Consider the following 264404-nt stretch of genomic DNA (forward strand, 5'->3'; position numbering starts at 1 on the left):
ATGTCCTATTTGCTGAAAATGCTGCATTTTCACATGGTCAATTTTAAATGCCAACCATCCATGACATTGGTGATGTCTTTGAGGGTCTTTTGCCACTTACTTTGGAGTCTATGCCTGATGTAAATGGCAGGACAGACTTAATACAACAAGTTGTTGCTGCACCATATGCTCTTGAACAATAGGATATCGATGATGGTTTGCCACATGCAGTGGAAGAAGCAGTACAACATGAAAGGGATGCTGTAAATGCAGCCCCAAAATAGTCCTAAGATGGCTGTTATAGACTCTCCAAGAGAGTAAAATGGATGCTCCTATATCTCAACACAAGAAGGGTTGCAAGAAATCAGCAAATGATGTAGGGGGGGCACATTTGATTCATTTTATAGAAGTAGATGTTTGTGATGAGCATGTGTTTATGAGCTCACTATTGGATGATGATGATCCTACTTCCTTGGACGAAGCTTAGCAAGATGTACATTGGATGCAGGCCATGCAGGATGAGTTAGACTCTATTGCGACGAACTCTACATGGGATCTTATGGAATTACCACTTGGCAAGAAGGCCATTGGCATGAAATGGGTTTTTAAACTGAAACGCAAGGCTGATGGTACAATTGATAGGTACGAAGCACGGTTGGTAGCAAAGGCTATACACAAAAGAAGGGCATAGATTATGAAGAAACTTTTGCTCCTACATCTCATATGAGTACGTGAGATGTGTGATTGCTGTGGCTACAAATTATGGTTGGAAAGTACATCATTTGGATATTAAGACAACATTCTTGAATGGGGATTTGCATGAGGATGTTTATGGGTCACAACCTCTAGGGTTTGTGGTTAAAGGGAAAGAGCACATGGTATGCAAGTTGCATAAAGTTCTTTATGGTCTCAAACAGGCTCCTCGTGCATGGTACTCCAAAATTGATGCTTATTTGGCTAGCAAAGGGTTCAAAAATAGTCAGACTCCTCCGACTCTATACATTAAGAATGGGGGGGACTTGCAGATTATCATTCATCATGTACATGACATGCTACTCACTAGACCTACAGAAGAAAAATTTGTAGATTTTAAGGCTGAATTAAAACATGCATTTGCTATGTCAGATATGGGCTACCTACACTATTATTTGGGGATTCAATTCACCCAAAATCAGCATGATATCATCATGCCATAGTCACAATATGTGGATAAGCTATTACATAGGTTTAGTATGCAAGATTGCAAACCTATGTGCACTCCTATCGAGTGTTTATGCATGATGGTGAAGAGATGTTTGATGTTGCAATTACAACCAGGTTGTTGGCTGTCTTATTTATCTTTGCAACACATGCCTTGACATTCAGTATGTAGTATCTCAGGTGAGCAGGTATATGCATAGCCCAAGGACCATACATTGGCAAGCTATTAAGTGGATCTTCAAATATTTGCAAGGTACTCAGTCACATGCATTCTTATGTCTTGGGGGGAGACTTGCACTTACAGGCTTATAGTGATTCAGATTGGGCCAGTGATGCAGACACTAGGCAGTCTACTAGTGGGCACTGTTTCTTTCTAGGCTATTCATGCATTGTATGGCTAAGCAAGAAACAACCTACAGTGGCTACCTCGTCTTGTGAGGCTGAGTACAGGGCAGCCTTCATGGCAATAGTGGAATGTGTATGGTTGTGCAAATTGTTGGTTGATCTACATTTACCATTGGAGGGTCCTACACCCATTCTTTTTTATAGTCGAAGTGCTATTGTAGTAACACAAAATCCCATGTTTCATGCTCGGACAAAACACATAGAGGTGCATTACCATTATGTCAGAGAGAGAGATGCTATGCAGGAGAGATTAGCTTGATGTATGTACCCACACAGAAAAATGTTGCAAACATTTTCACCAAGGCACTACCACGTGAGAAGTTTGAGGCTTTTCGAAAGTCCTTAAACTTGTTACCATTTGGTGATTGATCATCCTTATACTTCATCACATTGGCACTGCAGGGGGGGTGTTAGAATTTTCTGATTCTATGGGAAGCGCCCAATGTAATTTGTGTGGTGTGGATACTTATTAAAGTGTCAATGTAAGGTGTGTACACCTAGTGTCTTAGAAACTTAAAGTAGTGACACTAGGCTCTAGAGTAAAATAAACCTAACTCTAGTTAGTTGGTGGAAGGATGGTTAGGTCAACCCTTGACCTAAACATAAGTTGTACTTTCACTCTATCTTTCATTCTAGCAAGTACACTCTTCTCTTTTTACTTCAACTCACTCTCTTGATGTCATTGTCTCTCCTCTCTCTCTCCATAGCTGGCTGCCATTTTCCAACAAGGAGATACTACATGAAAGGGGAGAGTAAACACGAGAGTAGGGGTTAGTATACTTAATCACGTAGTCTTGCAAGCTTGGGGAAACCCACTAGTAGAGACCACAAAGTTCAATGTCACTCTAGCGAATGAGATGGAGGTCCTAAAGGATTGGCCACTAAAGATAGTGGGAATTCAATTCTCTGTGAACTTCATAGTTATGAAGGGAGTGGATTATGATATCTTGCTACCTTGCATGAGAAATGCCAAAGTAATAGAGGACTGGGGTAATGGGCTGATATTCTTGGGTAATAGATCAGAAGTAGTTCACTAGACATGGACACATGGAAAACCTCACCAATGGACTTAGATGCCATCTCTACCTTGCTAAAGAGTGACTCAAGGCCTACAAGTTATTATGGATATCTAACAAAGTATATTTCTTGCCCTGAGGATGAATGAGACTAGATATTGGCAACCATTGATCTCCTATTCTCGGAGGATGAGGGTATTTAGGCAAGTTGTAGACGCAACTAGCAAACCTAAGATTTCCCTCACTTCTAACCTGCCAACATTACCCTTGTGTATGATGGCAAGGAGTTCCATGAGTCAACCAACACCAATCTCCTATTGTGTCCTAGCCAACAAATTAGAACATCACAAAATCCTTGAGTACCTGTCAAGTTAGCTTGCGAGTAACACAGCTGCCAATTTAAAGCCTCTCAAGAACCTCATGGATGAGCCGAAGTGGCAATGGACCAAAATGCATGACTTGAACCTATTGTACAATTGGGCACTAACCACAAACAAGAGGAAGGTTGAGAGCGGAGGCATAAGAGATGAGGAGCAGTCAAAATATGATGATTCAGGCGATTGAGTACAAAGGCTGCTACTCTATGAATGAGGAAAGCGAGGAGGAGGCCGATACGATAGAGTATCGTATAGATGACTGAGTGATTGAACAGATACAAGTAGAATCCAAGCCAAGGATAGCCAATGTCCTTAGGATTGAAAGAGGAGTTCTTAGGATAGAGTGCAACCGTACTTGGTTGAATCACCTACATGTAATGGACTATGAGCAAGTTGGATTAGTTTAACCAAGTGCCACACCACTCTTTAGAACTGAATCGGCCTTAGAGCTGCAACCATAGGGGGAAACTCATTCTAATGAGGGTTGTGAGTTTGAATCCAAATCATAAGTGAGCTCTGAAAGTGATCTAGAGATACTCCATCCACCTAAGACTAAATGCACCAAAGGGGACCTACCATTCCACCTAAGGCGCAGGCGTTTGAGAGAGGAAAAGAGGAAGTAGTCAGAGGTGTCAGAAGTTGAAGAGCAAAGGAAGCCCTAAGATCTACCAAAATGCTTCACAAATTTCAAAAGATATGATAGAGTAGTGATCTTGCTAGGAGCTAAGAGGCAAGGATAGGCAAGCGAACCAATAGAGGGGCCCACCAAGGCCAAGGAAGCCAACTTGGTAGGGGAAGGTGAAAAGTCTTAACTCGTATTCATAGCCAAGGAGCTAACTAAAAAAGAGGAGGCTAATCTCGTCACTCTCCCTCTCCTACAAGAATACATAAATGTATTTGCTTCAAACTAAAAGGAGTAGATCCGAGGATTATGACTTATAACATTCCCATGACTCTTGATGCAACACCAATCAAGTAGCAACCCTACCCAATGAATATGAAGCATACACACACTCTTAAGGAGGAGATAGATAAGCTATTGAAGGACGGATTCATCTACAAGATTGAGCACACAAACTAGGTGCCACCTATAGTGATTGTCTTGAAAAAGAATGAGAAGATTCAAGTGTGTGTGAATTACAAAAAGGTCAATGCTACAACAAAGAGAGGGACAACTACCCTACACATAGCACATGCTTGAAAGAGTAGCGGGAAAGGAAGCCTATAATTTTGTGGATGACTTCTCAAGCTACAACTAAGTGCAAGTGCACCTTGATGACATACTTAAGATAGTATTCGTGACCGAATGGGCATGTTCACCTACATAGTCATGCCACTTGGGCTAACTAACACACTGGCTACTTTTCAGTGCCTCATGTGCACCATCTTCAAAGACATGCTTAGGCAAGAATTGGAGGTATTTGTTGACAATCTATGTGTCCACTCTAGTTGGGGGAAATGCCTAGATAAACTTCGTGGAGTCTTTGAGTGGTGTAGGTTGAAAAAACTTTCCTTGAATCCCTTGAAGTGCCAATTCTAGGTAAAACATGGGTGTATCCTAGGGGGGCACATGGTGTCTAAGAATGATATTGCCACCAATTTCTCCAAAGTCAAGGTCATTGTCAATTTACATCACCCATGTACTATAAGGGAGTTCAATGCTTCCTAAGACACATAGGGTACTATCGATGATTCATTTTGAACTATGCATTGATTGCTAAACCCCTTTACAAATTGTTGATCATATTTGAGTGGACCAAGGAATGTCAACGGACTTACGAGAAACTGAAGAAGGCTCTTACAACCACACCAATCCTACGAGCCCCAGATTGGAACATAAAATTCCACGTGCACATTGATACACCAAACTTTGCTATGGAATTTGTTTTGTGCCAACCTAGTGAGCATAATCTTGATTATCCTATGAGCTTTGCTAGCAGACAAATCATAGATATGAAGATGAACTACTTCACGAAGAAGAGAGAAGTCCTAGCTTTGCTGTTCATTGCGAAGTAGTTCTGTTATTATCTTTTGGCTATGCCCTTCACCTTCTTCGTTGACCATCTACTTTGCTTTATTTAGTCAACAAACTGTGCATTACAGGACACATAGCTAGGTGGTTACTTTTGCTACTAGAGTTTGACTTCTCCATGGTTATGTGCAAGGGTAAGTAGCACTACATGGTATACCATGTGTCTCACATACCCACAAGAGAAGTTTCTAAATAGGGCATCGTAGACAACCTACCAAATACACACCTTTTTGGAGTATCTAGTGAGAGAGACCTGTTCAGGGCCAATCTATCATTGTATTGAATAGATGACATAGTCCAAATCCTAGAGCATGGATTACCTAAGAGACCCATAGACAAGGCTAGGCTAAAGCATCTTATCCTCAAGGTCTAACCCTATCGGTTGATAGTCAGTCAGCTCTATAAGCTAGGACAGGATGGGTTATTACGAAGATGCATGTGTGAGCACAAGCTACATGATGTACTTGCTGAAGCACAAGGTGAAATTACTGGCGGACACTTCAACGAAGACACTACGGCATGCAAGGTGCTACAGTTTTAGTTGTGGTGGCCCACCCTATTCCACGATGATGCAGCTAAGTTTGTATTGTGATGAGTGTTAGAGAACCAAAGTCCCCCATTTTGAAGGACAAAATGGAATTGACCCCACTGATAGCATGACAAACATTTGAAAAGTGGAGAACTGACTTCGTTGGGCTGATCAGTCCCGCAACACATCAACACGGTACTCATAGGAACAATACATAATTGTAGCAACAAACTATCTCACGAAATGGGCTTAAGCTCAAGCCACTAGAAAGAATGACACTAGAACCATGGCTAAGTTCCTTTGGGAGCAGGTGATCTCACGATTTGATTGCCCCATCGAATTAGTTAGTGATCAAGGTACACACTTCATTAATGAAGTGATTGCCAATTTTCTATCCACCTTCTTGATCATCCATAGGAAATCCTCACCATATTACCCTCAAGCTTGTTAGAAGTCAAGCTCTCCCGTCTGTCCGTCTTTATGTATGACTGACATCTGTGACAGCTAGTGTGCAGCTGTCTGCATATGACTACATTGAATAAGTCGGTTTAGCTAGTCGGTGACCTGACTAGAGTTAGTCAGTGAGTTAGTCAGTCTAGTTACACTTACACTAGGTTACTCTTTGTAGTGTGGGTATTACTCTAGTGTTGAATAATGAAAGAGCAGAAGAAGAACTTGATGGTTCTCTGTTAGCTCAATCCCTGTCTCTCTCTCCCCTCTTTCAACATGGTATCAGAGCGGGACTTGGTTGACTCCGTGAAGCTAGAGGAAGTGAAGAGGACCTGACTTAGGTTTTTCCCTGCATTAAACAAGCTGCCATTGTGGGCTGCAGGTGAGCATTTGTTCATTGCATACTCCAAGGTGAAGATCAGTGCTTATGCCTTGTTGGGAGCCTTGAGGAGGCCAAGAAGACCACATCAGAGTGTGTATCACTCACTACCATCATCATCATCTTCAGAAGCATGCTGAAATCTAGGTTTGCAAGTAGCGTGAACTGTGCATGTTTGCTGTCATCATTTGTTGGGCTGCACTTCATCAAATGCTAGTGTCTTTGGTCATCAAATGCTTGGTTATGTCATTTATGAAGTGCTTTGAGATTGCAAGAAGCAAATGCTTGACTTTGAGCTCTGACATGAGCTGAGATCAGAGTGGGCAGATCTGAAAAAAAAGGCCTGCACTGTTGTATACACAGCATACATGGTATATGCAACACATTGAAGAGCTTTGGAAGCTCTTTGACAAGCCCAGAAGCACTCTTGGAGCATAGGTATATGCTGGAGGTCATATGTACGTGTTGTGATCCACTGCAAGCTCATTTTGGTAACTGAAATACTCAGATGTGGAGCATTTCAGACAAGCTGAAAACTGTCATTTAACATGGACAGCAAGCATTTGTTCTTTACTGAAGCATAGTGTGACATTTGGTGACATCTATGAGATGTATGTACTGACATATGTATGTCAGAATGTTCATGGGTTGAGAAAAGCATTAAGTGCTACTGAATGCTGAAATTTTTGGAGCTGAAGCAAATGCAATCTTGTTTTCTTGGCTGAATACAAATTGCAGAAGTAATGTATGACTTTGCTCATTAGAGACAGACACTCTATGGTCACTACATAGTCATGCATTGACCTGGTCATACTGGAGAAAATGTATGGTTTGGTTTGAAGACACTTTGAAGTGGTTTGAAGCTAGTTATGCTGTTTTTTGGTTGACTGCAACCTGCAAACAAAATTGTTGACACTTGTACTTGCTGATTATGCACTGTTTCGTGCTTCTATGCTCATGCCTGGAGTGATATATGTACTTGCAGTCATTTGAGAAGACTTGGGACATATATGATATGTGTGCATGTTGTTTTTGGCATTGAAAATCCTGCTGTTAATCATAATTTACAGGTTTAGACTGCATGTTTTTGGACCCTGGCAGTGGATTTGTAGGAGTTCAATCTGAAGCAAGTACAGGACATATGTATTGACAGTTATTTCTACGAGCTGGATCACTTGATTGTGGACTATTTTGGGCTGATACTGGGCTGAAATTTACTGGTTTTTTACTGCAATTAATTGCAAAAAACTGTCATCAACTGTAGTGGATTGAACTTAGTCAGTCGGACTTATTGACTTGCAGGGAGTCAAGCATTTGTCATACAGTCTGTTGCATCATGGCTAATGCACATGGGACTGATAATATCACGCAAATAGTTGGAGAAAAGCTAGACAACAAAAACTTTGCATTATGGAAATTCAGAATGAAAAATTTTCTGGTTGGCAGAGGATATTGGGACTTATGCACAGGAGATGAAGCAGCTCCTGAATTGCTTGAAGCAAATGCAACAAATGAACAGAAGAGAGCTCACAGGTTATGGACTGAAAGAGCATGTAAGGTACTACATTGGTTTTCACTATGTATGTCCGATGCTATGGCTATTCAAATCACTGGCTGTGAGTCTCCGAAGGATGCTTGGGATATACTGATGAGAAATTATGGAACCATGACACATGCACGGAAGATCCAGTTGAAACAGCAGTTCAATAATATGTCTAGAAATGGTAGGAGCATCCAGGTGTATACCACGGAGATCAAGACCATAGCTGATCAGTTAGCTACCATTGGTTCAAGGGTATCAGAAGATGATATGATTGATGTTGCATTGAATGGTTTAGGGAAAGAATACAAAGCATTTGACACTTCCATCTCAGTTAGAGCAGATCCCCCTGACTGGGAAGTACTGGTTGCATTGTTGCTGCATGAGGAGGTCAAACTTGGCCTAAATACAGGTTCCAGTGCCTCTCAGAGCAGAGACACTGTGTCATACTCTAGCCAGCGTGGCAGAGGAGGCAGAGGCCGTGGTTCATATCGAGGTCGTGGCAACACTCGTAATGCCTATGGATAGCAGCAGCAGCAGGGAAATTGGCATGGTGCCAATACACAGGGCCAGCGAGGATCTGGTGGTCTTAGAGGCAAGGAGAGATCACCTCGAGGAAGAGGAGGTGGATCTGGATCTTGGCAGTCTTCTGATCAGTCCAACAGGGACAAAGAGTGGCAGGTATGGGCACATAGCGAAGGAATGTTACAAAAAGCAGAATGACATGAAGGCAAAAGGGAAACAGCATGGGCATTATGCATCCTCTAGTGGTGGTCAGGATGATCAGGTTGATAGACTCTTTGCCATGCAGCATGTGTCCAAGTCTGCGTCAAGGTAGAACAAAGATGACAGGTGGTACATTGACTCTGGTGCGTCAAACCACATGACTCCGCATGGAGAGTGGTTTGATGAGATGGTTGCAGGTACACATGGTCATGTATGTACTGGGGATGACACCCAACATGACATAAAGCATAAAGGGATTGTTCCATTAATGATGCCTGAAGGCAAGAAGAAAGGCCTACATGATGTCTTACATGTACCGACCATAACGAAGAATTTGTTGTCTGTGGGTCAAATGGCAGAACAGAATCTGCAAGTGAGGTTTAACAAGGATGGATGTTTCATTGAGGAGTATGGAAATGGCTGCAAGCTAATTGCCAAGGGCAGAAGGGATGGCAAGATGTTTACTTTGGAAGCGACCATTCCTGAACTTAAAGTAGCTATGTTTTCTCATGATGAGAGTGCCATCAGAGATGTAGAGATTTGGCACAAGAGAATTGGACATGTAAATGTACAGAAGCTGAAATCCATGCAACAGAAGGCAGTCGTACTTGGGTTATCGAAATTCAAGTATAATGACTTTGGGCATGTGTGTCCTGCATGTCAGTTTGGGAAGCAGGCATGATTTGCTTTCATGAGACATGTACAAAACAACACTAGGCCTTTGCAGTTGGTGCACTCTGATGTCTAGGGACAGTCGCATAATGCGTCTTTTGGAGGTGCATGGTACTATGTCTCATTTATTGATGATTTCAACAGGTCCACTTGGCTGTACATTTTGAAGCATAAAGATGAGGTGTTTGAAGTCTTTAGAGACTTTAAAAAACATGTTGAAAATGAACTTGGCTGCTACATATCATGCTTGAGATCAGATGGAGGAGGTGAATATGTATCCAAAGAATTTGATAGATATCTTGTCAAGTATGGGATCAGAAGGCAGCTCACATGTAGCTATACACCGCAGCAGAACGGTGTTGCAGAAAGGAAGAACAGAGTCTTAATGGAGTCAGCAAGAGCTATGCTAAATGAGAAGTGTTTGCCTAATGCCTATTGGGCTGAAGCAGTAATGACTACAGTTTATGTACTGAATCGCACTCCTACAGCAGGAATACATGCAGTCACCCCTTATGAGAAACTGTATGGTCATAGACCTGACATCATGCACTTGAAAGTCTTTGGATGTATTGCGCATGTGCATATACCAGATGAGAAGAGGAAGAAATTGGATCCTAAGGCAGTGAAGAGTGTATTTTTGGGATATGCACAGGAACGGAAAGCATACAAGTGTTATGTACCTTCTACGCATGAGACACTCATCAGCAGAGATGTAGTCTTTGATGAGTTAGCATCGTCGTATGGGAATCCAGTTGTGGTGCCTACTGATGGAGCACCTAGTATGAATCATGCTGAAAATACTCCTGCAGAGAGTACTTCTATGAGTGGTCAGACAGCAAATGTATCTTCCGCAGTGAGTCCTTGGTCAGGACGCTTACGAAACCGTAATTCTATGTCCACTGACACGGACATGTCAGTGAGGGGGATAAATGACAAGGGAAAAGGAAAAGAAAAGGTTTTTGAGGATGTGATAGGACCACTCACAGCCGGCTATGAGTCATCGAGCAATGACAGCTTAGACAGCGAACTGGGGATTCCGTCTGTTATGACGCCAGGTGTTAGGTAGAGCCGTTATGTGCCGCCTCATGAGAGGCAAGCTCAGAGTGAGCTACAGCTCACGAGATCAGAGAGGATCAGGAGACCTGTTGACAAGTTTACATACACTGGTTATGCTGCAAAGCACTATGCTTACTTTGCAAAAGTGATGGAGATCAAAGAACCAGGTACTTATGCTGAAGCAGTAAAGGATGAAAATTGGTGTAATGCTATGGACGAAGAGATGAATGCCTTGGCTGAAAATCAGACTTGGGATCTGATGGCACTGCCTGATGGGAAAAAAACCATTGCCTGCAAATGGGTCTATAAAATCAAATGTAAGTCTGATGGCAGTGTGGAAAGATACAAAACCAGGCTGGTTGCTAAAGGATATGCTCAACAGTATGGATTGGATTATGATGAAACATTCAGCCCGGTTTGGCAACCATACGTACAGTAATTGCCTTGGCTGCTGCAAAAGGCTAGAAATTGCAGCAGATGGATGTCAAGAATGCATTCCTCAATGGTGATTTAGCAGAGGATGTATATATGGTTCAGCCGGAAGGGTATGAGCACCCTGATTTTCAGCATTATGTGTGCAGGCTGAAAAAGGCACTGTATGGGATGAAGCAAGCTCTGAGAGCATGGCATGCTAGGATCAGCAGCTACTTGCAGAGCCTTGGATTTGTTGTTGGCAGGGCTGATCATAGCCTGTTCACAAAGAAAACTGACAGTGGCTTGGTAGTGCTGGTCATATATGTTGATGACCTGATAATTACTGAAGATGATGACATGGAAATTCAGCATGCAATGAAGATGCTAAAATCTGAATTTGACATGAAAGATCTAGGAGATCTGAAGTATTTCTTGGGTATTGAGGTTGTACCAGCTGAAAATGGTTTATGGCTGATGTAGAAGCACTATGCCATGGAAATGCTTAAGAAGTATGGCATGGCTGAATGCAAACCACTGGATACACCTCTGGATCAGAATGTAAAGCTAGACATGAACACTGGGGCTGAAGTTGAAGATGTGACTATGTACATGTAGATGGTTGGCAGTCTGATTTACTTAGCCATCACTAGGCCTGACTTGAGCTATGCTATAGGGCTGATAAGCTAGTTTATGCAGAAGCCGAGGAAGCCGCACTTGGATGCAGTTAGATGCATGACAAACGGTCTACGAGTGGTTATGCTTTTGGCTTTGGTAGCGGCATGATCAGCTGGAGCAGCAAGAAGCAGCCTACAATTGCTTTATCCAGTACTGAGGCTGAGTACAGGGGAGCTACATTGGCAGCATGTGAGATTGCATGGCTGGTCAAGCTTATGGCTGACTTGGATATACAGGTTGATGCTCCAGTGACACTATTATGCGACAATCTCAATAGTGTACTCCTGGCCATGAATCCAGTTTACCATGCCAGGACAAAACACATAGAGGTACACTACCACTTCATTCGAGAGATGGTTCTTGCAGGAAAGGTTGATCTCATGCATGTGAGGACTGATGAGCAAGTTGTAGATATCTTTACCAAGTCTCTGGGTAAAGATAAGTTTTGTGGTTTTAGATAGCTACTTGGTGTGCAGATGTTGTCTTGAGCTTGAGGGGGAGTGTTAGAAGTCAAGCTCTCCTGTCTGTCTATCTTTATGTATGACCGACATCTGTGACAGCTAGTGTGCAGCTATCTGCATGTGACTACATTGAATAAGTCGGTTTAGCTAGTCGGTGACCTGACTAGAGTTAGTCAGTGAGTTAGTCAGTCTAGTTACACTTACACTAGGTTACTCTTTGTAGTGTGGGTATTACTCTAGTGTTGAATAATGAAAGAGAAGAAGAAGAACCTGATGGTTCTCTGTTAGCTCAATCCCTGTCTCTCTCTCCCCTCTTTCAACAAAGCTAATGGTCAGGTAGAATCTATGAATAAGATCCTATAAATGTCTTGACTAAGGTATTCTCCACATTGCGCAGTGATTGGGACAATAAGCTCATGGCAGCGCTATGGGCCTATATGATAGCTTACAAGACGACTGTAGGGCCTTACCTAGGAAATAGGCCTTCGAATTTCTTTGGGAGAGGAGCCTTGTTGGCCCTTCTGACACCTAATGATGCAAATCTAGTCATCCCTAGGATGAAAATCGATCCCATAGGCATACCTAGGCCACCTAGACCTTACGTAACCCATACACCGGAGCGATGCTATAGTCCACTACATGGAGGATCCAAACAATGTGGAGTCTTATGTGAACCCTTACATCTCCTACGACGAAGAGAGAAATCCAATTCTCATGGACTATTAACCAGTGCCAATGATGGTGTTAGGAAGAGGGAGAGGTAAAGTCTAAAAATACTAGATTTTTGAACAAAACTACCATATTTTCAATATTTTGGATATTATTTATTGTAAATATCCTAAAAAGATATGGAAGTTTCTAGAACATGGTGTCATGTAAAAAAAACAAGCGATTTTTTTAGTGAATTTTGGAGATTTAATGCAAAAAGAAGGATTGGTGAAATCACACATGTCGTGATCACAGTTTACATGCAACAAACAACACTTCGAATAGGGAGAAGAAGAAGAAGTGATCTAGAAGAATTCTAACCAGGTGTCAAGGTTTTTGCCAAGATCCCCTCCATAAAGTACTCTTCTTCTTAGCCACAACCCTTCTTCTCTAATTTAGCTATAAAGAAGAGGCATGGAGAGCCATTGAGAGTAGTCGGATTAAGAGGGGAGCGGCCCTTCTCCGGAGTATAGAGCAAGAGGGCGTGGATCAAGAGAAGAGTGAGAACAATAATTTCTTGTCAAGAAGACAAGGAGGATACTCCACTAGCTCTAGAATTGAATTCCTCCATCCCTTCTATCCTATTCCCCCCTGTGGAATCAAGACTCTTCTCGATTTCTCAAAATTCTTAGTGATCGCTTCCCTCCCCCCCAGTTCAATCAAAATTCCGTCAATCTAATTACCCCCAAGATCCTTCGCCAAATTTTCCTTTTTTGTGGTCTCACAATTAAAGACCATGGCTCTGAAGAAGAAAGATATGAAGGTTGCAAAGGCACGAGTCACCAACAACACTGCAGACGCAATTACTACAAATGAAATTGAGAGTACAAGGTTTACAAACGAAGCTATGAATACCATCAATCAAGCACCCATTTCCTCACACCTTATGTCACTTTGGTGTAGCTTGGTTAGTCTAATGCAATGCAATTTACATGTCAAGTAGACCATATTTGGTTAGGGCAAAATGATTTATATTTTGTTAGACCAAGAGGGCCATGTGTCTATTTGGTGTGAGTACGTTTAATGGTTTTTTATTTTAGTGACTACATCAGATAGATTTGACAAAGTGCTTAGAGAGAACTTTTGTTGCGCAGAAGCTTCTTGTGACCATTCCAAGTGGCGTCGTCGCCTTTTTGAGTTTTTTCCCTGAAGCTGATTGTGTTATATGCATATGTGAGGGTTATTTTTATTTTCGCTTGTGGGGGACCGGCAATCAAGGCATGAAGTCCTAGGGTTAGGTTAGGTGTATCTGTGGAAGGTTTAAGTCGTTGTCTACCTCTCTTATCATGATATTGTCAGGCATTGAAGACTTATTTTAGAAGGCAATCCTAGTGATCCTGTTCCATTGCCCTACTAGGTAGTTGTTCTAGGAGTCCCTACTAGTGTGAGGCAGTTAGAGAAGCCTACCAAAGTATAAAGAATAGAAAAATCAGAATATACTTGAAAGATAAAAAAATACAAATATGTGTAAAAAGGGGTTCTAACCCCTTAATAAGAAAAAAAAAGAAAGGAAAAGTGTAACAATTGTTGATTATCTACTCTGATTTATCAGCAATGTTGAAGTAATCAAGAAAAATTAGTCATATAATAACTTTATGCTAAACACGCAAAACCCGTGATAAGAAAATTATTCTCAGTAAGATCAATCAATTTAAACTAGTAAATCAGTAAATAGCAGTAATTATCTATAAATAAATAGCAAAAATAAGAAAAAGTAGAAAATTTTAGGTTCTTTGCATCCGAAAAAAAATTAAAAAATTATATTTGTGAATGTATGGTAGAGCCGAAGCATGACGTTTAGCCTCAGTTCAGTCATATCACTATGTTAAAGAGGGTTTTTATTACTTTCGTAAAAGAAAAATACATTAAAAAGCGTGCCTTAAACCTACCAACGAATGCATAACTTTAAACAATAGGGAGAAAGGGGTTGTTGAGTGCTTAAATTACGTTGAATTCTAATGTTTTATGATGCATGGCATCTAGGTTACGTTGTTATCTAAAATTATAAGGGTCTAGTAGCACGAGAATGCTCGGTACTAGCCCTCAGCAATACAACAATTGTGATTTAGAAGAAAAGCATGAAAAGAACTATTTTTGCACTTTCACAATGCTGATTGTTAATGAATAAACTTGTTTAAGCATGGTAGTCATACACAATTGCATTGCATACAACATATGGTATCATCTTGGATACATAGCAATTGTTTGTATGAGCGATGACCTATGTTGAGTGTGTGAGGTACCCTAAGCTGTAGGTTTAGAGATTCGGTTCCTTGGGGTATACTCAGTGAGGTCTATTTATTATCCCCTGGATCAATTCAATCAAAAGAGTGGAGCTTGTTTTGAATGTGTTTCATGTATTATTGGCACATCTTGGGACCAATCCCCAAGGTGTAGGAGAGCCATAGTGGAGCCGCAATAATTAGCCAAGGGGTACTCCCTTTGTATGTGCTTACATAGTGTATAACACTGATATGTTTGGGGACTCCCTCCGAGGAGTGTGGAGAAGGATATCCATTGGACTACAAATCATACAAATGCAAAATTGCTAGATTAGGGCTTAGAGGAGCATATCCCTTAGACGCTCCTGGCCACAAGGCCGTGTGGGGTGGTTTGAGGTGAGTAGTAGAGGCCCAACTAATGCCATAGAGCCAGTGTGGGCCCATTTTAGGTCATGACAAGTTGTTTGGGAGGTGGAAGATCAACAATCACCTTTACTTTTGAGAACTCCATAGCAATTCCATTTCTCAACACCACGTCCTCTAAGATACAACCATGTTTTATCCAAAATTGACACTTCAAGGGGTTCAACGAGAGACCAAATTGTCTACACCATTCAAAGACTATGTAAAGTTTCTCCGAGTGTTTTTCCCAGTTGGTATGAACATAAGGTCATCAATGACGAATACTTCTAACCATTTTTTGGGCATGTCTTTGAAGATTGCACACATGAGACATTCAAAGGTGGCAAGGGCATTGGTCAACCAAAATGGCATGACTATATAAGCAAACACCCCCCATTTAGTGGCAAATGCTATTTTGTGCCTGTCATCTGGGTAGACTTGCACTTGATTATAGCCTAAAAACCCATCCAAGAAGTTGTATGCCTCCTTCCTTGCCACTCTCTCAAGCATGTGCTTGGTGTATGTGGCAATGGATAGTTGTCTCTTTTACTAGTTGCATCGACTTTTTGTAGTTTACACACACTCTATTCTTACCATTCTTTTTTAGTACAATTATAATGGGTGATACCGAGTTTGTGTGCTCAATTTCATAAATGAATCATGCACCCAAAATTTTATCAATCTCTTCTTTCACAGCTGAGCATGCTTTGGTTTCATGGTGTAAGGCCTTTGTTTAACTGGTGTTGCATCAGGGACCATAGGGATATTGTGGATTACTATGCTTGGATGGATACATTTTAGCTCCTCTATGGACCATGTGAACACATCGGAGAATTCCTTTAAGAGATTAACGAGGTTATCCTCCTCCTCTTTGATCAAGTTGTCTGCTATGACTACTTGCCGGGATTTTTTAACTTCACCAACCAAGTTGACTTTCTTAACCTTGGCAGGTCCTTTGATGGGCTCTCTTGTTTAGCCATGTCATTTCACTCCCAATTGTTGAGATGACAAGCTCAACACATGCGGACATTGATGATGGACCGCCTAGTTAGATGGGCCCACATGTCTACACTTAGCACGTCGGTGGTCATTATGACTCTCACATGGCCACTGACTCATTACTTATTATATTCAGGTTGTTACACCTATTTACAGCTCGCATAGTTATAGCGCCAGTCGACTAGTGTAGTCGGTTATGCATTGTTTGACTTAGTAGCCCACTTTCCTTTATGTTATATCTTATGTATACTTTGTGTACATTGTAAAGAGTGTGAAAGAAGAAGAAGAAACTAGCAAGAAAACCTTTTGGCCTCCATCTCTCTTCTTGTCTCTTGAGTGAGCTTCTCCTTGTGCATTCTGTGTGTGTTCGGCACAGTATCTTGAGCAGTTATTTTGGGCATCTGAGGCCGTTTCAGGCCCCGTTTTAAAGCTGCAAGGTTGCGGACAGCAGTTTCAGGGTACACTGTGATTTCGGCTGTTTTGACCGAAAGTGGGTGCGCAGGTTACAGATTGCGAATCTGTAATTCTTGAGGTGTTTGTAGGAAGCAAACATAAGGTTTATTTGCAAACCGGTTGCAGATTACATGTATTGTTGAGCAGACAGTGAAAAAGACTGTCTGGTGTGTTGCTGTGCACTACAGGTCGAAGGTGGCAGAAGATTTGCTTGTTGTTTGGTATTAGTTTTGTGATAATGGCAGAGAACATTGGAAGCCCCATCATTGAGAAGCTTGACAAGAACAACTACCCATCATGGAAGTTCCATGTCACGAACTTCCTTATTGGAAAATGCCTCTACGAGTTTGTTTCAGGTGAAAAAAAGGAGCCGAAGGTGAGTGATCCTCCAACTGCAGAAGAGAAAAAGGCACGGAAGGAATGGAATGCAAAAGACAAGAAGGTCATGTATTGGCTGTCTGCAGTAATTGACAATAATATGCTGGGACATATTAGAAATGCAGAGAATTCATATGCAGCTTGGACCATACATGAAAGTATGTTTTCCGTAAATACAAAGGCACGAAAGATTCAACTCAAGCAAGAGTTGAATACATTGAAGAAAGGAAAGATGTCTATCAATGAGTATGCACTGAAGGTAAGGAGCATTGCAGATGCATTGGCAGCAATTGATGCAATGCTCGATGATGATGATTTGGTGTCGTCTACCTTGGGTGGATTTAACAATGAAAAGGCTTGGAATTCTTTTGTAACTTCCGTATATGTCCGAAAGCCATTTTCAGATTTCGATGAGTTGGTCTCCCTTATGATAACTGAAGAGATCAACATGCAGAGTGAGACATCTGAAAGAAGTGGTGAACAGGTCCAAGTTTTCTACTCTAGTTCAGGAAGGGAACGTGGTAGGTCCTCTTCAAGAGGTCGTGGTACAGGACGTGGCAGGGACAACCAGCAAAACAGATTGAATCAGCAATTTGGCGATATGCAGGTTTCAGGAGGTTGTGGTAACTTTGGAGGCAGGGGGAGCTTTAGAGGAAGAGGTGGATGGTAGAACAGAGGCTCTAACAACTCTGGTATTGTGTGTCACTACTGTGGCAAAACAAGTCATATTGCAGCCCAATGTTATGCTAAGAAAGATTATATTCGCAGTGGTAAGTTGCAGCAAGGACACTATGCATCGTCTTCACGACAGAATGAAGAAAAAAATGAATGTCTGTTTGTTATGCAGCATATGCTAAATGCTGTTACAGGAAAGGGAACACATGATGATGTTTGGTATGTTGATTCAGGTGCATCCAATCATATGACCAGCCATGCAGAATGGTTTGGAGAGATACAAGATTTGTAAAATGCAGGATATGTGCAGACGGGTGATGATTCATGCCACCCAATTTCACACATTGGAAAAGTTTCCTTGTCCTTGCATGATGGTAAGACAAAGAGTCTTTCAGATGTATTACATGTGCCATCTATTACAAAGAACTTGGTGTCAATCGGTCAAATGGTAGAGCAAGGGCTGCAAGTCAGATTTAATGCAAAGGGCTGCTTTGTAGAAGACTTCAATGTGACAAGTGCAGGTTGGTAGCAAAGGGAAGTAGAGTTGGACGTATGTTTACTCTGGATGCTAGAATTCCTACTATGAATGCTGCTATGTATGCTAAAGGAAAATGTGTTGTTGCAGATATTGAAATTTGGCACAAACACATTGGACATGCAAATGTATAAAGGCTGAAATTAATGTAGTCCAAAGGGTTGGTTACAGGTTTGCCTACATTTAGAATTGCAGAATTTGATAAGGTATGCGAAGCATGTCTGTTTGGTAAGCAAACAAGACAACCCTTTTCACATGACAGAGATGTAAGCAGAAATATCCTTGATGTTGTGCATACAGACATTTGGAGGCCTACACAAAATGTATCTCTTGGAGGCAGTTCATAATTTGTCACATTCATTGATAATTGTTCTAGAAAGCTGTGGGTATATTTTATGAAGGAAAAGAGTGAAAAGTTTGAGCACTTTAGAACTTTCAAGGCTGCAGTTGAAAGAGAAACAGGCTTGAAAGTAAAGTGCTTGAGGTTAGATGGAGGGGGAGAGTACCTCTCGAATGAGTTCAGTGATTTTCTGAGATCTCATGGGATAAAGAGATAGTTCACATGCAGGTATACCCCACAGCAAAATGGGATTGCAGAAAGAAAAAACAGGCATATTGCAGAAGTTGCACGTGCCTTGATGGCTGAAAAGAATATGCCTAAGCATTTTTGGTCTGAGACTGTTCATACTGCTGTTTATATTATGAACAAAACTGCCACAGCTGCAGTTCATGGTATGACCCCCGAAGAATGTTTTATAGGTAAGAAGCCTGATGTCTCACACTTGAAAGTGTTTGGCTGCATTGCGTATGTTCATGTGCCAGATGAGTTGCGTAAGAAACTAGATCCAAAGGCTGAAAAGTGTGTCTTTATTGGATACTCTTTAGAGCAGAAAGGGTATCGTTGTTATAACCCTGTCACATGTAAGTTCAGAGTGAGCAGGGATGTCATCTTTGATGAAATGAGTAGTTGGTATGCATCTAGTAGTGATACATTGGATGATGATGATGATCATGACACTCATGTGTAGGCTGAAAAGCAAGAATCACGAACTCTTAGTGGACCAGAGACGTCATCTGGTAGTCCTTGGTCTGGGAGACTAAGGAGTACCTCTACATCTTCAGGTGCATCTAGTAGCACTACAGGTAAAGACAAAGGAAAGAATATCTTATATGCATAAGTTGCCCTAAGATCTCGATATAGGCACCTTCTTTTCATATTCATCTAAAAATTTATCGTTGTCGTCGTGTTCGGGGTCGAAGGTCTACCATCGAGGTTTAGAGTAGAAGAGGAGTGAGAGATGCAAAGGGGAGAGAGGAAAAATATTGGGGTTTGATGGATTCTCAGGTTATGGAGAGAGTAGATGAGATAGAGAGTAACCAATATCTTACATAGCTGTGTCATACAAGTTTACCATAATAAACTTGGATCCGATTACATCAATAACCATGAGGTTTATGCATAGGTCTATATCAGATTTTGTTCCATTTCCTACAACAAATTCAAGCTCTAATTCCCTCCATTTCATGAAGATACATGTATTGAGACTTCAAGATACAAGGTATAGAGAGATAGAACTCATTACAACTGACATAGAGTCCAAAGGATGATAAAAATGCATCAATAGAACCACAAATGTACTTCAGCCCTGCATTAAAACAGTAATTTCTAGCCCTCAAACTTGACTCAAAAATGTATACAAACTCATGGGAAAGTCTCTCATTACAATCTCAACCAATGCCCTATTGTTTTGAGAGCATTGTCTACACAAGGAAGTGATTAGATTTCAAGAAACCCCTTCAAATGAATGAGTTTTAATGGTTGCCCTATTTATGACAGTTTTTGGGAGAGCCTATTCAGCCCATACAACATCCAAGCTATTCTTGGTAAATCAAGGATTTCCGCCTTCCACTTTTGAGATGTGATTGACTTCTCATAAGAATGATCACATTCATGGAAACATTAGTAAATGAATAAGTGGTACAAAGTATTATCCAGCAAAGGGGTTGTGAATTCAACTCTAATTTTGAAATAAGCTCTGATAGTTATCTTGAGATTCCAAAACCTCCTAGGACTTGCCCGAGCAGCAAGAAGAGAGACCTCCCATTCTAGTTGAGGCACAGACAACTGAAGGAGGAAGCAATCAAGGAAACTAAGGATTCATATGCCAAAAACTAAAGGAAACCATAGGACCTACCTAAATGATTTACAAAATTCAAAAAGGCCAATAGAATAGTAATATTATTGGTGTCAAGAATCGCGTGGTGGGGGACTTGCTCAAGATGCTGCGCCGAACACACACAGAATGCACAAGGAGAAGCTCACTCAAAAGACAAGAAGAGAGATGGAGGCCAAAACATTTTCTTGTTGGTTTCTTCTTCTTCTTTCACACTCTTTACAATGTACACAAAGTATAGATAAGATACAACATAAAGGAAAGTGGGCTACTAAGTCAAACAATGCATAACCGACTACACTAGTCGACTGGCGCTATAACTATGCGAGCTGTAAATAGGTGTAACAACCTAAATATAATAAGTAATGAGTCAGTGGCCATTTGAAAGTCATAATGACCACCGACATGCTAAATGTAGACGTGTGGATCCATCTAACCAGGTGGTCCATCATCAATGTCCGCATGTGTTGAGCTTGTCATCTCAAAACTCCCCCTCAAGCTCAACTGCATCTCTGCAACTCCAAGTAAGCTTCGAAACTTTTGAAGCTTCTCTGTACCCAATGCCTTCGTGAAGATGTCAGCTATCTGATCCTATGTGCTGACATACACCAAGTTAATCTCACCTGCTAGTACCTTCTCTCTCACAAAGTGGTAGTATACCTCAATATGTTTTGTCCTGGCATGGAACACAGGGTTCCTAGCTAATTGTATACTGCTCATGTTGTCACAATAAATGACAACTGGACCTTCCACCTGCACATCCAAATCGACCATTAACTTTTGTAGCTATACTATCTCACATGTTGCAACAGCAGCACCTCTATACTCAGCCTCTGTACTCGACAAAGCAACTGTAGATTGCTTTTTGCTGCTCCAAGCAACTGCTGCACTACCAAGAGAGAACATGTATCTGCTGGTAGATCTTCTATCAGACATACTACCAGCCCAATCTACATCTGTGTATCCAAACACCTATACATCTGTACCTGCCTCATAGAAAAGTCCATAATGTAATGTGGACTTCACATATTTCAATATGCGTCTGACTGCATCCAAATGTGGCTTTCTAGGTACTTGCATAAACTGACTCACAAGACCAATAGCATAGCTTAAGTCTAGCCTTGTAATGGTCATGTAGATCAAACTCCCCACTATCCTCTTGAACATAGTAGGGTCTTCTATCTCATCCCCAACATCAGCACTCAACTTTACATTCTACTCCAACGGGACTCAAAGTGGTTTGTATGCAGTCATACCATACTTGGACAACATATCCAAGCCATACTGTCTTTGGGACAGCCATGTACCATCATCGCATCTGATCACCTCAATGCCAAGGAAGTACCTTAGCTCACCTAAATCCTTCATCTCAAACTTCTTCTTTAAATTGCCCTTGACTTCAGCAATCCCACTATCACTATCACTTGTAATAATCAAGTCATCCACATAGATGACTATGATGACCAAACCTGCATCTCCCTTTCTCACATAAAGTGAGTGATCAGCATCAGAAACATAAAAGACAATATTGACAAGATACTCTCTGATCTTGTCAGACCATGCTCTAGGTGCTTGCTTGAGCACATAGAGTGCCTTCTTCAACCTGCACACATACGTGGGATGCTCTAAATCTTCATAACCTACTGGCTGATCCATATACACTTCTTCTTGCAAATCACCATGCAAGAAGGCATTCTTCACATCCATTTGCTGCAAACTCCAACCTTTGGCTACTGCCAAAGCAATCACACATCTGACAGTTGCCATCCTAGCAACTGGACTGAAGGTTTCATCATAATCTATGCCATATGTCTGAGCATAGCCTTTTGCAACCAGTCTAGCTTTGTACCTATTAATAGAACCATCTGCATTGTGCTTAATCTTATAAACTCACTTACATCCAATAGCTTTCTTGCCCTTCGGGAACGATACTAGATCCCAAGTCTTATTGGCCTTTAATGCAGCCATCTCCTCATCCATTGCTACATCCCAATGAGTATGACCAACAACATCCTCAAAATAAGTGGGCTCAACATCCTCAACTAGTTTCACCATATAAGCATAATGGTGAGCTACATAACCTTCAAAACCAAATCTTTTAACAGGGTATTTGACCCTGCTAGATCTGCGTAACACCGGATCACTCAATGGAGCCTTAACATTACTATGAGCTCAATGCTTTTGTTGTCAAGTACCTCTCTGATGAAATGATACTTTACCTATATGTATTTTGCATTTGCGTGAAAGGCAAGATTCCATGCTAACATGATAGCACTCTGACTATCACAATGGAGGATAGGGACCTCTGTAAAACTAAGCTCTCCCACCAAATATGAGAGCCATAAAGCCTTCTTACATGCCTCAATGGTAGCCACATACTCTACCTCTATAGTAGACAATGCAACACACTTCTATAGCTTGGATATCCACAAGACTATTGCTCCTATGAAGGTGAACACATACCCTGAAGTAAATTTCTTGCAATCTAAATGACTAGCATAGTCTACATCCATAAAGCCAATCATAGATACCTTCTGCTTCCTAAAGAAAATTCACAAATCTTTTGTGCCCTTACTCATGATACCCTTCATTGCTTCCCAATGCTTCTTGGCAGGATGTGCCATGTACCTGCTAACCACTCCCACCACAAATGCAATGTCAAGACATGTAGCAACCATAGCATACATCAAGTTGCCAATAGTCAAAGCATATGGAATCTTGGCCATTTTAGCCTTTTCATCATCAAACATAGGGTTGTCCTCTACACTGAGTTTCACATATGGAGGCAATGGAACACCAATTGTTGTCCCCCCTCCATATTGAAACACTGCAAAATCTTGGATACATACTCCTATTGTGATAGATAGAGAAGATCCTTTGACCTATCCCTGAGTATCTGCATCTCAAGAATATGATTTGTCTCACCAAGATTCTTCATGATAAAACTACTATGTAGGCTTTACTTAAGGGTGTCCAAGGCATGATTTCAAGTCTTTGTAGTCAATGCACATGTGAAAGAGCCATCTTTATTCTTGACTAATAGGACAGGGATACATAAGGGGAAGAACTCGATTCAATGAAACCTATCTCAAGTAACTCCTTGACTTGGTTTGCAACCTCTTCACATTCACACTTGGAGAGTCTATAAGGTGGCTCGTTCATTATTGGCTTGGAATGGGGCTCTAAATCAAGTGTAGTCCACTTGCCTCTTAGAGGGAAGGGATGTAGGCATCTGAAATAAATCACTATACTCTTGAGTAAGGCCTGCAAGGCTGAATCCTTAGATACTTTAGAGGGCTGATCTGAATTTTCCTTATTCAAGTACAAGACAAAATATGTGAGCATTTCTTAAACTCTGTTTGAGTTGCTTTGTTGTATTGAGCTGAAAATCAGCATTATCATGAACTCCCTCTAAGCAAATGTGCTGTCTATGCATCATAAACTCCATATAGAGCTAAGAGAAGTCCATAGAGCAAATTTTTTCCAATTGTTACAACCAATCATAATCCAAGACAACATCAATGGGGCCCATGTCTAATGCAATTAGGTCAACTAATGCCAGATAATTCTTAGCCAAGCATAGGGGGACTGCATAACATATTTGTGTGCTGAGTTCTTCCATGCCATTTGCAACTTGAACTTTCTGGGGGTGTTGTAATTCCATAAGGGTGCATTTCAACTAGTCAATGGCTGATGTATTGAAAAAACTGTGAGTACTAATACTATCCACAAGGATAGATAAATGCATGCTTCTCATGAATGTTGCCTTGAAAATGTGTAGGGTGCTAGGGCTCCTAGAACGCGTCTAAGCATCCATGGAGATGCAGCAAAAGGAGGTGGTAGTCAGGTGGGATGTCAAATCAAGAGCATGGGATGGGCAACTGCCTAGGTCAAAGGTTAACCCCTCCTCCAAGTCATAGAATTGCTCATGGTCCACATCCTGAGCATGCTCCTCATTTTCAACAGGTAAGTCATCCTCAGCATTTTGTCAATCTTCCATTACATACATACTATGAACTTTGAACTTGGCTATCTTTTCTAAGGGCACTTAGAGGCATGGTCGAGAGTGTAGTTGTCCCCACATTTTAAAAATAGGCCTTTTTCCTTCCATTCCTTCACAACATCCGAAAAAATGAACCTTTGCCCGCTTGAGCCATTAGAGGGTGATGTGATGGAGTGCCTATTTTTAGCATATCTACTCTCAGCATTAGAGCCAAGTGCTATCCCAAAAGTGCCATGTTTCCTTTCAGCATGGAAGGGGGGGTAAGTGGGTATTTTAGGGTTGCTATTAGACATGGAGTTGTCTCTAAAACCACCCCCATATGGGGCTATCTATAACCTTATTGAAAACTGTCTATAGGATCCACTATTAGTAAATGGGATGTAACTTTTTATGAGAATCTCCAATCAGTGAGATTTTTTATTCAAATAGAAGGGGACAAATCCCTCTTCGAGATGAGCTATTAATATTTGTGATAGGAAATGATCAAAGAATTATACAATTGGATTTTTGTGCTTGTCTTGGAGTGGTTTACACCCTGTCTACAATGACCTCATTGCACAAAATGGCCATAAATTTTAGACCATAGCTCCGATTGGGGAGTTTTTTGTTTAAACCAGAGGAAAAAAATCTCTCTTTGAGATGAGCTATAGGATTCACTCCTACATGTAATACAAAAATTTATGTAATTGGATATTTGTGATTGGCCCTAATTGACTATGACTAAAAACATTGTCTGTCCCTTTATGCAAATGCACTGTATGGATGGCTCATAGGCTGAGGGGCCTAAGCATCATCATAAATATATCCTAGACATACTAGGTCAGTAGCACTAGGTCAGCAAGAGGGTTGGGACAGGCATAAATATATCCTAGGCATAAATATATCCCAACCCTCTTGCTGACCTAGTGAGTGGCACTAGGTCAGCAAGAGGGTTGGGTCATGCAAGAGTATCTAGTGCAAAATGCACCAAAAATCATGAGCTACTCTCTGGTGGCTACTGATGACCTCACCTAGTCAATGGGGTACTCTGTGGGTTGCTTGAGATGTGGGGGATCAAGCCCAGGTGGTGGCTAATCTCTTAGAGGGATCTGGAGCAAGATCTCAAGGTTTACAAGAGCTAAAAACCATGGCAACTTGCAGGAGAAGAGAGAGAAGGAGGGCTGACGCAAAAAGTAACTGAGATTTTTTCCTCTTTTAACTACTGAATCTTTAACCTTGGTCCTGAAACCCCTAAATTTTGCATGAAAAGGAGTGACAACCTGCTAAGTTAGTCATTTTACCTCCACATATGTCTGAGTCTCCAGCCATAGCTCTTGCTTGCTCCAAAAAGTTGAAACTAACTATGGTCCTTTCCTGTTGTACTTGTTTGTAACTATGACATGAGTAACTAGATGGGTTTCAAATTTGAAAAGGAACTAGATGGAGAAAGAGGAAATAATAAAAGGACCAAAGCCTGATGCTCTACTACCACTTGTAATGAATGAAGCTGAGAGGAGAGAGTAGAATGAGCTAAAAAGAGAGAAAGAGAGAAGGAAGAAGAGAAAGAAATATTAGAAGAGGAGAGAGAAAGACAAGAAAGAGGGGAGAAAGGGGGAGAAAGCCATAGAAAATGAAGATGAAGGTGAAGAGTATGTTCTTGATAATAACTGGATGCCCTAAACTAGGACTCTTATGCCTTATATATTGGTCAATGTGACTAGGTGTCTAACCTCTAGTTCTCCTATATCCTGCGCGTTACACCACTCTATTGTCATGTCTTAGAACCTTACTCTAAAGTGGTGTATAAATCTACATGCCTCCCAAACATTCTAAAGAATATTTCACTTGGAACAATCTTTCCCTATGAATTATTTCTTTGTTTGGTAGGTAGCAATGGAGAATCCATCTTTGCATAGTAGGAGCCCTTCACTACTCAAGGTATCTTTTGAGATGTGACCATAGGTCATTCAATCCATGATAAGGTTTGCAAGGAGTAAAGTGACAAAACAATGCTCAAGGATCTAGTTGAACCTTGGGTAGAATAAAGCACTCACTAATCCATAATTGACTAAAGCTTCAAGCATAATAATATGCTTGAAATAACTAGCCTAACTTAAACACAACTAAACAAATATCTCTCTAGGAAAATAATTGAACATTTCTAACATTAAATACACACAGCTATGCTAGAGATTGTAATTACAATAAATTAAACTAGGATGTGAGATTAAGGTTTAAGTTCCCTCCATGTAGTTGCATACTAGAAGTGAGGAAAGCACAGCAATGAAGGTGACCAAAAAATTAAAGAAGTAGGGAAGCTCAAACAATGAGTTACCTCCAATTTTCTAACTTCTTTTAAAACATTGGTTTGTATCCTCCCTCTACTTCATGTTTCATCACTCGTGCATTGCTATGCCCATGTCAATGCTATGTAATCTCCTAAGTATGCCAATTAGGCTATCCATTTTCTCAACATGTGCTCTTTTCCATCAAGTTATTAGGTTATTTTCTTTCTCAATCATCAAGGTTTTTATTTTAGCAAATGACATATTGACATGAATGGTACAAAATCTTGCAAGACCTTAGGAATGTCACATCATTTTTTTATCTCAAGTGGTGAGAAAGATTATAGTATTCATGGTAAAATTGTTGATTTTCACCTCCAACCTCACTAATCTTTAAGCATACTTAGTGCAATTGAAGATCAAATGCTACTACATAGTAAGAAAGCTCACTTGTTCATTGATATTGCACTCAAGGCACATGAACATTAGAGAAAATTGTGTCCATTAAATCAAATGTTTTGTTGAGCATTACTAGAAGATTTAATTCATGCTTTCAAAGTAGACCAATGACTTTTACCTTCTCATCCATTGTCATAGCTGAGAAAAGAATATAGTAATCTCAATAGAGCCCATCAATGTTTAAGTGTGCTTAGAACACTTAAGGATAAGAGGACTTTAGATAGTATTAATAATCATTTCCATGTCAAATGGAATTGGTCCAAGAGGGCTTAACTCATTTTCATATTAGCCTAGCTTGGTCCAAGAGGGCTTGACTCACTTGAATTCATTGCAAGGGCAATACATGATGTGTATGAAGTTTTCCTAAGGACAAAACATGATGTAGAAAAAATCCCTAAGAGACCTTATTGGCTTGTACACTCAATAACAAGACCTTGGAGGGAATGCTTACCGATTTAAGAACTTCAATCACCTAATATATAATTTTCTCTCGCTTATTTATCTCATATTCCAACTCTAAACCAACCATCCATCCTTTCTCCCTCTCCTAAGAAAGAAAAGAATGCAAGACTAGCTTTGGGATGTAATTAACTCACATACTTATCTTCCCACATTGTAGTAAAAGCTTGAAGGCTTGTTATTGGCTCCATGACCCATGCAATGTATGCCATGAACTAATGCTTCAATCCTTCATATCTATTTTAGGCACACCCATTGTTGAGAAAAGAAGATGGGGAAGAATGAAGAGAAGAAGATGAAGTAGTAGAGCTTCACCTCATTGAGTCCCTTGCTCTCACTCACAACTCTCCCTCACATACAACTCCAAATTAGCCTCTTACCAAATGGAAAGAAGGTATCAAGAGATGGAGATGAGCTTCTTTATCCAACTCCATCACTCATGCACACAAATCTCACTCTCTCCTTCCCTCACTCTCAACAATAGTTGCACAAGCTAAAAGACAAGAAGCAAGAAGAGTACTTGGTCATAGTTTACACAGGTATGAATAGTGTGTTCCAGTTATCTTTTATAAATTAGGGTTAGGGTTAGTGTTTCCACCAAAAGTTAGACATCCTGTCTACTTTTGTGGCTAATGATGGGTCCTTCTCAACTTGTGCATAGATCATAAATTAATTGGACTTACTCTAGGCTAAAGTGGATAGAGTTACATACCAAAACCCTCACATCTATTATGGATCATCTAATCTATTACCATGAGATATTACAACTTGCACTAGCCATCTCTCACAACATATTACAAAATTAAAGCTTTATTTTCATTACAAGCGCTCAAAATAATATGTGAAGCCTTAAAAATAATTCCTCTTTGAAAATAAGTTCCAATACTTTGACATTGACTTATTGCTTTTGCTTTGACTTTTCCTTTCACATTTTGTAGTTAATGTTTTAAACCCCCCCCCCCCCCACTTCCCCAAAACGAGCGTGAGTCCTTTGGTACTTATTATCTCGGTAGCATGCTAGAGCATGCACCATAGACATGAAATGCTAGCAATGATAGGGATGTTATGATCCTATTGGAAGGCTGATGGTTATCTTTGATGATGAAGATGGAAATTTGTAGAAGACAGCATGACGGCTGTGTATGACCTGCTGGGCATCCAAATCCCATAATCTGTAGGCCTTAAAGTCACCATCTCCATAACCAAGGAGGATACATCTACGTGGCATAGGCTCATGTGGCATATGTACAGATTCCTGGCAACAGCCAAACATCCTCAAGTAATCATAAAAGGGTTGCATGCACTCCATGCCTCATGGGATGTAATACGTTCCAAGGTCAAGCACAACGTCCTGTTAACCAAATAGACTGCCGTCATAAGGGCCTCAGCCCAAAAGCCATAAGACAACCTAGCTATGGTAAGCATAGAAGCAACCTTTGCCTATAAGGTCACGCACATGCCATGAGCAATCCCATAATATAGTGAGCACAAGAAATCAATGCCATACTACTGACAAGAGGTCTAAAAGCTAGGAGAGAGAACATGACTCTCATAATCCATTTACAAGCACCTAGGCCTGCTACCAGGCAGAATCCATAAACCTGTCAAGCATAACTGTAGCATCCTCAATCTACACCAAGGGAAAAGCCCAAACATGGTGGGTAGCATGATCAACAAAGGTCACAAAGTACGATGCTCCACCAAGTGACTGGGAAGGCATAAGTCCATATACTACACAATGGACAAGATCTAGAGGAGCATACCTCATACGATTATCATAAGCCAAGGGGGCTCTACAAGGATCAAGAGTACAATCACTGCAAGCATCAAGATCTGTAAGTGACATAGGAGGCAACAATGAGACTGAACGAGACAAGATCTCCATCTTATCAAGAATCGCATGGTGGGGGGGACTTGCTCAAGATGCTGCACCGAACACACACACAGTGCACAAGGAGAAGCTCACTCAAGAGACAAGAAGAGAGATGGATGCCAAAACGTTTTCTTGCTAGTTTCTTCTTCTTCTTCCACACACTTTACAATGTACACAAAGTATAGATAAGATACAACATAAATGAAAGTGGCCTACTAAGTCAAACAATGCAAAATCGACTACACTAGTCGACTGGCGCTATAACTATGCCAGCTGTAAATAGGTGTAACAACCTTAATATAATAAGTAATGAGTCAGTGGTGGCCATGTGAGAATCATAATGACCATTGACGTGCTAAGTGTAGACATGTGGACCCATCTAACCAGGTGGTCCATCATTAATGCCCGCATGTATTGAGCTTGTCATCTCAACACTCCCCCTCAAGCTCAACTACATCTCTGCAACTCCAAGTAAGCTTCGAAACTTTTGAAGCTTCTCTATACCCAATGCCTTCGTGAAGATGTCAGCTATCTGATCCTGTGTACTGACATACACCAAGTCAATCTCACCTGCTAGTACCTTCTCTCTCACAAAGTGGTAGTGTACCTCAATATGTTTTGTCCTAGCATGGAACACAGGGTCCCTAGCCAAATGTATACTGCTCATGTTGTCACAATAAATGACAACTGGACCTTCCACCTACACATCTAAATCAGCCAATAACTTTTGCAGCCATTCTACCTCACATGCTGCAACAGCAACACCTCTATACTCAGCCTCTGTACTTGACAAAGCAACTGTAGATTGCTTTTTGTTGCTCCAAGTAACTACTGCACTACCAAGAGAGAACATGTATCCACTGGTAGATCTTCTATCAGACATACTACCAACCCAATCTGCATCTGTGTATCCAAACACCTATACATCTGTACTTGCCTCATAGAAAAGTCCATAATGTAATGTGGACTTCACATTTCTCAATATGCGTCTGACTGCATCCAAATGTGGCTTTCTAGGTACTTGCATAAACTGACTCACAAGACCAATAGCGTAGCTCAAGTCTGGCCTTGTAATGGTCATGTAGATCAAACTCCCCACTATCCTCCTGAACATAGTAGGGTCTTCTATCTCATCCCCAACATCAGCACTCAACTTTACATTCTACTCCAACGGGATTGAAAGTGGTTTGCATGCTATCATACCATACTTGGACAACATATCCAAGCCATACTGTCTTTAGGACAGCTATATACTATCATCACATCTGATCACCTCAATGCCAAGGAAGTACCTTAACTCACCTAAATCCTTCATCTCAAACTTCTTCTTCAAAAAGTTCTTTACTTCAACAATCCCACTATCACTATCACCTGTAATAATCAAGTCATCCACATAGATGACTATGATGACCAAACTTGCATCTCCCTTTCTCACATAAAGTGAGTGATCAGTATCAGAAACATAAAAGCCAATATTGACAAGATACTCTCTGATCTTGTCAGACCATGCTCTAGGTGCTTGCTTGAGGCCCATAGAGCACTTCTTCAACCTGCACACATACGTGGGATGCTCTAAATCTTCATAACCTACTGGCTGATCCATATACACTTCTTCTTGCAAATCACCATGCAAGAAGGAATTCTTCACATCCATTTGCTGCAACCTCCAACCTTTGGCTACTGCCAAAGCAATCACACATCTAACAGTTGCCATCCTAGCAACTGGACTGAAGGTTTCATCATAATCTATGCCATATGTCTGGGCATAGCCTTTTGCAACCAGCCTAGCTTTGTACCTATTAATAGAACCATCTGCATTGTGCTTAATTTTATAAACCCACTTACATCCAATAGCTTTCTTGCCCTTCGGCAATGATACTAGATCCCAAGTCTTATTGTCCTCTAATGCAACCATCTCCTCATCCATTGCTGCATCCCAATGAGTATGACCAACTGCATCCTCAAAACAAGTGGGCTCAACATCCTCAACTAGTTTCACCATATAAGCATAATGGTGAGCTACATAACCTTCAAAACCAAATCTTTTAACAGGGTATCTGACCCTACTAGATCTGCGTACTACTAGATCACTCAATGGAGCCTTTACATTACTATGAGCTCTCTGTACACCTAGTGTCCTGACAGAAGGAATGCCAAGCTCATCATCCAAGCTCTCTAAGCCACTGGAGTCTCCATCAAGTACTGCATCAATGCCATCTGACACTTTATTCTTTCCTTTGTCTTTACCTGTAGTGCTACTAGATGCTCATGAAGATGTAGAGCTACTCCTTAGTCTCCCAGACCAAGGACTACCAGATGATGTCTCTGGTCCATTAAGAGTCTGTGATTCTTGCTTTTCAACCTTCACATGAGTGTCATGATCATCATCATCATCCAATGCATCACCAGTAGATGCATACCAACTACTCATTTCATCAAAGATGACATCCCTGCTCACTCTGAACATACATGTGACAGGGTTATAACAGCGATACCCTTTCTGCTCTAAAGAGTATCCAATAAAGACACATTTTTCTGCCTTTGGATCAAGCTTCTTTCGTAGCTCATCTGGCACATGAACATATACAACACAGCCAAATATCTTCAAGTGCGATATATCAGGCTTCTTGCTAGTAAAGCATTCTTCAGGAGTCATCCCATGAACTGCAACTGTGGGAGTTATGTTCATAATATAAATAGCAATATGAATAGCCTCAAACCAAAAATTCTTAGGCATATTCTTTTCAACCATCAAGGCATGTGCAACTTTTGCAATATGCATGTTTTTCCTTTCTGCAACCCCATTTTGCTGTGGGGTATACTTGCATGTAAACTATCTCTTTATCCCATGAGACCTCAAAAAATCATTGAACTCATTCGAGAGGTACTCTCCCCCTCCATCTGACCTCAAGCACTTTACTTTCAAGCCTGTTTCTCTTTCAACTGCAGCCTTGAAAGTTCTAAAGTGCTCAAATGCTTCACTCTTTTCCTTCATCAAATATACCCACAGCTTTCTAGAACAATCATTAATGAGTGTGACAAACTATGAACTGCCTCCAAGAGATACATTTTGTGTAGGCTCCCAAATGTCTGTATGCACAACATCAAGGATATTTCTGCTTACATCTCTGTCATGTGAAAAGGGTTGTCTTGCCTGCTTACCAAATTGACATGCTTCACATACCTTATGAAAAGAGAATTAAGAGAGAGAAGAAGAAGAAGAAGAAGAAAGGAAAAAAGAGGAGTGGGAGAGAGAAGGAAAAGAGAGGAGAGAGGGGGAATAAAAGGGGAGAGAGAGAGAGAGAATCAGGAGAGGAGAAAAAATAAACTAAAATAGAAAGCAGAGAGAGAGAGAAAATTAGACATAGGGAATTGGGAGAGAGAGAGAGTGAGAGGGTGAAGAAAATAATTAGAAATAGAGAGGGAAAAGAGAAGAGAGAAAGATAAGAATGGATTGTTGAGCGAAGTTGTTGTGCTTGCACGACAACTTCGCTTCGGGGCAGCAAAGCTGCCAGGAAGCGGCCTTAGCATTCCATGTGCGCGCGGAATGCTAGTGTGATAGTTTAAGGATAAATAAATTTATTTTATTCGTATGAATATTGATAAGATACTTTGATCGTGGGTCACCTGTGAAAGAGGAAGGAAGAACAATTCTCTTTCTGAAATTTGCCCTAATGACATGAATATCAACATTGTAAGCTCTACAAACCATGCTAGCCAAACCTTGGTAAATTTTTGTGCGCAATGTTTGCTAATTTTGATGACACCATGCAAGAATGCATTGCTCAATAGTACAATACACATCCATCATGTATTGTTGCAACAACCTTCCTCCTCTCAGTAGATATGCATTTGAGTCATCATGCACCTAAATATGATAAGCATAGAATTGCATCTGTGTGACACAAATCTTATTTGTTAACCAATCCGTAGGCACATCATCCACCACATCATTATATGGAATCCTTGTATGCCATCCATCTTCCCCTATTGGAAAAATCAAGACATACAACATTGGCATATACACTTGATGCAAATTTGACATTCGCACACACCAGCCCTCTCAAGTGTAGACATGGATATCACGAGGACTGAGCATCACCATTTCTAGGAATAATAATAGCAACCTCATTTCCAATAGGCACTACATATTGCCTTGACATTGAATAACTTTTTGCAATCATCATCCTCAACTCCACTACATCACTTTCCTTACAAAGAGCGATCAACTAAACAAAAAGCTTGTGCATAGATATTGTGACCATGCTTAATCTCTTGGAGCTCCTCCGACAATTTGAGAATCAAGCTAGGCATCACTTGCAATCAATTTGCCAATTCATGCTCTATATCATACACATACAATTGTGCAAATTAGGGTCTTGAATCATGCCATGTGCTAGGCAACATTAGACTAATGTGATGATACGCTGAACCATGCACACAAAATGTATGCCCATTTCCAGTGGTATCCATAAGCTCATCCACATGTATGCCCAATAAAACAAGGAAAAGGACACTATTATACCCCTAAATGTTATTTTTGAACTCACAACTATATCTATGATGACCATCAAGTAGATTTTGCAAAAGTTGAGGTGGTTCTCACAAAGATGGTAGTCTAACCCTACTATATTTTGCAACAATGTTTGTCAAATGTTTGAGAATGCACAATCCATGTCTCCACACACCACAACATTGTAGAGCAATGCATGCATATTTTATCAAGGCTCCCAATAGCAAGCACTTTGGGATCTCTGAATGCCAATACATGCATCAAGGGATGGTTGTGCAACTCTGGCAAATCATGCAAAGGAGCAAAAACCACCATTCATAGGAACAAATGAGGGTCCCTGGTGCAATATCTCATCCGGAGCATCCATTTGGTTTTCTCCGATCACTTGATTCTCTTGAATATCATTCTCACTAAGCAATGTGCCCCTCTCACCCCATATTTGTGGTTTTTCTACCACTACATGGCAATGGCCTTCCTTGGGCTACTATCCACATAGGTCAACAAGGGATGTCACTTTAACACGTTCATCGTGTGCACCATTCGTCCCACAAATGGGAGAAGCACCTCTAAAATTTGTGTATGTGGGACATTCTATAAGGACATCATTATGAATTGCTATGTTTCCTAACATATAGTGATGCAAATTGGCAATCACATCATCGTGTGACATGTTGACATTTCCCATGGTAAAATGCTGTAGTACTTGTCCTATTCACAAAAAATGTAAATCACCATGCATAGCATTGAATGGGGCAAAGCAATTGAAATACGTTTGTTGATAGTGAGAACGTAAGGGCAATGCAAAGTTGTACACACCAACATGATTGGGCACAAAAGGGAGAAATGTTCCTAAAAGCCCATGACTTAAAACTCCTCTTCAAATATTTTGAAAATATGTTCTTACTCTAGCTTGAAACTTGCATCTTTCCCTTGTACTTTCCAGAAGTCTTCTATGAATCCCTAATACATTATTTCTTACAACGTTCTTCACAATTCGAGGCATTGTCTATGAAACAACAAAAATGAATAACCTATGCAATGAACACAAAAGGGTATCTATCATAAGCAATAGTAATATTATCATAACAACTTCAACATAATAGATAAAAAGTAATGAGTAACTACATCAAAATAAATATTGAAATAATGATATCTACACATGGATCCCGAAGAAAATTGCTTCAAACTTACGCGCGTGCGCATGCGCACGCACACACACACACACACACACACACAACGTGTACGCACATATGCAATTGAGAACATGAAATAAGCAAGATGAAATTCATAAAATCTGAAGGCCCAATATCTCATGTTAGAAGCAAAAACACAATAAAATAGTTCAACCACCATGCAAAATGACTTTAATGTCTAGCAGTGGATGTGTGTATCTTTTTGTTCATTTTTGCTAGCTAACTTTGGCCTAGGAATAGCTTGAACTCCCCAACCTCCCTATGCAATTGTGCCACATGCTCCATTCGTGAAAGAAATGGGCCATAACAATCACTGGTGCATCAAAAAGGTGACCTCTCAATGTTCTTAGCTTGAAGCACATTATCCACATCATTGCAAAAGTCGTGGAATTTGTTTATTGCACCATGAGCAGTGTCAACATTGGCTTGAGTTCTTCCAATTGGAAGGTCTTCCAATGGCCCATAAAAGTATCCAAAAATCTTTTGAGTCAAACATAGCTCCTCCTCAAAGCACACCCACTCTATTTAATACTACTTACATTAAGCGAGGCCTTTAAGTATTTCTTTTGGCATTGAGGATCCACCTAGCCATGCATGGAGTACACGTTTTACTATTTTGTGTGCAATCAAGCTGTGGAAACTCTGCACAACTATCACAGGCATGCTCAAAATAATGTTCAAAAAGACATTTCCATACTCCATTGCCACAATGTCCATGCAATTTGCCCAAAAAACTTTTTGAAAAAAAATTAAACAAACAACAATAAAACAATGAAGCATACTCCAATACAAACAATAAAATATCCATAGCTTAATAAGTAAGGACATTTCTTAGAAATCATCGCTGCAATCATAAGCCAAAAAGGCACAGAGATCAATTGAAAATAGCTTTAAAAAACCAATATAATATATTCTAAAAAACTAATATAAAAAGGAGTACATCTCAATAAAATAGCACCACAAATAGCCAAGGAAAAAAACACACGTCTATTGAAGACAGTTCAAGAAGTCTCCACGCTACAAAATCTAAGTAGCAATAACTACTTCAAGACAATTTGTGGCTCATCAAGGACTGCAACCCCTTGAACCTCTACATATAAATTTTTAGGGATACAACCTCATTATTCAAAGTGCCCACATCCTCTCTCAGCAGGGAGAAAGGCAGGGCGCATCTACTACTGCACATAGTGGACCCTTGAGGAGAGTTCTCTCCCTAGAGGACCTTCCATATATCATCAAAGATGATATGTGCAAAATGATCGGTTTTTGCTATTGTGGCTCACAAATCCTTCACCTCCCGCCTAACTTCTGAAGATGATATATTAGATACGGTCTCCACATATGCATTCATGTTTCCATAGTCCTTAGCCAAGGACTTGTAATTATTCTCAAGATATTTCAAGTGCCTTAGACAATTGAGGTACTTGTCATGGAGATGCTAAACTCATTTAACTCGAACATGTTGCTTCTAAATAGCTCCCCCATTGCAAACTTTTAGTATCCTACATGCATTCTTGCATGCTTGCTTAGAGCATGCAAGCTCCACTTGAACCCCATCAACATTCTTAGCACCAGAACATCCAACATTTTCCATTCCTACATATGTAGACACATAAACAATAAGTAACATAAGAGAACATGAAAAGAGAGATCACACACTTGCACACACACACACACACACACACATAAAGAGAGATCAAAGCATCATTTTGAAAAAAATGGTGAGGGAAACAAACAATTCTACACATCCATATAAACATGCAAAATGAGAGAGAGAGAGAGAGAGAGTGTGTGTGTGTGTGTGTGTGTGTGCGTGTATGTGTTAATGCATTGCACATTAAATAGACAATGCAATCATGATGAACAAAAGGGGAGAGAAGCACAAATCTATAGTTGAATCGTGTGACATTTTAGACCACAAATAATTAAAAAACAAAAGATGCAATGGGAATTGTGTGTGCAAAGGGGAAGCCGATCTTTTTTATATTTTTTTCATGCAATACTAATTGGCCAAAGATTTGACTAGCATTTCTATGAGGGCAATCAACCCATGACTACCCCAACTTTACTACTTGCATCTTCCGTGCAAAGCATCTTGATTTGATGGACACACTTATTAAGAAAAAATAGTTTAGTGGCGTGATTGGATATGTTAGTGTTATTGAGTTTCCAAAAAGGTGATCGCCACACTCTCATACATTGTTGATTTTGGAAGAGCCATTTAAGCTTTAATTCAACAAAGCATTATGATTATACAACAAATATAAGAATAAAAGAAACTACATTAATTTCAAACAAACCGATAGATATTGGGGGTAAAGGCACATGTGCCTACACCACCCTATATTTGCTTCATACACAATGATCACATACCTATACACTCACTACAGGTAGCAAGCACCCATCACTATTACTTTATTATTTATTCTTTCAGTGACTATTAAATAAGGGAAGGATGGATATACATTGTGATTGGTGGAGTTCCCACATAAGGTATCTCCCTCTCTTGTACTCTTGCTCCATCTACCATAGCTTTTTCTTTGCTCTTGCTTCTGCTTGGATGCTTCCAATAGGGCTCTACCTTTTAATTGGTATTAGAACCAAATCATTCGAGACATCCTTTGCTTTAGGCTAGATTTAAAACTTCAACTCAAGGTTTCATGTCTATAGATTGAGAATGGGTGGCATGTAAGGCAATTGACTAGGGGCAGAGGCAAGAAATGTGACCTTGAAAATTTTGAAATTGCTCTTGAGACAACATGGTCAAGATTTCTTGAGGATGCGTGAAATACAGGTGCATGATGATGTGTCACAAGGAAATCCTCTTATTCTTGAAGAACTCGAATATGATCGATGTGGAGAGGCGTGGACTACTAAGTTGATGAAGTCTTAGCTCAATGAAGGTCAAGCTACTACACTTCATGCTGTTCTTGATACCTTGCATGCTAGTGAGAGGGTAACTTTTCTTCTTGGATGGTCCTTGAGGATCAAGTAAGACATTTCTTTATAAGTGTATTTTGGCAAAGTTGCGTGCATGGGGTCATTTGGCTTTGGTGACTACATTGTTATGCTTTTGATGCCCTAAATAAGAGTTTGAGAGATATAATGCCATACATTAAAGCTTTTGGTGGGAAGGTAGTGTTATTTGGGGGTGATTTTAGACAAATTTTACTTGTTGTGGTCAAAGGGGTTGTGAGGACATTATGAGTGCATCCCTTTGTTGCTCAACTTTGTGGTGGCAAGTAAGAATTCTAAAGTTGATGCAAAACATGCGGGCGTGTAAAAATAATGGTTCGGGGGGTACAAAATTTGTTGGGGGGCTTCAAGGTATTGGAGATAGTGCACTGTTAACAGATACACCTAATAGAATTGCACTCCTACGGACATGGTTCTACGAGGGGGGTTGTTATTGGATCTCATTGCATGTGTTTACAATGACTTCTCAATTGTGTATGATCGAGCAACTTTCTTTGCTGAAAGGGCGATTCTTACTCCAAGGAATGTGGAGGTCGAACAACTAAATCTAGAGGCAGTGTGTTTGATGTTAGGTGATGTGAGACAATATTATAGTGATGATAATATAGCTAATACAGATGATAATGCGTTTCTTTACTATTTGAATTCTCTTGATCTCGGAGGTTGGATTTCCATTGCGTTTATTACTCTTGAAGATCAATGCACCTATCACTCTCCTCCACTTAAATTTGATAAGAGGGTTGTGTAATGGGACAAGGTTGATATGTAAGGCTTTTAGTAGCAAGGTTTTGGAATTTGAGATCATTACATGTACAAACATTGGTGCCAAGGTGTTTATTCCTCAAATAACCTTCATTTCCACAACATTTCACTTTTCATTCTCTATGAGGCAACGATAGTTTCCTGTGAGACTTGCATTCACAATGATTATTAATAAGGCTCAAGGATAGACATTGTCTTCAATGGGGCTCTATCTTAATAGCACTGTCTTCACACATAGTTAGTTATATGTTCAATTTTTACGGGCAAGATCCTCTACTAATGAGCTAAAAATATTGCTACCAGATAATGATCACCATGCAGGTTCCATTGTTAATATTGTGTACAAGGAAGGCTTATAAAGAGTTTGAATGCATCTTGCTACTTTCAATATGTGTTTGGCTTCATTGTTTTAAACATTGATTCACTTTGTGAACTCATTTACATTTGTTTGTTTAATTATTTCGTTGTTGTTATGTAGGGAAACGAGGACCCCAATGTTTGGTTACTATTGTGCATCTCAAACTCAAATGAGTTTGTGAGAGAATTTCCTATATTTGGTAAAGGAGCCTAAAATGCGTAGATGTCTTGTATACGTGGTTGAGTGTCTTCGGAATCTTCTATTTCTTCAAATGTGCAATGGCCTATTTATTGAGATTATCTTATTATATGGCACTCCCTATCTATAGCCACATTGTGTCTCGGTCACACTCGAAGACAATTCCTCCTTAGTGGCAACGATAAGAATATCATGACTTGTGTTGCTCAGTTGTGTTGCATCAATTGAATATGGATATCAACCAAGGTGTTTCTTTGCCTTCGATGTAATTGAATCTATTGTTTTGTATGTTCATAAAATATACTATTGTTAATGTTGTGTTACATTGTTCTTTGTAGCACATTACATGTTTTCTATAGAAGAACAAATTGGTTCCAATACTTCAACTGCTATTGTGTTGCTTGTGCATTTGCAAATGAGGACACTTGCTATTGTTGATAGCAATAATTGCAAAAGAAGATTGTTCAAAGACTAGATGATATAGTTTGAATGTGGAAGTTTCTTTCATGTTTCATTGATTTCTTTTCCCTCTTGCAAAAGTGCATTTGTTTGAAACATAACATGGAATGGTGCTATGGATTTGAAACTATTTTATGGTTTTGGATGGAGTTCAAGTTGTCCAATATACACAACATTACGGTTGTGTTAATTCTTCATGGTGCTTTGATAATGTGACGTTTTGATGCTTCACAAACATGAATTGTGTTGTTGTGAGAAATAATGAGAGAGAGAGGAGGATGGGGAGGGTTTAAGACAACATTGAGTTATAGGCATGAGTGCACAACTAGAAGCACTTGAGCCCCTTTCCCTAGAGATCCTTTGATCCGACGGATTGTGGAGCCATCTTCCAATTCAAATGTTAGCAACACTAATCACACACCTGTCATAAATCTGCATATCTATTGATCTTGGCGAGGCACAATCTAGTCTAGCTTCAATATTCTGCTGCACATTCCTACTGTTACTTTCCTACATCTTTAGGGTCCCTACCTTTTGGTAGTGGGCTAGTGGGACCATCTCAAAACCCAACTCATTGCACTCATAAGCACTTTTCATTGAAGTTGAGGTATGATTGTTTTATGGTCTTATGTGGTAATTTTGCTCCTAACTTATCTTTTGCAGCTTCCCCACGTGAGCGCAAACTGCACACACTAGGGGGAGGAACACCCGCGCTAGTGTATAATCTATGACTAGCCTAGACTCGCCCCTTTGAGCCGGGGCGGGCGCGATTTTCGCGGCGAGGGCGGGTGCTGGACGCGTGGCACCTGCCCCCGCGTTTCTTTGTGGGGAGGTTGGGGGCTGCCACGTGGCACCCGCCCCCAATCTCCCCTTAAGTAATAGTAAAGATGTATAATCTATAACATTTGAATTCTGAGGATGACGTAGGCAACTCACAAGCAAGGAAAGACCCTCTAATGCGAGAGGGAGATTGCCCAGAAGCTACCATCGACATTAGACAATGTGGGCTCGCTCGACGGTGTTGCCCACGTGCAGTAGCAGCAGCAGCCAGTCCTCGCCTTCTTTCGAGAACTCGCTCCCACACGCTGTCCCAACTCTCTGCCCCACCAGAAGAAAATGCAAGAGCCGCCTCATGGCAGTCGTCGCAGAGTCCAACGTCGAGAAGGTGAGAGGATCTCCCCTCAGCGCGCGTGAACGGCGTCTGCAGAAAGTGCATGAAGAAAAGAAGCGTAGAGACCATCAGAACAGCAAGTACCCAGAGTGGGCAAGGCACGTACTTGATCCTTCCTTTATTTTGTGTTGGAGGTTGGTTCTCTTTGGTGGTTTGTGAACTGAAAGTTGTTGATTGTCTGTGATAAATCATTGAATGGAAGAGTGCATCTTCTGTGAGCCAAGAATAGCTCAGTATTTGATTGTTGTTTCTTTTGAGGAGAAGTACCTTGCTGCTTATAGCTGCAAAAGGAAGAATTTTGCATCATTAGGAATGATCATTTACTACATACTGCTCATTCCTCATCGTGATTGTACCACCACGAGACAGCAAGATACACTATCTTGCGGCTGCCTCAACTGGTTGTCGTACTTGAACGTGTTCTCATACCTTGAGGTAGAGTTTCAGCATACACATGGCTTCCAACTACACTTTCCTGCCAAGGGCAAGTAGTACGAAAACCTATAAGATGAAGCTGGTCTTGCTAAGGTGGTGACACGTGTTTACCACAAGTGCAGAGTTTGCTACCACTTTTCTGCACATTGTGTACAATCCATGCGTGAGAGATTGCACATGCAGTTACACATCTTGGTTTTTATATGTCTGTTATTTTGATTAACCTGCAAGAATCACATCCAGAACAGATTAGGTCAGAAGTGTCATTTGTAGGTATCATTCAACCATCATAAAATATGGGCATATAATCATCCCCTTTTGGTAAAAGAAATGTATGGGCATGTTTCCTTCTCAAGGGAATATGTTCATTTCTAAAGAAATGCATGGACGTATTGTCTTACCATCTCTATAGGGTTTCCATTGTTAAATTTAGCATGATATATGCGATGCCCATTTTGGAGGAAGGAAATACATTGGGCATGCATTTTAGAAGCACATCATATGGGGATATATGATTTGTTATAGGCACATCTTTGGGTTGAGTTTTATTCTATTAAGGTGAACTAGCTTATTGATGCCCATCTTCTCCAAATCAATTTGTGGATGAGTTTCATGCAAAGTTAGAGCAATAGAAGGGTTTGATACCATGGTCTTGGACATTAGTTGATTGTATTTTAGGTGAAGGAATACAGTTCAAACTTCTAGGAAGCAATTGACTTTGCCAATAGTGATTATGATTAAGCTCATTTGGAACTCTTTTCCACACTTTATATGGTCTTAATTATTGGAGACTAAGAAGGCAAAGGAAAAATAAAAGCCTTTTGAGACTCAATTTCTTGGTATTATTGCGAACTCAAATGATCAATGATTGAGATACTGGTGTCCCATAATGCACAAACCTTGAGATCTTTGCATTGTTGAGAATTAATGTTAAGATCCATATATGGGCACCCTTTGTCATATTTGTGCCATGTCTAGGGACTGGTCTTGCCATGTGAGCATGACCATTTTGAGTTGGACCATATTTTTCCTCTCTTAGAGTCATGATCGACAGTTTGGGGACTACTTATATATAGTGCACTACACATTGTCATGTTTAGTATTTCATTGTGGTTGAATTTTTCGATCATTCAATATTCTCCACATTGTTCATTCTCACCATTGAAGCTTTTGGGAAAGGTGCTCACAAGTTTTCCATTGGAATGTAGTCTAAGCCTATGTTACTTGTGAAGGAAGGCCTCATAGTTTTTAGTGTTCATGGTTAAATCTTGGTTGCGAGCCCTATGTTGAGCGAGTGAGGGACATCAAGATATTTATCGTGTAGTTATTTTGGCCACTTTTGGTCATTTTATATTGTCCCTATTTTTTGGGTCCATCCCCTTTTTTTTTTTGGCTTGGGTCACTATCCTAGAGGATTTGGTTGTTGTCCTAGTGGATACTAGGTTAGCCTTGTCTCTTGATAGGCCTTACCTACCAATTGGTTGACAATACTTGACTCATTGACTTCTTCCATCTCTTGCCTTTCCTCTCCTAGTATGACTCATAGTCCTAGTGCACAACTGAATAGAAGAAAAGAGAACCCAAGAAAGTTGGCAGAGATATTTGGCCGAGTGTGAATTAGCTAGCTTAGAGAGCCAACAAGGAACTTGTAGCAGGTAGCATTTGAAAGGGGATCACTTGATGGCAATAACTTGGACTCGGGGTCCACGGGACAAGAAATAGGCCGATACTCAGCCATACCAAATTCCCAAAGTAACTCGGAGATGTACTTGTGTTGGAAATAAAGATCCCCTATGCCATTTGATATATCTTCAAACCAAGTAGGAAGTAAAGGATCCCAAGATCCGTCATGTCTAACTCTTGTTGCAATTTGTCTGCCGAGTCCAATCAACCTCTTGTGAATCCCTTCCTACGATAATAAGGTCATCGACACACAAGATGATCAACACACATCTATCGCCCTCAACCTTATAATAAAGGTTGGTGTCATGATCTGAACGATGGCAACCACTTTGTAAGATGAAGCGATTAATCCTTTGGTACCAAGTTCGAGAAGGTTGCTTGAGGCCATAAAGGGCCTTGCGCAACCTGTAAACATGGTCCTTCTTCCCCCATATAATAAAACCAAGAGGCTGAGATATATAAATCTCCTTCTCTAAGACACCATTTAGAAAGGCCCACTTCTCGTTCATTTGCTAGCCAATGGTGATGAGTGGCTAGATCCAAGATAACTCAAATAGTGGATATTTGAGCTATAGGTGTAAAGGTCTCAAAGTAATCCAAACTTGCTGCTAAGAGAATCCATTGGCAAGAAGCCGAGCCTTATGCTCATCCAAGATCCCATTTGCAAGATACTTGGTCTTGTAGACCCACTTTACACTAATCACCTTCCGCTTATTCGGATGAGGAACCAGCTCCCAAGTTTGTTTCCGCTCAATAGAATCGAGCTCATCTTGCATAGCATTGTGCCAAACCTCTTGTGCAAGGCCCTCACCAATTGTAGTAAGCACATTGTCTTGAAGAATCTATGACATAAGGGTATAGTTCACGTAGAATGAACTATCTTGCTAGGTTTGATTCTTGGCCGATTTGTGTGGGCCAAGGCATCCCAGGGAACTGAGTAATCCTTGAATCTTGCATGAACCACCGATACCACCTAGGGATGGTGATAAGCTTAGCTTGTTGCGAAGAAGACCTAGAGGTTGCTAGTACCGGTAATGCACCTGTTTGTGGAAGTTTGCAAAAGATGTTTGAAGGGCTTCTGCCTATTTCTTTTGATGATACAGTTGGAGCTTCATTAAATGAACAAAATGTTCAGCCATTGCTCCATTAAATAATGCAGAAATTTAGCCTATGGCTGATCTGAATATTCAGCAAGATGTCGAACATGTGGTTCATCAAGAGCATGTACATAATCAAGAGGCTAGACATACACCTAGATGGTACTTACAAACTCTACAAAGTCATTTGGATGCTCCTTTTGCTGGTCGTACTCCAAGACAAACACGTTTGCATAATCATGCTAATGCTATGGAGTTTGTTATGGTAGCAAACACACTTGATGATGATGAGCTTGATTCTTTTGAAGATGCACAACAGAGTGCACATTAGATGGCACCAATGCAAGTTGAATATAATTCTATCATGAAGAATTAAACATGGGTTTTAGTTATTGCCTGTTGGAAAGAAAGCCATTGGTACTAAATGGGTTTATAAGTTGAAATGAAAATAAGTACAAGGCTAGGCTTGTAGCAAAAGGCTATATGCAAAAGAAAGGCATTGATTATGAGGAGACATTTGCTCCTACTGTTAGAGATTGTCATGCCATGGGCATACATTTTCCTCAGTTAGGCTGTGCACATATACAGTTTTCCAGCTGGGCAGTCATTTGAGAGAGTTTTGGTGTCCGGAGCAGGTTTGTTCATTTGTCAGTGCCATGTTAGTAGTGCCATATCAGTAGTAGACACGCAGGATGCAATCAGATTGCCGCATGGTAGTCCAGTCGGCCAGATTTGCAGCATAGTCTGTTGCATTTAATGCAGCCAACCTGACAGTTTTTTTGGCATTTTCAATAGGCTATAAATAGCCTAACACAGTTGAAAAACCCTTCCCCCTTCACCCGCAATTTGCGTTTTTGCATTTCTACATTTTGTATTTAGGGTTTGTAGCCCCAAAAAGGGGCGCCACCCTAGACTGACTATGCCTATTTATAGGTCACTCTCTCATTCATTCCTCACGGCTGATTCATTCAGTCCGTCACCTCTTCTCTCTAGCCTCAAGCCAACCCCTGTGGAGGAGGCGAGTATGCGACATTAGTATGCTCACCTGGATGGCGTTTTGTAACACGATGCCCTTCGAGAGGAACAACCCCACATACATGGCATACCCCCGAAGGGTAGGTGTAGATTTTGATGCCACCCTCCACGGGCGTTACGACTTTCCCATTATCTATAACTCCAATGTAGTTTCCTTCGAACATGCCCTCCTCTTTAACTCAGAAAGCCTAGATGACTCTATGACGCGCTTCCTCGCAGATTTCTCTTCAGGTGCTATGGCACCCTTGTTCCCTTGTATCACATTCATTCCATTCATCAGAGTTTCTTCTCTCTTCTGAGTCACGGAGCTAGTGGCTTCTCTCCCAAGGTTGAGTTTTGGGTTCTAGCTCATCCAGTCTCTTGGCTATCTTCAAAGGTCTCCTTTCAGGTGGTATTCTCAGATTACAGGCTTCTTCGTCCCTTGGTCAGCATGGAGCCACCTCTCAAGATCGAGTATAGGCATATCCTTATGGTTCTCGGCACCACATAAAGTCCGATATTTCTCCTATGCATTGCATGTTTTCATTATCTTTGTACTAGGGTGCTTGGGCAATCGAACAATTTTCCCATAAAGGGACACTGTCCAAGTGGCACCTGCTGCATGAGCATTCTTCAGCATGTAGCATTGCATCTCTACCTCACTCTTCTCTTGTTCCCCTTTTTGGGCTTGAGAGGGGGTGTTGAGAAACCCTTCACCCTTCACCCGCAGTTTGCCTTTTTGCATTTCTGCGTTTTGTGTTTAGGGTTTGCAACCCCAAAAAGGGGCATCACCCTAGATTGACTATTCCTATTTATAGGTCACTCTCTCATTCATTCCTCACGGCCGATTCATTCAGTCCGTCACCTCTTCTATCCAGCCTCTCCACTACCCTCACACCCCTTCAGGAGGACATTGCGGTTCGTGGTTCATGGCTGTCTTCATCATCTTCCTTGTGCTATGGCACCCTTGTTCCCTCGTATCACATTCATTCCATTCATCAGAGTTTCTTCTCTCTTCTCCTCTTCTCAGTGTTTATCGAGTTCACTTTGTGTTCCTTCCCGCAAACCCTATTGTCTCGTTGGTACGTCATCTTTTGACAAACACCAGCACACTCCCATTAATGCAGTTGCAGATTTCAGGGCAGAGATCGGGCAGATTGCAGCAGACTTCGAGGTGTCTAGCAAGGAGACATTGTTGAGGTCGAGATAAGCAGACATACGGACTGTGCCCGTGTACATATCTGCATTCCTTTGTATTCAGCATACTTTGTACAACAGATCTTGTTCTCTCTCTCTCTCCTCTCTGTGTTCACCCTACTCTTTGAGTATTGGTCCCACGCTTCCGCACTGTTGTACTCTAACATGGTATCAGAGCAGTGAAGACAGACTGATTGAGTGAAGAACCCTTTTGAAGAGGAGATTTCAGCACGACACAAGACTGCGTTTCCAGCGTTCGAGGGTGAGCGGGAGGGCTGCGCATTGGAACAAGGCTGAAGCGAGTGTGGACGTGCGGGAAAGGAGCAAAGTTGGTGAAGTTGTTGCTGTTCCAAGAGAAGGAAGGTTGAGTTTTTGGCCTTCAAGTGCATTACCTTTTCATCGCCTCCGGTGGGTGGAGGAGTGGGACAAGCGAACCATAGTCCTAGTAGGTTGTATTTTCATAGTGAGAGGGGGCTGTTTTTGTGTTTTGTGCAAGTATTGTAGGTGAAGATTCTTTTGAGGCCGAGACAAAGTTTTAGGCGATCATGGACTGGAAGGTGCCTTGGAAGGTGCCCGTCCTACTGTTTCTTCCGTCAGATCAAAAGCTCGATGGCAAGCACTACTGCATCTGATGGGTCATGATGCATGCCATATTGGAGTCCTATGATTTGGCGGAGCTTGTTATGGAGGCTATCCATTGTCCTTCTTCGCGAGATGAGTGGAGTCTCTCTTCTAGTGATAAGGTGGAGTTGGCAAAGGCACATGCACATTGGGATAAACTCAATGCTCGCATTCGGTCGTTTTCATTTCTCTCATATACTACAGTTGTTATTTATTATATTGAGCATTTGATGGTGGCCCGAGAGATATGGCTGGAGTTGGATTAGATGTATAATTGGATGATTGTCTTGAAGTGAGTTTCTTTGGAAGTGCAGATGCGGACCATGAGTGTTAATAAGTCATTATCCATGTGGGAGCATATCAACAAGCTGAGGTAGCTTCAGATGCAGGTTCAAAACGTAGGGAAGGTGATCACTTTTGAAGACATGGCGATAACTTTTCATAGTTACTGCCCTACTTCAGTGGTTTTTATTGTGCCTTGATTGCTTCAGGGCGGTTTGAGACTCTTTGGTGGGAAGATTTGGTTTCTATGGTCTTGGACCAAGAGGAGCAATTGAAAGGAACCGATGCTTTGAAATTTGAGGCCTTGGTTGGTCAATCCTCTTAGAAAAAGGGGAAGGACCAAAATAAGAAAAAGGATGAAAAATCTAAGAAGAACAAAGATAAGGAATCTACTTGTCACATTGGTGGCAAAACATGTCACTAGAAGAAGGATTGCCCTGACAAGGAGAAGAAAGAGAAGGAGAAGAAGGAGAAATGTTCAAAGGATTCTGGAGCGGTGGCTGCTCCCTCATGTGCTGCTTTCCTCCATTTGGAGATGGTTGAGGATTCGTCCCTGACAGCTTCTAATGCTGAATTGACGGCCCCATACAGTTGGGAATGGATTGTTGACAGCGGTGCCTCCCGGCACATGACTCCTTTAGCAAGTGTTACTCATTTGTGGCCTTCGCATGGTCAGATTCTCATTGGTGATAGTTCATCTATTCCTATACAGGGATGAGGTAACATGCATCTTATTCTAGATGGATGTGGTGGTGCCCATGCATCCAAGGTACTTTATGTGCCTTCTTTGGGGTATCATCTTCTCTTGGTGCACAAGATTTTTGCCCTTGGCCTTTTGGTCGAATTCAATGTGGATTCTTTTCGGATTCTTGATTGAGGATTGAGACATATTCTTTCTTCAAGTTATGAGAAGAATGAAGTCTACAAGTTGCAGTCTTCTTTTACCTTGACTTCTCTTCTTCTTACCTCTCAAACTCAGTCTGAGCTTTGGCATGCTTGGTTTGGCCACCTCAATTATGATTACCTTCAGAAGGCATCTAAGGGCTAGGCTGTTCGAGGTTTGCTGGATATTGTGGTGAGCTAGCAGCCTTGTGTATCATGCATCCGTGGGAAGCAGACTCGTGATGGTACTGTTAGCAGTCATGTTTGTCATGCCTTGTCATCTCCTGCCTGTGAGTCTCAGTCTGAGTCAGACGAGGACATTAGGAGCTCTGACATGTCTGTCATGTGTTATGATGGGGGAGGCTAGTCACTCTCGACTGGTTGTCTTAGGATGTGTATTTCTTTTTGGCCTCTTTTAGTGGGCAGCCACTGGCTGCCCGGCCACTTTTTGGTCACTGTTGTGGGGCGCCCATTTTAGGGCATTTTTAGGGTTTGTGCCCATTTTAGGGTTAGGGTTAGGGTTTGTCCTTTTGCCTATTTATAGGCAGCCCCCCTCCCCACTTGGTCACTTGTCTTCTTGCAGATTCCGACACTCCTCCCCCGTGGTGGTGCTGCCATCATCATCAGCCTGATCTGGTGCCCTCACTGACGCTGTGGGCTGCGTGCAGGGACTGATCAGTCCATTTCAGTGTATTCAGCATTCATTTCAGTCAGTGCAGATTTCTCTTCCTTATTTTCTGGTTTCTCTCTCTCTCTCCCTCCGTGTTCGTATTCCCTCTTCCGCAGCGCACTCTCACATGGTATCAGAGCCGAAGGAGAGTACACGGAGCTGAGATTTACGCGGAAGAACACCCACAACTTTGCGTTTGCTGGTCAAGACGTCTCCAACAGCTGAGGCGTCACCTTCTGCACCATCTTCTTGATCAAGGCGGCCTGTTTTGGTGTCACATCTTTGCGTTTGCTGCTGGCGTCATCCCCAACAGCCAAGGCGGCCCTTCCTGGAGGTCCCAAATATTTGCGTTTGCTGCTGGCGCCTTCTCCAGTGGCTGCCACGTCATCAACAACCTCTTCTTGCTTGCGTTTTCAGCCAGGCGGCCTCCCCAACAGCTGGGCGACATCTTCCTTACTGGCGTTTTGAGGCAGGAGGCTGTTTTTCTGTGGTGATTGCATCGTTAGCATTTGCGTTTGACATCATCCTTGCGTTCTGTGCAAGGCGGCCAGCTCAGGAGCTTCTGGTGTTTGTGTTTCGGCACCGGCAACCTTCCCTTCTTGTGTTTTGGTGTTTGCAGATATCGAAGATGTCTTCTCATCAGTTTACGGGCTTTGATGACTCAGATGACGAGCTTTTGTCTCGACACTCATCTGAACGGAGGCGTGATTTCTATCACGAGGACCGTCGTCCGGAGTCTATTCCTCTTTCCCGTCCCCCTTCTATTCATGTATCTCGGCGAGCCTCTTCTAGTGGGCCGAAGATGCAGCCTTTGGTACCCCCTGTACAGGTACCCGTACTTCCTCAGCTGCCCAAAGAGGACCGGTTGGATGGCTCCAACTTTTCTCTATGGTCCTGCAAGGTGGAGTGTATCTTGGACTCCTTCGATCTTTGGGAGCTTGTTTCTGTTCCTATTCCCCGGCCTAAGGTGGATCCCGCAGATGGGACATCTATGGATCGTGCAGCCTTATGGGATCGGCTCAATTCTAGAGCCAGATCTTTCCTCTTTCTGAGTTTGTAGGATTCTGTCCTTGTTTATGCTCACAGGTTGAAGACTGCAGCAGACGTGTGGAGAAAGCTCACGTCTCTCTACCATTAGAAGACGTTTGCCCACCGGATATCTCTCGAAAAGAAGTTGCGGATGCTCGCTTTTGATGATAGTCCTTCCATGAAGGACCACATCAACAGATTACAGGATATGAGGGATGAGTCTGCATCTCTCGGTCGGACGATATCTTCTGAAGACATGGCTATGATTCTTTTGACTCAGCTGCCATCGCCTCGGTTTGATGTCTTCTACACCAGCCTTCTTACATGGAGGACCCGTGAGAAGCTTCTATGGGAGGAGCTATCCCCGCTTGTCTTGGAGCATGACGAGCGACTCAGAGAGGTTAGTGCTAGTGGATCCGACCCCACTAGAGCCTTTGTTGCAGGTTCGGGGGGACAGAAGAAGAAGAAGACGAAGTCAAAGGCTAAGAAGAAGGACAGTTCTTGAGGCTCTGACTCAGATTCAAAGAGACCGAAGTGCCCACACTGTGGGAAAGGGACACATCTCGAGGAGAAATGCTAGAAGAAGTACCCTCACCTTCGTCTGGGAGCGAAGGATGGATCTACATCGGAGCCTTCTTCTACCTCTACACCAGTTGTTACCCATGAGTCAGTGTTCCTTCATATCCATGCTTTGGAGGAGGATCCTTCTTCCGTGGCTGCAGTGTCTTCTGCGCAGCCTTGGTTAGTGGACAGTGGTGCTTCGAGTCATATGACTCCCCGAGGTGATTTGTTACAGGATCTCCGTCCATCAGAGGGTTCAGTCACTGTTGGTGACATTTTATCGGTGCCTATTAGTGGTGTTGGCACATTGCCTTTGTTTACCGACCGCCGACCTTCGAGCTCCTTTTCACAGGCCCTATATGTTCCGGATTTGGGCCTTCCCCTCCTCTTAGTTTATGGCCTTACGAGGCTTGGCACACGAGTGATCTTCACCGAGCATGCCGTTGTTATTGAGGATTCTCTTACAGGAGCTGTCTTATCTACAGGTTGGCAGGAGAGCGGGCTTTACAGGCTCCATTCCCCTTCTTTGATGCAGGGTCCTCCGAGGCAGTCTATTGCTACAACCGTTCCCGCTTGTGCACCTTCTATTCCACAGGTTCCTTCCCATCCCCCACCCTCTCCTTCGGTGGTTCCCTCGTACCCCCCATCCCTTTTAGCGGGGGACGATCTCGGTGATGCGGCTGTGGATTCCCTGGCCCCTAGTGTTTTAGAGGGGGATTCCCAAGATCGTGAGGAGCTCCTTCAGCAGCAGTCTACATCGACGGACTTCATTGACCTTGGCATTCCTCTTGCCACCCCAGGATCCGTTTCTCCCTTGGCCTTCCGCCACATCCAGGATCTGAGAGGGGGTGTTAGCAGTCATGTTTGTCATGCCTTGTCATCTCCTGCCTGTGAGCCTCAGTCTGAGTCAGACGAGGACATTAGGATCTCTGACATGTCTGTCATGTGTTATGATGGGGGAGGCTAGTCACTCTCGACTGGCTGTCTTAGGATGTGTATTTCTTTTTGGCCTCTTTTAGTGGGCAGCCACTGGCTGCCCGGCCACTGGCTGGTCACTGTTGTGGGGCGCCCATTTTAGGGCATTTTTAGGGTTTGCACCCATTTTAGGGTTAGGGTTAGGGTTTGTCCTTTTGCCTATTTATAGGCAGCCCCCCTCCCCACTTGGTCACTTGTCTTCTTGCAGATTCCGACACTCCTTCTCCCCCGTGGTGGTGTTGCCATCATCATCAGCCTGATCTAGTGCCCTCACTGACGCTGTGGGCTGCGTGCAGGGACTGATCAGTCCATTTCAGTGTATTCAGCATTCATTTCAGTCAGTGCAGATTTCTCTTCCTTATTTTTTGGTTTCTCTCTCTCTCTCCCTCCGTGTTCGTATTTCCTCTTCCGCAGCGCACTCTCACAGGTACTCCCAGCAAGGCTTTGAGGTGGTCTTCCGCACCCTTGGAGCTTGTTTCTACTAATCTTTGTGGACCAATGAGGATGAAGTCCCTTAGAAGATGGAGCTTGTATTTCATGATGATTGTGGATGATTACAACATGATGACATGGGGCTATTTCTTGAAGATGAAGTCGAAGACTTTCTCCAACTTTAAGGATTGGTTGCTCTTTGAGGAGAACTGATCGGGGCGGAAGCTGAAGACATTATGATTGGATGAGGGCGGAGAATTTGTTTCTAATGAACTTACTCGTTTTTGTGCAGATCATGGTATTCGCCAGGAGTTTGCAAATACAAACACCCCTCAGGAGAATGGCATATTGGAGTGGAAGAATTGTAGTGTGATCTATTGGGATAAAGGCTTGGTTTAACCCTCCGTGTATAGTACACGCACATTGTACATGTGAATGCACCCTTACGTGCCCTAAGTATAAATACATTTTACTCTTTGTGTACCAACATATTGTTGGTACACTCTTATCAAATTGTACTTGACTTTGCTCTCTAACTCTCTTCCTTTAGCCATCACACTCTCACGCTCACTCCTCGAACTTCTGTCACTCTCAGTTGCTAACCTGCGCTTCTCGAGATGTGATGGGATCAGCTGATAGTGTTGACGATCGGCAGACAGTTGGAGTTCTTGGCGACTTGTGTGTCGGGCAGTTGCAGGTGAACAGTTTGGGCGACTGGTGGCGTGGTGATGAACTGGGCGGACAGAAGCAAGCGTGTGGCATGACTGGGCCGCAAAAGGAATTGGAAGTATGTCTAGTGGAGAATGCAACAACTTAGCTTATAATGTAAAAGGCAGGGTTGAAAAGAAATGCAAATGCAGGGAAGAGAAACAGGAGCAAGAGCAAAGGAAAGGGAAAGAATGACATTACTTGCTATCACTGTGGTCGGAAGGGCCACAAGAAACTTGATTGCAGGTATTAAAAGAAGGAACAAGAGAGAAAGAAGAATGCAGGAGATAAAAAGAAGAAGGAAGATAAGATAGATGTATCTGAGGCAGCCAAAGGCAAAGAAAAGGCCAATGTGGCCTCTAGTGTGGTCATAGAGGAGCTTGCAAATACAGAGGTTGATGTATTATGTGCAGTTGATTATGATGCCCTTGTATGTCACATGCAGGATATGTAGATTACCAAGGCTAATGTGATTGATGCACTCTTGTCCGTTGATGATGGTGTCACTCAGACTTGGATTGTAGACTCTGGTGGCTCTTTCCATGTGACTCCTTGCTTGGAGTGTTTTGCTATGTTCAATGCACGCGGTTATGGAAAGGTGTATCTTGAAAATAACCATGCTTGCAGCATTGATGGGATTGGCACTGTACACTTGTCTTTAGACAATGGTCAAGAGCTTGTGTTGAAAGATGTCTGGCATTAAAAAGAGTTTACTATCTGTTGGTCAGCTTGACTTGCATGGCTACACCACATTGTTTGGTGGTAGTTTGTGGAAAGTGGAAAAGGATTCCATGCTGATTGCAAAAGGAACCAAGAAGGGCACTTTGTATTGTTTGCACTCTAAATCCTTGAATTGCAAGTTTCTTGCAGTTGTTGAAATTTGCAGCCACTTGGAGTTATGGCATAAGAGATTAGGCCATATGAGTCAAAAAGGACTTGATGTTCTTACCTCTTTGAAGAGGGTTGATGGAAAAGGCTCTAAACTTGACTTTTGTAACGAGTGTCAGTTTGGAAAGCAAATAAAAAATTCATTTTACTCTAGTGTCTCTCGTAAGTCCAATGTCTTGGACTTAGTGCATTCTGATGTACGTAGTATGCCCGTGAAATCATTGGGTGGTGTTGCATGTTTTATCTCCTTTATTGATGATTGTTCTAGGAAGATTTGGATTTATTTGTTGAAAAAGAAACGTGAAGTGTTTGTTGTTTTAAAACTTTTCATGCATTTGTGACCACTCAGACAGGTAGAAAGCTGAAATGCTTGAGAACTGATAATGGGGGTGAGTTCACATTGATTAAATTCAAGTCCTTTTGTGACTTGCATGGTATTAAGAGGGAGCTTACAACCCCTTACAACCCTTCTGCAAATGGGGTGGCTGAAAGATATAACAGGACTTTATGTGAAAGGGTGCGGTGCATGCTGTCCGCTGCTAATCTCCCTCATGAATTTTGGTGAGAGGCACTCAAAACCATGGCTCACATTTGCAACCGCTCTCCAAATAGGTCCTTAAATAATGTCATCCTTGAGGAGGTTTGCATAAGAGATTAGGCCATAGAAACATGAAATAGGGAACGAGAACGGGGAATAGGAAGACGGGGACGGTGACGGTTGACGAGGATACCAAACCTAGGAAATGGGGATGTGGGAATGGGAACGACATTTAAAAAAATTAAAATTCATGAAAAAAAATTAATATTTCACTCATAATCCATGTGGACTCTGGAGTGTTATAACTTAAAACCAAGGTATATAATCCACAAGGACAAATCATTTTAAGTTTTAACTTTAAGTATCATGCATCATTCTAAAACTACTCATTAGAAATTGAATTGCAACTTACAAGGCTCAAGAGGTAAGCTATTCAATTATAAATAATAAAATGCATAATACATATGCCACAAATGATAAAACAATGAACAATGAACTAAACTTTAAAGTCTAAGCTGAAAGAACATGTCTATGGTCTTATTGCCCAAAAACTTAAAAGATTACAAATATGAAGTCTAATCTTTGAAAGAACATGCTCATTGCCTCAAAAAAGACTACAAATATAAAGTCTAATCTCTAGACTGAAGCAAAATGCAGCATGCCAAAATAGCCCAAAGGGCAACTGCAAGATTGCAAGACTCAAGTACAAATATAATATTGGCATGGCACAATTGTCAACAGCCCAAGTGTCACACTGCATCAATGATCATAATATCATATACAATGTACATGTGCCATGTATCATGAGAGTCTGAGACTCATGATAAGTAAACTAAATCAAAGATCATCATCATGATTTGAGACTGCTCTAGCTACTCTTGAAGTGCCAGCCTCATCATCATATGTACCATGAATTGCTACATCTCCCTCAACATCAGCATGTGTCTCCTCTTCTTGCTGCATCTCCCACTCTGTGAATGGATCGGGCTTTGTTGTCAAACTGTTACATAACATCCTCAAATTAGTACTAACGAATACTAGATCGTTTGCCCTCTCCACACCAAGACGGTTCCTCTTCTTTGAAGCAATGTGAGCGTATGTACTCCACAATTGCTCCGAACAAGAGGAGCTAACTGACTGACTCAAAATGTGGATGGCTAGTTGCTGCAACTCAGGACCATCTGAACCATAGTCCTTCCACCACAAAGCTGCCCCAATCTTACATCGATCCTCCTGTGCATCCTGTAGGGACCGGTTAGGCACAGAGATCGAGACAGACTGTCGCTGCGCGAAGTGAGAGAGAGTGAGAGAGAGCAGAGTAGAGAGTGAGCACGTTTTCAGGTACAATGACAAGTGTGTATCTTTCGGTTTTTAGATAGATATATATGTGTAAGTACAAATGTTGAGGGTGTATTGACACCCGAGCACATTTAAAAGGCACGAGGCCTTTATTTCATAGGCACGGAGATCGAGACAGACTCTCGCTGCACGAAGTGAGAGACAGAGAGAGTGAGAGAGAGCAGAGTAGAGAGAGCACGTTTTTAGATACAATGACGAGTGTGTACCTTTAGGTTTCTAGATAGATATATATGTGTAAGTACAAGTGCTAAGGGTGTGTTCACACCCGATAACATTTAAAATGCACGAGGCCTTTATTCCCAACAACCTCCCATCTAAAGGCAATGTGCCGTAAGAGGAGAAAAGAATCAGCTAAGTCTAGGTATGTACAAAGCTGAAATACATATATCTATCCACCTCCCATCATCTGTCGGCAATGAGCAAACCGCTTTGCTGGAAGATCCTTCGTGAGAAGGTCTGCAGGGTTATCATCTGTATGCACTTTGATAAGCTCAATGCTCTTGCTACGAAGTACATCTCTAATGAAGTGGTACTTCACCTGTATGTGCTTTTTCTTTGCATGAAAGACAGGATTCCGTGCTAGCATGATAGCACTTTGACTATCACAATGGAGAATAGATAACTCTGTGATGCCAAGCTCTCCCACTTGACGTGAAAGCCATAAAGCTTCCTTGCATGCCTCAGTGGCAGCCACATACTCTGCCTTTGTAGTAGACAATGCAACATAATTTTGTAGCCTGGAGATCTAAGAGACTTCTCCTCTTGTGAAAGTAAACACATATCCAGAAGTGGACTTCCTGCAGTCCGCATGACCAGCATAGTCTGCATCTGTAAAGCCAACAACAGATGCCTTTTGCTTCCAAAGCAGATGCACAACTCCTTTGTGCCTTTGAGGTATCTCATAATACCTTTCACTGCATCCCGATACTTCTTGCTAGGGGTTGCCATGTATCTGCTAACCACTCCCACTGCAAAGGCAATGTCAGGACGTTTAGCAACCATAGCATATATAAAATTGCCAACAGCTGAAGCATATGGCATCTTCGCCATTTCAGCCTTCTCATCATCAGATGTAGGGTTGTCCTCTGCACTAAGTTTCACATATGGAGGCAATGGAACCCCAATTGTTCCCCCTTCTTTCATATTGAAACGTTGCAAAACTTTGGAGATATACTCCTGCTGAGTTAGATAGAGTAAGCCTTTCGATCTATCTCTGAGTATTCGCATGCCAAGAATGTGATTTGCATCACCAAGATCCTTCATGTCAAAGCTGCCATGAAGACTTTGCTTCAATGAATCCAAGGCATGAGTATCCCTGCGAGCAATCAGCATGTTATCAACATACAAAACCAAGATAATCAGGCTGCCATCTGCTGCCTTCTTAGTGTACAAGTAGTGATTCACTTGACTTCTATGAAAGCCTTGGGACTGCATGAATGTATCAAACTTATGATACCATTCTCTTGGTGCTTGTTTCAACCCATACAAACTCCTTTTGGGTTTACATACCATTTTTTCTTTCCCTTGTTCAACAAACCCTTCAGGCTGCTGCATATATATGTCTTCATGCAGATCACCATGTAAAAACAGAGTCTTTACATCCATCTGTATGAGCTCCATATCCTCAACTACAACCAAGCCCAAAATGGTTCTCAATGTAGTCATCTTGACTACAGGAGAGAAAATCTCATCAAAGTCAATTTCATGCTTCTGCTTGTACCCCTTTGCAACCAATCTTGCTTTGTACTTTGGTGAGGAACCAAAAGTGACCTTCATCTTGTAAACCCATTCGCATGGAAAGGTTTTTTGCCTTTTAGGCAATTGCACCAAGTCCCAAGTGCCATTTTTTTCAAGAGATTCCATCCCTGACAGCATGGCTTTATACCATTTCTTGCTGTCTTGTCTGTCCATTGCTTCCTTGAAGCAAGACGGTTCACCATAGTCTATCAACATGACATAATCAGCTACATTAATTGCACCAGAAACAAATCTATTAGGTTTTCTAGTAGCCCTAGACGATCTCCTAACCCAATGGTCATTGTTTGCTGGCTGATCTTGCGAATTTCCATTTTCATCATGTTGGTCTGGCATTTTAGCCTGCAAATCAGCATTAACAGCTTCTTGTCCTAGCTGTTCCTGCACATGTAATGGCTCATTTTTATGGGCAATAGCTGGCTGATCATTTCCAGCATCATTCACTGCTTTTATAGGTTCATTTACAGCAGGTATTTGCTGCTGTACAACGGGCACATTTTGCTGTCCAAAAGGTATTTCTTCCCGGAATACAACCCTGCGGACCTCCTCAGTCTTTTCGGGCTGTTTGTGCATGCGATCTTCCCGGAAGATAGCGTCATTGCTACGTACTACTTTCCTTTTCTCGGGATCCCACAATGTATATCCCATTTCACCCTTGTCACCATATCTTAGGAAAATGTATTTACATGACTTTGGCTCAAGTTTGCTGCGTTTTTCTTTACGAATGTGCACAAAAGCCTCGCAGTCAAACACTTTCAGATGAGCATATGAAGGTGGCTTGCCCGACCATGCTTCTTGGGGAATTCCGGGGCGCGTCCCTCCCCCCCCCCTCCTTCCCCTTCCAAAAAGACCTGTTTGGTGACTGATTAATCAAGTGAACGGCTGGTCCGATTCATACACTCTGCAACTCCATTTTGGGGTAGATTATGAGGGGCAGTGAGCTCCCTCTTTATCCCTTTGCTGTCACAAAATGTGTGAAAGACCTTGGACACATATTTTCCACCATTGTCAGAGTGAAGACACTTAAGTGTCTTATCTGTCTGATTTTCAACCAATGCCTAGAATTTTTTAAACTTGTCAAGCACTTCATCCTTGCTACGAATAGGATAAACCCATACTTTCCGTATAGCATCATCAACAAAGGTGATAATATTTCCTCCCCCCTAAAGATAATCTTGGCATTTGACATATATCCGAATGTACTAACTCTAGAGGAGAAGATTTCAAAGAAAGAAACTTTTTGTGAGACGTTTGTGCATGTTTGCCATAAATACAATGATCACAATGCTCAAAATCAGCATAACGAAGACAAGGCAAGTAACCCAAACTAAAAAGCACTTTCATTCCTGTTTGACTCATGTGTCCCGACCGCCCATGCCAGAAAGAAACGCTTGGCTACTTAGGCACGGCAACAACATGGTCACAGACACTAGATACATGAAGTGGATACAAAGTATCACTCTTGCAACCTCTGGCAATAACCCTAGATCCCTTACAGATCTTCCATTTTCCATCACCAAAGGTGGTATGAAAACCATCATCATCTAGTTGCCCTGTGCTAATCAAGCTCTTCTTGAGCTGAGGTACATGGCGTACATGCTGAAGTGTAAAGATAGAGCCATGCGGAAACTGTAAGTGCACACTGCCAATACTTGTAATCTCACATGCATAGTTGTCCCCAAGATGGACAACACCATGTCGACCCTCTATATAGACGGAAAACCACTCACGATGAGGGGTGACATGAAAGGAAGCACCTAAATCGAGAATCCAGGTATGCATATCATCATCTGTATCTGCAAGTAAAGTATGTGCACCAAAGTGTGAAGAGACAAAGAGTACATCACTCCCACTGTTACTGTCATGAGTGACTACATTTACCTCTTCAATTTTTACACTGCTTTTCTTAGGCTGACTGTCCTTCTTCTCGTCCTTGCTATCATCTGTTTTCTTGCCTTTTCCTTTCTCTTTCTTCCATTTGTAGCAGTCACGTTTAAAGTGACCATTCTTGCCACAATGATGGCATTCAACATCTTTGCCACGTGATTTACTGCGTCCCTTGCCATCATATTTGCTCTTTTGCTGTGATCTGCCCCTAGTATGCAAAGCACTGGAAGACTTACTGGATGCTTTGTTTTGCCGATTCATCTCTTCCATAAGTAGAGCACTCTCTATATCAACATACAAAAGGATCGCATTAGAATTGCTCATAGCAGTCTTGAATGTATCCCAACTCTCTGGTAGAGTGCAAATCAAGAAAGTAGCCTTAAATTCCTCATCAATTATGAACTTCAAGGCAACCGGCTGGCTGAAAATGGAGTTAAACTCACTCAAGTGAGTAGACATTGCTGTACCCTCTTTCATACGCAAATCCATAAGCTTTTTCAGCCAATACACTTTGCTTGGAGCACTCTTTTGTGCATGTAGTTCTTCCAGTCTAGTCCATATAGCATATGTAGAATCCAAACCTTCAATGTTGAAGAGCAAGGCATCAGAAATCGATAGCTCTATGGTAGAGCATGCAAGCTCATTTAACTCATCCCACATGTTTGCGGGCTTTGCCCCTTTGGTTTTGATCGGCTTTGCCTGCTTCTTTTGCAATAGGATATTGTAGCATTGGTTTTGCCAAATTGCAAAGTTATGTGCGCCTTCAAGCTTCTTTATGTGCATCAGATTACTGCTGTCATTACTGCCAGCCATGATTTTCAGCCCAAATGTGACCAAAAAACGAGCAAATGCAGGCCCAAAGTGTCACCCAAGTGACCAAGGTACAAACAAGTACCAATCAGCAATAAATGACCATGCAGAAGCACTGATTTCAGATCTGTAATTAAATTTTCAGAAGTACCAAATGATGTGCTCGAGCATTATCCAACTGATTATAGATGTTCCAAGGGCATGTGCATCACATTACATGAGGAATCCCAAAATTTCAGTTGCAATTTTTGTTGTACATTTATCCACGGGAATAAAATTTGACACGAACGGTTAAAAGCCCCAAAAGTTTGTGCTCAAAGCATCAAACACACATCTGCATTTTCTTTGTCATGCATAGGACTGTCCAATTTTGCCAAAATAAAGTAATTTTAGCAAAACCCCTAAATTTTACCGAGTGTTGATGTCCAAATTGCACGGGATTCAACCTGCATGTACATAAAATGACCAAATGTTGCACAAAATTTGCCCAAATTGCAAAAAGCCCCAAATTGCACGAGGTCCAATGTGTTTCAATGTTGAGAAATTGGGTTAATTTCAGTCCAATTTGTGCATGTATATGAAAAGCCCCAAATCTTGGGGATAGAATGTCACAAATTCTTGCAATTTCCGAGACAGATATCATTGTTACATCTTGCTCGCATCAAATTTGGAGAAATACCCAAATTTTCCAAGTCCTGCATGCACTAATTTTAGTGAAATTGAAATAATTTCACTGAAATGTGAAAAGCCCCAAAATTCCCTGGCAAATGTGTCACAACTTTGCAATTTCTGAGTCAAATTGTCTAATTCTACATTGAGATTCTCAAATTCGGGGAAAAGCCCCAAATTTGTGGGCCAAGATTGCACGAAAATTGGAAGCTGTGCCTCCACGTGTGAGCGCTTGGTAGGGAAACTTCACAAACTGTCGCACGCCCTATGACACTTTCCGCTCGCCTACGACTTGCCGCCTGATTCAGGCTACAACTCCTGTCAGTTGCCTGTCGACTGGCAACACAATTGCTTCTCTTGCACACAAGTCTGCCTTCGACTTGTCTCGCCTAGTTGCTTGCGAACTCCGAGAGGTACGAATGTCTCAATCACAGCTCTGATACCAGTTTGTAGGGACCGGTTAGGCACAGAGATCGATATAGACTGTCGCTGCGCGAAGTGAGAGATAGAGTGAGAGAGAGAAGAGTAGAGAGTGAGCACGTTTTTAGGTACAATGACGAGTGTGTACCTTTAGGTTTTTAGATAGATATATATGTGTAAGTACAAGTGCTAAGGGTGTGTTTACACCCGAGCATATTTAAAAGGGACGAGGCCTTTATTCCCAACGTTTTCAGGTACAATGACGAGTGTGTACCTTTAGGTTTTTAGATAGATATATATGTGTAAGTACAAGTGCTAAGGGCGTGTTCACACCCGAGCTTATTTAAAAGGCACGAGGCCTTTATTCCCAACACATCCCCACAACCAAAAGAACCCCGAAAGGTCCTATAACATGAAAGCTGATCTTTGGTCTTTTGTCTAGTACCATGATTAGGCACTGGACGATACAATATAAGTCTCCATGCATCCATAACATCAATGTCATTCTCCAAAACCTTGCCCTGGAACTCAGGATCCACAACAAAGCCTATGCCAGTGCCTACTGTTTCTACTCCTCCTATTCCTCTTGTTCCAAGACCGATGCCAGCTCCTTCTGCTCCAAAACCATCCGCTCCGTCAATTCCTTCCTCTCTTGATGACATAATCAAAGGCATAACGGATTTGACACAGGAGTTAGTTAAAACAGAATCGGTGGGGAAATTGAAAGCGCAGTTTACTTCAACCGTGCCTACTATTTATTCTAGTGCTCCTAGTGCACCTAGAAGTGCTCCTAGTGCACCTAGGAGAGATCGAAGATGTATTTGGTGTGATAGTAGGGACCATCAGCATTGCAGGGACTGTGAATCTTTTCAAGATGCAAGGAGGAATAATTTGGTATTTTGGGGACAAGATGGCAAGATCTGGTTGACTAAAACAGGAGCTCCGCTTGCTACCAATTCTGGGAAAGGCGAAATGAAGACATTAGTAGATGATATGGCTGCGCGTACTTCTTATGTGGCAGCTAGAGGAGATGCTTCTGCATATGGAGTCCAGATTGAGAAAGGTTCAGAGAATCACTCAACATTATGGACCTATGCTATGGAGACAGTAAACAAGGGGAAAATTTAGCAGACTATTTTGACTAGTGCAAGTTCTAGCATTAGATCTAAGGGCTGCAATGCGTCGTGGTCTAGATGCAAGATATGCTTGTTGACCTGCTACACGGTCACGAAGCTCCCTTTGCTTCTCCAAGGTCACATTCGGACAAAACTATACCTCTGAATTTGGCTCATGTAGGAGATGAGCTCGGACCTGATTATGCATAAATATGAAAATGGAACAATTGGCAATTGGTATTTCATATTCTAATATTTAAGTAACTTTGAAAAATTAAAATCAATAAAAATTCGAAATACAAATGCTCGGCTCAATGGATTACCTTGTTTGCTCCACTAGTTCGCTTGTATGGGCAAAGCTTGCAAGTCCATGGTTGAGATCCTCTACTACTCACTGAGCGGTTAGCATTTACTTCTTCCCACTATGACCAATCATCAGACCTTCTTCCTCGACCACCAGCCCGACGAGCTGGGCGGGAAGATGAAGCCATTTCAGGCTGAAAATTGAAATAAAAATGGCTCGAGAGAAGTGAGAACTCGAGTCTCCAGAGAAGGGAGAAGGCTCAAGAGTCAAGACTCACTCAAGGGTCGAGAGAGAAGGGAAAAGGAGAGAAGGGAGAAGAAGAAGAGAAGAGGAGAAGAATGGAGAACTTGGAACTTGGAGAAGAAGGAAGACTCAAGAGAAGAGGAGAAGAAGGAAGAGAAGGGAGAAGGTCCAAGGAAGAAGAAAGAAGAGAAGGGAGAAGTGAAGAGAAGGAAGAAGGAAGAAGAGAAGGGAGAAGGAAGAGAAGGAAGAAGAAAGAAGAGAGGTTGGAGGCGGGAGAAAACGGGGGATTGGTGGTTGGGATTAGTGCGGTGCAACAGAGAATGGGGGCTCTACGGACTGGTCACAAGGGCAGGAGTGGGCAGATGATCTCAGCGGAAGCAACACGCAAGATTCGGGCGAAATGCGCAATCACAGACGATCCGGGCGGGAGCAGTAGCCGGCCGAAGGTAAGTGGGTGCCACATGGCATTTCCTATCCCGTTTCAGACAGGGAATGCAGCAGGGAACGCGCTCCCTGTCTAAAACGGAACAGAGAACGTTCCACCAATTCTCACAACGCATCCCACGACGGCTTCATGCCTAAGGCGGCGATTTTGCGTGCCGGGGCAACGTTTCGGCCGTTTCCTGTCACTATGGATTAGGCCATATGAGCCAAAAAGACTTGATGTCCTTACCTCTTTGAAAAGGGTTGATGGAAAAGGCTCTAAACTTGACTTTTATAACGAGTGTCAGTTTGGAAAGCAAATGAAAAATGCCTTTTACTTTGGTGTCTCTCGTAAGTCCAATGTCTTGGACTTAGTGCATTTTGATGTATGTAGTATGCTCGTGAAATCATTGGGTGGTGTTGCATATTTTGTTTCTTTTATTGATGATTGTTCTAGGAAGATTTGGGTTTATTTGTTAGAAAAGAAAAGTGAAGTATTTGTTGTTTTTAAAACTTTTCATGCATTTGTGACCACTTAGACAGGTAGAAAGTTGAAATGCTTGAGAATTGATAATGGGGGTGAGTTCACATCTATTGAATTCAAGTCTTTTTGTGACTTGCATGGAATTAAGAGGGAGCTTACAGCTCCTTACAACCCTTTTTCAAATGGGGTGGTTGAAAGATATAATAGGACTTAATGTGAAAGAGTGCGGTGCATGTTATCCATTGCTAATCTCTCTCATGAATTTTGGGGAGAGGCACTTAAAACCGTGGTTCACATTTGCAACCGCTCTCCAAACAGGTCCTTAAATAATGGCATCCTTGAGGAGGTTTGGTCTGTCAAATCGGCCTCATATGACCATTTACGTATATTTGGCCGTGATGCTTTTGTGCATGTTAGAGATGAGCTGAGGAACAAACTTGACCCAAATTCCACCAAAGGCATTTTCATGGGCTATGGTGATGAGGGTGAATTTGGCTATAGAGTGTTGCTACCTCAGTCTAAGGAAATTATTCGCAGTTGTAATGTTGTGTTTAATGAGACAAAATTGCTGAAAGGTATTTTAGTCTCCAATGAAGACATGAAAAAGGTCAAATTTCAGAATTTGCAGCCACCTATTACTTCAGATGATGAGCCTCATGGTGCTGTACCACAGGCTGAAACTGATGATTCAGCTGGTTATTTTTGAGCTAGATGATGATGGACAGCAAATAGAAGCACAAGGAGGTTATGGATAGCAAGATGGACTTGCTGATTATGAAAATGCAGGTGCTAGTAATGAAAATGAAGGTGCTGTACAACATGAACAGCATGTTGAAAATGGCTTACAACAGCTAATAAATGCTGAAAATAATCTACCTCCAAATGTAGACCCAATTCTTGAAAATGTTGATCATTGGGTACGCAGGTCCACACGCATAAGAAGGCAAGTACATAGGTTTGACCCCTCCTTGCATTATATGATGCTTACAGATGAGGGTGAGCCTCTTATATACAAAGAGGCCAAGTCATGTGAATTCAATAGTAAGTGGGAGATAGCTATGCAGGAAGAGATTAAATCTCTATATGCAAATGATACTTGGAATCTTATGTCATTGCCCAAGGGAAGGAAGCCACTTCCAAATAAATGGGTGTACAAAGTAAAGATAGTTGATGGGAAAACGTACAAAGCAAGGTTGGTTGCCAAAGGGTATGCACAAAAAGAAGGGATTGACTTCCAAGATGTCTTTTCACCTGTTTTGAAGATGACCACTCTACGTGTGCTTTTTGCTCTCACTTTTGTTTTAGATTTAGAGCTGTATCAAATGGATGTAAAAATAGCTTTCTTGCATGGCGACATTGATGAGGAAATCTACATGAAACAGCTTGAGGGCTTTGTAGTTCTTGGAAAAGAGCAGATGGTGTGTAAACTAAAACGCAGTCTGTATGGGCTGAAGCAAGAAGCACGGGAGTGGTACTAAAAGTTTGACACCTTTATGCTATCTCATGAGTTTACACGCAACCATGCAGATCATTGCTTGTACATGAAAAAGGATACAGATAGCAGCCCCATCATACTTGTTTTGTATATGGATGATATGTTGCTAGCTGGGAAAAGAAAGACTAGCTTGGATGCTCTAAAAAATCAGCTAAAATCAGCCTTCTCCATGATAGATTTGGGGAATGCAGAGCATACTTTTGGCATGAGGATTCGTAGAGATAGAATGCAGAAATTGCTCTTTTTATCTCAAGAAAAGTACATTGAAAAGGTACTGGACAGATTTAACATGGTTGACGCTAAGCCTTTTGGGATACCCTTACCTCCTTATCTCAAGCTTAGCAAAGCCAACAGCCCAAAAGATGACGTGGAAGCAAATGCTATGAAGGGAGTCCCTTATGCATCAACTTGTGGCTCTCTTATGTATGCTATGGTTGCTACTTGTCTAGATATTCCTCATGTAGTGGGAATTGTTAGCAAGTTTATGTCAAATCCTGGCAAAACACATTGTGAGGCTATCAAGTGTATTCTTTGATACCTTAAGGGTACACAAAGAAAGTGTATTTGCTATGGGCAGGGTGCACTTAGTTTGCACGGTTATTGTGATGTAGACATGGTAGGTGACTTGGACACTCGTAGGTCCACCAGTGGGTATGTCTTTACAGTTGATGGTGGAGTTGTTTCTTGGTGTTCCAGGTTGCAAAACATTGTTGTAGTGAGTACCATTGAAGCTGAATATATATCAGCTACTGAAGCTTCTAAGGAAGCTATATGGTTGAGTAGACTTGCAGAAGATCTCGGCATGTCTATGGGTATTGCAGTTTTGGGATGTGATAGCTAGAGTGTTGTGTATCTGGCTAAGAATGCCATGTATCATTCACGCACAGAACATATAGATGTGCGATATTACTTCATCAAACAGATTCTGGAAGATGGTCAACTCACATTGACCAAGATCAAAATACAAGACAACCCTGCAGATGTTCTCACTAAAAGTCTAAGCAAAGCTCAACACGAGCATTGCATATGACTAGTGGGAGTTGGTTAGTTAGAGGTTCACATCGCACCTTTAAGTGCGAGGTTGTTGGGATAAAGGCCCAGTTTAATCCCCCGTGTATAGTACACGCACATTGTACATGTGAATGCGCCCTTACTTGCTCTAAGTATAGATACATTTTACCCTTGTTGTACCAACATATTGTTGGTACACTCTTATCGAATCGTACTTGACTCTACTCTCTAACTCTCTCCCTTCAGCCATCACACTCTCACACTCACTCCTCGAACTTTTGTCACTCTCAGTTGATAACCCCAACATGATCGAGATGGCCCGTACCATGTTGAAGCATCGTTAGACACCTCAGTGTCTCTAGGTTGAGGTTGTGGCTATTGCAGTTCACATTCTTAATCATTTCCCTACTTTTGTTGTTGTTGGTACGACTCCTTAAGAGGCGTACTTTGGGTCCAATCCAGATATTTCTTATTTTAGGATTTTTGGGTGTGATGCCTATGTTCACATCCCGAAGACACAACATGAAAAATTTGAAGCGGCTTTCAAAAGACAGGTGTTTGTGGGCTATAGCTTGCAGTCACAAGGCTACCAATTGTATGATCTTGTTAAGCGGGATGTACACACGAGTTGTGATGTTCGGTTTATGGAGGTTCCAGTCCTAGAGGGGGGTAAGAACCACCTTGTTTTTGAAGATCTCAGTGATAGCTGGGCCCCAACGACTATTCTTCTGGAGTCTATGCCTCTTGAGGACTCTTCTCTGGATGAGAGGCCTAGTTCCTTGCCACCGGATTCACCAATTGCTCCTCCACTGTCAGTGGACCTTCCATACACTTTAGCAAATGGAGAGTGACGAGGCAAGGTTTGGCCTCCTTCTCGTTGGGCTTGTGGCACGCTTTGAGATTGAGGGATCGAGGGGGTTCCTGAGGAGTGGCAACCGTAGGATGGACCGTAGAGGTCATGGAGGCACTAGGCACATTCTACAGAGCTTGTTTGCTCTAACTATTGTTGGATGTCGCTTGTTATGCAAGATAGAGAGCCTACCTTCGTGAAGGAGGCTTTACAATTTGACCATTGGTGGAAAGCAATGGAAGCCGAGTTGGAGGCTATTGAGAGGAATGGCACTTGGTCCCTTGTGCCTTGTCCTTCTCATAAGAGGGTGATTGGTGTCAAATGGGTCTTCAAGACCAAGTATCATAGTGATGTTGAGATAAAAATGCATTAGCTTCACTTAAACATCCCCAAAACATGCTTAATTAATGAAGTAACCTTGTTTATTTAAAAGAAATGCGTCCTAGAGAGTGTGTGTCCCATAAGCACAAACTCACTTGGGAGGGCCCAAACTTTCTATAAATAGGTATGTTACTCTCCATTCAAGAATATATGTTGTTTTTGCAGGTTTTAGGTGTTTTCAGCTTGCTGCCCACACCCCTTTCAAAGAGGACATCGCAGTCTCAACTATCCCTTGCTGTCATCTATAGTCTGGCGCTTGTTTCCAGCCTTCCACCCGTAGTTTGCAGTTTTTTACAACAGAGTGATTGTTGCTGATTACTCTCTAGCTGTCGCTTGCTCAGTTTTCTCTCTCCTCTTGCTATCGTTGCTGTTTTTTCTCTCTTCTCAGCTTGTCGCAGTAGATTTTTCTCTCTCCTCAGTCTGTTGCACAACAGATTTTCTCTCTCCACTTCCCGCGTTTGTAGATTTTTTCTCTCTGCCTACATTCAATTGATTTTTTCTCCACAGCCTACGTTTGTTGTTTTCCTCTCTCTATAGCCTGCGTTTACTGCACTCTCTCTCTAGATTGCCGTCTTAGCCATATACAAGCTGCGTTTACTGCTGTTCAATAACCGGAGGCTGCCTTGCTACGATTTGGGATCCGTTCGGAGTATGATGCACTCTCCAGCTCATTACCCCTGTCCTGATTCTTGAGATATAGGAGTTCGAGGCTCAATATTCATTCACTGCATAGTGTGTTTGCTGCATAAGCATTCTATATTCAGCAGTCATATCACTTCATTAATTTTCTGTGTTCATTGTCTTTGAGTTACCCTAAATGTGTTCTTTTATCAGTCTGTGCTTTGTCGTATGGTTTTTGTTTGTGTTTCTGTGTTAGGGTATTTCTTTACATGGTATTAGAGCAAGGTTCTCTGAGAGAAACCTAGGCCTTAATGAGCAAGCTCTCTGCAAAAGCCAGAACAACAATAGATTCAGATGACTTCGAACACAATAACACTAGTTTAGTCTCCAGAAACATCTATAGCGAGAATTGAGTGAGAGTGGGCAGATTAGCTTGCTCCACAAAGTTACGATATGGTGGAAGACACTTTTGACCACAAGGAAGAAATAAAGTTATGTAAGCTGTCTGATGAAGAATATCACATGATCATGGCTTACAAATAAAAGAAGATTGAGGAGCTCAATCGAAGGATTTCCCTTCAAGAAACTATGAATTTGAGTGTCAGCTGTTGCGTTATGCACTGTTTTTCGATCAATTTCATATGAATAATCCCTTAGAGGAGGCTCTTGTTGCTCATTCTCAGAAGGGGCAGCAAATGAAGGGCAAACAAAACCAAACTTTCAATCAAAATAAAAGACAAAATCAATTTGGGGAATCATAAGAAAACTCCTAGTCACAACTCAAACCAGGGTGGTAGAATGTATCTAAAAAGAATAGGTATTGTCAACATTTTCAAAAGGTTGGCCATTTGACGAGGAGTGTTGATCAAAGGCAAGAGGCACAACACCAAAACCTAAGTTTCAGACCCCAGCCTCTTAGTCGGGCAACTCCTAGCAAGGGAGGCAGAGTGATGGCAAGGGGCAATTTAAAGCTCAGACTCACACTGCCACTGGTCAGCCATCTCAGTTGACAACGTTCTCAACTCCAGAGGGCTTGTCTGACTGGTTTGTTGCAGCCCACATCGTCTCCGTAGAGACATCATATGTGAGTCTCATCCATATCTGTGAGTTGCCTCTTGACGAGGTTTTCGCAGAGGCCTACTTGTCATAGTTGAGCACTTCAGCTCTTGTTTGGGTTGTGGACAGTGGAGCTACACATCACATGACTCCTATAGAGGACATCCTCCGTACTTGAGCCCTTGCAGTCGGGCGGGTGCGCATAGTAAACAACTCCTCGCTCAAGGTTGTGTCAATTTTGCCACTGACAAGGGTCCGGATATGACTCTGTTGAACAATGTATATCATGTTCCTTAGCTTGGGGTGGACTTGTTATTTGTTGAGTAGCTTTGCCAGTTAGGACAAGCAGTTTTCTTTATAGCGACCACAGTTGAGGTCCTTGACTCTCAGATTGATTTAGTGATTGCTCATAGTGAGGCACAGTGTAATGGCTTATACCATATGACACTTTCTGACCGAGTTGATAGCCGAGGGCTCTGTGTTCCATAGCTTACATGCATTTGCTACATCTTAGGAGCATACGAACAATGAGCGTCTTTGGCATTTTCACTTAGGGCATCTTGGTTATGACTCTCTTTATGAGTTGTCACGCCATGAGCTGGTTGAGGGCCTTCCCTACCTAAAGCTAGCTCGCGATGTATGTAAAGCTTGTCAGCTTGGGAAGCAGCACTGTATTCCTTTTCCTGAGCAATCCACACATCGTGCTAAGGTGTCTCTTAGATTGATTCATGTTGATCTTTGTGGGCTAATATCCACTGTTGACTTGAACGGCGTGCTGTACTTCTTTTTGATAGTGGATGATTATTCTAGATACATGTGGGTGTACTTCCTCAAGCATAAGACAGATGCTTTCACATATTTTTTTGCTTGAGTGCTACTAGTTCATAACCAGACTGGACGTCGTGTTGGTTGCATGAGGAGTGATAGCGGTGGTAAGTTTATCTCCCACGAGTTTTCCGAGTTTCTACAGCAGCATGGTATCTCTCACCAGCTCATCTCTACCAACTCCCACTCTCAAAATGGAGTCGTAGAGCATAGAAATCAGACATTCATGGAAATGGTATGCTCTGCTGTTCGCAGTAGAGCTCCCTGAACGCCTTTGGGTCGAGGCTATTAACACTGCGGTGTACATCCTCAATCAGTGTCCGACTGCGACTCTTTCTCAGAAGACCTCGTATGAGGCATTCTTTGGCTCTCAACCTATTATTTTTCACTTTAGAGTCTTCGGGTGTCGTGCCTACACACACACACACACGCGCGTGCGCGCGCGCACTTGTTGATAAGATAAGAAAGCTCTTTGCTCGAGCTGATCTCCTTATTTTTATTGAATATTCATTTGAAGTGAAAGCCTATCATTTGTTCAATCCTCTAACAAATAAGGTGATCGTTCGGAGGGATGTCATTTTTGACGAGAGGGATATCGTGCAGTTCCTTTGTACCGGATTTCGATTCGATTTCTCCTTCCACAGCATCGGAGATTGTGCCTACTGAGCCTGGTTTACTTTCTGCTCTTGACATTCCTACAGATTCTTCAGCTTCTAGTCGCCATTTGCGAGACCTGCTACCTCGCTGGTACCAATAGTCCATGCGGGATTCGAGGATCTTACCATCGGATTCCACTTCGGAGGGACCTAGAATATATGCTCGGCTTGCTTCGTAGGCATCATTTGCGTTGCTGTTTACAACTAATTACGTATCGCATTCTGAGCTAGATATATGGCAAGAGGCTCTTTAGCACCCTCATTGGTGAGAGGCCATGGAGAAGGAGGTAGAGAGTATTGACCGAAATGAGACTTGGACATTGGTGGATCGTTCGAGCCACAAAAAAGTCATCGGGTTAAAGTGGATTTTTCGGACTAAGCTAAAAGCATATAGGACTTTAGACAAGTACAAGGCTCGCCTTGTAGTGCAAAGGTTTCAATAAAAGCATGGCATTGATTATGAAGAAACCTCTGCCCCTACTGTGCAGTTGACAATGGTTATCTCAAGGAGGAAGTCTGTGTGGAGCAGTCACTAGGCTTTTCTTCTGGGAATTTGTTGCGAGATAAGGTATTTCACTTGTAGAAAGCTCTTTATGGGTTGAAGCAAGCGCCGCGGTCCTGGTTCCATAAGATGGATGAATTTTTATAGACTTACGGATATCATTCTATCCCTTATGACCCGAATTTATACGTTTGATCCACTGTAGAGGACGTTAGCTACAAGTTGCACGTTGATGAGTTACTCATCATATGCTCATCACATGCTCATATGCTCAGATTTTGCTGCCATTGTAGAAATTAAGGCAAAGCTTAGTGCTACCTTTGAGATGATAGACCTTGGTTTGTTGTCTTATTTCTTGGGGATGGAGGTAGTTCGATTTGGGGGTTGTATTTTTGTGTCACAGCAGAAGTATGCAATTGAACTTGTGGAATAGTGCACTACGGATCAGACATGGCCAATGGCCATGCCTCTTGATCCTATTGTCCACTTGTCGAAGGATACCCTAGGTCAGCCCTTCGATGCACACTCCTATCGGTTTGCTGTAGGGAAACTTCTTTGGTTGATTCATACTAGTTCAGATTTAGCTTACTTGGTTAGTATTTCACAGTACCTAGGATGTCACATTGGATTGCATATCTTTGTGTGTTGCGTTATTTATGGTGTACTTATTCTTATGGCTTGACATATGGTTCTGGTTTATGTTTGCAGGGGTACACTGATTCTGATAGGGTAGGAGATCTTGACACTCGCCGTTCCCATGGCGGCTATCTCTTTACCTTGGACATGGCTCCTATTTCTTGGTCTAGCCGTAAACAGGAGATAGTGGCGGTTTCCACGGCCAAGGTTGAGTATAGGGCTCTCTTTGATGGCACCACCAAGGCCATCTACGTGAGGAGTTTACTAGCGCTTTATTTTTCTTGCGACTCTCCTATCATTATCTATTGCGACAACTAGAGGGCCATTGCCCTTGCGGACAATCCGATCATCACACCACAGATGTGGCATGTGGGAGTTCACTTCCACTTTTTCAGAGAGCAGGTTGAGCTAGGCACTATCCGTTTAGAGTTTGTGCCTTTATCAGATAATTTTATAGATATCTTGACCAAAGCAGTCAACCGGCCGGTTCTTCAATACCTGCTACCTATGATCGGCTTGGGTACACTCTCGCCTATTTCAGATTGATGGAGAGAGGGTGCTTCTCTCTTGCTTTCCCTTCCACTTTGAGAGGGGGCGGCTTCTTCTCTTGATAGTGACAGTGATGATGCTCACACTTATTAGACATTCATTTATTCTTTTGTATTGTATTATTGACATTTGTAACTTCATCTGCACTGTTAGGATGATATGATTGTAAAAGGGTACTTGGGAAAGTGATCAATTCCCTTGCGAGGGTACTATCTAAGTGGCACTGTTGCATAGCATTTTGCGTAAGTATGACATTTTGCATCTCCCTTTGTATTACCTCATTCATTGACATTCTGTTCATGTAAACATGTATCTGTGCGCATTTATCCCTTTTAGGTCTTTTGGAGTGGTCGCCTTTGGATCCACCATATTCGTAGCATTGTACATGGCAGTCTCCAAGGCAGTTTTTTTCCAGCTTGTCTTGCTTGCTTCACTTATTTGCTATACCCATACCTTAGTCATTTTCTTTCTTCATTGACACCCAGTAATGGTAGGGATAGTAAGCTTGTTTTATGAAGGTCTTGGGTTTGACCATCCCTTATCACTTTCTCGTATCGGGGCATGGATACTCAATAGGATGAAAATTGATTTGCAACCCTCCTTTAATGCTAAATCTATCAAATCTAAAAAGCCCTAAAAAAAAGTCCATAGCTCATTCCATTTTGTAGGCCACTGGGCGGCTAATGTGCTTCCTTTGTCCGATGCCCTATCCTCTCTAGGGTGATCACTTGGGCTTCCTGGTAAGATAACCATCGCCTCTGTAGTCTTAGTAGGCCACTGGGCAGCCGACGCGCATCCTTTGTCCGATGCTCTGACTACTTTGGGGTGGGACGCCTTGGGGTAAAAGAAAAGAAAAAAGGCTTGGTTAGCCTTCATTTTCCTTGCACCATTGTTGGGCGTGAGAGGGGATGTTGAGCTAAAAATGCATTAGCTTTACTTTAACAGTCCCAAAATATGCTTAATTAATGAAGTAACCTTGTTTATTTAAAAGAAATGCGTTCCTAGAGAGTGTTTGTGTCCCATAAGCACAAACTCACTTGGGAGGGCCCAAACTTTCTATGAATAGATATGCTGCCCCCATTCAGTAATATATCTCGTTTTTGCAGGTTTTAGGTGTTTTCAACTTGCTCCCCATACCCCTTTCGGAGAGAATATCGCAGTCTCAGCTGTCCCTTGTTGTCATCTACAGTTTGACGCATGTTTCTAGCCTTTCACCCATAGTTTGCAGTTGTTTACAGCAGAGCGATTGTTACTAATCACTCTCCAGTGCGTTTGCAGACTTTCTCTCTCCTCTACGCGCATTCAGCTAATTTTCTCTCTCCATAGCTTGCGTTTGTTGTTTACAGCCTGCGTTTACTGTTTTTCTCTCTCTACATCTTGCATTTATTGCATACGCTCTCTCTAGATTTCCGTCTGCTTTAAGTCCATACATACATAGGTTGCGTTTACTGCTGTTCGATATCTGGAGGCTGCCTTGTTACGATTTGGGATTTGTTCAGAGTATGACACACTCTCTAGCTCATTACCCTTGCCTTGATTCTTGAGATACAGGAGTTCGAGGTTCAGTATTCATTCACTCTATAGTGTGTTTGCTGCACAAGCATTGTATATTCAGCAATCATATCACTTCATTAATTTTCTGTGTTCATTGTCTCCGAGTTACCCTAACCCTAATTGTGTTCTTTTATCAATATGTGCTATGTTGTACGGTTTCTGTTTGTGTTTTTGTGTTAGGGTATTTTTTTACAAGTGATGGCTCTTTGGACAAGCACAAGGCTCGCCTTGTTGCTAAATGTTTTGCTCAGTGCCGAAGTATTGATTTCCATGATACTTTTGCCTCCACTATTGGTATGGCGACGATCCGTGCTGTTTTTGCCTTGGCTGGTCATCGGAGATGGCTCGTCTTTCAATTGGATGCAAAGTCGGTCTTCTTGAACGGTGATTGAAGGAGGAGATTTATGTAAAGCAGCCTCTTGGTTTGGTTTCTCAGATGAGAAGTTTATAGGTTGAAGAAGGTCTTGTGTGGCTTGAAGTAGGCTCCGCATGTTTAGAACGAGAAGATTGACTTGTTTCTCCAAGAGAAGTTGGGATATCGGCGCTCTAGGATCGATCTGCAGCTTTATGTGCAGACTTTCGAGGGTGGTCTTATGTTGTTTGTTTTGGATGTTGATGACTTGATTGTTACAAGTGACCATGCCCAGAAGATCGAAGAGACAAAGGCAACCTTACATCAGAAGTTTGAGATGATGGATTTAGGACTTTTCCCTTTCTTTTTGGGCCATGAGATTTATCAGGCTCTGAGAGGGGATTTTCATCTCTCAGCAGAGATATGTTTAGGAGCTTTTGGTGACTTTTGAGATGGAGGATTGTAGGTCCATTTCTACTCCTATGGATCCAAACTAGAAGGCCACTTCACATTCAGATTCTCCTTTGGCGGATGCTACCCGCTATCGTCACCTGATTGAATCGTTGATTTGGCTTCTCAACACACGGGCTGATCTATGTTTTGTTGTAGGTCTCTTGGTTGGGTTCATGAGTGAACCTCAGCAGGTGCATTGGTAGGCTGCTCAGAGGATACTCTACGTTTTCTGAGGGAAACCTCTGACCTAGGGATTTACTATCGAGCAGGTACATGTGCTTCCGATCTTGTCCTTGTAGGTTGGAGTGATTCAGATTGGGTTGGCGATGTGGATCATAGAAGGTCTACTACAGGCTATTGTTTTACCTTGGGTGCAGGTGTTATCTCTTAGAGTAGCAAGAAGTAGCCCACGGTAGTCCTATCTTCAACTGAGGCGGAGTATCGGGCCGCGTCTTCTACCACATGTGAGGCTGTGTGGCTTCGGAGATTGTTGAAGGAGCTTGGCTGTCCCCAGACTCGTTCTACTATTCTGCAGTGCATAAATGAGAGTTGCATTGCCTTGGCACGGAATAGATAGTCATTCGAGGAAGTTTTGGTATGCAGAGCAGGTTTATTCATCTATTGTGCCACATCAATAGCAGATATGCAGGATGCAGTCGGACGTAGTAGTCTTGTCGAACTGTAGTACAGTCAGTGAGATTTGCAACACAATCAATTGCATTTAATGCAGTCGACATGATAGTTTTTTTTTCATTTTCAGTCGGCTATAAATAGCTTGATACCAACATACTCGTTGTCATGACGACATGTATTTTTGAAATTTCACTTAACATGTGGATTAATTTTTAATCACATGATTAAGTAAACGTTGCATATGTGAGGTGCAACTTGGGTTAGAGTCAATTTACGAGCCTGAGATTGGAGGAAATCAGGGGATGTCAAAGGCAAAAGCTGCTATAAGTTATGCCGCACAGGTACTTGGTGGTATCTGGTGTCAGTTGTTGGCCTAGGTCATTCATTTGGCTATAAGTGTTAGTTGTTGGTGACACTAGAGAAGTGGCGTTTAATGGTACCTAACGCCAATCTGATGGTCAAAGATGGCGCAGAGACACTCGGGAATGGAAGTTGCCTAGTCAATTTAATTATTGGCCAGTCACCGAAATAGTACTTAGCCTGCGTTTTGGTGTTTTTTCATCTCCTCCTAGCTCAATGATTGCATCATCAAACAATTTTTGCTGTTTTTGGCTATTTTTTTGACTTTTTGCAGCAGATTTTTTCTTGTTTTGGTTATATTTTGGTGAATACTGCATGTGAACTCTCATTTTTTGTAGTTGGTGCTTATGGTTTGGCTGTGTTTCCTCTCCAAATACCTTGTTTTCTTTCCTTATCTTCTCATCCTCTATAGATGGCTCCTTTGTGCATATCCACTGATGATAAGTTACATGGACTTGTCTATCTCATATGGAGTGCTGTGATACAAGCTTTGTTTGTGTAGAAGCGGGTATGGTATGTAGTATGTGGAGCTATTCTTTGTCCTCAGCATCCTACTACGACACCAGATGATTTTGATGAAGACAACCATGAGAAAGTGGTACTTAGACGGGATTCAGACAATGCATGTGCCTATTCGGCCTTGCATTGCTATATTTCTAAAGAAGTTCTACTGGCGGTTACCTCTTGTAGAACATCTTTTGAAGTTAAAGGCTCATCCTATTGGATTCGTACTCTCCAAACTCCCTGTGGTGTTTGATTGAGTGGTGAATGGTTTGAGGATGCAGACATCATCCACTCCTGTTAGTTTTACACATATAACCTCGATGCTACTTCAGTATAAGGCATCTTTGCGGATATAGGGGAGGCTTTCGTCATCTTATGGAGGTTCTAGTGAGGCTTTTGCAGCTGTAGAGAGGGGTTCGAAGAAGAAGACGTCGAAGGGAAGAAATGTCATTTACGAAAGGACTGCAAAGAGTTAGCGGCTTATAGGAAGCAAAAGGAGAAGAAGATGAAGTGGGATGTAGGCTCCTTTGATGAGTCATCATTTGTCTCTAAGTTAGACTTCGATCCTCTAGCCAAAGAGAGGGCCAAGGCGCGGAAAGGATCAACTTCTTTGGCTCGTGGGAAGGGATTGATGGCCCTTTCTTTGTTGCTCACTAGCGGTGGTGATGACAGTATCCCTCATGACTCTCCAATGCCAGAGAGGGAGTGTGAGAGGGTGGAGAGATGGGGCAACCGTGTCTCATCTATACATCTATATAGATGCAAAGGATCCAGAGAGGGACTTGCTTGACACATTGATCAAAGTCTGGCAGTTTCAAATCGTGGAACATATGTTAACATTCAGATTCTTGATGGGTTGTTTGACAAAAAACATGATTGGTTCCTAGTCATGAGCTCACATGAGGGGACACTTTGGTGGTATGGCTAAAGGCAGGGATTCCACGGCTACGTATGTTCTAGAGGCATTTTTGACTGGATATTCATGTATGCTACTGAGAGACATTGTGACGAACACAGAGAGATGCTATGATCTTCTCTATTTTCAGGTGCTAGTACGATCAACATCAACATTAGGTTTTCTTTGAGGCACCTTGGCGGTGGCTTGCGCGCCCATTGCTTGGGTATCCATGGTTCTACTTGGTGGTTTTATGTTGTATGGTTTATGATTCATTATCATTGTACCATTGTATTGTATGAGATCACCCATGATCTGAGAGAGGGTGTTAGTAGATATGTCAGCACATGTGTGAGTCAGTGCATGCTTTAGGGTTGGGCATTATTTAGATTATTTTAGGCATTTTTAATGGTCTTGATTAGGTTATATTTAGCATTTATTGTTGGTCGACCTGATAATATTGAGGACATATTTTTGTCCTATTTATTTAGGCTCTTCCTCCTCAGTCACACCATCACATGTGTGGAACTTTTGTTGGAGAGAGGAGCATGTGACGGTGCCCACATAACTAGTGATTCATTGTTGTATCCGACTGTCTCGTGTTGGATATATGGATTCCATATCCAGAGTATACATTTGAGTTCTCATCTGTATTGTGTTCTTCAATGTTCCTTCTTTCCTTTCTTTGTTGTTGTGTGTTCAACAGTTTATTTCAGCACACGTTTATGCTTCCATTGCTGCATCCACTTCTGATGACTCGTTATGTATGCAAAGGGGGGAGGGGGGATTCTTGCTGGTCATTTGTCTTTATGCTGACGATCTTCTGTTCACAGGGACACATGCCGGTCAATTACTATTTGGGCATTCAGTTTATTCATGATACTAGAGGCATTGGTTTGTCACAGTCGAGATATATTGGTAAACTCCTTGAGAAATTTGTTTTTTAGGATTGTAAGCCAATAAGCACATTGATTGAGATTGGACTTAAGCTGTCTTTGCATGATGGCAGTGATCTGTTTGATATTCATACATATGCTCCAGCAGTTGGATGCCTTATTTATTTATGCAACACAAGGCCAGATATTCAGTTTGCAGTTTCAGCCTTGAGTAGATATATGCACAGCCCACGCATGTCACATTGGTAGGTTGTAAAGCATGTTTTTAGTTACTTGTAGGGCACTAGGACTCTTGGATTGCTTTATGCCAAGGAGGGGCCACTGTAGTTATATGCTTACGGTGATTTCGATTGGATTGGAGATTTTGAATCTTGTCACTCTACAAGTGGAAATTGTTTCTTTCTTGGCTCTTCTTGCATTTCTTGGTTTAGCAAGAAACAAACCACTGTTGCCACATCGTTTTGTGAAGTTGAATACTAGGCAGAATGTGTATGGTTGAGATGTTTATTGGCTGTTCTTGATATATCTGTCATGGAGTCTACTCCTTTGTTTACTAACAGTCAGAGTGCCATTATAGTGGCATGGAATCCAGTGTTTCATGCACACACGAAACACATTGAGATGCATTATCACTTTGTCAAAGAGAGGTTACATGGAGGGGATATCAACCTTGTCTACTATCCTACCAACAACAATGTGGCAAATATCTTTACCAAAGGTCTTCCTCGCGACAAATTTGAAGCATTTCACATGCTTTAAATTCGATCTCCTTTGGTGGATGATCCTTGTAGGGGTTTGTTGGGTTTAACTCACACCTACCCTCACTCAAGAGTGTCGGTGAACCACATGTGGGACATGAGGGCAGTTTTAACTCCCTATAAAAGAGGTTTTTTCCTCGAGTCACATTATTCCTCATTTGTGTATTTATGTTACACATTTTGGTCACTTACCGCACATTACACACATTTGTGTGTGAACACACTTTAGGTCACTCACACAACCCTAAAGTCCTAAGGGTTTTACTTTGTACTTTGGTACCTCACTTTGCAATAATCAATCAAGTGTCGAGGTGTGGCCACACACACTCTCTCTCTACTGTCATGCACACTCTCCCAAGTTGATCTGATGTTTTCCTCCAACAAAAATGAGTTCTTCTTGTGCACTTAGGTGAGATAGGATTAGGGGAAGCTTAATGGATGAGAGATGGCTTTGATATCACGTTGGAATATCAGAGTTGCAGCATGGAAACATGTACACAAGAGGGAGAATGGGAACTCATGAAGTACAAGAAGAAGATTTTGTTTATTCAATTGCTCATGCAAGAACAACTAGAGCTAGGGTTAGGGTTTCTCTTGTCCTCTAGCCCATTCACACCTCACCTTCCCTCATGCACCCTTGCTTACATAGGGTTCCCATGCCATACTTCTAATAAGTCATACTAGTCACCTTAGGGGTCCCATGTGCCTTGCCGCTTCAATGTTATTAACAATGTTCAAGGAGTGAGTGTTTGGGTCTAGGACATGTTTGCTAATGTTATGCATCGATACTTGTCTTTTCATTTGATGAAGGGATTTGTGTTGCTATCTCATTTGTCCAATTTACATTGAAAGCTCTTCTTTGTACTTCATTTCCCATATCGAGACATTGGCAAGGGTTCTACAAGATTCTTTTTGCCTCCGAATTTCAGTACTTGATTACAGGATGTCTACTTGTGTTTTGTGGGATGTGGCATTCATGTGCCAAAATATGGGATATTGATTCAGAGATTCCCCATTTACAATATATTCATAGTTTGCATCATTTTTTAATGCTTGATCATGCTTTGTCAATGCCTCACTTTGGTGGAAAGTACCGCGGGTATTCTTGCAGCCCTCTCGGTTTAAGAAGATTTAAAGCTGGAATGTGGATTACTTGTATAGGCAGATGATGTTTTTGATGTTTGGGGTTTTAGTATAGATTGTTTTGTGGCACACATATCCTTGATCATAGTGCTCCATATTGTTAGTTTGTTGACCATGGTTGTAGACATGGATGAAATCTGCTGTGAGTTTTTACCTCAATTTAGGGCTTCAGCTTCTTCTACAAACACATTTCAAGCAGCAGAGAGGGAGGTAAGGAGGCCACATGTCAAGTTCAGCTGACAAGGCTTGTCTGGCAGGATATTGGAGAATGCTTGCAAGATGGATAAGGAGCTACGTGAAATCATCGGGGACTGCATGGGCAATCCAGAGGAGATGCAAAAACGAGTACTACTGTTAACTCCAAATGGTTCATTTGAGTTCTCAGTTTCCTTTGCATAAACTTCGTGTCAGCAATTTTAACTCCCTGAGATCATATCTGCTGAGAATAGAGCATGGTTGAGATTTTATGCAATATTGTGTTGGGTGTCGGATGAAGTCTTATATTTATTTTCATTCAAGATAGTTTGTAAGATGATTTTAAAAGCCATAGTCTGTTCAATTCTGCTCTTTGATGCTGTTTGTTACTAGTTCAGGAATGTTTGAAGTGTAGCATCTTTGCAGGTTGAGGAGAGAGTACGCCGGAAAGGGCGAGACATTATTCCATCAAAGACTGGCTCTGCAATTCCTATGAAAGTGACATTTAGGGAGTACGTACCTGTCACTTGTGAGATACTACTTTTTTATTGTGATTGCTTTAGCCATTTGGTCCAAACTCTTGGCTGTTTACTGTACTTTTAATCGTAGCAGTAACCTCAATGAATAATGGAATGTCTGTCTGCAGGTTTGATGCAGGTAGCTCTTATATCTGGCTTGAGCTTTACAACCCTCCAACTGACAAGGACATTGAGATTCTTGGAAGTGTAAGTCCATTCTCTTCCATTGTTGCAAGTTTTTGCCTGTTGGTCTATCTATGTTTTAGAGTTACAGAATTATTGCGACTTTGGATTACTTATATTGAAGTAAGTCTCTCAGCATATTCCCACATGTGGCAAGATTTATGTCTTATGTTGTAAAGCAATGGGAACTCATGATTGGTATGGATGGTACAGCGTGTAGTACTGCTATGAGAATTGACCATTTGGGCTTATTGTGCAGGTTTTTCGTTCATGGTATCTGCTTGGGCGACTAGGAGCATTCAACTCATTGAATATGCAGGTTTAAGCTATTAAAGTTTCTTGCATTGTTTGTCAAGTGCTTCTCACCATCACAGCTTAAAATGTATATGTGTTGTGGGGCCCTGTTTGTAATTGAGACAAGTTTAAGTGAGAGTTAATGGAGATTTGATTAAACCTTTCAAAATCAATATTCTGTCTCACCTCATGATTGAGCCAATAACGGTTGGCTCTGCTTCTCTTGAGGATTTAACATGTTTATAAGTTTTGTTTGACCAGCATTTTCAAACAGTCTGTCATAAAGCTTCCAGAATATCAGTATTTGGCACTGTCCATTGACTTGGGTAATTCAAATAACTCTTGGAGTCATCCATGCCATCTTGCTTTACATGCATAGTTAAAGTCACAAAGTAGGACTAACCAGTGAGAGTGCACAATGGAAAGAGGGAAGTGAACGTGGAGAGAAGGAGACAAAGAGAACATAGGAGAGAGAAGGAACAATGTGACTGCAATGGCTGAAGGTACAGGGCCGCAATAGTTAGCCCCAACATGCAGCTCTACATGTCAGTGCGGGTTGCCAGAGAGTAGCAGGGGGATGAGAGAATGAAGAGGGCTGGGTGAACACTCGATGCACCATTGTCAAAGAGCTAAGGTTGCTTAGAAGTCGAGACAATCGAAGAAGGCTCCTCCACTTGATAAATGTGTGGAAACATTGACTTAGTGGGAATAGCGGGTGACAAAGTAGAGGTAGACGAAGGCTCCGATGTAGATCCACCCTTTACTCTCGGATGAAGGTGAGGGTATATTCTCCAGTACTTCTCCTGAGGGTGTGTTGGGATAAAGGCCCTTTATTCACCTCCGTGTATAGTACACGCGTATTATTTATTTGTACATGTGAATGCACCCTTACGTGCCCTGAGTATAAATACATTTTATTCTTTGTGTAGTACCGGCACATTGTTGGTACATCCAAATCGAATCGTACTCTCTCTCTCTCTCTCTCTCTCTCTCTCTCTCAGTCACTCTCACTCACCAGCTCACTCGTTCAGCTGCGGCTCACCTTGATGACGATTGGTATAAGAGCTAACGGTACAAGCTGGCAATCATTGCACACAGTGCAATCGTCATTGAAACTGACATGTCAAACAAACTGCTCGCGATTAGCACTAGTCGTCAGGTTCTAGCAGCTGACTGGTCAACGGGATAGCAAGCGCACTCGAAAGAGGTCCCACAGCAAGTGACCAATGTGGAACGGCTGAGCGTTGGCGATAGGAATCACGGGTGACCAATGGGAACAAAGACTAGGTGCTGGCGAAACCAAACGACTTGACGGGACATGCCTAGTGGGCAGTGGGTTGTGCGACGGGCCACGAAAGGGCAACGGCTGTAGGACTCGTGAGAATGACCAGCAGGTGTACATGGTCTGACATGTGGCAGGTTGACAGCGTGTCAACGGATCCCCCCGATCAGTTTTTTTTTCAAAAGAAACAAAAAAACATCTTTAGCTTTTCACTTCCCCCTTTTTCTTTTGGCCAGGGTTCACGCTGTCATGGGATTCCTTGCCCATGGTTTAAAAATAAAACTTTTATCCTTTACATGTATCACTTAGTTACTTGTATCCTAGACATGCTACATAAAGACTAGACATGCTACATAAAGACTTGCCTAGAGCAATAAATCTTAAACATTTAAGTCCACCAGTTTATGAAACAGTGTTAGTACACATGATAATTTAAGTGACTTAGCAAGATACCATAGGTTGTGTTTCATGAAGCATATGATATGCTTGTGCAACCATGACATTCAAAGTTTACAAGTGTTTTGATAAGAAGATTCACAAAGAGGTTAAAGTTGATTAAGTTGGATAAGTATAAGACATTGTATATGGTGTAACCCTTGCCTATATGACTTAGTTGTGACCATCGTGAAGTGCAAGATGAAGCCCGTTTTTTCTGCCGCATTTATTGGGCTGTTCAGGGCGCCATGGATGGAGGAGAGAAAGAGGTGTCCAAGCCACCACACAAAGGAGGAGCTCAAGCCATGCAATTGCAAGCAACTGAAGAGGACTCTACTTGGCATGTAAGTGTTAGAAGTGGTGAAGCAATGGAAGCATAAACATGTGCTGAAATAAACTGCTGAACACAAGACAAAAGAAAAGAAAGAGATAACACAATACAGATGAGAACCTAGATGTATGCTCCGGAAATGGAATCCATGTACCAAGACATGAGACAATACCTATACAATGTGAGTCACCGGCTGTGGAGGCACTAGCACCTGCTCCCTCTCCCCAGAAACTGTCAAGTGATGAAGGAATGTGGAGGGAGGCTGACAATAAATAGGCCAACATAAATGCCTAAAATACGACAGGTCGGCCAACATTAAATGTTGGCCGACTGGCTGCAAATAATGCCAATCTAGCGAGGAGGAGATGCAGAAACACCAAAACGTAGGCTGAAATGGATGCACAGGCTGTACGGATGCTGACATCAGCAAAAAACGCAGGCAAAATTGGTCGCCTGATTCGAACAGCAACTGCTTGATCAGCAAGAGGGAAAACAGTCTTGAAATCAGCTGGAAAACACAACAGAAACACAAATCCTGAAATTTGATACCATGTCAGAAGTGGTGCAGCAATGGAAGCATAAACATGTGCTGAAATAAACTGTTGAACACAAGACAAAAGAAAAGAAAGAGATAACACAATACAAATGAGAACTCAGATGTATGCTCGGGAAATGGAATCCATATACCAAGACATGAGACAATACAGATACAATGTGAGTCATCGGCTGTGGAGGCAGTGGCACCTACTTCCTCTCCCTAGAAACTGTCAAGTGATGAATGAATGTGGAGGAGGGAGGCTGACAATAAATAGGCCAAAATAAATGCCTAAAATATGACAGGTCGGCCAGCATTAAATGCTGGCCGATTGGCTGCAAATATTGCCAATCCACAATAAACAATGGCAAATAAAATGCCTAAATAATCTTTGATGCCAGTCTACTGAACCACAAGTCTAGACTCAACTATGAGCTGACTAATTTGCTAACAGTAAGTACCACTCTTCCCATATATTGACGAAAATGGAAGGCCACTCTTGGTTGTGGGAAACAGGGTAAATCTGTATAAAGAGGAGGGCAGCAGCCCATTCAAAAAGGATTTTGGATGCTCATTGAAGAAAAAAGAAGGAAGCTATGAATTTTGTTTGTATCTATGTCTATGGGCAGCAACTCTTTCCTATCAAGAGAGCCTCTTGTTCCACTTCTTGATCTAAATTATCAAGGCTTGTGGGCTGGTCTTAAAGGCCCAAGCTTGCTCTTTTATGTACCGAATCTCTGTTTTGCAAGGCACCTCTTGTACAGTTCAAGAGGTACATGTATTTGTGAAGAAGAAGAGAAGGACAATGCCTTATGTACCTACCGCTTGATGTAGACTCTCTTCTCTATCAAGGAGAGATCTTTGGGAGACATTAAACTCTGATTTTGGACTGTCATATGCAGCCCAACACTTTCCTTAGGCTGATTCTTGTCTCATTGATGTTCCATTTTCTACTCTTATGGTTTATGAAGAGAACATGCTCTACTTTCACTTGTAATAGCTGTAACTAATCACTCTTGCCTTGAAAGGGCATTGCAAGTACTCTTTGGGAGATTATTGGTGTTACCTTGGATTATCCTTGGCAGCCCAAAACAGGGAATTCATGGGCTGAAGTTTAATTTGTGATCCTCTTATGTTATCTTGGTAAATCATGAGCTGTTCCTGGTTCACATGAGTGAGTACAATCTATACTCTTTGTAAGGAAGTTTCAAGGACATCTTTTGGCACTGTTATGTGATACTTTTGGCCTCTTCTTCTTAGCCTAAAACAGGGTAATTCAGGGCTGAAACCTGTAATCACAGATTCTACTTCATCTACAATCATTGCAAGTACAAATTAGACTTGTATTTCCCTGTACATAGTAACTTGCTTCCTCTTCATTCAAGGGAGGTTTCAAAGAAGACTTTTGGTGATTTCTTGTCATGCTTTGGAATTAATCTTGGTTGTCCATAACAGTCAATCCATAAGCTGAAGCTTTTATGCAGCTGCTTTATGCAAGTGACATTAATCTAAGTCATGAATCTCATGATCTTTTATGAAAACTGACAATAGGGATGCTAGTTCCATAACCTTGAGTCATTCAAAGGCTGAAGCAGGCAGTCTTTATCTTGAACCTCTATCTTTATTATACTAATCAGTTGAAAAGAGAATGTATCTTGTAGATCTCCTTCATGCCTAGGCTTAAATAGGCAGCTATATTTATAGGCAAGGAAAGGCAAGACTCTTCTTGTATCAACTGAAGTTGTACTCTTGTTTGCAAATCATCCATCTTTGCGACCATAAGTTTCAAGCTCTTAACCCATTGATTCAACCATCTTATATCTAAATTTGTCTTTCCAAGAAAAGCCAAAGTATATGATGAATTGAAGGATGTGAAGTTCCTCCTGAACCTATAGACATTCACTTGGTCTACTTATCTCTTGAAGACACATCTCCAGCTATCTTGTCCAATTTTCTTGTCAAATCCCTGTGGTGACCTTCAGGCCTACGTGCTGCGACAACGCGTGGAAGTATAGGTCACAGATTTGTGTGAATCTGGCCCGAAAATTTGGGGCTTTTTCCAAATTTAATCCCATTTGTGCCTGGCAGTGACATTCGTGGCAAAAATTGCGTTGTGCATGTTGACCTCGATTAAATTGGGGATTTTGTCAAATTTGTTGGAATTTTGCTCATTCGAGTAAGATTTCTTGATATTGGACCCGAAAAAATTGGGGCTTTTTATGCATTGATGAAATTTTGCTCAGTTGGGTCAGATAGGCTAACATTTATGTATCGTTGGACTTGAATTTTTGGGATTTTGTGTAGAATTTGGTAAATTTTTGCAGTGTTTTTCTGTGTGGTGGCTGGTTTATGTAAAACAGCATAGATTTATTACTGTTTGGGGGAAGAACAACAGTGTATTTGCTGGTTCAGCTTGTGCTTCTATAGCTTAGTGCATTTACTCTTGTGTTCGTGATAAAAAATGGTTGTAACTTCTTCCAATTCAGACATTAAGAGTTTGATGGAAATCAAACGGTTTGATGGTCATGCCTTTGACCTTTGGAAAGATCATATGCATGGATATTGTTCTTAAAGGATTGTGAGGATGCTTTGCAGGAAGATGTCACTGATGACATTTTGATAGACATTAAGGGTTTAGATATTGGTTATGTAATATGGGAGAAGCTGAAAACTACTTATGAGATCACCACACTTGTTAATCAGGTGCATTTAATGCGCAAGTTGGTGAATATGCGACTGGATGAGTCCAAGCCTGCAGCTGAGCACTTGAGTGCATTTACTGGCATTTTAAATCAGCTCAAGGATGCAAATTTGGATTTTGATGATAAGTTTGAGGGCAATCTTTCTGATCATGATACTACTGTGAAGGAAACTGCTAGGGTTTGCACTGAGGACACATAGAGTGTACGACCACGACAGAAATACAAAGAGACAGATATAGACACAGAGGGCAAAACTCAAACCCTAAATGCAAAACTCAAAACTCAAACACAAATAGAAGAAGGGAGAGAGAGAACACAACTCTGAAGTGAATGAATTCTGTAAATGAATGTAAGGGTGTACAGTGTGCTCAAGGGCAGAGCAATGTCGAAGTTTGACGTCCATCGAAGACAGATCCCAAGTTTGTGACCACCTGTCGGAGGGTAGGAGTGCTGACAGATATAGACACAGAGGGCAAAACTCAAACCCTAAATGCAAAACTCAAAACTCAAACACAAATAGAAGAAGGGAGAGAGAGAGAACACAACTTTGAAGTGAATGAATTCTGTAAATGAATGTAAGAGTGTACAGTGTGCTCAAGGGCAGAGCAATGTCGAAGTTTGACGTCCATCGAAGACAGATCCCAAGTTTGTGACCACCTGTCGGAGGGTAGGAGTGCTGAATAGTGAATGGCGACAAGCTGGTCACCAAAACGCAGCAGTGTGGAGGCTGGAAATTGGTAAATGCAGCAGTGTATCACTAATCGGAGGCTGGAAACTGTGCACAGTTTGCTGTAAACAACAGGCTGAAATAGTGTCTGAGAGTGTCAGGGCCTGCAATGTTGAAAACGCAGGCTGGCTGACTGACCCTGGAGATGATGAATAGCAAGCTGAACAAGAGTCTAGGACAGTCTGGAGCAGTCGCCTACAGCAATGGAGAGGCTGAGGATAATGTGGCTGTAGTCGATGATGGCTGGTCGACAGATGGAGGCGGGTTGCAGGTTGGAAACTGGGTGCCAACAACAGCAGAGGGTGTGTGGGCTGGTGTAACCTGCAAACAAGGATGATAGTTGAATGGGGGCAGCTTGTCTATTTATAGATGTGGAAGGGCGCCCCAAAAATTAGGGTTTCCACTAAACTCTCTTGAACTGCTCCCCATTTTAGGGTTTCCATTGAACTCTCTCGAATTGCTTCCCGTTTTAGGGTTTTACTCTAAAAGAGCATTTTTAGTGTGTTTTGGGGCTATTTAAGAGGCTAATCAGCAAGTGATGCATATTTTAGCTCAACAACTACTTGATTCTTGGGAGACCTTTGTGGTTTCTCTCAGCAATAACCCCAATCTCTTATATGATGGTGTGAGGGGTTCAATCTTGAATGACAAAATTAGACGTAAGTTTAGTGGAGAAGGCAACAACTCAGCTTATAATGTAAGAGGCAAGGCTGAAAAGAAAAATGCAAATGTTGGACATAGAAACAGATGCAAGATCAAAGGAAAGGAAAAGAGTGATATTACTTGCTATCAATGTGATCGGAAGGGCCATAAGAAGCCTGATTGCAGGTATTACAAGAAGGAACAAGAGAGAAAGAAGAATGTAGGAGACAAAAAGAAGAAAGCGGATAAGCCAGATGCATCTGAGGCAACCAAAGACAAGGGAAAGGCCAATGTGGCCTCCAACGTAGTCATAGAGGAGCTCTCGGATACAAAGGCTGATGTATTATGTGCAGTTGATTATGATGCCCTTGTATGTCACATGCAGGATATGCAAATTACCAAGGCTGATGTGATTGATGCACTTTTGTCAGTTGATGATGGTGTCACTCAGACTTGGATTGTAAACTCTGGTGCCTCTTTCCATGTAACTCCTTGCTTGGAGTGTTTTGCTATGTTCCATGCATGCAATTATGGAAAAGTATACCTTGGAAATAACCATGCTTGCAGCATTGATGGAATTGGCAGTTCACACTTGTTTTCAAACAATGGGCAAGAGCTTGTGTTAAAAGATGTCAAATATGTGCCTGGCATAAAAAAGAGTCTACTATTTGTTGGTCAACTTGATTTGTATGGTTACACTACATTGTTTGGTAGTGGTTTGTGGAAATTGAAAAAGGGTTTCATATTGATTGCAAAAGGAACCAAGAAGGGCACTTTGTATTGTTTGCATTGTAAAGCTTTGAATGGCAAGTTTCTTGCAGTTGCTGAAATTGGTTGTCATTTGGAGTTGTGGCATAAAAGATACATCTATTGAATTCAAGTCTTTTTGTGACTTGTATGGAATTAAGAGGGAGCTTACAGCTCCTTTCAACCCTTCTTTAAATGGGGTGGTCGAAAGATATAATAGGACTTAATGTGAAAGAGTGCGGTGCATGTTGTCCATTGCTAACCTCTCTTATGAATTTTGGGGAGAGGCACTTAAAACCGTGGTTCACATTTGCAACCGCTCTCCAAATAGGTCCTTAAATAATGGCATCCTTGAGGAGGTTTGGTATGGCAAATCGGCCTCTTATGACCATTTACGTATATTTGGCCGTGATGCTTTTGTGCATGTTAGAGATGAGCTGAGGAACAAACTTGACCCAAATTCCACCAAAGGCATTTTCATGGGCTATGGTGATGAGGGTGAATTTGGCTATAGAGTGTTGCTACCTCAGTCTAAGGAAATTATTCGTAGTCGTAATGTTGTGTTTAATGAGGCAAAATTGTTGAAAGGTATTTTAGCCTCCAATGAAGACATAAAAAAGGTCAAATTTCAGAATTTGCAGCCACCTATAACTTCAGATGATGAGCCTCATGGTGCTGTACCACAGGTTGAAACTGATGATTAGCTGGTTATTTTTGAGCTTGAGATATAGACAATCCCTAAGATCCAAGATTTCCACCAGAAAGGGTACATGCAGTAGAGACCAATAGACAGAGTGAATTGGAGAACCTGAAACACAACCTCGGGAGAGAAGCCACGAGCTCCGTGCATCCATGCTGGAAGAATACGAAGGCCTTGTCACCAAGTCGCGACTGAACCTCCGAGGTCTCGATCTAGGTAGATCCTTGAGATCCTAGGTATCGGTAGAAGAGATGACTGGTCGAAGACAGCCACCCCAAGAAAGTTGAGGATAGGTGAAGAACTTCATGTGGAGTAGGTTTCCCCTCTGAGGTGGGAGGTAGAGGGTCCCTCGTTGAAGTTGAAGAAGAAGTAGATGCCCCCTCTGAGGGAAAAGAAATAACATCCCCCTCTAAATTCCCCTCTAAAGTAGACAGGGAATCCAAAAACTCATGGATCATGGATTCCGAAATGTCTGATGATGAAGGAAGTGCCACCGATTGTACTGAAGAAGGTATCTGGGGTGCCGAAGAGCTCCCAGAGGTAGCCTCTCGAACCTAAATAGTCGAGGGTGTGGAAGAATGGGGCTCAGAATGAGCAAGAGGTGGGCAACAGTTGTTGTCTCTCAGTGGAGGGGACTGGGTAGCCAAAGAAGAGGAAGGAGTCGAGCAGCCATTGTTCTCTCGAAGGAGCGGAATGACGAGGAGACGGTATCAAACAATCACTATCTCTCGATAGAGCGGACTACAGATCCGCTGGCAGTGGTAGCCATTGTACCCGAAAATAGGTGGAAGAAGACTGTCGTTGGCATTGCGACGATTTCCAGGAGGTCATAGCGTCAATCGATTCTCTATGTGCTCGAAAGGACTTAGTACGCATTAGATGCGTCTTATTGCCTTGAGCATAGTACTCTGATAGCCGATGTAGAACGATCTCTGTGGCCCAGAAAGGAGAGGTGGCACAAGGAGTGCTTGGTGGAAGATGCATATACTCCGAGGGGGTGGGGAGCAAAGGTCGAAGTCAGCAAGCATCGGTGGTGTGTCCGGTGATGCCACAGTAGGAGCACCCAGTAGTCTGGTCATCTGTTGGTAAAGAAGCCATGGAGACCAGTGTGCCTTGCTAAAGAAGGAAGAGGTCAGCCACCATGACCCACGAACTGCAATGTCTGCCTCAAGGGATGTGAGGGCAGTGTGAAGTACGAACCGCAATGTCCGCCTCAAGGGGTGGGAGAGTAGTGGAAGGGCTGGACGTGAGTTGCTAGTGGGAGGAGGATGTGATCAGCAGTAAGAGGTTGCAACCAGTAGAGAAATGTAGGTGAGGAGAGAGAAAGACTAAAAATGCAAGCAACAGATGAGAGAAAGACTAAAAACATAGCTAGGATAGCTTGCAAGAGAGAGGAAAACTAAAAACTCAAGTAGTAGGAGAGAGAAAGACTGAAAACGCAGGCAGGACAGCTTGCAAGAGAGAGAAAAACTAAAAACGTAAGCAACAGGAGAGAGAAAGACTAAAAACGTAGGCAGGACAGCCTGCAGGAGAGAGAAAGGCTAAAAACGTAGGCAGCAGGAGTGTGATGACGTGGTAGGCTGTACGGCAGGAGGTCTGCACAGGAAATAGCAGCTGCCTGGCTGGAATCAGCTCCAAACTGCATGAAGACGGCTGGAAATCAGGTGTCAACTGATGGAGACAGCAATGGACAGCTTCGGCTAAGATGTCCTCCACAAACGGGGTGTAGGCAGCAAGTTGAAACACCTGAAATTTGCAAAAACGAGATTTTGATGTAGCGGAAGAAGAAGAGAAGTGGATGTCGAACCTGCCACCGGTCTTTGCCTTCATTGGAGTGGAGGATCTTCGCTGCTAGGTGAGTAGATCCAGCTCTGATACCATGTCAAAAGATGATGTGCGAGCAAGACAGTAGGGTTTGCGAGGAGGAACATGTAGTGAACTTGACAAACATGGAGAAGAAAAGGGAAGAGAGAAGAAACTCTGATGAATGGAACGATGAAGATCTGAATCATGGAGTGAATGTGATACAAGAAGATAGCCACGAATCATGAACTGCAATGTCCTCTTGAAGGGGTGTGAGGGTAGCGGAGAGGTTGGAGAAAAGAGGTGACAGACTAAATGAATCAGCCCTGAGGAATGAATGAGAGAGTGGCCTATAAATAGGCACAGTCAGTCTAGGATAGCGTCCCTTTTTGGGGCTGCAAATCCTAAACGTAAAATGCAAAAACGCAAAAATGCAAACTGCAGGTGAAGGGTTTTTGAACAACAGCAAGATAGACTTGCTGATTATGAAAATACAGGTGCTAGTAATGAAAATGAAGGTGCTGTACAACATGAACAACATGCTGAAAATGGCTTACAACAGCCAATAAATGCTGAAAATTACATGCCTCCAGATGTAGACCCAATTTTTGAAAATGTAGATCATTACGTACGCAAGTCTACACGTTTAAGAAGGCAGCCACATAGGTACGACCCCTTGTTGCACTATGTGATGCTTACAGATGAGGGTGAGCCTCTTACATATAAAGAGGCCAAATCATGCAATTTCAGCAATAAGTGGAAACTAGCTATGCAAAAAGAGATTAAATCTGTGTATGCTAATGATACTTGGGATCTTTTGTCATTGCCCAAAGAAAGGAAGTCTCTTCTAAACAAATGGGTTTGCAAAGTAAAGACAGTTGATGGGAAACCCAAGTACAAGGCAAGACTGGTTGCTAAAGAGTATGCACAGAAGGTCTTTCCACAATGAGGACATGTGAGATATCCTCTATGCTTCCCTACAAAGCTATGTTAGAGTCAGAAGATGACTCCAACTTCTTTCTCTTCCCTTTCTTCTACTTGACCTTTCTTGCACTTGTAGATTAAACCGTATAAGCATGGCCATGTGCACCGGCTTTGTAAGAATTTGGCTCACTATGAGATGCATCTTGCTCAAGCACTAATGGGACTAGCTTCTCCCAAGTGAGAGTCTCTTGGCTATGAGAAGTAAGAAGATTGGTGAAAAAGACATCATATGTTAGTGACGGAAGATGTGAGAGAAGTGTCACAACTAGGTCCTTCGAAGAAATGTTGTGACCGAGGAATGAAAGCTCATCCCGAATCTCCTCCATCCTATGGATGTGATTTCTCATCGTAGGGGAATTCAGGATAGAATTTGTCGTAGCTTCAACTCAAGAGATAAGCGATGCCCAAATGTTTGGATTTGGAAGAGAGATGCTAATCTCCTCCAAATTGCTGCAGCGGTGTAGATACCTTGAACACGAATGAGCACAAAATCTGTGCAACTGAATAAGAGAAAAGAGCGGGATCTGGCATTCAACCAGTCCCATAAAGCTATGGAATTCGCGGTCCCACCATCATGGGGATCTATGGTAGGTCGGGGTATAGGAATTGTAACAAAATCCCAAAGGTCATAGTCGTCGAGGAGGCACTCTATGCGGCACCGCCATGGAGGGTAGTTTGTCCCATCCAGCTTGTTGGATTTGGAGAGAGAGGGTAGGATTCGAGAGATGCCATCAATGCCAATCGGGGTATAGAAGCCCTGAAAGAATATAGTGGGAAAGAGGTTAAGATGTTGGTTGGTCTGAAAGATCTCGAACCACACGATCCCCCATAGCATACATGTCAACCATAAATGTCCTTCAAGAAAGTACTTGCAAGAAAACAAAGAAGATGGTGCCACTGGAAAGTCCTCCACCTGTACGTTGTCCTCAATATGCTGACGAGTGAGCAAGGTAGATGGGGAGTATCCGAGGTGTGAGAGACGACTTGATACCAAGTTGAAGGGGCAGATCTACAAGACGCAGATATGGCTGTAATAAATGCAGTCAAAACAGGTCAGAAGCCCGTTGCCCAGCCAAGAAAGAGGCCACATAGCAAAGAGAGAGTTCATCCAGTAGAAAATACAGCATAAGAAGGTCTGTTTGCTTGTAAAAACAAGCCGCCTAGTACACAAAAGATGTCGCCCAGCCTTGAAGCAAATTGCCCAGCTTGGATAAGGTCTTTGGAGGGTGTATGAAGCTACCCAAAGCTGGATGCTGTCTTGCGGGAACAAAAGACAGATGTGGCAATGATTCACCTGCATGAAAAAAAGATGCCCAGGCTGTAAACTCCCCAAAATGGAGATTGGAGGGGGGTCATGTGAAGAAAATGCTAGGGTTTGTATTGAGGAAACACAGAGTGTACGACCATGATAGAAACACAAAGAGACGGACATAGACACAGAAAGCAAAACTCAAACACTAAACGCAAAACTCAAAACTCAAATTGAAAAACTCAAGCACAAATAGAAGAAGGGAGAGAAGAAGATAACTTTGAAGTGAATGAATATTGTAAATGAATGTAATGTTGGGAATAAAGGACCATCGTGCCTTTTGTATGTGCACGGGTGTGAACACACCCTTAGCACATTAAACTTTCATATATATATATATATATATATATATATATCTAAAACCTAAAGTGGTACACTCATCATTGTACCAAAAGCGTGCTCACACTCTACACTGCTTGTTTTCGCTCTCTCTCTCTCTCTCTCTCTCTCTCTTTGTGTCTCTCACTATGCATACGAAAGTTTGCCTCGATCTCCGTGCCTAATCGATTCCTACAAATTGGTATCAGAGTTGCGGTTGAGGCATTTTGTACTTCTCAAAGTTCGTGTAGGTCAACAGGTCACGCCTCTGCTAGGCGATAGTTCCAGGGTACAGGCGTACGACAAAAACGTCATCTCTAGACAGATGACAGGTCGTTTTGTGATTTGGCAAGTAGGCGTGAACCAGGCAACACTAGGTGACAACTTTTAGGCTCGTGGTAGGACAGCGACTGGCAGGAGACAGCTCCCGTGGCGACTGGCAGGCGTTAGATGAGCTGATGACACGCACCACGGTGGGACAGGGTAGCGGGCAGCAGCCATTGTGTGGCAGGCCGTAGAACGACGGCGGCTACGCGATTGACCTGCGACAGGCACCATGTCCAGCGGGGCGACCAGCGTGAACGGCGCACGACTGACGGGTCAACGGACCCGTCATCAAATTGTTTTTTTTTTCTCTTCAAAATCCTTTGAAATTCCCCACCCTCTAACCAAGGTGTTCGCGCGCGCACGCACAGTGTACAAATCTATGAAGATTTAAGGCCCAGAAATTCAGGGCTTTTCCCAGATTTGGGAAATTTGATGTAGGACAAGCAAATTTGTTTCGGAAATTGCAGGAATTTGTGACATTCTGTCCCCAAGATTTGGGCTTTTCATGTACATGCACAAATTGGGCTGAAATTAACCCAATTTCTCAACATTGAGGCACATTGGACCTTGTGCAATTTGGGGCTTTTTGCAATTTGGGCAAAATTTGTGCAGCATTTGGTCATTTTATGTACATGCAGGTTGAATTCCGTGCAATTTGGACATCAACACTTGGTAAAATTTGGGGGTTTGGCTGAAATTACTTTATTTTTGCAAAATTGGACAGTCCTATGCATGAGAGAGGAAATGCAGATGTGTGTTTGACGCTTCTGAGCACAAAATTTTGGGGCTTTTGACCGTTCGTGTCAAATTTTATGCCTGTGGATACATGTACAACAGAAATTTGCAGCTGAAATTTTGGGATTCCTCATGTAATGTGATGCACATGCCCTTGGTACAGCTGTAATCAGTTGCATAATGCTCTAGCACATCGTTTGGTGCTTCTGAAAATTTAATCACAGATCTGAAATCAGTGCTTCTGTGTGGTCATTTATTGCTGATTGGTACTTGTTTGTACCTTGGTCACTTGGGTGACAGTTTAGGCCTGCATTTGCTGGTTTTTTGGTCACATTTGGGCTGAAAATCATGGCTGGCAGCAATGACAGCAGTAATCTGATGCACATAAAGAAGCTTGAAGGCGCACATAACTTTGCAATTTGGCAAAACCAATGCTACAATATCCTGTTGCAAAAGAAGCAGGCAAAGCCGACCAAAACCAAAGGGGCAAAGCCTGCGGACATGGATCAGGACGATTGGGATGAGTTGAATGAGCTTGCACGCTCAACCATAGAGCTATCGATTTCTGATGCCTTGCTCTTCAACATTGAAGATTTGGATTCTGCATATGCTATATGGACTAGATTGGAAGAACTATATGCACAGAAGAGTGCTGTAAGCAAAGTGTATTGGCGGAAAAAGCTTATGGATTTGCGTATGAAAGAGGGTACAACAATGTCTACTCACTTGAGTGAGTTTAACTCCATTTTCAGCCAGTTGGTTGCCATGAAGTTCATGATTGATGAGGAATTTAAGGCTACTTTCTTGCTTTGTACTCTACCAGAGAGTTGGGATACATTCAGGACTGCTATGAGCAATTCTAATGTGATCCTTTTGTATGCTGATGTAGAGAGTGCTCTACTTATGGAAGAGATGAATCGGCAGGACAATGCATCTAGTAAGTCTTCCAGTGCTTTGCATACTAGGGGCAGATCACAGCAAAAGGGCAAATATGATGGCAAGGGACGCAGTAAATCACGTGGTAAAGATGTTGAATGCCATCATTGTGGCAAGAATGGTCACTTTAAACGTGGTTGCTACAAATGCAAGAAAGAGAAAGGAAAGGCAAGAAGACAGATGATAGCAAGGACGAGAAGAAGGACAGTCAGCCTAAGAAAAGCAATGTAAAAATTGAAGAGGTAAATGTAGTCACTCATGACAGTAACAGTGGGAGTGATGTACTCTTTGTCTCTTCACACTTTGGTGCACATACTTTACTTGCAGATACAGATGATGATATGCATACTTGGATTCTCGATTGAGGTGCTTCCTTTCATGTCACCCCTCATTGTGAGTGGTTTTCCGTCTATATAGAGGGTGGACATGGTGTTGTCCATCTTGGGGACAACTATGCATGTGAGATTACAGGTATTGGCAGTGTGCACTTACAGTTTTAGCATGGCTCTGTCTTTACACTTCAGTATGTACGCCATATACCTCAGCTCAAGAAGAGCTTGATTAGCACAGGGCAGCTAGATGATGATGGTTTTCATACCACCTTTGGTGATGGAAAATGGAAGATCTATAAGGGATCTAGGGTTATTGCGAGAGATTGCAAGTTGTATCCACTTCATGTATCTAGTGTGCGTGACCATGTTGTCGTGATCGAGCAGCCAAGCATTTTTTTGTGGCATGGCCGGTTGGGACACATGAGTTAAACAGGAATGACAGTGCTTTCTCATTTGGGTTACTTGCCTTGTCTTCGTTATGCTGATTTTGAGCATTGTGATCATTGCATTTATGGCAAACATGCACAGACATCACATAAAAAGTCTATTTCTTTGAAATCTTGTCCTCTAGAGTTAGTACATTCGGATATATGTCAAATGCCAGGATTATCTTTAGGGGGAAAGAAATAGTTTGTCACCTTTGTCGATGATGCTACACGGAAAGTATGGTTTTACCCTATTCGTAGCAAGGATGAAGTGCTTTATAAGTTTATAAAATTCTTGGCATTGACTTAAAATCAGACAGATAAGACACTTAAGTGTCTTCGCTCTGACAATGGTGGAGAATATGTGTCCAAGGCCTTTCAGGCATTTTGTGACAGCAAAGGGATAAAAAGGGAGGTCACTGCTCCTCATATATGGCCCCAAAATGGAGTTCCAGAGCGTATGAATCGGACCATACTGGATAAGGTCCGTACGATGCTGTCTCATGTTGCATTACCCCATGGTTTTTGGGTAGAGGCTGTTATGACAGCTGTTCACTTAATTAATCGGTCATTGAACATGTCTTTGGGGGGGGGGGGGGGGCGGGGGGGAGTTCCCCAAGAATCGTGGTTGGGCAAGCCACCTTCATATGCTCATCTGAAAGTGTTTGACTACGAGGTTTTTGTACACATTCTTAAAGAAAAACACAGCAAACTTGAGCCAAAGTCCTATAAATGCATTTTCCTAGGATATGGTGACAAGGGTGAAATGGGGTATAAATTGTGGGATCCCAAGAAAAGGAAAGTAGTATGTAGCAATGACGTTATCTTTCGGGAAGGTCGCATGCACAAATAGCCGGAAAAGACTGAGGAGGTCCGTAGGGTTGTATTCCGGGAAGAAATACGTTTTGGACAGCAATATGTGCCCGCTGTACAACACCAAATACCTGCTGTAAATGAACCTCTAAATGCAGGAAATGATCAGGCAGCTATTGCCCATGAAAATGATTCATTACATATGCAGGAACAGTTAGGACAGTAAGCTGTTAATACTAATTTGCAGGTTGAAATGCCAGGACGGAAATTTGCAGGAACAGCCAGCAAACAATGACCATTGGGTTAGGAGATCGTCTAGGGCTACTAGACAACTTGACAGGTTTGTTCCTGGTGCAATTAATGTGGCTGATTATGTCATGTTGACAGACTGTGGTGAACCGTCTTGCTTTAACGAAGCAATGGACAGACAAGACAACAAGAAATGGTATAAAGCCATGTTGTCAAAGATGGAATTGCTTGAAAAAAATGGCACTTGGGACTTAGTGCAGTTGCCTAAAGGGCAGAAAACCTTTCCATGCAAATGGGTTTACAAGATGAAGGTCACTTCTGGTTCCTCGCCAAAGTACAAAGCAAGATTGGTTGCAAAAGGTTACAAGTAGGAGCATAAAATTAACTTTGATGAGATTTTCTCTCCTGTAGTCAAGATGACTACATTGAGGACCATTTTGGGCTTGGTTGTAGTTGAGGATATGGAGCTTATACAGATGGATGTAAAGATTGCATTTTTACATCGTGATCTGCATGAAGATATATATATATGCAACAGCTTGAAGGGTTTGTTGAACAAGGGAAGGAAAAAATTGTATGTAAAGGGCTCAAGGTTGCACATAAGAAATTCAACAAACACTCTGCTCTGAGGAATCAACTGTCACTGAGTATGAAGAAGCCTGTACCCTTGCACCAAAGGCACTCTATGTGGCCCTCCAGAAACCTGTTGTAGCATTTACTGCAACTAAATAGACAGCCCAACCATAGCAGCTGAAATAAGGAGAGACCCAACATTGGTCAGAAATACGACCACAATTGTCAACACCACCACCATTGCAAAAACCTTCCGCTCACTGAAAGGCCTATTGAAGAGGATCAGCTGCAGAAGTCAAGTGGATCATTGCTTGTACACCAAGAAGGCAGTAGATGGCAGCCTGATTATCTTGGTTTTGTATGTTGATGACATGCTGATTGCTGGCAGGGATACTCATGCCTTGGACTCACTGAAGCAAAATCTTCATGGTAGCTTTCACATGAAGGGTCTTGGCGATGCAAATCACATTCTTGGCATGCGAATACTCAGAGAAAGATCGAAAGGCTTACTCTATCTAACTTAGCAGGAGTATATCTTCAAAGTTTGCATTGTTTCAATATGGAGGGGGGGGGAAAACAGTTGGGGTTCCATTGCCTCCATATGTGAAACTTAGTGTAGAGGACAGCTCTACATCTGATGATGAGAAGGCTGAAATGGCCAAGATACCATATGCTTCAATTGTTTGCAGTTTGATGTATGCTATGGTTGCTACACGTCTTGATATTGCCTTTGCAATGGGAGTGGTTAGCAGATACATGGCAATCCTTGGCAATAAGCATGGGGATGCAGTGAAAGGTATTATGAGATACCTCAAAGGCACAAAGGAGTTGTGTATGTGCTTTGGAAAGGAGAAGGCATCTGTTGTTGGCTTTACGGATGCAGACTATGCTGGTCATGCGGACTTTAGGAAGTCCACTTCTAGGTATGTGTTTACTGTCACAGGAGGAGCAGTCTCTTGGATCTCCAGGCTACAAAAGTGTGCTGCATTGTCTACTACAGAGGTAGAGTATGTGGCTGCCACTGAGGCATGCAAGGAGGCTTTATGGCTTTCATGTCTGGTTGGAAAGCTTGGTATCACAGAGTTACTTGTTCTCCATTGTGATAGTGAGAGCACATTGTACTTTCATATATATATGTATCTAAAACCTAAAGTGGTATACTCGTCATTGTACCAAAAATGTGCTCACACTCTACACTGCTTGCTTTCGCTCTCTCTGTCTCTGTCTCTCACGGTGAACACAAGCAGTTGGAGTGTGTAGGAACTGTTGCTTGGCTGGTCTGGAACCAAACGCTAGGTGTAGAAGGTGATGAAGATGTTGGCGATGGTTGAAAGATGCCAAACACAGCTTGGAAGATAGTGTCAGACATGGGGCATCAACCTGGAGGAAGGCGCTAGGGCACTGCAAGGGCTGATGGAGAGGTGGCAACAGTCTTGAAGGCTGGACAGCCACGTAGAGGTAGACCTGTTAGATATGCTCAATGCCCCACCCTCATAAGGTGCCACCAATGATCCATGGTGCTCAAAGTTGTAAGGCCCCCATTATGAGGAGAAGCCAAATGTGAGCCGGACATTGGTTGAGTCCTGACTTGTATATCAGATTAGGTCTATGTGACTAGATGGAAAAAAGGTGACCATTGTGGGTCTAATCTTTGGGTTGGACTGAGTAGTTAAGCTGGTAGCAACTTGAGGCACATTGCATCGAGTTGCGGGGTAAGGGAGTTAAAAGGGGCCCCTATTTTGGGATAAGGGGGTCCTATTTCCTGGCGGACTAGTGGAGGCTCATATGGTAGGTTGGTCATACCGACCTAACCGCCTTCACAGGCTATAAAAGCTAAACCTCTTCACATCCATCGATTATCTATCTTTCACTCAGTCAGAGTTGTTCCAGCTAGCCTTAAGCTCTTTACCTATCTTCTGTCTAGATTACCATCTAAGCTTCATTGTGGAAGCGCACAGGTGGATAGAGCCATCTCTGTATTAGTTGTTTGGAGCTAAAGAAATTTTCTAATTCTCCTCTTATCTATTGTGTATTCTCTATCTCTATCTCTTTCTCAGATTCTCTTTGCTGCGCCTTGTAATTTTTACATGGTAACAGAGCCTAAGGGGCTCCAGGGATCGAACAGTGCACAAGAGGCAAAGGCTTCAACAGCAAAGAGGAACAATGTCGTCTTCCAGAAGCGGTTCTGGCGCATCAGGAAGCGGTGCAGGAGGTGGTGCTTCCGTACCAGCTATTCAAACACTGAGGATTCGTCCACGAATCTTCAGCGAAGGAAAGTTAGATTGTACAAAGTAGACCTTGTGGAAGTTCAAAATTACAACTATCCTTGATTCTTATGAGCTTTTGGAGACTGTGTTGGGAATTGATGTAGAACCACAATCTACCTCCGACCCATCAAATCCTAGTGTGATGATTCCTCTGAATGCAGATCTTCTACGAGCTTGAAAACGAAGGAATGCAGATGCATTGTATGCCTTAGTTACAAGCTGTTTTGACAATGTTTTGACTTTGATTCAGCATACAACCAAAGCATCAGAGGCTTGAAATGTACTGAGGAGTCAGTATGAAATGCGAAACTAAACAAGGATTCAAAACTTGGAGAATCAACTAGCAGCGGAGAAGTTTGCTGAAGGAGCGACAACTGAAGCATTCATCACTCGGATTAAGAATCTGTGTGACCAGATGGCTGGTGCTGGGATACAAAAGACTAGCGAGGAGCTAGCTCGGAGGTGTCTTCGGATTTGTCCACAAAAGTTTGATGGACTAGTAACTGCCCTTAATACTTAGATGAGACCTCAAGCTTTGAGTTTTGAGGAGTTTTGTGCATTATTGCTGGAGAAGGAGTTGAGGCTGAAAGCCCGAGAAGGAAGCAACAATGGAGATGCTGCATTCTGTGCCAATGCAAAAGGCAAAGGTGGTTCCTCCACAAAAAATGATGGTGACAAAAAGAAGGACGGTAAGAAGAAGTTTCAAGGAGAGTTCTTGTACTGCAAGAAAAAAGGACATGCAATCGTAGATTGTCGTGTCAAGAAGGCAAATGAAAATAATGGTACCCTTAAAAGTAAAGGGAAAGAGATAGCCAATATAGCTGAAGCAGAGTTGGAGTTATTCATGGCGACCATTGAGGAGATGTGCTCCTCGACGCAAGAAGAATCTACTACTGACTCATGGGTATTGGATAGTGGGGCCTCTCGTCACATGACCAACAAGAAAGGTCTATACAGTTCTATGAAGCCTCTACAAGAATCCATCACTGTGACGGTTGGAAATGATGCAAAATACTCTGTTGCGGGCACATGTACTATTTCATTTGTTGTTGCAAATGGTGATGTCAAAAAAGCTTTCAAATGTGTTGTATGTTTCCGAAATTAGGAGAGATCTGTTATCAGTTGCTGCCATAACTGATCTTGGTAATGAAGTGAGGTTTAAGAAGACAGGTGCAGAAATTCTTGACAGTGATGGCAAAGTTGTTGGCAAAGGAGAAAGAAGGAACAACTTATATGAGCTAAGTGCTCTTACAACCACCGTTGGAGTGGACACAAGTAAGCTTTGGCATGAAAGGTTAGGACACATTGGATTTGCAATGTTGAAGGAGATACACAAGCAAGGTATGGTTGCTCACCTACCTGCAATGACTGAATTGAAGGAACCATGTGAAGCTTGTATGATGGGCAAGCAACAAAGAAAGACATTTCCACAAGAAAGCAAGAATAGAGCACAGGCTTCTCTAGAGTTGGTGCATGCTGACTTGTGCGGAAAGATGCCTACACAGGCCTTGGGGGGATCTTATTATTTTATGTTGATTGTCGACGACTACAGTAGGAATATGTGGGTGTACTTCCTTCGTGATAAGGCTCAAGCTTTTGGTAAGTTTAAAGAATGGCTAACACTTGTTGAGAATGAAATAGGGAAAAGTGTGAAGAAATTTAGAACAGATGGTGGTGGTGAGTTCAACTCAAAGGAGTTTGAAGACTTTTGCAAGAGCAAAGGGATCAAGCGTTGATTGACGATGCCTCACACACCTTAGCAGAACGGTGTTGTGGAATGCAGGAATTGCACCATTGTGGAGATGACAAGATGCATGCTAAAGGGCAAGGGATTGCCTAACCATTTTTGGACTGAAGTTGTTAATATTGCAGTCTACATTTTAAATCGGAGCTACACAAAGGCTCTCAAGGGAAAAACACCTCATGAGGCTTACACTGGTAAGAAACCATCTGTCTCACACTTTAGAATTTTTGGATGTGAATGTTATGTACATATTCCAAATGAGAAGAGAAACAAGTTACAACCAAAAAGCAGAAAATGTATCTTCTTGGATTATAGTGATGAGCAGAAGGCTTACAAATTATATGACCAAGCACGCGAGCCGTGATGTGGTGTTCAAGGAGCAGCTACATACAGTGGAGGAGGAGAAGGCAAGTTCTTTCACTTTATCATCAAGCGAAGAAGTAGTCCACTAGGAACCTGTCCCGAGAGGTGTCCCTATCCTTAAGGAGGAGGAAGCATCATCTTCAGATGATGAGCAAAAAGTTCACCAACCTAACATCACCCCACCGGAAAAGCCATTGCCGTGTTGGGTGAAGCAGCTCTATGACCACAATAATCCTATGCCCACATTTGTTGAGGAGAAGGCAGACAGACCAACTGAGGTCTTAGAGAATAGAGGAGCAAAGGAGAGCTTCTGTTCACATAGTCAATATGGCCTTGATGACTGAGATTATGAGAGAAGTAAATGAGCCAACTGACTTAGAAGAAGCACTTGCAGATCCAGCATGAAAGGCAGCTATGCAAGCCGAGTATGACAGCATAATGAAGAATGACACTTGGGATGTGACATTAATGTGACATTAAAGTGATATTTAATGTGATATTAAGGTCACAAACATTGAATGTGACATTAAAGTGACATTTAATGTGACATTAAGGTAAATCAAGGCGAACACGCACGAGGATGACCGTCCGGGCTCTTGGGCGCCCGAACGGGGTTAAGGGGAGCCTAGAACTAAAAAGAGTCCAAGAATAGTAGGACTCACCAAGGTTTGACGGCTGGCAATCGGATCACGATGGTTTGGCCAGCAATATACTAGGCAAGGTTGGGAGGTGAAAGAAATGACTCGTGCTCACCCATCCCGATTGTTTTCTTCTGGCTTCATAGTCTTCTTCTGAGTCATGTGTCATTGGTATCAGAGTTGACAGGTTTAGTCGTGTGGATTTGTGGAGTTCTTCAACGACAGGTCTCGCGGTTCGTTTCAGTCGACGGGTCGCGATTCGTTTCAGTTGACGAGTTTCAGTCGCTCGCTATTCGTTTCAGTCGACGGGTCTTGCCTTGTCGACCCGTGAAGCCACTGGTCTAAAGTGCTTGGACACGTCACGTAAAATGTGACGTGACGATTATCTACGTCACGAGTTTTATGGCGGGGAGGATATCTTTTATATGAAACGCCGTATGCTGGATAGTGCGCCATCGAATCCTGGCGTGAGCCTGTCTGAAAACGCACCAACGGACCACACGTTTTTTTTTCCCCCCCTTTTCGCAGGCTGAAACTGAAGCTATTTCCTGATGTATGTCTGATCGGTCGACTGCACGTTTGGAATTTTTCTTACCAGCCTCGACTGCACTTCCATCACAAGTACAAGCTCAGCACAGAGCAAGTTCCGGAAAGGGACATTGATGGCCTGTGTGATTATTAAAGAAGGGGGCTGAATACTAGTCGTTTGTGCACAGAAGCTCCATTTCCTGCGTGACCGACTTTGTTCGGGCGATAAAATTTGTTCCTTACTCTTCGGGTTTATTTACAAACCAGCAACAGCTGCCTGCCATTAAAATCAGGGAAGTACTTTACTTTGTATGCAAATTTCTTATCTTTGCTTTCCAATTCCAGTGTATGAATGGCAGAAAAAGGGAAAGAGAGAGTAATGGAAGGTTCTAGTTCTGGGGACCACCCTATGGTAGATCCCCATGAACCAGAGATGCAAGAAGAATAGTGGGAAGAATTTTTGCTACACGAGAGCAATTTGATGATCTTATTGCTCGTGTGCAAGCTCAGGGGGTTCAAATGGAATTTTTAACCCAAACACCAGTGAAATAAAATCTCAAATAACTTTATTGTTAGAAAGAGATAAAAATAAGATAGAAACCTCGGATGTCCCATCTTCATCGAAAGATTTAGATGTGACTATGCGAGATCCTAAGAAACCCCACCATAAATTGAGGGATAATCCAGTTCTAAAGGATATGAAACCACCTCAGTTTCACGGGGAGATAAAGATACAATCTTTAATTTCCTCCAAAAATGGGAAGATTTACATAAACTTAAAAATACCCCACCACATCTCCAAGCATTGGAGGCTAGTTTAACTTTGGGGCCCAAAGCATATAAGTGGTGGCGAACTTTAAAGGAGGCAAATAAAATACCTGAAACTTGGGTTCAATTTGAATCCGTCTTTTTGAAAGAATTCCTTCTTGAAAATGAAATGGAAAGAAATTGGGAAGATTGGGATTATGTCTGACAAAAGGGAAGACCCCTGCTGACATATCTGGAGGAATATCGTGAGATAATCCTCAAATTGGAAGGAATAGATGAATTTCAAAAAACAAGAGGATTCATTAGGGGACTAGACAAAGCCTGTAAAAAGGAAGTAAAAAGGAGTTCACCTAAGACGCTGGAAGAGGCAATTAAATTTGCATTAATTCATGAAGATAGTATGCGTGCGGGTACACTCACTAGTCTCGCTGATATGGAGCCCAAGTCTAAGGAATTGGAAACCTCAAAATTTGTGGGCAAATTTAAAAGGAAAATGCCATTCTTTAAGGGTAAAAAACAACCTTTTGAAAAGAAACCATATGTGAGGCCAAAGTTAAGTCCTGATGACTTTGATAAGGCCAAAAAGGAAAAGTTGTGTTTCAATTGCCTATCCCCTAACCATGCTGCTTGGAATTGCCCTCAAAAGAAAAAGGGGAAAGAAAAAGGAAAGAATAAGGACAAGGGCAAGGGAAAAGAAAAACAAATCCATGTAGCGCAGACCTTAGAATTAAAGGGGCATGAAAAGTACAAATCTTTAGAGGTCTTGCACATGGATGACAAGTGTTGTATGTCAACTTCTATGTGGCAGCCTACTTTTGGGCCATATGATTTACTTAGAGTACATGGATTGATAGCTGGAAAGAGGGTTAGAGTCATGATTGATGACTCTGCTACACATAATTTTATAAATTATGCACTTGTCAAAAAATTGAAACTTTCCCAACAAAAGAGCGGGCATCAATATGTTGTTCGTATGATGCAAGGCCAAGACAATAAAATATGGGATACAATGGTATCCAATTTGGAAATTGAGATTCAAGGATATAAAGATAAACTTGATTTCCAAATTATAAACATGGAAATAGCTAATATTGCTCTAGGGAGGGAGTGGCTATGGGGATTGGAACCATCCTTAAAACGTAGTTACCATCATAATACACTGGAATTTGAAAGGGATGGTAAGACTTTTGTCATTCAAGATGAACATGAAGTATCTGATAATCCTTTGCTGTTTTCTACTGAAGTTCAGAAGCTGATAAAGAAGGAAGTTTGTGAGGTATATATGTTATGGTCTCTTTCTATACAGAACACTTTTACTTTTTGTAATATAAAGCAACAATTTTCTTATGTTTGTGAGTTGAATGTTAATAATGAATTAAGTAGTTTGTTAGATGATTTTAAAGATGTGTTTCCTTCTGATTTACCAAGTGGCCTTCCACCAGATAGGGGTGATATAAATCACCCAATTGACATAAATAAGGATACACACCCTATTTCTAAACCACCATATAGGTTAAGTGAAACACAGCACCAAGAAGTTGAAAGACAAATTAAGGATTACGTGGATAAAGGGTTTATTCAACCCAGTAATTCACCTTGGGCTTCACCAATTTTATTGGTAAAGAAAAAAGATGGTTCTATGCGACTTTGTATTGACTATAGAGCACTTAATAAAATAACGGTGAAGAATAAATTTCCTATGCCCAGAATGGAATATCCTTTTGATCAATTACAAGGGGCAAAATTCTTCACAAAGATAGATTTATGATCAGGTTATCACCAAGTAAAAATTAAGGCACAAGATGTTCCAAAGACAGCATTTCGTACTAGATATGGGCATTATGATTTTTTGGTGATGCCTTTTGGCCTCACTAATGCACCAGCTACCTTTATGAAGCTGATGAATAGTGTTTTACGGCCCTATCTAGGACATTTTGTAGTAGTCTTCTTGGATGATATCTTGATCTTTAGTAAATCAAGAGAACATTTGGAACACTTACAATTAGTATTCCAACTATTAAGAACACATTCCCTTTATGCGAAGAAAACTAAATGTGAATTCTTTGCACAAGAGGTCAAATATTTGGGGCATATTATCTCAAAAGAGGGAATCAACATGGATCCAGAAAAAGTAAGGGCAATTATTGAATGGCCACCTCCAAGGAACCTGGAAGAGCTGCAGATCTTCCTAGGTTTATCTGGATTTTATCGTAGATTCATTCGAGATTATGCCAAAATAGCTGTTCCAATGACAGACCAACTTAAAGGGAAAGGAAAAAGTTTTAATTGGGGAACAGACCAAAATGAAAGTTTTCAAAAACTTATGGTAGCTATTGCTACAGCTCCAGTATTATTAATAGTGGATCCCAATAAACCGTTTGTGGTTGAAGCTGATGCCAGTGATAAGGCGATAGGCGCGGTCTTATTACAAGAAGGTCGACCAGTTGCTTTTGAAAGCAAGAAATTATACCGTGCAAAACAGAATTATTCTGTTTATGAAAGGGAGCTATATGCAATAGTACATGCAATGAAGAAATGGAGGCACTATCTGTACGGTGCCAAACTTTTGATTTTATCGGATCATGAAAGCATTAAGTGGCTTAATGATCAACCGGATTTACACGGGCGTAAAGCCAGATGGGCCGAACTCCTCCAAGAGTTCGACTATGAGATAAGATATAGAAAAGGAAAGTATAATATAGTAGCTGATGCACTTAGCAGAATGCCTATCATTAATGAATTGAGTTTTACTCAGTTTACTTCCAACTTGCTTGAATCTTTAAAAGGGAAATGCCAGGTTGATCCGGTATATTCCAACATATGGGAAGCAATAAAAAATGGGGATCCAAATGAAAGTGCTTCTACTGAGGAAGGAATATTTGAGGATGTTCAACAAGGAAATGGAGCATCAGGGGTTGCTCAAACTCGATTCAAGTGGAAGAATTTTACCATTGATAATGGTTATTTACTCTACAAGGGTAGGGTATGTGTCCCGAAAGATATAGAGATAAGGCGCCAGATACTCTTTGAGTGTCATGATACCCCTAGCGCGGGACATCCAGGAGTTAATACGACTTATAGTCTTATTAAAAGGCAGTTCTATTGGCCTGGAATGAATAAGGACATCCTTGACTATGTAGTCAAATGTAATAAATGCCAGGTTAATAAAGCTGAAAGATTAAAAATGGGAGGACTTCTCCATCCACTAGAAATTCCTTCGGGGAAATGGGAGAGTATCTCCATGGACTTTATTGTTGCTTTACCCAGAACACAGAGGGGGCACGACTCTGTGTGGGTGATTGTGGATAGGTTAACCAAAATGGCTAGGTTCATTCCAACTTCAACTGATGTTAAAACACCAGAATTGGCTAGATTGTTCGTAGAGAACATATACCGATTGTATGGCCTTCCGGCAAATATAGTTTCTGATCGGGATAGAAAATTTGATAGCCAATTTTGGCGTGCGGTATTTAGGAAATTGGATACTAAACTTAGCATGAGTACGGCGGATCATCCGCAAACAGATGGGCAAACTGAAAGGGTTAACTAAATTCTTGAAGATATGCTTAGGGCATATGTAAGTAAAAGGCAAACTAATTGGGAAGAGTATCTACCGATAGCAGAGTTTGCATATAATAGTGCCAAGCACTCTTCCACTGGATATAGTCCATTTATGCTAATGTATGGGTTTCAGCCCAGAGCTCCTTTTGCAGTAGGACTGCATAAGGAAAAGGTTCAGGCAGCTAAAGACTTTTTGGAGGATATGAATAGTATGTTAAAATTTGCTCAAGAAAATATTAAAAAAGCTCAAAATCGAGCTAGAGCATATGCAGATCCTCACCGAAGAAACATCTCCTTTGAGGAAGGAGAATTGGTCTATCTTAAGGTGCCTGAACAAACTAAAACTTTGAAAAAGGGACAATGTCCAGAGCTTTCACCAAGGTATTGTGGTCCTTTCATAATACTTAATAAGGTGGGAGAATTGGCTTACAAGCTCCAACTATCTCCTGGTAGTAAAATACATCCAGGTTTTCATGTAAGTAAATTAAGGAAGAAGCTGGGTGATTTGGATAATTTAATCTTAAATGATGACATTGAGGAGCTATTAAATGACCAATCTAATCCACATGAACCAGAAAGAATATTAAATGTTCGTAATAGACGAACAAGGAATACTATTTATCAACAATGTTTGGTTAAGTGGAAAGATTGTTCAGAAGAAAGCTCAACATGGGAGCGAGTAAGTACTTTAAAGAAAAGGTTTCCCGATTTACAGTTAAACCTTCCAAGTATCGTTTTCGAGGACGAAACCGATTCTTAAGGGGAAGGAAATGTGACATTAATGTGACATTAAAGTGATATTTAATATGACATTAAGGTCACAAACATTGAATGTGACATTTAATGTGACATTAAGGTAAATCAAGGGGAACACGCACCAGGATGACCGTCCGGGCTCTTGGGCGCCCGAACAGGGTTAAGGGGAGCCTAGAACTAAAAAGAGTCCAAGAATAGTAGGACTCACCAAGGTTTGACGGCTGGCAATCGGATCACGATGGTCTGGCCAGTAATATACTAGGCAAGGTTGGGAGGTGAAAGAAATGACTCGTGTTCACCCATCCCGACTGTTTTCTTCTGGCTTCATAGTCTTCTTTTGAGTCATCTGTCATGGGAGCTAGTGGATTTGCCAGCAAAGTGGAAGGTTATTGGTACCAAGTGGCTCTGGAAGGTAAAGTACAAGGCTGATGGTACCTTAGAAAAGTACAAGCTAGATTGGTTGCACAAGGATTTTCACAGGTTGAAGAGTTTGATTTTCAAGAGTCATTTGCCCCAACTGCCAAAATGACCACTATTCTCACAGTACTTGCAGTGGCCGCCCACAAGCAGTGGCCAGTTTACCAAATGGATATTAAGTCAGCGTTCTTAAATAGCTTAAACTTCAAAAGTTGTGCCTCAGATGCTAACTTGTATGTTTATAGGGATGGTGAAAAGTCTGTAGTGATTATTCTATATCTGGACGGCCTTCTTATTACAGGTGACTAGGAAGATATGATCAACCAAACTTGAAAGGCTTTGAGTTCTGAGTTTGAAATGACAGACTTGGACTTGCTGGACTATTGTTTGGGAATTGAAGTTTGGCAAGAGCTAGGAAAGATCTTCATTTGTCAGAAGAAGTATGCATGGGAGATCTTGAAGGCATTTGGCATGACCGAGTGCAAGGATATAGCTACACCTATGGAGGTGAATGCAAAGTTATCCGTTGAGGATACATTAGCACTGGCAGACATTGGGAGGTACAGGAAGATGGTCGGCAGTGTGATCTACTTGTGTAATACCAGACCAGATATCAGTTTTGCTGTTGGTGTTTTGAGCAGGTTCTCAAACAAATCTCATGAGAGTCATTGGAAGGCTGGGATGCGGGTGCTCAGATACTTGAAGGAAACTCTTGACTATGGTATCACATACAGTTGCGGAACTTCTCTTGTGGGGAATTGTGACTCAGATTGGGCAGGAGACAGTGATTCCAAGAAGTCAGTTTCTAGTTATTGTTTCTCTTTGGGTTCAGGAATTTTCTCTTGAATTAGTAAAAAGCAGCCAACAGTGGCATTGTCTTCTACCGAAGCAGAGTACAAGGCAGCTTGTTTTGTTGCATGTGAAGTAGTATGGTTGAGAAGGATCCTATGGCATATGGGAGTGGAGGATGAAGAACCAAGGATGCTAAAATGTGACAATGAGAGTTGCATCACCATTGCCAAAAATCCAGTGTTTCATGCACGCACCAAACATATAGAGATCCAGTATCACTATGTGTGTGATTTGATGGAGGATGGGATAGTGGAACTGGTCTACTGTCCAACAGAGGAGAATGGAGCAGATATCTTCACCAAAGCACTTACAAAGGATCTGCTTCAAGTTCATCTTTAGAGACACAGCATTGGGCCGAGGAGATAGTTCACCTATGGGTGGACATTGAGGGGGGGTGTTAGATATGCTCAATGTCCCACCCTCATAAGGTGCCACCAATGATCCATGGTGCTCAAAGTTGTAAGGCCCCCATTATGAGGAGAAGCCAAATGTGAGCTCGGGACATTAGTCGAGTCCTGACTTGTATATCAGATGAGATCTATGTGACCGGATGGCAAAAAGGTGACTATTTGCGTGGGTCTAATCTTTGGGTTGTACTAAGTAGTCAAGCTGTTAGCAACTTGAGGTACATTGCATCAAGTTGCAAGGTAAGGGAGTTAAAAGGGGCCCCTATTTTGGGATCCAGGGGCCCTATTCCCTGGAATATTTCCTGGCCGACTAGTGGAGGCTCATATGGTAGGTCGGTCATGCCGACCTAACCACCTTCACAAGCTATAAAAGCTAAACCCCTTCACAGCTATCGATTATTCATCTTTCACCTAGTCAGAGTTGTTCAAGCTAGCCTTAAGCTCTTTACCTATCTTCTGTCTAGATCGCCATCTAAGCTTCACTGTGGAAGCGCACAGGTGGATAGAGCCATCTCTGTATCAGTTGTTTGGAGCTAAAGAAATTTTCTAATTCTCCTTTTATCTGTTGTGTACTCTCTATCTCTATCTCTTTCTCAGATTCTGTTCACTACGCCGTGTAATTTTTACAAGAGTGATGGCTGAAATTTGCACTTAAGGTTGTGAAACCTGCATAGACGGGAATGAGGTTGAATGGGGATAGACTATCTATTTATAGATGTTGAAAGGTTGCCCCAAAGAATCAGGGTTTTTGGGGAACCAATGAAACTCTCTCGGACCACTCCTCTTTTTAGGGTTTTTCATTAATTAAGAGTATTTTGGGGCTGTTTAAGAATGCTAATCAGCTGAAAAGCGTGTTTTAGCTGAACACCCCCTCTATGGCCCAAAATTGAGGTGAAAGGTTATGCTAGCTACTTTGATTTTAACTTACCCCAAGGCGTTCCACCCCAAAGCAACCAGGGCATCGTACAAAGGGTGCACATTGGATGCCCATTGGCCTACCAAGACTACAAAGGCGATGGTTATCTTACCAAGGGAGTCCAAGTACTCAACCTAGAGAAGAGAAGGCATCGGACAAAGGGTGCACGACGGCTGCCCAGTGGCCTACCAAGCCCTACAAGGGCGAATGGAACCACATTGAACCTTTTTTTTTTTGGGTTAAGTGGGATTTAAGTTTTGTGGGATGTAGTTGATTGAGTAACAATGACCTAGAAGTTGAGATGAGTAGGGAGGGTACACCCAACACATCACAAAATAATACAAGCTTACCCATCCACTTGAGGGTGTCGATGATGACAAAAAAAAAAGGTGATGAGGTATCCATGTGATGATGAAGTATGGTGGTGTGGTGACAGTAGATGCCAGTGGAAACAACTTAGAATTTGCTCAAGTGGTGCTTTGCACAATGAGATACAAAGTATGCTACATGTTGAAGAATGGTTATGCAACAACTGTTACTTGGACAGTGTCTCTCGTGGGAAAATTGTTCACTTGCTCAAGCGCACTAGTACAAAGATGACAAAATCTTGCAATGCAAAGGGGAAAGGTACAATAAGGGGGGAGAAGCCGATGTCGAAGACAAAGTGCTGAAGCTTGTAGAATACCAAGAAGGATAGGAATCCCCTCTCAACCTGGATGTAGATGCCGAAGGAGGAAGAGGAGCCTAATGTCAGTCTTTGTGTGGTACTGAGAACCATGATGAACGGAAGAAGATGATGATGAAAAGCATGAAGCACCCTGTTGAAAGAGCAAGGTAGAAGTCACCACCATGATAGCATCAAGAGAGATGCTGCATGATGACTCATCTCGGGAGGGGAAGCCTCCGTGTTGGAAGAAGGGCAAACACTCCTAGGATGATGAAACCATGAAAGGAATGGTGTGCATCCCGACGTCTCTAGCCTAGAAAGGACCAAAGCAAACTTGCAAGTTAGCCCGATTGAGATACAGAACCTTGCAAAAGAGGTAAAAATCTGCAAGCACAGAGGTGAGCAGTGAGATGCTCCAAAAGTAAAACATGACAGAAAAAACTAGCTAAAAGTACAATGCAATGAATGTGTATGTGTGTGAGTAAATGCAGTTGAAGATATAAGAATGGAAAATGTAAGGACAACGAATCCTATAGGCCCAATTGTAAGAGTACAAAAAATTGGATGCTAGACTAACCGAGGGTATCCTAAGGGACCTAGAGACATACTAGTCTAAGAATGTGGTCACCATCATGTACGTCCAATAGTAGATCTTTGACAATGAAATGCCTGACGAGGTGGAGATGGATGAATGAAGTGCAATGGGATCGGAATCTGCAGACCAATCAGACAATCCCTTAAGGGTAGTGAGAGGGACTATCTTCTGAGGTTGTTCGCATGCCACATGTCGAGCAGTAACTACTGGTGCCTAGGCTCGAGGGAGCAGATGAAGCAGAAGCAGGAGGCGTAGCCCTACTACATTGTGCAGTCGTAGCGGTCTGCTGAAGCTTTTTATCTAGGAGACCTTGGGCCTTGGAGCGACACTCCTCGTCCACATGGCCGGATCTCTCACAATATATGCAAAACCTATTTTTCTTAGGGAGTTGTTGCGAGATAGGTCTTGATTCTTTGGTGCTGTTTGAGAAAGAGGAATCACCCTTGAATTGGCTTATCTTCTCATCTTGCAAGTTCTTGCCACTGTTGGTTTTCCCTCCTGAAAAAGAGGCAATTACCCCCTCTGCTTTGAATAAGGCTATGATGAGGATTTCTTGTAGACTTGATTGTGCAGCCTCGCATAACACAAGAACTGACACTCAAACTTGTAGAAGGTCGGTACTCTAGGCTGTGAGATGATGTGTTGGATGAAATTGAAGTATTTTTTGGGAAACTTATTCAAGAAGAATATAACTTGATCGTCATTTGACTTCGGAGAGCAAGTAGTGGCAAACTTGGTGAGTAACTGCCTATATTCAGACAACTTGACTTTTAGATCACCCCCTTTCTTAATAGAGAACTCTTGAAGCTCAAAGTTGAGATTGATGCGTTGAGTACGATCTCTAGCCGCATAGCGGTCGAGAAGGTGACTCCAATGCTTTGACGCGAGTAGGAAGTGCTGTAACTTAGAGTGAAACTAAGGAAGCAATCCTTGCATCAGCTCAATATTGGATGTGGCATTGTGGGCTCTCCATTGATGGATGTAGTCAGGGGGAGTGAGTCGAGGGTCTGACATAGGTTCTAGACCAATGATGAGGTCCCAAAGGCCTTGAGATTCAAGCACTTGTTGCGTGAAATTAGACCAAGTGGTAAAATTCAACCCGTTAAAACGAGTCTTATTTGTGAAGGCATTTTTGGCTGTTGCAATAGGAGTGGTAGTGCTAGATGATGGATAATGAGGGAAAGTGTAATGTGGGTAGGATGGGGGAGTGGAGTACACTTGGGAATGGGCCCGCGAGTACCCATCGGGCATACGGTGAGTGTGCAAGGTGGATCCATAGGTAGGAATGAACTGACTAGCATGGGCATGGTAGTTGCATGAGTAACCCTAGGAGATGGGATGAGAACATGTGGAATAGAAGATGGGAATCCTTACATAGGTGTAACCCAAGGAGAGAGTGAAGAGGCACCATAAGCTGAGGATGGAAACCCCTGTGTCTGAGTGGTAATGTGAGATGTGAATCTGGGGGTATTGGGGGGGAAGCCCATCATAGTCATCCCAGGTTCTATGAGTGTGCTCATTTGCGAAAAGGTGAGAGGCATTGTGTTAAAGGTTGACGTTCTCCCTAACAAAGTACCAAGGTATAAAGAGCTAGAGAATGTGGTAGAGAATGAGAAAGTGCTAGGAGCGGACATGGAAGATCCAACCCCTAGTGTGTGTGATGCAAATGTGGAGTGTAATCCAAGGTTTTAGAAAGATGATGATAAGTGATTAAGGTATGATTTAGAAGAGGGTGGGATGGGAGCAAAGTGAAATGTGTTACATGCTCAAATGAAATAGAAGTTGTAGATGCATCTGAATTATGTCTGCTTGGAGAGCCCCCTTTATTGAGCATACGCAAAGCCAACGGGGTTCTGTACCTCAAAAGAAGAAACATGCGAGGGTTTTGATTCATGCAACTCAAAAGGATTGTACAAATTTGACATTGGACTTGGCTAAGATGATGAAGATGGATCACTAGATGTTCTGAATGCCGTATATTCTCCATGATCGGAGAGATGGACAGCCTCACCAACTGGTCCGAATGTGGTAGTAAAACTGGTAGGAGGGGTGTAAACATCACCGTACTTGTTGCAATAGTACTTCTCAAAGTTCTCTGTCATGTGTGTGAAATCTGGAATAGGAGAAGAAAAAGAAGGTGACGGTGAAGGTGGAGTGTCGTTCTCCTCACTGAGTCCATAATCTTAGGGCCTCTAGTGATGGAGAAGCCTGATAGGACATCATAAGAACTAGAGAAGAAGATATCAGTGACATTTTGGTTCGGTTACGAGTCGTATTGTGTGCCTCACACAAAACCAAGCTCTCCACAATGTCTGCAGGATACTCTTTACAAGAGCACCAGCTCTAATACCATGTGAAGAAAATTGCTATGTTTTGTACCGAGGAAACACGGAGTGTACGGCCATGATAGAAACACAAAGAGACAACCATAGACACATAAAGCAAAACTCAAACTGAGAAACTCAAGAACAGAAGAAGGGAGAGAAGAACACAACTTTGAAGTGAATGAATACTGTAAATGAATGTAAGAGTGTATAGATGTTCAAGGGCAGAGCAAAGTGTCAAAGAGTGATGTCCATCGAGACGAATCCCAAGTTTGAGACCACCGCTTGGAGTGAGGAGTTTGCAAAATGATGATGTTGAAAGGGCTTGGAGCACCAAATGTAAGTAGGAGAGGCCGTGGAGATGGAAGGCGGCCCCTAGATGAGTGTAAACACAAGTCGTGGATGTTGCCTAGATGAGAAGGAGTACCAACACCTATTACTTGGAGAAAGAGACACCAAACACAAGTAGTTGGAGTGTGTAGGAATTGTCGCCTGGTTGGTCTGGAACCAAACGCAAGGTGTAGAAGGTGATGAAGATGCTGGCGATGGTTGGAAGATGCCAAACACAGCTTGGAACATAGCGCCAGACAATGGGCGTCAACCTGGAGGAAGGCACCAGGGCACTGCAAGGGCTGATGGGGAGGTGGCAGCAGTCTTGAAGGCTGGACAGCCACGTAGAGGTAGACTGATGGCTGAAATTTGCACTCAAGGGTGTGAAACTTGAATAGACGGGAATGAGGTTGAATGGGGATAGCCTGTCTATTTATAGATGTTGAAAGGGTGCCCCAAAGAATTAGGGTTTTTTGAGGGACCAATGAAACTCTCTTGGACCACTCCCCTTTTTAGGGTTTTTCATTAATTAAGAGTGTTTTGGGGCTGTTTAAAAATGCTAATCAATTGAAAGTTGTGTTTTAGCTCAACAGGTCACCTACATAAAACACAGGACAGAATTTGCATAAAGGGCTGCCCAGCAGATAGGAGGTGCTGCCCTTTAGAGTCTAGCACAAGGAGTTGCCGTCTGGTAGTAAAAATTGCCACCCAGTAAGGGTAGGGTATTGCTTGTGCGAAACACAGGTATAAATCTGTTGCACGTGTGTGGGAGGGGGGTTGCTTGCAAAACACCGATTTGAAAATAGGCCGCCTAGTTTGTTAGAAGGCAAAACACAGGTCTGCTACCTCCAAACTAGTGATGAAGATGATTGAAATTGCGAACAAAGTGCTCCTATTGGAAATCTCTAGCTCCCACACGTGGCTCTGATACCATGTGAGAGTGCACAACGGAAAGAGGAAAGTGAACATGGAGAGGAGACAAAGAGAATGCAGGAGAGAGAAGGAACAATGTGATTGCAATGGCTGAAGGTACAAGGTTGCAATAGTTAGTCCCAGCACATAGCTCTGTGTTAGTGTGGGCGCTAGTTGGTAGTAGGGAGATGAGAGAATGAAGAGGGTTGGTTGATCATGAAGGATCAATGATGGATAATAGATAATGAAAGTGGGAGAGCAGGCTGCCTATATATAGGCGAAAAAGAGGGAAAACTTTAAATGTGGTTGCACCCCCTAAAAAATAGCCAAAAGTGCACAAAAAGAAATGCACTAACGTGTCCTCCATCTAAAGTGTCTCAAACACATAAAATGATAGACAAACACAATGTCAGAGTTCCTAATGTCCTCATCTAACTTAGAGCGAGGCTCATAGGCAGGAGATGACCACACGACACACGACTGCTAACATAACCTTCAATAGATGCAAGCATAGGACTTCAAAACATCACCATGGAGTAGCTGCAGTTCTGATCAGCCCTTTTTGTAGCATTCTTGGGAAATGGCAATCTATGTACTACACCCAAAATGCAGCCTTCTCATGTATGCTCTTGAGGTATTGTTAATTTGGGCAAGCCAACAACCATGTCCTCTCTTTTTAAACACAGCAAAATGTGAAAGTTTGGATGACTAAAACAAGCATGCTACAACTCACTATTAGTCACAACTCACACATTACAGCTAGAGCATCCTGTTGCAATGTGTCTTTCTCATAGACATCAAGCATGTACAATCCATTGGTCAATGCCTAAGGAATGATAATAACATCCCCATCATGATGATCATGCACAATGCAATTGTCAACTAAGCATAGCTTCCTATATTGATGAAATGCAATCATCAACACAGATAGAATATTCTTTTCAATTCTTGGCACATCTAACACATCTTTGAGAGGAACAATCTCACCATTTATTGCTACAATATGCATAATGCCAACACTTGTATAGCATAAGAAGTAATTATTGTTAAAAATGTCCCCTCCCCCTTGGGTGCATTTTGCAAAGAAACCAAAAAATCACCCACATGAGGTGATGTGCTTGGAAGTACCATTCTCAAAATACCTTGTATCATGAGACTTGGTCACTAATATACATAATGCATGTGCTAAAGGATCATAAAGTACATACGACAAATTTATATGTTGATGTATGTGTGAGCCATGTGCGTGTCATCCTTAGTGTCAATCCCCGAAATATTAATCCCTAGTGGCCATTGAAGACTAAAGGAAAAAGAGCAGCAACAAAAGAAAAGAGCAGTCAAGCAGATGTGCAAGGAAAGCCTAATGCCTGAAAGCTGCAAATGAATTTGTGACATGTCTTCAAAGAATTAATTAGTCAAGATGTACTCCGTTGTGAAGGTCGCTGGGTGTATGTGTATGCAGATTGTAAAAAGCCCATAGAATTCTAGGAAAGACATTGTGGTCCTAAAAGCAAGAGTCTTTAAGCCCAAAAGCCATCCCAAGGGGCAACCCAAGAGTGGCTGCCCAATGTAAGTGTGTCCAAAAGTGTCAATGTATATCAACCCTATATGCCATTGGATGATGATGTACCCTTGTAGGGTGTCATATATCAAGATTTGGCCAAAATAAATAAGCAAAAAAATTTCCAGTTTGCTGCTAGAAATGCTTCATGATAGCAAACATGTTCTTCTTGGTCCTTTACCTTCTCATACAAGAGTTGGTGCTGGTCACATGCAGGGACAGATAGTGGATGTTGTTTTAATCGGTGCAGCTCGCCTTACAAGAGTTGGTGCTGGTCACATGCAGGGATAGATAGTGGATGTTGTTTTAATCGGTGCAGCTCGCAACAGATTGTTGCTGTGCCATAAAGATGCTTTTGACAGTTGGGAAGACATAGTTAAATGCTATCTACATATATGACACATGGAAGTTAAGTGCGTACCCATTGATGGTGTGATATGAGCTACAAGGTGGGTGTATAAACTCAAAAGGAAAAGTTGGTGGTATTTTTGACCTCTATAAAACAGACCTTATGTTGATGGCTCAACTCAAAAGGAAAAGTCGCTGGTAATGTTGATTGTAGGGACCTATTAGGCACGGAGATCGAGACAGAATGTCGTTAGGTGCAGTGAGAGACAGAGAGTGAGAGAGAGCAGAGTAGAGAGTGAGCCCGTTTGTAGGTACAATGACGAGTGCGTACCTTTAGGTTTTTAGATAGATATATATGTGTAAGTACAAGTGCTAAGGGTGTGTTCACACCCGAGAACATTTAAAAGGCACGAGGCCTTTATTCCCAACAACCTCCCACCTAAAGGCAATGTGGCTTAAGAGGAGAAAAGAATTAGCTAAGTATAGGTATGTACAAAGCTGAAATACATATATCTATCCAACTCCCATCATCTCTCGGCAATGAGCAAACCGCTCTGTTGGATGACCCTTCGTGAGAAGGTGTGCAGGGTTATCATCTGTATGCACTTTGACAAGCTCAATGCTCTTGCTGTCAAGTACATCTCTAATGAAGTGGTACTTCACTTGTATGTGCTTTGTCTTTGCATGAAAGACGGGATTCCGTGCTAGCATGATAGCACTCTGACTATCACAATGGAGAACAGGTAACTCTGTGATGCCAAGCTTTCCCACCAGATGTGAAAGCCATAAAGCCTCCTTGCATGCCTCAATGGCAGCCGCATACTCTGCCTCTGTAGTAGACAACACAACACACTTTTGTAGCCTAGAGATCCAAGAGACTGCTCCTCTTGTGAAAGTAAATACATATCCAGAAGTGGACTTCCTGTAGTCCACATGACCAGCATAGTCTGCATCCGTAAAGCCAACAATAGATTCCTTCTGCTTTCCAAAGCAGATGCACAACTCCTTTGTGGCTTTGAGGTATCTCATAATACATTTCATTGCATCCCAATGCTTCTTGCCAGCGGTTGCTATATATCTGCTAACCACTCCCACTCCAAAGGCAATGTCAGGACGTGTAGCAACCATAGCATATATAAAACTGCCAACAGCTGAAGCATATGGCATCTTCGCCATTTCAGCCTTCTCATCATCAGATGTAGGGCTGTCCTCTGCACTAAGTTTCACATATGGAGGCAATGGAACCCCAATTGTTCCCCCTTCTTTCATATTGAAACGGTGCAAAACTTTGGAGATATACCCTTGCTGGGATAGATAGAGTAAGCCTGCTGAGATAGATATACTCCTGTTGAGATAGATAGATTCGCATGCCAAGAATGTGACTTGCATTACCAAGATCCTTCATGTCAAAGCTACCATGAAGACTTTGCTTCAATGAATCCAAGGCATGAGTATCCCTGCCAGCAATTAGTACGTCATCAATATACAAAAGCAAGATAATCAGACTGCCATTTGCTGCCTTCTTGGTGTACAAGTAGTGATCCACTTGACTTCTATGAAAGCCTTGGGATTGTATGAATGTATCAAACTTATAATACCATTCTCTTGGTGCTTGTTTCAGCCCATACAAACTTCTTTTGAGTTTACATAGCATTTTTTCTTTTCCTTGTTTAATAAACCCTTCAGGCTGCTGTATATATATGTCTTCATTTATGGATCACCCTGTAAAAACACAATCTTTGCATCCATCTCTATGAGCTCCATATTCTCAACTGCAACCAAGCCCAAAATGGTTCTCAATGTAGTCATATTGACTACAGGAGAGAAAATCTCATCAAAGTCAATTCCATGCTCCTGCTTGTACCCCTTTGCAACCAATCTTGCTTTGTACTTTGGTGAGGAACCCGAAGTGACCTTCATCTTGTAAACCCATTTGCAAGGAAGGGTTTTCTGCCCTTTACGCAACTGCACCAAGTCCCAAATGCCATTTTTTTCAAGAGATTGCATCTCTGACAGTATGGCTTTATGCCATTTCTTGCTGTCCTGTCTATCCAGTGCTTCCTTGAAGCAAGACGGTTTACCACAGTCTGTCAACATGACATAATCGGCCACATTATTTGCACCAGAAACAAACCTGTCAGGTTGTCTAGTAGCCCTAGATGATTTCCTAATCCAATTGTCATTGTTTGTTGGCTATTCCTGCAAATTTCCATTTTCATCAAGCTGTCCTGGCATTTTAGCCTGCAAATCAGCATTAACAGCTTGCTGTCCTGGCTATTCCTGCACATGTAATGGCTGATTTTTGTGGGCAATCGCTGGCTGATCATTTCTAGCATCATTTCTTGCATTTACAGGTTCATTTACAGCAGGTATTTGGTGCTGTAGAGCAGACACATTTTGCTGTCCAAAAGGTATTTCTTCTCGAAATACAACCCTACGGATCTCCTCAGTCTTTTCAAGCTGTTTGTGCATGCGATCTTCTCGGAAGATAAGCCATTGTTGCGTACTACTTTCCTTTTCTTGGGATCCCACAATCTATATCCCATTTCACCCTCGTCACCATATCTTAGGAAAATGCATTTACAGGATTTTGGCTCAAGTTTGCTTGGTTTTTCTTTACGAATGTGCAGAAAAGCCTCACAGCCAAACACTTTTGGATGAGCATATGAAGGTGGCTTTGCCGACCAAGCTTCTTGGGAAAACAACCCTCCCCCCCCTCCCCCTCGAAAGACCTATTTGGTGACCAATTAATTAAGTGAACGGCTGTCATAACAGCCTCTGCCCAAAAACCATGGTGTAACGTAGCATGAGACAGCATCGTACGGACCTTATCCTGTATGGTTCGATTCATACGCTCTGGAACTCCATTTTGGGGCGGATTATGAGGGGCAGTGAGCTCTCTCTTTATCCCTTTGTTGTCACAAAATGCCTAAAAGGCTTTGGACACATATTTTCCACCATTGTCAGAGCAAAGACACTCAAGTGTCTTATCTGTCTGATTTTCAGCCAACGCCAAGAATTTTTTAAACTTATCAAGCACTTCATCCTTGTTACGAATAGGGTAAACCCATACTTTTTGTGTAGCATCATTGACAAAGGTGACAAAATATTTCTTTCCCTCTAAAGATAATCTTGGCATTTGACATACATCCGAATGTACTAACTCTAGAGGAGAAGATTTCAAAGAAAGAGACTTTTTGTGAGACGCCTGTGCATGTTTGCCATAAATACAATGATCACAATGCTTAAAATCAACATAACGAAGACCCAAACGAGAAAGCACTTTCATTCCTATTTGACTTATGTGTCCGAACCGGCCATGCCACAAAGAAACGCTTGGCTGCTCGGTCACGACAACAATATGGTCACGCACATTAGATACATGAAGTGGATACAACTTGCAACCTCTGGCAATATCCCTAGATCCCTTACAGATCTTCCATTTTCCATCACCAAAGGTGGTATGAAAACCATCATCATCTAGTTGCCTTGTGCTAATCAAGCTCTTTTTGAGCCATGCTGAAATTGTAACTGCACGCTGCCAATACTTGCAATCTCATATGCATAGTTGTCCCCAAGATGGACTACACCATGTCGACCCCCTATATAGGTGGAGAACCACTCATGATGAGGGGTGACATGAAAGGAAGCACCTGAATCGAGAATCTAGGTATGCATGTCATTATCTGTATTTGCATGTAAAGCATGTGTACCAAAGTGTGAAGAGACAAAGAGTACGTTACTTCCATTGTCACTGTTATGAGTGATTACATTCACCTCTTCAATTTTTACATTGCTTTTCTTAGGCTGACTGTGCTTATTCTCTTCCTTGCTATCATCTGTATTCTTACCTTTTCCTTTCTCTTTCTTGCATTTGTAGCAGTCACGTTTAAAGTGACCCTTCTTGCCACAATGATGGCATTCAACATCTTTGCCACATGATTTACTGCGTCCCTTGCCATCATATTTGCCCTTTTGCTATGATCTGCCCCTAGTATGCAAAGCACTGGAAGACTTACTGGATGCATTGTTTTGCTGATTCATCTCTTCCATAAGTAGAGCACTCTCTACATCAGTATACAAAAGGATCACATTAGAATTGCTCATAGCAGTCCTGAATGTATCCCAACTCTCTGGTAGAGTACAAAGCAAGAAAGTAGCCTTAAATTCCTCATCAATCATGAACTTCATGGCAACCAACTGGCTGAAAGTGAGTAGACATTGTTGTACCCTCTTTCATACACAAATCCATAAGCTTTTTCAGCCAATACACTTTTCTTGCAGCACTCTTCTGTGCATATAGTTCTTCCAGTCTAGTCCATATAGCATATGCAGAATCCAAATCTTCAATGTTGAAGGGCAAGGCATCAGAAATCGATAGCTCTATGGTTGAGTGTGCAAGCTCATTCAACTCATCCCAATCGTCCTGATCCATGTCCGTGGGCTTTGCCCCTTTGGTTTTGATCGGCTTTGCCTGCTTCTTTTGCAATAGGATATTGTAGCATTGGTTTTGCCAAATTGCAAAGTTATGTGCGCCTTCAAGCTTCTTTATGTGCATCAGATTATTGCTGTCATTGCTGCCAGCCATGATTTTCAGCCCAAATGTGACAAAAAAACGAGCAAATGCATGCCCAAAGTGTCACCCAAGTGACCAAGGTACAAACAAGTACCAATCATCAATAAATGACCACGCAAAAGCACGGATTTCAGATCTTTAATTTAATTTTCAGAAGCACCAAGCGATGTGCGACAGCATTATCCATCTGATTACAGCTATTCCAAGGGAATGTGCATCACATTACATGAGGAATCCCAAAATTTCAGCTGCAATTTATGTTGTACATGTACGGAGGGGCATAAAATTTGACACGAACGGTCAAAAGCCCCAAAATTTTGTGCTCAAAGTATCAAACACACATCTGCATTTTCTTTGTCATGCATGGAACAGGCCAATTTTTTCTAAAATAGGGAAATTTTAGCAAAAACCCCAAAATTTACCAAGTGTTGATATCCAAATTGCGTGGAATTCAACCTGCGTGTACATAAAATGACCGAATGCTGCACAGATTTTGCCCATATTGCAAAATCCCCAAATTGCACGGGGTGCAATGTGCTTCAATGTCGAGAAATTGGGTTAATTTCAGCCCAATTTGTGCATGTAGATGAAAAGCCCCAAATTTCTTCGCCAAATTGATAAATTCCTGCAATTTCCGTGAGACAGATTTGTTTTTCTTGCATCAAATTAACCCAAATTTGGGAAAAGCCCAAAATTTGTGGGACAAGATTGCATTAAAATTTGAAGCTGTGCCTCCATGCGTGAATGCCCATCAGTGGGTAAAAGGAATTAAAAAAAAAGATCGATTTTTTACAGAAAATTCTGACGGGTCCGTTGACCCGCCAGGCATCGCGTGACGCTGACAACTCCTGCTTGCGATGACGCTACCCGCCTGCTCGTGCTTGTCGCTAGTTGGCCAGTCATCACGCGACGCCGCCTGCTCACGCTTTAGCTGCTGTCCATCGCGCACCTGGTCCACGTCAATCGCAGTCGCGTTCTCCAGTCGACTGCTGGTCCCACTACCCACACATCATGTGTGCTGGATTCGCCCTTCAGGTGGTCACCAGTCCGCCACTCTGCGATAGTGCAGGCCTGCACTTGTCGATTGTCTCTCCAGCACATGAGCCTCCCTGCGACTCTCCAGCTCGCCTTTGAGTTGTCTCGTCACCAGGCTGGTCTTCTACCTCAGCCTGACGATTGTGTGCAGCATCTTAGGCTCTGATACCATTTTGTAGGTACCGGTTAGGCACGGAGATCGAGACAGACTGTCGTTAGGCGCAGTGAGAGACAGAGAGAATGAGAGAGAGTAGAGTAGAGAGCGAGCCTGTTTGTAGGTACAATGACGAGTGTGTACGTTTAGGTTTTTAGATAGATATATATGTGTAAATACAAGTGCTAAGGGTGTGTTCACACCCGAGCACATTTAAAAGGCACGAGGCCTTTATTCCCAACATTGACCTGTATAAAACAAATCTTATGTTGACGGCTCAACTCAGCCACCTTTGTAGGGTATGAACACAAAGAATGTTGCTTGTGAGAGCTTCTTTATGGCTTGAAGCAATGACCTCGTGCTTGTTATGAGAAAATACATGCTTATTTGGTTCACCTTGGTTTAACAAACTATCAAACTACCCAACTGAAAGCACCCTCTAGGTGCACAGGTTTAGTGAGGATTTGCTGATCTTAATTATTTATGTGGATGATGACATGGTCATTACTCCACTATGTGAGCTGAAAGTTGCAATGTTTAAAACTGAAATACAAAAAGCTTGTGACATTACAGATGTTGATCATTTGCAGTGTGATTTTGGAGTATTCAGCTTGCACAAGTTGAGGTGGGCAGTGGGATGAGACAATTTAAGTTTTATTGACAATGCAAAAGAACTCATATGATGTCACTTTAGCAGCAAGTTGTGGGAGCCCATGGTTGGGTTCGTAGTTGCTCCTTAGAGATATTTAGGCTCAATCTCTTAATGTGGGGGTTTACAGTACAGTAGTTTTCCCTCAGAGATACTTTGGCTAAGAGACTCCCCATCTCTCCAAGGTGCCTATTGTGCAAGAAGGCTGAGGAAACTGGTTAAGGAATGATTCAAGGGAGCAAACTTGCAGTAGGATTTTGGCATGAAAAATGGCAGTAACCTTGATGGAGAAACCTGGAAGTTGGTCGACATCCTTCATGCTCTGACTTTCTATTGTCAATGCAGACCCGGTATAAGTGATAAACTGTTTCACCCATAGATCCACTAATAGGCATCTGAGTCATGTGCATTCCAAGGTAGAATTTTAATTGTCAGTGCAGAAGGCTATTGCTGATAACTACCCCACAAAGAGATTAGCTACAAGGTGTCTAAGCCATACACCTTCCAAGGTAGTAGTAAATGTTGCCTTGAATTAGCCTCACAACTAGACATGGCCACCAACATCAAGCTCTTGCCTGGGTGGGTCTGACAGTTCCTCTGGTTTTGGCTCCAACCGCTAAACCGAGAAATGCATGAATTCCCAAACATGAAACAATTGCCACTAGTGGACACTTTTGTGTGACAAGTCAGAAAATCTAGCCCGATCACTATCTGTAGAATCATGACAGCGTGGACGAGACCATAGGGGATAGAAAATGTCTCAATGTTTGAATGCCTTTGTGATGTCAAAAGACATACATACTATATTAAACATCTGATGGATGTGATTGAGTGGCCCCTGGATGTGATTTACAGCAATGGTTCTAGTGTGCACTATGTAGGCATATAAGTGTAAGGCAACCAAGATCCTATAATGTTATCCATGTTCTAATTGTAAGAAATCCAGTGGGATAAAGGGGCCTATAAGGTGGCACCCCCCAAAAGCAAAACACATCCCGCTCTTAGTGACATTTTTACAGCAAAGCTGCATTTTTGAAAGCCACTTAAAGGAATGATACAAATTCTTACGTATTGAAGATAACCTTAATGTGAGTCAAACACTTGAGCCATGTAAATTATTTAGATTTTGGATTTTGCAAAATCTTAACACAATGCGTCCTTGAGTGTCACTGTATTGACCACTCATTGTCAATCTTTTGTGGATTGTTCATTTATGACTAGGTCTACTTGATGAAAATATCAAAATGCCACAACTACTTAAAAAAATTTATGTAACTTGCTTGGGAGAAAAGAGATGAGGATGCATGCTTACTTCCTTAAAAGGGGATTGATATGCCAACCTTGTATTTGTTCACTTTATTCACTCAAGAGGAGATTGTCACATGGTTTTAGTATGAACATCCTCTAACACATGGCACCGTTTAACCTCTTGCTAGGGAACGGTAGTACTATTTTACAGTAGAGATAAAAGCTTACTTTTCATTTATTCATGCTTATCTAATACATGGTATCATTCCAGCTCTCCCATGTGTATGTGCACATGCACACTCTTTCTTGCTTCAGGGTGTGTGAGTGTATGCATGCTTTCACTTTCCACGTAATCAACAATTAATATCACTCCTCACATCGATATGCTTATACTTGTTCTTGGTTGGTGCTACGCTGTTGGTGTCTACTTATTGTAAGTCTATGTTGGCAACATGCTTTAGCCTGATATCCTTCCTATATACATGGGCTTTTCCAAGTTGAAAAGTCAACACAAACTCTAATTACCTATTGACAGTTAATTTTAGGAGTCCAGAAGTCTAACTACTGCAAAAAAGATTTGACTTGTTGATTACACTTCTTCAGTAATGCTTGATTAAGAACCTCTGACTCTTATGGCACAAACCCGTATGTTGAAGCCTGTCAAGGTAATAGCTCTATTCAGAGAATGAATAAATGTAGGAATGCTTCATGGCTGATGTGACATGATATGTACAAAATCAATCTAGTATTGCCAGCATTGGGTCGGTTGTGCACAACATCTTAGGAATGGGTAACCCTTTTTTGATTTTTATAGCTTTACAGTTTGAAGTTATTGCCCTATTTCTAGAGTGAAGTGAATGCACTGTAATTTGCAGCAATTCTCAATTGGCAAGCCATCTGAATTGGGTTCTTTAAAGCTTATTAATGTTCAAAATTTCATTTCTCCATTACTTTTCTTCTAAGTATAGTCCAGCACACGGGCTGTATGTATAATCTGATTTTTCTTTCTTTTCTTTTTGGGTTTTCTCGTTTATTTTCCCCAGATTTCAAAAATTCCACACAATCAAGGGTTCAACTATAACGAGAAACAAGAAGGTGGCGCTTTACCTGCTTGTTTCCATAACATTGGTTTGTTGGAGTTTCAAGATAATTGGGCACGGATTTGGTATGTGCTTGATGGTACTTAGATGCATGAACTTTTGAGGACAGTTCCAGTCTACTTGGAGCTGAAAAGAGCTTTCTTCTTGCAGGGTGGATTTAGGAACTGCTGATCCACTGGCTTTAGATGTCCTCATAAATTGTCTTGCTGCTGTGAGCTCAGAGTACATATCCAAACCTATACATGCTTTTTCTTGCTTGTACTTTTTCTTATGATATTTTCAAACCATAAGGGATAATGTAAATGATGCCATTAAGAAAATAAAGAAGATATGTAACTCATGGTTCCTACCGTTTGTGATGTATAGCACGTTTCAATGCTAAAATTTGGATGTGGGTCACAATTGTGGATGCCAAGTAACAACATATGAATGAAGCTTTGTGATTTACAATCATTTATCTTTGAAAAGGTCAAGACATTGTATGAGTACTTATGTCGTCAATAAATGGAAAAACTCCTGCCTGTAGGTAGTTAAAAGTTCTCAGCCAAGAAGGGACATTGTGATGTCATAAAAGCGTACTTGCAGAAGAAAAGATATCATAGTGACTTGGCGGACAATAGCTTGAGTCATGGAGGACAGAGGTCCAATATGTGTTTATGAGGATATTTGAGGTAACTTGTCCTTTGGACAAGAACTAAGCATGTTTTTTTTTCTTTGCGAAAAAAGGTGTGGCTAGTTACGTAAGTGAGAAGAAAACACAATAAAGTACAAATGCGCAACAATTTAGTTGGAGCTGTCTATAAATCAAAACAACTCATATATACAAGCTTCTTAGGGTGGTTTGGAGGGGATGGGTGATAGAAGCCATGATGGAGTATAACACCATTGATGATGGCTATCCTATAAGCCTTTAGGTAAAGAAGCGGCCATGTTTTCCCCAACTGTGAAGGTATTGCTATTGAAGCTCCTAATTATGTCAAAAGTGTCGCTATTGCTGCTCTCAATGGCCATGGAGGGAATGGATAAGAGATGACCAAAGCTCTACAAAGGTGACATACATCGAGAGGCTCTTAACCGCTACAAATGAATTGGTAGCATGCCTTCCACATGGGTTACCTTGTGAGGTTCCCAATGATCTCTCATACCTTTGATTGCGACGTAGTAGGATCTAGCATGTGATGGTTGGGAAAAGCCTCTAGTTCCACTCTTACACATGAGCCAGCCTTGATGATGATGACCATATCCCGCATCTCTATCTCATACAATAGGTAGTGGCATTGCTTGATTGATTGCCAACACAGGCTCCCCCATGAGATACACCCCAAGCTAGTCTCTACTTGGCACAGTAGTTAGTAGACACCTCTCCACACCAGTTGCATCACTTCACATGACCATAGACAATGCTTCAAAGTCTTGAAGTGCTATTGTGGATAGCACAAGCAGACACTGTCTTGTAGCATTGGGCCAACCAAGTGCTGTTTACTAGACCCCTTGAGCCACAGGCCATAGGAAGTAGGAGCCTCTTTTGAACTACTAGCTATCCTAGAGGCATCCTTAGAATGTTTGCCAGAAAGCATTTGTGAAGCCATACTCTGCCAAGTATTTGCTACATCATGGGGCCCAATTCATGTTATTCTTTATCAAGTTGTGTTTATTAATGTGGGCGGTGTCTATGAAGAAGCTCACTTGTCTTTATGCAATTGCTGAACTAGGCCACAACCACCCTCTTGGACCCCAATTGACTTCATACGGGGCCTTGTCCTTTGAACTCCAAAGTGCTACTTCTAGATATCTACCATGCAATGTGAGGATCCTAATACCACAACATCACTTGGAGGCCTATCAATTTGATCTTCCTCCAAGGGATGTTGGGGACAGCAAGACCTTGCTGCCCTTTGTCTTAAGCTAACCATCCAACCTCTTACATGTCTCGGGGCATTTTTGACTATGCTTGCAACGTGCATTGGGATGCTCATAGGGAAAACTGCATTTACCATCCATGTCTTGGCTGCATAGGCTCTTGGCAAGGAGGGGCTAGCCAGTCTTAGGGAATCACTCAACATGTGTTTGGTCGCCCATAGTTGTATGCACGCTAACAAGCAGACCCGATAACCTATACCACATCATGCTTAACATTTAATGTCTTGACAATCTTCGTAAATTTGCCACCTGACACTCGATATTATTTTACATTAAAATATTCAGCTCCCAAACCTTAATCAACATTAAGCCACTTAAAATTTGCTCCTATTCACACAGTGCCCCTAATAAGTGCAAAATTCGGTGATTTTACAACAAATGCAAAATTTTTCCAAATTTCTTCAAGAATTTTGGGGTTTTTGCTTGAAAATCCCAAATGTTATAAAAAATTTGGGGATTTTGCGTTTCCTTAGAAATTGCTAAAGTTTGGGCCAAAATTTGAGGCTTTTCACATTCGAGCTCTAATTTCACCAACTAAATTTGGGGCTTTTGTGAAATTTTCCCAAATTCATCGACATTGAGGCCAATTACACCATTTACACCGACATTTGCACACATCAGATCCTTTCAGCTGCAAATTCTTCCTCAATGCCATCAATTTTCTGAAAAATTGTGTGTTTTTGATATTTTCTTTGCTTTCTCTTTGTGCTCCACTTGCATTTGTACTTTGGACAACGGTTGGTTATAAAAAAAACTAGAAAATTCAGCAGGAAAGGCAAGGCAAAATGATTCATTCAACATGTTTGGGGACTCAAACAAATTGGATGGCACTAATTATCCCATGTGGGCATACATGATGAAGCATGTACTTGTTGCCAAGCAGCTTTGGGATTATGTATGTCTTTTAGAGGTTTGGTCTGCAGGCTCGCTTACACAAAATGCTACAGGATCTTCTAGCTCATCCACTATCATTGGTGGATCTTTTGCTCTAGCTCCTCCTGCACTTCCTAGAGCCAATCGGTGAGATGGAATGGATGTGATGCCCAAGCTCATTCTTTGATTGCACTCTTGTCAAAGTATAGGTTATCTTGCATATTTGGTTGTGTACAATGGCCAAGGGTGCTTGGGATAAGCTTGCTTTGTTGTATCAAGTGCGCAATGAGGCTTGTCTAGCCTATTTGTATAAGTAGCTCAAGATGGAGCACATGTTAGAGGGTGATTTTGTGGATGCATATATTACATGTGTCAAGGACGTTATGGAGCAGCTTGCTAATATTGATGTAATATTTCTTGATGCCTCTCTTGTATCTAGTGTCTTGGTTGGTCCACCTAATACTTATTAAATCTTTGCCACTACACTTCGTTTGCTTGCAAAAGGAGATGCTAATGCACACACATTTGATGCGCTGGTAGCACTATTGTTGCAAGAAGAGCAATCAAGACTGAATCGCTCTAATATAAGTATAGACAATCAAGTATTTGTAGCCAGCCATTGGAACAAAGGGAAGTCATGGCAGCCCTCAAACTCAAAGGGTAAAGGCAAAAGAACTTCTTCTTTGGAATCTTCAAACACAAAGGATGATGGTGCTAAGAAAGAGAGGTGCAATTATTGTAGAAAGAAGGGGGATGTTATTGAAGAATGAAAAAAGAGGATGGCAAGTGAAAAGAGGAAACAATTGGACATGAGTGTTGTTGAAGATTCAACAAATGTGAACATGTGACACCAGCCCAAGGTCCTTTTGTTATAGATGATAGCATACAAGATGGGGTAGTAGTCTTTTTGGTGGTCCTAAGCTATAGATGATAGCTTCCATGGCTGTTTCAGCAAGGCAACAATAGCCTTTCAGTGTTTCTCGCTATGATGAAACCCAAAAATTTCTCTCTACAACATTCTCTCTCATCCCCCAGCCATCGCTCAAGTTATCTCAGCATTTTCTAGCAGTTTGAGCCTTCAAAGGAAGAGATTTCAGTCAATCTTTGTTGTAAACCCTAATTACCCTATTTTACAGCAGAAGTTAGGGTTTGACAGCCATTGTAGGATGCATGCTTAGAATTGTTGGGTGTAAAGGCCCTTCATTACGCTTTTTGTGTATATATTTGCTTGTATATATGAACGCACCCTTACGGGTGTGTACCATATCCTATGTTTAAATATATTCTTTTATTTTTTGTGTGTACCATAGTGGTACACACCCTACTCACGTTTTTTCTCTTTCTGCACTCTCTACTGCTGCACACACAACACTCCTATTGTGCACACCCCCTTCTAACTGGTATAAGATCTTTGGTCAAGGTGTGCGTGCTTCCTGGAGTCCGTGCGAGTTAGATCCAGCTCATTCAGTGTGAGAAAATCATCAGGTCATTACCTTCTAGGTCATGTGTGTTGGGCTATGGCGATGGGCCAAGAACCCTAAATCTGGTATAGGCGCAGGTCATTTTTACTTCGGTTAGCAGGGGTAGGTCGTCTTTTACTCAGGCAGGTAAGCATAGGTCGTTTTTGCTTAGACACCAGGCCGAAACCCTAAAATTACACAGACAATCTGAAACCCTAAAAGCAGACAGTTTGAAAGCCTGAAATCAGAGACAGTCTGAAATCCTAAAATCAGATGGCGGACAACAGCTGGCAGTACCCCTTCTGGAAAAGTGCGACAGCTGTCATACTCTCCTGTGGTGACGTGGCAGTCCTGCTGTCAGTTCGGGACTGACATTCACTAAATCTGGAGCAATCTCTAGACACAACAGCAGTCAGCCCTTTTGGGATTTTCTTTGATTTTGCACAGTGAATGCTTGTGCAGTGACAATTGACCCAAAACTTGCAGACATTGTTCACATTGGCTTTGGAACATTTGGGGCTTTTCGTGTATCGGTGAATATTTGCTTAGCTGAGTTGAATTCATTGACATTGGTGCACGTCTGGGCCCAAGAAATTTGGGGCTTTTGCAGAATTTGTTGAATTTCTGCAACATTTGCCCTTGTTGGGCACTCGGGAACTTGTATGAATACAATTGGGGCAGATTTGTCAGAGAAATTTTGGAACTGTTCACATTGGTGATGCATTTTGCGCTAATTCATGCTTTGGCAACAAAATAACAGCAGATCCATTGTTGAGTGGGAGAAATTCTTACTTGGGATGTATCAAATGTTGTCAAAAGGCAGCTTCTTTTAGTACATCTATTGTTGAATGCTCATTGTGCAGTGAAACAATGGTATATAGAGCACTTGGATTGTTGCAAATGGGCATTACAGTGATGCATTATTGAAGTGGCAGTTGTCTTTTATGCATACTTGTCACATTTTGTGCATGTATATGCTGTAATCAGCCTATTTGGACTGAAATTGGGAATTATCTGCTTCTTGAGCACCTTTGGAAGTGCATTTTGTGTACTTGGTGTTATATTCAGCAACCATGCTATTGGCTGACAGTATTCAGCACCTTATTGCTGAAAATGGCTTGTTGTGCATCCACTGCTGACACATAATCTATTTGAGATTCGAAAATTTGATGGCAACTGCTTTGATCTTTGGAAAGATCGTATACAAGGTATCCTGTTTCTGAAAGATTGTGATAATGCTTTGGAACAATAAAAGGATGTTACTTTGTCAGATGATGAATGGGCTAAGATGAATAAGAAGGCTATTGCTTACATCAAAATGGCAGTTATAGATGATAGCTTGGTTGATATCAAGGGGCTCTCCACTGCACGTGAAGTTTGGGTGAAACTCAAAGCTTCATATGAGAATATGACACCTGTCAATTAGGTCCATGTCATGTAGAAGTTGGTTAACTTGGAGCTTGATAAGTCCAAGCCGCCTTAGAGCATTTGAATGCATTTAATGGGATTTTGAGTCAGTTATAGGATGTAGGCTTGCTGCCTTTTGATCCCAAGTTGAAGGCTATCTTCTTGCTCATGACTTTAATAGATTCATGGGAAGCATTGGTTGTCTCTTTGAGCAATAGCCCCAACTTGACTTTTGATGGTGTGTGTGGTTCTATCCTTAATGAGGAGATTAGATGCAAGGCAAGTGGGGGCAGCAATGGATCAGCCTATAATGTAAGCGTAAGGACTAAAAAGAAGTCAAATGCTGCAAATAAACACAAAATTTGCAGCAAAAGCAAGGAAAAACAATAAGATGTTAGTTGCTACCAATGTGGATGCAAAGGGCATAAAAAGCTTGATTACAGATATTTTAAAAAGGAACAAGAATGCAAAAAGCAGATAAATGCAAAAGGCAAAAAGAATAGAAAGATAGCAACTCTATCCCTAAAGAAACAAAGCAGGCAAATGTGGTATCTAGGGTTGTCATTGAAGAGATAGAAAAAAATGAAGATATTGCAGATTTGTTGGTTGCGTCTTCAGATCCACATGTTATGAAAATAGAAGACGTGTATCACTAAAAAAGATGTGATAGATGCCTTGTTATCTGCTCATGATGGGTTGTCACAATTGTGGATTGTTGACAATGGTGCTTTGTTTCATGTAACTCTGTCTTTGGAGTGTTTCTGTGCTTATGCAATAGGTCATCTTGGGAAAGTTTACCTAGGGAATAACTATACATGTGACATAGAGGGGGACTGGCACCATATACCTGGCTCTTCAAACTGGCAAGGAATTGATTAGTCATGATGTTAGGTATATACCTAGCATCAAGATGCTTTCAGTTGGATAGTTAGACAATAGGGATTACTTCACTACTTTTGGTGGTGGAATATGGAAGGTGCAAAAAGGATCTATGCTTGTCACTAGAGGCAATAAAAAAGGAACTTTGTACTATTTGCATTGCAAGGCACTTTTTGGAAAGTTTGTTGCAATTGCGTAAGTGCAGCCACACATGGAGCTATGGTACAAGCTTCTTGGACACATGAGCCAAAAGGGTTTGCAGGCACTTTCTTCTCTTGGAAGAGTTGATGTGAAAGATTCAAAGCTTGACTTTTGTGATGATTGTATTTTGCAAAATCGAAAAAGTGAGGCATTGGATATTTTTAAAAGGTTGTATGCGTTCGTTGGCACTCAAAACGGTTCATCGCAAACCTACTTCATAACCACTTACGGGTCTTTGGTTGTGAATGTTATGTACACGTACCTATTGATAGCAAAACCAAACTTGACATGACATCCATTTGAGGCATCTTCATGGGTTATGGAGATGAAGGTGAAATGGGTCATAGAGTTTGGATCCAAGCATGAAAAAGGTAATTCGCAGCCAAATTGTGGTACTCAATGAATCAAAGCTGGTGAAAAATGCCACATCTAGTGATTGAGATAAGAAGAAAGTGAAATTTGAGCATGATTAACCACTTGAACAACCATTATCCACTGAAAATTCAGCCCCGTTTAATGCTAGTTTTGATGATTAGCATGTCATTATTGAGCCAGATGAAAATGGGAAGCAAAGGGATGTTGAAAATTAGCTTGGGAAGCATAATCAGCATGCTGAAAATGAATTACAGCAGCTTGAAAATGTAGTTCAACAGCCAAATTATGAGGTTATTGATATTCCTTTGCTCAAGAATACGGAGCATGAGTGAGAAGGTCTACATGTGTTAGAAGACCTATAGAAAGGTTTGATCCCTCTTTGGACTGCATTTTACTCATAGATGAGGGTGAGCCTCTCACATACAAAGAGGCACAATCTCGTGCGTTAAAGAAAAAGTGGAAGCTTGCTATGCAGAAAGAAATGAAATCTTCATATTAGAATGATACTTGGGATTTGATCCCATTTCCCAAAGATAAGAAAGCCATTCCCAACAAACGGGCCTATAAAATCAAGTGTGTAGATGACAAACCCAAATACAAAGCCAGGCTTGTGACTAGGGGTTATACATAGAAAGGGGGGATTGACTTTTAGGAAGTATTTTCACATGTTGTCAAGATGACCACTCTCCATATACTGTTTGCCATTGTAGCATCTTTGGATTTGAAGCTTGATCAAATAGATATTAGAACTGCATTCTTGCATGGTGATTTAGAAGAAGAGTTGTACATGAAGCATTTAAAAGGCTTTGTTATGCTAGGAAAGGAGCATTTGGTGTGCAGGATTAAGAGAAGCTTGTATGGTCTAAAGTGGGCTTCTAGGCAGTGGTATAAGAAATTTGATGTCATCACGTCCTCACATGGATTCAAGAGAAGCAATGCAAATCACTATTTACATACAAAAGGCTGATGATGAAAGCTGCAATGCAGATCATTGCTTATATACAAAGAAGGCTGATGATGGAAGTTATGCTTGTGCTTTATGTGGATGATACGCTTATTGCTGGTAAGCATAAGAGCTAGGTTAATACATTGAAAAGACAACTAAATTCGGTCTTTTCCATAAGGATTTGGGTGCAGTTGAACACATTTTGTGCATGCGTGTAACAAGAGATAGAGAGCAATAGCTCTTATTTTTCTCATAAGAAAAGTACATAAGTAAAGTGCTCGACAGGTTTTCTATGGCTGATCCTAAGCCTCTCGTGTACTATTACACCTTACACTAAGGTTAGGAAAGAAGATTGCTGAAAGGATGATAAGGCAGCCAATACTATGAAGGGTGTTTCCTATGCTTTAGCTTGTGGGTCACTCATGTATCCTATGGTTGCTACTAGACTTGATATTACTCATGTAATAGGAGTTGTGAGTAGGTTTATGTGAAATCTGGGCAAAGCTCATTGGGAGATAGTGAAATGCATCTTCCAGTACCTTAAGGGCACACAAACAAGATGTATATGCTATGGAAAGGGTACATTAGATCTCTCAAAAGATGACGTATTAGCGAGACAGTAGGGTTTGCGGGGAGGAACACGAAGTGAACTCTGTAAACATTGAGAAGAGAAGAGAAGAGAGAAGAAACTTTGATGAATGGAATGATGAAGATCTGAATCATGGAGTGAATGTAACAAGAGAACAAGGGTGCCGTAGCACAAGTAAGATGACGAAGACAACCATGAACCACGAATGGCAATGTCCTCTTGAAGGGGTGTGAGGGCAGTGGAGAGGTTGGAGAGAAGAGGTGACGGACTAGATGAATCATCCGTCAAGAATGAGCGACAGAGGCAGCCTATAAATAGGCAAGAGATTGTCTAGGGTGGCGCTTGGAGGGAGGGCGTCGCCTGTCTAGAATGGTGTCCCATTGTGGGCGCCCAACCCCCTTTTTGGGGCTGTCCATTGTGAAACCCTAGATGGAAAACGCAGAACGTAAACTGCATGTGAAGGGTTTCTCAACATCCCCTCTCAGGCCCAAAAAGGGGAAGAAGAGAAGAGTGAGGTGGGGATGGAATGCTACATGTTAAAGAATGCTCATGCAACAGGTGTCACTTGGACAGTGTGTTGTGCAGGCTATTCATGAGTTGAGCTGAGAGTGAAGGTGCAGAGAGTTGAGAGCAGTAGAGTGAGAGAGTGAGCAGGACACTTGATGTTTGGTACAAAGACTTGTGTACCACATTTTAGATTTTGAATATATATAAAGTACAAAAAATGAAAGGGTGTGTTCACACTTGAACACGGTAAAAGGCACCGTGAGCCTTTATTTCCAACAACCTCCCACCTAAAGGCAACGTGCTTGAAGGTAGAGGAAAAAATCAGCTAAGTCTATGTATGTACAAAGCTGAAAGACACATATACTATTCAACCCCCATCATCTAGTGGCAATGAGTAAACCGCTGGGCTAGAAGACCCTTCATAAGAAGATTTGGAAGATTATCATCTGTATGTACCTTGACAAGCTCAATGCCTTTGCTGTTAAGTACATCCCTGATAAAGTGATACTTTACCTGTATGTACTTTGTCTTTGCGTGAAAGACAGGATTCCATGCTAGCATAATAGCACTCTGACTGTCACAGTGGAGGATAGGAACCTCTGCAATCCCAAGCTCTGTCATTAGATGTGAAAGCCATAAAGCTTCTTTGTTTGCCTCTGTGGCAGCCACATATTCTGCCTCGGTAGTAGACAATGCAACACACTTTTGCAGCCTAGATATCCAAGAGATTGCTGCTCCTGTGAACATAAACGCACAGCCTAAAGTAGATACACAAATCCATGAAACCAATAACAAATGACTTCTATTTACCAAAGCAGATACACGAATCCTTTGTGCTGTTAAGGTATCTCATGATACCCTTCACTGCTTCCCAATGCTTTTTGCTAGGATATGCCATGTATCTGCTAACCATTCCTACCGCAAATGCAATGTCAGGATGTGTAGCAACCATAGCATACATCAAGCTACCAACACCTGAAGCATAGGGTATCTTAGCCATTTCAGCCTTTCCATCATCTGATGTAGGGCTGTCATCTGCACTAAGTTTCACATATAGAGGCAATGGTAGACTGATAGCTTTCCCCCCCTGCATATTGAAACGTTGCAGAACTTAGGTAATATACTCCTACTGTGACAGATAAAGAAGACCTTTTGATTTGTCTTTGAGTATAGGTATGCCAAGAATGTGATTTTCCTCACCAAGATCTTTCATATCAAAGCTATTGTGTAGACTCTGCTGAAAGGAGTCCAAGGCATGAACATCCTTGCCTGCAATCAGCATGATATCCACACACAAAACCAAGAGAATAAGGCTGCCATTTGCTGCCTTCTTGGTGTATAAGTAGTGATAAAGTTGAGAACAATAAAAATCCCGAAGATTGCATAAATGTATCAAATTTGTGATACCATTCTTGTGGTGCTTGCTTCAATCCATACAGACTTTTGTTGAGTTTACATACCATGTGTTCTTTTCCCTTCGCAACAAAACCATTAGCCTGCTGCATATAGATTTCGTCATGTAGATCACCATGTAAGAAGGCGGTTTTTACATCCATCTGTATGAGTTCCATGTCCTTAGATGGAACCAAGCCCATGATGGTTCGCAAAGTAGTCATTTTGACTACAAAAGAAAAGATTTCATCAAAATTAATTCCATGTTATTGCTAATTTTCTTGGGGAGAATTTGGCTTTGTGCCTTGGCGTGTGAATGCCTGATGAAGAAGAAAAGAAAAAGAAATATATTTCTTTAAAAAAAAATGTTGATCTTTGCCCGTTGTCTCTAGGCTTCGCATGCCACGTTCGTTGGTCTTGGTCTTTGGTTGCCGGTCGTCGCTTTGTGTGTCGTCTACCGCCTTATCGCGTGTCGCTTGCAGCACGTTGTCTACAGCCTGGTCATCTGAGTCTGATCACGTGTCACCTACAATGCCTGAGACCTGTCGACATATATCCGTCTAGTCCACTTGCAACACTTGTGACATCTGTGATACTGCCTGCCGGTTCGACTGCCTCTTTTGCACCTGCCGAACATTGATAACTGGTGCTTGAAGCTCCTGCTCATCTGTCACATGGCTTAACGACCGTCACTGGCTTCGGGAAGCGTGCACATCTTGTGTGCTATGATACCAGTTTGTTGTGCAGGCTATTCATGAGCTGAGCTGAGAGTGAGGGTGCAGAGAGTTAAGAGCAGTAGAGTGAGAGAGTGAGCACGACACTTGATGTTTGGTACAAAGACTTGTGTACCACATGGTAAAAGGCAAGGTGAGCCTTTATTCCCAACACAGTGTCTCTTGTGGGGAAAGTGTTCACTTGCCCAAGCACCCTAGTACAAAGATGTTGAAAACATGCAATGCATAGGAGGAATGTCGGACTTTGTGTGGTGCCGAGAACCATAAGGATATACCTGTACTTGGTCTCAGGAGTTGGCTCCATGCCGACCAAGTGACGAAGGCAAGAAGAAGAGGAAGAAGATCTAGAGGATTCCTAAGATCTAAGGTTTCCACTTGAAAGGGAACGTGCAATAAAGAACAGTAGACAGAGTGAACTGGAGAACCCGAAACTCAACCTTGGGAGAGAAGCCACTAGCTCCGTGCATCCATGCAAGAAGGAATACGAAGGCCTCATCACCAAGTTGTGGTTGAATCTCCAAGGCCGTGATCTAGGTAGATCCTTGAGATCTTGGGTATCAATAGGTGAGATGACCGTGGGAAGGAAGCCACCCCATCCAAGGGTAGAAGAAGAAGGTAAAAAGCCTCCGCCAGGGTGTGTGAAGGATTGAGCAGTGGGTGGGGACCCCCTTTGAAATTGGAGGAATAGGAGCCCCCTTTGAAGTCGCAGTAGATATAGATGCCCCCTCGAAGGGCAAAGAAAGATCATCCTTCTTTGAATCCCCCTCTGAGGTAGATAGGAAATCCAAAAACTCATGGATCACGGACTCCGAAATGTTCGAGGATGAAGGAAGTGCTGCTGGTTGTGCCGAAGAAGGTATCTGGGGTAGTGAAAAACTCCTAGAGGCGGCCTCTCGAACCTGAGTAGGCGAGAGTGAAGGGTGGGGCTCAGACTGAGCAATGGGTGGGCAACAATCGTTGCTTCTCAATGGAGCGGACCCATTGAGAAGCAACGATTGTTGCCTACCCATTGAGCCCCACCCTTCACCCTCGCCTACTCAGGTTCGAGAGGCCACCTCTAGGAGTTTTTCACTACCCCAGATAGTGCTGCTGGTTGTGCTGAAGAAGGTATCTGGGGTAGTGAAAAACTCCTAGAGGTGGCCTCTCGAACCTGAGTAGGCGAGGGTGAAGGCTGGGGCTGAGACTAAACAATGGGTGGGCGAGGGTGAAGGCTGGGGCTCAGACTGAGCAATGGGTGGGCAACAATCGTTGCTTCTCAATGGAGCGGACCAGGAAGCCGAAGAAGAGAAAGGAGTCAAGAAACCATTGTCTCTCGCAAAGAAGCGGACCGACGAGGAGACGGTATTAAACAATCATTGCCTCTTGATGAAGTGGACTATAGAACCGCGGGCCGTGGTAGCCACTGTACGTGAAAATAGGTGGGAGAAGATTGCCGCTGGCATTGCGACGATCTCTAGGAGATCGTAGCGCCAATTGATTCTCCATGTGCTCAAAGGGACTTAGTGCATATCGGATGCGTCTTATTGCCTTGAGCATAGTACTTTGATAGCCGATACAGAATGATTTTTGTGGCCTAGAAAGGAGAGGTAGCAAAGGTGGTGCTGGGTGGGAGACATATATACACCAGGGGGGGTGAGGAGCAAAGGTTGAAGTCGGCAAGCATCGGCTGTGTGTTTAGTGATGCCACAATAGTAGCACTCAGTAGATTAGTCATTTGTTGGTAAAGAAGTCATGAGTATCAATGTGCCTTGTTGAAGAAGGAAGAGGTCAGCCACGAACGCATGAAATATAATGTCCGTCTCAAGGGTTGGGAGGACGCTGGAAGGGTTGGAAGTGAGCTATCAGTTGTAGGGAGGAGCTGCCAGCTGCCAAGGAGGAGCCGCTAGCTGTAAATGTAGCTTATAGTAGTGAGGAAGGAGCCGCCGACTGCAGAATATCACCACCAACAGTTTGGTTGAGCTGCCAACAACAGAGTACAGTCGTCAGTAGTAGCAAGAAGGAGCCGCTAATAGTAGCCGCTAGCAGCGGAGAAAAGCGGCCAGCAGTCTGATTGAGTAGAGCACAACTGCCAATAGACTGGTTGAGCCGCCAGGTTGCAGAGATGCAACAAAGCAGAAGTGAATGCGGCAGCGGCAGCCTTGAATGCAGGCTCGAAAACAGCAAACGCAGGAGGGAGTAGTTGCTAGTTAGGGTGTTGATGCAGCGGAAGAAGAAGAGAAGTAGATGCCGAACCTGCCACCAGTCTTTGGCTTCACTGGAGTGGAGGGTCTTTGCCATTGTTTAAGCAGATCCAACTCTAATGCCATGTCAAAAGACGACGTACTAGCGAGACAGCAGGGTTTGCGGGGAGGAACATGGAGTGAACTTGGTAAACACTTAGAAGAGAAGAGAAGAGAAGAGAGAAGAAACTTTGATGAATGGAATGATGAAGATTTGAATCATGCAGGGAATTTGATACAAGGGAACAAGGGTAATGTAGCACAAGGAAGATGATGAAGGCAATCACAAACGACGAACGGCAATGTCCTCCTGAAGAGGTGTGAGGGCATTGGAGAGGGTGGAGAGAGGAGGTGATGAACTGAATGAATCGGCCGTGAAGAATGAGTGACAGAGGCAGCCTACAAATAGGCAAGAGACTGTCTAGGGTGGTGGTTAGAGGGAGAGCGTCGGGTGTTTAGGATGGTGCCCCACTGTGGGTGCCCAACCCCTTTTCGGGGATGTCCACTTTAAAACCCTAAACACAAAACATGAAACCCTAAACACGAAACGCAGAACACAAATTGCATGTGAAGGGTTTCTCAACAAGATTTGTAGGGATATTGTGATGCAAACATGAGGTGGCTTGGATACTTGCAATTGTACTAGTGGGGATGTTTTCACCTTGGCTGGGGGGCAGTTTCATGGTGCTCTAGATTGCAGAAGATAGTAACACTCTCTATCACTAAGGCTGAATATATTGCAGCCACTGATGCTTTGAAAGAAGCAATTTGACTTGATTGTTTGGTCAACGATTTCGGGCTGCCCACCAAAACACTTGTACTTGGATGTGATAGCTAGAGTGCTATATGTCTGGCTAAGAATGCCTTGTTTTATGCATGTACTAAACATATTGATGTGCGGTACCACTTTATCAAACAGGTTTTGGATGATGGTCTAGTCACACATGATAACCTTGTAGATGTTTTCACTAAGAGCCTTGCAAAGGCTCAACATGAGCATTGTATTCGACTAGTGAACTGCAAACCTTTAAGGAGGAGGTTGTTGGGTGTAAAGGCCCTCCGTTATGCTTCTTGTGTATATATTTACTTGTACATGTGAATGCACCCTTACGGGTGTAAGTGTACCATACCCTAAGTATAAATATATTCTTTTAATTCTTTGTGTGTACCACATTGATATACATTCAACTCACATTTGTACTCTCTCTGCATACATAGCACTCTTATTGCGCACACCCCCTTCAAAAGTTGAGGGCCGAGGACTTGAATTCCAATAGTTGAAATTGGGGAACTTTAGGGAGATTCAAGAGGCCAGCTAGCCAATATCAGATTTGGAGCTGAATTTGGCTTTGAAGAAAGAGGGTGAAGGCCAATTCACAAGCAAACGAAGGGGCAAATTGATTTGGAGACTTGTTGATTAGTTTTGACAGCAAGTGGCACTTGGATTAGTGGAGGAGGTCAAAAGAACTTAGTTGTATTCCTTCCATTTGTAGTATAAGTTAAAGAAATACTGCAAAGGGCACGGGCGCCATTTTTGGGGCCAACCGGCTGTCCAATATGCAAGGTTAAGTGGTAATATTTGCATTTTCAGTTCATGCGAATTTCATGCTTGCTATAATTAGTGTGAAATCAAGTTATTTACCACCCTATTTGAGAAGGTAGGTTGGTTTCATGGTTCCATCATCGGGATACCATCAACTCCCTTGAATTATTGGGCTGAAGGCACTTGATTGAAGGTCAGAAGCTTTGCTATAGTGCTGAAATTTTGTTCAGCTGAGCATTATAGCAAAAATGTCTTTAGATAGTGAGATGGGATCAAGCAAGGAGGATGCCTCTCAATCTGAAAATTCATACAATATTGGAAAAATTGCAATGCATGATCTTGGACAAGGTGTGCAACATGGACAACAAGTTGATAATGTTGGTTTAGACCAAAATGTGGGTCCTTTCAGTTCTTTAGAAGGTGACGATAAGCAAGAGGAAGAGGAATTTGATGACCGGTTTAAAGATTAGCTGAGGACAACAGCTGAAATGTTTATGCAAGGCAAATGATCCTCAATTCATGCACATTTTTGAGATCAAGTTTTGATCAGTTTCAGCTCACATTTTGATCACTTTGAGAACCATTTATGATCACTTTTGGGATTAGTTTTGCATTAGTTACTGAGCAGTTGTTGCAATGAGTTTGTGATTAGTTTGGGGTCACATTTGCAGCAGTTTGTGATCAGTTCTCAGATCAGCAAATGATAAGTTTCTGATAAGATTATACTTAGTTTTCAATGGTTTATATGTAGCTGGTTCCATGGACAGTGGCATGTTAGGAAATGTCATTGATAGTTTCAACCATGGTTTATGATGAATTAATGCTTTTATGTGGTTGATAGTCAGAACAATCGAGAAACATGAGTTACATATGCATCCAATGGGTTTCTAGGAAGAGTTTTGGACTGATTTTCGGTTTTATGTTATGTATATGTTGGCTGAAATATTCAGCAGGTTTGGGGCATATAGTATGGTTGGACAAGAGTGACCAAGGTTGTGACTGTGATGCCTGATGGAAATTTCAGTGAAACATACTTTTCCTTTTGCACGATACAGTGCAATGGAGGGCAATTGCAGAGAGTTTAAGGGGGTGGTTTGTCACAAGCATGAAATTTTATTGCTTTGCTTAGCATTTGATTAAAAATTAATGAAATGTGCTAATGCCACGCGTACATGTGAGATGCAAGTTAATTATTTCTTGGTGTGGGACCGAAGACCTCGAGATACAAAAGTTGTAATAAGTTATGCCTGATAGATACTACGTGATACTCAGTGTCAGATTTGGGTCTAGACCAGTTTATTGGCGACTAATATTAGTGGTGGTGACATTAGAAATTAGACATTAATTAATTAACTAATACCAGTCTAAGGGTCAATAACTATTGAGGGATACTTGTAAGATGAATTGGCCTAGCTAACTTAATTATTGGTTGGTGAAATTAATTTTTTGAGCACTAGAAAAATTATTATATTAATTTTTGAAATTAATATTGTGAGAATTAATTAAGTAAGCTAGATAATGCTGAAAAATAGTATTAAAAGGCTGTCACTCGGTAACATTTACCCATGCACATAGGAAAAACGTTTTTAGGAGCTGGTGAGAGCCTATTCCAACCATTGTGAGAGAGGAGGAGGTTGTTAGAGAGGAAGGAGAGATTGATGATGTGATTTGCAACCATCTAGAATTAGTCCTACAACATGTGAGAGTAGTTTGGAGCCCTCCAAGAGCAAGTGACAACAACCCAAGGTCGTTTTGGTGTAGATGACAGTATACATGATGAGGCAATAGTCTTTCTGGTGGTCTGAAGTTCTAGATAATAGTTTCCATGATTGTTTCAGTAGGTTAGCAATAGACTTTCAGCATTTCTTAGGATGAAACTCAGAAACTTCTCTCTCTACAACATTCTCTCTTACCCCCAGTCATCTCTCAAGTTATCTCAGCATTTTCCAATAGTATGAGCCTTAAAAGGAAGAGATCTGAATCAATCTTTGCTATAAATCCTAATTTACAGCAGAAATTAGGGTTTGATAGCTACCTCGAGATGCATGCTTAGAATCGAGGGTCTAGGACTTGAATTCCAAGAACTGGAAGTGGGGAATTTTAGGGGGATTAGGAGTCCGGCTAGCCAATGTCAGATTTGGGGCTGAATTTTCTTTCAAGGAAGAGAGTAAAGGCCAATTCCCAAGCAAACCAAGGGGTTAATTGGTTTGGAGGGTTGCTGGTGAGTTTTGATAGCAAGTAGCGCTTAGATTAGTGGAGCAGGTCAGAGGATGTCAATTGTACTCCATTCATTTGCCATAAAAGTTAAAGAAATGTTGCAAAGGGTACGAGCACTAGTTTTGGGGTCAACAGGCTTTCCAATATGCAAAATTATGTAGTAATATTTGCTTTTACAATTAATGTAAATTATATGCTTGTTGTTTTTAGAGTTAAATCAAGTTATTTACCACCTTATTGGAGAAGGAAGGTTGGTTTTAGATATCATGAAGTCCCTTGTCTTGCCTCAACTAGCTACGTAGAGGCCTCAAAGGCTCTCCTAGGTAGTCTATGTAGGTGCATGTCTTGTACTTTGTGTATCAAGGTGATGGTTTGAAAAAGAGCCTCCATCATCATGGGGGATGCAACAAACTCGACTATGATAATCTTGTGCGGTACTAATGATCTTGTGCAGTACTCGGCTTTGGGCCATCCAAGTATGCCTCGTGGCACTCTCTCTCTATCATGACCAATGTTGCATATGGACGTGTGAGTCGGTCTCTAGTTACCCGTGCCATGGTGAATCTTGCAATGGATGTAGTGAAAGTGATCCCTAGGTAGACATACGAGTCCACAACCTCCACCTGTCTTGCTCCTAGGGTGAAGACTAATCTCCTTGTCATTGAGGTTGATGTGTGGAAGATCATGATATTGGTTTTTCGAAGATTAACCGTCAACCCGCATTGTGTATAAAAGTCATGAAGGGCATGGAGATGTTGATATAGATCCTCATGTGATCAAGAGACTAGAACAATATCATCATCATAAAGCCTAATAGAGACCAATATACTTGCTCACTTAACCCCATTGCCTCCTCTTCATGTGATGCGATCATCTATCGCGTTGATGTAGAGGCCGAAGAGTGTAGGTGATGGAGGACATTCTTGCTTCGCTCCAATGGTGCTAGAGATCGTGTTTGAAAGTCCTCGTGGGTATCTCACTCCACCTACCACTCTCTTATATAGTATATATATGTCCCAAATCATGTCCGATAGGATCTCCAATGTTTGTAGCCTCTATAGTAGTCTATCTCATGGTTCGTATCAAAGGATTTATGGAAATTAAGAGAGCAACAATAGAGTCTCTTCTTTCTCATTTTCGCCTGCTCAATCATGCTTCTCAAGGTGAAGATGTGATTAAGTGTAGAGAATCCGTGTTTGAAGCCAGGGTGTCCTATTGCTCTGAATCTCCCTCTCTTTGCATATGCATTGAGCTTTGCCTCCATCATTGCTCCGTATATCTTTGCCAACGTGTAGTCCACCATGACGGTTTTGTCCGAGATCTAGGGGGTATCCAGACCCTTGGATAGGCACAATGATATGCATGGTCCATTCATCTAGGAAGCTTTCTGTTAGGGCCTTGTTGAACACAAAAGCGAGGAGATGAGCTAAAATATCAAGCGCATAAATAAAGTGCTCACCTTGTATACCTGTATGATCCATTGATTGTCCATGTTGCAAGTGCTCTTATCGCTCTCCTCACCATATCGTGTGTGAAGAAGGGATAGGTAGGTATGGTTTGCTTCAATCGAGCAGGGGGGGATGGTGAAGGATATAACTAGTTCCATCCTCTTGATGAAGCCTAGTACATAATCTACTGTATTTGGAGCCGCTCGACTAGATGCAAGTCAATGCTTTGGATCCAAGCCATTTCTTCATCCCATTGTGAATTAGGAGATGGTGTCGCGATGGTAGTATTGGGGTGCAGTTCACTGGGCTCTCAACTCTGTCACCTTTTGCTTGTGTTATTGGAGGATCTCCCTCATCTCCCTCTAATGTAGCGTCTATGTCTGATACCCCTATATCTGCAGGCTGCGTGCTGCTCTGATCCTCCTCTGGTTTTTGAACAATCACCCCTCTCTATGTAGGTGGTGTGTGTGTGGTTGCTGTTTGGAATAAATCAATTAGTTGTGATTGGTGGTGTGTGTGGTTGCCTTGTGTTGTGCTAGCTTGTAGTAGTGATGTGCGAAGCCTTTGAATCTCGATTAGGAATGAGTCGAGGTGGTGTTGGTGTGGGGATTCCATGACCAATGTGAGGGCGGTGTCTCCTCCAAATGGCAGGGGGTATCTAGCTTGGACTGCACTATAGGCTTTGCATTTGCAGATGTAGTGCTCCTTGCTCTCCACCTCCTCTTGGCATAGTCTACAAATCCACTCAGCTTAAGAAATGTGGGATGTCCTTCGGGTCTTAATCCCAATTTGGTGAGAGGATACCCTGATCTGGCCAATGGCTATTGGCCTTTAATGTGGCATGTATACATCTAGGTATCAAGGTCTCTCAATGAAGCCATTTGTTGTAGTCTTCATGAAGTAGTCTCTGTAGTATGACATCTTTGGGGGAAGGGGCTGCTCGGCTGAAACCCATGTATGTTGTATGGATAAGTAGTAAAGGTTCTACTGCATGACCAAGTTCCTCTCTATGTAAGAGAGGTGTATGAAGGTGGAGTTAGGGTCATACTGATAGGGGAGTAGATGGTCCATGTTGATCCCATATCTTGTAAGCCATTGCTTGACTTGTGCATGCCTCTCACGTCTTGTCTTAGCTAGTTGCCTAGAGGCCTCGAAGGCTCTCCTAGGTAGCCTATTTGGGTGCATGTCATGTACTTTGTGTATGAAGCTGATAGTTTTAAAAAGGGCCTTCATCATCATGGGGGATGCAATAAACTTGGCTCTAATAATCTCATGTGGCATTGATGGTTTGCTTGGGATCATTTGTGAGAGCATGATAATATGTGGTCTCTCGACTCGTGTTTATAGATATGTAGCCAAGCTATCAGTCCAAATAGGTGCGCCAGACATCATGGTTGGTGTGACTAGTGTGTCAAATAGCCACCTCCATGTGTGAGGCTCTTGGAAGCGGCGTGGTGGCATTCTCTCTCTATCATTGCCAATGTCGCATATCCTTGTGTGAGTCGGTCTGTGGTTGCCAATGCCATGGCGAATCTCCCAATAAATGTAGTGAAAGTGACCTCGGGGTAGACATATGAGTCCATAACCTTCACTTGTCCAACTCCTAGGGTAAAGATTGATCTCTTCCTCATCGGGCCTGATGGGTGAAAAATGGGGATCTTGGTTTTCCCAAGTTAACCGTCAATCCACGCTGTGCACAAAAATCATGAAGGGCATAGAGATATTGCTGTAGATCCTCCTGTGATTCAGACCCAGGACAATTGCGTTAGCATAAAGCATAATAGAGACCAATATATCTGCTGACTCCACCCCATCACCTCCTCCTCATGTGATGTGATCTTCTATTTGGTTGATGTAGAGACCAAAGAGTGTAGGTGACAAAGGACATCGTTGCCTCACTCCAACGGTGCTAGAGATCACGTTTGAAAGTCCTCTTAGGCATCTTACTCGACCCACCACTCTCTTATATAGTGTAGAGATACTCCAAATCATGTCGGATGGGATCTCTAGTGTTTTCATGCTTTGTTGTAGTCTATCTCATGGAATCGTATCAAAGGCTTTATGGAAATCCATAAATCAAGAATAAAGTCTCTTCTTCCTCATATTTGCTTGGTGAAGTATGCTCCTCAAGGTGAAGATGTGGTGAAGTGTAGAGAATCCCTATTTGAAGCCAGGCTTGTCCTATTGCTCTCAATCTCCCTCTCTCTGCATATGCATTGAGCTTTGGGACCATTACTGTACTATATATCTTTGCTAAAATGTGTCCCACTGTGATGGTTCTATAGTTACCTATATCTAGGGGGTCTCTAGATTTGTGGACATGTATGATGAGATGCATGGCCCACTCATCTGAGAAGCCTTTTGCTAGGGCCCTATTGAACACAAAAGCAAGTAGAGGAGTCAAAATGTCAACTGCATAAGTGAAGTGCTTACCGTGTGTACTTGTGTGATCCATCAATTGTCCATGCTGTAGGCGCTCGCTCTATTGCTCTCCTCACCATACCATGTGTAAAGAAGGTGGATGTGGTGGGTGAGGAATGGGTGGCTGGTGTGGTACATCATATAGGCCCCCTACATAGGAGTGCCATATCTTTGGGTCACTAATGGGTGTGGGGTGGCATGGTTCTCACAATCTATGCTCATGAACAAATGGTACAGATCCCAATATTGTGCCTCCTTATATGCCCTTGTTTGTGACGAGTCAAGATCCGCATTTGTCTATGGGCCTTTCTCTCCATGGTGGACCCTAGTCCTCTTTGGATCCGAAGGTGTCTATATAGGTCTCAGCACTCATCATCATACCACCTATTTTGAGGCATGGTCCCAGGTTGGGTGGGTCTGCTACTGTGTGTGGAGTGTGGGAAGCTCTGAATAACAGCCGAGTGGAGGATGGAGGTGAGCTCGAAGGTGAGTGTTCCTAGGGGGCAATATGCTTAAATTGTGTGTGGCCATCATCATATATATAATGGTTGTATATGTCAGCTAGCTCACGTCTCAAATAGAAAGTTGTGGACTAGGTGTGGGTAGTGGGAGGTATCTATGGGTTTGGGGAGGAGGATATGGTGAGGGACAAGTAGGGGTGATTTACTTCGATCGGGCAAGGGAGGATGTTGAAGGATCTGACTATCTCAATGGAACCTAGTACATAGTCTACCATATTGGAGCCCATGGGCGAAAGTAGGTTAGTGCTATGGATCCAAGCCACTTCTTCATCTTGATGTAAATAATGAGATGGTGTTGGGATTCTAGCTCTAGTAGGTATTGGCCATAGTGAGTACTGTCTCCTCTAGTATCAATGGATATCTTATATGTGCTTGCCTCGTCTTCATCCATCACATGTAGCCTCCGTAAATCCTCAAAATCATATATGTTGCACTATCTGCTTTGCGTCCTTCCACTAAAATCTTTACCTAGAAAAATCTCACCTAGACTAGAGTAGTGTATGATCTCACCAGATAGGTCTGTGAATGTGCACTCTCCTCCATCTCTCTCCTTTTCATGGTGCTATGGCTTCCTAATAGCATATCTTGAACCATGTGGGGAAAAGTAGCAGAGGGCAATGTATAACATCTGATCGTAGGAGATCTCCACTTTGATCCACATATATTGTGCGTTTGGATCTCGTGCCATGATGTGGAGCCTAGGTTGTAGCTCTTGTTTGATGAACCTTGCCCCTCCTCCTAATCCTTGGGTGGTGCCTTGATGTGTCGTGCAACTCTTGTACATCGACTCCCATACATATCCTTGTACTCTAGGTAGTCCCCTCTCAAGACTTCGATGCCTTTGTGATCAAAATCAGCTCATGATTCTCCATCACCTCCTCTATCCTCCCTGGGTGTGTCCATAATGAGCCATTACAGTTCCATACTATCATCCATATCTTTGAGCCTTCTTCTTAGCCTTGATTATTTTAGGCATGCATGCACACCTGTGCTCCACTTGCATTTTGGTAAGGTCATCGTATAGGTAGATGGGATCCCTTGGGAGTCTGCGTAGTATGGATTTCTTCCTCATGAAGGCCGTCCTCTCCATTTCAGGGTGAAGCAAGGTCATGGTGGGGGCAGTAGGGGGGGCGAGGCAGGACAAGGTAGGAACTGGCATGACTAGTGTTGCATGACAGGGCAAAGTTGGGTAGGGGACAAGTCAGGCAGGTAGAGGGCACATGTGGAGGACGAGGAGTGTAAGGCAGGGGTGGGTTAGGTGTAGCGTGGACGTATGTTGAGGGCGGGGGGTGTAGGTTGAGAGCGAGAATATATATATATGTGTGTGTGCACACACACACACACACACACACACACACACACACACACACACAGAGAGATCATTGTTCTAGGCCTTGTGTGAGGGTAGAAAACCTTGGTCCTTGATTGCCAGATTCTTCCTTGAGACTCAAGGTATCAAGCATGAGAACATCAGGATTTCTGCTTTATGGTGGCATGTGGTTAATGCTGAGCAGTCTATCCATCTTAAGTCTTCCATATTGTTGAATGATTTGGTCCACTCTTGGAGATCAGTCCTTGTTAGATCTTATTGGCACCCACTTGCGGATCGGAAGGCGACAAACTCCTTGAAAGGTTAAGTGCTGGTGGTTTCAAAGATTCTCTCCTGGCAAAGCAAAGACGAACAAAGGCCGATGTAGAATAGGATGGCACACTTGGGGCTGGTCACTGATGCTGATTCTCTTCTACTTGTGAGTGGGGTTGTTGTATCCTTTACATCGGTTTGGCGCTACTCTCATGTTCCCCAAGGCTATGACAACTTGTCAACTGTCATCTCCACCTGTTCATAGGTCTTAGAGCCTCTCCCCTCTTTGGACCCCCCTTGGGAGGATTGAATGATTAATGGTTAGCTGCTTTTGGGTCATGCTTTCGGTAAATGAAATATATCACTTGCTGATTCATTATAAGGATTGGCTTGTCCAAAAAGGCAATACCACTTGGGGTCTCCAAAAAAGCCTAACGTGGTGGAAATCTGTGGTAATGATAGGCTGGTGTAACAAAATGTCTTTCCAATCCAAGGTTTTCATTTGGCGAATGTTGATTGGTGTGCTTCTTCTTGCCTTGGTGCTTTCCAAGCAAAGGGTTTCCAATGGTTGTTGCTGCCTTTGTCAAACGTTCATTGAAATCCCTTGCCATCAGTTCCTTTCTTGCTTGGTCACAAAGAATGTTTGGTCACTAGTATTGGCCATTTGGTTCTTAGTGGTTGGGCTATGATGTCTCCAAAGGATAGGGCCTCTAGAGATCCCAAGTTTATGGACCTTGTGCAGGTTGACAAGAAAGTGCTCTTTTCTTTCTTACGCTTTTGGGTTGTTGGCATATATGGACCATGAGGAATGTATGTCTCTTTGATGCTTCATCAGGTGTGGAGAGTCATATAGCTTGCTTGAAAGGGCTTCTCCATTGGTAACTCTACTTGATTGAGTTAATAGATATTCTTCCTAAACAGGATTTGCTTGCTTGATGCACTGCAGTTTCTTCTGCCTTCCTTTAATCATTCTGCTTCCTTTGTACCTTCGCCATGACTAGGCCATTGTGCATTTTGTAATTATGTAATCTTTTAATTTTTTTTGTAATTAATACAATTACCTTTTATGGAGAGAGAAAGAAAGAAAGATAGATAGATATATTAACGTCTACATAAGGCCAATGTGGCCTATGAGACAAAATCCACAGTACATCCATGTCTTATGTCATCTTATCAGTAAGATAAAGATAACATTACAAGTAAGTGGGTGGCCTATGAAACAATACTGAAAATAACTATACGATGGAGCTATACTAGGGTTGAACCATGTGTAGTGTTGTTCCATCGATAGAAAAGAAAAGGAAAGGAAAGAAGAACCAGATCTGATTTAGCTATATACAAAAGTGTGGTGGAGACTATGGGCTGTAGCTGGTCTCAAGATCTGCACATGATCTTAGATATGATGCGGTCCCTAGCTTTTGCACTGATATGTGTGGTGGTGAGTCTGCGGTGTCTCGTGATAATGGCTCTAATCCGATTGTGGTGTGGCCTCCTCGGACGTGGTCGTGGTAGTGGGGTCGTCGTGCTCGATGAAGGGAAATGGCTCTATCCAATGTGACTCCACGGTGTGGCCTGTAAGGTGTCTGGCGGGGTCACTCTGTTTCTGCTAGGTTGGTAGTGTTAGTAGGGTCGGCTCTGTAGAAGAAGTCTGTCGCTGCTCTTTGTGTGTGTCCCTTTGGGTGAGCTAGCCTCCTGTTTCGCAGTAGTGCAGTTCATCGACTCTCGAGCTCCAGGAGGAAGAGACCTAGGCATCTCTGGTCCTCGTACTCCATGATGCGACAAAGGGGTCCAAATCCATCCCGGAAGAGGAAGTGGTACCGTCCTCGTATGCCATAGTATAATGTGTATTTGCATATGTAGTGCTTCTCCGTCTCAGGCTCTCGACCACAAAGCTGGCAAGTCCTATCCTCTGCTAGGGTGTTTCTCCATTTGCCTGTCTCCATCTGGAGCCTATGTGAGGAGGTGCGAATCTGTCCGATAGCAACCCGTACGCTATGGGAGAGATGGGTGTCCATATATGCTGGCCGAATAGTGAAACCATCATCAAAGAGGCACAAGAAATGACTTCTGTAGAACTCCATTCTCGATCCTAGTGGGAGTGGTGGGTGGATCCATGTCCTTACCGTCTCAATCCTCAAGATATCGGCTCTGATCACCTGGTTGAACTCTGATCGGCTGAGAGAAAGTGTAGGGCAGTCAAGGCTATATATAATCCAAAGGTGGAAGACAGTCAATATCCAAACCATGTAGGCTCATCCAAATAGCCATCTATGAAAACCAACAGTTCTTCTCGCCTCCTGTTGCTAGTTGTCTAGATGAGGTTAGTGCCAATCTAGAGTATCTATGGCGTGGAAGTTCCCATAGTCTATGCCAAAAGGTCACTGCCCTGAAGAGTGCCTCCATGACTATGGGTGTTGCCCCTAGCTCTGCTCTGACAATGGGGTGTGGGGTGGAGGGCTTACTCCTAATTATGCGTGCTATCATCATGATCAATGGCCTTTCCATGCTATCCCAGCCAGCATAATAATCCCTCTCTACTCTAATGTGATTAGTGAGTGGGCTAAGGCGCCTATGGTACAAGTTGCAACCCCATATCTCTGCTCCATATAGTAATGTAGGTGTGACTAGGGTGCCAAACAACCAAAGTTTGGTGCGGGGCTCCTGGAATTGTATGTGAGCACATTGACTCTCAAGTGCTCCTAGTGCTATGTATCCATGTGCCAGACGTGCCTCTGACGCCCCTCTCAACGAAAATCGTGGGCCAGAGAAAGTGACTCCCAAATAGACATATTCCCTCACATGCTCTAGTATGTCTCCCCCAAATGTGAATTGGTACGTAGATCTAGTCACCCATGCTGCTGAAGTATTGAAAACCATGGTTTTGGTCTTCCCAAGGTTCACTGTGAGGTCTTTATCTCTACAAAAGATGTGCAAAGCATCTAGATGGCATTGCAAATCCTCCGGTGAATCTGAAATGAGAACAGTATCATCTGCATACAGTAATATCGTTATCAGCACCCGTGCCATGTTGGCTCCAGCTCCTCCTCCTCGGTCTATGTAATCAAACACTTCATCTATGTATAGACCAAACAATGCGGGTGAAAGTGGACATCCTTGTTTCACTCCTATAGTACTGTCAATCCTCTCTGATAGCCCCCCAGGTGCTCGTACATGACTTGTCACTGCCTCATATAATGCATAGACACCCCATCGTATACCCTTTGGTACTCCAATGTCCTGCAATCTCTGCATGATGCGTGTACAAGGCACTGTATCAAAAGCTTTGCGAAAGTCTACAAAGCAACAATAGATCCTCTTGTCTTGGGCTTGACTCTCCTCAATAATGGCTTTGAGTGTGAGAATATGGTCCAGCGTGGTATATCCTCGTCTGAAACCTGCCTGTCCTTATGGTCTCTTGCCTTGCATTTCAGCCCACTCACTAAGTTCATACTCCAATATAGATCCATATATCTTGGCCAAAGAATGACCGATCATGATAGTCCTGTAGTTGCTAGGAATCAGGGGATCACCACTTTTAAATAGCGGAATTATAGTATTGTCTGACCAACTCATAGGGAAACCTTCACATACTGCTCTATTGAACATATGTGCTAATATGGGTGCTAATATGTCACAAGCATTCGGGAAATGTTTTGCTACTAGTCCATCCTCATCTCGTGCCCTCCCATTTTGTAGTCTATAGATTGCATCCCTAACCATTTTCCATGTGAAGAAAGACCACTATGTTGGCCTACAAGCTTGTGGGGGTTGCATAGGTGGCTGTCTTGGCAGGTCATACAACTGTCTCCCAGAGTCAAGCCAAGCATTTGGTGGTGTAATCTGTATGGGGGGACTGTCTTTCATGAAACATCTTCCATGCGCTCTTGTTGTCCCGCCCTAAAAATAGCTGATATGTCTTTGCTTCTACTTTCGTTAGATAGTCTCGTTTCTTCTTCCGCCCAACGCCTTTGTGGCGATGTGTTTGAGTGCCTAGCTCCACTTCCCTCTGTAAGCAAGCTCGGGTGACTCTACACTCATCATCATACTAGCTATTTTGGGGAGCAGTAGATCGTGTGGGTCTACATCGGGGCAAGGTGTGTGGGAATGCATACATGGCTGATCCATGTATGGCCTTTGCTAAATCCCTTGTACATTCTTCCAATGATCTACTCAAGTCCAATGTATGTAAACTAGTCTGCAAAGAACCATTGTAGATGTGTGAGGTGTCTTCTATAAAGTAGTATTTGGGATGTTTAGGGAGGCATGGTGTTTCATGTTTCATATGTATACAAGAGAGCGTGAGTGCCAAAATAGCATGATCTGTTGCTATGCCAATTGGCCTCTTAGCTATCTTGAAATTTTGGATGCCTGGTATCAATGCTAGTGAGCCCATCAAGTAGTCCATAGTACTTGCTCCTCCTTTGTGATTCCAACATGTCGAATTGTCAGATCCTGGCCATTGTGGTAGACCATTAAAGATGGCTAGTCTATGTGCACTTCCCAAAGTCAATAAGTGTATCCCATAGGTATTCAATTCTTTATCCTGGGCTCTCCTGCGTAGGCCTATTTCATGTATGTCGATCTCTTTGAACATGGCACTGTCATGCATATAAAAGTCACTCTGTCTATCTCCAGTGCGTGCATTGAAATCTCCTACTAATAATATGTCCCCAATGCTAGCATATCTCATGATATCCTCATAGAGTACATCAAAGGGAGATCCATCTCGTGTGGCATAGGTAAAATTTGCAGGAGGAAAGTAGCATATTGCGATGAATATTTCCCATGGTCTTCCTGCATGTATCCTAATCCATAAATATCGTGCATCATCATCTCTTTTCATTACTTGCACTATCCCTTTGAGGTCTTCCCGATATAGTATGGCCACACCTCCAGAACCCCTAGTGTTTCCTGGTTTTCTAGCTGCTGGATGAAACGCACTTTCCCACTTGTATCCCCGCACGTCTAGTAGTCGGCTACCTTTACATTGGTGTGTTTCTGTGTACATTGCTATATCTATGTTTTGGAAGCTATCTTTAAAGTAACCAACATCCAAACGCAGGGCTCCATTACACTTCCATATTGACATCCGAAGTGTCTCATAGGTTATTGTCATGAAGTCCTTTTGTTAGTGATGATGACTCGTCCATCCCTATAAACAGCCCACTTTCCCTCTTTGCGAGCCTTCAATACCTTGGGCATGTGTTCTCTGTGATGTGCTATCTGTGCTAGGGTAAGATCCTCATCCAAATAAATCTTCTCACCCTTGAGGGCTCTCCTCTTGGAGAGGAAGGCCTTTTTTTTCTCTATGTCTCCAAAGCGAAGAATTAGAGCCTTAGACTTAGCCCCAATTTTGTCAGCAAGTGTCTTAGCATCTTCTTGTGGGCTGCTCTTCTCCTCCCATCCTACTACCCGTACATGTAAAACCCTAGTCCGTCTCCTAGCCTCTTCTTCCAAGGTAGCATTCATTACTTCAGTCTTGTTCACTGATATTCCCTTATTCTTTTTTATTGGCTCAATCCATGGGCTGGCTTCTTCTATCTGCTTCTGTGTTGTCTTTGCCACTTCTGCCCATGAGTGAACCTCCCTTTTACATACCTTCAAAGCCTCTTTCTCTTTTTGTAGTTCTTCTTGCGCGTTCATTTCTTTTTTCTTAAATGTATTCAATTCTTCCCCCAGTTCTAAGATTTCAGCTTTGTAGGCATCTACAACTTTCAGCATTTCATTTCTTTTTATTGCCTCAATGTAGAGAGAGAGAGAGAGAGAGAGAGAGAGAGAGAGAGAGAAAGAGAGAGAGAGAGAGAGAGAGAGAGAGAGAAGGGGGGGGGGAGGGAGGGAGGGACACACACACACACACACACACACACACAAGGCCAATCAGCCTATGAGATTAAAATGTTACACCTCAATAGTTCATGAATTTTCCAAGCCCAAAATAGTTGGCATCTAATGCTATGACTAACTAAATGGAAAATAAACAATGAATAATACATAGTTGATGAGTACAAAATGATGTCTAAGCTAGATACAATGTGGAACAACTCAGGAGGCACTCTCATCCCAAGATCTGTCATGGGTCTATCTAACATAGAAGAGTTGAAGCAACGGGGTATGGTCCCTCGATGTTGGAGTATCCTTTGTATATGTAGATGATGCCTCTTGTGGGGGCATGGATGATGAGTTATGCATCTCTTTGTGGTTGTGTCTAGGATGGTCCCTTGTGGAGGGGCTACTAGTTGGTTTGATGAGGGCTCTATAGTGGAGGGAGTAGTCAATGTTCTGTAGAACTCTGAGTGTATGTTGCCGTCTCCGTGCAGCTCTCTATCTTTGCTTGTGGGTCCCTAAGAGGTGCTCTTTGTGACGGTATAGGTTCAGTAAGAAGAGGCTGAGACATCTTTGGTTTGGGAAATCCATCACCCTGGATAGTGGCCCAAATCCCTCAATGGAAGTGCCCTATGATCTCATAATATGCTGGACATCTGCCTAAGTAGTGCTCCTTTGTCTTTGGCTTGATCTGACAAAGCTGGCAAATCCTCTCCTTGAGGGGGAGGGAGTTTATGCCGTATCTACTTGTCTTGAATCATAGATGGTGTGAGGATGTATAGAGTTGTCCAATGGTGCATCATACCCCATGAGATAGGTGTGCATCCATGTATCTTGGGTAGATAACAAAGCCATTGAGGGATATGTGTGGAAGATGCTTCGCTAGAAAGCCATGTTTGTCCCCAAATTCTCAGTAGGTGTTGCCCATGTCCTGGCTATGTGTATTCGATTGATGTCCATCTTGATGATGTGAAGAAAACTACTGGGGTTTGCATTGAGGAAACACAGATTGTACGACCACGACAGAAACACAAGGAGATAGACATAGACACAAAAAGTAAAACTCAAACCCTAAACATAAAACTCAAAACTCAAACACAAATAGAAGAAGGGAGAGAAGAACGCAACTCTGAAGTGAATGAATGTTGTAAATGAATGTAAGAGTGTACACTGTGCTCAAGGGTAGAGTAATGTCGGAGAGTGACGTCCACTAGAGACGGATCCCAAGTCTGTGACCACTAGTAACTGTTTGAGGAGGTAGATGTTGTAAATGCAAGTGACAGCAGATGCTGATCAGAAAACGCAAGTAGGAGTGTGTGTGATGGCTTGTGGTTGTCCCAGACAGCAAACACAGATATCTGAGTATGCCGCAGGATGATGAACAACTGATGCCTAGGTTGCACAGGTGCAAACGCAGGCTAAAACAATGTCTAATGTGGTTGGCAATGACTGGATGATCAGATTGCAGCAGATGATGATGTCGCCAGCAACTCCCCTTTTTAGGGTTTTTCATTAATTAAGTGTGTTTTGGGGCTGTTTAAGAATGCTTATCAGCTCAAAAGCGTGTTTTAGCTCAATAGATAATACACTTTAGCTTGTGTTGGCTGAGCTTCAAGTGAGGGCAATCCAAGCTATATTGTAGTGGTGGGAGGTGATCCATGTGTAATCCATGTAGTAGTAACCACCATGCCTTTGTCCGAGCATACAAGCACTCAATATTCCCTTATAATGCTAGTTGTCTAGAGGACTCCAATGTGAGTTAGGAGTATCTCTTATCTCGGGAAGGTCAAGAGTCTATGCAGGAAAGTCATTGTTTGAAAGAGGATCTCTGTCACTATGGGTGGCGCTTCCATCTTTGCTCTAATAATCCCATGTGGTAGAGAGGGCTTACTCGGAATCATCCGTGAAATCATTAGTATTAGGGGTCTCTCCATCTACTCCCACCCCTCATATATCTTCTTTGCCTTGGGTAGTGGTTGATGATCTTGTGTGGCTCTCCTGGTGTGCTAGAGGCTTGATCCCCATATGGGAACCCAATACAGAAGTGCTTGTGTGACCAAAGTGTCGAAGAGCGAGAGCTTCGTCCAAGGCTCTTGAAACTATATGCATGCACATTGACTCTCCATCAATCTTAGAGCCACATAGCCTCGTGTTTGCCTATCCTTTGCTGCCCTCCTCAAAGTGAATCCCGGCCCTAAACATGTAATCCCCAAGTAAACATATCTCTAGATGGCCTCCATTGTCTCCTTTCCATATGTGAAATGGGATACTGATCGTTGAATCCAATGGGGGAAAGTGTTAAACACCATAACCTTGGTTTTGCCAAGGTTAACTATGAGATCTTTATCCTGATAGAATGCCAGTAGTGCATCTAAGTGGCGTTGCAATCCCTTCGGGTTGCTAGAGATGAGGATTATGTCATTTGCATACGATAATATGGGTATGAATGTCCCTCCCCCAACCCCCCCGGTCAAAAGATGACATACTTGTGAGACACTGGGGTTTGCAGGGAGGAACGTAGAGTGAACTCAACAAACACTGAGAAGACAAGAGAAGAGAGAAGGAACTGTGATGAATGGAATGACGAAGATTTGAATCTTGGAGTGAATGTGATACAAGGGAACAAGGGTGCCGTAGCACAAGGAAGATGATGAAGATAGCCACGAGCCATGAACCGCAATGTCCTTCTGAAGGGGTGTGAGGGTGGTGGAGAGGTTGGAGAGGAGGTGATAGACTGAATAAATGAGCTATGTATAATGAGTGATAGAGGCAGGCTATAAATAGGCAAGAAACTATCTAGGGTGGCGCCCGGAGGGAGGGTGTCAGTTGTCTAGGGTGGTGCCCTATTGTGGGCACCCAACCCCTTTTTGGGGCTGTTCACTGTGAAACGCTAAACGCAAAACACAACCCTAAACGCAAAATACTGAACACAAAACTATGGATGAAGTGTTTCTCAACACCCCCTCTCGGGTCCAAAAAAAGGGGAACAAGAGAAGAGAGAGGTGGAGATGCAATGCTACATTGTGAAGAATGCTCATGTAGTAGGTGCCAGTTGAACAGTGTCCATAGTTGTCAGGCACGAAAAGTACGATACGGTACAGTACGATAAAATACAGTACTAAATGGTACCTTAAGATTTTATAAGGTACGGTACGGTATTAGTATGGAAAAAAATTAACTTTATACATGTTTAAAGTGAAACTAGCAGTGCCATTACAAAATATGCTGAATACATGAGGTAAAAAGCCCTCGCAATCACATGCGAGCAAGAAACATGCAGGCAACGGTACAGTGTACTGGATACATCATACAATCATCAATGAGTGAAACTGGATACAATCATCAGTGATAGTACTAAGTAGATACAAAAAGGTGAGACTCGAGAGAGCTGAGGCCTAGAGGCTAGGATGACTCATGAGGCATCACTATCATCAGTATCATCATTATCATCATCTGAGTGCTCATCAAGAGAGTTTGAAGATGACTCCTCGTCATCGAATGATGAGGCACTCTCATACTCATCCTCACTGATAAGGTTACCATCATCATCAAATGATGGCTCCCTAGGTAATGATGGTCTAACTGTAGGCAAGGGGGGAATATCATTGTCAGGGACTGGACGAGAGTTACTAGAGCCCCGCCTCTTATATGTCTGCAAACCACCTAAACCACCCCTCGTCGATCTCAGAGGGCGCCAAATGACCATGCCCCTGCTGGCAACTTGAACTCCTCACCCACGAGCACACTGACTACGAGTGTCACGGGTGTCTTCTGCTATGAGCTCTCTATAGAGCTCTGCAAAGATCTGCTCTTCATCGACCTCCTTATGTACACTTGCAAGAGTGTCGCCTGTCAACTTGAATGTATCAACATTCACCTACATAATGCACATAAGATAATAGATTATAAATACTAAATTGTTGAGTATAATACTATAAAGTAACAAGTTGAAACCAACGAATTTAAAAATTAAACTTAACATATCATTTTATGGTTAGGTGTTTACCTGCTTTGGACTACCCATACTCATCATGGCCTTCATCATGCGCAAGTTAGTGCAGCAATAGACTAGCCACTCTAACTGTCGTGTGCTAAGACGATTGCAAATCTTCGTGTGAATGAGAGAATAGGCACTCCAGTTTCTCTCACATGCATCCGAAGAGCAATCCTGCACAAGAACTCTCATGGCCAAGGGCTGAAGAGTCTCCAGCGCATATCCAAAATTTTGCCACCAAAATAGAGGCTTTACAAGTGACTCCCTTCTCCAACAAGTGGAAGAAGAAAATGCCACATGTCCTCTCTGATCTGCATAGTATCCAAGCTCCTCTAGGACTATGTTGTGGTGATCTATGGGGGCCACATGAGTCAAATATGCAAGCTGATCTGACCGGAGCTCTCTGTCAACCATGATCGCCGGCGACTTGTAGGCCGGATGCACCAATGTTGCAAAACCATGGATGGGATTATGCATCCATGCCCATCTCCTCTCAGCTATCTCGATGATGTATGCACACTGAGAATCTGTGATCATCGTGTAAGCCCGTACAATCACAATGGCACGGACTTTCTGCCAAAAATGCTCATCAAGGCGCAGCCGCTGCATGGCTTTCGCCTCCTCTGTCTCATGCTCATCCCACTCATTTCATAGAGTGGACACCACTCTTTGGCGTAGGGCGGACCGCACCTCATAAAGCCGCTCCAACAATAACCACATATAAGCAAAGTGAGTTGAAGAAGGCTTCTTCAACTCAAGTTTGCTATGCTCGGGATACATCGCAAGCACCTTCACCTTCACCGTGAGGAAGGTGACAACAGATGTAGCCTTGTGTACCACCCTTTTTACCCATTTTAGCTTCCCAATGTCCTCCATGAGCAAGTTCAAACAATGACTTGCACATGGAGTTCACACAATCGAAGGAAACTCGGCCTCGAGCAAACGGCTCATGCGCCAACAATCGGATGCATTGTCGGTCACAACTTGCACCACATTCAACGGCCCACCTACAAGCACATCATACATGGCACAAATTATAAAAGCTTCGAGGAGAGATGAATCATGCATCATGACTTGAAAATTCTAATGATGATTCATGAATAATGAAAGCAACTTTAAAAAGACAATGTGTGCCTCAATGATAGCTTGCCGAATGTGGCGGTAGATGAATGGGCCGGTCGTTTTTCTTCCCCTCTTGCCAGTGTCTACGGCCCGCGAAAAATATGTACCAAGTGGACATGAAACGAGTATGTTGATGATACCCCGTTTCTTACGGTCGCTCCATCCATCTGTGAGAATGGAGCAATCGTATTTTGTCCATGTGGCTTGAATAGGATCAAGGGCTTTATCAATCCTCTCCTTCTCTTCATCAATCTTCTTCGTCGTCATATCATTGTATGAGACGCCACTCCATCCTTCACATGGGTCCCCATTGGCGATGGTTCTCACTATCTTTTTCCATTGCTCATGCTTTAGGATGTTGAATGTAAGATTGCACTCGATCACTGTGCGTGCAATCTCAACATCGGCTTGTCGTTGCCTTTCTCTAAGAAATGCAACCGATCCACATGTATAACCGGGAGCTTGGGAGAGAGAGGATTGCCTCTCCGATACCGCATGAGCCTCTAACCTTTGCCTTTTGCCAATGCCGGAGCTCGAAGCGGATGTGGAGTCGGCACCACCAATGGTGGAGGCCTCACCCGCATCGGTCGAAGATAGGCCTACATTTGAGGCTTCCTCGTGAGTAGGCATAGGTGTAGATGCCGCTGCCGCCGATCCGCCACCTCCTCCTCTAGTGGATCCCCCTCTCATCTTGGCAAGAATCTCGTCCGCAATGTGTTGAGGGATCGACTTGCACGGAGCAACTTGCCCCTCCGTCTTGGAAAGATGTTGGAGAAGCCGGGTTGCACCACTTGTGTGGCTCTTCCTGCAATACTTGCATATCCAATTGTGGGAGTTGGACTTCTTTGTGTCCCTCTCCACATGGATGGCATGCAAGTTGAAGGCCCGATGAAGAGGAGAGAGTCGAAACTTGTCACTCCGATCGGCGGTGATGCTTGAAGAGGGAGGGGATGGGGGGAAGAGGAGAGAGTGAGATGATGCTTGAGCCTTGAAGAGGGAGGGGATCAGGGAAACTTGGAAAGTTGGAAGAAGAACGAACTTTGAAAAGGGAGAGGATGGGAGGAAGACTCAAGAGAAGAGGGGAAGAGGAGAGAGAAAGAGGTAGCTTGGAGGGGATGGGAGCTTGATGCAGCCTTGGAGTCTTGGAGACAAGAGGGAGGGCTGAGGAGAGACTTGCAAGAGTGTGTGTGTTGCAAATGATCAATCATGCCCAGTTTGCACCTTTTTCCCCAGTTTGTTTCGCCCGGAAACTCTCTGGATAGCTCGCCTTGTCCTGCAGGATACGTGGCTGAAACACGTCTAAAATCTCGTACGAAATAGTACAGATATGTACGGATACGTACTGTACGGTTCGTATGGTACGAACCTGTCTGTTCGACGTATGAGTGCAACCTTGACAGTGTCCCTTGTGAGGAAATTGTTCACTTGTCCAAGCGCCGTAGTACAAAGATAATGAAAACATGCAATGTATAGGAGGAATGTTGAACTTTGTGTGGTGCCGAGAACCATAAGGATATACCCATACTCAATCTCGGGAGTTGACTCCATGTTGACCAAGGGACGAAGAAGATCCACCTTGTAATTTGAGAATACCACTTGAAAGGAGACCTTTAAAGATAGTCAGGAGGCTGGATGAGATGTATAACCGGAAACATAACCTCGGGAGAGAAGCCTCTAGCTCCGTAACTCCATGCTGGAAGGAATACGAAGGCTTAGCCACCAAGTCATTGCTAAGGACCCAAAGGCCCCGATCTAGGTAGATCCTCTAGATCTTGGGCATGAGTAGAGGAAATGATTGCTCAAAGGAGAGCCACTCCTCGAAAGTGAAAGGTGGTGGTGTGTGAATATCTTCATGGCGCATAGGGTCCCTCTCTAAATTAGAAGGAGTAGAAGTAGGAGCCCCCTTTGAAGTCGAAGAAGAACTGGAATTTCCCTTCGAGGGTGAAGTAAGAAAATCCCCCTCTGAATGCTAGTCTGAGAGAGAAAGGGAATCCAACCACCCATGGCTCACGGACTGCGAAGCATCTGATGAGGAACGAAGTGCCGCCGCTCGTGCTAAAGAAGGTATTTGGGGCGAAGACAACCACGAACCGCAATGTCCTCCTAAAGGGGTGTGAGAGTGGTGGAGAGGCTGGAGAGAAGAGGTGACAGACTGAATGAATCACAAAGGCAGCCTATAAATAGGCAAGAGACTGTCTAGGGTGGTGTTCGGAGGGAGGGCAGTAGTTGTCTAGGGTGTTCTCCCATTGTGGGCGCCCATGCCCCTTTTTGGGGTTGTCCACTGTCACACACACACACCCCTCCCCCTTCCCCCCACACCTAGCCACCCACCCAAAAAAAAAAAGTGTAATGTGATAGCTCATCAATAAAACCCAAATAGGGTAGATAGTGGACATCTGTGTTTTAATCTAGTGGTGTTGGTTGTCTCCTCTGACAGCTCTCTTGGTGTTTATAGTCGTCTTGTAACAAACTCATACAATGCTAGTATCCCTCGTCTCATCTCCATCGTGACCTCCAACTCCTGTAGTCTCTAGATGAGTCTCCCTCATGGTAGTGTGTCAAAGGCTTGACAAAAGTCCACAAAGTAGCATTATACCCACCTCCCCTGTGCCTTGCCCTCCCCCATGATGGCTTGGTATGTGATGATATGATCGAGAGTGGAGTATCCCCCCCTCAACCCTCCTGGGCCACACGCTCGATGTTGGTGCTTCTTTGCCCATTTACTTAGCTCATGCTCTAGCATCGATCCATAAAGCTTGGCTAGCACATGGCCAAACATGATCGTTCTATAAGTTAACCCTCCCGGTCCACACGCTCGATGTTGGTGCTTCTTTGCCCATTTACTTAGCTCATGCTCTAGTATCGATCCATAAAGCTTGGCTAGCACGTGGCCAAGCATGACTGTTCTATAGGTTGTAGAAACCATGGAGCCTCCGGCTTTCAGGATTGGTAGTATATTATTAGCTGCCCAATTGGCAGGGAAGTCTTCACATAGGGTCTCGTTGAACAAGTGTGCTAGAAAGGGTGCGAGGATATCTTTGGCATGTGATCGGTGCTTTGCTGCTAGTCCATCATACGCATGTTCTTGGCAATTCTTATTTTGCTAAAGAACCCTTATTTTGCTAAAGAAGGTAGATGATGTGGATCTATCCTGTGGTAGTTGAGTCATCGGGATTGCCCGTATATCTAATATAGTGACGTAGCATATGCATGCCATGTATTTGGGGAGGTAATGGTTGTATGGGCTTGGGGCTCTTGGAATGCATTCAACGCGTCCTTGCTATCTTATCCCAAGAATAGTTGGTAGAACTTATGCTACAATTTGGATAGATATGCCATCTTCTTACGTCACACTAGGCAATGAAAGATTGAGCATGGTTGGCTGTGTGTGTAGACCCCTTGTACTTTGCCTTGCCAGAGACGTGGACAGGTTTCCTTGCACTCCACACCGTACCAGCTATTTTGTGGGACATCCTTGCTTGGAGGGGTAGAATAGAGGTGTGCATGGGGAAATTACATGGCAACCGAGGTGTGAAATGCTTTGGTAAATTGTGTTGTAAACTCCTCTAGGTATATGTGGGGATCCATCACCTGCAAGCTCCAATAGAGATGATCCAAGTAGGCACTCGTCATTTTGGTGAAATGGTATTTGGAAAATCCTGGGTGGTCATTCACTAGAGGGATCACATCATGTTTGCAAGTGATGGTAAACTGTAGGTAGGTGCAGTTGGCTACCACTGTTAGTGGAGGAGGGGACACTTTGAAAGGCTGTATGTTAGGGATGAGGAGTGAGCGTCTTAAGAGATAGTCCACCATGCTGACTCCTAGTCTTTGTATAGATCCTTGAGAAGAGCTGCCTCCTGCACGTTTTGATGCATGCTTGTGTAGAAAGAGTGTGAGAGTATGTGATCTAGGCCATCTTTTCAAGCCAATAATGATGGCTAATCCATGTGTGTCTTCAAAGGCTAGGAGATGCCAACCATTGTTTGTGCAGTCGGTTGTGTCCTGTGATGTTTCATTGAGCCCCATCTCCTTTGGTGCTCTCTTATTGTACATGTGGTTTGGTTTGTGTGCTGTGTGAGCATTGAAGGCCCCCACCAACAAGACATCTCAAATACTAGAATAATAATTCACTAAAGCAAAGTACCACAGTGCCATGTATATATCATGGGGGCGATCTATATGTATGTAGATCCACATGAAGCGAGTATTCTTATCCCTCCACATGACCTGCACCATATGCTGTAGCTCCTCTCACTATACAATATATCCACTCCTCTAGACCCTCCGGTCGCTCCTCATGATCGGGCTCTAGGATGGTATGTTATCTTCCATTTGTAACCTCTCACCTCTAGTAAGTGCGTGTTATTCTGAGGTGCTTTAATCTTACTGATAACATTTGATTAAGTCAAATGTGCAATGTTGTTTAGCACGTGATACACATGGCAGTTATTTCATGGTAACATGCAAAGGACCCTGAGGATGCAATGGGTGTCAAAGGAAAACGTTGTAATAAATTATGCCTGATAGGTGTACTTCATGTCAATTTTAGGCGTAGAACAATTTATTGGCCAGTAATATTTGATGTGACATTAGAGACTAGGCATTAATTAATTAAAATACCAACCTAAAGGTTAATAATTGCTCATGGATACTTGGAAGACAATTTGGTCTAGTCAATCTAATTATTGGCTAGTGAAAAAAAAAATTGAGCACTAGAATTATTATTAAATTAATTTTCAGAATTAATATTTTAAAAATTAATTTAATAAGTTGGATAATACTAGAAAATGGGACTAGAAGACTCGCATTTGGCAAAACTTGCCCATGCAAGTGGGAAACACGTTTTTAGGGGTTGGCGAAAGTTTATTCCAACCATTATGAGAGAGAAAAAGGTTGTTAGAGAGCAAGGAGAAACTGCTTATGTGATTTGCAGCCACTAAGGATTAATCCTACAACATGTGACAATAGTTTGGAGCCCTCCATGAGCACATGATAATAGCCGAAGGTCTTTTTGGTGTAGATGACAGCATGCAAAGTGGAGACAGTAATCTTTCTGGTGGTCCTAAGTTTTAGGTGATAGCTTCCATGGTTGTTTGATCAGGGCAACAACTATTTTTCAGCATTTCTTGTGATGAAACTCTAAAATATCTCTCTCCATAGCATTCTCTCTCATCCCCTAGCCATCTATCAAGTTGTCTCAGCATTTTCCGAGAATTTGGCCCATTAGAGGAAGAGATTTCAGTCAATCTCTATTGTAAACTCTAATTCATAGCAGAGATTAGGATTTGCTGAAACTGGGAAATTTTAGGGAGATTCAAGAGGCCAGCTAGTCAATATGAGATTTGGGGTTGAACTTGTCTTTCAAGAAGAAGAGTGAAGGCCAATTCCCAAGCAAACCAAGGGGCAAATTGGTTTGGAGGCTTGCTAGCCAGTTTTGACAACAAGAGGCACTTGGATTAGCGGAGAAGATCAGAGGATTTCAATTGTACTTCCATTTGTAATATAAGATAAAGAAATACCGCAAGGGGGGGGGCAATTTTGTGGCCAACTGGGTATTCAATATTCAAGATTGAAGTGGTAAATTATGCATTTTTAGTTTACATGAATTTTATGCTTGCTGTAATAAGTGCTTAATCAGGTTATTTACCATCCTATCTGAGGAGTAAGGCTTTTTTCGTGGTTACATTGTTGGGATACCACTCAATTTCTTGATTTGGTGTGCTTGAGGTACCTGATTGAAGATTAAAAGCTTTGCTCTACTGCTGAAATTGTATTTAGCCGAGCATTACAACAGTAATGCTTTAGATAGTGAGATGGAGTTAAGTAGGGATGATGCTTCTTAGTATGAACATTCACATTGGAATGAAGGAAATGCAATACCTAATCTTGGACAAGACTCAGGCCATGGACAACAAGTTGAAAATGTTGCTATCGGGCAAGATGTAGTGCCTTCAAGGCATAATGAGGCTCATAATTAGTAAAAGTCAAGAGGAATTTGATGACCATTTTAAAGATCAACTGATGATAGTAGCTAAAATTTTATGCAATTGACAAGTGATTCTCAGTTTATGCACTTTTAGAGCCCTTAAGGGAGGGCAGCAAAGGTAAGAAGAGAAAATAATCTTCAAGAGCTTCGGGATAGCAAGATGCAATGAAGAAAGAGCCAATACTGTAGGATGGTGCTCCAAACGTGGGCAATGAGCATAAGCAAGTGGTGCTAGTGGGGCAATTGATACATAGCAAGGCCAACTTGGATGTGCCAATCCAATGTTTTTTGGATAGCAAGGCTTGCATGCAATGATGGGGCAGTCATGATACTTTGGTGGTGATACTAGTTTCCATGCTATGGTGGGCTTGGGACCACATACAGGGATATATGACACATCTCCTTCTAGTTTGCTACAACCAATGCGTGGTGTGCAAGGCCTAGTGTATCCGGGTATGGTAGATAATATGCATAACCCCATATATAGCAATATTGACAAGATGTTGGGGCATTAAGTGGCAAGTTTGGTAGTGTATATATGTAGCCCACTGTGTTTAGGATCGATGGTATTAATGTTGGTTATGTAAATGCTCCGTATAGTATTGGTCATGAGGAAAAATGTTGCTAGTAATGCATGCAATGTTGCGCATTAGTTAAGTTGGATTTGCAGCAATGTGAAAGTATAAAGCATCACAATGCTTAAGGTGAAGAAATGCCTATAACCTAGTAGAGATTTGAGGCAAGTAAAGTTAGATGTAAAGTTCCCATATGTTTCTTAGTGAAGCTCTAGCATTGTTTCATCAATAGATGCAAAGTGGATGGAAGAGGATGACTTGGTAGACCATCCTCAATTGTTGCAATTTTACCTAGATGCCTTTCAGTTAGAGCCAACTTCAGTTTGGGCTCAATTAGGTTCAACGGAGCATGGATTCGGAGTATTGCCTGATGCTTAAGGGGGAGGTAGCATGTCCACTCCTCCAATTGTGGACAACTCTCGTATGTAGTGAATCTCGGATATTTTCAACATGCATCCAAGGTACTATGTTGGTAGTATTCTGCCATGAGGTCACTACTCCGTGTACTAGTCACAGTGAGATGTATGTCTATGAGTATGGTTGTTAATGCAACTCTAAGACTGTACTTTTGCATTAGTTTTGGATCAGTTCATGATTAGTTGGGCATGAGCTTTTGCCTCAATTTTGAGATCAAATTCTAATCAATTTCAGCTCAATTTTTTATCAGTTTGAGAAGTGTTCACGGTCACTTTTGGGATCAATTTTGCATCAGTTATTGATCAGTTTGTGATTAGTTTGGGTTACATTTGTAGTAGTTTGTGGTCAATTCTCAAATCAGCAAATGATCAGTTTATGATCAGGTTATGCTCAATTTTGAATGGTTTATAGTTGGTTGCATGAACAATAGCATGTTGGTAAATGCGATTGACAATTTCAGCCATGGTTTATGTTGAGAATATGCTTTATTGTGGTTTTGAAGGCAAAACAGTTGAGAAACATGAGTCATGGTTGCATCCAATGGGTTTCTAGCAACAAATTTAGACTGATTTTCAGTTTTTATCTTATGTATAAGCTGGATGAAAATTTTCAGAAAGGATTTGGGACATGTGGCATGGTTGGATAACTGTGGCCAATGTTGTGACTATGATGCCTCATGGAAATTCCAGTGCATGATGCTGTTCTTTTGGCACAATGCAATGCAATTGAGGATGATTGCAAGGTTTTCAAGGGGGAGGTCTCTCACAGGGATATGAAATTTCGAGATGCTTTAATCTCACCGATAACATTTGATTAAGTTATTAATAAAATGTACAAGGCTGTTTAGCACCTGTGATGCACATAGCAGTTATTTCATGGTAACAAGACAAGGACCTTAAGGATGCAGTGGGTGTCAAAGGGAAAAGTTGTAATAAGTTATGCCTAACAAGTACTAGGTAGTACTTAGTGTCAAATTTAAGCTTAGACTAATTTATTGGTCACTAATGTGCATTGTGACATTAAAGACTAGACATTAATTAGTTAATTAATCCTAGTTTAAGGATTAATAACTACTCATGGATACTTGGAATACAAATTGGTCTAGCCAATGTAATTATTAGCGAATGAAATCAAAGTTTTGAGCACTAGAATAATAATTAAATTATTTTTCAGAATTCATATTTTAAAAAATAATTAAATAAGATTGATAATCTTGGAAAATGGAATTAGAAGGCTGCTATTTGGCAAAACTTATCTATGCAAGTGCGAAAAACTTTTTTAGGGACTGGTGGAAGTTTATTCTAGCCATTGTTAAAGAGGAGGAGGTTGTTAGAGAGCAAGGAGAGAGTGTTGATGTAATTTGCAGCCACAAGGGATCAGTCCTACATTATGTGATACCAGTTTGGAGCTCTCTAGGAGCAGGTGACAGCATCCGAAGGTCCTTTTGGTGCAAATGATATCATATAGGAGGGAGCAGCAGTTTTGCTGGTGGTCCTAAGCTGTAGAGGTGATAGCTTCCATGGTTGTTCGAGTAGGGCAATAGCAAAGTTTTAGTGTTTCTCTTTATGAAACTTTGAAATTTCTCTCTCTATAACATTTTCTCTCATCCCCTAGCACTCTCTCAAGTTATTTCGGCAGTTTCTAGTTAAAAGAGGAGATTACAATCAATCTCTGTTGTAAATCTAATTTATAGTAGAAACTCCTTGCAGCGGATTCACCTCCTTGCGAATATCAAGGGGGCGTCAAATTGAAAAACGTAAGATCTCTTGCCAGGATGCAATCAAATGAGAAAGAAGAAAAGATTAGCAGGCCTCGAGGAACTAAGCACATGCCACCAGGAAGCATGAATAATCGTGTTACCATGAGAGATGCCAGTCTTTTCAATGAAAAATTTAGCAATCTCTGACCAAGGATGACTCTGTACGCATAAAGTGTGCAAAAGGGCCAACCTCAAGGCTGTCATATGCAAATTAACATCCAGTAAAGCTACTCCCCCCATTCGTTTAGGCGTAGTCACATGCTTCCACGGAATCTAGACCTATCCCAAACGACTGCCTTTCTTTTTCCACAACATGAATCTAATAGGCTGAACCAATTCCAAAAGGGACTTCTTAGTCCAAGGGAGCATACACACACACACACACTCTCTCTCTCTCTCTCTCTCTCTCTTCGTAAAGGTAATTGAATTAAGTAAATGTTTTATATCAAACCATTAGGTCGGCTTAGAACTCTCTCTTCGAAAAATATATACATCAGACCATTCGGTCAACATTCTCACTAAATCTGTTACATTCTATTACATCAGACCATCAGGTCCTCCATGAAAGTGACGAAAGACTATCAGGACTTTAACACAAAGAGAAAATCACACTGTTGGTGTAGAGCAAACAATAGCTAGCCAGGGGGCAGCAATGTCAGGAAGAAGGAGGTCAGCTGATATCATAGAAGAAATCTGCCACAGCACTAAACCTGGAATATGGGCCACATGACCATGGATGCCCGAGACCGAATAAAAAATAAAGGCATTCCGAGTACACCAAATAGGCCACAAGGCAGTCCATCTTAGGAATTGGAACATGCAAGAATAATCAGAATGCAAAGAAGGCATGGAAGGTAGCTTTCCCATAATCCATGAAGGGGTTGTTATGCGTAGTTGAGTCACCGAGAGCCACATGCGAGAATTAATACACCAAATCTGTCACACAATTGGACAAGAGGCAAAAAAATGAAGCAATGTTTCATCACATGTAGTGCAGAATACACAACGACCAACAGAGATCTTCCGAGGACGTAGCACCTCTCTAGTTAGAAGACCAACAATCAGTAGTCTCCACAAGAAGACTGTCCCTTGATAGGGAACGTTGGACTTTCAAAGCTAAAGAAATCTTTCCTGCCACTTCTTTTTGCCATCCCTAATATGCCATAATTTATTCACCTTTGTAGTGACCCATCTCTTGGCCTCCACCATCTAATGGTATATATGGTTAGCAAACCTCTTCTCAAAATCATCTGGTATCACAAACTTCGAGTCATGCCATGGATACAATGGCTGTAGCACTGGTAACGGAGAGAACCTCTGAAGTTTGACTTGTATGGATGACCAAATCTCACCATGTCCTCGGGGTACTCGAAAGTGTTGATGAATATGCCGAAAAGAGTAAAGTCAAGACTGCCCAGGAATAATGCCAATCAGCATTCTCTCTCTCTCTCTCTCTCTCTCTCTCTCTCTCTCTCTCTCTCTTTAGTTGTCATTGCTCACATCGAGTACTTGATTGTGGCTTGAGAGATATGGTTGGAGCTTGATCAAATGTGTAATCGGATGACTATGATGAAGCATATCATCGGCTGCCTTCCTCCATTTGTAGGTGATAGAGAATGTTCCTTCGAGGGCCACTGATGCAACGATGATAGCCCCATAGTCTCGTGAGTTTATTGTGGACAGTGGTGCTTTCTGGCACATGATTCCTTCTCATGAGGGGATTGTCCGTATGCGTCTAATGCATGGGCAAATCCTTACAGGTGATAGTTCTTTTGTCCCTATCAAAGGCAAGGGTGATATGCAGCTGATTTCGGATGGGCAAGGTGGTGCCCGCACATCAGAGGTGCTCTATGTGCCGAGTCTAGGGTATTATGTTCTTTCAGTGAGCAAGATCTATGCTCTTAGTTTGATAGTCAAGTTTGATAAGGACAACTCCTTCCGAGTTCATGATGGCGTATCTCAGTAGGTTCTTTCTGCAGGACATGAGGAGAATGTAGTTTACAAGATGTGGTTTTCTTCTCTTCTTCGTTCTTGACAAACTCAAATCGATCTTTGGCATGCTCGGTTTGGCCATCTGAACTATGAGTATCTTCGGAAGGCCGCTTGTAGTCAATTGGTATGTGGGTTGCTTGAGATTGGGGTAAGCCATTTGCCATGTGTATCTTGTAAGCAGCATAGAGATGCTATTCTTAACAAGGCTTCATGCCGGGCTAAGGAGCTCTTCGAGGTATATTCAAGGTATTTGTTCATGTGCCAAGTGACATGCAATGTGGCAAACCTTGCAATCTAATGGTTGGGATGTTTTGTGTGTGGCAAAGCATAAGAAGCAAGGAGAATGTTGCACTATCATAGCTTCAAGCTTTTGTATGCTAGTATTTCAACAAGAGCTCATTCGAGTTTGTTGTTGATTGTTAGAGAGAAATTTCAACTAGTAGTGATGAAGAGAGATATATCGGGAAGATTCATAGTCGTGAAAATCACATATGAAGGGGAAGTGCTATGGTTGGTGGGTCTCTATGCTTCTAATGATGTTCTTGGTCGTCGCAAGTTACGGTGCTGGTTGAGAGGATGCATCTGCCTTGGAAGGCTTGGATTTATCATGGGAGATTTCAATATATACGTTGACCCATCACATTTAACTTCTAGACATGGACTCATGGATGGCTCAAAATGCCAAGATTGGAATGCCTCTACTTCAACAGTTTTAAAACAAGATGCGTGGTCTTGGTTATGTCCCCTAGAGAATAGCTTCCCTCAATTAGTTGATATGCAATGTGTAAACGGTCGCTAGATAATATGGAATACATCATACTACCTTGCGTAGGTAACAATTGCAAGCTGCCAAGCAACTCTTGGCTTTAGCACACTTTGTTTTGATGGATTCACTACAAGATTTCCTTCTACTTTCCATCCCCACAAGATTGGCACAACTTGTTGATACTTTTCAGAAGAGATCATACTAGCATACCAAACTTGTTGCATCATCAAAGGAACTGCAGGACAACAATTGTCAATCGCACAAGTTTTATCATAGCTTGCATGCTTTCTTTGCAAGGGAAATTGTGGTCCACCTAAGCACCTTCAACAACGAAATGGTTATGGATCTAGGAGCAATTGTACAAATGTGTAGAATCTATTTCATGGACTTGGTGGATCACAATTCTTTGTTTCTCATGCAGACAATGGCCGAGTCATTGTTTTGTGATCTAGTTAAAGATCAAGTCCCATCAAATGTTGCCAACAATTTGGGTATGGGCATTACACAAGATGAGGTCGTGGGCGTCCTCTTGCATTTGCCTAAAGACAAGATCTTAGGGTAGGATGGTATCACCAATGGATTTTTGGAGACCTATGCTAGTCACTCAGTTGCACCTTTGACAATGTTATGCCAACAAATTTGGACAATTGGACACATGCTACCCTATTGGAAGGAGGGCTTGATTAAACTAGTCCCTAAAATGCCGTTCCCCTTAGCCTTGAAGCATTGGTGACCAATCTTGTTGATGGGCTTTATGTATGAGATCTTTACCAAAGTCGTGGCTAATAGATTTTACCTTGCTCGGTATGGATTTATCAAAGGGTGCAATATTCTGCACATCATTTTGAATGTCTAGATGGGATAGATTTTACTCGATACACGAAAGAGGAAATGGTGATGGTTCAATTGGACGTTGAAAAAGGCTTCAATCATTTGGAATGGTCCTTTTTGGATCAATTGATGCAAGCCATGGGTTTTGGTTCAAGAATGTTTGGACTTATCATTACTATCAATGCAGAATCCTCTTCAAGAGTTATGCTCAATGGTGGTGTCACGAGACCCTTCCCCCTTTGTCGGTCGGTTAGGTAGGGTTGCTTGTTGAGTCCTTTGTTCTTGCCTTAGCCACTCACCTCATCCTAATGATGATTTCTTGTCTAGTGGCCAATGGTGAGGTGGTTAGACTCTCTCTCCCTTCACAGGAACAATTGGTTGGGTAGGCCTTGGTAGAGGACGCCATCTTTCCTAAGGCTGATTCGGATAGTATACAAAAAGCGATGGCCACATGGGACTTATTTGCCCTTGCCTCAGGACTACACTTTAATGCATCTAAATTGGCCCTTCTCAGTTGCATTGAGAGTGATCTTTGGGCCTTTGGCTAGCAAGGCGAGATGGTGCTTAAAGACTATGTTTTCAAGCACTTGGGCTACCCCTTGGGAGTGCAGGTTTTGCCTAAAGTGCTAATGGATCGGATCTCTTCAAGTATTATGGAGAAGTTTGTGTATTGGAAATCACAAGCTTGACCTTTCAACATAAGATTAGGAATAGTGTAGACAATCACAATACCGATGGTTTCATATAACCTTTCCTTGCTCCCTTGGTTGAAGTCTCATTTACGGCAAAGTACTCAACCTGTACAGTTTTTGCTTTGGAAAAAAGATTCTATATGGTTGGGTATCTCCTGGATCTCTTGGCACCATGTTTGCACTCACAAAAGAATGGGCAATGGGGTTGTTTCGGACTTGGAGACACACATGATTGCTCTTCATTGGTCACTATTCGAGGCCTTGTGCAAGGGTAGGCAACCTTGGGTCTTTGATTGCTAAGTTTTTCCTTGAGACTCAAGGTATGAAGCATGGGAACACAAGGATTTTTGCCTAATGGTGACATGTGGTTAATGTTGAACAGCAGAGCCATCTTAAGTCTTCTATGTTGTTGAATCACATGGTCCACTCTTGGAGATCGGTCCTTGTCCAATCTTCTTGGCACCCACCTTTGGATTGGGAGGCAGCAGACTCCCTAAGAGCGGAAGTGTTGGTGGTTTTGAAGCTTCTCTTCTGGCAAGGCAAAGAGGAACAAAGGCCGAGGTTGAATAGGATGGGATGCCTGGGATTTGTCACGGTGTGATGCTCTTCTACTTGTTAGTGGGGCTGTTATGTACTGTTTGACTTGACGCTACTTTCATGTTCCCCAAGGCAACCGTAAGTTGATGATGAACGCTATCTCTACCTCCTTATGGGCCATGCAGCCTCTTCCCTCTTTGGACTAGGAGGCCTCTTGTCGAGATTGCATGATTAATGGTCCATAGATTTGGGTAGTGCTTCAGCCAATCATACATATCATTTGCTTATTCGAGATAAGGAGTGGCTTGACCAAAAAAGCAATACCACGTGGGGTCTCTAAAAAGACCAAATGTGGTTGAAATCTTTGGTAATGATAGGCTAGCTTAACAAAATGCCTTTCCGATCCAAGGTCTTCATTTGGAGAACGTTGATTGTTGTGCTTTCTCTTGCCTTTGTGCTCCTCCAAGTGAAGGATTTTCAATTGTTGCTTTTTTTTTTTTGTCAAACGTCAATTAAGACCCCACACCATAGTTTCCTTATTTGCCCGGTGGCACAAAAGGTTTGGTCACTAGTATTGGCGATATGGTTCTGAGTGGTTGGGCTATCGATGCTTCCAAAGGACTGGGTCTTTGGACATCCCAAGTTTGTGGACCACGTGTAGATTGATATGAAAGTACTCTTTCCTTTCTCTACGCTTCTGGGGTGGTTGGCATATTTGGACCATGAGGAATGCATTCATCTTTGATGCTTCATTGTGGGTGCGCAGAGTCGTATAGCCCTCTTGAAAGGACTTCCTCATTGGCAACTCAACTTGATTGAGTCAATAGACATTCCCCCTAGACAGGATTTACTTGCTTGGCACATTGTAGTTTCTTCTATCACCCTTTAGTCGCTTTGCTTCTTTTGTATCTTGACCATGATGTCTCAAATTTTACGCACAATGGCCTAGAGCCATCCTATATCTTGTAACCATGTAATCTTGTACTTTTTTCATAATTAATACAATTTTCTTTTTTTGGGGGGGAGAGAGAGAGAGAGAGAGAGAGAGAGAGAGAGCTGACAACAACAAGAACTAGAATCTGCAGATAAAAGGCAGGTGTCACTCTGTAGGCAATCATGACCCTGCAAAGTTGCACTGAGCATGTGTGAGACCATACAGAAATCCTTGCAAAAACTTGCAGTCCAGGAGAACTGCTGTCAGGTGTGGGCAGACTCGGGTACTCAATCACACCATGAATAGGTGAACAGTCGCACAGATGTTTTTGTGCATAGATAGGGCAATTACCATGCACAAGTATATGCACTGTTAGGTGCTCAAATTCAGGTGACACTGTGAGACAAGGGCAGAGCAAGCAGTAGTGTTACTGTAGACTGAAAGGTTGAAAGGCAAATTGGGGCTCTGATCTAGACAAGAGGCAGGCATCTAGTGGCATAGATGTGGATTTTCTTGATCAGCATCTTCGAGAAGGGGAAGATTAAGAATTGGTGGACTCTGATGTTGACACTTTGGCCGGGTATGTCCATGAGTCGGTGGAAGGGATGAGATGGGAAAATGCCGCAAGTTGATGTTTGATCCTCTGGTTTCAGGTGCTCTGGTGATGCCTTAAAAGGGTGCATGTATTCCCCACTCACAAAGAGATGAGCCTTTTTAATATATGCATGTAAGTGCCAACAATCTCATGAATAACTATGTGCATGCAAATGTAGTGGCTGTTCAGTGTTATAGCAGATTGCTGGCAGCTGCCTTTTATGAGTGGGCAGCCATCTTTTATTTCATGGGAAGGACTCCCTTAATTACCCGTATAAGAGCATGGTTGCAGTCAGTGCTTTTGTGTGATGATGTACATTGGAATGATGAGAATGGGCAGGTGCAAGCCCCTCTTGTGGAGGAGATTTATGATGGAACCAAAGGGTTCTTTGAGGTCCTCTTTTGTTCTTTAGATGCTCCTGCTTGGATAACGCAACATATACCTATTTTTCTGAATGGTCAATTGGTTCACAGGGTCCGACAGAGAGCCATGGATGAATTTTGGGATGTTCTTAGATAGGCATGCCCAATTTGGGTGGAAGTGGTTAATTTCCCTTGCCATCTTTGTTGACTTGTTCCTTTGGTCTTGAGATCTCTTGGTTAGGTTTTGGTTGCCTAGCTTCCCGTAGCAAAAATAGAGCATGCTTACTTTGGGATACTTGAAAACCTTGGTCCAATAAAATTGGTTTTAGGGCATTAGGATTGCATGTGTTGGTCTTTGAGCTTAGATGGAAACTTTTCTAGGACACTACTTTAGATGTGACCAATTGGGCCATTCATTCTTGAATGTGATCGCAATCCTAAGCTTTTGTAGCATTCTCTAGTTCCCAAGGTTGATAATGCAAGAGTGTGAATCCTAGGGCATGTCTCAGTTGTAAGATGTTTCTCTCCCTATGCTGCTTGACTTGCAAGGAAACGGAACACAATCACAAGTGACGGTCATTTTTGGACCTAAGGATTGTCTTGTCTCATTCTCTTTGTCAAGGATGCCCAAGGATTGTCTTGTCTCATTCTCTTTGTCAAGGATGCCCTCTTGGTCTTTTTAGTGTTTGCATTGGACACTCACTCAATGCTCTCTTTGTTGGATAGGATGGCTAATGATGGGGAGATCGTTGGTTTGACTCTATCTAGTGGTGTTGAACTCTTGGGTCAATCTTTGGAAGACGATTCCTTGTCTTGTTCCCTTTGTCAAGGATGGCCTCTTAGTTCTTTAGTGTTTGCATTAGTCACTCACTCAATGCTCTCTTTGTTGGATAGGATGGCTAATGATGGGGAGATCGTTGGTTTGACTCTATCTAGTGGTGTTGAACTCTTGGGTCAATCTTTGGAAGACAATTCCTTGTCTTGTTCTCTTTGTCAAGGATGGCCTCTTAGTTCTTTTATTGTTTGCATTGGTCACTCACTCGATGCTCTCTTTGCTGGATAGGATGGCTAATGATGGGGAGATCGTTGGTTTAACTCTCTCTAGTGGTGCCCAACTCTTGGGTCAATCTTTGGAAGACGATTCCTTTATATTTCTTAAGGCTAGTTGGACCAATGTAAATTGTGCAATGGCTATTTGGAATGTGTTTGATTTAGCTTCAGGGCTTCATATTAATGCTTAGGAATCTACGTTGATTTCTTGTAAGAGGACTAATTTGCACATTCTGGGATGGTAGGGAACCATTGTTTGTAAAGGTGAAATTAACCGACGCTTGGGATATCCCATTAGCGTGGATGTGGCTTCTTGAGCTTTGCTTGATTGGATGTCCTCTTGGATTCACGACATGTTTATGTATTCAAAATCTTAGGGCCGGTCTCTTCATGTCTAGTTGAGAGTGGCTCAATCAATCATGATTAGTATGGTCTCATATTTTTTTCCTTGTTTCATTGGATTAAGAAGTCTCTCTTGGAATTGATGTAGCCCATCCGATTGATGTTGTGGAAAAAGAAAGGGAATCATATGTGTCAAGTGTAGATATCTTGGCAGCATGTCACTACTCCAAAACGGTTGGGGGGAGTTGTTTTGTTGGATGTCAATCTCCATATGATAGCTTTGAGAATGATGCTTTTGCAGGCCCTATGTGTGTAGAGACACCCTTGGATTGATATCGTTAAATTTTTCATCGAGGAGTCTAGCATCTCACATGGTCGCAGAGTGATCCGAGTTTCTTGGTGGGATGTGCTAAATTCCACATGGGCTCTTAATATTTCAGTCCTTTCTTCTTAGCTAGTTGATTGGTTCTTGGTAGAAGATTCTCCATTTTACGGTCTTGTGTCCTTTTGACCTCTAAAAGGAGGCTAATGCATTACAGGTAAAAGTGCTAGCCTCTTATAGGTTGCTAGATTGGCTTGACAAAGACTATAGCGAGATAAATTTAATGGGATGTCTAGGTCAGCCTTCAGGGTTGCAAATAGTAGGTGATACTGTCATTCTTGGGCAGTAGCATCTTTATTCCATCGCAAAGGAAGTGGCGAGACAGATTTTTCCAATTGTGGAAGTCCAAGATTCCTTATTAGAGGAAAGTTTTCATATGGTGCATGCTTCTTGGGGGTCTTCCCATCGGAGATGTGCTATGGATTGGCAAGATCTCATGTGGCCATTGTATCTTATGCACTACATGCAAGAAGGCCTTGATTAATTTCTTCATTTCTTGCCTCGTTGCAAGATAGATTTGGAGTTTTGTTTTTCGTGTGCGGACCTCAATGACTTGGTAATGGACACCATTCACTCTTGGATTATGTCCAATATGCCTTCTTTGTCCATTTTGTAGTCAGATTATCCTTGCCTATTCCTTTTTCTCATATGAATGGCTCTCTAGTACATTTGGCACACCTGTAATGCCTTCATTTCTTATTTGGCCTTGGGAATGTGTGGTCATGTGACCCGCGTTTGAGGGTTACTGTTATGACAGATCTCTTCTCTGGTCTCAACAAACCTCATCCTTACTGATGTGGTTACTCCTTGGGTGCATGTTGTTTGCTCCAGTTCTATCATGCTACCTACATGATATCTGTGTGTTGTGTTTTGGTGGCCTTTTGACATGTGAAGAAACTCCTCATCATCAAATTCTTTCTTGTCCACAGGCAAGGAAAGTTTGGTCTCTGCTGTTTGCTATTTGGTCTAGAATGGTAGGGTGATCAATGTCCCCAAAGGACTAGGTTTTTGCAAAGTGCAAATTCTCAAATCCTGTGCAACCACAGATGATAGTTTGCTTTCACTTTTTGCACTTTTGGGGCTATTGCCACATATGGACTATGCAAAATGCTTTCATTTTGTATTCCAGTTGTGGAGTGTGGAGTTTTATTCCCCATTTGAGAGGCCTCATTCAATGGCAGCTCAACATCATTGACTGAGTAGATATTCTCCCTTGACTGGATCTCCTCTCTTGGCATGCTGCAGTCTCTTCGGTTCCCTTGTCAGTCATATAGACCTTTTGTTCTTGTAGTCATATTGTACTTGTGAATTTTTCTGTTTGGTGATTGATATAAGTACCCTTCACCAAAAAGAAAAAAGAAAGAGAAAGTACAGAGGGAGGGAGCTCGAGGCTGGGGGGTTGAGGGGAAGTAAGAGGGAGGGTCCTAGGGAGGGAGAGGAAGGATCCCAAGGTCTACACAGCATTATATATTTCTGGAGAAAAAGAAAGATTCACAAAGAATGTCAATAACAGCTAGAAACAAATAGTAAAAGACAAAAGCCCTAACTAACTTGGTTGATCATCTTACTCCGAGAGGGAATTCACAAGTCTGATTGTGTTTTTGCAGCCATGTAGGGATCAAGGAAGTTACCTTTGGTGGGAAGCGGCTAGGTGATTGGGATGATGGTCTGACATCTATGGAGGACGGCTATAGATCATACAAGATATAGCACTTGGGCTTATGTGCTTGCTGTATGGTATGGCTCATCTATAATACTTGAAGAGATGAGGTCCTTCTCGGTTTTAGTATCAACTGGATTTGCACGGTTATATCTGCTGAAACATGTTGAGGGCCAGGCATGTCTGGAGTGCCCCTGGAGGATCCAGTAATTGCTTCTCAAATGTTGGTATGATGGTTGTCTAAGCAATGTGTCTAGAGTGAGATGGTTGTGGTTGCTTCTAACACAAGATCAGGTCTCGCCCATGTATATGTTGTTTTTTTAGCCAAAGCCATCCAATTATATTGTGAGAAGTATTTTTGCTAGAATGTAATCAAGTAGAGTATAGGAAGCAATGGAAGGATAGACACTTACTGCTGCTTCATTGTGTAGTGATCTAGATGTGGGAGGCAAATTTCAAACTGTAAGGCTTACATGTAAGGACTTGTTATTTTTTAATAAGAAAGTTGATAGTATTGTTAAGGATTGTATAGACTAGTGATAGCCCTCCTCCCTCTTATCTAGTGATAGTATAGGCTTACAAGCTGTTAAGGATTGAAGGATAAGAGGGAGGAGGGCTATCACTAGTCTATACAATCCTTAACAATGCTGCTAGTATGGCAGACAAGGATAATAGAAAATTGGCATCAGTAGATGTAGGAATACACTCTTTGATGGCAAAATTATCTACACATGCATGTGCACACATTTAAAAATCAAGCAGAAATCAAGGTAACCTTCAAATAGAGTTCTTCCATCAAAAAAATATCACAATGTGACTTAAAGAGAAGAGAGGTCTCTAAATGGCAATGCTTCCACTTGCTTGGTGGTGGGCCAAATGTTCTGGGCTGACGACCCTCACTATCAGGTATCTATGATAGTATACCATGAAGATTCCTACAGTTATTTTATCTATTACTTTTCCCATCTGTTGCTTTAAGCCATGCGCTCATTGTCAATTAGCAGAAGCATATTTTCACTCCAGAAGAATGTTTGTAGATTAGGTTACTGTCACTAAGGTAAGCAATGACAGATCCTTAATATTGGTATTAGTACTTCTACATATTTAAAACCCCCTCCAAAAAGCATCAATTATGAATGTCCACAATACATGGATATATGCCTGCAGTTCTTATTTTCCCAACATATATGATTTGGATCAGAGCACAAGTAACCACCTGTCCAAAGTGTGCAGCACCAGAAATCGCAAAGTAGAGGCCTAAAAGCGGCTGGACAAACCATCTCAAACGGTTTACACATTGCTGTTCATAAAAATGTGTTGCACCACTTTATAATCGAGGTACATTTGCTGTAAACAGCAGAGTTTATAGCATCAACCTTTTATCTAACACTGCAAGTCCATTGAGTATTAAAAGTGGCAAAATGTTGTACCATTTATCGAGCCAGAAAACATTGTTTTACAGAAACAACGGCCTATTAAAGCCCAGCATTCTGCATGATTAGCAAGAGGTACAAGGTCTAGCTTTTCAGATATAGAGCTTTGTAAGTTCCGTATACCAGATCTGTCAGTGTTACAGGAGTTGTGCATATAGAACATGAAACAAATTGCTACCCAAACAGATCAATCAAGGGTCACACTATTCAACATATGCAAATATGCAGGGTCATCATATTGATTATGACAAAGAGGTATTTAGATTTTACAACAGGCATGTCTGTTTTAACAGCCCACAACCATGCATTGTTATTAGAGGCTTAGGCTTGCCAGCATATTCAATCATTCAACCAGTGGATACTGAGAAAATTGTAAAGCGAGAGCAGACCTGCATGGTTATCATAGCTGGTCATTGTACTCAGATATCACTTCATCTGAGCTAAAGTTTAGGGTTGACTAAAAAACCTTGCTGGGGCATCCCATCTCTAATGAAAGCCAATGCTTTGTCAAACAAGCTGATAGTTATCTCCAGCTCTGAGCGTTAGTGGACTGCACTGTGCTTCTCTTTTCTAACATGAGTGTGTTTGGGCTTGGACTATGTGGACTGTTTAGGAAGGAGTTAATTCAGATATAACCTGGTCATGTTGATTGTTTTCTTTATGAGTGAGCTGATGGGATGATGATTAACAAGATTAGTCCCTATCATGTAGGATTGGGCAAAAGAAGTTTTAAGATCAACATGACAAGAGAAAGTCTAATCGTCAAGAGTTCCACAAATGTACCCAACTCAGATAGTCTGATTGCCTGCCTTTTTACTTGGTATTTTGAGATTTCTGGTCCATTATACCTCTGTCAGATGTTGATATACTGCTCAGTTTTGCTGTTAGTAATTCATATTTCATGGGTTGGATGGGCGGCACATTATGGGCCTGCCCAACCTTTTCATGGCATCATTGTTGGCAATTCACAGCCGCCCTTCTCTCATTCATTCATCATCGCGAAAGTATAAGTGATAATACCAGTTAGGATTTACTATCAGCATATAGAGTTTATTTATTCTTTCTTAAGGTACCAAAGACTAATAAATGTCGTTTTAAGCGTCTCTTGCTCAGTAATTGCCATTTGATTATACCTCGCAAAGCAATCCATGAATGAATATATTTCTTTACTTGCTAATTGATCCAAAATTTGGTCAATAAAGGGCAACGAATAGTAGTCCTTAACTATTTGTTTATTTAGCTCTCTAAAATCTACACAAAACCGGATTTGATTGTTTTTTTTCTTTCTAATCACAATTGGTGAACACCATTCAGTCTGATGTGAATAGGGAAGATCAAACTCGCTTTCCACAACTTCTATCATATTATTTTACAAATGATTGTTACTTACAGTCTTATAGGTCAGCTATCATTTTACCCTTCGACTATGAGACTTTGCCTTGTCCCAATTCCATGTGAGGTGTGTTAGAAATCATGTGGTGGATCGGATGAATTAAATTAAAATCAGAAGCACATGAAATGGGTTTAGGGAAGCAATGAGGATGCATAGCATCTCTAGAAAGCCTTTGTCCAATGTTATCACATAGGCTTAAACTCATCCAATGTGGAGAAGAATTTGGGGGGACCTTGTATACTTCAATGCATTGTCTCAAGACCTTGTATACTTCCATGCATTGTCTCAACACAGTGGTCGAGATGTAGGGCATCTAGATCAACCAAGTTAAATCACTCGATCAATCAATATTTCTTTAGTATATACAAGTTGAGACTATGTGGGGAGCTCTTCTAGTACTCTTGGATGCAAATTGAGGTTGCTCTAAGGCTATCTAGATACTTAAATAAATTTCTAGGGTGCCTTTGGATGGCCCTTAGTGTTTTGGTGCTCTTCCCTTAAGGATAGTCACCCTAAGCCTTGGTTTTTGTAGAAGAAAGAATCAAAGATACCTCTAATCAATGCAGCTCATGACTAAACCCAAAACCATCGTTGTGAGTAGAGAGTGGAAGCGCCCTCGAATTGATATAGTATTCTTATGTCTTTGGCTCTCACTTGCAAACTTGGCATATGTACTCCTTAAGACTTGTGGATGAATATTTGCTAATCCATACATGCTCAGAGCAAGCATCAATGCAAGTCATGAAGTATAGGTAGTTGTCAAAAGTTTGTGTTTGCATTGGATCACAAACATCATTCTATACAAGCTACAATTTTGGGAATAGCTTACACCCAACCACATTTTGAAAAGTCATTAGCACATGTGAGAGTACTACCCTTAGGTATTGACCCAAAAGTGAACAGTCTACATTGAGAATTAATATGCTTAGTAGCACCACTATCAAAGTATTATACATCTAAATTCACAAGACATAAGAATTATGTTAGAAAAAATCAAAATTGCATTGTGTATTAAATGTCCGATCTTTATCCTACACGTAAATTTTGATTTAGAAGGAAAGGCAAATCCAATGATTGTATTGGCCTTTTATAGCCAATTTAGGAAAATCCTTAATGATATGATCTATTATCTTCTAATGCTTGTGATAGATTATATTATCTTTTTTTATTGTTATCTATCTTTTTTATCCAAACAATATTTATATGTATTTTTTATAATAATTACAAAGAGCATTGTGAGCTATCTAGCAAAATCTCATCAACAATAATCAATTGTTCCTTAAGTTTTTTAATCTTTATTGAAAGAATATCCAAAGAGTCACCTTCTCCATATATTCACTCTCTAATGCATATGCAAGTTAGCACTATGGGCCTTATTTTTTTCTTCATATAGAGATGTAAGTATATCTCAAGCAACTTTAATTGTCTTACATGAGCGAATGTGAGTTCATGGTACACTTCATAGACAATGCAATCTATTCATGGACATCTATATCTCTATTGTTCTAATGAATCTACTCAAGAGTAGGTGGTGGTGGTGGTGGTGGTCTAGTATAAACTAGAGTAGAACTAGAACCTACAACATCCTTAATTGCACTCGTTTTTACTACACTTGTAGTTTCCAAAACACCACTAGGATGTAATTCAATTTTATGCACAATGTTCCAAATCCCTTTTGCAACCAACACATGATGTATCATAGAAGCCCATACTAGATAGTTGGTTCCATCTAACTTGTCCTTGAAAAGTCAATATACAAAATACATTAATGTTGATAAACATAGCCATTGATTACATTTGATGCAAAAGTCACTTCTATAGAGAAAAATATGCACAAAATCAATCTTTGCTATTTAGTATAGCACAAAATATTTTCATTTGCGTAGTATTAGTAACAATGCAAATGGAGATAGAAACAAATCATAATAAAAAATCTAACCTATGCATACTTGCTCAATCTCAATCTAATCGAAGGAAATCAAGTGGAGAGAAACAAAAGAGACCAAAGCTTACTTTGATACATATTGTTGGATTTAGGATTGTAGGAATGTGCACACAAAGCTTGGAGAAGAATAAGCTTGAGAGCATATAGCAAAAAGTATATTTAGTATTAATAGAGAAAGCTTACAAGACAAAGTATCAACAAAAAGTGTACTTAGTTATATCAATAAAAAGTGTACTTAGTAGTATTAACAAAATCTAAGACAAAGTATGCCCTAAGGTGAATAGGATATATACAAAACCAAGAGGAAAACCTCCTAGAGAGAGAAAAAGTGACTCAATAATTCTATATGTTCTCACACATATCACTATCCAAATATGGTGATAAGCTCTTGCTCATTGCATACTTCCAAGGAGTTTGTTACTATATTTTGGTAATGATGTTTATGAATACGCACATTAGGATATTTTTTTTCCCTTGAGGAGATTCTTTATCCCCAACCCGGTATGTATATACCTATTTCACTCTAGGGCATACTTAGTCTTTTGAATGTTTTTTATTGATACCTATCAATACACTTTGGGTTTTCTACTCTAAAGTTTCTTCTTCTCCAAGCTTTGTGTGTGGAATCTTAAATCCAACATTGAGATGGGCACAACACATTACATGGATTAGCTATACTTACTAGCCTAACTAGGTATTTGTTGGGCACATTACATGTAATCGTCATTGACATAATGCTAACATGATGGATTTTGAAATTGCATCTACCATGCTTTCTCCCCATATTTAGGGTTACATAGTCTATCAATGCTCAGTTGAAGTTGCAATAGGCCATGATAACATACAAGTGCATTTCTTACTCACACAAGGGAAGAATCCCATACAATTTACAAGCATGCGAGATCCTACTTTCTAAAGATAGGAGTATCTACTCATGAGAGATTTTAAGACTGCTATATGGTGTTGACCCCCACATGAGCAAGACTATTGTATTCATGGCCCACACAATAAGCTTCCTCCAAGTTGATGCCTCAGAATAAGTGGTATGATGAGAAATTTTGTGATACAAGAACTCATCTAGAGAGAAAGTTGGTTTTGGGATCCATTGCCAACAAACATACACAACTACTCTTTAAACGTGTCACATGGTGGAAAAAGAGAGTTTTCCTAACTTAATTGGAGAAAGTCTTGTATGATTTGTTTTTGAGTGAGGATTCTAGAGAGGCTTAGTAACTTTTCAAACACTATCTAGCCATCCCCATTACATCTCAAGATACATGGGAAAAATATGCAACCAATCTTTATACAGTGATATAGATATCTAGCCAAGTAGCATGACCCCCTCTCTAGATGAGAATCCTTTACTAGGGGTGCCTAAAACAAGCCAATGGAATGGAGAGGCCTTGCATGAGTCATAATGAAGTTGTTTCTTAACTCCAAGGAGAAAATGACACACGATTTTTTAAAAGAACATAGTTTTGTAAATTTTATTTTATTGTTTCATTAAGAGTCTAGTTTCGTCTCATGTGAATAATGGAAGAAGATATTCATGTGTGTGCAAACTTTTTTCCTCTTGATTTCTTGTAATATTTGTGTCCTAAGAGTGAGAGTGAAGACGAGAAAGTATGAGTGTATGTGTAGTGAGGGGCATGGTTGTGTGAAGCTTCTTGCATCTTATCTTCTTCTTGTTCATCTCAACTCCATGGTGAGAACCTTCGAGAGTGAGAGTGCATGAGTTGGGAGTATGAAAGGGTAAGGGACACCGAAAAAGAAGTATTTTTCTTCTCTTAATCACCTTGAACTCATCATGAGTTTCTCCTCTCCATTGCGATGACAAGGAAGCAAGATCAAAAGCAATGGAACATGCACTTGGATCGAACAAGGTGAGTCAGTGCAATGACTACAATGTGCTAAGTCACATTCTCCCATAGTTAGTATGGATCCATTGTGTGAATAGATTAGGTGAGAGCTAGTTACATATGTTGTGTATCAAACCTCTTGAACTAATAAGAGCATATCCAATGGTCTTGATGTCAAGCATAAGGGGAGTTTTGAGGTCTCAAAAAATGCCTTTTAAGAGAGAGAGAGAGAGAGAGAGTATAGGAGCAAAGCCTCCATAAATTGGAATTTATTTTTAAAAATGCAAAAAACCATTTTACAAAAAGATATATACAAAAAAAATTATGAATTTATATTATTAATATCTATTTTTAGCCTCTTATATTCGTGATTATGATATTCTTTGCATTAATGATATATAGTCTCGGCCACTTTTATTTAATGATTGTTAACCTTGGGAAGGCCAAGTCGAAAATTTTTGGTAATCAAAAGCGGAAGACAATTCCAAGGCAAAAGGAAGACGGAGAACAAAGGTGCACTAAGGAAAATTTTAAGACACAAAGCATAGGAAAAAATTCTAAATGTAAGAGAGGCACACAAGAATAAGCCCACCTTAATATTTTTGCTAAAAGGGCCCCTAGCACATTGTAATTTATTTTGTAAAGGAGCGACGAGCTCTCTGTAGTGCAACTTGTAAAGAATGAGAGGTACGAGCTAAGGCCAATGCTAATAGGAAGAAGGAGGAAAAAGAGTGGAGGAATGGACAAAGGCTAAACCAAAAAGGGAATGGCCGCCCAAGAAGGAGATATGGCATGTATAAAAGTCAAAAAGTGATTGAAGAAGCTCATTCTTGGTGTGTGGCCAAACTTACTCTCTTTTTGTTTCTTGTTTCTTGCTTCATTCTTATATATGAGAGAGGAAGTGTGTGTGTATGTGTGTTTGAGGGACCATGGAGAAGATTTTCATCATCTTTTTCTCGTCTCTTTTCTCGTATGCATGGCTATGGAGCTTGAAGCTTGGAGCTTGGAGATGTAGCTTGCTTGAAAGCGCATCTTGGATCGTGGAGCTACCGAGGGATTTGTGTGTGGAAGGAGAACTCGATTGAATTCAAAGGTAAGCTCACTACACTTGTGTGTGAGAGAGTGCACATAGCTATGTGAGAGGTAGCCATAGCTCTTGACTTGAAACACTTGAAATAATAAGCAGTCAATGGGTCTTGGCGGTATGCTCACAAGAGCGTCGATATTTTGGTTATGTTACACATCGAGACCAACTAATTTAAGCTTGAGTGCTTGCACGCTCCAAATCGAGTGAGGGAGTAGAAGTTCATCTCCAAAAAAACAATACTTGGTTTAGGTTGGAAGCGAGGGAGTCGAAGGGTGTTCGATCTCCTTTGTTTGATAGTTTAGATATTGGAAAATTTAGGAGCATTAGTTAGATCAATAGTATGCGGTTTTACATTAGTAGGATGCATTAAGGTTTGGAAAATAAGGAGAAAGGAATGAAAAGATAAGTCTTTATAATAACCAAGAAATAGGGGAATGGAGAAAGAAAGGAAAAAATATTGTTAATGCCTCAAAATAAAAATAGATGGCAAGGAAAGAAAGAGAGAAAAAAAAGTAAAAAATGAGAAAAAGAGAGCTCATTTGGACACTCTGAGAGAGAGAGAGAGAGAGAGAGAGAGAGAGAGAGAGAGAGAGCTATAGGTCAAGAGGACAGCAACAACAACAATAATATGTGGTATCATCGCATTTGTGTGTTCCAAGTATGCTTTGAGTCTTCCTTGATGTATGTTGAATAAAGTTAGGACCCTAGGTACAACAACAAGTTGTGCACTAAATCATTTCAATCAATTTTTTGTTGTACGTCATTTCTTTTGCACCGCTCCTTAGACAGTGTCCCCAGGACTTAGATGGCTGACTTAAACTTAAGACATTTGAGTAGCGTTAGTTCACTCGACTTGGAATTGGACAAGTCCGCTCGAAGGACTAACTCGAACAAGTCCACTTGGACTCGGATGTCCAAGCAACCAAAGTCAACTTAGACACTTGGATTTTGACCACTTTTTGGGCCTTAGACGGCTAAGACCCACAAGCCTCAAACGACCAACTTGGAACTCAGACGAGCACCCCCTTGTTTGAACATAGTTTTTGACCATTTTCTACCACTCCATGACTTGCTAAGGCCACCATCTAGCTACCCAACAATCCAAGTTGGAACTTAGACCTATAGATGAGACCATAGAGCTGATTGTCACCAGAACTTGACCTACCGATTCCTTACCCATGGTAGAGACTCAAGTTAACTGCATGGACTAGTCATCCATCAAAACACCTATCAAAACCCATGAGGGACCCAAAATCAACTGTTAGTAGTAATCACGATTCATGTGAAAGCTCCAACTACATGAAACTGATTGTGGTGAAAGTGTAGATGTGATTGATATTATCGAAGATTGCACCCCTCATCATAGACACTTCAAGTGCATGTGAAAATTGGAAAGCTTGATTTCGCATAGCCCACATCGAGTTGCATTGCCCAAGTGTGTGCGTGTATCCCCAAAGACCACACGAGTGATCCAAGACACCAAAGACAACGATCTAGGAAAGGCAGAGCCATCAAACTACTGAGGGAAGGAAGGACTAACCAAGATTAAAGATGCATCTTTAGCCAACCTAGTCAACCTCATAGAAATACTAGTGGATCAAGAGACAACCATCACGGCAGGTACCAATTTGAAAAAAAAATGACCTCGATCTTGACCTTGACCTCAACGTAGCAGGGTACCTAGATAACATGCGACGACTTATCACACAGTATAACCAACAAACAAGGATAACATATCATGAAAGACTTGCAGTCGATATCATAGCTAATCTTAAGGAGGAGAGGAGGCTAGGAAGGATCGCACTATAGCACACAACAAGTTATAACCAAGAGCAGTGGGCTCGGAGATCATGCCAAGAGAGAGAGAGAGAGATCAATGAGATTCACAGGATCCTAGCCATCTCAGGAAAAAACAGAGTGAGAGAAAATGCCAATAGGGAGAGAGCCTTAGAAGCAGATGTTACAGTGAGCAAGCTGCTCACGAAGTGATTGTTAGATAACACCAATGCCGAGAAAAGTGGGACAACCTTGGCAATATCATTGCTAGCCAAGCTTGGAGTCACCCAAAATGCTAGGAGTCAAACAAAGATACCCATAGTTGCCAAGAAACTTGATAAATATCAAGTAGACAATGATCCCTATAGCTTTGTTGAGCAGTTTGAGCAAGTGTGCGAGGATAACAACCTCATGGATCCTGCTCAACAAGCATAAACATTCGGTCTTTGCCTAGGAGACAAGGGATGGACTTGGTTTACCAATCTAGATAATGCCGAACGCAATAATTTCAATGATCTAAAGGATCTCTTCATCAAGCGATTCTCAAAGGTAGGATATTTCGACAACCTCATTGTTAAGTTGATGGATGTTAGCCAAAAAGACAAAGAGGACATATGAGACACTCACATGAGGAGTATTTACAACAAAATACCTATAGCTAAGTGACCTAATGAGAGAGCGATCTCCACCCTATTCATGAACGGGATCCGCAATGAAGAACTCTATAAGGCCTTAACGAGCAACTAAAACCTACAAAGGGATGTCCTAGCAAGTGTCTTTGAGTAGGCTATACAAGTGGATAACTTGCCCAAAGAGAGAAGCTCTAGGGCTACGCAACAAGGGAACAACACATTTAAAAATACCGAGAGAAAATCACAACACTTAGCAAACGATCAATCCCTAGCGAGCAAGCTAAAGGAAAGAATCTCGAACAAACCCAAGCGATAGCTGAAGCTGACCAAACTAGAGGAGTCATTGCAAAGGTCAGTGCGACCTCACATGCAGTGTGTGCATTGTGGAGAGAACCACCTACCATTTGAGTGTCCTGACCTAGGTCTCAACCTTATGCCAATTGCGGAAGATTTAGGCATGACACTATGCATTCTTGATTGTCAAGGTGGTTGCCATACTAGCAACCCTATGCTTATCCATATTATCTAGGAGTTAGGCATCCTAAATTTTGAAGAGAAACCCCTTTAACTCTACCCACACCTAACGATTTAAAGCCAGTCGCTCCAAGGATCAACATCAATCCAAGCAAAGTCCCTAGACCACCAGGACCTATAGTGATCCATCAACCAAGAAATGGTCCAATGCACTTTGTAGAGGAACCATTGGAGAAAGACTCATACGTGAATCGTTATGGTGGAAGAACTGATGGAGCATGCTATAGCTAACTTGCAAGATCATGATGTAGTCACATAGATATCCAACTTGACGCTGCACTCACACGTTGATGGGACCTAAAATGGGCCGGCACTGGCTAAGGCACTAGTCAGACCTCATGCCCTCAACAGACAACCCCACCTCACGACCTCGCGGGCCAAGAGCGTCTATCGAGGGATACACTATCCTAAACACTAATCACTGTGCGTTTATAGTCTGTAATCCAACAGATGTTCTCTTTCCCCGTCTCCTCAAAGGGAGATTATACATATGACGGCAATAATTCCACATATTACACACATAAGGGCCCCACTACAACTCTCCTACATCTTGGGGATTGGCCTCTCGATGCGCTGCTGCTTCCATACATAGACACATTCAAAACAAACTCCTCTCTTAGTGCCAATATATTTAACATTCTAGGAATGCACTAATTCTCACTTATCCATCTCCTTTTGACCCACCGTTTAGACCTATAGCCAGGTTTCTCACTCTCTCTACGTGGGTCAAGTCCTAGTGAAACCAAGTGCTATGCATTCAGGAGCTTGTAATTAATACCATTTAACGATGCTTGATGCAAATGTGTATATGATTAAGTGCTCAAAAAAATTGAAAACACCCTCGTGCATTGTGCAAATCCATTATTTTCATGTTTCCATACACTAATGCATAATTGCTGCAATGAGAGAAGACACCGAGCCTTATACTCGTGCTGTACTTTCCTTTATTTAACTTAACGTCATCTTATATAAATAATGCAGCAAATACATCAGATTTTATAACATATTTCAATGCTCAAACTCCCCTCTCTCCCTACCGTTTATATTTTTGCTTGTGGTGATAGGTAAAAGGATAATATCATGTGTATTTCGCACAAAATAAGCAGTAAATACTCACAAAAACATATAAATGGAGATAACCTAAGGAAAACCCTCATGCTTTATCCTCATTATACACTCACAAACATATCCATAATTTTTCATAATTTTTCTCGTCCATTCCCTTTTTTTTTCATTTTAAAATTTTTTTTATTTATTTATTTTTTCTTATTTTTTCTTATTTTTTATCAATAAAAATGGAAGAAAATCAGTATTATTTCAGAGTTGTGGCTCTTAAGTCTTTAAACAGCAACTATATAGATTTTATTAGTGTTTTGTTTCATGCTTTTCCGATTTTACGCCCAAAAATCCCATTTTTACTCTAAAAACCATGCTTTTCGGGTTTTTCCCATTTATTTCCCATACTTTAAGTGTATATTTTCTGAGTTTTTTATTATGAAAAGACTAAAACAAACAGCAAGTAACGTGTCCATCAATTTTCAGCCCATATGAACATTGCTAACTTCATCAAATGTGAAAAAATAGCCATTTTCTTTGTAAAAATGTCATTATCGTGTATTTTTTATTATTTCGGGTTTTGAAACTTGTTGTGGGTCTGCAAATGACGAGGAGGGTAATCCTATACTGATGGACTTTAGGCATGTACCAGACATGGCTTTAAAGAGACGGAGAGATAGAGGCCTAAGAGGAGGTCAAAACCATGAGCCCATCACATGTTGGATGTGTGGCCATCCATGTCATATCTCATCCCGATGCTCCAAAAAGGAGTAAGCAATTAGAGAGAAGGGTGACTTGAGGTGTCTTGAATGTGAAGTCACACACCTATTCACTGATTGCCCTAGGCAAAAACCCTCCACTAGTTTGGCAATTGTGCCATCTGTGCCACACTCAAACTCTTTTGTGTTGAGTCACTTAGCAACAATGCCACACCCATCCCCATAAATGCCATGACATGAACCCAAATGAAGCAAGCTGATATTTCATTATATAGACCTAGCAACCTAGATGCAACCTCTATAGGGAAGAAGATCCGACGAAGGAGAAGAAAGAGGACTAATACAAAAATAACACTCAAAACAGAGAGCATGACCACTTTAACAAAGGAAAGCTAGTTACTAATGCAAACATAGAAACATTTTCTCCTAAGATGAGGGAAAAGAAAGTACTAGGGTTGGAGAGTACCCTGACCCCAACCAGCTAAAGGATGTAGATAAGGTCAAAGAATTAATAAAAGAAGCATAAGTGTTGGGGGTAAAGGCACCTCTGCCTAGCCGCCTGTGTATTACTACACTGACAGTCACCGCCACTGCACACTGCAGGTGGCGGGCGCCCGTCACCGTCACTTTATTCTTTATTCTTTTAGTGACAGTTTGAATAAAGGAAGGCCCGGTCACACATTGTGACTGTTGAAGTTCCCATTTCTTGTCTCTCTCTTTCTTGATCTTGCTCTCCCGTCATAGCTCTCAAGTGCAAGCTTCAATTCTTCTCACCTTTCAACTGGTATCAGAGCACGGCTTCCCAACTCTTGAGCTTGGCTCGTGGCATTCTCAGCTTCCCATTGACTCCCCACTCGCATTGGGTCTCCTTCCCGGCAGCCATAGCTCATTCTCTTGAGCTCCCGTCACTCCCCATCTTCCCAAGCTTCTTCCCGGCCTATTGAGGCACCATCAGGGCATTGACATTGAGATATTGCTTCATTATTTCAGAGTTTTACTTCAATCCACAGGTCTGGGTAAACAAGGTTTTCATAGGTTGTGGGCAGCCATAGCTCACACCTCTTGGAGCTTCCTTCACATGGATCTTGCTTCCATCCTATCAAGGCTTGCTGAGGCTTGGTGTAGGCCTTCTTTGGTCCCCATTTGTGCCCCCTTTAGTCCCCATTGTTGACACGTGGGACAGCAGACCCCCCAGCCAACTCACGTTTTTTTTGCACCTGTTTCAAAATCTGGCCCAAAAATCACTCTTTTTGTCATATCTCGGGCATTCGAAACCCAATTCAGGCAAGGTAAGAGTCTAAGTTGGGGTTTCGACATGCTCCGGACACGATGGTGATGTCGGATTTGCCAAATTCTGATGATAGAATATTCAGCAACAGATTTCAGGTCTGAGACAGTATGTAATTGTATGTCTATGGCTTATGTGATGCTTCTACTGATGTCTATTGATACCGGATTACTTGTGGATGTTATGCCTCTTATGTGAGACACATTTGGAGCTGATTTAGCTCAGCCATTGATTGTTTTGAATAATCCCAGATCTGTTCAAAACAGGGCAGCCACCTGTTACTTCAATTTTATGCTTACAGGTCTTGGCATTTGATGCCCGATTATGCCCGATTGGTACTTATACATATGGGAATGTATGCCTATGGATTTGAGCTTGGATTGAGCACTGATTTTCTCAGTTTATAGGGGTTATATGCTGCTGGAAACTTCAGGAATGAAGCTATTTATGCTACAGTTGGGTTATGCCTATTGGTCACGGGGTGCTCCCGGCTACTCAGTATGATGTCATGATGTATTTGGACTATGCCACATGTCTTGTTTATACTCCGGAATGCTTTTGAGCTAAGATTATAGCTCGATTTGGGTTTTACTACCACTTCTTTGCAACTAGCATTTCATCTATGACATGGTTTGACTGCCACTTCTTTGCAACTAGCATTTCATCTAAGATTATAGCTCGATTTGGGTTTGACTGCCACTTCTTTGCAACTAGCATTTCATCTATGACATGGTTTATGCGTAGGCTACCCAGTACTACGGGTTATGATGTCTTTGTGAATGCTTTATGCTTTGGCTGTGGATGGCAGTTGTTTGAGCTCGTCTCGACATTCATTTGAGTATTCCCTTGAGCAGTTGGACATTGACTTGGATTTTTTTGTTACAACTTGGCTTTTTCCATTACGACCTTGGATGCTATTGAGGCATTGTCTAGGTTACCTGTCTTTGGTACCTTGACTTGGTTTGCTTGAGCTGTTGAGCTCGTTATCCACCTTTTGAGCCAGTGGAAGCATCTTGTATGCTTGACTGACATTGAGCAGGAGGTTTATGCTATTTGAGCATTTTGCAAATACTTGAGACTTTGGGATCTCTTACACTTACATGTTGCATGGTTCATGCACTTATATCTTGGAATTGCTTTTGACCTGAGCTTGGGCTTTGCACTCTAGTGAGCATACACCTACTGGTGTCAGGTCTTGCCACAGTATTATGTATATTTTGCCCTACTGTCCAGAGGGTATGCCTACTTACTAACGGATGCTTTGGTGACATGTTTGGGTGTTTGCTCAGGGTCTTGATGACTGTTTGGTGCTGATTTATGCCCATTTATGACTGGTCATGTCTTGGCTGTCATTTATTGACTTGATGCAGTGATTTGTTCAGCAATTGACTCTCACAGTACCATGCTGTCATTTATTACAGCAAGCATATAACTCCGGAATAACATGGATTTTCTCATGCTGAAATATTCTGAAATGATGTACTTTCACTAGTACTTGGTGGACAGTAGCTTTTGTTACACTTTTCTTGCCATTTTTCTCTCGATTTTGGTGATTTTTTTGTCCTTTTTTGCAGTAAACAGCAAGTAGTTTTAAACTGTCTGCAGTCTTCCAACCTGCATTATGGCGAGTTCGTCCTTGATCATGCTATTTTCAACATAATTAAGCTTGATGGCACGAATTACTCTTATTGGAAGAGCCAGATTTGGCAAGTATTGATGCAGAAATCGCAGATCAAACCTTTGAGGTTGAGCAGGCATCTGCCTTGCCAGATGAGGAATGGCTTGAGCTTGATGAGTTATGCAAGTCCACTATTGTATTATCTCTCACAGAACAAGTTCATTACAATGTATTTGAGGAAGAACAGAGTGTATGGCAGTTGTGGGATAAAATCAAGAATCTCTATGACAAGAAAAGTCCAGCGAATCAAATGTATTGGCTGAAGCAGCTTATATGGATTTGCACATGAAGGAGAATGTGACTATGTCTGCTCACTTGAGCCAGTTCCATGCTATACTCAAGAACTTGACTTCGTAGGACATCACTTTTACAAAGGATGTCACTCCTCTTTTCTTGCTTGGTACTCTTAATGAGTCATGGGATGTATTCCGCACTGCATTATGTGCCTCTACTGCTACCTTGAAATTATCTGATGTTGAGAGTACTCTTCTACAAGAAGAGGTTAACCGTAAGAATTTGGATGCCTCTCGTGTATCGCATACTATGACAGTTAGAGACAGGAATGATGGGTATGGAAAGCATGGCAGTGGCAGTGGTCGTGGACGGGATTCTCAGAAATCTCGGTCCAAATCTCGTGGGAAGTCACATAGCAAATCCCGTGGCAGGAATGCAGATGTTACTTGTCACCATTGTGGGAAAAAGGGCCATATTAGGCCACAATGCCATGAAGTGCGCAATGAAAGGCGCAAAGATAAGGGGAAAGACAAAGTGCAGGATAAGTCTTCTGATTGCAGCATAGTGCCTGCAAAGTCCAGTGTTAAAATTGAAAAGATCAATGTTATGCAGTTTGAGAATGTTGATGATGATGATTATATCCTTGCAGCTTCTTCTAGTGCTTCGCAAATGACAGAGATACACTCTATGTATGCACAGTGTTGGCTCTTGGACTCAAGTGCATCCTTTCATGTGACACCTTGCCGAGAGTGATTTCATTCATACCGTACTGTTTCGAGTTCTGTGCGCTTGGGTGATGACAGCTCTCTTGATATTGTGGGCATTGGTGATGTTAGGCTGCAGTTTCCTTCTGGCAGCAGTTTTGTTATGCAGGATGTACGTCATGTACCTACTTTGACACACAGTCTCATGTCAGCTGAATAGCTTGATGACACAGGTTATCATGTATCTTTTGGAGACTCTGCATGGAAGATCACTTGTGGCAGACTTGTGATTGCGAGAGGTGCCAAGGTTGGCAGCCTCTATCCCTTGATTGTATGCGCTTCTTCCCTTGATCATGTTTTGTATGTGGGTTCTATCCCACATGTATCTCTTTGGCATGCCTGTTTTTGGGCCATATGTCTTTGAAGAGAATGAAAATGCTTTCTGGTTTGCAGTACTTACCGCCCCTTGATTATGCATGTTTTGATTCATGTGAGCATTGTCTTTATGGCAGGCAGACTAGGTCTACACATAAGAAGTCTGGTAGGCCACGCATGAGTGAGCCCTTGGCATTGGTACATTCGGATGTCTGTGGGCCCATGCCTTGTCAGTCTATGGGTGGTGCAAAGTATTTTGTTACTTTCATAGATGATTTTTCACGGAAGGTTTGGGCTTATCCCATTAAGCTGAAATCCGATGTCTTGGTTGTGTTTCAGATGGCTTGCATTGGTTGAGAACCAGTCTGGGTATCGGCTAAAATGCCTAAGGACAGATAATGGGGGTGAGTATGTCTCACGTGCTTTTGAGCAGTTATGTGATGAGAGGGGTATTAAGCGTCACTTGACCGCCCCCTATACCCTTCCCCAGAATGGTTTGGCTGAGCGGATGAATCGAACCATCCAGGAGAGTGTACGCAATATGCTTAGCCATGTAGACCTACCACAGAGCTTTTGAGCTGAGGCAATTAGTACAGTTGTGCATGTCATAAACAGATCACCTTCTAGTGGTTTGAATTTCCAGGTTGCAGAGGAAGTATGGACTGGAAAACCTCCCTCTTATGCGCATCTCCGTGTCTTTGGATGTGAGGCATTTTGCCATGTGCCCAGGGACAAGAGAAGTAAGCTGGATCCTAAGAGTGTCAAATGCATTTTCCTTGGTTATGGGGATGCATGCGAGATGGGTTACCATCTCTGGGATCCGCAGGCGCAAAAAGTCATCCGCATTCATGATGTAGTCTTCCATGAAGACAAGATGCATCAGCAGCCTGAGAGAGTTGTTGAGATCCGCAGGGTCATATTTCAGGAGGAGCGGAGAGCTCCCGCACAGCCAGTTGGACAGCCTACAGCTACAGCAGATGCTAATGGTCAGGGTATTGGACAGGCAGCTAGGCAGGCAACAGAGCCTGTCGTGAGACAGTCTACTAGAGACAGACATCCACCTGATAGATTTCAACCCTCGATGCATTATGTCTTGGTTACAGATGCAGGAGAACCTTTCACCTATGATGAGGCTATGCGCAGGGGTGACAGTCACTCCTGGGAGAGGGCTATGCAGTCTAAAATAGACTCCTTGCATAAGAATGAGACTTGGGATTTAGTTTCCTTGCCTGAGGGCAAGAAGGCTTTGCCATGCAAGTGGGTGTACAAGCTGAAAAGTACCCCTGGATACCCCAAGACGGCATACAAGGCTAGACTAGTAGCAAAGGGTTTTAAGTAGGAGCATGGTGTGGACTTTGATGAGGTCTCTTCTCATGTGGTTAAGATGACCACCCTGCACTTACTCTTGGCTTTGGTTGCTCAGCTTGACTTGGATTTATGTGATATGGATGCCAAGATGGCTTTCTTACATGGGGACTTGCATGATGAGATTTATATGGAGCAGCCTAAGGGCTTTGCAGAACCTGGCAGGGAGCACCTAGTGTGCAAATTGAAGAAAAGTCTTTATGGCTTGAAGCAGGCATCTAGGGAGTGGTATCATAAGTTTGATGCCTTTATGCAGTCACAAGGCTACAGCAGGAGTGCTATGGATCCGTGTCTTTACATGAAGAAAGCTCGTGATGGTTCTTTATTGATTTAGTACTCTATGTGGATGATATGCTAATAACAGGGAAAGGTCATGATGAGCTAGATGCTCTTAAGGCTCAACTCAAGAAGAGCTTTGAGATGAAAGATCTGGGACAGGCCGCTCACATACTTGGTATGCACATTAGATGCGACAGGCATCAAGGACTCCTCTACTTGTCACAAAGGGAGTACATTCATAAAGTCCTTGAGCACTTCCGCATGCAGGACGTAAAGCCTATCGGCTGTCCGTTGCCTTCTTATGTGAAGGTATCACAGGTTGATTATCCGCAGACAGATGAGCAGAGGGCCGAGATGGCCAAGATTCCCTATGCATCCGCAGTGGGTAGTCTTATGTATGCCATGATAGCCACTAGTCCAAATATTGCCTTTGCAGTTGGTGTTGTGGCGCGCTATATGGCTACATCTGGCAAGAAGAATTGGGATGCCATGAAGGGTATCATGAGGTACCTGAAGGGCACTGTAGATATGTGCATATGCTATGGCAGCCAGGATACAGGAGTCGTGGGGTACACTGACTCTGATTATGCAGGACATGTAGATAGTAGGAATTCCACTTCCGGCTATGTATTCACATATGCTGGAGGTGCTGTTTCTTGGATGTCCAGGGTGTAAAAATGCACTGCCCTTTCTACTACAGAGGCCGATGCAGCCACTGAGGCTTGCAAGGAGGCCATTTGGTTGGGTCATTTGGTTGTTGACCTTGGTATTGATGCTATCCCTACACTGCATTCGGATTCTATGAGTGCTATTCAATTAGCCAAGAATCCGGTCTTCCATGCAAGGACGAAACACATTGAGGTGAGGTATCACTTTATACGTGGGGTCGTTGAGGACAAGTCTGTTAATCTTGTCAAGATCTCGACTGACCAAAATCCTGCAAATCTGCTCATGAAAAGCCTCTCTACAGAGCGCTTTGCCTTCCTCAGGAGGTTGATGGGTGTGGGATGAGATGACGTCTTTCCTCATCCAAGTTGTACATGTATACATGTTGTACTATCTTTTTCTTTTTCTTTTCACTCCTCACTAGGGCAAATTCACCTTTAAATGGGAGGTTGTTGGGGGTAAAGGCGCCTCCGCCTAGCCGCCTGTGTCACCGCCAGTGCACACTACAGGTAGCGGGCGCCCATCACTATCACTTTATTCTTTATTCTTTTAGTGACAGTTTGAATAAAAGAAGGCCCGGTCACACATTGTAACTGTTGGAGTTCCCATTTCTTGTCTCTCTCTTTCTTGCTCTTGCTCTCCCGCCATAGCTCTCAAGTGCAAGCTTCGATCCTTCTCACCTTTCAACAAGCTCACTTGCAAGATGATGAGCCCATCATTGAGGATGAGAATAACGAACTCTCAATCATAAGCCCACCAATCTCTCCCACGTGCTTGAGAGTAGGATAGACAACATCATCACCACATGCACAGCTCCATAGGCTGAACATAGATGCCATGAAGAGACGATGTACCCAATAGAATTGGCAAGAAGCCCACGACGTAGAGGAGGGAAAGATGGTTGACAACTTGCTCACCACATATAACTCCTGTAAAATTTCCACTAGGAGAATTTCTTAGGAAAATATCAACAATGTGGCAAGTGTTGAAGCAATGGGTGGAACAAACCGATAGACATGAACCACAAGACTTTCCCAACCATGATGCGATGACACACATACCAAGCCTAACGGTGAATCCAATGTCTAAGTTTTCACAAGTGAATGCCTTTTGGGAAGACACAGAGATGCACCCAATCTTACATGTCATTGCCCTAGGAGACACAACACAAAAGGGGATAGTAGACACAATAGCAATTGTCATGCAATCCTGTAAGCTTGGGGAAACCCACCAATACAAACTACATGATTCAATGTCGCTCTAGCGGTTAGACCCTTCAAAGTCCTGAAGGATTGGCCTTTGCAGATAGCGGGAATTCAATTCTCCGCCATGAACTTTATAGTCATGAAGGGAGTGAATTATGATATCCTGCTAGGCAAACCTTGGATGAGGAATGCCTAAGTGATAGAGGATTAGGTTAATGGCTTGATATCCATAGGCATGTCATTTCTTTTAAGGAAAGGATAGCGATCCAATGAAGTGGAACCATGAACTTGTAGTATGGGAGTATTGGGAGAATCGCAACTAACCCTTTGAATTCATCTCCTTTACTTTCCCTCTTGAACACTGGATAGAGTATTATCTCCAAGGGTGGTGAAGGAAGTGATAAAGCTCTCAACGAGGCTGGTGAAGCAATGGTTGAAGGAGAGAATTAGACACCCCATAAGGTGATAACAAGGGCCTACAGATTATTGGGAGGACAAGGTAGTGGAGATGCCTAGGAAAATGGAGGGATATGAAGCACAACCTAAATGGCGAAGAAACATCTGGGACTCTAACTTGGATGTCTAGATGGCATTCTGTAGCACACTACCATATGAGAGAAATGATCCTATCTACATGCCCTATCCATGGAGAATTGGAATTGATTTCAACCAGGAGGTGCATGATAGGTATGATTTCCCTAAGATCTACAATGTAAATGATACATCTTTGGAGGAATGCTTAACCTTCACAAAGAGGGACCTCCGCTCATCCATAGCAAGCTTCCTCAAGGAATTCTCTTCTTGCCCAAATCTTGTCTTCATCACCACTTATAGTTATCTCCATCTCTTGCAAATACAGAGGAAAAGTAGTTACTATCTCTCTTTTTTGACATTAGTGTAGGGATAGATAGTTGCGCAATGGCCCACCTCATAATGAGAGCCACCCTCTTGCTAGACTTTGTATGAGCTTATTAGAAGATATGAGTGATAGTAGATTTATCCACCACACCCCTTGAAGGGCTATATGCAAAGTAGAGCTTTCTTGAGTAAATCTCTCAAGCCTCCATGGCCCCTGCCCATGAACGGAATGCCACTTTATAATGTGCTCCCTTGTAATCCAAAAAAAAGAAACAATATTGAAAAAAAGAAGAGAAAAGGAAAGGAAAAAAGTGAGAAGAAGTCAAAAAGGAAAGAAAAGAAAATTGAAATCCCTCCATTTGTACTCTACGAATGTCACAACCATTACACCTAGGGATCACCCTAGCCTCTCCCCTACTTCACAACTTAGGGTACATCAAGGGCACGACATTTTGATAGACCTGTCTCCCTAAGTCACACGCAACACCTCCCTTTACACAAACTAGGTTCTCAAGTGTGGGACAATACCTTAGGCTTGACTCATATCCCAGCTCCACCATCACTACTTGCATAGTGCACTGCACGGTAAGGTAGACACACTTCCCTAGAAAGTGCCCTCTTTTTCCTTTCAGGTACATTGTGCAACGGCGTGGTAAGTCAATAACTGCGGAGACCTTCTTCAACCTCCAATCTATGTTCAACATTGGCAACCTTAAAACCCACTTCATAGAGCATCTTCAACATGACTAACCTCCCCAAAGGCTCCAAGAACCATTCCACACCAAACCTCAACATATTCAACCCATACAATCAAGTGCCATGGAACTAGCACTTAGCTAGGAGGAGAGTAATGTTAACCCTCAAAAGACCAAGATGGAAAATCCAAGAAATTAGAAGCAAAAGACTATTTCAAGGAAATAGGAAGAAAAAGAACAAAGGCACACTAAGGAAATTTGAAGACACAAAGCACAAGAAAAAATTCTAAATGTAACAGAAAGCTGCACAAGAATAAGCGCACCTTAATATTTTTGCAAAAAGAGTCCCAAGTGCGTTGTAATTTATTTTGTAAAAGAATGTTGACTCTCCCGTACAAGTTGTAAAGAATGAGAGGCATGGGTTAAGGCCAATGCTAATATGAAGGAGGAGGAAAAAGAGTAGAGGAATGGACAAATGTGGCTGGACCAAAAAGGATATGGCCGCCCAATGAGAAGATAAGGCATGTATAAAAGTCAAAAAGTAAATGAATAATCTCATTCTTGGTGTGTGGCCAAACTTGCTCTCTTCTTGTTTCTTGTTTCTGACTTCATTCTTGTGTATAAAAGAGAGAGAGAGGAAGTGTAAGAGAGTGAGAGTGTGTGTGAGAGAGTGAGGGACCATGGAGAAGCTCTTCATCTTCTCCTTCTTCTCTTGTTTTTTCTTGTACACATGGCTATGGAGCTTGAAGCTTGGAGCTTGGAGATGGAGATTACTTGAAAGTGCATCTTCGATTATGGAGCTACTAGGCTGATTCATGGGAGGAGGCAACTCGATCAGATTCAAAGGTAAGCTCACTACACTTGTGTATGTGAGAGTGTGCACGGCTATGTGAGAGGTAGCAATAGCTCTCAACTTGAAATGCTTGAAGCAATAAGCGGTCCATGAATCTTGGCAATATACTCACAAGGGCGTCGACAGTTATATATTTGGATTAATGATAATGATCAGTATAAATGGTTTTCAAATCAATAAAAATATTGACATCATTTTTTTATCTCCTTTCTTTCATCCCTCTTGTGTTTTTCTCTCCTTTGTGGTGGCCTAGTCTCTCTCTCTCTCTCTCTCTCTCTCTCTCTCTCTCTCTCTCTCTCTCTCTCTCTCTCTCTCTCTCTCTCTCTCTCTCTCTCTCTCTCTCGTTGTGTGCTATGGATACAGAAATTCAACCTTTAGCAGGGCGTCCAAGCTCCCAACTCGCATCCATATCAGTATTTAACCCATTCCAAATAGATGAAAGATTAGCAAATGTAGTTGGATCACTATGCAGCAAGCAAAACGTGGAAAAAGATAAAGATATAAGAGCTCATTTGTTAACCCCAAGCCGAAAAGAAGGAAAGGCGAATGAAAAAGCAGAAAGAAGATGGAAAGGAGAAAGGAGCAAGGACACGCAGGCGGACTCCAAAGCTAAATCAAGGCCAAAAGCGTAGTTTTAAATAAAAGGCGCCTCAAAAACTCCAAAAAACTTTTGTAAAAGAGCGCCAGGCTCCCTCCTGTGCCACCTGTAAAAGAATAGCCGAATATAGGCCTGGGGCATTAAGCAAAAAGAGGAAATTAGAAAAAGGGACCTTGCCACAATGGCCGGTCATGTAAAAAAAGGATGGGTGCCCACGGGGTTTTAGGATTTGTATATATAAAGTTCAAAAAGTGAATGGAAGCTCATTCTTTGGTGTGTGCCCAACAAGAGCTCTTCTCTTCTCCTCTTCTTCCCCTCTCCTTGCTTGTGTGTGTGACCTTGTGAGAGTGAGGGAGGGAGTGAGAGGGAGTGAGAGGGAGTGAGGGATCAAGGGGGTGAAGCTCTTCATCATCTTCTCTTCTCTTCTCTTCCCTTTCCTTCTTTTGCGCGCGCGGCTATGGAGGTTGGAGCTTGGAGAAGGAGGAGGCTTGAGCATGCTTGAGCTAGCATCTAGGATCGTGGAGCTACCGGAGTGTGGAAGGGAGGAGGCAACTCATATCGGCATCAAGGTAAGCTCACTACACTCTTAGGATCGAGGGCGCATCGGCTATGTGAGAAGTAGCCATTAGAGCTCGCTTAGAATGCTTGAAACAATAAGTGGTACGTGGGTCTTGGCGGTTGAGCGAAAGCTCCCACATCATTCATCTCTACTTAAAAGGGTAGAATCCAAGATTTCAAGCTTGGAGTAAATAAGAATATCATAAAAGAGGTATTGGTACAATATGTGTTTATACATAGAGAGCTATATTTGGAACCTGAAACTTCAAATCTTCCAATGGATAGACCAAATTATAGAATTTGATTCTTAAAGTTTTTCTTTTCTTGAACTTGGTTTAAGGTTTTTCATTATAATATTTGTTTGTCTTGTAGATGTCTACCCCTCTAATCTTGAGGAATGGCAATCGGTCGATTCTGTTGTTGATGTTATTAATAGTATACATGGTTCAATTGGAGAAGAAATATGCAAAGGTAGAAAGAAGATAGAGCTTACATAGAATGGAATATTCTTTTATGACCATTTTAATATTTTTTCCATGCAATGCAGCTAGTGGAAATCAATATCCCTCCTTTGCCAAAAATTTCAAGCTTTGAGTGGCCTTTGCCAAGTCCAACTACTAATGAGGGCTATAGATGTAAAATATTTTCTAAGATATAGAGAGCATTAAAACCTAATATCTCAAGCAGGCTAAATAAAGTTAATTTTATTTATATCTATTAATATATTTATTGATTTTTTTTCTAATGTTGAGATAAGAAGATCAAAGTGTATGCTTTCTGTGAAGAGACTAACATATGATCATGTCATACAATTTGTTGATGAAGGACAAGATACTAGGATTTTTTTTAATATATAATATAGATCAAGACTCTATAGCTTGTAAATATATGATTGCTACTCAAAATTTCATCCTTAGCTTTTCTTATAGTAGATGGCATTATGTTGGTGGTAGTCTGGTTGCTTTAGACCAAAATCTTGATAATTTTACAAAGATCCTATATAGTGGATCTTGATGTTTGGTTCAATGAGAAAATTATTGCAATCCTAAAGGTTAGATCATCATATATGCTACATCAAGTGAGGATGGATTTACAGAATTAAGATATTGAACTACCATACTTATTTGTGTTCCAATTTAAAAACAAACGAGCAAGTTTTTAATCATATTATCCACTTAGATGTATATTTGATTCCACTTCTTGATTAACAAATATTTGCAACATATTTTTTGTAAATATCAATAACAAGGAGAGAAAAAAATATACAATGCAAACATATTGAAGAAAATATGTATTTACTATCAATGTAAACTACATGTATAAATTTGTAATAAATTTTTGTCAACCATCTTTATGACTTATACACGCAAGGGCTTACAAGCAATGATGCAAAGCTACTTCCTTTTTTTAGGACTTTTGTTAGGAGAAAGGACATTCTTTTTAGGATTCCTTTTGCCTTTCTTTAATGCTTTAGCCACCTTAGGATTTGAAGGTACAGCTTTACCTATTGTTGCAACTACATACACCTTCTCTCCTTCATTGTCCAAGCCCCCACTACTATCATGTCTTGGTTTTATACAATTGACCATTATGTACTTCACAACCTTTGCTTTTATATACCAAATATGCTCACTTGTATAGCAATCCCTTGAAAATAGTCATACATTTATAAAAAAATATTTTTAGTTCATTGTTATTTTTTACAATGGACTATATTACTATCATCAATGGACTATATTGCAATGAACCTCTATCTTAAATTTTAGTATCTTTCACATTACCTTTACAAGTTTATCATCATTGAGATAAATAAACTTAACCAATCTTTTGGCATTTGTTATTACTCTCCAATCTCACAAGAGTGACAATCATCCTGATGAGGACATTGCAACCAACAATATAAAGTAAAACTATAAAACTTGTTTATGATAGTTGATATAATAAAATTTCTAATTATGTTTCAGTCATATTAATCAAGATCTTACCACAACTTGTTTATATTGCATTGTTGCAAGTAAATCAGAAGGCATGAGATGTTTTTTCTCTAACACTTTAATCAATTTTTTTGTAGCTCTGGCCAAAAAGACAATAAAATTTAGAGTACTTGTTAAAAAAAAGATCAAAATTTTTAGAGTACTTGCAAAAAAAAAATATTAAATATCAAGGAGACCTTGAATTATATAACTTACAACTTAGCATTTCCATGGCTTCCTTTCAAAGAATTGATGAGAAAACATTGCTTGTCAATATACTCTATTCCAACTAGGCTCCAATGAGAATTAAAAACAATCATACTTCAATAACGTAGCAAAACAAAATCTTATTAAATCTAACATAAGATCAAATTACTTACTTTTTATTATATGTAATTAGAAGGAGCTCCAAATTATCAAAGTTAATTGAATTGAACCAATGATCAAATGCACTCACATCAAGCTTGCTCCTCATCAAGAATCTCAATCCTTTTTTGTATATCAAAGGGGAGCTCATGCATTACACACCTAGCAAATGAATGAAGATAGTGAACATAAACATTAAAAACCTATTGCTGGAAAAATATAGTAAGTAAAAATAAATTTGGGTATATTGTATCTCATCCCAACAAGAAGAATAGAGTCATTTACTTCTCTCATTTTATTCTTGAGAATCTGAACACAATCAAAGTAAAAAAATATCATATCAAATCTTCTATTAATATCACCATATAAAAAGCAATAGACATTGAAGCCCTCAAGATCGGCCCTTTCAAGAAAGGTAGATAGCTCTTTTTCAAAAGGTGGTAGTTGCTCTACTTTATTTTCTTCTACCTTCTTCCTTCTATACTCTCTTCATTTATCTGCCTACTCTTCTGTGGCCTTTTCCTATTTCTCATGTAGTCTTGTGTCTTTTTCATGGGTGACATCTTCAACCTTAGGACATGGAAAACCTTTCTTTTTTCTATATGGAGGCACATTTAAAATATTGAAAGTCTTCTCATTAGTAAGAGGGATTGAGTCAAGAACCTTTGAAAATTTGTATCTCAACCTCCTAAGAATTATCGTGTCTTTGTTCATAAATGTAAGCCTATGTGCATCAGTAGCACAGATATAGGAATCTTCAAAAAACCTTCTGCAGCCTCCCGGATGCAATTGAGAGTTGTCCTTGTCCATCAAAAACTATCAAGTCTATACTTGTTATAAATTTCTCTGACAAGCCTTTGAAAGGGTAGTTTTGGAATTACATTATCTAGAGTCTTCATTACACTTCTAATCTCCTTCACACATCTAACATATTGTGAAAACTTTCTCCTTAGCTTTGATTTCCTTGGAAGTTTAGAAGACTTGGAGGACTAATGAATCTTTGAAGCAAAGCCTCTAGGATCAACTTTCTACTTTCTTTCAGTAGTCTTAGTTCTAGCCATCTAAAATCTCCAAAAAAAACTCAAATTTAGAATTAGAACCAAGTCAAACAAGCAGAAGATTGGCATAGCCAAGGATCTTATGCATCCACAGTTGTTAGCTTGATGCATGCCATAGTTGCTACATATCTTTATATTACCTATGCAATGGAAGTGGTTAGGATGTATATGACAAACCCTGGCAAAAAGCATTAGAAGGCAATATAGAGTACTATGAGATACTTGAATGACACTAGTGTTTGCTTCAAAGGGTATGATAACATACTTTAATAATTTGATATATGAAATGCAAAATGAAGATCCGTACATGAGAGAGAGCCAATGTTTTCACGTTCATACATTCAAAAATAATTTCAAATAAAATTTATAAATGAAAAATGATATAGAGCTAGCCAAGATCTATCAAAGAAAATTAAATCACTATAGAGAAAATTACATTGCTATATAGAAAATGTCTTCTTTTAGTCCAAGACTATAGAAAATACTATGCATTATGGGACCTTGTGTGTGATGAAATCTTAACTTATGTGCTAGGTGTTGGAAAATTTTGAGTTGTGATAAAGCTGCCTCGCATTGGTGAATCAGAGCAAGAAAGAAGCTTAGTGGTTCAAAAATTCACTTTTTGATTCAAATTTTCTTTTTAAAAAGACTTTTCCTCGAAGTATAATAAGCAATTTACTTTACATGTATGGCGGGTATATCGTGTCACCTTGAAACTTGTGCCACGTGTCATTGACCCTTTTGAACGTTATGACACTTTTATGGCATTATTTTTCAGGTGAAAGGAAAGATTTTTAAGCCTTCTTTTTCCATTTTAAATATAGCCTTTTTTATTTAGTGCATGATATCTTTTGAGCAAGCTTCAAGGTGATAGTTTATAATTAAATACACATTGTGAAGCCAAGTTGTGCTGGTTTTTACACAAACTTTCCTTCTACACATTTTTTTCTCTCTCCCACAACCGCACACCTTGTGCATCACAAAGTAATACATTTTTAAGGTAACAAACTTCTATTGGTCATTTCTCTTATGCACAGGTGTTGTGATTTATTATTAATTCCATTGAGAGCAATAGAAATGGTTGAATAATTTATTTTAAGGAGTCCTTCTTTACTTGTGTTGATTTTTTCCATCACTAAATGGTAAATTTTATCCTATGAAATGCAATAAGACTTTAGAAAGCTCCTCTGACCATCATAATTGTGTTTCATAAGTCATCAACTTATAAATCGCAAATGCCTGATGAACGCAAAAGATGATGCCATGGTTTGCTGCTTGAATACTCAACTCACATTTCATAAGCCCTAAACTCATAAATCTCCATATTAAGAGCATACTCCAAGTGATGTAGATTGAAAAATGTATTGCCACTTTTTGTTAAGTCATTTTGAAGTCAATTAGGACTTACATAAATTTAAAATTGCTTAATTGGATGTAAGCAAATGTAGATTGGTTCTTTGTATTCCTAAACTTGTCTTGTTGTTTCAAAATTTGGTTATGTGAGTAATCATGATGACTAAAAGGAAGATTTCCCTAGAGGGAATGGAGGAAGAGGATTTGGAGGATACATGTGATGAGAACCTCTTTGATTTCATTCATGCAACTGGAAATTCATGTAGATTCAACTACATCAAAGATATGCTCAATGTTCCTGTTGATTTATAAAATCTCTTGAAGGATCTTGAAGACAAACTGAAGGATTATATGGAGTGTTATAATAGACATATGCAGGGTGTAGAGATTGAGGGATTTGTCCATTACATTGATGTAGTGGAAGCTACCAATGTAGCTAGAACAACTTTGCAAACAAGGTTTAGCCTCATTGAGATGAGGGATTTAAGAAGTGGAAAGCTGATTGCCCTTTTCATCAAAATCAACATCAATGTCTTCTTGTCTATAAGGATATTGAATTTCTTGTATATCTCAGTATATGGACAGTGTTTCTTTATATACAATACAAGAGAAGAAGACAAATGATATTGTAGTAAAGATAAAGAGGTTGAAGAGAAGGGAAAAATGTTTCAGGAGGATGTTGAGAACCAACTAGTGCAGGGATTTGATGTCGATTTGTTTAAAAGTGAAAATATTACAAAAGTGGAAGAAAAGGAGATAGAGTTGAGTGCAGAGATTGAATGAGGTCCTCTTGATTGTGTCCCAATATTTTCCACTTACCTCATCAATAAAAATAAATATGTATCGCTAAATGATATTCAATACCTTTTTTTATCTCAAAAAAAATTACTACTTAGCAATCCTTGCAAGATGGGGTCAAAATGATAAGAATTTTATAGGTTATGAATAGGAATTGCTAGCAAGTCTTGATGTTGAGGGAGAGAATTTTCAAGACAACTCTATAGCCTTGCATTCATGTATTAATCACATCATGGAATATGAAAAGGAGAGGCTACCTACAAAAGAAGAGTTCTCACAAGTTTAGCATGCGACTTGGTATTGATGACATGGGGTATGAATAGAAATTGAAGTCTCCATCAGAGGAGAAACCAAAAAGTTCAATGAATCTTTATGATGATAGTCTTCTTGAAGAAAATGAAAACTCTAAGATATAGAAGATAATTTTAAGATATCCATTGAGGTTTATATTGGAGCTTGTTATGCATTATAGATAAATATTATATGATATTTATCTATTGACATCTAACACTATTGTGGTTTATTGCGCAAATAGAAATTGAAGATCTAAACAACTTTCTTGGAAGAGCCAAGGACTCAAGACCATCGAAGCTTTGGCAAAAGTCAAGGCCTTGGTCATTATATTGGAAGGTTAAATAATCAAGCGATTGTTGCAATTTATCATAGCAGGTTGTCAAGCTCTCCAAGCATGCCAATGACGGCTTTAAAAGCTATCTCCAAGGTGATTGGATCCCAAGTTTTCAATAGAGAATCAGATAATATAATTTTAGTAGAGAAGGAAGAATCTATAAGAGTTTTTGGCTTTACGTCTGGATATAGTGGATCTAGGGTAGAATACGTTGGAGTTATTGGCTCTTATTTGCTCTTCCATGTAGGACATGCTAAGAATTTGAAGCTTCTTATAGGCTGTAGGAAACAAGAGTTCTTGAAATGTAAAGGTCTTATTGAGTGGGATGGAACAAAAGATCCCTCTAGAGGCCCTAGGGAGTTGCTTGAAACTAGAGACTCTTTTGTAATAGAGTCAAACTAAAAGATGTCAAAAGTTTCTTGAAACCCATCTTTTTCCATCTCTTTTTCTATTTTGTAACCATTTTGAAAATATTTGTTTTGCACAAGAGCTTAAATATCCCTCTTTTCTTCTTTGGGTGATAGTTTGTATAGTCCTTGCCAAAGATTATGTATAGCATGATGTGGTTGTGTCTTTAAGCTTGAATTTGTGCCCAATTTGTCTATAGAATCATTGGAAGACCTCTAATAAATTGTTTGCTTTGTATCTTCCACCTTCATGTCTTGTATGTTTAAAGAATTTTGTTCTTGCTTGATAATATGATTTTTCTATACCTTGGATTAACCAGATAGATAGAGATCAATATTTCTTAATAAAATATGAAGCATGGTTGTATAAAATATGCTACATAGTTAACAAATACAGAAAGTGAATTCAAAAAACCTTATATAAGCTAGATAATGGAGACATACATATGCAAACTTCTTACCACATATAGTGAGTGAAGTGTTGATCACACCAAGCTTCTGTCCATTGCCTCTTTAAAAAGATTTAATTATTTTTTAAGTCTTTGAGATCACCATCATTCCATTCAGTTCTATCACAATAAAAGAATACTTTGTCTAGTATTTCCCAAACATTAGCTTTTCTATTCCGAGCTTGTCCATTATTAGCATGATCCTTAATTGCATTATATATCTAATAGTTGAGCCACCATTCCTAAAGTTTATCTTACCAAGTCTCCCATGAAAACCTAGGAACCTTCACTCCACCAATAGATGGCTTTTTGAGGACACAATTGCCATCCTTAGACTTTTGAAGATCTAGTTCAATAACAACATTACCACCATGCAAACCAATTTCAAATAAGACACTTTCAATCTTTGTTATAACATCTATTCCAGTTGATAATGGCTTCAGCATCCATGCAAATCCTATATAAAGATGAACAAGCTTTTTAATCATCCTGCAAAGCATATGAAGTATGCAAATATAGGCATTCATTAAAGGAATATCTAGGATTGGCTTAAACTAAGGATCCTTGTTGTGCCTAGAGGAAGCTATATTCCAATTGCTTGAGTTCAACTCTATGGCTAGGGACATGCAATATAGGCAATGAGATCTAGAATTGGCTCCCCTTGACACATTGTATATACATTTGAGTATCTTCAAGTCACTAGCTATGTGGCAATCCATCTTATAGTGCCCAAATCCTTCAACAAATAGCTCTTCTCCTTCTTGTTGTCTCTTAATAACATCATGTATTGATGAAAAACCCAATACAATATATCAAAATCCTCTATATCTCCTTCGAATGATCCTAAATAGCCACCAAATGTTGTATTCAAATGACATTGGGTGATTGCAATGACCTGATGAAAGTGCTCTATTCATCAAGGTTATAGAGATCCTCTCTAATTTTATGTATTTCAAAATCTCACTTTCATCAAGTTTAATCATAAGTCTAGCCACTCCGTGTACCTCTTCTAGTGACAAGTCATAGAATCTAATCATTAAACATTGTAGGGTGGGCAAGTCAAGGAAAATATTCTTAAATTCAATAAATACAACTTCCTTTTTCTTGCCCTTGAAGCTAGCCTTGATATGGAAATGCTCACCCAAAATCTCCATCACTTTATTATTCACTAAATGATTGATAGTTCTAACCCACAGATGGCCTTGGAAGTATGCAATTGCATACCTACCTTTGCTTCATATTTGATTGTAAAAGCTAGAAAAGTTACATATAAGCATCTTGACTAATACTGATACTATCTAGTGTCTTTTGCACTAACTCAATATCCAAAGAATGATACTTTATAAATAACCCCAATTATTGTTTCTTTGCCTTTTTAAATTTCTTCTTCTCCAAAATATCTTTTGAAACTACTAAAGGAAGAATATGATAATAAAATTCAGATGCTTTTAAAGAATCTCTTTCAATTGCATTCGGTTGAAAGAAGAGACCTAAATAAAATTAACATCACCAATCAATATAATTAATTATAAAAAAGTCATATTTAATATTTTTAAAGTGAAAAAAATATCTTATTTCTTGTATTCTTTTACTATAACCACCTCCTCCTCATTTGAGACTCTCAATATTTTTAAGAACCTTTTGTCAATTTTGAATGCCTAAAATAGTTTTCTTTCATCGACAAGATTTGATGTGTTTCTCCAACAAATGAATCCTCTATTGGTAGCCCTCTAGCTTTTGCAATAACTCATTGTTACGTTTTGATAAAAGATGATTCTCCAATCTAAGGACATCCTTTTCTGCAACCAAGTTAAGTATATAACCTAGAAATCCATTATAACCATTATGCATGAACCTCATCAATAAAGAGCTATTATAGAAAGGTAGAGTGCTATTTTTGCTAGGATCTTTAGGATATAGCCTAACTCACTACCAACTCAATATAAAGATGATACAGAGGTCTTTTACTAGAGCTAGGGAGATCATTGAATGACTAATCCCTAGTAAAATATAGCATACCATCTAACCAAAGATCAAGATTCTTATTTCCTTCAAACATGAGCATATGTTTTGTAGACTCTGTAATAGTAATGGGTTTTGTTCTATTCCTTATTGGTTCATACTCAAATAGAGCGGTCTTTTACTAGAGCTACAAAGATCATTGGATGACTGATTTATAGCTAAGGATGTGTTTAGAAGATTGGATTGAAAAACTATGTGAATTAGAAACAAAAAGGAAAACGAAGAAGAAACTAGTAAGGAGGGGCAAGAAAGAAAAGAGTGAGAATGGAGAGAAGTAATCAAACATCAAACAAAATTCAAATTGAGTATTAGTTTTCACTTTAATGAGGATGAGCAAGATCTTCATTATAACAACCTTTGTCACCTTTATGGCGGCCTAGATTTCTAGATTTGATGTGGCCATGAGAATATCACGATAATGACTTATTAATGATTTTTTATATATTTACTTACCAAAATATAGAAGTTTTTTAAAAATATAAAAAATAATTTTACTTTCTAAGATTTTTTCTCTCTTTACTGGGATCACTTATAGGGTATTTTTGAGTTTTGCACAACGCTAATAGCGACACACCTCAAAACTCCCCTAATGCTTGTAGAGTGTGATATTTTGGTTTTATTGTTAGGACCAAGGACACATCAACCACAAATTCACACATGTACCTCGCATCATGGATTAGGAAAGGTATGTAGACACAACTCTGAAACGTGAGCAATAAGTTAGTTTTTATTGTCTAGGTCGAGTTAGTCTTAAGATTTCATTTTTATGGACTAAATGCTTGAATGGGAATGATGAAAATGGAAGTAATAACCACCATTAAAAGAATTGTTGCAAGGAAATATAGGAAGAAAAGAATACTCATTACAAGTTTTTCTTAAGACTAGTACATCACTTCCAAGCACAAGTACACCTCAAGAGTTGTAGGTAAGCTTGAGTTTTAGTAATAAAGATAGTCTGTCGAGAGATAGATAACTCATGCATGATAAAGATACAATGGATTAAGGTTGCTTTTGGAAGTAACCAACCAAGAAAAAAGTAAATGTAGATCTAGGAAATGTAGGGAGCAACCATCTCTGTTATGGGTCACCCTATTGCTAATTAATGCCTCACTATAGACTCTTTCATGTCCTAGGGTGCACGCTTGTTTTGTTGAGAATCCTAATTGATTTGGTGCCCATCATCTTCATCAACAACATTAGTAGCACTATCATAATCATCACCATCATTGTAATCATTGTCTTTTTCTAATGTCTACATACATTGTCATGTTGTAATTTAACCATTATCTTCATCATCATAATTAGTAGCAACAACCTCATCATCATTATCATCATAATCATCTCGAATGCCTCCTATCCATCACACCCTATTGTTCATAAGCATCCACCTTGTCCTCATTGTCTGGAGCTGATGAAGAATTACCATAGCATCATCATTGTCATTATCATCATAATCAACACCAAAATCATCATAATCATCATTAGAATTATATTTTGCAAATGGGAACATCTCCCCCTGTTGTTCATGGTAGTCACCTTGCAATCCATCATCATCTACTTGCTACTTGCCCCACTCTATGTGTTGGTGTCTAGCATCTCATCCATAGGAAACACCCTCTTTTTCTCATCATAGTGGCATCCCTCTTCTTTCCCTTCTCTCTTCATGCCACTCTTTCTTGTGCTTCATTGGCCATGCAACACCACCAAAAGAAAGAAGGAATGACTAAGAATAAGAAAGAGCATTGGAGAGGGAGGAGACTGCCAAGACAAGGTAGTGGAGTCGCCACAAGCAAGGAAGGAAAAGCTTCAATCAACCATCAATTCAAGAGGTAAGATTCTATTAAAAGATTGTGCAAAACCTTTAAGATTCATTGGTTGCATCCATGAGTTAAAGGGGGTAGTGTTGCATCAAAGAAAGAGAGTGGGGGGGAGGTTGCATGACACCTTGGCTTCTCTAACGCCCACCCTAGTTGCAAGGGGGGAGGAAAGAGAAGATTCTCTAACACATCAATTTAAATTCTTGGTTGATTAAGGTTAGGTAGTTTGAGGTGCATTAAATTATTTTGGTTCTTTGTGAATCTGCTACAGGTTACAATGCATAGTGCATAGTGCACATATATATGTACATTGGCACACACGTACATGTACACATGTGCACACCATCCACTATACACCACATTCTCACACTAGATCATCTTTCCTCTTTCTTTTATTTTCCTAACACTAGCCATGTTCACAAGGAGGAGTAAGGGGGGAAGAAGGAGAACGAAAGGCGGCATCTATAGTGTCCATCCCTATAGACTCTATACATACACAATGCACAATAGACAATGTACAGTGCACATGTGCATTACACCCTCGCATACACCATGCACATAATACCATGCACCTAAAATTATAGCACACTCACATACTTGTTTAGGCCTTTGTATCATTTCCCCTCTTTCACTTAATGCCTACTCTATTTACAAGTGGGGATCAAGGGGTAGCAAGAGAGGAAGGAAGGCGATACCTTACAGTGCTTGTCGATATCAATGCACTCCACATCAATGCACAATGCATAGTGCATGGCACATAGTGGATGGTGCATAGTGCATGGCACACAATGGATGGTGCATAGTGCATGGCACACAAGTTCATGGCATTAATCCACCTCAACTCACTAAGTCTTACATCGTTGGGGGTTAAAGGCCACTTGTGCCTAGCCGCTTATATTTATCTTATATTATGCCTACACACTTGTATGATATAGGTGGCAACTGCCGAGATCATTATCTATTTATTCTTTATTTTTTGCTATGGATAATTAAGGGAAGGCAGGTCACACATCATGATTGTTGGCATTCCCACAAATCGGTCTTGCTCTCTTGAGTTCAAATCTCCATGGTCATTGCTCTCTTGCTTTCGCTTGTGCTTCTCTTTCACTCTCTCGTGCTCCCCATTTTAACTAGTATCAAAGTGGCCATTCAAGGAGCTTCAACCATTCTACTTTAGTCCAAGAAAGGGAGCTTCAACTGAGCTTCCATGGCATCCAAGTCTTCATCTAAGTGAGGTATGCATGTAGCTTTCCCACCTTCTCGATTTCCCTTTAAGCTTCCAGGGGATCATTGATCAATGTGATAGCACTCAAAGGCATTAGCCACAACAAGAGAGCCCAAGAGCAACCCCTACAATTTTTTGTGCAATTTTAGGGAATACTTGATTGCTCTTGCATCCCATAGCTACTCTAACCTCTCCCTCCTACTTCTTGTCTAGCCTTTGGGGGCTCTTCCCAATATATTAGACTTTGTCTCAAGCATTATTCTAGAAGAGAATGATTAGCCATTGGTTCATTGTTGTGGTGGGAAGACCTACTATTCATAGTTTGGGGCAACAAACTCTCAAATATTTATGTTTCTCTAATACTTATGCACAAAGGTTTAATGTTGGGATAATGTATTAATTCTTGGGGCGGCTCTACAAATCGATTAGAGATTTCTGTGATCAACCACTCAAGAATGCTATTGGATCATATGCATGATTATCATTGTCGATAATAGTGAATATGCTCTTGTTTAAGCTTTGAGCCTTGATTTCAAGCTCCTTTACATTCATAATCAATGGAGGTTGCATTTGTCAGTTCTTTTCCACTCAAGAATGCTATTGGATCATATGCATGATTATCATTGTCGATAATAGTGAATATGCTCTTTTTTAAGCTTTGAGCCTTGATTTCAAGCTCCTTTACATTCATAATCAATGGATGTTGCATTTGTCAATTCTTTACCACTTAGAGCTTGGATAATTTATGTCATTTATATGCTCCTAGATGTATTACTTGGCATTTTGGGATGTTATAATGTATATACATTGAGCTTACTTTGTTGTCTGACACTCTATTTACTTCCAATGGGAGTATTTTGAGTTTTATATTGTAGAAATTGGCCTTTGGAGCTTGTGCAATCTCTCTATATATTCATTGATTTATGTCCTTGTAGTCATTCATCACTACATGCTTATATTTATTTGATATTTGGTTCCCCAATACTTCCTCTTGTCAAATAGATTGTTAGTCATGGATACATGCTTCATTATGTGTTGAGCTTTACTGTTTATGAGTAGTGAGTTGGTTGGAGCTCGGTGGATCTCATAATTGTTTGGAGATCTCTTATTCAGAGTTAGATTATATACATGGTTACCTAGTGGTTGGGATGCATTTGTATCTGATACTTTTGGATTCTTTGACAGTATTTGGTACTTGGGGTTGCATGCTCCTTCTTGGACACTTAGTTGCATTGTAAGTCATGTTACTATCTAGACTTTTGTGAGAATGGAGCACTCTATTTTGGACATTTTCCTACTAATTATTTACTACAATTCTATGGATAGTATTACTAAAATTCTATCTTAAGCTATCTTACTGAGAGTAGACACTTGTATCAGACATGGTAGTGCTTCTACGTTGTAAGTGGCAATATTGTAGGTTGTTCTCCCTGGCAATACTGTAGGTTGTTCTCCCCTCCTTGTATTCATTTTTTACTCAATTTTGGGACTAATTTATAATTATTACAAGAGGCCATTTTCTACTTATTTGATAGTAATGATGGCAAGTGCTTCTAGTGCCTCTCGGGATAGTGCTAGCTTTAACATTGATAAGTTGGATGTCAATAACTTTAACTATTGATAGTGCCACCTTTAACATTGATAAGTTTGGTGACAATAACTTTAACTATTGGAAGACCTAGATATGGCAAGTTTTGATGCAAAAGAATCATGTTAGGCCATTAAAATGCAAAGGCATAAAGTCTAAAGAAATGGAGTCTGACACTTGAGATGACCTCAATGAACTATATAAGTCCACTATCATTTTGTCTTTGTCTAAGCCAGTACACTTTCATATTAGTCTAAAAGTGGTGCATGGTAGTTTATGGGAGAAAGCACATGATCTTTATGATAAGCAAAGTTGTGCTTTGTAGTTGTATTGGCTCAAAAAGCTTGTGGACCTTCATATGAAGGAAGGCACTCTGATATCTATTCATTAGAATGAGTTTTACTCTATTTGTAGTTAGCTTACCTCGCAGAAGATCATCTTTGATGATAACATAAAGTCTATGTTTTTGCTTGCCACTCTTCTAAAGCCTTGGGATACATTTCGTACTATTGACGCTAATGCCCCTAAGAATGGTTTTAAATACTGAGGTGTATAGGGAGCCTTGCTTATTGAGAAAGTTTTTTAAAAAAAAGAATATCGATGCATCATGTGCCTCTCATACTCGTACAATTAGAGGTAGGAATAATACTAGCGGTAGTTATGACCACCATGATAGAGATCCATATAAGAATAGATCTAAGTTTAGACCTCTTGGGTAGGGTTGTAGCAAATCTTGTGGTCCTAAGCCTTCTCTTACCTATCATCATTATGGCCAACAAGGACATATATGCCCATCGTGCCATAAAATGTACCAAGATAGGCATGAGAAAGGCAAAGGAAAAGTATGGGATATTGCTAAGATATTTGATGATCAGTGTATAACTAAGTCCACTATCAAGATTGAGGAGATTAATGTATTAGAGTACCATTGATATGATATGATTATATTTTGGCTACTTCTTCAAGTGGTACCACACAGTTGATTGATGGTTAGTCTTCTTTCTCTTAGTGCCCGTTACTCGATTTGGGTGCTTCTTTTCATGTGACCCCATGTCATAGTTGGTTCCATACTTATCATACTATTTTTAGTTCAATACACCTAGGGTTTGATCATGTATGTGATATTATTGGTATTAATGTGTCTACAATTTCCCATTGGTACTTCATTTATCTTCCATGATGTACATTTTATATTGGCTTTGACCAGAAGCCTTACCTCTATAGGATAGTTGGATGATGGTAGGTATCATGTTTGTTTTGGTAATTCTATATGGAAAATCACTTGTAGCAACCTCCTTTTTGGTAGAGGTAGCAAGATTGATAGTCTTTATCCTTTGCTTATCTCTCAATCCACTGATCATGTATTAAGTGTTAGACCTCTCTCATATATCTCTATGGCATCACTACCTTGGAAATATGTCACTGAAAGGAATGAAAGTTTTAACTCATTTCTAGTATCTCCTACCCTTGGATTATTCATGTATTGATTCTTGTGATCATTGTTTATATGGTAAGCAAAAATTAACTCTCATAAGAAGTTTGATTTACGTACATGGATAAGCCCCCAGCTCTTATTCATTCATATATTTGTGGTCCCATGCCCTATTAGTCCTTGGGTGGTGCTAAGTGCATTATCATGTTTATTGATGACTTCTCTCATAAAGTCTAGATCTATCCTATAAAGTAGAAGTCAAAGGTTTTAGCCACATTTCAGCACTTTATTGCTTTGGTTGAGAACTAGTCTGAGTATAGGCTTAGATACCCATAATTTGATAATGGGGGTGAGTATGTCTCACATGCTTTTGAGCATTTCTGCTATCACCAAGGTATTAATAAGCACATCAATTGATCGCCTCCTATACCTGAGCCCAAAATAGTATTGCAAAGTGTATGAATAGGACAATTCAGGAGAAGGTCTATAGTATGCTTAGTTATGCAAGCTTACCTCATACATTTTGGGCTAAGGCAATGACTACTATAGTTCACTTGATTAATAGAGCTCCATGCACTGCTCTTGGTGATAGGGTTTTTGAGGAGGTATAGTCTAGTAAACTCCCTTATATGCACACTTGAAAGTCTTTGGTTGTGAGGCATTTTGCCATATTCCCAAAGATAAGCATAACTAGTTGGATTCAAAGTGTATTGAATACATCTTTCTTAGATATGGTGATGCAAGTGAGATGGGATATCATCTTTGGGATCCACAATATTGAAAAGTTATCTATAGCCATGATGTTGTGTTTCATGAGGAGAAGATGCATAAGCAACCTGAATAGGTGATTGAGGTGCACATGATCTTTCAAGAGGAACCTCTTGTTATCATACATCCAGTCCTAGTTAGACAACCTATAACTGTTGTTGATGCTCTAGTGGCCCAAGATCATCCTTTTGTGTAATATCATGTTGATGATGGATAGAGAGGATAGGGTGTACCGGCTCCACAACTAGTTTTGTGATACTCTACTAAAGCCTTGTGTCCTCCTAATTGGTATGACCCTTTTGTACATTATGTTATGGTGACACATTTTGATGAGCCCCTTATGAGAAGGCTATGTGCACAAGTGAAAGTTTCTCTTAGGAAAGGGCTATGCACTCTGAGTTTGACTTACTATAGAAGAATCATACCTGGGATATGGTTTCCTTGCTTAAACATGCATTGCCATGTGTTTACCGCAACACAGAGGAGCGGGAAATGGAAAAAAGGAAATAGCAAAAGGCGCAGGACAAAAAGAAGAAAAAGGCGCCTTAACCGGTAACCAGACCCTGGAAAAAATTAAAAGCACGGGCACGACCCTCAAGAAGTCTTAGAGTCGCCCAAGGAGAGTAAAAGAGTAAAAAGCGCACCATTAAGTGTGAAAACGCTCCCAAATCCTTATAAGAGAGCGCCAAGCTCACTCCTGTGCAAATTGTATGCATTAGTTGGGAGTAGGATAGACTAGAACGGTGGGAAATGAGAAATGGGCCTAGGCTAATGGCTGGCCATGTAAAAAAGGGGATGATCGCCCATGAAAAGTAGGGCATGTATATAAAGTTGAAAAGTGAATGAGAAGCTCATTCTTGTGTGTGGCCAAAGCTTCTTCTTCTTCTTCTTCTTCTTCTTCTTCTGCTCGTGTTTCTTGCCTCCTTGCTTGTGCTTGAGAGAGGGATTGAGAGAGTCTGAGGGAGTGAGGGAGAGATTGTGTGAGAGTAAGGGATCTTGGAGAGGAAGCTCTCCATTTTCTCTCTTCATCTTCCCTTCCTTTCTTCTCTTCTCTTGTCTCGCGTGTGGCTATGGAGGATGGAGCTCTTGGGAGAGGGATTGAGGTTGCTTGAGCTTGCCTCAAGGATCGTGGAGCTACCGGTGTGCAAGAAAGAGGAGGGTACTCAATCGAGCAACAAGGTAAGCTCACTACACCTGTAAGGTAGGCATTGTGCGTCGGCTATGTGAGAGGTAGCCATGGCCGCTCGGTTCGAAACACTTGAGCAATAAGTGGTCCGTAGGTCTCGGGGTAGATTTTGAAGTTCCCCTCCATTTTGGTTCCGTTGCCGGGACCGACGGAATCGAGCCTTGAGTGCGCCGCACATCAAATTGAGCATAGAAGTAGGGTTTGCAGCCTGAACCGGTGCTCGAGATAACTAGGAGATTTAGGAGGGTTTAATCCGTGAAACAAGTAAGTATTTGGATTTGTTGGAAGCATTAGTTTAGGACTACCATTCTGCATTTATGTTTTGCATGTTGGCTGCACTAGATTAAGGTTAGATTAGGTTAAGAAAAGAGAAAACAGAGGTTTTGGCTGCTGCTGGAAACAAGGAAACAAGGGACCAGATTCAAGTTTCTGGGTGAAACAGGGAAAGGGAACTGGCTGTAAGGTTTTGCAGTGCTAGGAAAGGACCTTAAGAGGCTTGGGAGGCCAGGACAAACCTCATTTCACTGGTTAGCCTTGTGTGTGTGAGAGAGAGAGAGAGAGCTTCTGGTTGACAGGAAGAGGGAGCGCTACCACGATTCTGGGTGCCATCGATTTGTGCTGCTCTAGGTGAGTCTGGTGTTTCTTAATAGTGCTCTAATCAGATATGGGAAGTCTATAGTGATTGTGTGCAGCAGACATCAAGAGGGATCCAAATGCGTCGGAATCGCGCCCGCCGTAGATGCAATCGGACCAGCTCGCAGTGGTCTGATTCCCAGAATCGGACCACCCGAGTCCTGGGGTTGGACTGTCCGACTCCCAGAATCAGACCGTCCGACTAAGGGAGTCGGACCAGCCCTGTCCGATTCCCAGAATCGGACGTGTCACGTGGCACTCGGACTGCCCACTAGAGTCGGACTATCATAGTCGGACCATTATAGTCGAACTCGGACCAATCCATAATCAAATCACTTTGAAAATAGGACCACCCTCGTGGTCTGATTCCCAGAATCAGACCACCAGGATCGGACGACTCCCACAATCGAACCAACCCCGTCCGACTACTAGAGTCGGGCCAGACCTGTCCGACTGCAAGAATCGAACCGTCCGACTCCTAGAGTCGGATCAGCTCTGTCCGATTCCCAGAATCGGACCATCCTGCCAGAAGGAAAAGATAAGGATCTTTAGTTGACCCTGCCACAGACCTAACCCCTAGGATGCAACCCTGAACACCCCCAAGACCTAGTTTGACCATTAGAACCTCAGAGACCAATCGAACTTAGGGCAGAACAGAAAACTCCCCCACTTCACACTTAGGGCACATCAAGGGCAGGACTTTCAGACCTGTCACCCTAAGTTTTGCACCACACCTCCAATGACGCACGAACTGGGTCCTCAAGAGTGGGACATTACCAAGGGCTTGCCCAAGGTTAGACCCATCTCCCAGTTCCATTGGCACGAGCACCATGCACTACACAGTGAGACAGACACACCCCCTAGGAAGTGCACAACTTTTCTTGCATGTTATGTTCGTGTTTATAGAACTGGCTGCTCGGCTGAAGAAGATCATCCACTACATCCTCCAATGACAAGGAATTTTTCCATGAGTCGGACATGACTCCATTCCCACAACTTTGAAGCTTCACACTGCGAAGGTCTAAAGGGCTCAACACACTTCATGTTGCCAAACATCCGTCTACTGATGGCTGCCATGACTGAACCAAATCAAGCAAAAGGAAACCCCAATGATGGATCTGCCATTGGCATAGATCTTGGAACCTCATCATCCAACGATCCCTGCCCAACGCCTCAAGATCTACGGATTGCTTATATTGATTCCACAAGCCTGAAGACCTTCAACTCAAAGCTGAAGACCTTCTACTCAAAGACAAGGATCTTCAACCACAACCACGGATTTTCAAGGCAAATAGCGTTCGGGGGGTTTTTCCAGAATAAATCCCTCCAATACCATCCTCCTAAGGGATTGCTTATTGCTTCAAGTGTTTCGGATACTCAAAGGACAACCGGCTACCTAAAGAAGCGCCACAACAATGTGAAAGATGCCAAGTATCTTCATGGAGCCTAAAGCACGCCGGAATCTCTCCTAGTCAATCGTCATCAAACCCCATCACTTCTCATTCACAAGCATCAGTGTCATCTATCCACTAGTTCCACCTCGCGAGACAGCATCATCTATCCCACTACCTCCCACCACAGTGCCATGGGACTGGCACTTGGCTAGGAGGGGGGTAATGTTTACCGCAGCACAGAGGAGCGGGAAATGGAAAAAAGGAAATAGCAAAAGGCGCAGGATAAAAAGAAGAAAAAGGCGCCTTAACCGGTAACCAGACCCTGGAAAAAATTAAAAGCACGGGCACGACCCTCAAGAAGTCTTAGAGTCGCCCAAGGAGAGTAAAAGAGTAAAAAGCGCACCATTAAGTGTGAAAACGCTCCCAAATCCTTGTAACAGAGCGCCAAGCTCACTCCTGTGCAAATTGTATGCATTAGTTGGGAATAGGATAGACTAGAACGGTGGAAAATGAGAAATGGGCCTAGGCTAATGGCTGGCCATGTAAAAAAGGGGATGACCGCCCATGAAAAGTAAGGCAAGAAAAGTTGAAAAGTGAATGAGAAGCTCATTCTTGTGTGTGGCCAAAGCTTCTTCTTCTTCTTCTTCTTCTTCTTCTTCTTCTTCTTCTTCTTCTGCTCTTGTTTCTTGCCTCCTTGCTTGTGCTTGAGAGAGGGATTGAGAGAGTGTGAGGGAGTGAGGGAGAGATTGTGTGAGAGTGAGGGATCTTGGAGAGGAAGCTCTCCATTTTCTCTCTTCATCTTCCCTTCCTTTCTTCTCTTCTCTTGTCTTGCGCATGGCTATGGAGGATGGAGCTCTTGGGAGAGGGATTGAGGTTGCTTGAGCTTGCCTCAAGGATTGTGGTGTTAAGGTTACGGGATCTAGAGCATGGCAGTTGGTTATGGTGGATGGAAAGAGAAGAGTGGACTCGTGATGGAGAAGACCAAGACACTGTTTGTTACACAAGTGAATTAGGTTCCAAGATTGAGACTTGGACTCATAAACACAATCTTGTGTATGTGGACAATGACACTGACACTTCACTGAAAAGAAAAGAGTATTATCATTGCATTAAGAAAAGGAAGCAAGTACAATGCTTTATAGGAAAGTAGGAAACTGCAGTAGGCACCATTGTGCATATGGGATAGGTTAGCCTGCATATCCTTGACCCTGAAGCTCCATACAAAGAGGCTGTTTGAGTGAGTGTGATTGTTGATTCTCAACACCCCTCCTCAATCACAACTAGAAAGGCACAAAGTGTGTAGAGGCTGTAATGAGAACCACCTGCAAAGTGTGGGCACACCATAAACATGGTAGACACCAGAGGCTGTTGCAGAAAAGGCTAAGTGTGGGCACCAAAACATGATGGACATCCAGAGGCTATAACAGGGGCCTCACAAAGTGTACAGGGACTATAATGCCAAGTTACATAAGGAGTTTACAAAGCTTATGGCAAGAAGCATTAGGGCAAGGAAGTACAAGGCTTTTAAAACAGTCTATCAGAGCTATGAGAGTAGAAGGACTGATGAGTCTTGTCCTTCCGATCCTGGTGGTCTTCATCTTCATCTTCTTCTTCATCTTTTGGTCCATGGTCTTCTTCTTCTTTCACAGCTGCAAGATAGGCCTTTTGGGACCTCTTCCTAGCATGACAGAACTTCTCAGTATGTCCGGTCCTTTTGCAGAAGTCACAGAAGAGCGGTTCCTTTTTACCTTTGTATCTGTTGTTTACATATAACATTTGTTCATCCTTTGAAGTGCTGGGCTCTTCTTTGCTTTTAAGTTTCTTTTCTTCTTCTAACAGAGAGGCTTTAATATCAACAAGTTGAGGATCAGGCATATTGGTTAGAGTGGTTGATACATTATCATAGATAGGAGGAAAACTTTTTAACAAGACACCAATACAGACATCTTCATCCATTTTTAGCTTTATTCCTGCAAGTTGAGTAAGCAGGCTTTCCATGTAGTTCAGATGGGATGCCAGGGATGTATGAGGCTTCATATCAAGTCGGAAAAATTCAATTAATAGACCATATTTAGACGACTTTGACTGTGCACCAAATAGGGTATCCAATTTATCCCAAGTGTCATGGGACGTGTCACAGGCATCCACATGATGAATGTAGCTGTCGTCCAATTCCAGTTTGATGATGGCTTGTGCCTTGTCATCATTCTTCTGCCAAGTAACTGCAAGGTCCGCATCTCGAGGTTTCTTCTCTTTGCCATTTGTGATGGCCCAAATACCCTTCTTCATCAGGATGAGCTTGATGCGGGTTTGCCAAGTGTGGAACCCGACTCCTTTGAATCGAGCATTTGGAGAGTCTTTTTCCATGTTGAGGTTGCAAGATTAGCAGCAAATCAACACCAGAATTTTGAGATTTTATCAGTAGAAGAGCAGATTGCAATGTGTCAAGAGACACAGTTAATGACAGTGTGAAAACACACTATGTCAGTGTTGATGTTGAGCTTGATTCTTCTTGTTCGGGATCATTCGGTCGTTCTTCAATCTTCTCAGGTCCTTCCCCTCCTTGATTTGATGCTGGGTCAATGGATTAGAGTGGGCTTTAGCTTGGTTTAGTGTCAGGAGTGAGAAAAATGAGGAAAAAAAAGCTTGAGAGATTTTGGCTATGGCTGACAGTTTAGGGTTTCAGAGAGAGGCCTGGTTTTTTGCAGATTGCAGGAGCTATGGTTGATCATTTCCAAAACTTTTTTTATGGAAATGTAGCTCTTTCCAAGGCCTATCAAAGCCCTGTGATCTTCATCAGCATCGCGATGTGTGCAGGCGGAATATGATGTACGAATCAGCAGCAGCGCAGTCTGGACAGCGACGACAAATTTTCGCAATGCTGGATCTGTAGCTCACCAATGTTGGTGTTTGAAGTGATAGGATGCAGCGCCCTGAGTCAAGGAACATTTCTCTAGAAGAAAGCAAGTGAAGATATGCCCTGTAACTGGAGATCCAGCTCCTCCAACAGAGGTAGGTTGCAGGTTGGCTATGGCTGCCAAGGGGTAGAGAGTGAAAATGGAGTTGGAGATGAAGTCAAACACTTGAGCTGAGCTGGATAGAGATTGTGAGAAACTGAGAGAGCAGAGAGAGGACCTGAACCATGCTAAGCCATGCTCAGCTGTGCTCTGATACCATGTTAAGGTTACGAGATCTAGAGCATGGCAGTTGGTTATGGTGGATGGAAAGAGAAGAGTGGACTCATGATGGAGAAGACCAAGACACTGTTTGTTACACAAGTGAATTAGGTTCCAAGATTGAGACTTGGACTCATAAACACAATCTTGTGTATGTGGACAATGACACTGACACTTCACTGAAAAGAAAAGAGTACTATCATTGCATTAAGAAAAGGAAGCAAGTACAATGCTTTATAGGAAAGTAGGAAACTGCAGTAGGCACCATTGTGCATATGGGATAGGTTAGCCTGCATATCCTTGACCCTGAAGCTCCATACAAAGAGGTTGTTTGAGTGAGTGTGATTGCTGATTCTCAACATGTGGAGCTACCGGTGTGCAAGAAAGAGGAGGGTACTCGATCGAGCAACAAGGTAAGCTCACTACACCTGTAAGGTAGGCATTGCGCATCGACTATGTGAGAGGTAGCCATGGCCGCTCAGTTCGAAACACTTGAGCAATAAGTGGTATGTAGGTCTCGGGGTAGAGCTTGAAGTTCCCCTCCACCATGCAAGTGGATGTATAAGCTAAAAATCACCCTTAGTTTTCCTAGGCTAGCATATAAGGCTCGATTGGTTGCAATGGATTTTAAATAGAAAAAGAGAGTTGACTTTGATGGATCTTCTCTCATGTGGTCAAGATGACTATCCTTCACTTGATTTTGGCATTGGTTGAACACTTGGATCTATACTTATACCAGATAGTTATTAAGATAGCTTTTCTATATGGGACTTACATGACAAATTCTACATGTAGCAGTTGAAGGGCTTTGTGGAAAAGGGCAGGGAATACCTAGTATGCAAGTTGACAAAGATTCTTTATGATATTAAGAATGTAGCAAGGGAGTGGTATCATAATTTTGATGCCTTCGTGCATTCATAGTCCTATACTCACAGCACTATGGATTTGTGTCTTTGCACGAAGACCTCTAATGGTAGCCTTGTCATTTTAGTCCTATATGTTGATGATATGCAGATTGTTGGGGGTGCTCATGGTGAGTCAGATACTTTGAAGACTTAGCTCAAGAAGAGCTTTGAGATGAAGAACATGGGTTATGCTTCTCACATATTCGATGTGCATATTACATGTATTCACTCTAAGGGACTTCTCTACCTATTGTAGAAGAAGTATATCCACAGATTACTCAAGTGGCTCCATATGGAGGCAAGTAAGCCCATTGGCATCCCTTTACCTTTCTATGTGAAAGTCAATCAAGCAAATTATTCCCAATTAGATTATGAGAGGGCTAATATGGCCAAGGTTCCCTATGCATCCATAGTGGGTAGCTTTATGTATACCATGATACTAGCTACTAGACCTAATGTAGCATTCGTAATGGGAGTTGTGGCTCATTATATTACAACACATAGCAAGAAACATTAGGACATTGTAAGGGCTATCATGTGATATCTTAAGGGCATTGTAGACTTCTGACTTTGCTATAGTTGCTAGGATACCAGAGTTGTGGGCTACACTAATTCAGATCCTGTAGGTTATGTAGTTAGTAGAAAGTCCACATTTGACTATGTCTTCACCTTTGCTAGAGGTATTCTTTATTGGATATCTAGGGTGTAAAGATGCACTACCTTTTCTACTTACAAGGTTGAGTACATTGCAACCACTAAGGCTTTCAAGGAGGCCCTATGGTTAGATGAGATCTTGTTGATCTACTCATCATGATGGGTGTAGGATGAGATGATGTCTTTCCTCATCCAGTTGTATTCATATATATATTTTGTATTTTCTTCTCCTTTCTTTGGCATATTAACCTTTAAATGGGAGGTTGTTAGGGGCTAAATGCCAACTATGCCTAGGCACCTATATTTATCTTGTACTTAGTGTCCACACACATGTAGGCTATAGGTGGCAACCACCCGCCATCACTCTCATATTTATTCTTTATTCTTTACTATGCAATAATAAAGGAAAGGTAGGTCACACATTGTGGTTGTTGGAGTTTCCACAACAAACTATCCTTGCTCTCTTGAGTTCAAACCTCCTTAGCCATTTCTCTCTTGCTTTTTCTTGTGCTTCTCTCTCACTCTCACTCCTGCTCACCTTTCATACATTACATCTTGCCTTCTAGTATTATGCACTTATATTAATCCACCTAGCTGCATACACATATATATGTGCAATCCCACACATGTACACTAGCTCTTCCCCCTTCAATAGCCACTTAATCCTTATTCTTGGCAAGTTTTGGAGCATGTTGACTACCTTTTGGTGAGCCTGGAGCTGAAGAGGTAGCATCATTCACTCATTATAGATTACACTACCTACACAAGTTGCTTCTCCTCCTCTCTTGCATCACAACTAGATTTTCTTGGTCTTAAGTCTATGTAATGCTTCATAATGCTTGACATTAGACTTTGCAATATCATCTTGTCAATATCTATGATCATTATGCTCCCATTGCCTTTAGTTTTAATACTAACATATGCAGGATAATGGTGGAGTTCTTTCATCCTTATCATTGGATTTTCAAGTTTTTCTCTCTACTCTTGAGCACAATCTCTAGTCATTGCCAAGAGCCATAGCAAGATCTATATCTTGCCATGCAAGGCTTCATTTATCTTTTTCCACCCTATTCAAGCTCTCTTGACTAGTTTTAAAAAGGGAAGCCATGGTATATTGGATAAATCTTTAGATAGTTCTAGTCTATTAAAAGGGCTTTTACTCATAAAGCTTCAAGGAGTGCACCTTGAGCCTTTCAAACCATTATTGGATAAAGATTGAAGAAATCTTTCACAAATGGGAGCATTATACCTCTCTTGAAGACTATGGACGGCACTCCAAGATAAAAATCTCTCATATTCTTATGGATTTGATGGGGCATTTAGCATTCACTTGCTTGTAGGAGCGTGATTAAGGCCAAGGACCACTTACTTCATTAAGATTGGTTTATCCCATCAATATTTGGAGGTAACTTCTATTATGAACAACAATGAATAGCACATGGCACTCAAGAGCACTTAAAGAATTGGGGATTTCATCAAAGTAGAGGTTAATCTTGGCAAGCAAGTATCATTATAATAAGCATTGAAGATTTGGATTCCTTGGAGAAGTAGAATTGATTAATTGGTGTTTCTTGATCAAGGGAGTGAGCCCTAAATTTAAAGCACGGAGCGAAAGCAAGAGTTATGGTGGAAAAGAGAGAGAGAGAGAGAGAGAGAGAGAGAGAGAGAGAGAGAGAGAGAGAGAGAGAGAGAGAGAGAGAGAGAGAGAGAGAGAGAGAGAAGATGTGGGAACTACAATCACAATGTGTGACCAACCTTCCCTTTATTCAAATATCATTGAAAGAATAGATAATGAAGTGACAGTGATGAGCACTTGCTACGTGTAATGTATAGGTGTATGGGTAACTAATACACAGTGCGAGTACTTTCAATGTAACTAATAGATGGATGGCTAGGTGCACATGTGCCTTTATCCCCAACAGTCTTCCACTTAAAGGCAAACATGCCCCTGATGAGGAGAGAACAAGAAAAAAGTGGCAAAGTACAAATGTATATAAGTACAAAAAGATGAGGAAAGACGTCATCCCATCCAATGCCCATCACCTTCTTAAGAAAGGCAAAACGCTTCATTGAGAGGCTTTAGAGACATACTTACCCCTATTATTTGACCTGAGGCATTTTAGCCTATATCCAGACTGGTTCTCAACCAAAGAAATCCAATGCTAAAATGTAGCCAAGACTTCTAAATTCTACTTAATAGGGTATGCCTAGACCTTATATGTATAGTCATCAATGAAGGTAACAAAATACATCGTGCCACCTAATGACTTGTAGGGCATGGGACCACATACATCTGAATGAACGATAGCTAAAGGCTCACCCATGCATGTCATGCCAATCTTTTATGCCTACCAAACAAATAATGATCACAAGACTCAAAACACTTATAGTCGAGAAGTGAAAGATACTACATCAGGTAAGCATTTTCATTTCTTTCAAGGACATGTACCCAAGGTGATGTTGCCAAAGAGATACATGTGGAACTACATCCACTACCAAAACATGGTCAACTAACCTAGATATAAGCAAGGGGTAGAGAGTATTGAACTTAGCACCACGTGCAATGACAAGATTCCCACAAGTAATCCTCCATGAGGAATCACCAAAGGAGACAACACAACATGTATCATCCAAAGTGCCAACAGAGATAAGGCTCTTCGTGAGAGCTAGTACATGACATACATCATGAAAAGTGAACATACTACCGGAACCAAATTACAATTGGACATCATCAATACCAACTATCTCTAATGCGAGGTCATTACCCAAATACACAGATCTAGTCATACTATGATAGGAGTGAAATCACTCTCTATGAGGGGTCATATGAAAGGAAGCCCCTAAATCTATCAACTAACACTAAGTATAGCCTAATAAAGCATTAGTCATCTATAAAGTATCAAGAAAAAAAGTTGCAATTATGAAATCATCATCAAAATCAATCTCTGTACGACATTAATCTCTTCAATCTTAACATTAGACTTGCTAGGGACAATGATGCGATCATCATTTCCCTTGCTCTTTTCCTTGCGCTTGTCCTCGCGCATTTTATGATACTCCAGCTGAATGTGTCTTAATTTTTCCATACTAATGACAAATCAATGAGAACTTACAGCCATGGGACTTACTACAAGACTATCCATGTGACTAAGAACAAGACTACTAAGAGTCTCTCCCACTGCAGTTATTACCGCTCCTACCATTATTGCCTCTAACTATAACTCCCAAGGAATAGCTGCAACTAGCAATGAGTGAATATGTGATTGGCACCAAGAACTGTTAAAGGATCAATGTGTCAAACTGAGATACATCCCATGGGCATAACCATCATACATAGAGTAGATCTCATGGGTAACAAAAGAGACCAACCAAAGGCATAACTGATTGAGAAAAGTAACAGAAGCTCAATACATAGCCAACCAAGATGCATACATCACATTGATCATGATATGTTGGTGTGATTCATTGATCACTAAGATTGGAAAATGGTATAAAGTAGTAAATTATTGCTTAAACTTCTTCCTTTCTCACCATTTGACTTGGTCAAGTGGCTAACCCCTGATCAGTGGTCAATGCAATTGCTATCAATAAAGATATTAAATGATATTCACAACCCCATGAAGCTCTCCAAAGCTTCAAGATCTATGGGCCTTTCCTAGTTTGTGCCAATTACTACTTTCAAGCATATTTTCAAGGCTACCAATCTACATCATTGCCTTTCCATGTTCATTTGCCAAGGTATGGGTAATCTTTATATGTATTTTTGGAGAAGGGTGGGATGAGGCAGATGAAGAAGAGATTATTTTGATCAAATTAGAGATCCTTTTTCAATTACAGGGGGTTCAACCATGTAATTCAAATACATCAATGACTTTATAGGCTGGCAATTCAACAAAGATATCTAAGGTTTTGTATTTAAGGAAAAGATAAGAAAAACCATCTTTACAGTCATTAGTGTAGCTCAAGCACCCTAGAATGGCAACACACTCAATCGAGATAATTCAAATCACTTAATCATAAATATAGCATTTTCAATGAATCTAGTCTCCACCTATGTTGAGGGTAGGGTTTAAATGTGATTCCTCAAAGATAAATAGCTTGCCAACCTTAAGTTTTCCATCCACTTGATCCTCTTCATATTATTTGAATATAAACAAGGCATGCAACATTTATGGAGCGATAAATGCCACTTTACATCTATTGCCACTCTCAATACAAAAGGGAGTGATTATACATGCACTCCAAGATCTGCATGAAGTGATCCCATTAGTCAAAATTTGAGGAGTATATAATGGAGGTAAACATTGCCTCAAGTACAAGAAATTTCTATCAATATTCAATATTCCAAAAATTCCCACCATTTGTTAATGATAAATCAACTTGCACTCAAATTTTCATAAATAGGGTTGCAAACAAATATTCCTAAGATGTATTCACTACAATTTTGGCTCCACTCTGATAACACATGTAACATGTCTATCAAATGCTCCCTTGACAACACAATTTTGGCATCTCATCAAGAGACAGACGTAGGAGACACCATCTTGAACTCATTTGGAATATCACAAACTTTGCTAGCTAAGATCACTTGAGTCTACCTTGTAAGGGAAATTCCCATGAGGATTGAACTAAAAATAAGGTTCTTAAATAATCTGAACTGAAGCGGACCTGGGTTATACTTTGCTCAAAGCAGGTGAGAAACAAGGGGGAGCTAGTACATCAACCCTCATCTTATAAGGCAAAGTCTCACCTTGGCCCTTGAAAATGACATAGGGTCGATTCAAAAGTAATCTTCCTAAGATTGACCATTTCTATTTCACATATTGGATCATTCTGAGGTCATTTTGAGAGAAATCTCTTGGCTTAGTGAGACTACCCAACCATAGGATAGATCCATTTGGGATCCACCCTCCCACTTCCCTTTTATGATGGGATATCTTAACTGTCTAATTATATGATATAATTAATTTGACATATAAAAATAGCTTCTTTAATTAACCCCTTAGACACAAGGTTTATTCACATAATTTTAGGCAAAAATACAAAACAATTTAAAGATAATCTTTTCAAAAAACTTTTTTTTTATTTCAATTGGATAACATTATTTGGTTTACATTAAGTCGGTTGTGCATATAGGACTCCACCTAAAGGTAACACCACCAATCCTCCCTTAACTAGGATCAGGGCCTTTTGAGAAACTTATTGTGAGCATGCAAGTATTAGACTAGTCCTAGGAGTTTAAGGGATCTACATCTAGAGCCCTTTGGCACCCTCGTCATCTCTAACTAACTAGTGATCCTTGCCAAGAGACATCTTGCATCCGGAGTTGGTCCTAGCATCTAGAGCGAACAAACATATCTTCTTGGTGAAGAGCTCCTACATATCCAAGCTCAACTTGGTTTTGTACAAATCCTAATTAGAATACTCAAGCACAAATAATATTTCCAATTCATCATTTCAGTGCATTAGAGAATCATTTGAGTGCAATCCATGCAACTTCAGTCTGGTCCTATGTAGTGTCCTTTCAATCTAAGGTTCCATAGTGTCCTTCAATTTGACCATCTCTTATGTCTTTAACGCTAATGTCTTTGGCTCTAGCATCTTTAAATCGGGTTTGATTTCCTTTCATTGAGAACCTTTGGTTTCTTAAACTCAAATACTTGGAGTTAAAAGATTATCAAGTTCATTGAATCATAATTCTTCTTTAATATTGTAAGTATCTTAATCCTTGTAAGGCCATGAGGAAACTCTCTTCAAGTTGATTGAAGGGGAAGAAATCCCTTATGCACATGTGATTCTTTTCTACCTCTATGGTGTTTTATCTAAGTGCTCGATCTTCATCCTTAAATAGTTGAAAAGAAGAAGACTAACATATTCGATAACTGCATATGGAGAGCTTATAAGCCATGTCACGCACCTTCATTGGTTTGGATAAGATTAATTTTTCATTTCCTCCCTTCAGTAGAAAATTAAAAGAATCTACTTGAGTTTCTATCCTTAAAACTCAAGTCTCTATCTTTAAAAAGTAATCTATCTTTAAGGTTGTGAGCCTAACTCTCCTTCGGTCCAACTCTCAAAAATTGTTTAAAATGGTATAATCTACTAGTATAAGGAGAAGTAGAAGTTCTATAATGTTTCTTTGCATCATTTAATAATTGTTGTCTTCATCAACACTATCATTTTTTTAATACAAAATTCATGGTCAATGTTTACGAGTTATCATGCATTAATTTGAATTCAATCACATCATAGAAGAGAATGCTCCTTTCGAAAATTACACTCTAGGGTATTGTTGATTAAAAATGTATCTCCTAAGCTACAAAACATCATAAGGTGTCTTAAATGAGAGGTCATATTGCATGCAAGGTTAGTTTAATTTGAAACCAACAACAAAACTCTTGACCAAAATATAACATATGACAACAAGGGAAAAACCTGGGTTTGGCTCAGTGCAACATTTTTTGCATATGTTGCCTCCTATCCCACTCTTGTGTTTCTTCTCTTTGGAGCCATCATCCATGAGCTTTATGACTTATTGCACAATCGCTCCTTGTGCTCTTCCGCGGTCTTGAAATCATGAGCTGATCAATTCTTCATGCTAGATACTCTTCAGAAAGGTAAATCTTCTTGGGATTTATGGGAGAGGGAATGTAGGAGTATAGATACTCACGAGAGGATAGGATGAATTCTTATATTGAGAGGAGAATAGGGACTTATAGAGGAGAATTCTCAAGGAGTGTGATGATGGGTGAGGAAGCTTCAATGGTAATGAGAGTATAAGTGATGGAGGATATCGTAGGAAGATGATGGCATGACAAGTCTTCGATGCTCATGTGATACTTCATACTTCACTCACTCACACACACACACACACTCTCTCTCTCTCTCTCTCTCTCTCTCTCTCTCTCTCTCTCTCTCTCTCTCTCTCTCTCTCTCTCTCTCTCTCTCTCTCTCTCTCTCTCTCTCTCTCTCTCTCTCTCTCTCTCTCTCTCTCTCTCTCTCTCTCTCTCTCTCTCTCTCCACACACACACACACACCCCACAATTTGAAAGAATGATTAAGAGCACTCAAGAAAACGATGATGGCTTTCAAAAGCCTTTAGCCCATTGGACTAGGGCTTTTATATAGCCTTGGTCTATGTGACTATTGCATCATCCCTCTAAGCGTAATTTTCTTACATGGACTTCTACTGATCTATCCCCTTTAGTCTCAATCTAATCGATAGGTGGTGGTGGTCTTTTGGCCTCAATCTTAATGAATTTGATGAGTGCATTACAATTGGTGATGAATAGTTTGCTATCTCTCAACATAGTGGCAATATTGTCAATGATGATGATTATTATCATGAAGTTGATGTGGTGCTATTGCTCAATCAATTTGTTGGTCGGTTTGCTAATATGGCCACCCGATGTAGTAATGGGATGATAGACAACTCGATGTTGACAATGAGACAAAGTAGAAATTGCAGCTTCAATTAGTCTTTTAAGGTTTTAAGATTAATTAATCTTTATGTTATCTCCTACTTCTTAGACATTGTTCTGTCAAGCTCAATTTTGATTGTATGCATATGAAAGAGAACTTCTTAATATGTGATACATTACATTCTCTCCCTCTTAAAGGAATCAAGATATCCTCATGTTAAGAAAAACTAGGGGTATTGTTTACATAAATCATCCTGGTCAATCCAAGTGGCATTCTCTTTAGGATCATCTTTCCACTAGATGAGGTATCCCCTAAGAGTTATACTCCAAAGGGCTCTTTCTTTTACATCAAGTACTCTATTAGGTTGAAGCTCAAGGACTCCTTGGCTTGGCATTGATTATTAAGAACATGCTTAGGGTTGCATACGTAAGGTTTTAAGAAGCTATTAACATGGAATACATTGTGGATTTTTAAATGCTATGAAAGTTGTGATTTGTATGCGATAGGCCCTAGGAACTTGAGGATCTTATAGGGTCCATAGTATCTTGGATTTTGCTTCTTGAACTCTCCTAATGATATAGAGAACTCTTCTTTGAGTAGATAGAGGAAAAAACCATGCCCTCTTCTTTGAATATTTCCTCTTGCCTCCCTAGATTAGTATAGGCCTTTTGTTGATCCTTGGCTACTTGAATATCTTGCTTGATGGTTTTAACCTATTCATCCATTTCCTCTAGCATTTTCTTAGAGACTTCCATCTTTAATGTAGGATCTAAAAAGTTGAGTGAAGTAAGTCTTACATGTACAATGCTTAGAAAGGGCTTATCTTAATGCTTTGATGATAGAATGCATTGTAGAAAAACTCCACTAAGGGTAGATATTGCATCTTCCACTTAGGTTCTCTGCAATAGTATGTCGCCCTAAGAATGTCTTCAATGACCTGATTGACTTATTTCATCTAGCCATTCATTTAGGGGGTGGTAAGCTATATTTAAACAAAGCTAAATTCACGTTATGGAATTAGGGTGTCTATGGTATTTTATCAGAATTCACTATAAAAATATGATGATTTCTATTTCTTCTTTTGTGGACATGATTTGTGACTTGTTATGCATATAGTGCTCCATGTGGCAATGCTCGCATTATGCCTGGTAGATAGATGAAAGGATACTAATGCACTTTTTATTGTGGTGAGAATATTGAACAGAGTTATGCAAAATAAATATTTTGTGTAAGTGTATTTTGATGCATAGGAATTAATGATGGTTAAGCCAACAAGGTTGTAGCTCAAGTCGTTAGAGCTTATGGGTGTATATATGGGTGCATGAATTTAAACCTAGGGTATACCTTTGAGACATCTTTCAAGTTTCAAGCTTTTCTCCAAAAAGAAAACAAAATTTTATGATTGAGCACTTCATAGGATGGAATTATGGTATTTTTGTGTGCCTTTTAGAGTAAGGAAACTGTAGGTGCTCAATTTATTTATTTGGACACAATTATTTTGTAAGGCCTATAAGGCTTGGTCTTTATTATTTTGCAAACCTTAATTTAGGTGTATTTGATAGGAGTTAGAAATATTAGTGCAAAAGCATGGCGTTCATACAAGAATACCAAAGGCGCAAAAAGAATATGCTTTTCAATGTTATTTTTTAGCATAAAAGCTTAATACAATTCATAAATACATGAATAATAGAGGTGTTCATCCATGCATGGGGAAGATTGTACCCAATCTTGTGCTGTGCATGCTTTTCTCAATTCTCTTCTCTCTTGCAATTCGAGTTTCTTTCAATTTTGAGTTAATATTGTCGTATGGTAAAGTCTTCAACAATTCTAATGACTTCAAATAGGCACTTCCAAAAGCATGAAGTAAAGAGGGAATCATGATCATTGACAATTCTCTTTGGTGATCCATTGAGTTTAAAAGTCTCATTTACAAAGAGCCTTGCAACATTGGAAGCCCTATAATTTTTTTTGGCCAGGAGAAAATGAGCAATATTTGTTAGCATATCCACCTTGAGGTAAATTTACTACAAAATCCATATTGAGAAACTTCCATTTCATCTTAGGGATATCAAGCAATCTGTACTTGCGAAGCATCTTAACATCCTCAAATTTTAGACATTCAATGATATACTTGATTACATCACCCCTTAGCTTTTCTCAATGATAGATCTTCTTTATGATGTTGCTCTGACATTGAGCATCTTAGCATAGCCAAGCTATCTTGATATTGGAGAGGCGTGTGCTTCCCAAAGTATCTTCTTCTTGAGTTATTGATACTTAAGCTTTAGCTTAGGATCTTGACTCTTAGGTTTGACTTATCTCTACAATTTGTGGTATTTTGGATACTTAGATACTTCTTTCTTTGCCATTTATATGATAGGATTTCTTTTGGTATTAAGATAATGGTAGTTAAGGATTCTACTGTTGAAGGTTCTTTTGAGATGAGGGCATTGAGGAATGCTGTGTGGCTTTAGGTATCCCGCAACTACATTCTCCTTGCCCATGTACTTGATCTCAAAATCATACTCTTGCAAAACTTTGATCCACTATTATTGTCTCATATTTAGACCTAGCTTAGTAAATATCTATTTTGGATTCTTGTGCTTTGGGACCAAGGTAAATTTCTTCCCAAGGGAATAGTGTCTCCATAATTTGAGAGCATGAATCACTCCCAAGGGCTCCAAATCATATGTACTATAGTTTTTATCATATGTTTTCAATTTCCTTAAAGAGTAGGCCACTAGATGATCTTATTGCATTAGTATACAATCCAACACTAGGGAACTAGGATCTCTAGTTTTTTCTCAAGAGTGATGCAATGGCCAAAGGTCTAGAGCTGATACAAAGAAAAAGGCTTAGTCTCAAGCCTCATTAGTGAAGTAGATTCTTCTTATATGAATAAGGATTGAGTCATGGCAGCTCATAAAGAGAAAGGAATGGGCTTGAGAGTTGAGCCTATCTCAAGAATGTGTATAATAAAAAATCAATTCAATATTGGGATCCACTATGATAGATGATGGAGGGGGTGATCATCTTTGGTCTTAGTTGTGTCAAACTTATTGTTGTGATGGTCTCTTCTATGATCTTTCTTATGAGAACTTAAATCTTCAAAGCTTTCTCAATTCTCATGCGAATCATCAAACTAGTCAAACTAGTAATTCATCCATCCGTCAAAGTATTTGCACAAAGACACAAAGAAACGTGCTTTATCTTGATATTAAGCCATTTGAATAGAGGAAAAATCAACTAGTTTGCAACATTTGTGTTGAAGACAACCTAGAGATGCTCAAGAATCACCAAAAGATGCACAAACACTATAAGAATACTTGTGTTTTGAGGTCACTAAGGGTAGAATTGTTGTTGTTACTAGCAACTTGTAGTAGTCACCCATTCTTAGATGTTTGGCAAACACTCACATCTATACTTGTTGTTGTTAGGAACTTGTAGGAGTCGCCCATTCTTTAATGGTTGGGAAACACTCAAATCAACAAAATTTTAGCCAAAAAAATGTGTTCTTCTCTTTGCAAAATGTTCTAAATCATCTCCTTTCATGATGATACCATGCGAGAGTGCACAATGAAAGAGAATCATGAACAGGGAGAGAGAAGGGAAGAGAGAGACTAAAATTAATACAAGAAAGGAAGGAAAAATTTGCAGTAATTTGAAATTGAATGTTGAACACATGATGAATTAGTCAGTCCTTACTTTGCAACTCAAGGCCTCCATGAGAGCATTGGATCATGCTAATGAGAGAGAAAGATTACATGCTGGGAACCAAGGAGAGAGAGTGAATGGCTGAAAAGAATGTGTGTGTGAGGCAATAATGGGGTGGCTACTATAAATAACAACCAACCATCCAGCCCAATTGATAGCTTGATCAAATAGCCCTTGCCACTATGAACACAGCTAGTGTGAGCCACAACACTGAAATGCAATGGAACTTGGTAGTGTGAACAAATTCAAACACAATAAACTTGAAATCCCCCTCTAGAAACTAAAATGCATGGGGTATCAAAGATCCAATATCTCCCTCAAACTCTTAAGAGATCTCACAACCAAGAGATGACCAACATGAAATGCTAACAGGAATGCTAACAATGATTGATATTGCCCATGTGTCTATGGCTAGGAAAGACCACAAACATAATTATCTCAAGACCATTCTAAACCAAGAAGATTTCCTAGAGATTTTGATAAAGAAGGCGACAAAAACTCTTCATCTTATGCATCTTGAAAAAGATAATGAACAAGTCTGAGATAAAGGACTCAAACAGAAAGTAAATTCAAGAAGGCCCTTCTTGAGGGAGAGATACAAACCTAGGTTAAATACCACTTGTGTAGGCAACCATGTTATGACCAATATTCAGCAATTATGAGCTATTAAACCACACCAATATGATCCCAGATTTTCTACACTCACTTCTTTAAGGTCAACTTTTGGGAGGTAGATATAATGTAGATTGCAAGGTATGCTTAACCCTGACATCATTCCGTAGTGTTCCTCACCTACAATCTAGGTCTTTCCTTTCAACTTCATTGAAGATGTGGCCATATATAGGAACACTACATTAAATGATAAAATGAATTTTTATTCCTTATACTCAAAAATGCTTTAAGTAAATGTATTTTACTTTTATGAAAATTACAATAAAAGGAATAGCTATCCCCATCAAAGACATCAAGATTGAATATGAGATCATCTTCACTATGGGCAACAAAAGCAATTCAACCCAATTCCACACTCTAGAGTTTAGAGAGCTAAAACTATCAACTAATGTGCAACCTTGACAAGGAAATCATAAGTGTTCGAATGGTTTGCACCTCAACATGTATTCACTGATCTAAGTCTTGTATGTGCTTATGCTTGCCTCCCTGAGAGACCATGATGCCTTCTATGAACTATATCTATTGAGCTATTCAAATATATGAGCATTCTATTTTCTATCAAGTGCTTTCCCCTGATTGTCTATTTAGATAGGCTTTCTTTTGATTTGCTATGATTGGTACATGCAATGTTAGCATATCATTGTGCTAGGTTTGGGCATGCTAGGACTTTGCAGTCCCACAAAGTTGGTGTAATCTGATCACACTTGGCAACCACAACCTAGACTTGGACCCAATTACAATAAGACACAGTGCAATAAGAAGACTTTAAAACAATGTGGTCTAAGAACATATGTGAGTGAGGGGACGACCAATTAATATTAATGAATGTCATAAGTTCATTAGAAGCTACCATCCAAATACAAAGGCAAATCTTCTCCAACTATGCATGGCCACTAGAAAGCAAGATACAACATCGCAATCACACCAAGCCTAGTGGAAGAAGTGCTACAAAATTGGCAAGGTTAGGCTAGATATCATAGGATCAAGAAGGCCAAGACCATCATAGAGAAATGGAGCAAGCCAAAATCAGCCAAGATGGCATGTTACTCAGTGCTATAGCAAATGAAGGTTACATCTGATTGCCCAAGTCTTCTATACCACATTTATCTACATCAATCCAAGCTTGCATGTCAATAGGGTCGCCAAAGGTTTCATGGAGGACATAATGGTTGGGGAAATTATTAGACACTAGCTAAATGAGTTGTGGATTAATATATCCCATGAAGCCATTGTGGGCCCAAAAGGTCCCCAATAGGGATCCAGATGGCAACAAATGGATGGGTGGTGTTGAAGTTAGAGGGCCCATACTTGTGTGTGCCAATGCTTTGACTAAGCTCATCAATTTGTCATTGGGTGAAGTGAACATCCCATCACTCGTTAGGACAACCATGACATACCAATGAAACCAAAGGAGTCCCAACCCACTAAGGGAGCTTTCTAAGAGCTCTACCACTTTTGAAGAAGGAGAGAATGGCAAATATAGAGAGCGACAAGAAAGAAGAAAAAAGAGAAGATCAAACGAAAAGAGGAAAATAGATGAGGAAAATAGACTTGTAGAAGAGAGAAAAGAAGAGTACACAAAGAAGGACAGAGATGATAAGAAGTTAACCTCTACCATTATGAGTGACTCTAGGCACGAAGTAGAGTTAAAGTTATAGTGAAACAATCAACTCAAGATTTTTAAGCTAAAGAGGCAACTTGTGCCAAGGAGCATAAGGACACCTTAATATCCCCAAGGAAACAAAAGGAATCCTTAGCACAAGAGTGCAAGAAGGGTTGGCTTGGGTACATAGAGGTTAAACCTCTAATAAAGAAAAAGAAAAGATGGTGGAAGAAGCACCTCCAATGGTTGCACCCAACGATCTTCAAAGATGGCATGCCACGGCCCAAGAGCTAAAGGATGCAATGTTTTAGATGATGAAGAAATGCCTAAAGGAACAACAATTAACATCCTACATCACCTTACCTATAGAGTCAACCATTAACTCTTTGAACCAATCCACCAAAATAAGCCATACAACTAGGGAGTATATCCACCCTTGAAAGCCTTTGCAAAGAACTTAAGCAAGATAAGTCTACATCAATCAAAGAGTACCAGGAGCTCCAAGCTTAGATAGATGAGGAGAAGATTGCAATGTTCAAGTCTGCACTCATGAACTCCTAACAAGATATGGAAAGATAGAGGCAATGACAACTACCATGGAGGAAATGAGTATCACCATAAATGAGATGGAGGTGCAAACATGTAATGAAAAACCAAGAAGCATGTGGCTAAGCTCATAGTTTTGCTCGGATAGCAGAAGGCCAAAAGAACTACCTTGAGCAAAAAGCTATAGGAGACCCACCATTCACATGAACAACTAAAGGTAGCCTTTATAGGCTTACAAAAATCATAAATACTATCTCAATAGAAGTAGCATAAATTGTGTAGGGAAGCATAGAAAGTGCAAGAGGCTAATGACAAATTCATACAAAAACAAGCCTTTGATTTGGCAACTAGCTTACCTAAAGAGAGCCGTTGGAAGAAACAAGTTATATTACATAGGGATATTATCACCATGTAGTAAAAACTTTATCGATAGGCCTTCCCTTGCTACCACTACACCATCTATAGAAGATGTGGATAAGCTAAAAGTAAAACTATCACTAACCACATCCTCACTTCAACATGAATCTCACTAAGAAATGAAAGTGCCCACACATGAGAAGGCCAAAGAAATTATAGTGAATTGCAAGCTATGACACCATGAGCTTAAGTAAATGGGACTTTGGATGACTGCATCCTCTCCAATACCTTCAACATCAAGCATCAATTCCAATCCACATGTGAGGCGGATGCATAAATAACTTAGTACCACCAAGAGTGGTGACATTGCCATCTAATTATATAGATCCATGGGAAGCCAAAGGAAACGATAAGTCACAAGAATGCCATGATAGGGGATCCTTGGGAGAGAATAGTATGCTCAAGAGCAATATGATAGGATGATCAAAGTTGTTAGGAATTAGACACAAAAAGTGTCAAATGTTCAATTACTAATAAACCTCCCAACATCAAAACAATAAGAAAATCTTGAAGAGGCACTTCAGCAGTTCCAAAATAGTCCACAAGCTAGACAATATTATGGTGTGTGACTTCAACATCTCATAAAAACCCAAGGATTAGGAGGGCCCATCTCCACACCATAGAAATCCTCATCCAAACTACTACTAATAATAGACGAAAGTGGTTGGAACAATAGAATGTAATGGTATTTTCCAAAGCTTACAAGAATAGAAGAGACTATAAAGTTGATAGGGAAGCATGGAAGTTACAACCATGGTGACACTATAGTATCCTAAAAATAGACAAGCATGCCTAGTTTTCTTTTTGTAGCATTTCTCCATCAAAGATATGCAATCACAATGACACTATAGTATCTTAAAGATAGACAAGCATGCCAAGTTTTCTTTTTGCAACATTTCCACATCAAATAGGATTGATGTATCTTCTCTTTCATACCATAGGTGGCACCATCTTGATTATGATACAAAGGAACATATTCTCAATGTGCATGCCAATAAATCTTTAAAGGGTATATTGGCTCCATCAAAGGATCTTAAGGATTCATTTTCCAAATTTATCATGAAGTTTACCAATTGCACTAACCCAAATTCCATGATCACCTATAGCTACCTAAGTGTTCTAATAAAACTACTAAAGTAGAAGCCCACTATGTATGAAGATAGGCTACCACCTCTATTCTTCCATGTCAACATTGGGATTGGCCAATTCAAAATAGCATAGCTCCATCTTTGAGCATTACTGCTCCCATCCTACTACCTTACACTTTTGGGCGATATAGTTGAGAAGAAGTTCATCTGATGTATTTATCCATTCTTCCAAAGTCATTTGTTGTGTGCAAGCTACTTGTCACAAACCTTGCAAGCACTCATCAAGAAATAATATCCCTTTACTTATATTATTAAAAAGAGAAATACAAGTAGAAATTGACAAAAAGAGAGCAAAAGCTTTAATATAGAAGAAGTGTGTCTTTTTCACAAACATTATACCTAGGGGTCCTCAAGTTAGAGAACCTTAGTCAAACATTATACCTAGGGGTCCTCAAGTTAGAGAACCTTAGTTGCTTGTTCCATCTCTACCCCCTATCCCTCTTTTACTTCAATACAATTTTAAGGCAACTCAAGGGTAGGAACTCCTAACATTGCTCAATGCACTTGTCACCCTGTATGGCACTAGATCACCCACCCTTTCACCAACTAGGTCTTCAAGTGTGGGACACACATGAGGAGACTTAACTTTGTGTTGTTAGGCCCATCTCCAAGTTGTGCTTGCACATCCATCATTTCCACTACATGATTAGGTAGGTTTACTCCAAGAAGAGCACATTGTTTGTGTGGGCAAGTGTGAAGATGGAACATAGTGGCCATCAGCTTTAATAGCCCCACATTCTTTGTTAGAGTTGATATCCTACACATTACCTTTCATAGATTGAGTTCTATGAATCTACACAACTTGGACCCTTTGAAGACCACCAACCACACTAATAGATGTGGCATGCAATTAACACTTGGCTAGCAAGGGGAGTAAATGCTAACCCTCAAAGAGAACAAGCTACTCTTGCATTGAGGAGCAAAAGGATTGATCAAAAGTGCTAGAGTCATAATCATGTAAAATCTAAAGGATGTAACGTACTATTCTCAGCACCATTCATTCATTAGGTGCACTTATAATTTTTCCTATCTACTACGTATAGGTCAATATATATTTTATTTTTGTAAACATTCAATGAGAGATGGGTTCACTCTTGTACAAATTCTATAATCACCCTAGACTTAGCAGAACCACAATAGATGTGAAGGTTACAAGCATCACTATTTACTTTCACCTAAACCATATACACAATGCTCAAGTGGAAGGGGAGGGGGGGTTTGGAAAGGATAGATCAAAAGTGGAAAAGGGTAGAGGGTGCCTAGCCTAAAGTGAAACCCTAAGACTAATGTATATAATGCATAAAAGTGAATGAAGAGTTTATTCTTGTGTGTGCAATGTTTCAGTCTTCCATTCTTCTATCTTCTTGTATAGTTTGTTGTTGCTTCTATTGCTTGAGAGTGAGGGGGAGAGTGTGAGAATGTCACATTAAGTGAGGGACTAATGAGAGTAAAGCTCAATCTTCACTCCTTTATTCAGGTTGCACAAGAAAGTGTGTGAGGGAAAGAGCATGAGAAAGTGAGAAGTGATTGGGAGAACCTCTTCTTCTCATTGTTTTTCTATATCTTCTTCCCTTGCCATTGTAGAGTGACAAAAACATGGATTTTAAGAAGGCAAGGTGGAAAATTGAGGAGCTAAACTTGAATCATTAGACTACCAACATGCTGCTCATGCATTTTGGACTAGAACTATAGAAGATAAGTAGGTGAGTCTACTACAACCTCTTTATCTCTTTGCTTTCTTGTGTTCATAAGAAATGAGAGAGAGAGAGAGAGAGAGAGAGAGAGAGAGAGAGAGAGAGAGAGAGAGAGAGAGAGAGAGAGAGAGAGAGAGAGAGAGAGCTTACATGGTTTGGGGCTTGAGTACAAGCAAACTAAGTGAGGGTTAGTTGAGTCATAGGTGAGTGGAGCTCTTCCCATGGTTGAGCTTTCATTGAGTCTAATAGCATTATATATGAGGCAATGGAGGAAAAGATGACGACAATGGGGGCACTATGAGTATGGGTCCTCTAGTTGCACCTTAGCCATGGGTCCCCTCAGTTGTTCGTGCTTCTGGGGGGTAGTAGCATGAGATCACGACCGGTTAATGTATGTACAAATAATCTTACATCTCATGGAGAATGTAATTCTAGATGATGATCTCTAGAGTGGCCTCATGGGTCACATGCCCCTATTTGGTTTGGGAAGGGGTGTTCCAGTGAGATGTGTACTTGCCCATCTTGGTACAATATCCATTTCCATGCCTCTTGAGCTACTAGATCTTTCCCATGCAAGATTTTTTGTGTAGCATGTGTGTCCTAGCAAGATCATCTCCCAAATATATTCTTTCCTTTTTAGAGCTTCTTTCTTGCTTAGGATCTTTATGGCAAGTACAATCAAGAAATTCCAAGATCAATGATCACTGTCTAATGTGATTTCTTAGAAAATTTCAAGATCAATGTCCTCTCTTTCATGTGATTTTTTCCCACTTGCCATGTGTTTATGAAGGGCTTATTCACAACTCCAAGCATAGAGCATATGTATGTAGCATCACTAAATAGTGATTCCCCTTTCCCAAAGCTTTTCTTCACTAAATAAAACATATAGCATGTAAGGAGAACTACAATGGCATGCAATAGGTTCTTAGATGAGACAAGGAGTCTAGATACATGTGGCCCAAAGTTAAGATTAACATGCCCAAGGATATAGCTTAAACTATGCTACTTTGCTCAAGCCACCTCTATATATCCTACCATAGGAGATGAGTCAATGTAGCTCCCACTTTATGTAGGCATCATGGAGTCTTCAACACGGGATATACTTTTAGTGTCCTACTTTGCTCGAGCCACCTCTAAATATTGTGTCATGGAGATGAGTGACCATAGCTCCCACTCTATGTAGACATCATGAAGTTCTTCAATATGGGAAACTAGATGGGGCCTTTAATGCTTGCACTACTAGCCATCAAGCCCCCTTGCTTGACATATCAGAGGATGTAATGAGATACTACAAAGGAGTCAAAAATTTCATCCCTTTATTAGCGTATCCCTTGGTAGAGTGGCTTTTCTTGACAAAGAAGAATTGAGCCTTAATTCTTAATGCCTTTTGATACATATCTCTAAGACAATAAGTTATTTATACATTTCAGAACTTAATCAATCAAATCATATTCTAAGTGATCAAAACACAAAAGAGGAGCAAACTTCAAAGGTGAAGGCAATCAAAGACATGTGGGATGAAGAGTTGATGGAGAAATTCTCCAATGTTTTAGCACTTGCTAGAGCACTTGGCTTGCAGACCAACTAGAGTAGCAAAGGTGAACCAGCTTGTTCAGATTGCACTGTACCCAATGGTGAGAGAGAGCTTTATGCTATGCAGACATCCATGATGGTCTGGCCATTTTTCTTCATGCATTCTTTGACATGGACTAGTGGGATTGTGGTAAGATTTTTTATATCTGTAAGGCAGCTAAGCAAATAGAGGAGCTCATTTCCTTTTACAGCTTTTTGTGACTTCGATGTCTATAGATCAACCAAATACCTAGTTGTTGATAGAATATTTAAAGAGTTATTGGTGAAGACAATGGAAGATTTCCTAAGGAATCATTCTGAAGCCTCATGAGGTAACAAAATACCTAAGAGTCTAGAGCCTAGACCTCATGAAGCATTAGATGACAAGGCACACTATGAGGTTAATGGCATGCAGGCTTTGCTAGCACCATCTCCTCCCATGGAAGCAACTCCTACACCTTTGCCCATATTTGCAAGCGAAAGGAGAGTGCTATCACTAAGGAGAGTGGTGATTTGGTGAAATTAGATGAACATGCAATAACAATTGAAGAGCATGAAAACAAACTTGCCTTGGCCCTCTTTTTGGCACTGAGACTAAGGTCAATTCAAAATTTGAGACATTCTTTGCTTATGCTATGTAGATCAAGGGACAATGAGAGGGAAAATAGTAGTCCTCTTGCTTCTTAAGATGTGAGGAAGGACCTAGATCAAGCCATTATGGGTAGAAAGTAGAAGAGAGGTAGAGATATTTATTGCGCACTCCATGAAATCTCGAAGAAAATCTTGAAAGGTAACGTGAAGAGGCCTTCTTGGTTGTCTCCAACTCTTGTTGTCTTTCCTTTTGTCCAAAAGGTCTCCAAAATAGCTTTAGATTTTATGATGACTTGCTAAAACAACATGGAGACCACATTTTTGCCACAAGATCTTGTAAATACCTCTCACTACAATGTCTTCTAATTGTAGTAGTCCTACAAGTCACTACTAGTCAAAATCAATGTCCTTTATCGAGAGTACTTATCTGAGATAGGATTTTCTAAATTAAAATTGAAGCTAGATATAAAGAAAAGGAAAGAGAATGGATCAAATATCTATGCTCTGATACTGTTTGAAATGAAGGGACCTAAGAGGAGAGCGAAGACTATAGAAGAGAAAGGAGAGTGCAAAGGAGAGAGAAAGATTGGATGAGGAGAGAGAAATACTAGAAAAGGAGAGAGAATGATGGGAAAGAAAGAGAGAGATAGCTTGCAACCATGAAAGGATAGGAGAGGACCTTGAGAAGGTGAAAGAACAAATTGAATTATTCCAAAAAATATATCCCTATACATGTGTCCTTTACACCTCTTATACTTAGGTCAATGTGACACTATGTATTATGCCCCATGCCCCTAATTTAGCTCCTTTTACAAGGTAACACAAGTATAAGAATAAATTTCTTAGTTCATTGAGGGATCAAGTTCATGCTAAGATCTCAACATTGGTGGGAGTGGAGCTCTCGTGACATCTTGTTATGATCATCATATACCTCTTCACTAATAGAAGGCATCACAAGCTCAAATACCTTGAGGGAATCATATCATGGCTCTCTTGCTAAAGCCAATGTCCCTTGGTTGGATCTCTCAACTGGCAACTCAAACATGCATAGTATATTCATCTAAATATGCATGTACCCACTCACTACCAGACCCACTTCATTGGTGTATGTTGCATGTGCATTTTGATATCAAGTCATTCAAAAGGGAGAGAGAAATCAACTAATCATAAAAGACCAAATGAGGACACAAAAATCATGTTGGCAATAAAGGGCCACCATGCATGTGCCCACCCATTAGGGTACTATACTATGTCACATATATATATGCCTATCTAAAACATTAGTGGTACAATCTTTGTATCCACATATACTGTGTTAGTATGTCTCTCTCTCAACCTGCATTGATGCATCCATAGAAGCTTCATACTCCATGGTCCGTGAACTTCAAATTGGTATCAAATCTTAGCATTATGGAGTAGGAGCTTGAGTAGGCAGTGCATTTATGTCTCTTGAGAAAGACATTGCATTGAGTTCATAGCAGGGTAGTCATTGCTCTTTGCTTCTTGGGAAGCATTGGTCACACCATTGCATTTGAGCTTCAATTGGGAGCTTGTTTGGGTTCTTGAGGACCCTCCTCACCTTTGTCAACATGAAGAGTAGCCCTTAGACCTACAAGTGCAGTCACGTGGACAGCAATAGATCAATTTACAACAAACATTCAGTTTCTATCAGCTTCCCTACTCCATGTGGGCTTCATTGGCAACTCATTTGAGCATTCAAATGATTGGTTTTATGCTTGTGCATTGGATCTTCTCCTGACATTGACATTTGGGACTATTTTGCTTTAGTTTTGTATTGTTATAATAGTCCACAAACAATGTAAAATAGGGCATCAACATTAACATTTGATGTTATGCTTGCTGGCATTGACATTTGATGCCTATTGGCCATTATTGATGCCTAAATGCTAAGAAATGCTATGCCTACGTTATGGGATTGATGTGGAGCTGATTTTGCCACTAAAATAGCTTCATTTCATAGTGAATTCACTATTGTATACAGTAGCAAGTCTATGATTGATAGGTCTAAGAAGTCGTCTGCTTCATTGTTTGAGCTTGCATATGCTTCCCGAGATGCCCAAATGGTCATGTATTGGTGCTACTACATTGGAAGATGATATGTCTTGGGTCTAAGATGCATTTGGGCTAGTTTTAACAAAGATTATACTCAATTTTACTATCATTTTTACTACTATTTATAGTAGGTTGAATGTACTTGGCAAAAGTTTGTGGTATGCCTATTGCATTTGGGTTACATCTTGAGTATACTAGTGAAACAATGTACATGCATACCATGAGTGCTCATCACTTGGAAGTGATTTTAGAGATGTTTTATGCTTGATTTAGAGCTTAGGAAAGGTTGTTTTGGCTATACCAAATTGCAGACAGTAGGTGCTATATCTAAAAGTTATTTTAACAAGGTTGTATGCTTCCAATGAACCTCATAAGCATGGTTTTAGTACTATCATAAGGTCACATGCTTGAGCAATGATTGGATATGTGTTATGCCTCATTTTTTGAGCTAAAAATACAAGTGAACCTCATAAGCACGGTGTTAGTACTGGCATAAGGTCACATGCTTGAGCAATGATTGGATATGTGTTATGCGTCATTTTTTGAGCTAAAAATAGATTAGTTTGTGCAGACATCTTGATGTTGTATACTGTGAATAGCAAAGACCATTTGTAGGTAATTTGTCCCTAGACTTGTCCACTGATATTTGGTGATGTCTATATGCATGCTAGTAGTTTGAAATGTCACTGTCATGTTGAAATATGATCAATAACTAGAACTAAGATTTTGGAACTATACTACAAGTTGGTTTTCTGTACCTCTTGTGTGATGGATTAGGCTTGTTCTCTTGTCATTTTGAGTTAAAACCATGGCTAGCAACAGTGACAACAATCATCTTATGCACATCAAGAAGCTTGGAGGGGCACATAACTTTGTAGTTTGGCAAAAGCAATGCTACAACATCTTGGTGCAAAAGAAGCAAGTGAAGCCTATCAAGACAAAGGGGGTAAGTCCAAAGGACACGGAACAAGAGGATTGGGATGAGCTCAATGAGCTTGCTCATTCAACCATTGAACTTTCAATTTCAGATGTCTTGTTGTTTAACATAGAAGGACATGATTTTGCCCATGCCATTTGGAAGAGACTTGAGGAGTTGCATGCTCAGAAGAGTGCTGCAAGTAAAGTTTATTAGCTAAAGAAGTTAATGGATCTCCGCATGAAAGAGGGTACAACAATGTCAACACACCTCAATGAGTTTAATTCCATTTGCCTTGAAGTTCAATATTGATGATGAGTTCAAGGCTACTTTCTTGTTATGTACTCTACCTGAAAGTTGGGATACTTTCAGGATAGCCATGAGTAACTCAAATACTAAGCTAATGTATTCTGATGTAGAGAGTGCTCTACTTATGAAAGAGATGAATTGACAAAATAAAGCATCTAACAAGTCTTCCAATGCTTTGCATACTAGAGGCAAGTCTCAATAGAAGGGGAAATCTAAAAGCAAAGGACGCAATAAATCTTGTGGGAAAGCTATAGAGTGCCATCATTGTGGCAAGAAGGGTCACTTTAATCGTGACTGCTACAAATGGAAGAAAGAGAAAGGAAAGGATAAGAAGACTGATGACAGCAAGTATGAGAAGAAGGATAGTGAACCACAGCAAAGAAGAGCAATATCAAGATAGAAGAAGTGAATGTAGTCAGCCATGAGAGCGATAGTGGTAATGACGTACACTTTGTCTCTTCTTGCTTTAGTGCACATGCCTTGGTAGCAGATACAGAGGATGGCATACAAACTTGGATCTTGGATTTAGGTGCCTCATTTCATGTTACTCCTCACCATGAGTGATTCTCAAATTACAATAGGGGTAGACATGGTGTTGTCCACTTGGGGGACAACTATGCATGTGATATTGCAGGCATTGTTAGTATGGAGCCATTTTTTCAGCATGGTTCAATCTTCACTCTTCAAAATGTAAGGCATGTACCCCAGCTCAAGAAGAGCTTGATTAGCACAAGGCAACTACATGATGATGGTTATCGTACCACCTTTGGTGATGGAAAATGGAAGATCTGTAAGGCATCTAGGGTCATTACCAAAGAGTGATATTTTGTATCCATTACATATATCGAGTGTGCATAACCATGTTATTGTCATAACCGAGTAGCCAAGTGTTTCTTTGTGCATGGCCGGTTGGGACACATGTCTCAAAGGGGTGATCAGAGCATTGTGACAGGGATATCTGGTACAGGCAATACAAGTTATGAAGGGGGAAAGAAGTGTCTACCAAGTGTAAGAGTGTGCATAAGAACCAAGGAGTTACACATAAATGAAGATGGTTTGAGTTCTAAGAAGAGGAAGTGCATTAGCATTGTGTATATGTATTTATGTGTGCATCCAGGGACTCCTGGGAATGTTGACTTGTGTGTAATGAGCATTGCATTCATTTGGGGTCATCCTCTCCCCTACAAGTCAAGGTTTAAGGTCTTTTCTTTCATTAAGAAAGACGAGAGAGGGAATTCTCTCACTAAGAAAGACAAGAGACGTGATCCTCTAGAAGTGAGGAGAGAAGTGATTTTCTCTTTCTAAGGTCTAAAATGACACAAGCTTTTGTGTGGAATTCAATCTTAAGGTTGAGGCCCAAGGCAATCTAATGAACTCTCCTTATGTATGACTCAAGGTGGTTGCATGGACCACAAGTTAAGAGTACATTTTAAAAAGTTGTTTTTTGGAAAATTCATTTTTAAAACATCTTGCAATAGAAAAAAAATCTCTAAAAATGGGCTACGAGGGTTATCGAAAACAACGAGATTTACAACTTTCGTGTTGGACGTTTTTTCATCCAAACAACACACAAAGAGATATCTCAAAATTAGTGCTACAGAGTGGAACAACCACATATTGCATGAAGATCAACTCAACTCTCTCTCCAAGAAGAGAAGCTCTTGAAAGCCTATAAAAGAGGAGGCTCTCCTGGGTGTAAGGGAGAGGTGAAGGAAGCATCACTTTGCATGTATCCAAGAGGAGAAGAGAAGATGCAAGTGTTGCGAAAGCCCTGCTGAAATCAAGTGTTGTGGAAGCCTTGCTAAAATCAAGTGTTGCGGAAGCTCTACTGAAATCAAGTTCCAAGAGGAGAAGAGAAGGTGCAAGTGCTACAGAAGCTCTGTTGAAATCAAGCGCCAAGAGGAGAGCCCTGCACATATTGTGCAAGAGAGAAGGAGACTCAAGAAGGATCAAAAGGTGCCAACTTCCAAGTTGTGCAAGTGTTAGTCGGTTGTATACCGTGCAAGGAACTGTGATCTTGTTTCCAAGATCTACAAGTAAGAACTGGCTTATGTGTAATGGAGGAGCTTGCTCCTTGTCAATAATATAACTCCACAAGGGGGGGGACTGGCCCATCTTCCAATCCCTAGTGTGTTGCCAATTTCTCTACCTCTCTCTCTACATCTTTCTTTTCTCTCATCTATTCTCCCTCTGTGCCAACATAATATTTGCCATATATATTTTAAGTATATAAGAAAGTCGAGCGTATATCTCGGATTCTATAATAGACCTTGCAAGAGGGAAGCGGTGCCATATGCTTTCTATTCTTAAGGGATTGGATTGCAGTATTGTCCTAATAGCTACAACTGTGAGGATTTATAATGAGTGTAGTTGCATTGTTGAAGCACATCTAGTATTCCCAAAACTATCAGGGCAAGATGCCATCTCATGGAATGCCATGATTTTTGCTTATGCACAGCTTGGTAATGACAATCAATGCTTTTGTTTGTATATTGCAATGCTACAAGAGGGGGTTCTACCTAACAAAGCCACCTTTGGTTCTACCAAATGTAGACTAATCAGGAACTCAAATCTTCTAAAAGGCCAGTAGATACACTCTCTCATATGTTTGTTGGATGCATTAGAGATCTCATTTTGGCTACTGCTTTGTTGAAGATGTACACCATATGTGGATGTGTACCCCATGCAATGAAAGTTTTGACCAAATGTCTAAACATGACATGATCACATGGTATACAATGATATCTGGCCATGCATAGCTGGGTTTTGCTAGCGATGCATTTCATCTTCTTTATGAAATGCTGCAACAAGAGGTATCCCTAGATAGGATTACATAATCAATAGCTTTTATGCTTGTGCAAGCGGGGAATATATACTAGAAGGCATGCTTGCTCATGCATACCAAATAGAAACCGTATCTAAAATCAATGTTATTATTGGAACTGCACTTGTTGATATATGTACAATAAGTGTGGCAATTTTAAAGATGCCTTGATGATTTTTGATAGTCTTCCAAAACAAAATGTAATCACGTGGAATGTGATGATTTCAACATATTTTGATCAACATTATGAAAGGCGTGTACTTGAATTTCTCAATTCAATGCAGAGCAAAGGTGTGAATCTCGACTAGACTATTTATATCACTATACTTGATGCATGTTCTAACCTTATGGATTTGGTGAAGGAAGAAAAATCCATGCTAGCATAGTGCTACAAGGGCTTGATTCATTAAACTCCATTGTAGCTTCTCTTATTCAAATGTATGGAAACTACCAATGTGTTTCTGCTGCATTTAGTACAATCAAGAGAGCTCCTAATAAAAAAATCAATGTGTGTAATGCAATCTTGGTAGTCTACATACACAATGGTCTATTTATTAGAGCATAAAGTACTTATGAGGAAGTGGTTGAGATGAGAGTACTTCATGACAATGTAACCTTTATCAATCTACTTTTTGCTTGTGTTATAGAGAGTGGCCTTAATAAAGGTAAATAGTTCCACCTAGGCATCATTGTGTTTGCTCTTGATAGAGATGTTTTTGTGTTCAATTCACTTCTGAATATGTATTGCATGTGTAGGAGTTTAGAAGGTGCTTGTTCATTGTTTAGAAACATGTTAGACGATGATTTAGAATCATGCTCTTCCATGATTGCAATATATATGCAATATGGATAGGGTAAGATGGCCTTTCAACTTTTCAAATGAATGCACTAGGAATGAGCCATTCCTCATAGAGTAACCTAACTTGCATTCTTGATGCTCCTACCCAATCAGCATTAGTTGATGTCCAAAGTACTCATACACATATTATCAATAGGGGATTAGAGAACGATCTAATTTTATCAAAAGCTCTTGTCAATGCATATGGTAGGTCACGCTCGGTGACAAAAGAAAAAATACTTTGGAGCTCTCCAAGATGCAAGAATGGTGTTTAACACAATGCCAAAATGAGATGTTGTAACTTGGAAAACACTAATTTTTGCTCATGCCCAAAATGGTGATTTAGAGGGAGCTCTTTACGTTTTTAGTCAAATGAACTAGGAGAATTTCTTTTTTTGATGTAGTCACATTTTGTGGCATGCTTATTGCATGCGCTACACCAAAGCAACCATAATCGAGGGCAAGCAGATTCATGATTGTATTATACATAGTGGTTTTGACTTTAATGTCAATGTAGCATTTGCTCTTGTAGATATGTATGGAAAGTTTGAGTGTGGAAGATGCTCATAAATTATTTAGTCTCATGGTTGAACACAATGTATTGCCATGGAATGCTTTGATTATGTTACATGGGAAACATGGATGCGTCTTAAAGCAATTCAATTGTTTCATCGGGGTGTTCTTTTTAATAGTTTGCTTTATTTGCAATCTTAGTGTTTGTGAACGAAGTTTATTCTTGGACTATGGGAAATGATTGCATGCTAGCATTATTAACCAGGGGCTTCAGCTAGATGCTACTATGGCTACTACTCTAGTAAGCATGTATGCCAAGTGCTCTTATTCAAAGTCAACTTTTGAAGTGTTTTCTAGCAGCCATGAAAAGGATGTAGTGTCTTGGAACACTATGATAGCATTGTCAACCCAAGGCAATTATGATGGTGTGGGCTCAAATTTAATTGATCAAGAAGGTGGATACATGGATTTTCCCATTTTTATCTAATGCTTGAAAGCATGTGCCACAATAGGAGCTCTTGAAACAAGTCAACAAATCCATGCTCACATTGGAAAAATAGGACTAGATAAGGAGCATGTTGTGGGGAATGTGCTTATTGACATGTATGGAAAATGTGGCTGTGTGAAGATGGATGTGAAGTTCTCAATAAATTGTGGTTTCAAGATATTATAACATGGATTGCAATGATAAACACTTATGGCAAAAATCATGAGGTTTGTATGTTTAAATAGTGCTATGATGTCCTCTCTTTAAAAAAAGTTGTCAAATGCTCTAGGATTGTTTTAGTCTCCTCTTTGAACTTAATCATCGAAGGAGTTCCCTCTAAATCTTGTGCTTTGCTTCCCTCCACATTGATTACTAGTGTTAATTGTTGCTCTCTCCCTCATGTGCATCCTTGGCTACTTGTTTGTCATGCCTTTTCTCCTCACTCCATCATTACAATGATTAAAATAGGTAGGTGAGTTAGATTTTTTAAAGGAATGCAAGCATGTTAATAGTTCGTGCTTCCTCCATATTCATTCTCTCTCATCTCTTTGCATTAGGATTTTGGCTAAATAAGACAATTCAATCTACCACATACAACTATGAAGGAACCCCTTACCTAGCCCTCCATCCAATAGGTGTTGCTCCATCCCTGGCTCAATGAAGAGAGGCAGCACAACATGTGATCAATATGGATAGTGTTGCATCATTTAGATATTGTATTATTTAGCAATAACAATAATGGATTCTAGCATGATCCCTGATGTTACTAGTTAGCACATGCACCAAGAATAGCCTCTGGTACCTAATACTCATACTCAAGTACTTAGCATTGGCGCTTGCCATGTCAGGCTGCTTAGTAGGAGCTCGTGCACCTATGTGGCAGCAATTGATGGTACAGCAAGAAAGCACTAGCTCAACAAGAAGCCTTAAAGAATCATATGATGTCAATACATTTGCACAAAGGGCAAGTACTTGGTGATGAAGAGGAAAGCCACTTGTAGTTCTAAGCTCAAGAAAGCACATGCTTGACTAACGCTCAGTTGATAGATATATGGAACATTTGAACATGAAGCATAGATATGGAATGCTCACGATTTGCAATACACTCATGTTTAATACCTATACAACAATAGCATATGTTGCTTCCATGCTAACTGAATGCTTAGATTAGATTTTGATGAAGACATGGCAATACCTCTTCATCATGAAGGACAACTACTTAGTGATGAAGTGAAATGCCACTTATAGTTCTAATATCAAGGAGCACCTGCTTGGCAAACACAACTGAAATATATACATAATTTGAACATGAGGTGTAGATATGGAATGCACAAGAGCTAAAGTATGGTGACATTCGATACCTATGCAACAATATCATCTGGTGCTGCCACTGTTGTTGTCATGCTAGCTAAATGCTCATATCAAAACTGATGAAGAGATAGCAACGCATATAATGGAAAGACAAGTACTTATTGATGAGGAGGAAAACCACATGTAGTTCTAAGATCAAGGAGCACATGCTTGATAGAAACTTAGTTGAAACATATATAGACATTTGAATTTAAGGTCTAGATATGGAATGTTTAAGACTTGCACCACAGTGATGTGCAAAACCTATACAATAGTAGCGTTTGTTGCTGCCACTACTATTGTTGTCATGCTAAGTGTGAATGCTTGGATCAAAATCACCCTCCATCAAATTGCAGGATATTAATTACCTTGATCATTGCTATTCATAGTGGAGTGCTGAATTTGGATGTATGATTAAGGTAGCAGCAACTTTGTTCACTAACAACATTTACAATAACAATCATGAATCCACTACCATTAATGTTTCATCATGTACATTTCCATTGTGCCACATTGCATGGTTAAGATTCTTATTGCTCATGATGCATCTCCTCATGCCCCCCTAAGTTCATGCAACAATGGCACTATGATAAAAGAAAGGTGGTTTTCATTCTAAGGCCTTTGAATGTACTCAAGACTTGCAAAAGGGTGAATGTTCATGGGGATATGGAATCTATTCTTCAAAAAAGGGGTTCAAATGAAATTGGAGAAGATCTAGATCCCTTCTTCTCCAACACACAAAAAATTCACAATAACTTTACTTAAAGTCATCCTTTGAACTAATTTGGTGGCTAGCATGTATTGTAATTTAAATATCTTCTTGCTCATGTTTTGCCAAATCATTATCAAGTGTACATAGGTAAAACAACAACTATAAACTTTTGCAATAGTGCACCCATCCCTCCAATCATATTATGAAAATTTGTCATTTCATATTGATCTGACATTTGAACATGAAGTGTTTTGGAATGCTTAAGAGTTGCAATAGAGTGATATTTAATACCTATACAATTCCAACTATCTACTGCTACCACTGCTCATGTCATGCTAATTGAATGCCAAAAAACGATGAAGAGATGGCAGCACATTTGCATGAGGACAAGTGCTTACTAATGAGTAAGAATTGCAATTCTAAGCTCAAGGAGCACATACTTGACAAACACTCAATTAAAAGATATACAAAACATTTGAACATGAGGTGTAGATATGGAATGCTAAAGAGCTGCAAATTGCCAATTTATTTTCTAATGTATATACACATAAATTATGATCTATTCTATTGTGACATCTAAGATGAGCTTTCTTTAATGTCAAAAACTTGGTGATAAGGAAATATATTTGTTATGTAGTTGGGCTTTTGAAGGATTACCTTGTTGTAGTGATAGTTCTCTCTCTCTCTCCCTCCCTCCCTCCCTCCCTCCCCCCCCCCCTCTCTCTCTCTCTCTCTCTCTCTCTCTCTCTCTCTCTCTCTCTCTCTCTCTCTCTCTCTCTCTCTCTCTCTCTCTCTTTGTGGCACTTGACCGTAGCTTTTTGTTTTAGGTTAAAAGTCATGTTTATCCTCATTTGAGAATGGACGCCCTCTTATGTGATTGGTCGTATGTGCAATAGTAGAACTATTTCATGATCAATAGCTCCATCAATTAAAAAACGATTCGATATTTATTGATCTTCATTTTGATCTTTGAACTATTTGCAATAAAATATTATAAATACCTGTAAATATGATTTATTGAGCATGTTTAAACAATGCGATTGATGATTCCAACACAACTTTAATTTAGGTTCATTTCATTCTAATGTGTGGCTTGTTTGTAAGGTTAGTTTATTATGAAGCATGGGTTCTTCTGGCAAGGTTGACACACTTGGACTATAGAATTGTAGGTAATCCTTTTTTGGAGAGAAATTTTTTCTCAAAATTGGGTCTAAGTTTCCAGATTGTAAAATTTCATAGTGAGCTAATTAGTTTGTCGTATTTGTACATCACCAAATCAATCTTGATCTTCTTCTCTCATGACTACAACTTTCATCTTAGTGTTGCTTTGAAATAGAAACTTGCCCAATTAGGCTATTGTGGAAATGGTGCGTAGATCGGATGCCGTAAGCGTGCGTAGTGAGCGTCAGAAGGTCCCCAAGAACAAAAGAACTCTACTTTTTGCACACAAATCAATGTAGAAAGCTTGCACGACATGAACAAGAGACCAATTGGGTGCAATCTCCCCCCATGCCTTGTGTGAGCGTTCCACAAAGCATGTATTTCATATATTAATCATCTTCAAGCTCAAATAATAGCCCAAATTACAAAATAGCATGCTTTAGCTTTTGAGTTTGCTTTTGTGCCAATAGAGAATTAAAGCTAATGGGAGCCCAAGAAGTCAGGCGTACCCAAATACAATGTCCAAATACAAATATCTAAATTGTGCGCCCATGCGCATACAAAAATAATAAATAAATATCAAGCGCCTTGATAAATAAGCACAACAAAATATAGGCCCCATGCCTAAGGTATGCGCCCATCAAAATATTAACGATAAATTTGAATACACGCTATCCTCCAGTGCTTTCCACTGCCATCGCTGCTATCTCTACACATCAACTGAAGCATTCACAATCGTTAGTAAAATAATACAATTAAACCGACAAAAGTGAATACCTAGCAGTCTTCAGCTACATAAATAAATTGGTTAGAAATCAATCCTAACCTTAATATATTACGAGTGCGCACTCAAAACTCATAAACGTTTATTAATTTAAATATATATTTTGCGGAATCACACGCTATGGAATCACCCATGTACACACTAAATTAACAAAATGCTCGAAAAGGATAGGCATCCCCATCGACTTCTCGCACAAAGAATCCACTTTGTGTATGAGCCCCGGTAATAAAATCTTACAGAATCCACCGTGGCACGGAATCCACCGTGAAATATGTCTCCTGGCATCATATCCCCGGGGTGGGATAGCAATTGTCCTCAATTGCTATTAGCTCAATGTGGAGCTAACAAAGTGGGAAAAGCATTTAAATCTCTAGCGTACATCCATTGGGCCTCTTCAACGGGATGGTTTTTAAACTTGACCAAATATCTAGAGTGTCTATGGCCAGTTCTAGTGGTCATAAAGTCAGTATCTATAATAGTTTCAGGCTCAAGGATTTCAGTCTCATCATCTAGCAAAGGTGGGTTTTCATAGACAGGGTATACAGGTAATTGGCCTTTAAAGGGTCGTAATAAACTAATATGAAAGGTGTTGTGGATTTTCCAGTGTTGTGGTAGTTCTAGTTTAAATGCATTGTCATTGATTTTGTGTATGATCTTGAATGGTCCATAGAATCTAGGTGCTAATTTCACAACTGGGTGTTTATCTACACTTTGTAATCTACGTTTTTCTATTCGTAACCAAACATAATCATCAACTTTGAAATTCATAGCCCATCTTTTCTTATTTGCTTGTTTTGTATATTTGCTGGGCTTTGGCAATCATATCTTTAACTTCATCAAAAATAGTGGCATACATGTTAGCAATATCATCAGCAGTCTAAATTTTATTTGATAATGATGCAACAGGTGTAGGCAATCTATATCCATAAATAACTTCAAATGGTGCTTTCTTTGTAGCTATATGTGGTGTATTTTTATATGCAAACTGAAGTAAATGTAGATGTGTATCCCATGTGTGTGGTTTTGAAATAGTATAAGCACGCAAAAGATCTAAAATAGTACTGTTAGTAGCTTCTGTTTGTCTGTTTATTTCAGGATGAAATGCAGATGAAAAATCAATCTTTGTTCCTAAGCTAGCAAACAAAGTAATCCAAAAATTATTACAGAATCTAGAATCACGATCAGAAATAATAACTTTTGGTAAACCATGATTAGTAAACATAGTTTTCAAAAACAATTGAGCAGCTTGAGATGCAGTTAAAGTTTTCTTGCAGGGAATAAAATATGCTTGTTTGCTAAACCTGTCTACAACAGTCCAAATCATATCATGGTTACCTTTAGTGTTAGGTAAATCAGTAATAAAGTCCATTGAAATTTGTTCCCATGGTCGTGATGGAATAGATAGTGGCATTAGTAAACCATATTGTTTACCATGGTGTCTTTTAACTCATTGACAAACTAAACATTCAAATACAAAGTTAGATACATCAGTGTCCATATGTAGCCAATAAAAATCTTCAGTCAATGTACGTAAAGTAGATATAATATCTCTATGACCTTGATATGGAGGACAATGAATCTCATTCAAAACAAATGATCTAAATGGAACTGTCACACATAATCTTTTTTCATAAAACATGAATCCATTATTGTAAGACAATGAATCAATAGGAATCCAATTATTTGCAACTAATTTATTCCAATCAGCTTGAAAAGTAAAATCTTGATGATAAGTATCTTTCATAGGGATAAGGGAATCAAATGATATCACAGAAATATTATGAATTGTCGATCTTCTACTTAAGGCGTCGGCTACAACATTCTCTTTTCCTGGTTGATATTGTATAAGGGGATGAGAACTTTGAATGAAAGCTTCCCATTTAATGTGTCAATCAGATATTTGGGGTTGACTAAGGAGATGTCTAATGCTTTGTTGGTCAGTTTTGATCATAAATTCAAATCCCATTAAGTAATGTTTCCATTGACGTAAAGCTTGTACTACAGCTAGCAATTCTTTATCATAGGTAGAGTATTTAAGTTCAGATGGTTTCAGTTTACAGCTAGAATAGACTATGGGATGATTATCTGCATAAGGACTGCTCCTATTCCAGATCCACTAGCGTCAGTAACTACTAAAAAGAATGGTCTATTAAAATCAGGTAGTTGTAATATAAGAGCATGGGTTAAAGCATGTTTCAATAAATCAAAAGATTTTTGTTGATTGTCAGTCCTAACAATACCTTTCTTTAAAAGTTTAGTAAAAGGTAATGCAAGTAATGAAAAATTTCGCACAAACTTTCTGTAAAAACTAGCAAGACCTAGAAAAGAACGTAACTCATGCACATTTTTGGGTATGGGCCAATTTAAAATTGCTTCTATCTTTTTAGGGTCAATTTTAATACCTTCTGATAAAACAATGTGTCCTAGATATTGAATTTCTGTTTGAAAGAATTCACTCTTTTCTGGATTAGCATACAATTGATTGTCTTTTAACAACTTAAAAACTAAAGACAGATGTTCATAATGCTCATTCTCATTTTTACTGAATACTAATATATCATCAAAGAATACTATAACACAATGCTGATATTTCAAAAATATGCGATTCATCATTCGACTAAATGTAGCTGGTGCATTAGTTAAACCAAAAGGCATCACTAGAAATTCATAGTGTCCAAATTGTGTTCTAAATGCAGTTTTGAATATATAAGATTTATCCAATCTTACTTGATGATAACCAGATTTAAGATCTATCTTACTTAATATGGCAGAACCTTGTAGCTTATCCATAAGATCATCTACCCTAGAAATTGGATATCTATTCTTAACTGTAATTTTATTTAGGGCACGATAATCAATGCACATGCGATAAGTATTATTATTCTTCTTTACTAATAAGACAGGTGCACCAAATGGAGAACTACTAGGTCTAATTAATCCTCTATTTGATTTTGAATTTCTTTCTGTTCAATTTGGTTATGTCTATATGGTGCTTTACATGGTGGTTGTGTACCAGGAATTAAATCTATTTTGTGATCTTTAGGTTGTGAGAGTAGTAGTCCAGGTGGTAAATCATCAGCAAAATAATCTTGAAATTGAGCAAGAAATTGTGTATGTCTAGGATGCATTTGTTTTTCTTTAGCTTGAAGTTCATTTACCCATATTAAATAAGATTTGCTACTTTTACGTAATGCACGTTTAGCCTGAGTATGAGTGAGCAGTGGAAATTTATTAAAAGCGTGCATACCATGCAATGTGATTTGTTTTCCTTAAAAATAAATTTTACTTGAATGTGTAGAATAATCTATGTCAGGGTTATATTGATGACGCCAAGGCATTCCTAAAATAATGTCACTAGACTGCAAAGGTACAACTAGGAAATTCCTTCATTCAGTGTATTCACCAATTTTAATTTCTAAGTTATGCACCTCTTGTGTTCCATTATATCTTGTTCCTAGGAATGCAACTTTAATGCGATAATTTGTAGAAACAGTTTGTAAATTCAATTCTTTCACTAACTTTGCAAAAATAAAATCATGTGTACTACCATCATCATGTAAAATAGTCTTTTCTTCCATAGTTACCATTAGTTTGAAATTGTTGTGGACGCTTGCCTCTTCCGCGAATCTTGTCTTCAGTGTCATGAGCCAAGGAAATTGCATCTTCAAGGGTTGTTGGCTTGAACATATTGACTTCAGCATAGAAATGTCTAAGTAGGCCAGACATAAACTTGCGTTTATGAGTCGCTTCAGGTACATCTTCGAGCATGCATAGTTGCAATAGGGCATTCCAAAAACGTTCAGTGTATTGGGAAATAGGTTCGCGATCTCTTTGCTGTAGAAGATCCCATTGCTTGATGGCTTTTTCATGGAACTGAGGAGGAAGGAAATTCTACAAAAACTTCTTTTGGAAACTCTCCCAGGTAGTGGGACAATCAATGCTCTTGCGGACCACAGTCCACCATAAAGATGCTCGATCAACTAAATGATTAGTGACACATTTAATTTTGTCTTTCTCAGCATATGTCTCTTCATGGAAGTAATCATCAAACTGACTGATAAATGCAAGTACAGTCTTTCCATCTTGAGATCCATTGAAAGTATGAAATTTGAAGTTTCTTTTACTTATCTTTGTTTCTTTGCGGATGGATTGGGCTTCAAGTGTCGCATCGATGGTACGTCGTATAAGATCTTCGGGTTGCAGTCCATCTTTGTCGGTGGTAGATCGTTGCAGATTGGCCAATTGAACTTGCAAAGCTTGTCGGGCTCTTCGTTCTGCTTCGAGCTGTATCATAATCTTTTGTTCCATAGTTGGTTCGGGTAAATCACCTTCAGCCATTAACTCGTCCATATGTTGTTCCGTCATCCTGTAAAATCCAAAAGACCTCACACGCTTGAAATCTGATTAGTAGGATGAGTGTAGCTCAAAGGTGGGTATACAAGGCTTGTAAATTTTGTTTGGCTTTTGTAGTCTTTCTCTTTTGCGATTGCTGTATTCGTTGTCTTTGTAGAAACTGCGTATGAACTGTGTATGATCTTCTGCGTTTGCTGAAACTGGTTCAGCAAGTCTGCAGGTGTGAACAGAGTCTACCAGAGAGCAATAGACTAGTTTGTAGGCTTCTGCGTGTGAACTGCCCCTTTGATAGTGGTTGGAATAAGTATTTATTGACTTTTGTGACTTGCAGAATTTGTATAACTTGGAAGACTTGGAGTAACTTAGTAGCTTAGGAGCTTAAATAACAAAGCTGATTTTCGTGTATTTGAGGACGCCATCAACAGAATCGGCGCCATCCAGAATGTCCTCTTGCCGCCCGTCGTGAATTTCGTTAATTGAAGCTTTTTATAAAGCTTACTAGGCTTTAATTCAAAGCTTTAAAGCTTTTGAGATATGGAACTTACTGTCTCTGTTTGAAGATGACTTGTAGAAGGAGATGTCTACGTGGTCCTCCGCCTCCTCAGGCCGGTCCTTCGCGATCAGAGAGTGCAGATAGGGGTTCTTGACAGCCAAGAACACACTTGTATCAACCGTTCGCGACGAAATTAACTGTAGAGCTCGATCATTCCAGGAGCTCCGCCTTCGCGCAAGATGGTAAGCGATTGGAAGCTCTCGATCTCAGCTTCGCTCTGATACCACTGGTGCATAGATCGGATGCCGTAAGCGCGCGTAGTGAGCGTCAGAAGGTCCTCAAGAACAAAAGAACTCTACTTTTTGCACACAAATCAATGTAGAAAGCTTGCACGACATGAACAAGAGACCAATTGGGTGCAATCTCCCCCCATGCCTTGTGTGAGCACTCCACAAAGCATGTATTTCATATATTAATCATCTTCAAGCTCAAATAATAGCCCAAATTACAAAATAGCACGCTTTAGCTTTTGAGTTTGATTTTGTGCCAATAGAGAATTAAAGCTAATGGGCGCCCAAGAAGTCAGGCGTACCCAAATACAATGTCCAAATACAAATATCCAAATCATGCGCATACAAAAATAATAAATAAATATCAAGCACCTTGATAAATAAGCGCGACAAAATATAGGCGCCATGCCTAAGGTATGCGCCCATCAAAATATTAACGATAGATTTGAATACACGCTATCTTCCAATGCTTTCCACTGCCACTGCTGCTATCTCTACACATCAACTGAAGCATTCACAATCGTTAGTAAAATAATACAATTAAACCGACAAAAGTGAATACCTAGCAGTCTTCAGCTACATAAATAAATTGGTTAGAAATCAATCCTAACCTTAATTTATTAGGAGTGTGTACTCAAAACTCATAAACGTATCGACTTCTCGCACAAAGAATCCAC

The 264404-nt window shown here is 41.1% G+C and overlaps 1 protein-coding gene across 2 annotated transcripts; it reads left to right on the plus strand.

Moving 5' to 3' along the window:
* The first annotated feature begins 40866 nt into the window (after positions 1 to 40866).
* On the plus strand, positions 40867 to 180041 carry LOC148028860 (uncharacterized). Of its 2 annotated transcripts, none has more exons than XM_087687633.1 (8): positions 40867 to 41243; positions 80014 to 80101; positions 80378 to 80463; positions 80598 to 80676; positions 80912 to 80971; positions 126511 to 126632; positions 126718 to 126789; positions 127094 to 127172. In XM_087687633.1, exons 1-8 carry the CDS (start codon positions 40975 to 40977, stop codon positions 127095 to 127097), a joined length of 780 nt encoding a protein of 259 aa, XP_087543759.1. In that variant the 5' UTR covers positions 40867 to 40974; the 3' UTR covers positions 127098 to 127172. The 2 variants fall into 2 exon arrangements, with proteins under 2 accessions (XP_087543759.1, XP_087543758.1); XM_087687632.1 differs by lacking the exon at positions 127094 to 127172 and adding an exon at positions 179571 to 180041 and having other exon boundaries at positions 40870 to 41243.
* The last annotated feature ends 84363 nt before the right edge of the window (positions 180042 to 264404 follow it).

Source organism: Lygodium microphyllum, chromosome 11 (genome assembly GCF_053477565.2).
Source record: "Lygodium microphyllum isolate KBCC chromosome 11, Lygodium_microphyllum_v1.1.10, whole genome shotgun sequence".
Taxonomy (NCBI): Eukaryota; Viridiplantae; Streptophyta; class Polypodiopsida; order Schizaeales; family Lygodiaceae; genus Lygodium; species Lygodium microphyllum.

Excerpts from the sequence above, each read along its gene's own strand:
- LOC148028860 (XM_087687632.1), top strand. The coding sequence starts at position 40,975 with ATGTGGGCTCGCTCGACGGTGTTGCCCACGTGCAGTAGCAGCAGCAGC. Across the intron at positions 80,972-126,510 it reads TCAACTCATTGAATATGCAG|ATTTCAAAAATTCCACACAA; the intron begins GTTTAAGCTATT and ends TATTTTCCCCAG. Across the intron at positions 126,790-179,570 it reads CTTGCTGCTGTGAGCTCAGA|CCATGTAGGGATCAAGGAAG; the intron begins GTACATATCCAA and ends GTGTTTTTGCAG.